At 38.3% G+C, this 288,358-nt stretch overlaps 3 protein-coding genes and 1 long non-coding RNA gene across 8 annotated transcripts; 2 read left to right on the top strand and 2 right to left on the bottom strand.

The window, feature by feature from the left end:
• Positions 1-110,198: 110,198 nt before the first annotated feature.
• LOC136008795 (uncharacterized) lies at positions 110,199-209,513 on the bottom strand. The gene is made up of 4 exons (XR_010610246.1): positions 209,330-209,513; positions 114,974-114,996; positions 113,236-113,284; positions 110,199-112,297 (listed from the first exon to the last, which is right to left on the bottom strand). It is a non-coding gene; the product is annotated as an uncharacterized LOC136008795 (long non-coding RNA).
• On the top strand, positions 171,713-235,147 carry CNGB3 (cyclic nucleotide gated channel subunit beta 3). The gene is made up of 18 exons (XM_065668537.1): positions 171,713-171,820; positions 174,244-174,319; positions 179,002-179,113; positions 198,441-198,595; positions 199,995-200,177; positions 200,753-200,961; positions 202,695-202,745; positions 204,855-204,941; positions 206,205-206,269; positions 210,042-210,164; positions 217,222-217,363; positions 219,800-219,959; positions 220,368-220,465; positions 221,556-221,639; positions 224,934-225,052; positions 230,488-230,634; positions 233,251-233,431; positions 234,562-235,147. Exons 1-18 carry the CDS (start codon positions 171,713-171,715, stop codon positions 234,799-234,801), a joined length of 2,340 nt encoding a protein of 779 aa, XP_065524609.1. The 3' UTR covers positions 234,802-235,147.
• Positions 235,148-238,522: 3,375 nt separating this feature from the next.
• Positions 238,523-274,201, bottom strand: CPNE3 (copine 3). Of its 3 annotated transcripts, none has more exons than XM_065668531.1 (16): positions 274,094-274,201; positions 258,555-258,694; positions 255,902-256,081; positions 254,734-254,808; positions 254,212-254,283; positions 253,334-253,417; positions 251,629-251,718; positions 248,250-248,348; positions 247,541-247,627; positions 246,849-246,908; positions 245,967-246,100; positions 245,454-245,508; positions 245,304-245,355; positions 244,562-244,695; positions 242,444-242,680; positions 238,523-241,558 (listed from the first exon to the last, which is right to left on the bottom strand). In XM_065668531.1, the coding sequence occupies exons 2-16, from the start codon at positions 258,684-258,686 to the stop codon at positions 241,448-241,450; spliced, it is 1,602 nt and encodes a 533-aa protein (XP_065524603.1). In that variant the 5' UTR covers positions 258,687-258,694; positions 274,094-274,201; the 3' UTR covers positions 238,523-241,447. The 3 variants fall into 3 exon arrangements, with proteins under 3 accessions (XP_065524603.1, XP_065524604.1, XP_065524605.1); XM_065668532.1 differs by lacking the exon at positions 274,094-274,201 and adding an exon at positions 273,644-274,045; XM_065668533.1 differs by lacking the exon at positions 274,094-274,201 and adding an exon at positions 273,683-274,045.
• Positions 274,183-287,964, top strand: RMDN1 (regulator of microtubule dynamics 1). 3 transcript variants are annotated; one of them, XR_010610245.1, is made up of 11 exons: positions 274,183-274,514; positions 275,112-275,223; positions 277,626-277,713; positions 279,369-279,528; positions 280,053-280,142; positions 280,766-280,821; positions 282,869-282,956; positions 284,508-284,538; positions 285,782-285,915; positions 287,153-287,277; positions 287,817-287,964. XR_010610245.1 is itself a non-coding variant. In XM_065668535.1 (10 exons), exons 1-10 carry the CDS (start codon positions 274,347-274,349, stop codon positions 287,853-287,855), a joined length of 966 nt encoding a protein of 321 aa, XP_065524607.1. In that variant the 5' UTR covers positions 274,184-274,346; the 3' UTR covers positions 287,856-287,964. The 3 variants fall into 3 exon arrangements, 2 of the variants coding, with proteins under 2 accessions (XP_065524607.1, XP_065524608.1); XM_065668535.1 differs by lacking the exon at positions 287,153-287,277 and having other exon boundaries at positions 274,184-274,514; XM_065668536.1 differs by lacking the exon at positions 287,153-287,277 and having other exon boundaries at positions 274,185-274,493.
• Positions 287,965-288,358: the final 394 nt, after the last annotated feature.

Here is a 288,358-nt window from a genome sequence, read left to right as displayed (position 1 = left end):
CTGGTGGTGTTCAAGGCCAGGTTGGACAGAGGCTTGGGTGAGATGGTTTAATGTGAGGTGTCCCTGCCCATGGCAGGGGGGTTTGAACTAGATGATCTTAAGGTCCTTTCCAACCCTAACTATTCTATGATTCTAAAATGAATAACCCATTCTGATTATCTGTCTGTGCTTTTTGAATGATACCTCACCACAAAAGTGGTTTAATACTTAGATCGCTCATAGCTGACAATATGATTTATGATACCACAGATTCACCTATCACTACACATGGCTTTATTGAGTTTGAGAAATTTTATGGTCTAGTATGATGAAAAGTGAGCCAAAGATCATAGTTTTATATTATACAACATGTATTAGTTACAAGACGATATGAAGTGGTATGAAAAGAAGCTTATAGTTTTGTCTGTCTCCATCAGTCATTACCTTACCTTTTAGTGCATAATAACGTTCCTTATTCAAAAGAGAAAAACAAAATGTCCAGAAATGTTTAGTAAAACATATAGAAAGAAAGATGGGAAAAACCTACAATGCTTTAAAAAGGATGAAGATCATCTGTAAGAAAGTCTTTCTTCAGCCTATCAGATCCATTCACTAATATAAAATTCATTTCTATGTACTTTGAAAATCTCCAACTGCTACTTTTAAACTTTCCTTCTTTAGGAGTGAATCTATTACAAATTCCAGACTTTCTTTTACAAGAACATATCACAGCTTGTTCAAAGTCCACAGGCTGATTTTTATTTTTTTTTTTAACTTATCCAATCACAGCCAGAGTCAAAATACTGCACTGTGCACTTTATTGAATAACAGTCATCATTAAGAAACTTTTAGCATCATTTTAGCTTTCCAAGCACCTCCAGAAGATCATAGTCACCCTCTGTATATACAAAATTACAAAATAAGAAGGTAAAGCCAACTCCTAGAAAATTACCTCAGTGCAATCTTGAGAAATCAGGCTGCATTCTTTGCTGGGACTCACCAGAAAACTCCCTGAGGAACCTTGTTAGAACAGAGAACATCTCAACTCAGCCTAAGCAGCAAGCACAGCTGACAAAACTTTCAGTTGTTGTTTTTCCACCTTTTAGGGAGCTTTTAAATACACAACTTGCACAGCCACTTTATCTTAGACATATCTCTTGTGCGATATTACTACTTGGAGAGAGAGAGACTGACTGAAGATGTCTCCCTCTTTCTGACCTGCCACTTTTCCAAGTATCCTACCTATGCAGACTGGTGGAATATAACATATTTGCGTACACAAAACTAAGATACATAGCATGTACTTGAACACAGTTTCCCACGTGAGCCAGTGGTATTTTCTGGCCATCATTCTTACCTCATATTTGAACATGGTGAACACTGGACTGTGCAATAATTCATCTTGAAAACAAATGTGACTAGTAACTTATTGCTAAAAGATATATTTTCCTGTTCAATGTGAATAATTTAAAAGGCTACTATTGCACATAGATTTTTTTTTTTTTTTTGTAGTTTTAGTGGCTTTTAAATTTTATTTCCCAAAGGGCCTTCAACTGTGAGGAGTCTGAAGGTTTTTTAACCTTGGTCTGGGAGTCTGGAACTTATGTTCTGTACTGGTGTTAAGTCCCAAAATAAAATGTCCATGTAAACATGTCTAAAATTCCTAGACAAAATTTGGCCTGAACGTTTTTCTTTGGCATCCCTTTTGAGAAATTCCTGTTTTCTCCTAGCCTTTCCTGTTTGACTGCAATTTCATGCCATGCTCACCTTCTCCTTACACTTGTGCCAGCACAAATGCTTATCGGACCATGCAGATAACCATGTTTGTTAACTACAAAAAAAAAAACAAAACTAAGGAAAGGAAAAAAGGGGGGAGGGGTAGACATGAGAAGAAAGAAGGGGAAGGGTCTCTAACATTGCTGCCAGTAAAGAGGTACATGGAACTATACCTAAATCAGAAAGTTCACAAGTTCAAGCTTAGTTGAGGAATGAAGAACTAGCAAACCTTTCAGCCAACCTTTCTTAGCACTTAATAAAACATTAATTTTTCATGTCTTTTGATTAGCCACAGGTAGGCACATTGCTGCTAATTTTCAGTTTAGGTTAAAACTCCACAGAGAGCTCTGATTTCCAGTGGCTGAGCAGGCATTTGAAAATTTGTGAGGTGTCAGGTGAGTACTGATGAGGTTGAGAACTAGGTGTTGTCTTGTTAATGTGCTTGGCAGGGAAGCAGAACAAATTCACAGCAAAAAAGAGCCTGTAATAACTCATGGATGAGGATACATCTCAGAGTGGATGATGTATTTCAGAGGTCTGCATACAGCAGCTTTAAACTGGATTTGGGGTTTTAACATTGTGAAGAACAAAGGTTATGATTTTAACTTCACCTTTTGAAATGGGTTTAGCATACAATCTAAATGTAACCAAAAGCAACTGTATTTGCATGCTACAGGTAGGTGGGTTAAATCTGAGACTATAAGTGGAAATATATTTAAAAAATTAAAATAATTTACATGACAGAGATATTTACACATAAACTGTATAAAATAAAATTTTAAAAAGACTCAAAGGCCCTAACTTCATAGTATTATTGCAGTGTACTTCTTGATCACTCTCAGATAATCTAAGCAGGAAATTTTAAGAATTTTACCGTTTTTTTCTTGTAATGATTAATAACTGCATAATCTGTATTTTTGATGGTAACATTCCCAGAGTCCCAAAACAGCCTCTTTTGACAAGCCACTAGAAATAAACAAATAAAATTGTAAATAACACAGGTAATTTTTTTGCTTCTCATAAAACAGGCTAATAGATTATTTTTTGTGCAACAACTTCCACCGAGAATTTTGCATGCAGCCAAATATTTTGATGCGGTTGTCTGTGCTATGTCTTGATGTATATTAATATTGCAAAGCTCAGCCAAGTTATCTTCCTTGGCAATGACTGATCTTTTATGCATTAAACATGTAATCATGTGGCAATTAAGGATGGTGAAATTATATCAGAATAGTATGATAATGAAGTTCACTTTGAAACAGTGTTTGGTAAACAACTGCCGTGCAGGATCTCCTAGCAAATGTTCTGATTGTCTCTTTTGTTTAATAGAAGTTCCTTTCTCAAAGATCATAGGAAACTGTTCGTGAAATACAGACTTTATTAAAGACGTAGGAGATACTCCGTCAAAACCAAGGATGATGTAAATCAGAGAATTTTGTCAGTTTATATAGAATCATAAAATCATTTAGGTTGGAAAGGACCCTGTTTAAACAACAGTCAGAAAATGTTCAAAAACAGTGCTGTAGAATATTCTAAGTTCTCTTCTACTGTTCTGTCCTGATTCTTCCTTGAATACTACTTATAAGGTGGATCTCAGTTTGCACTCAGAGAAGAAACATGCTGCTGAAGATATTCTGTCCTTCCCCGCCTTTCAGTTCATACTGTATAGCAGTCTCAGGGGAATAAACTTTTATCCTTTTAGATGAAACTCGACTGCTAATGGACACTTGCTTATCACATCTAGCAGAATTAATCCACAGTAATGCCCTAAAGTCCACATAGTGTAGGTGTTGGTTTTTCAGTTCTTTCACTGTAGTGACTGGGACTATGACATAGCCAGACATACTAAGGTACGGTAACCTGTCCCGAAATTTCTAAGAAGCAAATGTGCTAATTAACTATTCTTTATAATTCTTACCCAATTCTATATCTATAAATTTTGGTATTTTCAGGACAGGTTCAAAATTTTTCAGAAAAGCTCAGGACTGGCAAGGATAGGAATCTCCATCTATCTTTGTTAGACTTGTCAGATTCTTTTGATGCCAAGGAGATGCTCCTTAGACATAATCCTTTTTAAGTATAACCTTTAGAAGCAGTTGTAACATTGCAGTGTAATATTGACAACTCTTAAAATGTATGTACAATTGTTTCTAAGTAACATTCTTTGTAGTGCTAATTGAGACAGCAGCTCATCATATATTCATGATTCCAGAAATCACAAATATCAGTGCTGTCAATGTTCTTACACTGCCATGACATAAGTAGAATAAGCTGGTTTTGAATTACGGATCTCACTATTCCCTCATTCCACTTGCTGCATAATCAACAGTAATGTTGAAGTAACGAGGAATTTCAGCAAGTAATTCAGTATTTTCTCTGAAACTAAAAGTTGTGTTCTCAGTGATGCTTTCACAATAAACGGCAGTAATTACATATTCTTTTAAGTGTGAAGGTATTGAAATCAACTGAAAACTGGGAACATTACAAAAACGGAACTAAATGAATAATGACTTTTTCTACTTTCTGCTTTCTCTTCTTTTGATTTTTTAAATGCAGGTAAACTTGAAAATAAGAAGCTCATTTCTTTACATTTTCAAATTCTAATTTAGATTGAAAATATAAAAAATATTTTATATTGACTTTCATTATCTAACAACTTTTAAAATAGTTTCGAACTAACATGGATGACAATAAGCTTCAATTTAAATTAAATTTAAATATTTTTAAATTTTAAATTAAATTTATTCTTTTTCTCTAATTTTAATATGTCTAATATCAGCTAACACTATTTTTTTTCCCTCAGAACTTTAAAACAATATTTTTCAGAAATAGATAATGCTTCTGGAGAAGAAATAACTCATGAAGACACAGAAGTAACTTTTTCATTCAATTAATTTAGTCCTAAATGTCAACATTATTAATTTGTAGTTATAAACGCAAGGTAGCTATTTTCATTTTGTTTCCTATTTCCCATCAATTATCCAAATAATAGCACAGTAAAATTTGAAGAAAGCAAATTACAAAAAATTAATCTATTTTGATGTTTGTCTAAGAACAGGTAAATTTCAGATATTACAACACACTGCTTAGACACTTAGCAGATGGCCACAGTTCACGAACTGTTCTTTAGATCCCCCACATAAAAGCAATCAATAAAGGCTGAAATGCTTCTCCTGCAAGTGCCAGTAGCAAACTTGCTATTGACTACTATATTGTGAATCAGGCTCAGAACGCATGGGAAAAAATGTGACCACACAAGCTGCAGCCAGGAATGAGCCTGTGTTAACTATACATATCTGTTAGAGGAAAATACAGGACTTTGAGTTACATATTTGGCCTATGGATTTCTTGCAAAAGATATTTTTTTATGTGTTTACTTACTTGGAGAAACAGAAATTTAAGCATTGTCCAAACAAGTTTCTCTTCATCTTTTGCTCCTCTGTTACCAAAGTGTCTTCTCCACAAAAATTGAAATGTTCAGTGTTTTCTTCAATTCTTTCTGACTATAAGGCCTATGTTTATTGAATCAAAACAATAAAAATACCCACAATGTATATAATAACATGATCAGATCAGCACAACTTCTGTATAGAATGTTTGGTATCAAGTGTTTGTAATAAAAAGTACATAATAAAGCCAAAATCTGAAAAACTTCAAAAATATTAAAGAACAATCATTCCCACAAGGAAAAGTCTTTCTCCCCACTCACACTGCTAGCATCATTATTACAGCTTATAATTCATTCACCATGATCTCTGATTTATCCTCAGGAAGGAAGGCAGCTGGGAATAGGCTGTATGAAGTTTTTATGCTGTGGGAATGTGCTGTAGTTTCTGTGGCAACTCAGAGAATTCCTTATTCATCCACTCATCCCACATGCAGTGCCATCAATTTGGGCATGTGCAGCAAGTCTGTCACTTCTCTGAATCACCAGTCCCACTGTGTCTTTGCAGACGGACTGTAACAGAACTGGTTAAACTGTCCAGAAATGTTCAAGTAGATACTGCATTATTACAGAAATGGATATAACTCACTTCTGTAGCTACAATACACTGTTTTCTTTACAGGTCTTTATATTCTGTTTTGGAACTTTGGCCGTTTCAGAAAACAGCTTATTGTGCAGAGGTATATATTTTGAGTTCTACTAAAGTGATTCAAGCCACTTTTGTCATCTCCCAGCAAAGGTGTTTAGTATTTAGATTTTCATTAGGTATGTCTTGTTTGTTTGTTTGTTTTGTTTTGCTTTTCGTAAAATGACCCTTTATTTACTCATGGTTTTATTTCACTTTGGAGCTTCCAAAGATTCAAAAACCTTTCTGAATATCAAGAATAACTGAGGAGCCCTTCTCTAACATAGAAAACTGCATCAGCTCTAAAAGGATCTCTTAAAAATTAGAAACTATTCTCTGAAAAAAAAACCCAAACCATAAATAAATAAATATATATATATATATATATATATATATATATATATATATACACACTAAGGAATTAGAAGAAACAGCTGGGATAAGTAAAACTAAATTTTCAGTACCAAAATTTGACAGCATCACCTGAGATGTTAATTAAAGGTTAATTCCTTAATTGGCAGAGGGGTTGGAACTAGATGATCTTGATGTCCTTTCCAACCCTAACTATTCTATGATTCCACCAACTGAAACTGTAAATAAAAGTATACTGTTACTTTTGTAATCATAGCTAAACTGTGACCTGAGTAAGGATTGTAAATTTTCAGTTACTGACCCATATCATAGGCTAAATAACTAATTCAAAGATATCATTTAAATTTATGGGTTCAGTTTCACTTTTTAATATGCTTGTTTTTCTTTTATTTCATCTCATATTTACCTGATGGTTAAAGCCTCCTATGATTAACACATGTAAACCATACAGTGGATACTTGCAATGTTCTTTTTTATCTCAGAGATATTTAGAAGAAATATCTAACTCCTAACATCAAAGTCCATCCTCAAGGAGAAGGCAATCATGCTCATTACTCAGTGTTCCAATACAGAAAACAGAAAGGCCATTTCATGCACACAATTCAACTCCCTCATGCACAAGGAACCAGGAGGCAGTAATCCGTTCTGTAAATGGAGCACGTATGGTTGAAAAGTATCTATACAAATTCTGATAATTAGGAACCTTCTTCTAGTTTAGTCTAAGTTTTCATACGCCAGTATGTATCTCACATTATTATAACATTATTGTCCTTTGACTTAAAGCTCTACCCCCTGTTTACATTCCCTTTCTTTTTTTCCCAGGAGTTATAAATCTTACATTTTTTTTACTTTTTTAATGACAAAGGAGACATGCTCTTTTTGTTTTCTATTATAGTTTCTATGAATAATGAATATTGCCGAAATTCAAGTGAATACCTACTTAGAAGGTAGATCAAGGGTAAAATTGTTTTGTCAACCTGGACATAGGGTAGCTGTACTGGGACACGGGATAACAATTTCTGGTTAAAGCAGAATCTTCCTCCATTCAAGATCCCACTTTCTTATAGCTAACTATTTTCCATTCACATAAACAGAAAAATTAAATATTCATCTTCTAATGCATACACCAGTATGTTGGTGTTTGCTGCCTTCAGCTGCACTGCAGAAACTCTTGACTTCAATCTCTGCTTCAAGACAGGCCAAAGGGATTGAAACCAGCCATCCACATTTCAGATGAGGTGGACGACCCTAATAACTTGACTACTGGCAGGGAATATGTGAGCACACTCCCCGCATCCCTCCCTCAGTTGCAGCTGCCTGCTATGCTGAATGGATCTGACAGGGTCCCATGTGATTTGCTCAAGGTTACAGACTGTCAAGAATCAAACCAAAACCTCCCTTATTATCTACATAGTCCTCCTTCTCAAGTTATCTCTTCCCTGCCACCATCAACCTGTGATAAAATCAGTTAAAACACCTGCTTTCCAAACAACTCACAGAAGTTTGTATCCTCCCTTTTCTTTTCTACAGTAACCTCATCAAGCAGTACAATAGTGTCTCACAAAATGTATTTCTGTTTCTGTTTTCTGCCAGCCCCCTCATCTCTACCCCCCCCCCCCCGGGCCCCAATTTTAACCAGGGTCTACTGGACAGATCTTTGAAGGAGTCAGCTTGTGTGAGGCTTAGAGTAATTGTTCTGTTATCCCAGCACACTGACTGAGGAGCAATTATACCCAGTCAGAAAGGGGCATAAGAGCAGGCTTCCAGAGCACCTGAAGGAGAGCTCTGAGAGGGAAGAAATAGAAACCGTAAGGTAGAAAAGGTTTATGGAATTCTGAAAAGAAAGTAAAATATTATTTTTCTGAAAGCACTGTGTTTTCAGTAAAACAGACATCGGGACCTGAGATCATCACAAACATTTCAGTAGAGCCTTGAAGATATCCCTGTGTTTAGTTTCATGTTCCCTAAGCAGTATAGTATCCTTTATCTTCACGCTATTGGCAATACCCTTTTCACAGAGGCTCATACAGTGTGACAATGTCCACCTGTGAATTGCAAAGTATATCTGCAGAGTATTCTTGATATTTTGAAGCAATCGTTACATTTCAGCATGTTTAGGATCTTTCCTCTTATAGGAAACAAAACGTGAAGAACTATGAGTATTTTGATTCCCCTTTACTTTCTCAGAATTTGATAAGTACCTTACAAAGTCAAACTGAAAATATGACTGTTGCAGGTTAACCTCAGCTGCCAGCTGAGCATTACACAGTCTTGTACTCACTTCCCCTGCCCCCAGGTACAATTGGGGCAGAGAACAGTTAGAGTTGATATGAAGAGAGAGATTTACAAGTGAAGGAAAGGGGAAGAATAAAGGAAAAAAAGTAAGACAGTCACACACCAACTCATATGAGCAGACCAATGCTCAAACATATCTACTTTCCTGAATATCACCCTTCCTTCAGTTTTTATTTCTGAGCATGGTGTTATATAGCATGGAATATCTCTTTGGTCAGTTTGGGTCGGCTGTTCTGGTTGAATCCCCTCCTAACTTCTTGCACACTCCCAGCCTGCTTGATGGGGAAACAGCACTGGAGAAAAAGAGATCATCTTGCCACTGCACAAGTACTGCCCAGCAATAGCCAAAACATCGTGTTATCAACACTATTTTAGTCATAAATCCAAAACACAGCACCATACAGGCTGCTGTGAAGAAAATTAACTAAATCCCAGACAGCCCCAGTCAAGCTCCACCTCTTATGCCATACCTTTATATCATGGTCAAATCATGCAATCCAACACAGTCAATACATTCTCATTAAACCATCCCTCTCCTGTCCTTTGATGTATACACATCATTCCCTTATGCTATGGGCCATCTCCATAAAAACTCCGATGAGTTCATTTGATCTATGACTTGAGTTCCATATGTGGTCACTCAGGACAGGAGATATGGCATATTGTGTTGAGTTATTGGGCACCAAAGCTAGCTTAGCTGAGGTCAGTGCTCCACTTGCACAGCTTCTTCCAAGGCTTGTCCTCCACTGATTCAGGTGATTGCTGTTGTAGTACTTCCTATAACATACAACTCAAATCATGTGTTATTTTCTCCCAGCATTAGGAAGGTACACACTATATTTTCCCATTCTCACACATTAGCCACCAAATCTACCCAGGTCTTTTAGTGAAAGCAATCCCACAAGGGGCTTTGCTTTTTCTGAAGGGAGGAGCAAGCCATGCTCTCTTTCCCAGTCTTTTTGCTACACACACTATGTGGGTCTTATTCTACAGCATGTAAATAATGTGCTTGGTCAGGGCCAGGTCAGTTATTTGATCCTCTGGTATTAACCAGTCAAGCAGCTTCTGCTAAATTTGCAGCCTAGTGCCAGTATATCCCAGCACCCATTGCTTTCAGTATAGTCTTTAACAGTTCATTGTATTATTCAATCTTTCTGAAGGCTGGTGTGCAGCAATGAAGTGATGCACCCAGTCAATGCCATGTTTCTTGGCCCAGGTGCTTGTGAGGTTGTTTCAGAAACAAGTTCTGGTGGTTAACTTGACCCTTTCTCAGGTGCCATACAACCGCAGAACTTGCTTTTCAAGACCAAGGATGCTGTTTTGGATAGCTGTATGGACAGTTTTCAGCCACCCAATGGCCATCTTCACTATGATACAGATGTGATGCTTGTCTTGGTGGTTTGTGACAGTTTGATATACTGAATACGCCAGGTTTCCCCATTTTGATGCACAGCCACTATCCTCTATATCAGTTAGGCTTTACTTGCTTGGCTCGCTTGATCGTGGCATGTTCTGCATTCTTGAATAACTTTGCGCAATGGTGAACTGGTCCAACACTTGACCATAAGCCCATATGTATGTTGCATTGCTCCCTAGGTGTCCCAATGTTATGTGGGCCCACCAAGCTATGAATACAGAAGCCTTATTTTCCCAGTCCAGGTCCACCTGAACCACTTTGATTCTGTCATGCCACTCCCTTATTGTTTCAATGCTCTTCAGCAGCACAGCTCTTAGGCAAACAAACATCTACGTGATGTGCTTTTACAACAGGGCTCTACCCAGCAGCAATGTCCTGTCATAATGCAGCAGACCAAATGGGTTTACATCTGTGCTGCCAGTTGGTCCATTTCCACTGATGTAGAAACTCCTACTGGGCATTTGCACCATCTATGAGTCTCCATGGAGACAGAGTACTGGCCACTTTTCTTGTCTGGCAATCTCTAGGGCCAGCTGCATGGCTTTCATTTCTGCAAGTGGACTTAATTCACCTTTTGCTTTGACATTTTCAGAAACTTGTCATGAGGGACTCCACAAAGCATAGACTCATAGAATCATAGCATAGTTTGGGTTGGAAGGGACCTTTAAAGATCATCTAGTCCAACCCCCCTGCAGTAGGCAGAGACATCTTCAAATAGATCTGGCTGCTCAGAGCCCTATCCAACCTGACCTTGAAGCATCTTTCCACCTATAGCGCACCCATCAGTAAACAGAGCATACTGCTTTTCATTTATGGTGATTCATACAGCAGGACTTCCATAGCACAGGTCACCTCCTTGTTCGAAATGTCTGCCTTCTTGCCAGTCCAGGATCTTTTCTAGGACTACAGGGCAGTTGGAGTTCCCCATTCGGACCACTGCGTGATCAGTGCTACTCACTTCATACTGTATTGGTTACATGATGTGTAATGAGGACTTTTAAACACTCAGCACAGCACAGGCACTTGCAGTGCCAAGAGGAACTGCACTTCTATTCCACCTACTTCTGAAGTGGCTCAGCCCCTCTCGTATGCTCCTAATATCTCTTTCTTTATTTGGGGTGTAGAAAACCTTAAATCCGCTATATCTCCAGCTCCAAAACACTAGATGGCAACTTAAGTCTCTCTTGGTGCATTCTGCCACAGGCTCCCTGACTGTGGTGCAGAGCATGTTTCCCACACCTGATCCTGTCCAGACTGTCCCAAGGGCTACTGCATGAGCTATCTTCTGTTTGATTTACTCAAAGCTTTGTGACTGCTGAGGAAGAAATGTTCTGTGCTCACGTGACTTGATAGAGAGGATTATCAATCTGACTGTCATGAATTAACCTCAGTCTGCAGCTGGACACCACAACTGCTTGCTCAGTCTGCATTGTCTGCTGTGAGATGCTCAGCTTCCAGCTGAGGTTAACCCACAACAGTGACTATTCTTAGTCATATTTGTGATGCCTTATTCTGGAAACAGTGCCCCTAAATTTCACTGAGGCTGCTGAAGGAAGTGGATAATACTCAGTACAATTAAAGGCTTAAAGACAGTAAGAATAAATAGCAAGAAAATGCCATTATAATCTACACTGCTGCTTGAGATCAGATACAAGTGTTACATAATTTTATATACTATAACAGCTTTTAAAATATTCTTAACTATCCTTGTATCACTGAATTTACTAAATCTGAAATCGAATTATTTCACCCTCTAAGACGTGTTATATGCCATACATAAGAAGGACGCAGGTGAAGCCAGAAACGTTGTAGTTCCAGTGCCCAGAAGCTGAGTCGCCATATGTGTTCTTAGACTATTACTACCCAAGGAAAATGTTCCTTAATTTTCCTGCTCACAGACATAGGAAGATTGAAGAAACAGTTTGGAAACATCTGCACTACATAATGGCTGCAACATGGGTTGATATGCTCAAGCTAACTTTTTTTTTTTTTTAATCCCCTTGTTAAAATGCCAAAAGCAAAACCCCAGGGCTAAGATGAACAGCCCAGACCTTGTTTCAGTTTGTAAGTTTTTGTTTCCAAGATTAACCTATGCCAGTGACGGTCCTTTGCTGCTAGCATTTAACTTAATGAAAGCTATGCGCACACACAGCCATATCATTTCCAACACTATCTTGCTACTATAGCATATATCTAAACCCACTGGCAAAAAAAGCCATGAAGAGCATATGCTCAGGAGTATTTAATGAAAAACTGATTTTATCATGACTTAGCAGCAAGATTTCCTGTTGTTTTTTTTTATCTAAGAAACTCCAAATGTGAATTATTCAGTGAACAAGTTTTTATCGTACAATATGGAAATTGGCATAGTCCAAAACCACAAGACACTAGGTACAGTTCATGAGTGGTAGTTACATCACTACTATCCCAAAAGCAAATTATATGACTATTTTGGGAAGGACCACACAACTCATACAGCAACCTATAACGGCTTCTGAGCACGTCATTACAGAGATTTAAGTGTTCTTATAAGAATAATAAAGGTTAGACAGCTCTCATTGGCTTCAGGACGAATGATATTCAAGCACAGTTTTCCACAGTTAATCACTCTTCTGCACTCCTCTGCTTTGATTTCTTTGCTTCCTCTTCCTCAACAGTTTCCTTACTAAATGAGACTGCTACAGCTGCGATTGCTTTTAAATATTAGCACCTTATTCAAAAGTCTAAACCACAGACAGCAAGTACGTATTATTTCATGATAGTGTCACCTTACTAACAAGGAGCAATTTCGAGAATGAAACAGTTATCATACTTGTTATCAAGTACATTCATTTATTAAGAAAACACCATTAAACAGTGATCTAATACAGCCCCTCAAATATAATAATTTATCATCTGCTACAAAGTAATTTGATCCAAAGTCCACAAAGATTTCACAGAACATGTTGGAAGAAAATTAGTATGATTTCATATCACTGAAAATTTCATAGAAATTGATGATGTTTCTCGTTAACAGACACAGGTTGCCATTTTAAATCTTCTGTAGTTTTATTATCTGTAGATAGGAGAATAAGTGATCTGTGCCTCATTTGGGGGTTTTGTATTGCAAAAAAATCACAAAAATGTGGTGTAAAAGAACAAATGGGAGAAATTCCCCCAACAAAATAGAATTCCTAAGGAACAGCAAACCATAAGATTCTCTTTTAATAGTATGGGTTGGAAATATGATGTTTGGACAAATCTTCAAACTAAAATTACTTGGTGATCATAAGTTTGGTGTCACGCATTGACATAGCAGTAATAAATTTAAATTTATTAAGTATGTACAAAGAAAATTCTCCCTTTATTGTTTCAGTAAAAGACATCAGTACACAGATTTAATATGTGCTTTTAAAATCAACATTTTAATGTACTTTATAATGGGAGGCAGTAAACAGATTCAATATACACTAACACTTTCAGTCACCCTTAAAATATATATATATATATATATATGTTCAGTTTTTTGGAGTATGTTTACCCTACAACTGAGGAAACTTGCAAAGATTTTCAGAGTATTTGGCAACACATGCTTACCCTTTATAGGTTGTAGAGGAGTCCTAAACCAAATGGGTCTGGATGGCTATTCTGCTATCTCCACCATGTGGGAATGTAGAAACTGGACGTGGCAAATATGCTTGGAAAAGCCACCCTCACAGGCTGTCGTACAGCTACTACCAGATCTACTGAAATAGTCACTCTTGTACTGCTACTTCTTTTTTATGCATGAAGGGTAAGAAAATATATCTATTTAATCATGCAGTCATAGACCTCAGACACCTATTACTTAGACTGTTCACTTCTGTTTAATATATTTCTTTTCAAGTATTTGGGGGAAGATTAGGGCTACTGTTTACTCCACAGATAGAATAAAAAAGCAAATAGATAGAACAAAGAGCAGCACTGTACAGCTATTTACACTTGTGCATATGAAGAAAATTAAAATCTATCTTCAGTATCCTAAGGGAAGAAGGAGTAAAAATTGTTCCTGCTAAACAATTGGAATGGATCATTGCTCTATAGTTTGGCAGATTTAAAAGGTGGAGGAATAAAACCCCAAAACATATCAACACAACTTCTGCTTTCCATTAAACAAGGACGACTACAAAACTTGTGGTAGCTTCAAACTCAGGCATTGGTAGCTATGTCTCCTTTATATAACTTCAGAATACAGAGACAAAGATAAACTTCAAGTTATCAGAGTTATCCAGTGGCAGAACCCATCTATATAATGCTTTAAGATCTGCTCTTCTAGAGTTAATGAATTTATTGTTGTTTTGTGGTTAAATTGTCTGTGTCTAACAGATTTACAGTATTCCACAAAAGTTATTTTCTGTTCCTTTCTTCCTAATTTAGCTTTATCTTATAGAACACACATTTAGGCACCATGTAGCTGGTGAGCTTGTCTCACCATTTAATTAATGTGCATAATAAATCACAAAATGCCGTAAGTGGAAAACTGTAGTTTGTAAAAATGTAATAATGATTTTGTATACTATATCCTCCAATGCTGAGAACTAAAATTGACTGTCTGTATACTACCGGTTTCATTTCTATATATAAACCCCACTTATACACATCTCCCATCAAAACCATTCAGAAGGGAATATGCCCCTTTTTTCAAACCTGAAATAAACTGAGCTTTAAGGAGATGAATTGTTACAGTCCCAGGAGACAGAGCTCATCTACCTCATCTAACCCGCAGGTGTAAACCTAATTTTGTTTCTGCACAGAGTTCCTTCCTTCAGGCTAGAGCAGATGTCAAACCTCCTACATCTAACTGGCTGAATCTGACCTTCTGTGGCTCATTCTGCCAAGACCCAGCACATCATGGAAGATGTGTAGTGCCGCAGCTGCATATTGTGTGGCACAGCGCAGGTGAGCCACTCATGTTTTGATAGTCCAGACTTCTATGAACCCTTGAAGACAGAATTTATTTCTCTCTCTAATATGAAAATACTTTTCCAACTGCTCAGCAGGTGCATAAATTGTATTATGGCATTCAGCCCAATGCCGTAACACTGATGCAGTTTCAGTTTGCTATTTATCTTGGCTGATGCATTAAAATGATATCCTCAATCACCCTTCATTCACTTCAGTTTCATTCAAGTAGATAAGCTTATAATGTGGCAATGAAATTACAGATTTATCCACAATGTATGTGTGTATTGTCAGTACTGAGTGTGCCAGCATCAAAAAGAAGAAACTCATGGTTTGATTTCTCAATAGTTTTGCTTGAAGCATGCAACCTGCTCAAACTGAAGAGCTTGAGTTTGATAAACACAAAGTTTGATAAACACACATACTACCTGTGTTGAATCATTGCTTAATTTTATGAAAAAGAACAACTCAAGTGGCTATCTGCACTTTATACTATAAGAAATAGAAGAAGAAAGTATTAGCAGTTATATAGCTTAAACTTCATCTATGTGATTTCATAATTATGAAACTTACTCATTGCACATCCCAATTTTAAAATAATCACAGCTGGAAGTAGCTTCAATAGCAACATCCATTTCTGGCCAGTAAATCCAAATATTAGTTGTATGTAATTAAATCTTTTAATCCCAAAATAAGATGCAAAGTCCCTGAAAGACTGAATAATTCTAAATATCAGAGGAACATTCTTCCTGATTGTTAGATATGTGATGCATATGAGCACTAGGAGAAGATTTATTTTATTTTTATATTTCCCATATAAATCATAGCCAAATGATGGCATATAAATTTAAATAAGCTTTTGAACATGTATTTCTGCAGCAAGGGTTTTCTGTAAATTCAAAAGTAAAATATGGATATCTTGTTTCTCTGTCATTTCTGTGTAGAGAAGATCTTTTGTTTAATCACTATGCTTGTTTGGAATGTATTCCTAAAAATAGAAGCAAATTAAATGATTTGACTTCACAGCTCATCAGCTTTTGTCTAATCAGAGTGCCTTCGATATTGATTTCTATTCTAGATCATCTATTTATATCGCATTTGCTTTGACTTTTTTTTTTTCCTTTTTGGCCACATGCTTGCTATCAGTGATGGTTTTGTTAAAACACAAACTGCCCTTCTCTAACTCATGGTTCTCGTGGTGGAAGAGACAAGTACACCACAGATTTAAGCCACAAACTACAGAAAAGTAGAAACAGTCCCCACTGGCTTCCTGAAGTCAACTGGAACTAAAGCAGATCAGATCAGTTCCTAACCCTACAAAACTTAATAATGATACATTTATGAATCCATATTATTTTATATAAAAAAATAAAATAAAAATTGTAACACAGAACTCTCCTTTCTCTGCAGGATGTGGAGAGTGGGAAGGAAAGAAGTCTCCTGAACATGAAGTGCTTTAAATAACAGCACAGGTAATACAGAAACTGGCAAGTAAAAAAATTGTTTTCTGTATCAGTACTGTCTTTTTTCAAGTATATTTCTTTAAAATGTCATCCTTTAAGGGTGTTTAAGTGTTATTGCTACAACATCCATTTTCAGGAGGTCATAACATGGATATAAGAATTTGCTTGAGGCCAAAACACAGTAGACAAGATGCTGTCAACCTTAGAAATCTATTGGGGGAGAGTTTTCCAGTCCGAATGTAGAAATAGGCATGAAAATACTAGTGCCACTACAGTAGAATTGCATAGCACAGTTATATTCACCTGGCAATTACAATTGAAGCAATCTGAAGGGGAAATGCAGGATTCAGAACAGTTTATTTTAAGACAGAACACTAGAAAAGCCTATTTGTTTAGGTCTAGTTTAAGGAAAAAAGAAATACTGATATGTTTGCTGTTTATCAAGACATTGGGGTAAAACCAAAAGACAAACAAGCACTATCATAATGTAGTGGGTTGATCATGGCTGACCTCCAGATGCCCGCCAAGCCTTCCCTTTCTCAGCAGGAGATTCCTTTTGGAATCATGATTAAAAAAATCATGAGTCAAGATAAGGACAAGGATATCACTCACAGCCATCACTCACCAACTATTGTCACGGGCAAACTAGACTCAGCTTAGGAAAATTAATGGTAGTTTATTGTCAGTCAATAATAGAGTAGGATAGTGAGAAATAAAAAAAAACTAAAACAGCTTTCTCCAATTGCATCTCTCCTGCTTCTTCTAAAACTCGTGTTCACCCCTTTCACCTACCTCTTTCACCTGAGTGGAGCAGCAGGATGAGGAATGTGGTTTATGGTCAGTCTACTGCTCTTACTCTCTGCTTCTTTCTCCTCACACGCTTCCACTGCTTCAGCACTGGGCCCCTTGCACAGGAGGCAGTCCTTTATGGCCTTGTCCAACATAGGTCCTTACCTTGGGTTGCAGTTGTTCAGAAACTGCTCTAGCATGGGTCCAATTCTATGGGGCACTGTCCTTCAGAAACAGATTGCTCCAGCGTCTTAGTCAGCCAAGAACTGAAATAAGATAACCCAAAAATTCCTTTACCGTCCTATAACCCAATGTCCATTACATTGTCTATCACCATTTATCTATCATTTATGTATTTTAATTTTTTAGGTTTTCAGCTGTGGAGCTTATGATTTTAGTTGACAGCAGTCAAAGTTTCTTCTGAGTAAATTGTGGTAAATCCAAGGGTCGTTTTTTAAAAAAATGGACTCAGAAAACCAGCAGTCATCATCAGCTCAGTAAGTAACATACAACTTACGTTTGTTGGTGTCGTGGTTTAAACCCAGTCAGCCATAAATCACACAGTCTCTCTCTCACTCCCCCCCCCCCCCGCCCCTTACCCTCCCCTGACTCTCAGAGGAACAGAGAGGAGAATCAAAAAGAATGTAACTCCCACGGGTTGAGATAAGAACAGTTTAGTAACTAAGGTATAACACAAATCACTACTGATACCACTACTGCTAATAATGATAAAGGAAATAGCAAGGGAAGAAAATACAACACCTCAGCACCAGCCAACCGATAACTCACCCCACCCCTCCCAACTGAGCACCGACTCATACCTAGTCCAACCCCGCAGTGCACTAGCCCTTCCAGGTAACTCTCCGTTACATCCTGGGCATGATGTGCTGTGGTATGGAATACCTCTTTGGCTAGTTTGGGTCAGGTGTTCTGTCTCTGCTTCCTCCCAGCTTTCTCTTCTCCCTGGCAGAGCATGAGGCTCAGAAAGTCCTTGGTCAGACTAAAACATTTGTGTTATCAGCTCTGTTCTCAGGCTGAAAGTCAAAACACAGCTCTGCACCAGCTACTAAATGACTGCTACTGCTGAACCCAGGACAGTTGGATTGGGCAAATTGCACATTTCACCCAGTCTGAGAAAAAAAACCAAACCAAAACAACAAAAAGCCAACAAAACAAAACTGTCAGAGAGGACTATCATCAAACATACAAAGAAAGGCTTTTAAAAAACCCCACAGGTAATTAGAATAGTGCCTGCAATCTGCAAAGAGGATCTAACTTTGAATGGACTAGGTTAAAAAGTAAAAGAGAATTAATCTTATCTCCTTGACATTCTTCTCAAGGTCAGCTCTTTTATTTTAGTGAGATGCATCAGGTAATTTCAACGTTCCCTTTTGTGAGAAACTGAAGGCATTTAGAATACTTTTATTGTTTGTTTTGATGATAAAAGATATGTGAGTGACAATAACATATAACACGTTTTGAAGGAAAGCTTAACAGCATCAATTGCAGCAGGTTGATGTAAGCTCACTGTAGGTGACAAGGCCATCCACACAAAATCAAACAACTTCCCAAACCTCCAGATGTCAGCAAGAGCTATTCAGTCTACACAATAAGACAGGCAATTCCAGTTTTCACAAATCATCTTCATATTACCTAACCAGTAATTGCTGGGTGCTCAGTTAATCATTGATATTTGCACATAGAGGCCTTTAGTAAGTGATTAAGTAAGAAGCATATTATTTCTCAGAATAAACAGGCTACAATATAGTAGCATTCTTTGTTAAATGAGAAACAGAGGTTAAGCTTAAACATGTAAACACAAGCTTTATGTAACCCATTATAATAAGAAACAACACAAGTAAATATCATTAAATAAATAGAAAATGCATAAGCAGAACTCTTGAAATTATTAGTTTAATTATTGTAAGATATTCAATGTTTCCAATAAACTGAAAAAAATCTATAAATAATTAACAACATAAATGTTAATTAAAATAAACTTTCTGGTATTTCTCTGTCTAAAACAGGTTAACACAAAGACTTCTTAAGGAGCCATTTCCAAAATACAGCATCTAGATATTTGAGGACTAATTTTAAAGGGTAATGAAAGCTTTCATGCTGAAATTTTGTATACAGATATTTCAAAGTCAGCAGTATCATGTCCAATGTTAGAGGTGGAAAAAATCTTTAAAAATGACCAGACAGAATACAAATTCAAAGTACTTTTGTTATATAAACCTTTGCTGAATTTTTCGAAGTTGGAATGGCTGATAAGAAACATACACAAAATCCCTGCCATACTTTTATAAAGTAAGCCTATATGAGGCTGGTAGTGAATAAAATTCTAATGTTGGAGCAAGTGTATATGACACAACAGTATTTCATAATATTAATTAAAACAAGAGTTATTATGTATTTGTGTTTCTCTAACTGTATATCACCATATACCTTAAAGCAAGATCAATATCTAAATGGATCATTTGAAATAACCCAAACCAGTTAGATATTAACCTGATGTAGCACAGTCACTTTTTAACCAGCACTTGAGTTTAACATGTTTTCATACTCTTGCATTGGATACAAGATATTAACAGGAGTACTAATTGGCCTTCATAGTATTGATTACTGCTATAACTCATTCTATTGCTAAGACTCATTCATATAACCTGACTGGATAAATTGTTAGCTGAAGCCCAAGCAGACTGAGGAGACATCTCCACTGGAATCAAAGTTTTCTCCCAACATTATTCCATGAAGTCTTTTGTAAAGTCTATAAAAAACTTCACGTATTGCATAAAAGCCTTAGTTTTCAACCACTGGAATATAGAAGAGTTTACTTTCTCAAGCTATTATGGACACACTTACTAGGTACACTTAGCTGAATTGTTTTTAAAAATGTATTTACGATAGGAAACATAAGAATGCAAATGTAAGACATTTGTAACAAAAGATGTACAAAGAATGAAATAAATTTACAAAAATTACCTGTATCATATACATTGGAGAAGATCTAAAACATTTTGGTTTTGTTAACTTTAATTGAGGTTCGGAGACTTAAATCGGGCATCACCAACCGTTGCGGGTCAGTTGCTGAGGTGAGTAGCTCGAGAGAGGACACCTTCAACACCGGAGCGGGAGGAAGATCAGCGTCCAGGAGCCTCAGCTCAGGGCGGCCAGAGCTACCGAGGGAGCCTCAAGACCTCGACAGGACCTGCCCAGGAGCCGGCAGCTCCGCTGACGCGAGCAAGGACTCACAGGGGGCGGAGCCAGGAGCAGCGGCACCAGCCCTGAGTGGGTAAAAACCTGCCCGGGGGAGCGTGAGCGATCAGGAGGTGTCGAGGCAGTTCGCGCGGGCTGGTGAGCACCCATCGTATGGCCAGAGCCCGGTCTGGGAGCTCTGCTCTGGCTGCCCCGGCGGTGGCCAGCGTAGGCACCCAGACAGAGCAGATGAGAGGGGAGGCTGCCGTGCAGAGCTCGGAGTGTAGAGGGTGCCTGCACTGGGCTGGGGAGGGAAAGGAGCACGATGGGCAGGGCTGCACTCGGTGCTCCCTGGTGGAGGCCCTCCTGCAGCAGGTGGCTGAGCTGCGGAATGCTATTAGCGGGCTGCAAGATGTCAGGGTAGCTGAGAGGAAGCGGGGCTGCTTGCTCCAGCCCCATACTGTGCGGGGGCCTCAAGCTTCCCCTCCAGCTCATAAAGGAAAGAAGGAGGCCACCAACCCAGGAAGTTGGGAATTAGTGACAGAAAAAAAAACAAAACAAAACAAAACCCCAACAACAATAACAAAAAAAAAAAAGCCACAAAAAAAAAAAAAACCAAACAACAAAAAGGAGGAAAAGGACAATTAAAAGCAAGGGGCTTCTTCCTAAATCTGTTGTCCCCACACAGAACCGCTTTGCTGTCCTGCAGGAGGCTAATGAGGAAACCGCACATGCACCAGAAACAGCCAGCTTGTGCACTGATAAAGAAGATCTCTACTGGTGCTGCCAAGAAAAAGTGGTGGGTCACAGTAGTAGGGGACTCTACTTTGAAAGGGACAGAAGCACTCGTCTGTTGGCCTGACCCAGTCTCAAGGGAGGTGTGTCGCCTACCAGGGGCACGAATCAGGGATGTTACAAAGAGGCTGCCTGCTCTAGTAAGTCCCATGAACTATTACCCACTCCTGGTGATCCATGTGGGTGCTAGGGATATAGATAGTAGTAGCCTGAGGAACATAAAGAAAGACTATAGAGGTCTGGGAGAGGTGGTTAGGGGCTCTGGAGCTCAGATTGTCTTTTCTACAATTCTCCAGGATACAAGGGAGCACATAAAGCTAGGAGGATTAGCCAGGTTAATAAATGTTTAAAAGGGTGGTGTCGTAGTCGGGGGTTTGGGTGTCTTGAGCATGGGACCAAAGTTTGTAGGCCAGGTCTACTGGGGGCTGGTGAAACTGGTCTGAGCGGTTTTGGTAGGAGGCTTGCCAGACTGGTCAAGGAGGCTTTAAACTAGACGTGTTGGGGGAGGGGGGCATCATTCCATCCCAACACACCCAGTCAGTTGCCAGAACCTACAATAACTGCTTGGAACAATGTACATATATAACGGCTGCTCCAGCCAACGAGCTGGCTTCATTTGGAGCTCGGCTCAGATGCCTCTATACAAACACCCGTAGAATGGAGAGAAACAAGAGGAATTAGAGATGTGTGCATGTCTACGGGGGTATGATATAATAGGCATCACAGAAACATGGTGGGATGGCTCCTATGACTGGAGTGTTGGAATGGAAGGTTACAGGCTCTGTAGAAAAGACAGGCCTGGCAGGCGGGGAGGGGGAGTTGCTATTTATGTTAGGGATAGGCTGGAAAGTATGGAACTCTGTCTGGGGACAGGTGAGCAGTTAACAGAGAGTTTGTGGGTCAGGGATAAAGGGAAAACAGCTATGGGAGACATTACTGTGGGGATCTGTTACAGACCGCCTGATCAAGAGGACTCTGTGGATGAAGCAGTCTATAGACAGAAAGGAAAAGCCTCATGCTCACAGGCACTTGTTCTCATGGGTGACTTCAACAACCCTGACATCTGTTGGAATGACGGTACAGCCCGGCAAAAGGAATCCAGGAGGTTCCTTGGTTGTGTGGAAGACAACTTCCTTCTGCAAGTAATAGAGGAGCCGACAAGGAGAGGTGCCATGCTTGACCTTGTACTCACCAACACAGAAGGGCTCGTTGGAAATGTGACGCTCCAGGGCAGCCTTGGTTGCAGCGATCATGAGATGGTAGAATTCAAGATCCTCAGGAGAGTGAGAAGAGCGTGCAGCAAGCTCACTGCCCTGGCCTTCGAGAGAACAGACTTTGGCCTCTTCAGGAACCTGCTTAGTAAGGTTCCATGGGATATAGCCCTAGAAGGCAGGGGAGCCCAAGACTGTTGGTTGATATTCAAGGATCACCTGCTACAAGCTCAGGAGTGTTGCATCCCAACTAGAAGGAAGTGCAGCAGGAGGGCCAGGAGACCTCCTTGGATGGATAAGGAGCTGCCGAGGAAAATTCAAATGAAAAAAGAAGCTTATAAGAAGTGGAAGCAAGTATAGGCGGCCTGGGAAGAAGACATGGATGTTGTCTGGGAAGCTAGGGACCAGGTTAGGAAAGCTAAGGCCCAGTTAGAATTAAACTTGGCTAGGGATGTGAAAGATAACAGGAAGGGATTCTATGTGTACACTGCAAATAAAAAACAGACTATGTAGGCCCCCTGAGAAAGCTCTTGGGAGAGCTAGCTATGCAGGATTTGGAGAAGGCTGAGGTTCTGAATGACTTCCTTGCCTCGGTCTTCACTGGCAAAGGCTCTGACTGCACCGCCCAAGTCTTGGAAGGCAGATGCAGGGGCTGTGAGAATGAAGACCTTGGGCCCACTGTAGGAGAGGATCTGGTTCGAGACCATCTTAAAAATCCTGAACGTACACAAGTCCGTGGGACCTAACGAAATCCATCCATGGGTCCTGAAGGAGCTGGCAAATGAAGTTGCTAAGCCAGTGGCCATCATATTTGAAAAATCATAGCAATCAGGTGAAGTTCCTGATGACTGGAAAAAGGGAAATATAACCCCCATTTTCAAGAAGGGGAAAATGGAAGACCCGGGGAATTACAGACCAGTCAGTCTCACCTCTGTGCCTGGCAAAATCTTGGAGCAGATTCTCCTGGACAGCATGCTAAGGCACATGGAAAACAACAAGGTGCTTGGTGACAGCCAGCATGGCTTCACTAGGGGGAAATCCTGCCTGACCAATTTGGTGGCCTTCTATGATGGGGCTACAGAACTGATGGAGAGGGGTAGAGCTGTTGGTGTCATCTACCTGGACTTGTGCAAAGCATTCAACACTGTCCCACATGACATCCTTGTCTCTAAATTGGAGAGACATCAATTTGATGGATGGACCACTCGGTGGATAAAGAACTGGCTGGATGGTCACACACAAAGAGTTGTGGTCAATGGCTCAATGTCTGGCTGGAGACCAGTAACGAGTGGTGTCCCTCATGGATCAGTGTTGGGACCGGTCTTGTTTAACATCTTCGTCGCTGACATAGACAGTGGCATTGAGTGCACCCTCAGCAAGTTTGCCGATGACACCAAGCTGTGTGGTTCGGTTGATATGCTGGAGGGAAGGAATGCCACCCAGAGAGACCTTGACACACCTGTGAGGTGGGCTGATGCCAGCATTATGAAGTTTGAGCATACCAAGTGGAAGGTCCTACACCTGGGTCGGAGCAATCCCAGTCACAGCTACAGGCTGGGAGGAGAACAGATTCAGAGCAGCCCTGTGGAGAAGGACTTGGGGGTGTTGGTAGATGAGAAAATGAACATGAGCCGGCTTCAGTGTGCGCTCGTAGCCCAGAATGCCAAACGTATCCTGGCCTGCATGAAAAGGATAGTGACCAGCAGGTCGAAGGAGGTGATCCTGCCCCTCTACTCTGCTCTTGTGAGACCTCACCTGGAGTATTATGTGCAGTTCTGGTGTCCTCAACATAAAAAGGACATGGAACTGCTGGAACAAGTCCTGAGGAGGGCCACGAGGATGATCCGGGGACAGGAGCACCTCCCATAGGAAGACAGGCTGAGAAAGCTGGGGCTGTTCAGCCTGGAGAAGGGAAGGCTGTGTGGAGACCTCATAGCAGCCTTCCAGTATCTAAAGGGGGCCTATAGGGATGCTGGGGAGGGTCTCTTCATCAGGGACTGTAGTGGCAGGACAAGGGGTAATGGGTTAAAACTTAGACAGGGGAAGTTTAGACTGGATATAAGGAGGAAATTCTTTCCTGTTAGGGTGGTGAGGCACTGGAATGGGTTGCCCAGGGAGGTTGTGAGTGCTCCATCCCTGGCGGTGTCCAAGGCCAGGTTGGATGAAGACTTGTGTGAGATGGTTTAGTGTGAGTTGTCCCTGCCCATGGCAGGATCGTTGGAACTGGATGATCTTGAGGTCCTTTCCAACCCTAACTATTCTATGACTCTATGATTCTATAAATACTGTCCTAAGAAAAACACACAAAATCCTCTTATTTCTTAAAAGTCCATCTTTTCCTGATAAGCCATAGTAGCTGGGTCATAGTACATTTTCTATCAAGAAAGGATACCTTTTTTAAAAATTCTGCTTAAAGAAATTTTGTTCTTGAATTTTTTAATGTAAATTAATAGTGCTGCAGTGTAAACACTGGAATATTTTATACCCAAGAGAATTTGATGAATGTTTAAATGCCTATTATAGGCAAAAATGCAAGCAAAATAGTGACATTAAAAGCTAAACGCTTAATGAGAAAAATATGGATGTTTTCAATTTTTTTTTAGGAAAAGCTTGTTTCAGTTTATTTATTTTAGCTTGTGAATTATATGAAATGCACTTATAAAAAAATTTGGACTCATTAAGAATTTAAGAACACTTTAAAACGTCCTTTTAACCAATTTGACACAGTTTGCACTTTTATCTGGGTCACCTCACAAAGCTAAAGTACACAGCCTTGCTTTACTTGGGTATACACACGAAGAGCAAAAGTAATTGCAAATGTTTATGATGTTATGAGGCTCTCACCAAGTAGTGATATCATTTCATGTCAGGGAAAATCTGTGCTTCAATTAATCTTGAATGATTCAAGGCAGAAGAATGACTTTCCAAAATCTTTGTAATCCATATCTTTAGAAGATGGTGTGAAAGGCAGTATTTTAGATCATCCTTTAGATGTTCTTCAAAGCATCGTTTGGATCATTCATTCCACCCATTCACAGTTTTGAGAGCTACAGCTTGTCCCAGCAAGAAGAAAGCATTTTGTTATTTCATAGTCTGATATGCTGACCTTGAAAACTAGCGATATATATACTCATCCTCATCTCTATCTTCTTTACTGCATTAATGTGCTTGGGAAGCTATTTCTACTTCTTTTTTGTTTTGTTTTGTTTTATTGTTGTTTTTTTATTTCACTGCACCAAGTCCTAGAATACAAGAGATAAAACAAGAATGTCTCACTAAAGAGAGTGATACCTTATGCCATACACTTTGTTTTTTTAAACAACCATGCTTATTAACACATATCATTGGCAGTGATGAGAGAAAAGGTGATTTGTTAACATAAACCAGCCTGCATTGTTTGTTTTTCTTTAATTAACTGTGCCTCTCTGATAGTGTAAATCATAAGTAAAGCTGTTTCATGGGTTAGTGCCAGTAGCATTTTAGCATCTGTCTGGCAGTCTTAAGAAGCTTTACCTCAATTCCATTCATTGCTGTAGCTTAGATACAATGTCTCATAAATCCTTGTCCTCTTTATCATTCTATTTCTTCAAACTGTTTGTAGTTCTTCTCATTCATTAATCTTTTATCAGGAAGAGAAAACCCTCGCTTTTTTATAGAAGCCAATCCCATCAACTTTTTGATTAATTCATTTTTCTCCAAAATTTCCATTCCTTCCTCGGCATTTCTGACAGTGAAATCACCTGACTGAAATTACCTGAGTATTTCTGTGGGGATTTCTATATTTTGTATTAAGGATTACATGATAAAGTATATGAAACTGTTAATTGATGGTTCAAAGCTAAAGTCCACAATCAGTTCTGTCAGTCATAAATTAGTGATTGCTTCATCATAGATCTTTCTGTGTATTTTTACAACACAGCATTTGCATAAGTCTTTTTCCCACTTATCTGGTGAAGTCAATGGAAGATCTGTCTTTGATTTAGTTATTTATTTAGAAATAACCCCCTGAATTGGAAATATCACATATATTTGTCTCAAAGGTACCCGGAGGCAAATGAGGGTGGAAACCCTTGTCAGAGGACATGTGTAAGAAAAAATAATGTGTTGATTTCTTAACCTGTCCTCTGAAGGATAACCTTTGGGGATTCAAACTACACTTGGCATGTATTATTTGGACAAGTCTATTTTATGTAGTATAAAATCAATTTAGTGTTTATTTTGAGGTCATAGCATCAGATTAGACTGAAAATGTTGTTAAATCTCGTTTAAGAACTGGAAATTATTGCATTTGGGTGTAAAAAAGCTTAATCTGCAAGGCATAATGTGACGGAGAGTCATTAAACTCAGCTTTTTCCATCACACTTCTTCATGATCAGCAGGTTCTGCCTCCTTGCTACACCATCTAATAGATTTGACTTAGCTGTTACAAACAAAAAAAAAAAAATCAATAAAGCACTTCATGTAACATTACATGGATGCTCCAGTGACCAAGATTTATAAGGTAATTCCAACTAAGCTTCACATTCTTTCTCAAATGTGAATGCTTCACATTCTTTCTCAAATGTGAATGCTGCACCAAGAAGCTGATTTTCATGACTATCACTTGAGTCATGAGCTATGACTTTACATCTGTTCTTTTCATTATCACCATATCATTATGCAAATGCAGTATCTGCCTGCTCACATCTTAGTTCGGTCTGCCTGAGTTTCACATTTTGATTTGTGTAACAACTTTAAACACATTATTACAAAAATTTATGAAATTATTCTATATAAAGATTAAATGCATCTATATAATCTAACAAGGCCCCATGGCTGAAGCTGTAAGTTCATCATGCCATCACTACCACATAGCTGTAGCCTCTGATCTACCACCCAATTCACTGACTAGTGCAGCCATGGATGACAACAGAAAATCTACCATATTCTACATATTGTCACAGTGAATATATTCTGTAGTTAGAAGAGCAGTCTCAGAAGCATTATTTTGTCTACCAAAAGCATCTATTTACATATTACAGAGAGTGCTTAATTTTGGAGACAAGAAGCAGAGTTATTAACCAATGGTGTCTAATTTTTACAGCTCTGTTGTCTCAGGAGAGACTTGCTTTCAAAGATAGAAATAAAACAAAAATAAGAAACAGGGATTAGCTTTTCTCATTTCATTCTTTTTTAAATAAGAATGAAATGTGACCCATGTCACATCTGTAAAGAGATTACATTTCTTATTATGTACTGTCAGACCAATGCTACCAACAGAGTATATGGTGTTGGCAATTATTGCTGGGATGAAACATAACTGCAAGCACCTTGCTCTTATTATTTTTTTTACATCAGGATTGTCTCCTTCTTAGAATGCATCATCAGAGCAATGGCTCTTTGTGTTATTCATCACTTCAGCAATGCAATGTTGCCTAGTGTTATTCATCATAAAGACAGTGACACTTAAAGTCATACATTATCAAAATGGTGACCCTCCATGTACAAGGCAAAAAAAAGCCTTCATATTGTAGGTGTGGTGAAGAATTTATAGGAAAGCTTTTGATGATTTTTAAAGAAAATTAATTGTTTATAAAAAATGACCACACCACCTAACAGTATGTAATCTGCAGGGATTTTAGCATGTTTTATCTCATGTGAAAAATGAAGATAGCTCTTCTAAATTTCATTGGAAATAACAGAAAATTTCTAGGGGAAAAAATAAAAACTCTTTTTATAGCATGATTGTCAGTGGAAATAGTGTCACAAAATAGAACAGGAAAAGAAAACTATCAAGCTGAAGCTCCAACAGTGAGTCACCAAAATTCGCTTGTCAGAATTCAGAAATGTGAGCAGTATTTCCTATTGTTAGTCTTTGACTGATCTTCTGAATTAGCGAGTTCTCTGAAAGGACATTTCTTGAATGAGGACAATAAGCAGTCTTGCAAATTTCTTTTATCCAGCCTAACAAAATTAGAACTTAAATTTTATGTCTAACCTACTCTGCAAAAACATCCCTCTCCAGAATTCTTATCTAGGATGACCCCATTTTTCCTCTTAAAGAATGTGAAACCTGTCTTTGACAACACCTTCAGTTCTGGTTTTGGAAATAGAAGAATACAAATTTTTTGCAGATGTATAATTGTAACAGATGATATCATACACCAAAGAGATAGAATCTGACTGGTTTTGCACCTGCAAAATCAATGTATTATTATTTTGTTACCTGATGATAAAGTTTCAGTGATAGCTATATTGTTGCCTGCGCTTCATTTTCACTGGTATTCCTTGGTAATTTTGTATCAGAAAGCTGATCATTTATGTCAGAAATAGGTTTCATTATCTTGTATCCTTGGTAATTTTGTATCAGAAAGCTGATCATTTATGTCAGAAATAGGTTTCATCATCTTGTATACTGCCTTATGGTCTTTGGCTGTTATTTGAATAAGGTTACAAAATAAGTTATTAACACACATATCTATATATAACATTTGGGGACTTCAGATTTATTTTAATTTGTCACTATTAAACACAGTGCTGTCTAACAAGTTAATTTATTCTGCTGCAGTCAAATTCAACTTCAAAGAACCATTGCTTCAAACTTAAGTGTTTATGCTGGTTTAGTTTGCTTTTTCTAGTTAAAGACATCACACCTTATACTAACAATTGCAATACAGCTACTATTTACATAAGTTTTACCTCAAAGGTTTGTGGCCATGCAATATATAATTTATGCCATCATACAAACTTATGTTTCCTTGTAACAAATGTATATGTACAAACTTTTGCAAAACTTGCTGTTAAACCTGTTTCTTACAGCAGCCACATAGCTTACTTATTTAGCATAGTAATTAAAGTATCTCAAAGTTGTTCCAGCAAATCTCATGTTTAAATCATGAGTCATTCTTGGAGTATTAACTCTGTATTTGTAGTCACTTCACTCACTACCGGCTTTGCTAGCTTTAGCCTTTGTGAAACACCCTGCTAAAACAATTCCACAGTGATAACAACCACTGCAAAACTGATCATGCAGTCTTACCTTGGGCACTTTCCAGATTCTCCAAAGACCAGTTCTCCTCTTTAATAAATGGTCCAAATAAACTTTAGTGCTTTTAAGTCACAAATATTTAATGTCCCAGGAAGTAAAATAATTTTAGATATTTAAACTGAAAAGCTCTTTCAGGTCTTTTTAATGCTGTCAAGCAGGAACTCAGTCATTTTCTTGGAAGAAGATCGTATAACACAGGTTATAGAATTCAAAGTGGGCGTTTAAGTATCTACCATGAGAGATACTATCAAGGCTATTTGCAGAAAAAGGAACCCATTTGTTTTCGTTATTATTTAACTCCCAGCAGTAGCAACAAAGCAAGGGACTGTTGCAATAACATTAGGTTACTATGCTTCTCTTAGGGAATTCAAACATATAGTATGTGGTTTTGCATGTGTTAGTACTTATTGACCAATGTCTTCTCTGCCCATTAAATAGACGTTTTTGTCCTGTCTCTGCTTCTTTTACTTTCTAATAGCTCTTGGCTCTTTTCTACCTTTTAAAAAAAAAAAAAAAAAAATCATTATCTGGTAACCTAAAGGGAAATAGTAGCTAAAAAGCACATTTTGATCTTAAAGTGCTCTTTCATTTAGAACATAAAGGTAATTTTTATTCATCACAGTTTTCCCATTAAAAAGTTATTGTGACACTAACCTTGAATCTGCATCAGCTCTTTGCAAGTTATTTGCAAGCCTCTATTTCTATCAGAAACTATCAGCCATACTGTGAAGTTACAAAGACAAATCTGAAAACCTTTGACTTCCCTGGGCTGTGGCATAGGTATACTGGATTCCTGTTTCAATTTCTGACATAATTGAAGTAGTGTTAAAAAGTCTTCAGGGGGTTGAGAAAAAAAGTGGTTAGCTAAACATTTATTTTTTCTTTCCACATAAATATTTTGTTTTACTTAAAATATTTTATTTTACTTTATTTTACTTAAAATACTTTATTTTACTTAAAAATTTATTTTACTTTACTTACTTTAATTTACTTATTTTACTTAAATCTTTATCATGCTGAATTTTTTCTAACCCATCTGCCCATATTCCTTCATAGTAATTGGATAATTATTCCTTCAACACAGTATTTTCAAATATTTCATTAAAATAAAATGAAATAAAGGAAATAAAAGAATTTAATAAACAAACCAAACAAAGTGAAAGATTATTTTCTATATTGTGTCAACAGTAGCTCTCATTTTCAAATCAATAGAATAGGCTAGAATTTGGCAGTTCATCTACTGCTTCTATTTATCTCTAATTGTACTGGGTTTGGTTGGGATAGAGTTGAATTTCTTCACAGTACCTTGCTGGAGCTATGTTTTGGATTTGTGACCAAAGCAGTGTTGATAACTCAGGGATGTTTTCGTTATTGCTGAGCAGTGCTTATACAGCCAAGGCTGCCTCTGTTCCTCACACTGCCCCACCAACAAGCAGGCTGAGGGTGCACAAGAAGTTGGGAGGCGACACAGCCAGGACAGCTGACCCCAGGACATCGCAGACTATGTGACATCTGGATCTGCAGTAGAACGTCAAGGAGAAAGGAGGCTGATCAGGACTGCTGTTTCTTGGAGACGGGATTGATGTTGGTTAGTTGGTGGTGAACAATTGGAGTTCTTTTGCATTACTTTGTTTTCTTGGCTTTGTTTCTTTTCCTCCTTTTTGGTTTTTGTTTTTTTTTTTTTTTTTTGGTTTTGCCTTTTGCTCTTTTTTATTATTAACTATTATTAAACTGTCTTTATTTCAACCCACAAGGTCTCTCACATTTACTATTACAATTCTCTCCCGCATCCAGCTGGGTGTGGAAGTGAGTGAGTGACTTCCTGCCTATAAAAGAACAGTGCATCTCCTATATCGCTTGTGAGGCCTGGAGTTAAGAATCCTCAGTTCCCTAATATGTTTTTTTTTTTTAGATTCAGGAAACAGCAAGAGCATCAGTAAATAAGTCTGGTGTTAGTCAAATATTTATTCTCTGGATAAAGGAGGTTATTCCCAATAAAAAGGCAGATTAGAGAGTTTAGGTGAGAGAAGGAATGAGTTCAGGTCAGAGAACCTGTGCAGCATTTAAAAAAAAAAACACCTCTATCTGGTGTTGCCAGTTCTGTAATCAAATTGATACAAAGCAAAATATGAAGACACCAGGATGAAACACATTCCAGACACCAAACCCTTTGTCTTTAAAGAAATCAAGGCCTACAGAAAACTATTGAATATTTCTAGAGTTAACATATACTAATGCCTTGTGTTTTATGGCTGTACGTTACAGCAAATACACAATACTATACCTTTCTCATATCCACTACATACCTCACTTAACAGATTAGCTACCCTTCCAATTGTAAAGATTTAGCTGAGACTAGACATTCAATGACGTAAGCAAATGATAGTGGCCAAAATGTTCTGTTACCTTTGCTCTGTCGTTCAGATACAATTAGTCTTTGCATTTTTAGGCCTTGGCTGTTATTAGCATGTGTGCTTGTGATTTATGTTAGGTATTACTTTAAAAAAATGAATCATGCATCATGAGAAGCATGTGCATCACTTGTCTGAAGCATATTTCTTGTTGATTAATTGTGAAAAAGTCAAGAGCAAACCACATGAAACTCCATGGCTATAGCTTATTTTGAACTGTATACAGCTTGGAGTGTCAGGGTAGGATTTTAAATAAATTTTCATTGACTTTCCATTAGACATCAGAAGTAGCTCTATGTAACATATAAATTGCAAATAAAGTGTTTCCTTAAATTCTCATATGCCTTAATGCAATACGTATATAACATCAGGGAAGTGGGATTTTACATGAAATCCGGTAATATTTACTCACTTAGAACAATGTTTTTTAAAGCATGTGAAGAAAGGAAACAGAGTGTTTTAAAAGTTACACTAATGTTATATTTTAGTGAGTCTAGAAGAACTATGCTTTCATTTCCAGGTATCAAAATTGTGGGAAAATTCAGGAATAGCTATAATCAGTATTCAGCTATTGTTCCAATTCCCCTATGTGTGATGCTTGTTTAGATATAGAAAGCACTTTCCTGGCTAGTAACCAGACAATTATTCATGTTTAAAAAACATAGATTTATTGCCACCAGGCAAGATAAGACTATTGTGTGGTTGTCTAGCCCACATGAAACAAATTACAAATCTCATTTCTGGCTTTAGTATTTTGTCTGTGTAAGGAATTAAAGACTTAACAATAGAAGGTCTAAGGCAAGGCAGGTAGCTACAATTTATTCAGACATGTTTAAAGCTTTTAATAAAGTTTCCTTACCAAAATAGGAGTCTGAAAAATCACTGCTGATTAATACTGCAAACCGTTAGAATGAATAAAATTACAGACTAGGAATTAAAGAAATGAGAATAAATAAGAAACAAATGTGAGAGATCAGAGTGAAGAGCATCCTGTTTCAAGAACAGTTGCTCAAAGTTTCTAACTCTTAGAACAAAAATAATTCAATAGTAGAGTGATTTGGGGGACTGTTAAATATGTTTAAACACTGGCTTTAAAGAAAAAAGGAGTAAAGAAAGTTGGAAAAGAGATTGTCCATGGGTTACTTTTGGTTTTAAATGCTGCAGGCCCTAAGATTGCAAAGAATTAATAAAGTGGGCTAGTACAATGACAAAATTGTGTATGAAGAATGGCAAGGACTATTATGCGGAATTGATTAATTTTGTTTACTTACATACACTGATATCTACTTAGTGACTGAAAGAACTGTGGAAAGAAAACTAAGGAACTTTAAAGAGAAACTGATGAATAATCTGATGAAACACATAGCAGCCATTAACACAAATAGCATGCTATGACAGACATAATTAGAAATAGACTAATAGATGTTATATATAATTGCCTTAAATGCAACTGTGAGATGACCACATCGAGTCTAAAAAACTTTTTTTGCTACTGAACAATCAAACATTTTCTCTTCCAATACTATCCTCAGAGCTAATTTAATCTCGGGATCTTCCCTGTGTATGGGATGTTAAAGAAAAGTACTGGAAAAACATATGGAGGCATTTAAGAGATAATACGTCCATTCCTTCAGGAACAGATCTGTAGGTTAGTATGAAATTTAACAACTCAGTTATTCTGAAGGGTCTTCAGTTCATGATCAGTAGAGCTGACCACTTCAAAGGTGTTTCTGATACTTTTGGGAGAAGTAGCATGGCCCTTACACAACTTTGGAGGAATGAAAGAGTGTCATATCTGTCCACTAGGCTGTTTGGCAGCAGAAGTAGAGATATTTGGTCTGTTTATTTTAACTGGCATAATAAAAATGAGTTTAAGGATTAAATGATTTTTTCAATCTGACTGAATGATGGTCTCCTTCAAAAGTAAACTAGGTACAGATCTTAAGACAACATTTCCAGCCATATTTTCTGAAGTGTTCTTTTCAACACAAGTACTCTCAAATAGTAACAGTAAATCAAATCATAGGTATACATACATACATAGACTTGTGGTGTACTGAATTAAGGATGGTGGGGAGGATATCTTATATTGAAATAAGTAACTAATAATGAAATATAAGTTAAATGCAAAAATAAAGCAGCAAATACTTAGTTTCTCTGTGGCAAACCATGTAACATTTTAAGAATTATTTTCCATGATTAATAGTTGGATGAAATAGCTTTTGAAAATAGTGTCTGCTTTCTTGTTTCTCTCTGACCAGATTGTCCTGTGCAATTTCTTAATTTATTCTATCTCCTTGCTCCTATTTATCTTGGCAATGAAACAAAAGTCGAGGAAAACATCTTACAGAGAAGTCATCATTGTCTCCAATATCTTACATGTTCTTATTTAGAGAATTCTTTGTTTTCAGTCAAATTCCTTGTAAGATGATTAGTATAGACAATAACATAAAACACAGCATCAGTACTGGATGACATATTGCTATCTCAAGGCAGTGTTTCTTTTTGCAAAATAAGTCTGCATGTTTACCTTAAAGAATGTCAATCATTCTATATTCAGACTGCCTGTATATTAGTCAGTTGCAACAAAAGACTGTTTAAATACTACACACCAATTACCACAGATTAGAAATGTTGGGTTTTTTTATATATTCCCCTCACAAAAACTACAGTGTAAATGCTCCTCCCTTCTTCATGAAGAACTGGAACTCCCACTGACTTTAGAGGGGGATCTACCTATGTCAGATTTACAAGTTGCTGGCAGCACACGTTAAGATAACTGAATTTAATGCTTGAACTCTATGCAGGCACAAACAACACAACTCGTATACCCTGACTACAACAAGGGAGAAAAAATGCAAGTGATGCAAGGACTATTTACTTACACGCCACAGAACTGTTGCTCTGGGGACCTGTCTGCCAAGCTGTATATGCACAGTTCAGTTGTGTTAGCTTTCATTTCCCTGACTTGCTGAGTCAAGAGAATCAGGTTTTATCTTCAGGTTAACATTACTGTGGTCATTTAGTTTTGCAGGTATGCAGGAAGGAACATTCTGGCCTAAGGAATTTGTATGAACTACATTAAGTGCCCATTGATATATGTGAATTATCCTATTACATGGCTATGATTACATTTTGTTGTTCATAAAAGGAAGTAAGATATTTTCACTAAATTAGAATGTTCAAATTATTTGCCATAATTACTTTTAGTTAGTAATTAAGTAAAAGTTATTCTGTAATAATAATGTAACTACGATAATAGGATAATAAGCAGGGATGCAGTTTTGTTAAAAGTGATCTGTGCTGCCAATAATAATAACACTCTTCTGTGTTAACCACTGTGATTAAGAAATTATTAGAAAATTCATATCTGAAGTAGAGTGTAAGAATCATGTATACAGAGTATTTGCTTGAAGCTTGTCATATTGGCATTGGATCTCATGCCAGGCTGCTTCTACTAGACAATTTTAAGATAAACAATACAAATAATTTAAACCACTGTTTTGGTTTTAGCCACAAAGAAAGATAACCTGTGATTTCCTACTTATTTCATGTCTGGCATGAAATGAACCTAGAAAACATATTTTTTTAATGTTTAAGCCATCTGTAATTTTAGATTTTTCAAATGTGATTTACAAAAGTGACTGATCTGTGTTGCTGACAAATCTGGTCCTCACAGCAGCTGTCTATCTCTCAATACTGCAACTATCTACCAAACTTTAAGAGCAGTGCCCATCGCTCTGAAGGAGGCAGTTCTCCTGCAACCAAATGTGTTCGCATTTGTATTCTGTGAATTTTTCTACTAACCTGACTATAGAATTTTACAGTGTTTATGACATGAATCAGGAAATCTATCCAGTCTTACACATTTTCTCACAAACTCTTTCCTCATGTCAAAGGATAAATCCTAGAAACACCAGAAATTTGTGCATCTATAGAGTATCCACCCAAATCTTGCTTTATCTCCTGTCATAGTAAGTCACTACAGGCCACAGGCTGAATTGGTTCATACAGCATAGTGATAAGAGGACAGCTCACAAGCAATCCTTACAGTGAGCATTTTAACATTACCTACTCTGAAAGCAGCACTAGCTATTCCTAATCCCATTCCAATAAACAAGTCTTGTGAGTCAGGAAAGAAGATGCGTAATAAATTTGCTTTAAGAGTGGTATTTAGGTAGTTCACAGATTTTTAAAGGTTCATAAGAAACTAAAGGATAAAATAAAAGCTGTGTGACCTTTTCTAGACTGTGGTGAAATTCCCATTAATAGCTTGGTCCTGCCAGCAGATGTGTCAGGCTATGTAATTTGCTTGAATACACAAACTGATCAGAACTTTCTCTCATTTCTCTTCTAGTGCTCACACTATACAGATGATTTTGCATTAAATGTGATACCAACTGTGCATCAAAGAATGAAATTTACCTCTTAGATTACTTAGTATTTTGTGCACCCTGCACAAAGCTGCCTTCCTTTCAGCTGCAAGGTGGTTTTTGAGGTATACTTCACCTGATTTCTAAACTGCTTGATTTTGGATGACAGAAGGGATTCAAGAATAACCCAGGGGACTGTAAGGAGACATTAAGCACTGAGTTCTATCTTCAGGACCATCTGGAGACCACCCAAATCTCACTGATTCGCAATGAATACAGAACTGGCTTTTGGTCCCTATACTCCAAACCTTGAGATGGCCAGACAAGGAATTGCAAATGACAGGGAAAAAGAAAAATAAAATAGAGTGCTGCTGGGCTCTCAGGGCCAGCTGTTTATCAGCATAATACCAGGCAGAACTAAGCCCTAAGGGCTATGAAGATGAATGAATAAATGACAAAGTTGCATGTTAATCATACATTCATCTCTCCTGAATCACTGGATTATTCCTAACTGTTCCCTCAAACCCTCAAGACTCCTTTCACACGATAGACTTTGAAAGCCCACTTGGGTTAAGCAGAGAGACAAAAGCTATTAGAAAATCTGTCCAGCATTTTCTTTTATCTGGCTCTGAGACACCAGGTCACTGTCAAGGAAAATCATTAAGACACAGATGCCCAAATGTTTCACTTCTTCACTGAACAATTGCAGGTAAGCGATTTTCTCTACCATGAAATACAGTAACGTGCCTTAGCCTTTCAGCATTGTATCATTTAGCTTGCATCTACACCTCCCTCAAATTAGCAAGACCATCCACAATAAAAATAGCTAACCAATCACATATGAAATGTGGACAGGTGAAAGCAGAATGCCACGCTACTAAATTTTCGAGAATAAATCAGACATTAATATTGTGAAACACTATTTTTGTGGCAAAGTTTCTAGACACCAAGTTTGTGTAATCCTATTTTATTTATGGGAGGTGGCTTTGTCATAACTGCTTTCTGTGGAGATGTTGCTATGGTATAGGTCTATTGGAGGCAATAGTGCAGAAATTCAGTACAGAGCTCTGTAAATAGTGTGCTTTTATGGGAAGACTATTTTCTAATGCAAACCTTCAAAGTCTCAGTTGGTCAAAAATTAGAATTTCTTGTTACAGGAGAATTTTATCCATCAGGATGCATATGCCTAACACTAAAGAAGTATAATATGGGGAGAACATATTTTATGTGACCCAGTAGAGAAAGCTCTTGGCCACACAGCTTTCTGTATACTCAAAAAACAAATTTATACTGTTTTGGGGGTATTTTTGGTAGGAGTAAATTTTGTGAATGCATTCTTCTGGTACTGTCATTTCCCCTTAGTAAAAATAAAACTGTACAATAATCTCAAACTTTATGTATGACAAACCGAGGAAGAAAAGGTTTGATAGCATACAGAATTGGTAAATCGCGATTTGAAATGCAAGAGGGAAAACCGATCTTTGTAGATCCTATGTAGATCCTTTGTAGATCTTTGTAAAGATCGTATTAATGCCATATTTATGTATAATCACATTTAAAAATATACTATTATAATTTATCTACTTGCAAGAAAACAGCTTCCTAAATTCCTGATAGTAAAAAAAAAAAGAAAAAAAAACCAGTGCCAATCAAATAATGTAAGCAGTCATTGGACAAGAAAAAAATCCAGAGCAGATGTTTCTTAGTAAATAAAAGCAAAAGCATTGAGTAAAATACATTCCAGTTTTCAGACTATTTATAAGCTGCTTAAAAGATAGAAAGGCAATGGATTTGGACTCTTCTATGATTCATGCATTAGCTCAACCAGGAATTGTGTGTCTTAACAGGTTTAAGTGAAAGATGGTTGGCATACTTCTATGAATGTGCTTTTTACCTTTATAAAGTAACCTTCAAATTTGGAATCTTTTTCAGTGGCATCTAAAGAAGAATAAAAATGATTGTCATCTTAGGGTTAAGGCAGTTTAGTTATGCCTGAGTCCTCTGAATGACAAAGATTTTGAGTTGTACTAGTGAGAGTATATGTTCAAATGCTCTAAATTCTGAGGTAGACAATTCACAATCGGTTTTTAGATACCAGATGTCTAGCAACCTTATTGTCTTAATAGCTAGAAGAAGAAAGACACTTTCTTTTCAGTAAGAATGAATTACTGAGCCTGAAGTAGCAAAAGTAAAATATCTTATGTCCTATGAAGCAAACTTAACCTGAAAAGAATTCTAGTGACAAACGATTATGAGAGACTTATTTTCAGGAATCTCAGAGGACAAATGAGGTTCAAATCTCATTAACTTATCTTGAACATCACAGCTTTCCATTCCAGATGCAGCTCAAGTTCATTCTCTGAGGGTGAAATTCAGCTGTAGTAGCACCTTAAGGTAACCATGTACCCAATTAGAGCTTTTTATAATGATTGAAATATAGAGCCCATGTACAGGGGATGTTTATGAGCTTATAACTTAACTTCCCTGGGTACATGCTGATGCTGTGCAGTGAAAATGTCTCACAGCCTGCAGGTTAGAGATGAAAATTATCTAGCTTTCATTTGGATATAGTACTGTCACCTGTTTCTTGGAAATCACACCTGCTGACATAAACACATAGAAGTTTTGCCTGTCCACTTTCAGATGCCCTTAACTTTCAAAAGGAATGGATTAAAAAGCTTAGCAGGAATTAAATGGCCATGCACAAGTCTTTTTTTTTGAGCCTATTATATCCCTCAGATTTCATGGCCTGTCTTGTTGCTTCTCCAGACCACCTTTACAACTCTTCCCAAAGATATAAGAGCTAGCATTGTAGTCTGAAGCTTTTGCACCTCAACTCTCTTGAGCTTGTAGACATTATCCCAAGAACATTTTTTAGTATATATTGTATTGCTTTTTTCTTTAAAATGTAACTTCATAGAAGCAATTTAATCCTAAAAAAAAAATGAAGTTCTGAACTTTTTAAATTCAAATTCAGATTGAATCAAAGCCTTTCTGAAAACTGTAGACTGAGTCACAAACTTCCCCCCAACAAACACATACTTCGTTGGCCTTCTCAGCGTTTTCTCTTTTAATGACATTCAAAAGAAAGAAAATATATTATCACCGACTTTCATCTAGTTCTAGAAATGCTGAAAAGCCTAACAGCTTTCTTTGTGATGTTTCCCACCTCAATGGGAAAAGACTCATTGTAAAAAGACCATGAATAAGGCAATTCCTTAATTTCACTACACTCAGAAGTTCGCTCTTAGGCTATACCATGTAGAATATTCATTTTATTAATGTTATATTTCTCTTGCAGATGATACTGTGCTAGCTAAATGTCACTGAATTTGCAGAAAGATTTGCAAACCATCCTTAATGTTAGAAGACACACCTCAATTTGAATAAATATAGTATTCCCAGTTTCTATCAATTTTAATTGACTTGATGTTTGTTCAGTTGCTACTGGAAACAGTGAACAACACAGAGGAGCAAAAATTGCTAAACACTACTGAAATATGGCTCATACTGCATCACCCAGTCAGCAAAAGAATAAAAATGGTATTAAACATTATGTATATTGGATTTTGCCACTGGAATCCTTTAATTGTTTATTTAACAAAATAATTTAAACACATAATTGCATTTACTAACTTGCCTGTTTTTTGGTATCCTTTCTTGCCTTACTATTTACTATCTTGCCTAGCATAATTAGAACCATCACTAAAAAACGGTTCAGCAACTTATGTTGAAAATATGGTAGGCAGACCCTCAGGCCAAATGTAACACTGAGCAGAGTCAATAGGTTAAGTGGAAGAAATTAGCAGTTGAGAAAATAAGAATCCCACTTCCTCAAAAATGATAACAGACAACATTAAGCAAGAATATATTAATTTGTTTTAGTATTCTATACTCAAATATTTTTGTCAGTCCTCAGCTGATTGAAATTTCAACCTAACATCTATTCATCTTCATCTTTCTATAAAGTGCTAGTACCTAAAAAGCATTTAAAAGGTCAAAGGATCTTAACAGAGAAGCAGAAAAAAAGCTTTGCTGTCTGCTGTGTTGGAATAAGTAACAAATCTACATCCATCCTGTCTGTGGACAACTTTAGAATCATAGAATCATACAATAGTTAGGGTTGGAAAGGACCTCAAGATCATCTAGTTCCAACACCCCTGCCATGGGCAGGGACACCTCACGCTAACCATCCCACACAAGGCTTCATCCAACCTGGCCTTGAACACTGCCAGGGATGGAGCACTCACAACCTCCCCAGGCAACCGATTCCAGTGTCTCACCACCCTTGCAATAAAGAACTTCCTCCTCATATCCAACCTAAACTTCCCCTGTTTAAGATTTAACCCGTTACCCCTTGTCCTGTCACTACAGTCCCTGACGAAGAGTCCCTCCCCAGCATCCCTATAGGCCCCCTTCAGATACTGGAAGGCTGCTATGAGGTCCCCACGCAGCCTTCTCTTCTCCAGGCTGAACAGCCCCAACTTCCTCAGCCTGTCTTCATACGGGAGGTGCTCCAGTCCCCTGATCATCCTCGTGGCCCTCCTCTGGACTTGTTCCAACAGCTCCATGTCCTTTTTTATGTTGAGGACACCAGAACTGCACACAATACTCCAGGTGAGGTCTCACAAGAGCAGAATAGAGGGGCAGGATCACCTCCTTCGACCTGCTGGTCACTGTCCTTTTGATGCAGCCCAGGATACGGTTGGCTTTCTGGGCTGCGAGCGCACACTGCCGGCTCATGTTCATTTTCTCATCGACCAGCACCCGCAAGTCCTTCTCTACAGGGCCACTCTGAATCTCTTCTTTGTTCAATTAGCTAACCAAAAGAAAGCATTCAAGGACACACGTCGCTTTTTAGGTTGGTTCAGTCACTGCATTCATGGTTTGCCCCTGTGCTGCCCTATTAATGCAAAAATCGACAGCAGTTGAAGACCAGCACTGTCTAGCTGAAAAAGAAAATGAAGAAAGAAGAGACGACTACTTTTTTTTCTGCATTATTTGTAAATCTGAGTCTATTTAGTGGAAATTAATGGTCTTACTTGTTTTTTTAACTTACCTTACCAGCCTGATAGAGATCGAAAACAGGCAAAAATGAATATAAGATGCAGTGAAGGCATTAAATGGAGAAAAATCTATTACTTTTATGTTTTCTTTCTTATTAGACTTTTTTTTTAGACTCATCCTGAGTTATTTATCTTTTCTCCAAATTTATTTAAAGAGCACCACTACACCTCCTTGGTGTCTTTTCATTAGCACCAAGTAATTCCAGCTGATGAGCATTGTGCCAAGCACCATATCCTATAATGTCAGAAAACCCAAGGGAGATACTAAAAAAAATGCATCTGTCAGATATGCACTACCCTACACTGTTTATGGGCACATTATGGAGCCTTTCCAGTATGAAATGGCCTTTTTTATCTGAGTCTTCATGAGTTAGTTTCTATTTCAAAAACTAAAAAAATAATTAAAATTTAAAAGGATTTTTCCCTCTGAACAGCTTTTCTGAGTGCACAGTGTGTCATTTACAGTGATTTTCTGTTTGGAAGGTATATCCCATGGATCTGAAAATACTTTGTGTGATTTATAGTAAATTAAATTATAAGAGTCAGCAGAAACCAAGGGATCTGATTTAGCCCTATGTCTAGGTAGGATGGATTATATTATGATTTATAAATTGTGTATTAAGCTGCTCAAACACAAGGTTGGTGATCCCCAAAGCTGGAGAGGAGGGGATGAGAGGAGGAGGCTAGAAGCAATCAGCAATCAGTGACTTTTAAATGGGAGCTGGAAACTAATTGTACCCCTGTGTATCTCTGTCTGAATACAATTCACTCCTATACCATATGCTGCCTTGCATTACACATACTCTAATTCAAGTTTCTTAAAAAGCAGAGAAACCTGGGACAGCAATGCATCTTTAACTTGTAAAAGGGAAAATGTAGACAAATAGAAACTGAATTAAAAGGGAATTAAAAGTATTTGGTGAAAAGACAAAATATTTATATACAAAATTATGACTGCTAAAAATAGAAGTACATATATTTATAAATCAGAAATAAAACAAACACAAAATGTTCATTAGAAAAGTAAAAAAAAGACTAGAAATGCATTCTTAAAAAAACAAGTAATCTCTAAATGGGAAAAATAAAAATACTGCTAATTATATCAGGTTCAATAAAAAAATTAGTATCTTGTTTCAAATAATTTTTTTCTTACAATGCTTTTTTTTTTTTGGAAATGACGGGGCCTAAAGGCAGAAGTGTTGGATGGGCACCAGTAGGTTGCAGTTTGGATCATGAGCGTGGTTTCTCTGTACGGTCCTCACTTGCTGTGGGCACAGTGCCTTCAGTGCCTTTGTACTGCTCATGGCCTTCTGGTTGCAGGAGGTAACTTTCCTTTCCCTGCGCCTCTCTAGTCTTCCAGCCACGCTGTTGTGGCACTGTGTCTCCAGTGCTTCTGGGCTCTAGTGCTGTTACAGCTGTGGCCTTTAACTCATAAATCCCAATATTACTCCTACAGCTATTTCTCAGGGGAAGCAACTGGCATGCACATGAGAATAATTCCTTCTTTGCCCTATTTTCTACTTTTGGGTTCTAGCTTTTGCATTAGGGTTTACATTTAGTTTAATAAATATGTATTATGTATGTAATAAATATGTATTATGTAATATGTATGTAAATATTAATAAAATGTACACAGAACATTTAACACCTGGTCAGTATGCAACTGCCCCTGATAAAAATGTGCTCCAATCAGTGCTGATACCATTATAAGCAGGAAAAAAACCAATAGGGAGTTCGAGTCCTGACAAAAACTGTATACTTACCATAGTCAAAGTATTACTGAAAGACCCTGCTGCACTGGAGAGGATACCCAGGGAATATGTTTGCCTTGGGACTCCTTCGCTGCTTCCTTTGCCAGACATCCACTTAGCAACATTTTATCTTTCCCTTCTCTTTCTCTGTCACTCTCTCTCCTTTTGTTTATTTTATCCTCAGAAGTAATATTCATTGCTTGAATCAAAGTATGACATCAGCTATGTACCCCAGGAGATAACTTCGTGAACGTTAACTTTTTTTCACCATTCTTTGTTCCAGGCTGAGCAACAATCTTGGAGTGTATGAACTAGATTATTTTCAAATTACACTAAACTGGAAGTGAGTGCACCTCATACATGGCAGGTGGGTGTTCAGTCCATGAGACTAGATTAGAAGTAGACCAAAATATACGTATTTATTTAAAAAAGTATTGTGAAATATAGATAGTTGAGTAGAAGGTCCTCAGCAACAGCTGTATCACTCGGTAGGTTGGTCTGAACACCTTGCCAGTGCAGACATACCCACTGAATCTAGTCACTAATCATAATAAAAAAGGATAACCTTAACAGAATATAAAAGAAGGATTCAAGGAAGGCAAGGCCTCATGAGGCCTGGAACTGAGGTTTCCGTAACAGTCATCCTTTACAGAAGGGGAGACTGAGGAATTTTCTCCAACTGGTTTGTCAATAGAAGATGATTTAGAACAAGCTGAATAGTGACAAACTGCCAGTAGCAGATGGTATTCACTCAAGAGCTCTAAAAGAACTCAGATGTGAAATTGGTGCAGTGTACAGCTTATCATTTAAGTCAGCCTCCATACCAAGAGGTAGCAAATGTGACACGATTTGACAAAAATCTCCTAGGAGAGATCAAAGAGTGATAGCATGGGAAGGCTAACCTTCCTACCAGACAGATCAATGTCACAAAGAATAGAATGAGGAGATATGTGTATAAACATAATATACTGGGAAGTGTTTCCTGAAGAAAAGGGTAATCTTGCCTCATAATTTTTTACTCAGAGAGCAGGTGTACAAAGATGTGATCAATGAAATATACTTGGGTTTTCAAAAATCTTTCAAGTCGTTTCATTAAAAACTCTTACGAAAATTAAACCACTCTGACAAAAGAAGAAAGTCCTTTTGAATTCACAGTTGCAAGGAAGATGGTGGTTAGAATTTAGACCAGACAAAGGGCTGCCCAAGGGGTCTTACAGGATTTGTGATGCTTTACATATGTATGAGTTATCTTGGAGAAGGCGTCAAAAGCAAAGAAACAAAGATGATGTAGAAGTGCTTAGAGTATTCTCCATAACACTAAATTAAAAAATAATGCATTCAAAAATGAATCTTGAGCATTCAATCACAATAACACTGTCTAAATGAAACACTGCATTTCAGTAAAGTAATTTTAGAAGCCTCATAGACAGAAATATTCTAGGGATTGATAATTAGAAGCATAATTGCTGCTGATAAAACCTTTTTAAAACCAACAGAGGCATGAAACTGGTTAGAGAGTTGGAGGTACTAGTAAAGACTCCAAGAAAAAAGTATCACTCTAGGCACAAGTAGAAAGCACAAAAGTGGAATGAAGACATAAAGGTGTCCATTTTTACAATATGTAATTAAGATGTGGAATTATCCCAACAGAGTGGAGAGAAAAAAATACGAGTTCCAAAAGGAATTAGATTAGGTTATGTGGGAAATTCATCAGTGACCATTACTTCTGGAAACCTAGGAGTTTTCTTAACCTAACTGGGCAAGTTTTAGTTTAGCTTATAACTAAAATAAAGGCTAGGAAACTATTACCTACTTTGGTCTAACTTTTTCTTAGCTTGTATAATAGTTTCAAGTTACACTTTCTGCTATATTGCTTTACTATATAGCATAAAGCTATATATAGTAATATATATATTACTATATATATAGTATATATATAGCATATATATAATATATATATGTTATAAAGCTTTACTTTATCTACTATATCTGGTAGAAACTAAACCCCAACCTTTTGTGAGATTGAGCTTAATATCAGAGAGATGGACAGATACCAGAAAACTTGCTTATATGTCATTTTAACTTACTATGAGCTGAACTGCATATGAACTGAACCATCAGTGATGTTCAGTATCAGATATGCAGCATCACTGTAACTAGACTAGTAATAATTCTTTGATTAGACTATTAAGATTCTAATGAAATTAGCAATAAATTCTTGGTTTTACATATAAAGTGTGTTCCTTTTGCCCATAACAAGATTTTTGGTTAAACATACTGGTAGGCATTTGAGCATCATATTTTGTAACTTGAATGCAGTGAACTGGTAAAAACCTATTAGAAGAGAACACGTCCAAACAACTTATTGTCAGAATTTGCAAAACACACTGGTGGAAAGATTTCAGTTCTCCATTCAGTTTTTATATTGCTAATCATCTAACTTTAACTGTGTGATATATAAATTATACAAAGAAATTACTAAATGTTTAATTTGCGAATTTCTAAATAGGGTGTTGAACAGCTACCCAAAAGGAAGCATTGTTAAAAGTTCAACAAATAATGAATGTAACTATTGGTTTGTTTTGGTTTTTTTTTTTTTTTTTTTGAGATTTTTCAACAAAATAGATAATTTTAAAGAAACAAACAATCAAAAATAAAAGTCCCCTTATTTGTATTACAGCTAATGTCTCAACTGAAGAGGCCATGTTCTTACTTTCAGTGCTGTGACCGCATATGGCAGAAATAGACTAACTAGACAAGTTGCCAGGATACAGATTAGATAGATGATCTGCAGGATGGGTAGTAAATTAGCTAACAAGACACAGACAGTAGTGATTGATGCTTTTTACTCAGGCTGGCAGACTGTCACAAGTGGGGTCCCCCAGGTATAAATACTGTGTCCTACAGTGTTCAATACTCTTTCATCACAAGGAGACACATGGAGAAGACAAGTAAGAAAGAGATTTTTTATAATGAGGAGCAACCTCATCTCTAAGATGTGGTAGAGTTGCCATCACTGCAAGTTTTCAAGATGTGACTGGACAGGGTGCTAGATAATTTTATCTAGGCCCCCTTCCCAAAAAAAGGTTGGACCAGGTGATCTTTCAAGGTCCGTTCCAAAGTAAGCTGTTCTATGATTCTACAAAATAATGTATTCTAGCAATCATTAAATGAAATAGTGATTTAGACACTAGGTCTACAATTATTCCCTAATGAACCAATTTCATAATGTACTATTTTACACTATTTAATGTTTTTTTTTTTAATTCTGTAACACCTGTGACAAGCAAATTTTATATTATTTATAAACAGAGTGTTGGAGATATATGATTAAGTAGATGTCATCAATTTTTGCTATTATATAACTGTGTATTTGATTCAGAGACTTACCCAAGATCAGGGCCATTATCTTGGTCACAACTCCATTATCAAATATTCCTAATTAAAAAAAGCCTTAAAAATGGTCGTTCTCTAAAACAAGATGAAGTGGAAGCATAGAAAGGCAAAAGCAAACATAACCTCAAGGTTACATGGCATTCTGTGGACAAAGCCAGAAACAAATGTCAAGCTTCAGGAATCCCTGGACAAGACATCTGATAGATCATAGAAGACCACAGTTGTGAAGAAATGTATGCTTTTACCTCTTACCTTAAGTTTATTAAGACAAAGAATTTTGTTTATGAAAGACCCTATCTTGCTGCTTGCGTTCATTTGAAACACACATTAAAATAAGATGAAGTTATTTAAAATCTATTCTTTCATCTGTTTTGCATAAGAAGTTCTTCTGTAGAAGGCTACAACTAGGTTTTAGATACAGAGCTAATGATTGCCTTGTCCACCACTTTATGCACTATAGTTATTAATACATGCTAGTATAATTGTTCAAGAACATCCACATGCCACTGTAATATGCAACTCTTGCCAGCAAACCTGCTCCAGTGTGGGCTCCTCTTTCCAACAGATACATAGATCCTGCTAGGAGCCTGCTTCAGCTTGGTATTCCTATGAGATCACAGACTCCTTTCTGCATCCCCCTGCTCCAGAGTGGAAGTCCTCCATGGGCTGCAGGATCTCCTCTACCATGGACTTCCATGGGCTGCAGGGGCACAGCCTGCCTCACCATGGTCTGCACCATGGGCTGCAGGGGCACCTCTGCTCTGGCACTTGGAGCACCTCCTGCTCCTTCTGCACTGACCTTCATGTCTGCAGAGCTGTTGCTCTCACATATTCTCACTCCTCTCTCCAGCTCTTGTTGCTTCTGTGCAGCAACTTTCCCCCTTCTTAACTATGTTATCCCATAGGCACTGCCACCACTGCTGATGGGGTTGGCCTTGGCCAGTGATGGATCCATTTTGGAGCCAGCTGGCATTGCCGCTATTGGACAGTGGGGAAGCTTTTGGCAGTTTCCCGCAGAAACCACCCTGTTAACCTTCCCATTACCAAAACCTTTCCACACAAACCCAATACAGTGCTTTACTTATATTCCCTAGTTATGTTGCCCTTTTTTTGCTATATCATCCAAGAACCTGATCAATGAACTTATCCACAGAGCATCCTTGTGGATAAGGAAAGTAGGACACATAACTGTCTTTCTTAATATACAGACATGGTCAACAGTTATAGATTTACTGAAACCTCTCTTTTTGCAGACTAAGTCTGAGATGAATGCAATACTGCTAAAACTGCATGGCTTCTCTCAACAGAGAGAAAATGTTGAACAATAGTAATTTGAGCATGCATCTGAGATCTGAATTTTATAAGGAAAAATAATGATAGTGCTTACATACTCTAGAATCACAAAGCATAGAACAGTGAACTAAATGTCAATTTCTGTGTGAAGTGCAGAAACTATCTTCTTGTTCCAAAATGTTCAAGAAATCCAGGGAAGAGGAAAGAACCATAGCTTCAAATGTCACAATTTTTGTACTGAGAAAAATATATATCGAGTGTGTGTAAAGAGTATGATATTTATACAGAGTCAGACCACAGCCAAGAACTCTTAAAGCTAATGGCAGGTTTGAAAAATAATTTTACAAAGTGAAATGAACATAAAAATAGGTCAATCCATTTCTGAGACTTCAAAAGCCACTTATAATAAAGTGGCATGAGAAGGCCTGATTTATGAATTAGAGTGCAATCACACTTTGAATTTTACATTAATTTCTGATCTCCTGCTGTGACATGTGAGTCAACTAAAACCAAAATAAAATTAAAACAGCTTACAATTTAGCTCAGAGCAGAACTTATCGTTTTGCAATAGTACAACAACTTGGTTTAGATATATAGCCTATTTAATCAATCAATTTCTAAGTCTTTTACCAAACAGGTAGTTCACATCTTATTTGCAGTAGAACCGAAGACCAGGAGTGCAATTCCAATTTTTTGAACCCAGCTGAGCCAGCTTGATCCTTAAAGATAGTTTTTTGGGGTAAAAGATTATCTTTCTTTTCTATTTGACATGGAATGTTGAGGATGTACAACAGTAAAAACTACACAAAGCTGAAAAGTGATGATATCTTTTCCTTTTTTTTTTTCTTGGGTCTCTAAGCTTTGCTTATATGTACACAGATGATCCAGTTCTAGCTTCAGATAGTTAATTATTAAAGGTTTTTCAGTAGCAAGCTGCACCTCTCTTTGGCCTGGAAAAAATTGCTAATTGAACAGAGCCTTGCACCTACCTTTCTCTGTGCTTAATAGGGATTTTCTCATGCAGCAATCACAGTCAATGCCAAACCTCTTGATGAGTCCTGAAGTATGGGCACACGCAACATGTTTCAGCAATATCTGGTCAGGCCTTTTAAAAAGTAAATAAACTAGCAATAAGTAGATAGCCACTGCTTCAAGACTAAACGAGGGTTATTGCTGGGACAGCCAGGAAATGCCTGGGTTAAAGACATTACAGTTCCTGAGATCTTATTCTTGAAGTCAGTCTGCAACAATGTGTATGTATACATTTGTATATATGTATAATAAAAACACAAGGAAAAATGTTGGAAAATGTAAAGTGGAAAGAATTGTTTATATACAAATCAGCTGAGGCTTGAACTGAGGTTAAAAAAAAAAAAAATCAGCAACACAATATGTTGGATTTTTTTATCTGTCCAAGTATTGGAATTTGAGAAAACTGCTTAATGAAGATTAAAATATGAGTGCCTTTGGCTGGGAAAGGAAATTGCGTGTTAGGTTCATGTGTATACCATTTGATAGAGCTGGAGCTTTAGAGCAGTGCAGGGTTACAATATGTCAACTATGCGCCAAAATTATATGAAAACTAGGATGACTTCACTTGGATGTTTATAATACAGTAGTAAGGAGCCAAAAAAAAGGGAATTTCAATTTCATGACTGTTTTGTAAGATGCAGCATGTGTCCAATGCAAAGAAATTCCTAGGTACTTCTCTAGATACTGACAACTAATTTTTAATCTTACATGATATCGTAGGGGATTCACACCTAATTAATTCTCCATTTTTTTCTTTATCTCACTTCCTGTTGTGGACAGAAGTTAGCACATAACCTCAAGTACTAAAGTTACTCAATACCTGGAACATTAATTGAGTTGAGAGAATTTTCTGGTACTTAGCACATCACTGCCTTGAGGACAAGCACACACATGTGAGGCAGCAATCTGATAGTGCTCTGCCTCTGAAATTTAAATAGGGAATTTGTCTGTGTATGCTAGAAAGGCTCTTTGTCTTACTACACTGTGCCCATCTTGAACAGTGCCTTCTGTCAGCAGATATACACCAGTTATTTGCAGGCTGAAAATTTTTATCATTATAAATCTCATTGTTTGATGGGGATTTACAGACTTCTGATTCAATCCACAGCCATAGAGGGAAATAGATTATCCTCCACGGCTTATTCATGCTATTTGAAACCTGTAATCACTGCAGTAGATAACTCTTCTGTTTTTCTATTGCAAATCAAAAAAAGAATAAAATTAACTCTAATCCTACCTCGTTTATAGTCAACAAGGTCTCACTAGGGATAAACTGCTCTTCATTGCTGAAACAGTTGTGACCTGCTCACAACTTGTGAATCAATATAATTGCATCAGATGATATAAGACTATTTTCCAACACAGTCTGGAATTAAGACAGAAAGCGTCAGAAACATTTTGGGTCCTGCTGTCTTGGATTCATTAACATTAAGGACATCCTTTGACTGCTACAGAGTGGAAGAGGGACGCCGGGGAATAGCATCAAACCTCTCAGATTCCAAAGGGAGGAACAATTTGCTGTAAACAATTTAACTGAGAGAAGAGCTGCATCCAGTTAGAAACAAAAATGAGAAAAAAGAGCAGCTTCGCTCACAGAAACTAATTTGTGATGGAATAAGTTTTGGTTTGCCAAGGAAAAGCAAAAGAACGCAAATGAATACAGGTATTCCTTTAAAAAAAAAAAAAAAAAGAAAAGCAGCTTAGTTCTCATTTTGTATGCATTCAGCACAGCCACACTTCAGCAGGAATTATATACATATTCACAATGTATGCATATGTAAGAAATCAGGTCATAATGTAGAGTCTACAAGAAATGAAGTCATGACCAAATGTGCATTGAGATCCATGGGAAGAGTCCTATTGACATTATAGGTCCAGAGTGCAATTCTGCTTGATATAGGTAGGAAATTATATTAATAAACTCCAAACAATTGCAGAGACATACAATTCATTTTCAGAATTATTTGGGTGTTCATCTCTTTTGTCGTTACGTCTATTTCACAAGTGATTTTAAGGCATGTTTTGTCTGGTGATTATGTTGGTCCACTCTGACTTCTAACGTAATTTACAGCAACCTTAAAACTGCTCTAAAGCTTGTTTATCCAAAACACAATGGCTAATTCTGTCCCCCAGAGAACATCAGGCTATAGCTGAAATATGGCCACAAATCCTCTCCTCAGACCACTCTCTATAAGCTAAAGGTTGGTAGGATCTTTATCACATGAGAGTACTGTCCACCCTGGAAAAATTTCCATGAACCAGATCAGGCTGCTGGTTCCCTCTCCCTTTGGCTCTGCCAAGTTTCTAAAGAAGGAATTAGCAACACCTTTATGTAAATGTAAGATCCAGAGTTCTGCTATGGTGCAAACTGAAGACAGAACAAGCCTGTCTGAAACTCTTCACATTTTATCCTACCAGCCCTCTCATTTTGATATCCCTTATCTGTAGCTTATCACTACAAACATAATTCTCTACTCTCTTTTTATGTACAGCAATTGCGTCCAAATGACTAAAAAAAATCAAAAAAGTCCTAAAAAAAAATCTTCTTTACATTCTAATTTGTATGTAACTGGCTTAGCATAAAAACAAAAACCACATTTCCTGTCATTCATAGGCCATACTTTCCACAGTGCCCATAGAAGTTAACTTCACAGGCAGCTACTTGGATCATACACATATGAATTCCATTATATAACAAATTTAAAGCTAAACAATGCCATATTTTTGTTTTTCAGGGAGAAGGAAAGGGAAGAGGACAAGGGGAAGGGAACGAACCGAAAGGACATAAGAAGTGGGATGAGGACGAGGCACAGAATCATAGAAGATAACTTTACCTTCCTCAGACAATACAAGCTTCTTCTATGAAGCATTGCCATAATGCTTCTGACTTCAAACACACAAAAATTAGGGTACAATTTAAATAGACATTTTTAGCTTCATTTTCCTCTGTTTTATTTGTTTCCTTGTTTGTGTGTAGAGTATATATTAGCATTTTTTAAATAGTTATATTTTGCAGTTCTGTGGTTTACATTAAATTTTTATGTCCTACAAATCAAAATAGATTAAAGTTAAGAAATAGTAATAAAAGGTGACAAAGCCTATTAAGATCTGTATAAACTAATTTTGTCCCAAAATCACATAGTTCTTCTGAAAGCATTCTTTCACCAATTATAATCTCAAGATTTTTATGCAACTTTCCAATTATTTCCTTCATCCCTCATATTTTTAGAATCACCTCCCTCCCTCCCACTGTCTTTTCTAACCCTTTTATTATTATTAGGAGAAGGCTCTTTTCTTATGAAAGAATCACAGCAATAAATTTTTCAGGGTTTCTTTTTGTTTTGTTTTGTTGTTTTGTTTTTTTTTTTTAATTAGTCTAAACTATCTTCAGGAAGACTGTTTTATAATTAGTAAAAGAGTACCTGAAAAGCTAAATTATTGAGATTATGAAAAAAATCAGTTACAGGAGGGGAAAAGAAATTTACATTTCTGGTTACCAGAGTTTATCAAATATCATGGCGCACAGTAGGACAAGGCTAGCTAACAACTTGAAGTCTTTGCTTTAGAACACGAATCTAAAGTTTACAGTACTATTTCTCACACCCCAGATGTTTTTGATTTTTTTCCCTCCAGTCAAATTGTTCTTGGAATCATCACCTTTCCTTTCTACCTTACCAATGTGAGGTATTTCAAATTAAAAAGACCTCACAAAATCTTCACAGCATGACAAATTTATAATCAGCTAAGAGATTTTCAGACACTGAGACACTCAGAAGTACTCAGCACATCACGTTAGAATTTTTAATGAGCATCATTACGGCAGACATTTATTCTGGCACATGCACTGTTGAATGAGGAGTTTATGAACCTTATTAGGCTTCAGCACATTTTTCTTCTTGTGATTTCCATAACTTTAGAAACGGTTTGAGAGCTAGCTCAGCATGCCTACAGTTAACCTTGCAAAAGATGAAACCTACTCTTGGGCTCAGTCCTTCTCATATTCTTACTTTTTACACATTTTTTTATATCTGATTAACATCTATTTCTTAAGGGATTTACTTTCCTTAAATAATCTGAGAGATTTGATGGCACTGCCTGACTTTAAATTCTTTTTTCCTCAATAATCATATTTTATACAGTTTAAATATTTTAGAAATAGTTACTATACTGTTACCAGAAAATATTTTATCTTCCTCTGTACACATTTCTGCAGAAATGGTGTGCTTTTACACACATCTTTTAGCTTTGATAGCTCCTTTTATGTTTAGTCCACTAAAATCCTTTATCATTTATCCTGTTCAAGACTGCATAATATGTCTCCTTTCCTTTTAGATTTCAATTTCATCAACTTATTTTCAGAATTATTAGAAAAATTAGTTCTTAATATCTCATTTAAACATCAATTATCAAGTAGCTAGAAAGACACAAAATGTTTTGGTGAATAAAGGTTAGCAATATTTTCTAAGGATAATTATTATCATTGGGCAGCTGTTTCTTCAGTAATTTTGCATCACAAAATTCTAAGTAACTAATGAAAGACTTAAACACGTAATACAGTACTGAATCCTTACTCTTGTTAATGAAATGCCGACTTAAACAATATACATAAAAATCTGCTTATACCAGGCTTTAGTGATAATTTATATATATAACTGGCTTCTTAGAGAGGGTGTAGGTGGCACAGCCTGTCAGTGTTTAAGAGCATTTTGTCCATGCCCTTGGTAATATGCTTTAACTTTTGGTGAGCCCTGAAGTGATCAGACAGTTAGACTAGATGACCACTGTAGGTCCCTTCCAATGGAAAATATTCTAGTCTAATCTAGCCTAGCCCAGCCTAGTCTAGCCTAGTTTAGTCTATCCCATCATATATCCCATCATATCCCATCACATATCCCATCACCCTACCCTTACTTATCCTAATTTAGCACTGACTGAAATTCTGCCTGAAGCCCACTGGGTTATCTCATTTACACAAATAATAGGGAGATGCAAACTGTAACTGTTTGGCTCCTGTTAATGAAGCATCATATAGCTATTTCATTTACAGTAAATGAAAAAAAAAAAAGGATTTGAACAAAAACTGCTGATAAATGGGGTTTTTTTTAATCAACATAAACAGAAAATCATTGTTAGTTCCTGAACAGAATAAATGTGCATGTATAATGTTGTACACTATTATTATTTCATTGCATAACCATTTGTAAGACCAGGGGTAATGGTTTTAAACTTAAACAGGGGAAATTTAGTTTAGATGTAAGTTCTTTACTGTAAGGGTGGTAAGGCACTGGAACAGGTTGCCCAAAGAAACGGTGAATGCACCATCCCTGGCAGTATTCAAGTCCAGGTTGGACAGAGCCTTGGGCAACACGGTCTAGTGTGAGGTGTCCCTGCCCATGGCAGGGGGGTTGGAACTTGATGATCTTTAGATCCTTTCCAACACAAACCATTCTATGATTCTATGGTCTTGAAAGCCTTTTGTGATGTCTAAAGCCAAGGCAGAATTTAAGCTTATTTCCAAATATCCAGAAAGCTCTCAGTGTCTTTTCAGGTCTGAAGATGGCGTTTTTATGAGACACTAGCAAGTGTCTCCTTTGAAAGAAGATTTAAATTCACTGCTTACATAAAAATTGCACATGAAACTATTCGTATACCTCCCAAGGGTGCTGCAAGAACTTAGCCTTGCCTATATACTGTAAAGGAACCTTTGCAAAAATTCTGTTTCTCCAAGTCATCACCTATCTCTAAGTGTTTGGGGACAATTTAGCATCTGGGAAGCCTCTCCAAACTCACATCTAAAAAAGCTAACATACAATTATAATTAATTTTGACCCATGAATTTTATGAGAGTAGGTGGGGGGTATTGTTTGGAGGCTTTCACCCCTCTAGCATAGTATTTGTATGTAGGTTCTGGTATTTGGGCATCGATATTTTAAAGATATTTAGTAACAAATTTATGCTATCACTACCAACATCTGACAAGTGACTAAAGCACTTGCCTCTGACTGTCACTGTTGAAATACTTTTAAAATGTAAGTTTTATTTGCCTAGCTCAAAACCAAGAGCTGGCTAAAAATGAGATCCACCATACTGCAAGTCACATGAGCTTTGATCCACAGAGCTCAAAAATACAATTATGAACAGCAAAAAGTCATATGTTTGCATATATGTCATGTATTTTAACATACATGTATCAGATGAAGCCAGCTTTCCATTAGGCAGCATAATAAGCCCAAGGAAAGGGACTATATAAATATATATATTGTGGTTTATGTCACAGCTGGAGTACAGGTAATTTTGTTTGGACTGGTTCTAGTTCCTAGCTGTCGTACAGATTCTTTCTGGCAGGATGCAAAGGCTGTGCTTATTGTCAGAGAAACGCTCAGAATGCATTGGGGGCTAGTCCAGGTCTCCCAAAGCCCTGATAGACCCCTGCCAGAGCTGTGCTTACTCAAGAAGCAACAGATGCACAGCCAGTAGTACAGTGACTAAACTAATGAGCCCTGCTAAAGCAAAGTGACCTGGATCATCTGTGCATCTCTGTTGCTCCACACAATGATTACTGGAGCATTGGCCTCCCTGTCCTTTCATTTTAAAATTGTTCTGGCTCTTATTATCTCATTTATGAAAAAGGTTCAGTCCAGTGATGATTCCTCCCCCCTGTAAGAGCTGGCACAAAGGCTGGCAGTCAAATATCAGAATGACAAACTTGGGTTTAACTGTTTCTTATAAAAAGAAATCTGCAAAACTAAAGCAAAGACAAATATGCAATAAACATGCCATTTATATTTCAGTATAATCTTCTAAAGACCCTTTCTAGCTAGACCACAAGTGATCTGGAGTGGAACTGGGAAAGAAGGCACTGATTAATCTCCACTGAGACCTTAATTTGACAATTTAAATAGAAAACAGTGAAGGAGCATTATAATGTATGTGTACAGTTCTGGTGAATTAGACCTCACCTAAATAACCACCAATGTAATACTGTTAAAGTGAAAAATATTTAGTCTATGGAAATCTAGTCCTGAAATAAAATGTTATCTCTAAATAAATTGACATCTGCTTGAATTTATGATTTTGTGGGGGGTATAACCTATAAAATGATAAAAATTCTTGCATGTTATGAAACCAGTGTTTTCTGTTTTGCATATGTAAACCCTTGCAGGTGCATTCCTTTCTTGAAATTTATTATCTATAACAAAGTGTTTTATACTGAAGATCTTTTAACCCTTTTTGTTTAGCACCCAGTAGCATTAATCTCTAGATTTTCAACAGCTAGCCATCACAGTGAGCTCTTCTGAGAATTTAACCACTTGTCACCTAAATGAGAATGGAGCATGTTAGAGAAACTGGCCTCTGCTGAGTGCATTGAACGCTTCTGCAAACTTGTTACTAGTGCTTTTATTAGGATCAGGACTTCGAACTCTGCTTTGAAGTGAGCAGGAAGCCAACACAGCCACAAAGTAAGTGCTTGCATTAGATTTTGTTGCTAATGAGGTGCGTTCTGTATGTTATAACAACTCAAGCTTTTTTGCAGCTATTACCTCCAAACTCAGGTAGATTAATTTAAAGAAGTGCAGGATGAATCTGTGGAGTACAAAAGACAAAAAAAGAAAGAAAAAACCCCCTTCAACTACTTAATGCAAAAGGACAACATCCGCATGCTTCCTGAAAATAGCTGTCTCTAATACCGAGTTCATACTGAGTACTTGACCAGCTCCCACAAAAAAAACTTCTGAATAGAAAAATCAGCCATATTCGTAAAAATCTGTGTGAACAGTTTTATGTTTAAATATTTTATGTAAAAGCTATAGAACACAAAGCATCATTTCTGAAAAATAAAGAATAAATTTATCATCCTGACACAAACAATACCAGATTTAATGGTCATGATTGAAAAAGTGTTTTGAGGTCTCCAAGACACAATGGAGGTATTTCTGATATTAACAAAGCACACCAGGATTGTGAGGAAGTTGAAAAATTACTGCTTATCTTTGTATGAATACCAAGTAATTTCTTTTCCAAAATACAGGAAATTACTAGACTTGGAATTACGGGATGATAATTAAAACAATCTTAATTTATTTAGGATCTTACAGAACATTTTGCTTCCTTTTGCACATTTTAATGTTTGGTATTATTATGAAGTACTATAACAATAATTTCAAAATATTTCAGTTGTATGGGAAGGGTTTTTTCGTATAAGTCATGTAAAGTTTAATTTATACTTCATTATATTTCATCCTACTTGAAAGGTGGAAAAACTGCACAGCTTCTGTGAGTTTCTTTTCCAAATTACATGAGCAAAGAAATTTTATTCTGGGCTTTCAGTAAAGATCTTAAAACATATTAAGTAGAGAGAAAAAGAAACACATTAAAAACACAGGTAAGGATCTGAGTATGAGCTCTTTAAGTACCAAGATTGTATATTTTGTCATGTCTTTTTTTGTATAGGTATAACTGCCTACCAATACTGCTGGCATCTAAATAAATTCCATTTATTTGGAGTACACTGATATACAGTCATTTCTAATGTCAGTATGTTGAGTAGGCAAGGCTTTCCTGAAATATTAGAAAACCAGTTTAACAGTAGGAAGCAGACAAGTGTGACAATAATCCCCACCACTGTGTTAGAATCATCATGGAATTGTAAGGGGGGGAAGGACTGGGAAAGAGAAGCTAAAGAAGATCTTGCAGAAGCCATTTAATCCAAGTCTCTGCCAAAGGCATTTTTCTCCAAAAACCTAAACTTTCTCTGTTAGATGATTGTTTAAAATGGTTGCTTGAAATATTCAGAGGTGGAATTCCTGCAGTGTCCACAGTATAATGTGTTCCCCTCTTCTCTCATTAATTTTTTTGTATAATGTACAACCTAAATCACTCTTGCTGAAATTACAGCTCATTCTAGGAACTATAGCCATGAAGAATTAATTGCTTCCTACATGTACAAAGTTGTTTTATATACTGGGGCTACAGAACTGGTAGAAAGGGGTAGAGCAGTTGACATCATCTACCTGGACTTGTGCAAAGCATTTGACACTGTCCTTCATGGCATCCTTGTCTCTAAATTGGAGAGATATCAATTTGATAGATGGACCACTCAGTGGATAAAGATCCGGCTAGATGGCCACATGCAAAGAGTTGTGGTCAATGGCTCAATGTCCGGCTGCAGACCAGTAACGAGTGGTGTCCCTGAGAGATCGGTATTGGGACCAGTCTTGTTCAACATCTTTGTTGGTGACACGGACAGTGGGATTGAGTGTGCCCTCAGCAAGTTTGCCGATGACACCAAGCTGTGTGGTTCAGCTGATACACTCAAGGGAAGGAATGCCATCCAGAGGGACCTTGACACGCTTGTGAGGTGGGCTGATGCCAACCTTATGAAGTTCAACCACGACAAGTGCAAGGTCCTACACCTGGGTGGGAGCAATCCCAGGCACAGCTACAGACTGGGCAAAGAAGAGATTCAGAGCAGCCCTGCAGAGAAGGATTTTGGGGTGTTGGTCGATAGGAAAATGAACATGAGCCAGCAGTGTGCACTCACAGCCCAGAAAGCCAACCGTATCCTGGGCTGCATCAAAAGGACAGTGACCAACAGGTCCAAGGAGGTGATCCTGCCCCTCTACTCTGCTCTTGTGAGACCTCACCTGGAGTATTGTGTGCAGTTCTGGTGTCCTCAACATAAAAAGGACATGGAACTGTTGGAACAAGTCCAGAGGAGGGCCACGAGGATGATCAGGGGACTGGAGCACCTCCCGTATGAAGACAGGCTGAGGAAGTTGGGGCTGTTCAGCCTGGAGAAGAGGAGGCTGCATGGAGACCTCATAGCAGCCTTCCAGTATCTGAAGGGGGCCTATAGGGATGCTGGGGAGGGACTCTTCATTAGGGACTCTAGTGACAGGACAAGGGGTAATGGGTTCAAACTTAAAGAGAGGAAGTTTAGATTGGATATAAGGAGGAAGTTTTTTTTTGTAAGGGTGGTGAGGCACTGGAATGGGTTGCCTTGGGAAGCTATGAATGCTCCATCCCTGGCAGTGTTGAAGGCCAGGTTGGACGAAGCTTTGTGTGAGATGGTTTAGTGTGAGGTGTCCCTGCCCATGGCAGGGGTGTTGTAACTAGATGATCTTAAGGTCCTTTCCAGCCCTAACTATTCTATGATTTTATGATTTTAAGACATAGCATGTGCCCTTCCAGTCTTTTTTGCAAAAGTGTAAACAAACCCTGTCCTCTTGATCATTTTTTCAAACAATTCAGTTACTTTGGATAATTTCTGAATCTAGTTTATATGAGACCCAAGCCAAGTACCTCAGGCCTACTGAATCTTAGTCACAAGGGAACAAATTGCCCTGTACTGATCTTTTTAAGGCAGTTTTTTTGCTGAAGTATCTCTAACTAACACTAATGAAGCTCCCATCCATAGCTGATTTACAGGAGCTTAACTGACTAGTCTAACTTGAGCAACCTGATCACAGCTATCTCAAGGATTCTGGTCCCAGTAGGAAACGACAAAGAGATTTACTATAAGATAATGTTTGAAATATTCTATGGCAAAAAACATTTAGCGAAAAAAAAAGTAATTTCATTGATAAAAAAATTAAAAGGATATGAAAAAATATTGAATTCACATTTCAAAGCTAAGCTAATACAGCAATCCAGAAAATACCTATCATTAGCACAATCTGCTAATGCTATTGTCAAATACAGTTATAAAATGAAAGTCTTCACTTCTAAGCAGCATGTAGATTATCCAGAATGCCTGTTCTAGAGTGGCCTGATGCTTCTGCATGATAGTAACTTTTCCCATTTTTGGAAAATCAGTGAGGCAGATTATGGAAATATAAACCAATCAGACCAAATGTCTTACATCAGCGAATAATGCGTACAGTAGATAAAAGTGTTGCTATTGCCTAGCACCAGAAAATGAATCTTTACAAAGGAGTTTGGCACCTAAATGAGAGATTTGAATATACTGCCCTTAAATTAAGCTTTAGTTTCATTTCACAAGGAACTAGTGTTTCTCTCCTGTAATATTTTAGGGTAAGTTGGTGTCACAGCTAAATCATAACTCATGGTTAGGTGTCACTGAGTAAAATATTACTGCCCTAAGGCTAATATATTTGCTTGCCTGCCTGGTCTTTATCTAAACTTAGCAGAGAGACGCATGTATCGTTCTGTTGTGCAGGGTTATAAAACAGTACTGGAATTATGTATTATAGAACCCTTATGCTCTTAAATACTTATTTATTATTAGTTATTATAATTCTTTTTTATTATCCCTTTCTGCTTTTGAAATAACTAAATCAAACATCAACAACAATAAATGTATCCCCAAAGTTGTACCTATACATGAAATCCCTGTTTAAGAAAGATATGAGACATTTACTTTTGGATAATGAAATGCATCTCTAAAGGTCAAATGCGATCTCTTGTCCTGACCATAGTTATCAAATACCCTAGCTGATCTGGTGTAGCAAAGCAAATTTCCCCCCTGCAATTTATAGCTGATTTTTAACATTCGTTAAACCCCTTTTCTTTTGTTTTTTTCTTTCTTTTTTTATTCCCCACGAGCAAGTCAATCTTCTCATTTGCTAATCAGCCAACATGCTGCTTCAAAATTCCTCCAAGCTGGGTCCTATGTGTGACTGAAGATACCAGCATGGAGAGACCAGCAGTTGATGTGCATTATCAAAGCAGCTCAATGGACTCAGCAGCTCCTGTAGTGAAACAAAGCCCAACAAACTGATCGTCTCCCTGGCATATTTCACTGCAAGATGAGCTGTTTTCAACAAAGCCTATTGGAAAAAGAAAATCTGTTCTTTGCAATAATTGAGAAAGCACATTTAATTAACCAAACTTTTATTTACTGCTGTTTCCTGAAAAACAGTTTATTACATAAACACAATTAGAAGCTTGGACAGAACCCAGGATTTTTCACACTGTATATCTCTTCCTCTCTTGTTTAAGCAAGCCATCATTTCCTTTTTCACTCTTTGCATAACATTTCCTTTCTCTCTGTAGTGGCCCACTATCAGTCAACAGAGAAAATGGAGACAGCTTTCCACCAGCATCTCTTTCAGGTTGGTGGTTTCTTAGTTTGCTGGAAATGTGGAAACCATGGTCAACTTCCTCAGTCTGAATGCAATAAGCATGTGCTTCTCTTTTGCTCAATAAGTGTTCAAGCCACAAGGTTAGTAAACCCCTAATCCATACTCCTCCTCTTCTCTCATTGCCGTGGTTTAAACCCAGCCATACAGCTCATTCACTCACTCCCCCACCTTCCTCCCTCTTTCTTTCCTTCCCAGCCCCCCGCCCACCCCACCCCCCCTCTCCACCCTCCCGGAGGGATGGGGAGGAGAATTCAAAGAATGTAACTCCCACGGGTTGAGATAACCCATTAACTAAGGTGTAACACGAACCACTACTACTACCACCAATTATAGTAATGATAAGAGAAAATAACAAGGGAAGAGAATACGATACCACCTGCCGAAATTGAGCCCAACCCCAGAAGAGAGCCCATGCCCTTCCGGGTAACTCCCAGTTACCTCCCCGGGCATGACGTACTATGCATTGGAATACCTCTTTGGTCAGTTTGGGTCAGGTGTCCTGTCTCTGCTTCCTCCCAGCCTCCCCTCCTCCCTGGCAGAGCATGAGGCTCAGAAAGTCCTTGGCCAGACCAAACATTTGAGCAATAACTAAAAACATCAGCGTTATGAACACTGTTCCCAGGCTGAAAGTCAAAACACAAAGCTGCACCAGCTACTAACAAGGAGAAAAATTGACTGCTACTGCTAAACCCAGGACACTCATTCCAAATGAAAAGCAATCATAGTCCTTGTATAAGAGAGACAGCTTGGGCACTTGAACCCATGAGTGGATTTTTTGCCAACAATCCAACCATCAAGAAAGACCTGTATTGCAAAGTGTATGTCAAAGCTTACTTTAGAAAAGAGATGCACATTTATGCTTTTGCACTCCTTATCGGCTGCTGTGAGCAATCCCCACTCTACACACTCACGGTTATAGAGGTGATTCCAGAAGTTAAAGTAATAATTTCTAATATTCTACATTGATTTGATTGTTTTCATATTTCACAGAATCACAGAATCCCAAGGGTTGGAAGGGACCTAAAAAGATCATCTAGTCCAACCCCCCTGCAAGAGCAGGGTAACCTACAGTACATCACACAGGAACTTGTCCAGGCGGGCCTTGAATATCTCCAGTGTAGGAGACTCCACAACCCCCCTGGGCAACCTGTTCCAGTGCTCTGTCACTCTTACAGTAAAGAAGTTCTTCCTGATGTTAACGTGGAACTTCCTATGCTCCAGTTTACACCCATTGCCCCTTGTCCTATCACTGGATATCACTGAAAAAAGCCTAGCTCCATCATCCTGACACCTACCCTTTACATATTTGTAAACATTGATGAGGTCACCCCTCAGTCTCCTCTTCTCCAAGCTAAAGAGACCCAGCTCCCTCAGCCTCTCCTCATAAGGGAGATGTTCCACTCCCTTAATCATCTTTGTGGCTCTGCGCTGGACTCCTTCAAGCAATTCCCTGTCCTTCTTGAACAGAGGGGCCCAGAACTGGACGCAATATTCCAGATGCGGCCTCACCAAGGCTGAGTAGAGGGGGAGGAGAACCTCTCTTGACCTACTAACCACTCCCTTTCTAATGCACCCTAAGATGCCATTTGCCTTCTTGGCCACAAGAGCACATTGCTGGCTCATGGTCATCCTCCTATCCACCAGGACCCCCAGGTCCCTTTCCCCTTCACTACTTTCCAGCAGGTCAACCCCCAACCTGTACTGGTACATGGGGTTGTTCTTCCCCAGATGCAAGACTCTACACTTGCCCTTGTTAAATTTCATCAAGTTTCTCCCCGCCCAACTCTCCAGCCTGTTCAGGTCTCGCTGAATGGCAGCACAGTCCTCTGGTGTGTCAGCCACTCCTCCCAGTTTTGTGTCATCAGTGAACTTGCTGAGGGTGCACTCAGTTCCCTCATCCAGGTCATTGATGAAAATATTAAACAGCACCGGTCCCAGCACCGACCCCTGAGGAACTCCACTAGTCACAGACCTCCAGCTAGATTCTGCGCCATTGACCACAACTCTCTGCCTTCTTCCTTTCAACCAGTTCTCGATCCACCTCACTACTTGATCGTCAAGCCCACACTTCCTTAGCTTATCTATGAGGATGCTGTGGGAGACAGTATCAAATGCCTTACTGAAATCAAGAAAAACTACATCTACCGCTCTACCATCATCCCTCCACCTAGTCACTTCCTCATAGAAGGCTATAAGGTTGGTCATACATGACTTCCCCCTCATAAAACCATGTTGGCTGTTCTTAATGACCCCCTCATCCTTGATATGCCTAGTGATGGAGTCAAGAATAAGTTGTTCCATCATCTTTCCAGGGATGGAGGTAAGGCTGACCGGTCTATAATTACCCGGGTCCTCCTTCTTGCCCTTCTTATAGATTGGTGTGACCTTTGCCATCCGCCAATCCTCAGGCACCTCGCCCGTTTCCCACGACTTACCAAAGATGATGGAAAGTGGCCTAGCAATGACCTCCGCCTGCTCCCTCAGCACCCGTGGGTGCATTCCATCCGGACCCATCGATTTACAGATGTCCAGTTTGCATAGCTGATCCCTAACCCAATCCTCATCTACCAAAGCAAACTCCTCCTTTGTCCTAACTCCTTCTATTGTTGATACATTTTAAAAAATGGAGAAACAGAAGGTCTGAATGTTTGTAGCTCATCTGTGTGACCCTGTGATCTATTATATAAAACACAAACAAATTTCAGTCCTAAACCAGTTTTCTTCACTGCATTGCATCATGATCCTGTGCATATCACTTGACGCCTGAGAGTGCATTTCTCCTCTTATAAAGTGGAAGCTGCTATATTTGCATGTTAAACTGTGGGTACAGTGGGTAATTTTGGCTGGAACACCCTTTCACTGTATGACATTTCCTCAAATGAGCTTTTTAGTCAAAAGAAGATGCTTTATAAAGAAACAGCAAGCTTGATGAAAGAGTAGGGAAGAATAAATTGATTATTAAAGGAAGTGAAAGTTCAAATCCTTAGTCTGCTTGATCCATCAAGAAAAAAGCCTGTCCTGGTTCATACAGAACAATGTAATTGAACCTGGGTTTTCCCATGCCCAGCCAGTTCCCTAATGACATCCATATGTTGTGATATATAAACACTGATTTTGATAATTCCATTTCTGCTGCAGAGTTCCAAAAGGTTTTGGTCATGTTCCAAGGTGGAATGAAAACAAATATTAATGTTGCTATGAAATAGAATTGCTCTAGCTGTGACACACAGCACAATACATGTTAAAAAAAATACGTAAAAACATTGATTAAGATAGATGCCCAAGATAGCTGTCATTGACAATTTAGACAAAAAATCTGTAGATACTAACCTGTAAGTGAGCTCTGTGGCTTAAAAATTGGACTACTTTGATAACTCCACAACCTTGTTAAAATCCACTTCCATTCTACTTAGCAGACATACCAATTTTTGTTGGTCTTTCTCTAGCAAATATACTGACAACAGGGATTTCAAGAATTTTGTCTACTAATTAGATCATTAGTGTCATTAACAGGCATAAGCAAGATACATCTGAACCTGGGTGTGTCTAGATAGGAAATTTGTCTAGATTAATACAGTATTGTTACTGTTATGGCTGGTAATAGAAGCTGGTACTGGCAGAGGGCTAAGGAGTATGAAAGAGGAAGATGAGGTCATTGTCCCACTGTCATTGTGTCATGTGTCTGCCCCCACAAGGTTCCAGTCCAGGAAAAGAGGGAAATTTCCAAACTTCTTAGAGAAATAGATGTTTACACAGTTTAACAGAAATGTGTTGCAGGGCATCCAGTTTTCTAGGTTCTAGTGCCTTTTATTCTTCTAGTCCCAACAGTCTTGAAATATGCTGCTCTATTCAGTGCCATCTTTTTAATCTAGCAGCTTTTTCAATATTTTTTTTTCTGAATGCATGCTCTCTCAGGTTTTTTAAAAAAATCTTTGTCTTGAATCATATCAGTGCAGGTTTGCACATCTCAGACCAAAAAAAAACCCTTAGATCTGGACCTTAACAGGAGCAAATAGAGCATTTCTAGATGTGACTGTGATGGACTACAATTATTTGGTATAATGGCAGCTCTTGTCAAAGCTTGCAGATAAGCAGATCTGAATCAATTATCTCCAGTAGGCTTTTCTCTGAAACATGGTGACAGTTTCTTGCAAGAATTCTGCTTCTAAATAAATCAAATTAGTTGAAATATTTGTCCTGATGAAATATCTAATGTCACACTAAGAAAAATTATGACATATGTACAATACTCAATACTATCTAATGAATAAGAGAACTATCTAGCCATTTAAAAGTATAGGTATGGGCATATCAACTAAGCTTCCCTTATAACACAGCACCTTCCTGTACCTCGGAGTTTCATGTAAAACCTTAGTTAAAGCCCTCTTTAAATTTCTCTTTAAAAAAAATGAAAGCTTTCCTTTTGTGTTGCATGTGTTCTCGCTGTCCTAAAGTTGATTTGTATTTTCCATCTAGAGGAAGACCATAAATATTAGAAAATAATCTTCTTGTCCTTTAAGCTATATATCACACAGACAACGGCTCAGTGGATAAAACCTTAATCTTAGGAAAAATAAGCCAGTTAGACAGATACATATTTAGCCTATACATTTTACAATTTTCACTATAGTCTAACATAGAAACTGGACCTTCTTAGAAGCAGAGAGAGGAGAAATGAAGGTGATGAAGAGGAGTAGTGAGAGAAAAATGGAGAGGAAATTATATTTTTGCAATAGCTAACCTGCTTTATCTATCCATAAGGCTATTTGAAATCATTTATGAAAAACCAAAAATGCATTTATGCATGTTTGATTTATCAAAAGAATTCTTAAAACATTTATGCTTTCTTCTGGAAATAAAAAGGAGTTGTAAATATGATTAATTACTATCCTGTTAATTATCTGATTTTTCTAAAGTATTTAGTGCTTCCAAAAGTACCACCCTGCATTTCCAAATGTGTATGAGGAGCAATCCAGTCATTGAAAACTTTACTGAAATATGTTCATAACTACTGACCTAAGTATGATTAATACACAAGTGTCTACCCTTATTTTCTCTTCCCTTCAGTAACCGCTAATATCCTGTCGGTTTTGAACAGATGTTCAATAACAGAAGTGGTACATCTAAGCCTGCCACTGAAAATTATCACTTGTAATTATGGAAGAAAACTTCCAAAATAAAGAATATTCTCTTATTTTTTAACTAAGAACATAATAGAAAGAATATATTTCAATTTGAAAGGAAGTAGTCTTCCTTTCCTTTCCAAGCTATATGCACATACCCCTGTTACATACAGTGGTCAAAGCAATCTAATACTGTAGCACATGCCAGAATATCAAACATAGAATCATAGACTGGTTTAGTTTGGAAAGGGCCATCTGGATCATCTCATTCCAGCCCCCCTGCCATGGGCAGGAATGCCTCTCACTAGACCATCTCACCCAAGGCCCTGTCCAACCTGGCCTTGAACACCACCAGGGATGTAGTATTCACAACTTCCCTGGGCAACCCATTCCAGTGCCTCACCACTTCCGTATATCTAATCTGAACTTCCCCTGTCTAAGTTTGAACCCACTACCGCTTGTTCTATCTCTACAGTCCCTGATGAAGAGCCCCTCTCTGTTATCCTTGCAGACCCCCCTTCAGGTACTGGAAGGCTGCTATGAGGTCTCCATGCAGCCTTCTCTTCTCCAGGCTGAACAGCCCCAACTTTCTCAGCCTGTCTTCATACGGGAGGTGCTCCAGCCCCCTGATCATCCTCTGGCCCTCCTCTGCTCTTGCCCCAACAGCTGTCATGTTGAGGACAAGAGAACCGCACACAGTACTTCAGGTGGGATCTCAAGTGTGTACAGGCTTTTTTTCTGAAGCAAGCTGCAAGTCAATTAATTAGATTTTATATGAGGATTTTTTTATTTTGACAAATAGAATTAAAAATTTCCAATTTCATCTCCTTTGAACATGAAAAGGCAACATCAATATTACTTAAATTCTTATTTCCAAATGTTATTAACTCTTACTCTTTCATAGATAGTCTAACACTGTTTGCCACAAACAGGTAAAAAGTCAGCTCTTGGAAGGCAAGTGAATGAGTTTTAGCTTTCAGTTAGGAAGAACAATCACAAAAAACCCAGTTCGTTGGTTTTGGTGCATGCAACTCACAAATGCAATATAAATGTCAAAATGCGCTGAAATAGGAGTAAGGTAAATATTTATTAAAAGACAAGCCAAAAATATCTTTTTGACTCATGAATTTAGTGCCACATCTGAGAGTTTTAAAAATCTGGGACTGACAAAACAGAGCACTCCAAAGTTCTTAGTGCTTTTGGATTTGTTTTTACAGCTTCAGTGGAAAGCTGTGTTATAAATTGATCATAGTTACATTATTATGAGTATAGTTCATATCTAGACTTGAAGCAGTAATCCCACTTTTAGGACTGAGGGAGAGAGGTTCTTTTATCTGAGTAATCACATTTTCTAAGTATTATCTTTTCCATATGTTCACGGACAGGAAAATTATGAAGTCACTTGTGAAAAGATTTCTTAATGCTTTGCCTTTCTGCTTTTTTCTCGTATTAACTTTTGATCTTTTAATACTCTTGAGCTTATCTTCTAACTCCATATTTTAATTACATCATTAAGTTTCTTACAGTGTTGCATACCCCCATGAAGATTTAGGACTAACATACAGTACAGGAATTGGTGATTACCTGTTGTCAACATGTAGAAAAATCTCATAGGAAGTTTCATAGGCATCTGCTTAGGCCATACAGCTATAAAGGGTTAATTTCAAACCAGCTTTCTAGCAAGATGCATCTTTATTGCCAAATATTTGTCAAGTGAATATCAAACAAAACCAAGTTGTTCCAGCTATGAAATGAGCAGTTGGTGACATAAAAATTACTCATCTTTTTTAATTCACAATATAATAATACATATATTTTTTAAAAATGCACTTTTTAGACGGTATCTGCCAAAATTATAATAAAAAAAAAATATTCACTTTAAATATATAGAAACTTTCAATATATTAGCTTATACTGGAAGCATATTTATTTCTAAGAGCAAAAGAGTGGAGATAATACGTAATAGCTTGCTAGCTACCTAAATTTGGCTTTAGCTATTGAAAGTGAAAAACACAAAAATGGTAAAACAGAATAATGTTAACAAAATTGCAAAAAAGCATGCATATGCATGTACAGGTCAGATCAGATTGGTTTCACATATCCTTGTGAATCTCCCCTAATATGATCCAGGGATATTCCTATGGATATTTATATACTTCTAGATAAAAGATCTGGGAGCACGCTCAGACACTGAGCCCCTTACCATCCACATTGCTCAGTACTTAACCCACCCCTGAACCTGCTCTGGAGCAATGCAAGCAACAATTTCCAATAAAATTTTGCTACAGGTACCAGTTATACAGGGAAAGAATTTATCAGGGGTGGAGATTAGCTCATGGTCCTTTTTTTTGTTTAAAAACATGGATGGAGCCATGGTCTTCCACAGCGGGTCAGTCAGAGGTCTGAGTAGGAATGCATACTCTGAGTGCATAGTCAGGCTGAAGGGCCACTGATTTTAGGCCATTTTTCTGGTCATAAAGTATTTGAGTACTACAATAATAAGCATTAGAAGACAGAGACACTAAAATCTATCCCCAATACACAGTCTCTGACATTCACTCCACCCTAGGATTCTCATTTGTGAAACACAGTACATCAAAGCCAGCATTTTAAAGAGTGCCACACTCAGTCACTGAGACATAAATTGGCTCTCTACATATTATAAATTATTGCATAAGGGGGAATATTTTGTTATTTTATGTGTCTACAGAATGAGAAGCAGATATGAGCAGTGATGAATTAGACTAGGTTCCTCTGCTATTGGAGACATCAATTCTAAAGCTATTCACATCTGAGCTCTCCCCTCTTACACTGCTTACCCTATATATTGTCCATTATCACCAGCTACAGCTCGCTCTCCTTTTTTGTGTCAGTCTATGGTCCTACAAGTGCAAAAATGCAAGAGGATACATTGATCCCATATTTGCAAGTGTACTTTTAGGCTGAGAGACAGGGCCACAGATGGAACTGAAATATTCTATTACAGTTTTCTATAAAGTATCCTGCTGCTAATTTTTAAGGCTTCTAGCTAGTCACATTAGCAAGTCCTTGTGTATCAAAGACTGTAGACCATCTATAGCCTCCAGCATGCACCTGCATGTAACTTTGGGTGACAGATTGCTTGTATCTAGAGACCTCTCAGATGAAAAGCATCAATCCCATCTGACTGGGCTGCTGTAAAATGTAAAACCTTTTACTTTTGTCATTTAAAGAAACTTTGTTATCAATCATCTCCATCAAATCAGTAATACAGGCATAGTAGTCAAATATCTGTTTGATGTAAGCCCCCCTTTCATGCATTAAAATATTCTCTTTCCAGTCAGTGCAGTTCACTTGTGTCAAAACTTGGTGACATGCTAAAAGCTGGAAAGAGAGAAATTTTTTTTCAAACAAGTGTAATATAACAAACTACTGTGTTTATTCCATTGCTAATTCTCTAGGCAGTAAGCACAGAAGGAACAGTCTAACTAGGGTCTAGACCACATTCATGTTTCGTTCCATACTTTGATAAACCGAATCTGTAGTACAAGTCACTCTAGAGATCCTTTCCACCTCTGTTCTAAAACTGTTTGGTTTGGTTTTGGGGCGGGGGTGCTGGGTCTGTTAGGTAGCAAGATCATCAAATTCCTCCTCTGCCCTTAAGAGCACTGACAACAACAAGAACTTTCTACAAAATTAATATCCAGAATCCAGCAAAATACACAACATAAGGATAGGTGGACAAGGATAAAGGCATGGCTTTATATAAAATATAAATTAATAAAACTCTTTGTGATGGATGAGTGTAAAATTGGAAGAATATTATGACAGGCCACAGGTTTTGCCTGAAGCCATATGTTGCCTGTCTCTACATGCATAGCAATAGAAAAAGATGACTTCCCACTTTATAACACACTCACAGTCCTTTCCTGAAGAAAACCTTAAGTTTTCTTTTCTGCAAAATAATAAATTAGTTTTGTATATCTTTGGAGTGGAACACTACTACTTTTTTCCATTGAAATGGTTTTTAGATTCATTGTGCCAAATATTCACATACATAACATATGTAAATCAAGAGTGTGGGGAGAGAGAAAGGATGAGAACAAGGGAGAGCTCATAGAAGTTTTCCATAATGGAAAAAAGGTTTTGTGTGTACATATGAACAACAGATGTAGAAATATTTAATATTCCAGCACTCAGCAAATGAGTTTATCTAATAGCCTTGTTATAGAAGACTGTGAAGCTGTGAAATTGCTTTATCTGCAAGCATACTCAATCTTAAACAATGTAGGATTCTATCTGTGCCAAAACCTACCGTGCTAGATTAGAAGAGATGTTAATTCTCCCAGAAGAAAATATGCTTTTTTAGTTCATAGGCTTGCTGTGGTTATGATTCAAACAAATCAATACTTTATAAGGAAGCAGAGCTGTAAGAAGCTTAAGAATAAATAACAATAAAAAAATATTTGCACTTTACTGCAATACTGTGTGTGTAAAAGGCATTGCAATCCCTTTGTATGCTGTAGCCTCATGTATGCAGTAAGATCTATGCTGGTGAAGATTCAAAACACAGTGGGGTTAGAAATTTCCTCAAGGGTCCACCCTTGTGAATCCAATTGTAGTATCAGGTGGTATTCTTGTTCTCACTTTACCCACAACAACAATTAATGTTACAGAGCAGGAGGATAATTGTAGCTTTTTATCAAAGATGGATCTGAGCTGCGTTAGACAATATTATGGTGATGCTACACAGTATGTCAAACTAATTTTATATGGTAGCATGGGTCAGTAGACCAACAGCATTATATCTAATCAAAATGCTTCATAGGCAAACTGTTTACAAAATGGAATTGCTAAAATCTGAGAAATTCAACAATTCTCAGTCCAATGGATTTTGATTTTATAGTGCAATATTGATTCTGCATTAATATAAGTCCCCAGTCCCACTTGCTGCTGTAATCTTTTTATATCTTCCCAGTGTTCAAATTACTACCTCAGCAGAACTAAAAAAGTAGCACTGAATATTGTTACTTATATTGTTTTTTCTGCTGAATACTAAACTGTACTAGCAATTAGCACCACAGGAGGCAATGACTACAGACTATGATGACTACTAGTTTTAGCCACTTTGCCTCTGTTCCTGTCCCTTTTCATACATAAGCAGTAGATATTCAGGCTTCTGATTTTCATATAAAGTTATAGCCCAAAACATTATTTAAAATTAATATGCAATCAGAATACTTATAGAGCCAGTTTTGTAGCTGTTATAGCCATTCTCAAACAAGATAACTGAGTTGAGATTAATTTGGAAATTACTTTTTTTTATATATACGCTCTTCAATGAAGAACACATTTATAAATTTGAGGTTACAATTTCCATGGGACACACTTAGCTCTGGTTATAGTATTGAGATTAAATTTTCTAATAAGTGTAATGAAACATATTCACATTCTTGTAACATATTCAAGGGAATTCAAGCATCAAAATATTAGAAAACAAAAATTCAGGCTGCCCAGTCAGCCTTAATACAAGCTCTTCTATGCAAAACTTAGCTTAAAGGTAACTAAACTAACATCATGCAGCTAAAGACTTCCGATAGTAGCATAACATAATTTTTCATGGGGCCTTTTGTTTCATTCAGGACCTAGGAGGAATGCTGCTCAAAATACTTTATCACCATTCAGTGAGGTGTTGTTCACAACACATGCCATCCACATTCTGCAATGAGCATAGTGTTACTAATTATTCTGCAGGGTTTCCATGATATATATATTACATATATTCTTCACAAATATCAAATGTAATTGTCTTCGGTAACCTGCTTTCATAAATTTCTGTCTCTGGAGTTGGTTGGCTGAAACTTTTGATGACATGGCCTTCATCAGTTCCCAGTAGTTTTTCATTCTGTCTCATCACTCACTATTTTATATTCTACAGTCTTGTATCTGATTTTTCTAGAGGGCAGGCAGCAAAACAATACATTGAAACTATTAATTTATCATTACTTACTTTCACTTATTTTGCAGCTGTATTTCATTATAAATATAAAATACCATTTCATATTAATCAGTGTCCAGGGGTAGGTCATATGAATTAATCAAGTCACATATTTTCCAGTTTGAGCTATGTGCTCAAACATCTGTCTTGTGTTTATGGATGACAGTAAAGAAAAATGGTGTAGGTCAGAGGGAAAATTAAAAAATGTACACACACTGCCATTCAACACCACCCCCAGAACAATTACACTCATAATTTTGATTCTTCCACCTTATTTCTTGTTCTTTTTCTTTCACTATGAAGACTCATTATTCCTTCTTCCCCTTCCATAGCCAGAAATGGTGATTGAAAGAGGAATGTGGGTACAAAGGGGGTTAGGGGGTGGGAAGAAAAGATAGGCATTTTGAACACTCTCTACTGAATTGTTCGATATGAGATAGAACTTTCTGATCCTCTTTACTCAAGAGAGATGCTCATCAGGGAGCAGGTTTGATTATCTGTGTTTATGCCAGTTGACCATTGAACCATTTGAACCTACATTTTCAACATGCCCGGAGAGTTCCTTAGTCATCATGTTATGAGGCATTCAGGCTGCTGTTAGGAGACAAGTTTCCCTGCTCAATTCTGTTTTGCCCTGAGTAAACCACCAAGTAGACAGGACAGCAGGACTAAACCACCAAGAAGACAGGACAGCACGATTAGACTCCAGAGCTCTCCTATACCAAGTAGAGACTAATTTTCATTTGTTTGATATCTAGCTCAGCTAAATGCAAAAAAGTCACAGAAAGTGAAGAGGTGGAACTCGCAGGGAAATTAGGATAACAGTATCAGATATTGTTTCCAAATCATCCTAACATTTGGATTTTCTTTCATTTACCAGGTGTATGCCATTAGACTGAAAACAAATCTCCTTTTTTCCCCTTCCTTTGAGTCCTATTTTGCAAGAAGATTCCCTAAATATTGTAAGCATAAGACAAATATATCACTTCAGTGTTCTTGTTAAAATGTTTCCTAGGCAGGTAGAATGCTATATTCTGTTACTGATAGCTTCCATTATTCACCTAAACAAAGCAGAAGCTGTAGAAGCCAAGAGGTTTTCTTTGTATCACTTCTATACCTTCCATACCACTTCTTTCCTCATGGCCCCAAGAAAGTTTTTAGCATTTGTCTGCTGTTGCAAGCCAGCTGGGAAAAATTTTTTTTTATGACAGAATCATAGAATAATTAGGGTCGGAAAGGACCTCAAGATCATCTAGTTCCAACGCTCCTGCCACGGACACCTCACACTAAACCATCCCACCCAAGGTTTCATCCAACTTGGCCTTGAACACTGCCAGGGATGGAGCACTCACAGCCCCCCTGGGCAACCCATTCCAGTGCCTCACCACCCTAACAGGAAAGAATTTCTTCCTTATACCCAATCTAAACTTCCCCTGTTTAAGTTTTAACCTGTTACCCCTTGTCCTGTCACTACAGTCCCCTGATCATCCTCGTGGCCCTCCTCTGGACTTGTTCAACAGTTCCATGTCCTTTTTATGTTGAGGACACCAGAACTGCACACAATACTCCAGGTGAGGACTCACAAGAGCAGAGTAGAGGGGCAGGATCACCTCTTTCGACCTGCTGGTCACGCTCCTTTTGATGCAGCCCAGGATACAGTTGGCATATGTCTATACAAAATTATTTTTACAGAACCCACTTATGTCAGTGCTCTTTTAATTTATTTGTAGCATTGTCCTGTATGTATGAAGAGAATAAGAAATTCAGAACAGAAAAAAAAAGTGAAAAAAGCAGCGCTCTGAAAAATAAGTGTACAAATATTAAGCTTTTTAAAAAATGAGAAAAAATATATACCAAGCAACAAAACCCCAAATATTAACAGAGCCTTATGCTGTCATTTAAATGTGGAGCAAAGCTGAAAATACATCTTTCAAGCCAGCATTTCCAATCTGGATGCTTTTACATATTAAAAATTATGCTTTCAAACTCATATTTGGAGAACCAAATAAAAATAAATGCCTCATAAAGTTAAGCTAGTAAGATATATATACTGTGAACTAAGTTTTACATTTCTCAAGAAGCTTCTCAATATGAAAAATGTGGTGAGTTGAATACTTTTAACACACTAAAAGCACAAAAATAACACTGCAAACCAGATTTTTGTTCTCTTTACTCTCCAAAGATGAATATAAATCTTATCGGCTGTTTTGACTTCCACCAGGTTTAGTTTCACTCAGATAATAGAACTGTGACTCTCTCCCTTCTCTTCCTTGACTAAAAAATATATAGACATAGTGGAGATTTTGTCATAAAAATTATTAGTCACTCAGTTATGACTGCAGTTCTACCAAAGTTAAGAGAACATTAAACAAAAAGAAACTGAACACTGAAGAGCAAGTTTAGTTTAGAAAGATTCTGATAGAATGTTAATATTTTAGAATATGAAATTCATAATCTGAAATAAAGAAATTTTGTTTATTTGAAACAGAAGAAGAAATAAAATGGACAGAAATAAAATGGACAAAAATAAAATTGAGAATTGTCAGTAAAGTAAAATAAAAAGCAAATTGGGAAAATTCCATGGTGGAGGTGACAAGACAAATTTTTAAAAAGAGAGTTTCAGAAAAATCACCTCTAAGGAAGCCGAAGGACTTTGTTTAGTCTAGAAAAGAGAAGGCTGAGGAAGGACACTGATAACAATCTTCTAAGTGGCTGTCGTTAAGAGAAGGACAATCAATTGTTTTCCATGTGTCTGGAAGCAGAATGAGAAGGAATCAGCATAATGTGTAGTAAAAACAATTTATGTTTGGCAGCATAGATATTTTTCCCACGTATTCGAGAAGTGCTGTGAAATCTCTCTTTGAGGTTTTTAGGAAAAGATTATACATACTGTGGTATGAGCCAAGTACACTTAATCCTGCCATCTACAAGGAACTACGTGACCTCTTAAGGTTTTCTCTCACTTACTTTTATATCTTTCTTTAATAGGCTAACACAGAAAACAAACAAACTACATGCTCACTGTCCTCTTCAAGGGCTAGAGACAAGACTACAGAAGTACCACAACAGCCAACCATTGATTTTGTTTATGAGTAACAGCATGGGATCACCTGCTAATGGTGAACACAACACTGTCTATAGGAACCACCAGCAGAAAGTTTACCACTCACTGTCTCATAAATCAGTTACCACTCACTGTCTCATTAAGCAGTCACAGGAGGATGACAGTAGGACTTAAGCCATGTGTAGTGGGCCTTCTGGCTATTTCTACATTAAAATTACTATCTAGTAGTCTGTAAAATTATAGCATTCTTTCATAGGCAGAGAGCATGTTAAAAACAAAGAAAGAAAGAGACAAAACACACTAAAAAGAGATGACAACTAGAAAACTGCCTTTTACCTTACTATTAAATAAATAAATATTTGCTGAAAATAACTTTTATGGTTATAGTATTCCCAGAAATTTTTACTGGGAAGTCATTAGTACACAATTGCTAGGACTTCATTATGGTAACGATTTTGCAAGAAATTATTTTGAGCGTGACCGCAAATATGCAACAAAACATTTTGACTCTTGTGGTTTAAATATTTTATGCAGTAATTACTTTGATTGAGTTTAAGGGGCAATGGGTGTAAACTGGAGCATAGGAAGTTCCACGTTAACATCAGGAAGAACTTCTTTACTGTAAGAGTGACAGAGCACTGGAACAGGTTGCCCAGGGGGGTTGTGGAGTCTCCTACATTGGAGATTTCAAGGCCCGCCTGGACAAGTTCCTGTGTGATGTACTGTAGGTTACCCTGCTCTTGCAGGGGGGTTGGACTAGATGATCTTTTGAGGTCCCTTCCAACCCTTGGGATTCTGTGGGATTCTGTGATTCTGTAAGAGTAGAGCTAGCTAGCTTAGAGCAGAAAGCCAAACAACTAAAAAAAAGAATAAAATCAAACAGATTTGTTTTGATTTTTTTCTTCTTTTTCTTTTTTGAGGAGTATCAGACATAAAATAACTAACAAAACATGCTTGTTAATTAAGACAGTAGTTAACTATTCCTTTTTCTTCTTAACATCATTTTGTGATTAAAACTGGTTTTTATTGATGACTAGCAATGGTTAAAATGTTAATGTGACTCTAAAATTTGACAAGCAAAATTTATTTTTGATTAAGATATTTGCATAAATAATTACAAGTTTTTAATACAGAATTTGTGAATGTGTCAACGTGAAATACAATATTTTGACATATAAAGATCAATTACAAAATTGCCTTAAACAAACTAATTAAAATAAAAAATGTTCAGTTTATTTTAGCCACAAATGTACTATTACCAGCTTATTTGAAAATGCATATTTATCAAATCACCTAAACTGAAAGACTAAGAAACTTCTTCTCAATGCATAATCTTGAGAGTTGCTTCTCAAGAAACCATTGGACTAAGACTACACTGCACTGCCTTCAGCTGTTTTTAATAGACTACAGAAACCTCCACAGCAAGTCTTCAGCTGGCCCCTAATCTAGATAGGTGCATAACAAAATTTATAACTGAGGACTTGTGAATTGTGAATTCAATTCAATATTAAAAGTAGGCAGACACTTGAGAATTCTGCTGAATCCTCGCTTAGGGAGGCTGGATTAACTTGCTGGAAGATGTCTATTAGTTTTGCTTTTTAGCAAATGGCTAAGCTGAAAATGAGTTTTAGACGTATTTTCAGTAGGTTACACTATGTAATGCAGTAGCATATTTTACTCAGAAAAGAAAAACAAAAGGTTGCTAGGTTTTGTTTCATCTTTTTGTCTTTTACAAAATGTGATCTTCTGTGCTATTTTAGTAGAATATTTGAAAACATAATTCAAACAAAAAATATTCAACACTCAAGTTTATAATGAAAAATGCAAAAAATGTCATGCATAGAGAAACATGTGAAAAGTACAACATGAATAATACTAATTCAAAATATACCCTGTGTGCACACAGCCAAGAATGACATTCACCAGGCTATGGAATAAGTAGGGGATTTGGGAGCAAGTCTAAGACAAAATCCAAAGTCCTATTCCAAAACAAAACTGGCCTTCACACTACAGACTTGGATACTTCTCCAAAGAGAAGGACTTACTAGGTAATGTGGATCAAAGCTCTCAAAACTCTGGACCATGACATTAGCATAAATTTAAGAAAACTGCAAATCTCTACATAGGAAGGAAAGTTCTTATTGCTTGAACTAATATTTTAGGAAATATATTATTTAAACAGCAAATTTCAGTCTTCTTTAGCTCTCAGAATTGAACAGTTACCCTTACACAGCTTTTAGGATCTGTCAGATTTATTATCAGACTGCATCTCTAATTGAACATTAAGTTTCTTTCACTTTGTTTCACTGTTATATTCACAATACTTCGTGCCTTTTAATGACAAAATCCCCAAACCACCATGAACTTGTCAGATCACAGACTGAGATCTGCTCTGCAGTTTATGAATTTCCTTTAGTGCAGTGACATTGAGTATCCAACATAATTTTATGCATGCATCAGATACAATACGAAGATGTTAGCCAGCTGTCCTCTGCTGCAACTAGCCCTAATTCTTATTCAAGATTCAGCTGCTCCATCAAAAAATATTCATTTTACCCATTATCTGAGCCATTCTTCTGATATTATTTAGCTAATCACCCTTAACTGAAAAATAGGCAGTATGTTTAGCCTTTTACTGGAAAGGCAAGTCCAATACTGAGCAGTACATGAGTATGGCAGGCTGTGTTTTTTTAATTCTTTTACCTTTCTGATTACAAAACTTGTTTAAAGACACCTTTTTGTGATATGCATGAGATTCCTACTCAATTATTCACGTGAGATAAAACTGGAATAACATGTAGGTAAAATGTATAAATACAATAGGTATAAAAACAACAATAATAAAAAACCCTTTATCAAGAAACAGTTATTTTTGAGTATTTTTAAAACATCTAACAAAAAGTAACAGAAGGAGAGCAGTTGCATTAAAAATGTATGTCTTAGAACTAGCTTCACAAATACACAGTAAAATTATGGATACTAATTAGATACAAAAAACCTTACAAATTTCACTGGAAGACCCTAATACAGAATATTAAAGGCCTAATTCTGCTGTGAATAATTTCCCAGAATCCCCTACAATCAATCAGTAAGAGACAAGTAAACATTAAATCCTACTGTTCTTACTTACATTTCCTGAAACATTCAGGAAAGGCACTTATGGTAGAATAAGTCACTAAAATTAAAAATCAAAACCCATCCTAGACTTCTTCAATCATTCGTATCTCATGGGGTTGGGAATTTAACAGTACAAAGAGGAAAGTTAAAGAATAAGTTTGCTGCCTGGGTAACAGCTATGATGCTAAAAAAAAATGATGGTTAAGCATTTCAAATGGCTTTAGAAAATGTTATAAGGAGCAATTGCATACATTTATATAGAAATATTTTTCTACAAATGCTAAGATCTTTAAGTTGTTTGTACCATTTGTAAATGCTACATTTATTAAGGACTCATTGCTAGAAGACTGATGCTCAGTTCTCACTGAACATCGGGATTTTTAAAAGTTTGTTTTAGTGCAGACATAAGGAAATAAATAGCTATTTGCCTAAAATATCAGCTTTGGAATGCTATGGTCTTTATAGAACACTGTGGTCATTATTTCTCTGTCTAACAAGCAAAAGGTCAGATGGGATACCAAATTAAGAACAGATATTTTTTTGGCAAAATCCCTGACATGTGGTAAGACAACCAAAAAGAATGCAAGATAAGAGAAATAGTAACTTAGAAATGTCACATCATTCTGACTACCTGTGTAGTAAATTAAGCTCAGATTGGCCAACAGATTTAAAATTTGCCATGAGGAACCAAGAGGCACAAAATTCATTCCTATAAACATTGCTTCTTTGTGAAACCAGGCTGAAAATAAAACCACACATCTCTGTTAAATATAGTAGAATATAATGGCTCTGAATGGAGAAAAAATATTTAGATGGAGATTGAATAATTTGATACTTCCAGCTACTTTTTTCGTCAGATTTTTTAATGAACTAAGCAGTTCCATACTGGCGTGGTAATGCAGCATGTTTAAGAATTAGAAAATTCCTTTTGTTCAAGTTGTCTGTCCAAACACTATTATTTTCACTCCAGTACATTTTTTGTGAACAGGGTTGTTGAGAGGAGATAGAGACTACTGTGTAAAAAATGATTTGGTCACTCTGTATCCAGTGATAAGCTTTGTGATACTTACTTATCTCCAAAAGCTACAGGAAACTCATTAGCGTTCTTTTTTGCCACTTAAGTAGGAAAACATCATGGAGAGATAAAAGTTCTCACACATTTAAGAATTATTATCAAAGAGTATAACCTGAATGGAAAGAAATACTGTAAACGTGACTCTGATGCCTAACTTGGAGCTCAGAAACAATACAAGGAAACAAGTGAAATCAAAATAAGTACTACATGTCCTATAGTGGAGCTCTTGACTTGACATTGCTGGAAAGCCTAGAAAAAGTTCATTTGTTGAGCGTTAACTTTTAATTAATACTTAACTTTTCTATTTCTGCACAATTAAATTGCTTTTTAATTGAAGCAGAACCAGAGGAAGGAAAGCCACTCTTAAAACCTAGATGACTGTGTTGTTAAAAGGCAAGAGCTAACTACATTGTCTGAGTAACAAGCATATATATTCAACAGAGGCAATTAAATAGAAAACTAAAATAATTTCTTTGTACATAGTGAAATTTAAAAGTTTGAAGCACATTGAAAAAAAGATATTCATATCAGTAAGCAAAAATGTGAAGGCAGCAAAAAACTTTCAGCATCATAGGAACTGCAGTAGATTAAATATCAAATGAAACGCATTTAGGAATGTTGCCAGCATATATCTAAGAAACAAATCTAGTGCACCCTGCATAGACAGGGTCTTAAAATGTGTCTACAATACACATATACAAATCTAACACCACACTGAAACAAGGGGAAAAACCAGCACACACAGAGATGGATGACAAAAAAACCCCGAAGAATCTGAAGCCACAACATGATGCAATTCAAGACCAGGTGTTTTGGTTTGGTTTTGGATTTTGGGGTGGGGGCTTTTTTGTTTGTTTGTTTGTTTGTTTTGTTTGTTGTGGAGTTTTTTTATTGTTTGGTTTGGTTTGGTTTGGTTTGATTTTTATTGTTGTGTGGGAATTTCCTATCTAAAATAGAAGTCATTGTTGTAATAAGCATATTTCAGGGAGTAAGGATTAAAGGAAATCTCTACCATACAGAGGCCACGTTATTCCTTTCATAAAAGTCATGGTGGCATAAAATGCTGTGTTGTATTAGATTAAAAAAAAAAAAAAAGAAAAAGAAAAAAAGAAAGAAAGAGAAAAGGAACAAGGGAAAAAGTAACAAGTAAATTGAAAATGAAGGAAACTGGAAAATGGATTCACACACAGGAATTACTATACTTGATGAAGCTGAACTTGAGGTGTTGTGCCTTTGCTGAACACCACCAGCTGCAGGATAAAAGTGACCAGCGCAAGCTCCTTCTTAAATGAACTGTGCACTGGGGACTACTTTTTTTTTTCCCCATCACAGCTGAAAAGCATCAGTCCTCATTCTACATTGACAGTTTTTGACTCCGTTGTTAAAATGCTGTTATGCAAAATTTCCTCCATTCCAGGTGTTTTGTGGTTTGCTTTTTGTTGGGTTTTTTTTTTTTTTTTTTTGTTTTTTTTTTTTTTTCTCCTTAGAGAATCACATGCTTTCAGCTACTTTTGTCATTCCTGGCTGCAACCAGAACTGGAGAGCCGAGCAGGTGGCTCTGGCTGGATGTATGCATGACCCAAAAATGCAAGTGAGAAGAGAGGAGCACCTGCCAAACTTCCAACTGGTTTATTATCTACCATGGAAACAGAAACCAAGATATGTAGAGCTTTTCCTTTCTGCAGAATCCATTTATTTATTTCTATTTTTCTGTAAGTCTTTGCTCAACAACCACAAAGTGTTTGTTTTGTGCTCAAAAGTACTGTATGATCAGTTTTGTGACTTTAGTCCATATATGGTGCAGCTGGCCTCCCTTCCTTCAACAGCACTCAAAAATGGACACAGAAGGGTGGAAGAATCACTTCATTCATAAGCCATTTTTCTACTTACGCTTCTTGTTCTCTGGCATCTGTCAAATCACAAGACTGCTGAATCATTCACTTTGTAGTCCTCTGTAGCTTTAACTGCTTCGTGAGAAGCTGTTACTCATACCTGTCTCATTCTGTAATTCCATGACAGTTTTATAAAAGTAATTATTTGTGCCATCTTCCAGCCAAGCAACTGGGCACCAGATAAAACACCTCGTGGCCAGAAAACGACACGCCAGTGGTCACAAATATAATTTTAAACCTAGTGATCTGGACATCCCAGCAACAAGCTGCTGCATACATATACTGCAGCTTTACATGTGGTAGGGAAGGGTCAGTAGGAACATAGGGCAGTTATAGATGTCTAAAACACTAAGAAAAGCTTCTAAAGGGTGACAGGTATTTCATGGGTAAATAAATAAATAAATAAATAAGAGCTTTGCATGCAATTAGTTTGCCAATTAAAGCAGAAAGGAGCACTATTTATACTTGCTTCTTGTTTCCCTGGATGGAAACAAACAGCAAAGTGCTGCAGACTGAGTCATCTGTGTCTGTTATGGTTGTGGACACTGCAAACCACAAGTCATATGAACTGACTCAGTAAATAGAGCAAAATTTCCTAAGAGCCATGAATCCCCAGACTACTTCTTTTAAGGTAGCTTTTATTTTCAAACAAGAATTCTGAATTAAAAAAAAAAAAAAAAAAAAAAAAAAAAAAAGAAAGAAAAGAAATCCACTCAAGCTTTTCCAGCTTCAGCTAGCAGGAAAATGAAAAGACACAGGTCCCTTTCACTCAGTCTTCCCAGATCCCCTGACCTTTGGAGTTCCATTTATTGCCCCTGTATAGGAGGCAGGAAGCCTTCTATCTGGCTTCCTGCAGGATATACCACTATTATCATTCTTGAGCAACTAGACTGAAAGTTTTATGGGCCCCTGCGGGCTACAAAAGACTCACAGGGTTGTGCACTCATACTTCCAGCCCCAGAGATCTGTTAAAAAATCAATTTAGGAACACTGGCTTTGGAATCAGCCTCTGAGTGGCCAGAAAAATGTTATGATGATAGTAAAAAATCAAACCAAGAAAAAAACACATAAAATAGTTCATCCCACACATTTGAAAACACAGGGACTAAAAAGCAGTGCCTGAAATGATTGGCAATATTAAAATATTAAATGAGATCAAGAGGTAGGTCAATAAATGAGATTGGAAGTCACTGATGGGTTGAAAATAGATGAACCATTGAGAAAAGCTTTCTTTAAAAAAACTATAAAGATTACTTTCTGGAGTTTTGCTACTGTTGCTTTTTTCTGAACAACAAAACCACACATGATGGCAAGGGGCATGTAATCACTGAACAGAGTTAGCTCAGGCACAACGGTGCCATCACATGTCCAAAGTTCATGAATTTCAAAATATTACCTGAGAATCAAAGTAAGATAAAGGTAATAGAGAATGAAATATAGTTCTGGGGTTTAAGCACATGAGCAGCATAGTCCACAGAGCTTTTCTGCAATTAGATGTTGCACATTTGACAATGGAAACAATTGTGCTGGGTCCTTTATAAAAAAATATATTTCTATTTAGTTTAAATATCTCATAAGAGACTCAGAATTGGAGTTCTGTGTTCATAGAAACCTGATGAGCCCACCTGACAGAAATCTGCCGTTCAGACTAGAAATAACAGAAACCAGCCAAACAAGAAACAAACAGCCCAACCACACTTCTTTTGCATCTTTGTTTTTGGAAGTGTTTTCTAAGTTAATATTATAGCTGAGAAATTTGGTACATTCTCTGATAACATTCCTGTATCTGACACTCATATGGGTTCTGTTGTTTTTCCTAAAGAGAGTCACTTACAGCCAACCCTGAGGCCACTGAATCCTCAGTGCCATTGAGGCTTCTCAATTCTAGCAGCTTGGGAAAAACTTCACAGGAATCTCAGATCTGTTAAGGAAAATAAATTGTTTTACTTAAACAATTTTGAGCATGAATAATCAAACCAGGAGCCAATCCCTATGCCTTCAGTTGGTTTTAGATTTCTCCCACCATTTTTAATTTAAGAACTGCTATAATTTTTCTTATGATAATGTTTACTATTTCATAAAAGCTGTCAGGGGAAATTGAAGATTTTCACAGTTCGATATTGGGCGTCTAGAATTTTTTGCACCTGAAAAAGCAAGGAAATAAGCTTGCAATTTGGAGATAAACATGCAGGTTGATTCTCCTGCTCAAACATGTGGAATAGAAACTATAAGCAAGACTGACATTTGCCATTATGAAGTTTCAGAACAGCACAATACAGAAATGGACACTACTTACACTCTTACTGTTTCAGTGGGTATTTGCAAATTCAAGAATCCATTACTGCTCTAGCAATGGTGGTCCATATTTTACTTTTTACTGCTTCATATTTTCAAAAGAGTACTTACAGACCAAAATTATTATTCTTGAGCAGTCAGTCTGGAAGAGACATTTTAAACAAAGGCACTCCATTGCACATACTATGGAATACATAAAGCTTTAGATTTGTTTCAAACCCAATGTAGCTGGACCCAAAGTCTATTGAATATTTAAATCTGAATTTTTCTTTTCATTTCCCTACACTAATTAATACTTAAAGTGAAAAGCTGTAAAAAATACAGTGTGAGATAAGAAATAGCAAGTAACAAAATGCCAGAAGTCAGGTGATGTCAGAATAGAAACTCATTTACACAGAAAGACAAATTTAAGCTGCATTCTGCAGAGTATATAGACATGATCCAGAATTTGTCTAGTAATGCTTTGCAACTTAAATTTCATATTTATAACATTGATGGGGGGTCTTTTATCAGCTAAGCATCCAGGAGGTAGTATATATTTTGCCATTAGTTCCATTTCATTTGATGGACTTAGACTTTGACTTACATAAGATAAAAAAAGTAACGAACAGCATACTTTGTGTATAAATTCTGATAAATGGATAAATTTAATGACTACTCCATGCAATTTGCTCAGCTCAGGATAAACAATGAGAAAGTCCAACAACAGGTTTGATACATATTTCATTATCGTGAAATTATTTACGAAGCAGTGTTGTTAATGAAAACTTGTAACTAGTATAGAAATTAAGTAATCCAAAAATTGAAAGACCAGTATTAACCTTCAGAGGAAAACAAGATAAAGCATAGGTCAGTGTGCATTTTCTAAACTGAAATTACCACCTAAAAATACTGCTTTCCCCATCATTTTGTGTGGTAAGCTATCCTGTCCACCAGCATCTAATTTGCCACAATCAGGATTCTGCCTAACAGAGGAAACAGCACCAGAGAGATAAAAATTAAATAAATAAGCATTTGTATTAGTATTTTGGCAAAATGCCACGCCGTCTGTTGGGGCTACTAACAAGTAAGCCCAAATGCTTAAAACAAGAAAGAGTGATGATGAGGAGGAAATAACTCCACTTCCCTCCAAAATACGAAATACATATGCTTCGTGATGCAAGGGGGACAGAATCTTTACTTATTGCATTGCACACATTATTGCTTGGGTTTGTGTTTGCTAGACAGACCAGTGTTTTCAGAAGAGGAAATAGAGGGATCCACAGTACTTTTGAAGAGCAAGAGACACTGCTTCGATGGTGCTAATTGCCAGTAGCTGGATTTAGCTACTTGAGTCAGTTGTTACTCTCATTTTTCTCACTATCCAAAAATGAATAATTATTACTACAGAATACTGACTTCAAGATTTTAGTATTATGGGATTGCTAAATTTCATAAACATGATTCTTCCTCCCCACAACATTCTTAATCATCTCAGTTGCACAGGGTTACTCTAGTAAAGAAAACCTGAATTACATGAAAAGGAATGATAAGTGAGTCAATATAGTGTTATGACATTTTTTTTCCACTTTTTATTTAAACTGGCTTTTAGGACCAGCCTATGTGGAACAATTTAACAGTCAAGGTCACCCATCATCTTGAAGCCACACCTCCAGCAGCACCTCTATTGACTGTATCAATCCTTTAATACAATGTCAAACCTCAGGAATAGCTAGCTTTGCATGATTTGTGGTGTTAATATGTGTGGTTCTTATGAGTGTACAATATAAGCTTTTACTTCAGCAAAGAGAAAACAGTTTTAATGGCTAAAGGATCATGGAAAGCTGAACTTATGTTATAGGAAAAGAATTGTGATTAAGAAACATTCAGTTAGTAGAGGCCAGAAACAGGCTTTGCATTAAGAGATCTAAATCCAAACAGATTCCAAAATGACTACATTTCATCTCTTTTCAGAAATTAGCATGTCATAGTCACTTCTGTCATGCATTTGTTAGGAATCTGATTTGGCTACGGAGCAGCTTTTGTAAAGTTCTATAGGACGTAGGTTGTGATCTTCAAGTTATATATGAAGGGGATGGTGGTGGAGCTATTTCCAGAACTTTTTTGTTTCAGGTTACCCAAATGTGTTCATCCTCCCCCATCAACTGTCAGTTCTTTTGGTACCATGATCATGAAAACTGCACCAACCTGTGTTCTGGATCCTCACCTGTAGAATACGAATATTTGCACGGTTAGTTTAGGTTTAGCTTTATTCTGTTAGAGGAAATCCACAGGAAGATATTCCCATTTAAAATGCTTCTATTTTTTTTCACTGTAACTTTGGTTTAACGCATTGAGGGTTTTGTACATATCCTGAAGACACAAATTATAACCCTTTATGTGCAAACGGACTCTCACTTACGTAAGATTTTTTGCAGAGATGGTGTCAGATAACTTTTGGAGAACTGAAATCTGATCTAAAGACTCTGCTGATGTGGAAAGGTTCTGCTAATATACCCTGTGGGAACAGCTGACTACTGCTGGGCTGTGGGAATGACTGTGATTTTTGGACAGTGATCTTCAGAATGACTCTGTACTGAAGATTCTGGTGTCTCCAGCTATTAAGCTCTTCCAGACCAATAAAAAACATGTAAAATATCTTTTTTTCCTCTGCTCATAAAAAAGCTGGGCTATTTACCTGTTTCTCCACAGGTTTTGGAGTTTTATTCAGGTTTTGTTTAAGGGTTCTTCTATCTGTTTTCTTTTTTTTTTTTTTTTTTTTTTAGAAAAATAGGTAAATTTTCTAACATTTAAAAAAATTATATTGATGACTCAAGGACTGTACACACAAATTCATGGGTTTAGGAACTTGGAAATATAATCACATGGGCAGAAAAGATTAGTCAAAAATCAGAACCCACTAGAAAATCATATCCATTTCAGAAACAAAACAAAAAAAAATAAAAATGGGGGAGGAAAAATAATTTAGTACTGTTGATGTATTGAAGAGTCATTGTTCATGCTGGGATGTATGAGACAGGATTTTTATAAGGAGTGAAGCACCTGGTGTGGCTGGGAAAAGGGTTCGGGAATAAAACTAGGATTAACTCCGAGTAAGACAGAAAATAGAGGAGATGCTAGCCACTGAAAAGGTTTTCATTACTTCATTTTCCTTATATTATCTGGAAGTTTGTTGAATTTAGGCCACTGGCCAGATTAAAGATTGTACTTTTCTTTTTCTAGCCATAGTAAGGATTCCAGTGTTAAAACCTTTCACTTCAACAACACCAACAGTGTTAACTACGAATTCCTAACAACATTTTTTGTGTTTAACCATAAGCAAACATCTCATATAACTTAGAAGAAAAGGTTAAAAAGCCCACTTGGTCTTTTTTTAATCACAACTGGAAATGTGAATATAGAAGATGAGGACTTCACATCAAAATAAAATATTGAAAAAACATTTTCAAAAACAGCTCCATAAAAGGTTTTGAATTCTTCCCAAAGCCTTCAGAAAAATTAATTTCCCTATTAGATCTGCAAATATCTGCACCATTCCCAAAATGACTGTTGTTAAAATAGGATGTTAACAAAAGTAATGCAATTAAGTCGAGCTATAGAAATAAATGAGGCTCATAATATTTATCCCATAACACTGATAAACTGATCCCATTTTAAAACAGCAATTGGGTTTTGTCTGTGTTCCAGCACACACAGCCTCATGGTAATCTAGAATACATTAATTTATATATCAGTACAATATTTATCCAGAAGAAGATTCCTCAAAATCATTATTATTTCTTCCTATGGACTTTTACATTTAATGAGATTAAATGCATTAGACAGAAAGACATTAGACATAACAAAATATGGCAGTTCACTTAGCGAACTCTTATGGATACATAGTTTCAGTAAATATACAAAATATCACAGGATTAACAGGAAACCGGTCCAAGACATACTTTTTACTTTAAATATCTGCAACTGACATATGAAAAACACTCGGCTACATACTAAAAGCCTGATCCTGACTGCACAAACATACACACTCTGATTTGGAGACAGGCTTCAGATTCTTCTGAAAAACAATCTCATAATTTGTATTACTCTGGGTGAGTACCTTTTTCTGGGAGCAGCAAAATTATTGTATTAGCCACACAAAGCAGGATGACCTAAATATTTGGAGAAATGGGCTAATAGAAACCTCATGAAGTTCAACAAGGAGAAGCTCAAAGTCCTTCTCCTGCAAGGAACAACCCCATGCACCATGTGATGGAGCCACACTGCTGGAAAGCAGTTTGGCTGAAAAGGGGGTCATGGTGGACGCCAGGCTGACTATGAGCCAGCAACGTGCTCTTGCTTCAGAGGTGGCCTGGGTTGCATTAGACAGTGTTGCCAGCAGGTGGAGGGAGGTGATCCTGCCCCTCTACTAAGCACTGCTGGGGTCAGGGGCCACACCTGGCATGCTGTCATGCTCTGGGCTCCCAAGTATGGGAGAAACATAGACATACAGGAGGGAGTACCAAAAAGGGCCATGAAGATGATTAAGGGTCGGGAGCATCTCTTACATGAGAAAAGGCTGACAGTCCATTTAGCTTGGAGAGAAGGCGGCTCAGGGCATGTCTCACCAATGTGTAAAAGCACCTGAAGGGATGGTGAATACAGACAGTGACAAACTCTTTTCAGTGGTATTTACAGTCATTCTGGGAATTTTACAATCTGTCCTTACAATTCTGGAAGACAAACAAAATGGTAAAAGAAGTGAATTCTTTCTGCCGCTATGGAAATGCCCAAAAGGTAATATTTAGAATGATTTTTTTTTCTCTTTCTAAATAAGAATATGCTTGAATATTCTATGATATAATCCTTTGCTTGTATTAGGTAATTTACAAAGAGATCTAACCTCTGCTGTTATTTTTGAGGTGATTTCAAAGTTTGGAATTTTTTGAGGCTTTTATATGGACCTAATTATCTGTTGTGTAATAAATAAATTTACAGCTGAGGAACTTGAAGCTATGACTAGAAAGGGCCTTTTCAGAGAGATCAAGGAGCAGTGTTTTGACATTGCATTTCCACTAGATATTTTATTTGGGAGGTCAGAAACCAAGACAGTTTAGAACCGTGGGAGTTCAAAAAAGTATTAAAGTAAGGGATGCCCACAAATGTGAAAATAATTAGCTGTTTCAAGTGGATTGTTATTTGGGAGAGAATGGTTTTGAGTCATTCTCTTTCTACTAGCTCCACTGAAGTAATTTTTACAAGCTCCACATATATTCATTTACCAAAGGAAGCCAGAAGAAAAAAGGATAAATACCACCTGAAAGTAATATTGTAAAATAAAATAAAACACATTTTGAAAAAAAACCCGCAGGATGAAATCCTGAAATTATTATTCAACCTTCTGTTCAGGGGAGTAAAAAAAAAACCCCACATATCTAGTAGATTTTGCAGATGAGGACATTGTCTTTTATTAGTAAATAATAAGTGCAATTTTATGAAAACATTACTGCATCAAGCTATTTGATTCCTCTGAAAAGAAGCATTTCCAGAAACACTTAGTATAATTCCGCTTTGCTTCAGCTGAAATCAGTAAAAGAGCAGAGGCAGGTCAACAAGGAAAAACTCTGAAAAACACCCTACAGTTAACTTCAGAAGACCTATTCTCCCACTAGAGTTGGGAATATGATACTAAAGTTGACTGAGCGAAGCTCCAAGAGCCTACAGTAAAATTAGTATGCAATTAATTTTTGTAACTAGAGCAGCACCATCAAAAAAGTATTGGATATTTTTCATCTTTTGAAAATTTTTTTTTAGATTGCAACAGAATAGAATAAAATACAAATACTGGAGCTCTCAGTGAGGCAACTGCATGCATTTGTAAGGTTAATCAGTATAATTCATATTTAATTGCACATTATACTGATTGTGAATCAATTCATCAAATCATGAAACAAAGATGGGTGTTTGTTATTTTAAAGATAGCACATACAAAACCTATTTTCACCACTCAGTGAAGGGAAACCTGTGGCAAGATCACCTTGGAAAGAAACTGGGAAAGCAATTTCCCAGCTACATTCCCATGGATGACTACACAAACATTTCTTCCTAGAAAAAAGGATGAAACAGCATGGACACCAGCCTGCTTTTCTACAGTTACATATCTGTGCCTTATGAATTATCTAAACATCGATATAGAGTATAGAAGAAAATAATGAATTTTGCTGAAAAAAAAAAAGGAGCTTCAGAAATCCCAAATTTATCATTAACTTGGATTTAAGCTAGGTAATAGTTTCAGCGGGGGGGAGGGGGAAGAGAATTACATACATGTATGATGTATTTACATAATATTCTGAGTGAGTGCAAATTTCAAACAGAAACATTTCCTTGCATGTTTTTTCTTCAATGTGACATTTTTGTTTAAAATAGGAATGACATTTAAAATAAAGGTTAAAATGTGATCTTGCAACAACAAAACAAAATATGTCATTTTTGGATCAAAGGAACCATTTCAAGAAGTATCTTTCAAACACAACATTTTATGTTTTTGTCTGAAAAAACATCCAAACTTTCTAGCCCCAGGTTTGAAAGAATTGCCCAGGTCTATCAGCCAGTGTGCCACTGAAACAAAGTGCATGTGCTGGGTAAAACTGATCCATGTCAGGATTCCCTATAATTAAAACATCCTTGCCATAGAGTTGCAGAAGTTAATGGAATTTTCTCATATAGAGAGCTCTTTCCTATCTCTAGTTTGCCTTTGAACCTGAAACTGGTCTGAATTTTTGGCTCAGCCTTCAAACTACAGCATGCGTATGGTCCATCCTCACCAAACTCTGTTGTGTATTTATCCCTTTATACTAAAGACAGGAAAAATTCAAGAGAAGCATCAAGAGAGAAAAGTTAAGGCAGTTAAGTGCATCAGCCCATGGACAGCAAAACGATGATCTCCTGGCTGAGGAGAAGCCTCCCTCAGTCCTCTAAGACTATTAGTATCTACCAGCTACAGTCACACTTACCACCATACACAACACTACCATCCTCTTCTGCCACTAAGAATTTCTGAAATAGAGCATGAACATCCTCCTCACTGCAGCCACCAGGCCCAGACCCTGAACTCCTGACTCACGATATTTCTGGGATGCCTTCTTTGGAGAATTTTTGTTGAAAAAGCACTTGTATTATCATGTTACAGAAAGATAACGATCTTTAGATCCATCATCGTTGTACAAGTCTTTAATTTGTGCAACTAAAAAGGCTTTTTTTTTTTTTGTTCCTATTTTCTCTCAGAGGGTCTGAAACTTTCTGGCAGATTGAAAGGCCAGAGAATTTATAACTGCATGGTATGCTGAAAGCTCAAACTGGATATTTTCACAGCCAACTTATGAGTTCATCTCCCCTCCAAAATGAGTTAAACAAATTTACCCAGAAATAATTTAAACAATGAAGAATAACAAAGTTTACTTTTTGTAATAGCCAAATAGTTCTTCACAGCTGCAATTATTATAGAATCATTCTTGTGATTGTCTTTGTTATCAGGAAATCCAGTTCTATACCCTACCTTTGGCTGCACAAAGAAATCAACACCAGGAAGAAAAACAGTTTATTCTGCTGATGTAGATTCTGATCACTGATTTCTTCCAGTAAGTTAAACCTGGAAATAGCAGAGGGATGATTAACATTGTTTCAATTTTAATATCATCTATTAGTAATCAGGGATAAAATTCTAAGGGCCTAAAAAAGAGAAACACTAAAAGGAAAAGAACTAACCAAGTCTTTCTCTCCACAATGAAACTACTAATATCATGTGGCTGTTGGCACTTGGGACATCGAGGAAGCACCAGATTACCATTGTTTCTTACTTCCATCAGCTTGCATTAAGGGTGAGATTCACTAGCTGCCTGAATAGATCTAAAATCAGGGCCATCGCAATCAAAGTTTCTTCTGTTTCCATTGTTATTCAACTTGTAAAGCAATAAGGTGATTTGAGAAGTCATATAGCAAAAAAAAAAAAAAGGTCTTTTTTTTTCAGTCAGTTTCATTTTTTACCAGATTACTTCTCTAAACTTGGTTGCCATCCTCACATCACAGGAATACTGGCCCAGGTGTAAAGGAAAGAACTGGAAGATGCAGCATGAGTGCTGAAGGCATGTTTTAGATGGGATTAAGATGCCTTAGAGCTATATTCAATCCAGAGCTTTGCATGCACTTTAAGCAAGCATTCTTGCTGTGAAAAGAAGTCTCACTTTAGTCATGGCTACTAAACCCTGGTCTGTACTATCCTTTCCCTTATGGCAACATGTGAGTTTACATCACCGTCTGATAAACTTGATCCAGGCTAGTAATACATGGCTAGTCAGTTCTTTAGCTCCACGTCACCACACAGATGCTTCTGCTGACAGGAAGGGAGGGAAATGGGCTGGAGGTGAGACTTCTTCTTCCAGAACATGACAGCATGTTTGGAGAAACCGTGAGCTGTTACTGACCAGGGTGGTCTCACCCCAGCCTCAGCTGTTGTTTCCCTCCCTTGCATAAGATGTAACTAATCCACAGCTGCAGGATGAGTCACTGTAGCAACCCAATCTACTGGAAAACTAATTTTTGTTTGATTTGGGTTTATTCTTTCAGTGGTGGGCTAAATTTCTGTCATTGGATACAACTCAAGGGAAATACTGGGCACATGCAGCCAAAAGAAGGAGTGGAAGAAGGGAGGAAGTTTCTTTTAACACAGCTCACATTTACACCACATTGGGATACTTTATTTGATACTAATAGGTAGAAAGTATCTGTTGATTAGGCCATACTGTTGAATTCAGTGGATTTCAGGCTGGCTGAACTTAATGGTAGTTTGCTACTGAACTTGTATAAATATGAAATTCTAACCTTATTGAACACTGACATAATTTCCAAGAACTTTCATTTTTCCTTCTTTGGAATACAGCAGTCTGATTACATCAAGGACTTACATTAGAGACTTCCCAGCAGCAGGTCTGGTTTAAATCATTATCACCTCTCACCCACTGTCAGCCGTTTGTTCCCACACTTCCTTTCTGCCAATTACATTGACACAACTGTTTAACCCTTTCCTAAGGAAGATCTGTGAGATTATCTAGACTAATGAAAACAAAAACCATTAAAAAAAAAAAAAGAAGCAACAAAATTTCCCTAAATAAATACTTGTTGCTTTCTACACAGATAATTTCAGATATTGATTCAAATAAGTAATGCAATATGTAGCTATGTCAGCAGAAGTGTGAGGATAGAAGCCTCCTGCAGAGAACAGGTAGAGGGAAGCAGGCAAAGGGCACCTTTGATCCTGTTTACTTTCAGTTCCAGCAGAATCATTCCTGTATCCTGAAGGTAATCTCTATTACCAAAGCTAAGCAAATACAAAATGCCTTTTTAACCACTTCTAAAATGAATGAGAGATTGCACCACTTTATTTTATTTTAGTGACAAAGAAATCCAGCTTCTGAGATTAGACAAGCCTGTATGCTTGAAACTGCAAGACTCTGACAGCAGTGTTGAAGCCACAAGAAGGCAAACACCACTCTTTGTCTTGTACATCACTCTCCTCATCAGCTGCTGAGTCAAATCTACAAATACAAAATCAGTCAACATTACAAATTATAAGTTCCATTCACGATGCACTCACAGTAACTAACACACCTTCGCCCACAACTCCCACCTCCTTACCAAAGCATGCATGAACACAGCTCAGCACAGACAGACTGGCAACAGCAGTGGGAGCAGAACTATCTGATATTTTTGGAGGGCATATTAACCGACATCTTGAAATTAAACAGTGTAACATGGCTACAAGCATGAAAATCAGAATAATTTGGCTCTTTAAAGAAAAAATATTTTTAAAGTAATAATAGCTACTTAAAGAGATAGAGTTGTCAGTTAAATCAAATATGCATTTCATATTGCATATGTGACAGTAGGACAGCAAAGGTCTTATGCCTGCACAGACTAGAAAATTTGGACCAACTGCAGTGGTGAAAGTAAATAGTCAAATAAAGGAACAGGATCACTCTAAGTTCCCAGTACAAGAACAATATAGTCAAAATGTTTAATTTGAGTCAGTAGAATTACTATTATGAGAAATAATGCACTAACAGTTGTGATTAATGGCTCAGTTCCTCAGCACAGAGGAATTCAGTAATGGTAAGTCTTAAAAAAGGAAATCAGTCCTATAGTTTCCATTCTAGTAACATAAGTGCTTTTTCTAATGGTAGTAATCACTTAGAGTAATAAAATACATACTTGCAGTACAATCCAAATATCAGCTTTTTTTTTCCTTTTTTTTTTATTCTATGCAGTGACAGAAATAAAGTATGTAATGTAGTGATAGATGTGAACCCAAGATTCCTCTCGAATCTGTAGTCTAAAGACACAACAAGAGCAAGAGGAAGGACAGTCCAGAAGGAAAGTACTGCTGATGATCACTCTAGATTTCAGGTCATATTCTACACTTTACTTTCTTTCATTTGGAATTTCCCCTTAAATCCATTTAAAACACGTTTTCTCCTCTCAATATCAATGGCAAAATTAATTTGATCATAATACTTTGTCATCGTTTAAGCCCAGCCAGTAATTCAGAGCCATGCAGCCGCTCGCTCACTCTCTTCCTTCTTCCTCCCCCCACTCCCAGAGGGGTGGGGAGGAGAATCAAAAGAATGTAACTCCCACGGGTTGAGATAAGAACAGTCCAGTAACTAAGGTGTAACACAAACCACTGCTGCTACCACTAATAACAATAATGATAAGGGAAATAACAAGGGAAGAGAATACAACCACTCACCACCAGCCAACTGATACCCAGCCCGACCCGAGCGGTGATCTAACACTTCCAGTTAACTGCCCCCAATTTATATACTGGGCATGACGGGCTGTATGATGGAATACCCCTTTGGCTAGTTTGGGTCAGGTGTCCTGTATCTGCTTCCTTCCAGCTTCCCCTCCTCCCTGGCAGAGCATGAGGCTCAGAAAGTCCTTGGTCAGAGTAATCATTACTGAGCAACAGCTACAAACATCGGTGTTATCAGTGTTGTTCCCAGGCTGCAAGTCAAAAACGCAGCACTGCACCAGCTACAAAGAAGGAGAAAAATGGCTGCTGCTGCTGAACCCAGGACAGTATCCGCCCCTTATTCCATGCCATTCATTTCATGCTCAGATCCCACATTTTTCAATATACCATTGCTTCTGTCTCATATATATATATATATATATATATATACACATACACATACACATACACATACACATACACATACACATACACATACGCACAAAGAGAGAGATATCATTCCTTAGTCCATGGACCAATCCCTATAAAGCTGCTGAGTTCATCTGGTCCATGATGTCAGGCTCCATCTCTTGTAACAGTCTTTCAGAGCAGGACAGACTGTGTGCAGTGTTGGATTGTTTCCCGCTGATGACACCGTGGAACTCATCTGGTCACTGCTGAGCTCATCTGGTTTCGTCAAAGCTCATTCTTTGTTGGGATGATGACCAGAGGGAAGTCAGAGCCAGTCTCTGGTAACCTGAAGACATCTAACTGGTGGGCTATAAAAGTGCTGCATAGCCAGCAACAGCATACAATTTAGTTCACTGTCTGTTTTCACCTAAAATCATATCCCCTTGAGGTACACATCAGACTTCCCCATCTTCCTGCATTACCCACCAAGTATATCTGGGTCCCTGAGCAAAAAGCAATCCCACGAGTGGGTTTGCCTTTACCTGAAGCAGGAATATCCCAGACTGTCTTCCCCAGCAAATTCTTTATATGCACCATAGGAACTTTGTCCCCCTCTACAGTATGTAAAAGTTCTGACTGGGCTAGGCCAGCCCCGTTGGCAGATCCTCTGGTGTAGACCAACCAGGTGGCTTTTGGTAAATGTCTATCCCCATGTTTGAAAGTCCCACCACCCATTGCTCTCAGTGTAGTTTTTAACAGCCCATTGTACCGTTCGATTTTCCCAGAGGCTGGTGCATGGTAAGGGATGTGACATACCCACTCAGTGCCATGCTCTTTGGCCCAAGTGTTTATAAGGTTATTCCGGAAATGAGTCCCCTTGTCTGACTCAGTTCTCTCTGGGGTGCCGTGTCGCCACAAGATCTGTTTCTCAAGGCCCTGGATAGTGTTCCGGGCAGTGGCATGGGGCATAGCGTATGTTTCCAGCCTTCTGGTGGTTGCTTCCACCATGGTAAGCACATGGCACTTGTGTTGACAGGTTGGAGGGAGTGTGATATAGTCAATCTGCCAGGCCTTCCCACATTTGTACTTCAGCTGTCGTCCTCCGTACCAAAGAGGCTTTAACCACTTGGCTTACTTAATTGCAGCACGTTTCACACTCGTGAATAAACTGGCAGTAGTGTCTCCTATTAAGTCCACCCCTCGATCATGAGCCCATCTTTATGTAGCATCTCTGCCCTGATGGCCTGAAGTGTCATGGGCCCACCAGGCCAAAAATAATTCATCTTTATGTTGCCAAACTGAGTCCATCTGAGCCACTTCAATCCTAGCAGCTTCATCCACTTGGTTGTTCTGGTGTTCCTCAGTGGCCCGACTCTTGGGTGCCTGAGCATTTACGTGGTGTACCTTCACCACCAGACTCTGCAACTAAAAACATTGGTGTTATCAGCGTTGTTCCCAGGCTGAAAGTCGAAAACACAGCACTGCACCAGCTACTAAGATGGAGAAAAATGACTGCTACTGCTGACCCAGGACATACTTCTAGCTTCTCAAGTATTCTTTTTAAGATGTCCATACGATCTTTTCCTGAAGAGATTCATACTTAAGTTTTGAGCACCTCTGATCTTCTTAAGGTAAGTAGCTATATCATAAATTTACATCTACTAGTTGAGACAGTTTAGGTGCCCTGAAGCATAAAAGACAGTTTTATAAGAAATGTGTCTCATGCACCTAAAATAATACAGCTGTACACACTTTAGGTTACTAAAGTTTCTCTGTAACTATTTAAACTGTAGAAGTAATTCTAATAATATAAGAAAATGAAAATATCATTAGTGAAAGAAAGCTGTAAAAACTTAACTTAAAAGAAGTTGTCTACATTTTTGCAAGAATTCTAATTCCTTTAACTAACCAGCAATTTTGAACAAGCAAAGATCCTCCCTTCAAGGAAAAGAGCAGTGGGACAAAACCGTCCAACTTTTGCCCAAAGCTACTTTTACCTTTTTCAATTGCAGAAGCAGCTTACAAGCAAGATTTGTCCTTTCAAATTCCATGCAGCTCATGTTTGGGCTTAAAAGTTGTATTGAATGATTTAAATTTAAATTGTTAATAATGTGTTTACTAGCTAAGTTCTACCAGCAAATTAAATCAAATACCTTCTAAAAAGGGTTTTATTTATGATTCTTATTCAGAGGTTGCCTCATTAATATTCTCCTGGAGTTACTGGAACAAAATGATACATCTGTTTTAATTTTTACATGACTACAATTATTTCCATTGTTGGTTGGGGTTTTTTCCCTATTGACACTGTATGGTAAAAGAATAAGTTTAGCTTTAAGCTATATTTAAATCATATGGCTTGCTTCAGTGTGGGCCTCACAGATCCTTGGCTATTCGGGGCTCCATCAGCTCTAATTTCAAGATATCCCTTCAGGCATTCTGCATGAAAGACACCAATTATTCCCACTATCAGAACATCCCACCACTCGGGCAGTCTGAAAATTGTTCTTATGGAGAACAATATATCCATTTTATGGTTTTAGGCACCAAAATACTTCTTTGGTGAAGTGTGTGTTTAGCTCACTTATGGTAACTTCTTTTTTTCTTCTTCCATGTGCTCCTTAAAGATGTGTCTCAGAAAACTTAAAAAAATTTTGATCACATTTTGTGTGCTAGAAAATAACACAGCTTACAAAAAAACCTTGGTCCCCAGGATATAGGTGAATTTCACAGCCTAAGGATTTATTAAAGCAAAGCCAGCTAGTAAAAGTGACCAGGTACAAACTCTTCTCAAGATTCATGATGGCATGGGCTTATTGGACACTGAGAATCTTGTGCACTTATAGATAACAGTAATTGTAAAATCCAGATCTGAATTTAAGTTTCTTTAACAGTTTCTAGTCCTGTGGATATACGCTTCCAATTCATCTGATTACTGGAAGCAGAGAGAAGTTGTAAGTTTGCACAGTAAATAGCAAAGTTCATTAATCTTCATATTTAGACTCTGCTCATATAAGTATGAAGGTCTGATTCTGTATTGCCCTGAGCACTGTGTTGAACAAACCTAGTGCAATGTGTTACCAAGGCAATATGTTGCATCCAGTTTGTACCACTTAATTGATGACAGAAGCCCTAGGAAAAGAGCTAACCTCAGTACCAACCCACCCATGTTTACATGAACTGATTTTGAACCAAGTCCTTTCTTTGTGGTTGCAATTATCTTTTTGAATACACTAGTGGTTACTCAATAAACCACATCCATGGAAATTTCTCAGGCATATCAGATCCTTCAGACAAAAGATTTTTTATTATTCATGTTTTGGTGGGGGTTTGGGGGGTTTTTGTTTTGTTTGGGTTTTTTGTTTGTTTTTTTGTTTTGTGTTTTGTGGGGTGTTTTTTTTTTGTTTTTCATTTGCATGCAAATATTGATAATAACTTCCTGCAAATCAAAGTGGGCTACCACAATTTCATAATTTATCACTGGTATTTAGTATCCATACCGAGGTGAGGCCTAAAGGTCTCATCCAAGATCCACTTGCATTGTGTTATGAAAGCATAGAGTCTGTAACTTAGAGAGATGATTGCCTAGCTTTTGGCAGAACTGTGAAGAAAGTCATACACTGAAGTGTTGCACTGGGTTTGGCTGCAATAGAGTTTGCTTTCTTCACAGTAGCTGTCTTGTTGTTTTGTTTTGGATTTGGCACCAAAACAGTGGTGTTAACACAGGGATGTTTCAGCTATTGCTGAGCGCTGCTTGTACACCATCAAGGCCCTTTCTGTTGCTCACACCACCCATTCAGTGAGCAGGCTGCGGATGTACAAGGAGCTGGGAGAGGACACAGCTGGAACAGCTGACCCCAACTGATCAAGGGATATCCCACATCATATAGCACCATGCTCATCAATAAAAAATGGGAGAAGAAGGAAGGAGGGACATTTGGGGTTATGTTGTTTGTCTTCCTGAGTAAAAGCTACACGTGACAGAGCCTTGCTTTCCTGGATATGGCTATACACCGGCCCACCAATGGGAAGTAGCAAATAGATCTTTATTTTGCTTTGCTGGCACACACAGCTTTTTCTTCCCCTGTTAAACTGTCCTTTTCTCAACCTATGAGTTTTCACACTTTCACCCTCCCAATTCACACCCCCACACTGCTGAGGGGGTGTGTGTGTAAGTAAGCAGCTGTGGTAAGCTTGACTCCCTCATGGTGGTAACCCACAAGAAGTGTATTTTCTCTTGTCATTAGAATCTATTAGATGATATAATGACATGTGAATTTTATTCTTTTCAAGCACGTTTTGCTGTTCTCCTACATGCAAAATATCTAATTCCTAAATAGTTCTTTTTTATTTAAAGCAACCTTTCACTTCCTCTATTAAGCCACTTTATAAACTTCAAAATACATGAAAATACATACTTCACTGTAAAAAGATTAAAAAAAATTTGAGTATTACCTTATAAGCTAATAAAACACTATCATTTATAGTTTTACAGTACTAACAATATGCTCTTCATTAAATCTTAATTTAAAAAAGAAGGAAATTAAAACCATGGGTTGTTTTCACCTGCCAATAGGAAACAGCAAATTAGAGTAACAGACAGAAGGAAATTATTAAAAAATGTAGACTCTTGATTGAATTTTAAAAAATGAAAGTCAAGACAAATCTAAACTTAGCAAATGGATGCTTACAGAGAAGCTCCTTTCTGTAATAGTTTAGAATACATTTAACTGATAATGCTCTGGCTAGCCACATGCCAAACAAGCAAAACATTCTGACCGCAAAGCAATGGATTTTCATTCAGGCCCTGAAGTGAGCATGCTGCAAATTTATCTATTTGTTTCCCTCCTAAGGCAGATTTGAGGTTTCTCTTTGGCCAATCTAATCTCTATGGATTTTGTTAAGTTTTCACCGCTTTCTGCTTTTTTTTTTTACTAGTCTGACATAACTGTCATAACTGCATCCTGTGTTAAGTGAAGACTAATATAAAAAGAGGTGCTGACTGGACAGAAGTAAATAAATATGATTAGGTATTTATATATTCAGCCTAGCTTTTCTACTATTCCTCCTCTTCCTTGCTTTTATTTCTGCCATGACCATTATCTTTCTTTCGGGTTTTACAGACCACAGATGAAACTAACTCCTCCCTTAGAGACAGCTAGTCTGTTTTGTCTCACTTGGGGAATAAATCTGCTCCCACAATATTTATTTTCTATATTACTACTCTTCATCTTCTTTAGAAGAGAAAGAACAAGATTAATTAAGCCCAGTGGTGCCAATACAATTTGTGTTTCAGTTGATATAGATACACCAGAGGAAGTTATTTGCACATACATGAAAAATGAAATAACTACACAGGAAAAAGAGATTGCAGAAAGCTGAATATAAGTTATAGAAGGCCCAATAAAAGGAATCACTATTTTTAAGATGCCAGTTAAAGTCAGAAATGATAGGGAAATTATCATTTATTGATGCTATAACAATGTCAGGATTTAATTTAGTCTTCAGTATAAAGTCTTCACAGAAACTTGTAATTCTTAAATATCTGCCAATAGTACTCATATAAATATGGTGGTACAGCTCCTATGTCAACATTTATTTTGGTTTTACAGTATCATACTTTTTCCCAGCCCCAAATTGAAAATTTGGTGCAAAATTATAAAATAATCCAAGATTAAGTTTCAAAGTATAGCAGAAAACAGTGTTATTTTTCAGTGGAAGCTAGGAGGTTTACCAGTGTTAATACAGAGTTATAACCGCTTTGAAAATCTTTTCTTCATACAGAAAATTTCTGACAATGCCACATATTAACCATCTAGTCCAACTGGATTCAAATAAGACTCCTTTACTATAGATTGCTAATTTAGCTTCCACCTCTAACATCAGGGAATTTTGGGATATTCAAAGGGCTAAAGTTAATGTGATCTGTATGACTAACTTAAACAGCTTTGAAAATCAGGTTTGAAAATCTGTATTTCACGACTACGATTATAATCAAAGGTGTTGAAGGCAGCAGCTGTATAAAATAATAGTGAATACTTAACATTCAAAGAAGTGAGACAATGATCCTGAGTGTTTCTAGCACAAAATAAGCAAATAAACCAAAATTTCTGCCAATGATCTTACATCTATATTGTATTGTTTTCTTTTCACTAGAAGGTGAGATATTTGACGTGTAAAAGATGAGAAAGGTGGGAGAGTGGGGAAACAGGGATAAGTCAGTGAATACAAGCATCAACATTTGAAAGTCGTCATTAATAGGCAAACAAAAAAAAAAAGCTGTTAGAAGCAGTGAGAGTCTGGGTGTCAGAAATATTTGTTTATCACTCTTGTGAAGGGCTTTTTCTGTGAAATTTAATTGCACAGTTAAAGTCATGAGTGTTTTCTGCACATACACAATATGCTGAGTAGAGCAAGTCGAGTAGCTCTGTTTTATAGCTTTATACTTTACAAGCTCTGGGGTAAAAATTGTCTCAAGCTAAGCTCAATGGACTGTTTGTGACTAACAGATGCCCATAATGGGCAGTAAATAAAAAGCCTCCTTTTGCATATACCACAGCATAAATTGTGTGTACTGGGAAATATATGCACTCCTTGATGTACCCACATATGGCTGTTGAAAGGGGCAGCAAATGTATTAGGTTTGCATAACAACATCACATTAACACCTCTGCCAAGACAAGATTCACTTGTGAGAAGATCAAGCTGTGACATCTGTGGTTGAGACGAGTGCAATTCTCCAAATGCTCTCAGAAAGAATAAGCATTTAATTTATGGGCCTCTATTTAACCGTATGTCCTTCTGGTACCAGGAGTTTGCTGCTATGACTGCAGCAAGTATGATGCTGTGTACATAAGGACTAGAGCAGTAATGATATGAGTATAGACATGCAATTCAGTTTATAGATCTAAAGATTCTACTGCCATGTAATGTCATAGTAGCTTGCACACACGTACATACATCAGCACTTAAACGATGTAATTTTTAATTTTTTAAATTAAAAAAAATAAATAATAACAACAGGGATCACAGTAGGAAAATGGCTCAAAAGGCTGCACATGCAGGGGAAATGGAAACCAAAAGAGAGAAGATATAAAAGTTTATAAGTACTACCTAAAAAAGTGGCAGTGATCTAACTTAACGGAAACACAGTTGTAGACCAGGAGATATTTTGAACACTTGTATTTCATTTGATAAAACAGCTAGCAGTTTAGATTCTCATTTAAACACAGCAATTTCTACAGCTCTGCACAGACGCGAACACTGCCAAACCATGTTTTTCCAACTAACAAAGTTTTAAAACCACTGGATAAACCTTTAGCTGAATAAAACTTGATTTTGTTGACATACCTCTCAACTAGCGCCCATAAGTTACAGTGATGAATATTAACCAGCTGTTAGTGTTCTCTTCTGGGGAATGCTGCCTTATAAAGATGCTCTGCTCATAAGATTGTTTTATTGGTACCTCTGACACTGCTTCATGTAAAAGTGGGTCAAAGGTGTCAAAAACTGATGAAATACAAGCAGCGACTTCAAAAAAAGTCATAAAGCCAATTTCCAAAATCAATTCTTTCTGGGCTTTTAGGTACATTAAATTTACTATACCTTTAATTTTTAGCAATATTTGGTTGTTTCCACTGAATTGTGGTGTCCTTTGTGGGCTTTTCTTTTTTTGTTTTTCCAAGGGGGAGAGGGAATGGCAACAACCAAACCCTCTTTGGTTTGGGTTGGTTCTTCTTAGAGAATATTTTAAAAGATTGTTTAAACTTTTTCCACATAGTGTAGAAGCCCTTCTTCAGCTCTTGCAAAGTACATGGCAGGTTGTCTCCATTCTTACTTCCATGTTCTCTGGGAAATGCCTCTTTGTGAAGATAAGCTACTTTCCATTCCCCAGTCTGAGAAACTTGATTAAAAGATTGTCTTTACACTTTATTCTCTGAAGTGTAAATCTTTGAATGTGGTTTGATTAAGTAAACTGGTTTTGGGTGGTTTGGTTTTTTGTTGTTTTGTTGTTTGTTTGTTTGTTTTGCTGGGTTTTTTGTGGGTTAGTTTCGTTTGGTTTTTTGTTGTTGTTGTCGTTGTGTGTTGTTGTTTTGGGTTTTTTTGCGATGTTAGAGCATTATCATTAGGATCATTTGTTTTCCTCAGAAAAAAACAGAAAAGAGAACAGCTGACTACCTCTCCCCACTCCCCTTCATCCAACAGGATTGTCCATCAAACAATAAATATGTCATTAGTATGTATGTACATCTCTTTTTATTCCTCATTCTCTGTAGTTAAAATATGTGTATAAACTTATTAGCTTATTTATCTCTAGTTGACTTGCAAGCTAAACTGCTCAGGATATACAATGATGATTTAATGGGTCTTTCAGAATATATTTCAAAAAGAGCTTTCAGTGCATCAGCAAGAATAGAAGCCTCTGCTTCAAAATATATGTGCATATATTTCTTCTGTCTGAATCTTGGACAAAATCACCACTGCAGATCTGTATTTTCTCTTGTAAGGAAACAAGTAACAGCACCCTGAGTGCTGTATTTTGTTGAATGGCTTCCTGAAAGGAAAGAGATTGACTGTCCATGACTGCTAGAAAGCCCTATCACTGTAAACATTAGACTAGATTATATTTTAAATAATAAATTTCCATAAAGAAATTCATTGTCCTATAGCCATCTCCCTCCAAGACAATTCTGTTACCCCAAAGATACTGTCTGGGATTATTACTGCTAAATACATGATACATCCTGATTGCTTTTGAAGATAAAAAATTGAAAACAGTTGTGATGCTGTGTTCTTTGTACCTACTATTACATTTTAGCACATTAAAATTGCCAAAGTAATGCCAGATTTTAAAATTTTACATTAGTTGCAGAATGTGCAAGTTTGAAGCAAATTCTCTGGCCTACTCTATATTCCTACCTTAGTGTCTTCATATTGCAATAGCCAGCTCCATACAGTTGTGAAAAAAGTCTGGAAAAATTCCAGTAGTAAGCTTGTGATCTTCTCATTCAAGCTGTAAACATACGCTTGACTGTCTATGAATTAACATGTTCTTCTCTCTCACTTTTGAAGTACTTAAACATCTTCAGATGTGATAGTACTTCAACACACAGTAATGTAATGGGGTACATTACTAAAGCAGACAACTCAAAAAGACCTGGGAGAAGAAGAATCTTCACACTTCAAACTTGGAGTCAGTCAAAACTACCACAGGTCATTTGCCCACTCCTCAATATTCAAAGCTTCTTTCTTACTTCATCCAGGAGAGAAAGCCATTGAGATTTTCTCACGGATATGATGCTTGTTGCAGCTCACACTTTGCGGAAGTTCTATTCAGCTCCATCTTCACTGCATGCTTCAATACTATTTAAGAAGCCAAAGCCCCAGTCTAACAAAACTTTTGCTGCAACCCAAGACAGCACAGTTGTGTAAGAACCTGTATCACTCAACCCCCCCCCCCCCAAAGGCTAATTATTGCTAGCAGAGAAAACACAAAGAGGTCAGGAAAGTGTGCTGTACAGTCCAGTGTGCAATCCATGATGCAAGCATGGAAAGCCATAAGAAGCTAGCAATGATAACTGTGCCCTAACTCCATGATCAGTGGTGAGAACTGCCGGCCGATTCCCTACCCTATACACAAATGTCCACCTTCCAAATCTTCATTCAGTAGTCTCAAAACACGCTTATCGTCTCTGCTGATGTTGCACCATCAGTGAGACATCAAAGACATTAACCTAAGATTAGCTAGAAAGGCCAGATGAAAGAAGGGGATGAGGGAAAGAAAACTCACAACCATGAGACCAGCTTTCAAGATGCTGGACTTATGTTGCTGATCCAATGTCAACTGAACAGAAATGGGTTACAGAACGTAAGTTTCCCTGGCCAAAATATCCAAATGCTGTGAAACAGCAGCTCCAGTGAGACAAGATCAAGAGTACTTCTTCCCAAAATACCATGTAAACTACAAGATGGCAGACTATGGATAGAAAAACTAGTTTAGATTTCCCTCTTCCCAGATGAAAGCGATAAGCACGAGAATATTGCATACAAGAGATCACACCCTCTTTTAACATCTTGGGCAGTCTCTTGAAAGAAAGTATTGATGGATGTGTGCTTATTTAGGACAAGTCTTATGATTCACAGCCTTGAAACTTTTCCTGGAATTAAATGTCTGAATACCTACTACAATCAAAAACTCCTAACTCTTAGAAAGTATAAAATGATGGCACTTATATCTCTTCAGGACTTCTGGTAAACTATTTTCTTGGCATATTCAGAGTGTTTTTTCATTTGAGCATTTCATTGGGGTTTCTCAGTTCCTGCTGGCAGTATTTCCTGGCTCCATCTAGGCACCCAGTGCTTTTTTGATCCCTTTCCTCAGCCTGCTGAAGGCTGTTACAACATCCGCCATCAGGTTAACTGGGTGATCTAGTGGACTGGTTTTCTATTAATCTTGTCCTGTCCTGTAACAGAATTTTCCCCAACATTAGAGCCAAAATGTAACTTTTACAAGCTGTTGTAGTGAACTAACTGCATTATGTATGATATCATATTAGCCACAGAATCCATACGGTCTTCCCGTCTCTCTGACCTTTTGAGATGCTTTTTGGTGGAGTACAGCTTTCAGAGGATGCACCTCTTAGGATTCCAGATTTGACCTGCATCTGTGGAAGCCAGAAGCTCCCTCATGGGTCATCCAAAGATTTCTTGAGATACTGTACTGGTCACACCTTTATTGCAGTGATTCTACATGCTGCACACATACGCATTTTAGGAATTAAAGTCAGAATAGATTAGTACTTTCAAAATTTGTTGTTATGATCAGATAGGAATTTTAAAGGGTGAGGAAATACTTGGGGCAGGAAACCTACTGGAAGACGTGCTTCCATAAAACAGAGAACTGCCCAAAATAAGAAGTAGTAAATTATCCCAGCATGGGTGGGGCTTGCACATAAGTAAGATCTTGCAATTCTAACTTCAACAGTCCCAGAAGAAAATAATCACAGATTGCCTCAAAGCCTGAATTCAGTAGCAAGGGAATCTAAATACGCAAAGCCCTAGACTGCTTTGTTCAGCGCTGTTGCTGCGGGGCTCTTATCTATAATCTGGCAATTACAATATTTGCTTAGTGCTAAGAACAATTCCCTATACAGCACTCTGCAGTTAAGCCTCATGCAAACAAGCTCAAGCCACGAGGCCAAATTTTGTCTTCAGATACATGTGCAATAATCCCACTGATACCCATAAAACAAATTATTTCCAAAGGAAAAATTGAGAGCTTTTTCCGCAAGTTTGGATCCTACTACCAGTCAGCAGTGACAAGGGTAAGGTAAAGACAGAAATAAAGAAACCATGCTACTAACCCTCTATTAAAAATGCTAATACAGTGAAGGGGGAAATTACAGTACTTAGTTCAAATGTGTCAACACAGTTTTTGTACATCTCAGAGTTTTATAAGAGAATCACATGTGAAAACAGCAAGATTTGTAGCTCTCCTTGGAAGGTCATTAGTCTGTAAACCAAGGAGAAAGTTGATCGTTGCCCTAAAAATGTAGGGTGCTTGGGTTTTTCTCCATCCAAACTGTAGATATATAATACTGACAATTTTAATTTTACTTCTGTTTTATAGAGCATGGCTTATGTGAGATAACATGAGAGGATGTAAATTTAAAAAAAAAAAAAGAACAAAAAAAGTTAGCAGAAGTAGAATAACTTATCATTATTTCTCTACCAAAGACAAATGCTTCTATGAAATGTACTTTTAACTTGAGGTTAACTTTTAAGTCAGAATAATCAGCATCTGCAGACAGTGAATCATAAAGCAGGTTTTTTTATACAGCAGTTTTAAGACTAACTGAAAGGAAGGTGTTCACATGATATTATATCTCATATTTCCCAGAAAATATCTCATATTTCCCATAAAAATGAAATTTTCTTCAAAAATTGCCATTTCTAGAGCTATATTAGAGAAGGCCTTTAGATATCTGCCTGTGGTTTAGTAACTCAAATCTATACTGTGTTTTCTACTAGCAGTTACTGAAAATATTAGTTTAAGAACAAAAGTTAATTTCAAATGGTTACAAAATAGTTTCAGAATCTGTCTTCTATACAGCTTTACAACAGGCAAACTTTCATATTGAGTGCTAAGCATTAACACATTCCTGAGTCATCTTCACTGGTATTTTAATACTAATTTAGAAGTTTGTCTTAGTCCTTATGCTCAAGATCTTGGACCATAAGTCATCCTGGAATACTGTAAATTAAAAAGTATAGGAAGAGTGGTTTTTTTTCCAATATCATTAATGGATTTCATGCATTCCTGGAAGACCATTAATTTTAGGAGTAGTATGTTTAAGACATTGTTATAATCACCATAAGGATTAGCAAATAAGCAGTAAAAGACTCACTAGTGAATTTTAGAAATATGAATCACTCTTAAGCATCCATAATCTGTTTTTTTTTTGCATGTGAATAATAAAAGCAGGTTCACTTTTATGGCTTGGCTAAAAAAGAAAAACAACAAAAAACATCGAATTGGTTTTCTTTGGAAAATCTGATTTTAAAAGGAAAACTTTTAACCATTCTTGTGTACAAACCACTCTAGGTAGTGTATTGTGTAGGAGAGAAGGAAAAAATATTCAAACCAAACCTATTAGTTATCATCATTTAGTTGACCATACTCAAATTACTGCTCATTAAGGGCATCCATTTCAGTAAGCCACACACTTTGAGGGTAAAAAACATTCAATCTGTACACCACAACGGTACCCAAACCAAGGTATAGCTGTGCTTCAGACAGTGCCACTGTCAAAACTAAATACAGCCCATGGGCTGGTGACTGCTGGCAAGTGTATGAGGTATGGCTGAGATGGAGTTAACTTTCCCCATAGGAGCCCTCATAGTGCTGTTCTTTATTAGTAGCTAGGAAGTTGTTGATGACGCACCAGTGTTTTGCTACTATTGAGCAGTGCTCCCAAAACATCAAGGCCATCACTCCATGACCCCACCTCACCCCAAAGGCCGCTAGGCTGGCCTTGAGCAAAAGGCTGGGAGGGGATATAGCCAGGACCCCTGACCCAAACTGACCAAAGAAATGATCCATACCATATGACATCATGCTTTGCAATAAAAGCTAAGAGAAAAGAGGAAAGGGAAAGGAGGCATTCATCATTAAGTTATTAGTTTTCCAGACCAACGGCTAAGCAAACTGAGGACCTACTTCACAGGCACTGGCTGGATGTTGCCTGCTCATGGGAAGCAGAGAATAAATCCCTTTCTTTGCCGTCCTTTGCTTCCATGTGTGCTCTTTATTTTTTCTGTATTAAGACTTTTTTTTCTTGACCCCAGAGTTCTTTGTAATATTTCTCTTTGCCCTCTCCACCCTGTCCTGCTGAGAAGAGGAGAGGTACTGGCGGGGCTTGGTATTCCATATAGGGCCATACTGCTCCAATGTCCATTGAGAGCAAGCAGGGATGGGGTGGGTAGCAGAGAGGGGATGGGGAGTAACCTGGCCTTGAACACTGCCAGGGATGGAGCACTCACAACCCCCCTGGGCAACCCATTCCAGTGCCTCACCACCCTAACAGGAAAGAATTTCTTCCTTATACCCAATCTAAACTTCCCCTGTTTAAGTTTTAACCTGTTACCCCTTGTCCTGTCACTACAGTCCCCTGATCATCCTTGTGGCCCTCCTCTGGACTTGTTCAACAGTTCCATGTCCTTTTTATGTTGAGGACACCTGAACTGCACACAATACTCCAGGTGAGGTCTCACAAGAGCAGAGTAGAGGGGCAGGATCACCTCTTTCGACCTGCTGGTCACGCTCCTTTTGATGCAGCCCAGGATACAGTTGGCATATGTCTATAAGAACTTCCTTATATCTAACCTGAACTTCCCCTGTTTCAGTTTGAGCCCATTACCCCTTGTCCTATCACTACAGTCCTTAATAAAGAGCCCTGCTCCACCACCTTCGTAGCCCCCCTTGCAAAAAGTTGTTCTGTGGTCACCACGTTGCCTTCTCTACTCCAGGCTGAACAGCCTTCTCTTCTCCATGCTGAACAGCCTTAATTTTTTATATTTGTTATCAAGACATTTATGTTCCAAAGCAACCACCATGTGCACTGAGACCCGACATCCCAGAGAGTGGCCTGCTGATGGGAAGAAGAGGATACATCCTTTTTTTTATTTATTTTCATTTTCTTCCACACACAGCCCTTCCTTTCCTTATTAAACTGTCCTTGTCTCTATCTACAAGTTTTTTTCATATTATTTTCTCCTCCTGTTCCACAAAGGAGATGGAGTAACACAGTGGCTTGGTGGGCACTTGACAACCAGCCAAGCTCAGCCTTACACAGGGAGTAACTGTGACCATATAATCAGGTGTTTGTTTGGTTAAGAGCTTACAATACAGGTGAAAAGCGTGATATGACTAGACTGGCATGCATGTACACATATATGTACTCATATGTGTACTTTCTCATCAGCAATGTACTTTCTATATGGCTCACATTTCTGCAACCAAAATACAACAAATAAAAGCCATCACACTTTTAATCTTTCCCCAACACACAAATTCAGCTTCATGCTGAGAAGTGGGTATGTGCAACCAAATTTTTCAATGGTTGGAAAAATGAACTTCTTGGCAACGAACAGATGTTTCTGTTCATGCAGAAAATTTACCACTACTTACTAAGCTTTGTCTTCTCCAGCTACACCATTGTATTCAATAGTAAAGCTTGCCTTGATAATATCTTATGCTTTTCTTTCTTAATATCCTTCAAGAACTGCAAGAAAAGATATTATTTTACTTAAAAAAAAAAAAAAATCATTAAGTTGGACGAAGCCTTGGGTGGGATGGTTTAGTGTGAGGTGTCCCTGCCCATGGCAGGGGGGTTGGACCTAGATGATCTTGAGGTCCTTTCCAACCCTAACTATTCTATGATTCTATAAGGCTTTATTGCTTTTTGAGATGTGCTTTTGGGCAAGACACCCTTTTCTTGATAGAACACTTTAGGATAAAGTTCAATAAACATTTGTTGAGCTGCTTGCATTAACTGTTTTGAAAACTGAAAACATGAAAATGTATAACATAAAAAGAAGCCACAAATGCAATGTAACTGAAAGGATCAAGTTTTGTTTCTGCAGAGGAAATAAAACTTCAGAGCAGAGTTCCATAATAATATTAAATAGTTCACTAAAGTCTTTCAAAATTGGTCTTAACAGGGCACCAAAGAATTCAGAACAAACAGTATTCATCTCTTATTCAAGCAGCTACATAAAAGTGTTGATTTTGTCCGTGACTGTCTTTAAACTCTGCAAAAATTCTTGTCTCCTGCTAGAGTACACACATACAGAAGACTCTCAGGTATCAACAGAGCAATTTAGACTTATGCTATGCTGTACACTTATGACAGGTGTGCAGTAGAAATAACTTTAGAAATTACAGGAAAAAAAAATTAAAACCAGTGATGAGTGTGAACAGCAATTACTAGATGGCAGATCAAACCCCCAAAAGGAGGGATTATGCTAATTTCGTTTATTCTGAAAGAAATTTTCTAGTTTCCCAAAAACTTGTTCAGTTTTTCCACATTTAAACAGCCAGCCTAATAAAACATACTGAGATATTGACTCTACTATGTTTCACAGACACCTCCTTCATAATTCCCTCTCAGAAGAGGTAGTGATTTATAATAAACAGACAAGCATAATCTCTTTTTGCATGATGAAGATATTAAGTACATTTATTCAACTAGACACAATAAATAAAAACATTATACTTGTAATAAGAAGTGTCATAACACAGCATCAAGCCCTGACAAAATCAATGAAGATTTGCATATTAGTTTCCATGAGAAGAACGTATCTACAATCAGTTTGATATGGTTATATATGTAAATTAGGACATTCATCCTTCTTTCTTTGCATGCTAAGATCATTCTTCAAATTTGTTAGACACAGAAATAGTCATCCAAAGCACATATTTTATTGAAAGAGTCAAAGAAAATGAAAACATATCTTCCACTTCGTAAAAAAGAAGTTTGATATACTTTGAACCAATTTCAAAACCGTACTAATATACTCATACCTTAATTATTTCAACTGGACATTACCTTGAAGAAACTTTTTTTGGAATTATTCAGAAAAATGCTCTGAAATGTCCCAAATTAAAAGGTTATTGCCACAAATATGTTATTTAGAGACAGCCTAAAATTTAGTTTCTCAAGTATTTACTTTTGGATACATATATTACTAAACATTTGTTCAGTAAGTTATAAAAAGAAGAGAAATGTGTGGTTACTCTGTTCCTCACTACCAAGTGGCCACTTCTCGCTTTATAAGGGGATAGCTCTGCGAGTCAAAGCAGTTGCATGCTTTTAAGCTCAGCTGTCAATCTAGTCCTCAATTCAGCTACATTGTGAGAAACATGCAAGGAAGTAGTCTTAGGGTTTCAGGCATATTTGTGGCTTTTTTTGCTCTACAAATCTTTGAAGTTGAAAACCACATTCTGAGTAACTCTTTATCATAAATGCAACAACAAATTATACGTCTCTTCTGAGAAGCACAGTCATAAGGAAAATTCAAAATTCTGTAGCCAAGGCGAAGCAATTGTTTTCCGAAATATCAACAATTTAATGTTTTCTGTGGCAAACTATCAAATAACTTTCTTCTTCTCTCCCCACTGCTAAAATGTAGAATAGTCAAGCTCTGCATGAAACGCATCTTGAGTGTGAATTGCCTTATGAAGTAAATCAGCCTAGACTGCAGATTTCATAAATGTATTATACAATTCTCTTATAGCTACCTGATTTTATCCTGATAGACATATTACATCCTGTACAATGACCAGTAAAGATCTATAGTTGCTCTGCTTTTATATAAGGTATTCCTCAACCAGAGTGACAAGAACAAGAATGTTGAACCAAAATAAAGTGGTCACTACCATAAGGGGCATATACTACTAAGTAAAAATTATTTAATGTTTGCAGGTTTTGTTGTTGTTTTGCTGTGTTTTTTTTTTTTGTGTGTGTGTGTGTGTGTGTGTGTGCTTGTTTGTGTTTTTTTTTTTCTTTCAAGAAAAAAAACAACAAATGCAAATTTTAAAAGAAAAATGAAACTGATGATGTACATTTATAGTGTATCTGTTTCTGGCTTCTAATACCTCTTTCCCTCCACAAATTATTTGAAAGACCATGGGATTGTTTTAAGATATTTGGAGATCTGTTGGCATGCCTTTAAAAATGGTATTAATTTGGTGGGTTTTTTTACTTACTCAGATGAATAAAAAAGAGATGCATTCATACCATGTTTTTTGCCATGAGGTCTTTGGTAATTGCAATCTTGGGTCCCATTAGGCAGACTACACTTGATCTCTTCTAAACTTAAAAAAAAATAAGAACAGAGCCTCAGCCTCATATATATCCATATTACAGGTTTTCTGACCATATCATTCATGTAAATTTTTGTGCAGAGATCTGTCATGTGAGAGTTCATATTTGCTTTTCTGCTGGAGGACATACTTATATATTGCAGTTATATATAAACATCACAAACAATAGCGAGGTCATTTCCTAGCAAAGTCGAGTTTCTTCATTTCCAGTCTTTTGTTTCCTAAATGACCTGATGCCAGGATTGATTATGGCAGAAAGAGTAATTCCCAAATATTATGTCCTCAGCACAATAGTTCAGGGTAAATTCTACACTAGCTGGTAACATTAACTGAAGCATGACCCATAAAAGAGGTATGCACATCATGCTGGAGCTATAATATGCAGTTGAAAGAGTTTCCTTGGAGTCTGACATAACAACTGATAGCACATAGAAAGGATTGGCATTTTTCTTGGTATCTGAAAAAGAAATAAAAGCTGGGATTACCTCTTCAACCATTACCACCTTCAAAAACAGAAGGAAATACAAAGAGAATATTCTTCCACTGAGCAATTCAATGAACATAAAAGAACATTTTATTGTAAAAGTAACCATTGAGTAAGTTTCCCTAGACTAAAATTAGTTTTGCTAAATATTTTCATGCTCACTATATTCTAGCATCCATCTCTAGTATATATGCTTTTTAACATCATACTCTTCCTATTTTTTCTAAAAATGAAAATAAAGGGGTCTTGAATCTTTAGAAGCAGAAAAAAAAAATGTGCATGAAGCTTCCTTCTGTTTGTTTCAGTGCTCAGAAGATGAAAACCCACATAAAATGAATACTCCGAGGAATGTATTTCTTTGTATAAACCCTTTTTCCAAGAAAACTACTCAAACTTTCTCTTTTCTTAAGCATCCAGCAAACAACCAGCTGTAGGACTGACACCAGCAATCAGTTAAGCATGCTTGTGCCTGGGCATTAACAGCTGTTCTAAAGTGGTTTGAATCTATTTACACATAGGAAAATTCTCTAAGCTATGATAACCAAAATTAGCCTCATTTACAAAGAAGTTCCTGAGCGTGAGCAGGAAGAATGCACATTTTTAGCTAACTCCCTTGACACTGCTGTTTTAATCTGCATTTTGCTATTTACAGGAGTCCAGGAAGAAAAGTATTTAATTCCTGAGACTCATAAACTGGCAAATTCTATTTGGCTTTCTGAAGTTAAAAAATGCTGTCAACACACAACCAGTAAGCTTTCCTCTTTAAAGAAAGACATTACATCTGTCTTACTAATACTGTCCTTTTTAATTGCTCTTAAAAATCTATGCCTGCAATCTTACTTTCTTGTTCTGATGACCTATACTGTATACTTGTAGCAAGTAAAAAACCCATCAAGATAAAAATGAGGCACCTTTGCTTTAGGTAGCTGTTTCTGCTAATGGATTCTTGATTCTGTGATTCTGTGATTATAAGAGTGAAAAAGCAACCATGAACAATTTATGTAACACAACACAACATTCATAAAATACCATATATCTACTCAATTCAATGACCAAAATGTTGTGGGGTGCTGTATCAAAGGCTTTAAAAAAGTCTAGGTATATTACATAGTAAGTCTTCGCTTGTACACTGATACAGTCACTCCACCATAGCTTAGTTATTAGCAGTAAACCACTATTTATTAGCAGTAAAATAGAGATGTGGAATTAATTCCTATTCCTAATACAATTGTATCACTTAGGTTTTATTAAAGACATAGCAATGTTGAAGATAGGGAAAAAAAACAAAGCTCAGCTGAAAGAGGAAGCGCTTCAGGAAACAGCGAAGCTTGCAAAAGGATAAACTGCACAAGACTGGGAAAGACAATAATCATTTTTGCAACATATCACACCTCTTTTTCTAGAATTATCTTAGAGGAATACTAAAACTGGATTTAAGATAACTTTGAATATGACAGGAAATTGCTGGAAAGTGACAATACATATGCCTAACAGCAGTTGCTACAACCTTCTCTCCACTTCACCTGCCTACTTTTGCATCCTGGATTTCTTTCTAGACTCCTTCCTGGGCTTAGGTATAGATAAACACACTTTTTCTATTAATTCCCTCTTTCTTCTTGATCTCCTCTTGCTGCTGTTCATGAACTGCTTATCACAGCGCAATGTCATTGAGATACCTGCAATATATTAGTCACAGCAATATGCAGCTCACTTCAGCTTTTTGCATAATGCAATCTCTCTGCTTAATATGCCTTAAATCTTATTTTTAATTAGAATGTAAAAATCTTTGATTTAAAATTTTTAGATGCATGCATATCTACAGAAAAAAAAATATTTGCATGAAATTTATCTCATCCAAAACTCAGAGAAGCAATTCATTGTACATGCAAACAAATGAGCTTTAGCATAATAAATGAAATCGCTGCATTAATAAAGTGCTGTGGCTGAGATTCTCCATGCACAGAAATCCTGATAGCCTAAGACTTCTGTTTTCTTTCAAGGACAGACTTCTGTGTACTTGTGTTATTTGCAAGACCGTATCACATAAAGCATTTCATACAAAATGCATTTGTAACAGTACAGGACATAACATGCAGGAAGTCTTACAATATTAATACAGCCAGCTATACATTTGTTTAACACTAGGTTCATTAGTAGCATATATTTGATCATAATGAGAATTTATTTTTCCATATGGTATTGTCAAGTAATTGAATTTGTAAAAATATCTCTTGGAGTGACCCACTCTGTCTTGCATGCTCTGCTTTTAGTACAGTTGCCATTCTCATCAGTGTTAAGCCTACTTGCAACATGTGTCGGAAACATCTTCTAAATAGTCCTGAAGGCCTTTATTGGTATTGGAAAAGTGAAGGAGTATATTTCCAAGCTACAGTACGTATCAGTTTTGCAATCTGTCCTAATTCTGTAGTGTTTCTTGATATAAGTTGCAATACTCCCAGCTCCAAGAAAGACAACTGTGGTAAACATAAGCAGGGAGAAAATTACGGCAGATATATTTACCTCATAAACTTCTTGGGCCAAAGTCATGTTTCAGAATCTTCATAACTACTTTCCTCCTTCAGTGTTACTCTAACAAGCACACTGGCATCAACTTACAGTTACCTGTTCTCATGAGTTATCATAACTTACCTTCAGAGAAGTTTTTTACTTATCTGAAAAAATCAGTAAGAAAATATGAATTACATTCTCAGAAAAAGTGAAAACTCTCAAAAACATTCAGATAGGACTAATATTCTTTTTGAACAGGGTTTTGGATGTCAGTCACAATCAAATGAATGACAGTAATACCTGGGGAAAAATAAAGCTCAAGTTTGAATGGCCAGGAATAGCTTGGAACAGAACCATAAGAGTCTAACACATATCCCACTGCAATTGCCTCTCATTTTAGTTCTCTAGCTTTCATGGTGCTGAAACTTTCAGGTATAAACTGCTGTGTATATCCAGTTCAGAAAAAAATAGCATTTCTCTTATGTAAAGAAATAGAACTTAACCTTTATTTACCTAATATGTAAAATAGATTTAATTAATGAGGTAAAAGAGAAGTGAGTTAATGTTATTTTTTCCACTAAAAGTAAACAAAATAGTCCAGATCCTCCGCATAGCTTTAACATTTAAAAGCCTGAAATAATTGCATAGAAGTTTTTCCACAGTACTTATTCCAGGTTCAGTAACACAGGATATTAGAAAATTGTGCAAGATCTAAACAGCTGAAGCTATTTATATCTGTAAATATTTATGTAACTAATTATTAAAAAAAAGATGAAGCTAGATGGGTAAGAAAATGTTGCCTAATGCAACTCCTCATAAGACTACTTTTATTTATTTACAATTTTGATAAATCAGTCAGGCTGAACTCTTCTACATCAGCTAGAATTCTAGGTTTCAGGCTGAAATAAGATTGATTCTAATAACGCTTAGATCAGAGGTAGTCAGAAACAGGTCCCATGACTCACTATATCATCTTGCTTTCATTGGCTTTCCAATAGCTTAGCCAAAGTCAAACTACCTAGTTTTGTTCCTTATGTGATCTTTGTTTTCCAAAGAGAACATTCCAAAATGGAATTTTTTATACCATCTTGCTAAAGTGCAGCTTGAGATTCAAATATTAGTTAGTCATTTTCTTCTGTAGGAAAAAAAATATTAACTTGAAAGTCCTAAACAAGAATGACAGATGTTACCATTTTTGCTACTGAAATTAACAACAAAGATCAATCATTTTTATTTGCCCCAGGTTGAAACTTACTCAAATCCAAAGAATAAGGATACAGTGAATTCCAGAAGGCCTTAAAATTTTATTAGGGAACCAGGAAACTGAAAAAAAAGAAGCTCTTGGCCAGGACCAGGGAAAGAAGAGGTTAATAAGCTGATTTTTGAGATTAACTTGAAGCACCTATTTGCAATCTCCAAGCATAATCCTGGATTGCTAGCTGGAAGAAATGAAAAGGAGGGGGAAACCCTATATTGAAGAAAGGTGAGAGGAAAGCTTGTAATAATGATGTTAAAGAAAGTTCTGTTAATCTTTACAGTTTAGGCTTGGTGTTTGATATTGACTGCTGTTAGGAAAAGTCTTCATTTAAGACTTCTTTTTTCCTTTTGAATCTTTTGTGATGCAGCTTGCATGTGGTACACACAGTGTGGCAGAATGGGTATATTACAAACTTTCCAAATTGATTGGGCTATGAGGAAAAAGTGCTGCTTGTTTGGAGTGAGAACAACGTGAGTTTCTTGTGAGAGGTGGCAGGGTGGGATCATGTTCCTTATAGATTTGCTAAGGGTAAAAATTAAAGACGGCTACAAGTCCTGCATGCAAAGTAAGACTACTATGAATGTCAGTGAGGTAGAAAAAGGAAAAACCTCTTTAGCACGTAGCACCAAGATTACCTAAGGTAGCACTTAAGCAAAAGCATTCTGCCTCTTCTTTGCTTATTTAGGTTAATGCAGTGGGAAGAAGGTGGCTGTATCATGAACTGCTTTGGGATGCTGGGGATGGACTCTTCATCAGGGACTGTAGTGACTGGACAAGCGGTAAGAGGTTAAAACTTAAACAGGGGAAGTTTAGATTGGATACAAGGAGGAAGTTCTTTCCTGTTAGGGTGGTGAGGCACTGGAATAGGTTGCCCAGGGAGGTTGTGAATGCTCCATCCCTGGCAGTGTTCAAGGCCAGGTTGGACGAAGCCTTGGGTGGGATGGTTTAGTGTGAGGTGTCCCTGCCCATGGTGGGGGGGGTTGGAAGTAGATGATCTTGAGGTCCTTTCCAACCCTAACTATTCTATGATTCTAACTTAAGTAAGAAAACTTAAGTTCATTGTTATATTAAACTTATCATTAACTTTAGAGATCTCCAGAGTTCTCTGTAAACTTGCACTACTTGAAACCCTAAAGCCTACAAGGGCGAAAATAAGTAAAAAATCCATAAACAAATAATGTTTTTCTATGGGACTGGACAGGCCATGTGTAAATCTGAATAATATCCCATACAATTCTCAACCCTAAATAATTGTAAAAGAATTGTACAGACATAATCCACTATCCTAAGAGATCTAGGAAAAGGCTGCTTTCAGTCCCTATAAAATGATTTCCTGACTGCATGTTACTACAGTTATGGTAGTGCTCTGAGCTGAAAGCACTGAATGCTATCATCAGTTTTTTGTCATATACTATGAACATTTGGTATTTAGCTCTCGATTTCCTTGTGGAAGGACCCCAGTTTTTAGAAAAGTGTGTTTAAGGATTTTTTTTTTCAATACAGGGAAGAAAATTGTCAGTAAGTGAAAATTTTGCCACTGTAGATGGATTAAAAAAGTGATTGCAAAATTTGTTCAGACATGGCCTCATTAAGCAACTGTCCTGGAAGCTGTTGTGAGGATCAATGTCCAGTCCTGAAACGGCACATGCAAGGTATGTCTTGGTTTGATGGCTTTGCCTACCTGATTTCCCTGTGATTTAGTATGCAGCAGACTAGACTGAGTACCATACAGTCCCAACATGTTAATCTTGGCAAAGAATCAGATCAGAAAGTTCCTGTCTTTCTTGATCTTATTCCTATTTCTGCCCATATGTTGCTGCCTGTGTCTTCTTTTAAGAAGGTTATCTTTCAGCTTAGATCAGCTCAGTGAATCAGTTTTTACTGAAGACAGAAGAAAAAAAAAAAAAAAAGCCAGCACAGCAAAGGAGATTGTGAAATCTTGCAGAGAGGTGAGAACAAGGAATAGGAGAAGTCACTTCATAAATTACTTCATAAACTACCTTTACTGCTAAATCCAACAAATCCTAAAACACAGCCCAAGTAGAGCCTATAGGAGAAGTAACAACAGTAGCTAAGCTAAGCAGACCTAGCTCAGGTCATCAATCAGATGCATTTGTTTTTCTGTAGATAAGATATATTACATGCAGTTACAAAAATTAAGCAATCACATCATTCTGGAATCCCCGTAGCTGAGTGAACAGAACAGGGACATTATAGCTTTCATTTACCTATGGCAGGAAGCTTTCCAAGACAACAGCCAAAATAGCAAATACTAGTAAAAACCCAACATCCTAGTACAACTGAGGCCAAAACCAAGCTTCCACAGAACACAGAAGGAGCGCCAGAGGTATTTAAATCTTTTGCAAATTGGATGAAACTGTTATTCTTCACAGCCTGATTTCCTAAAGATCTTATCTTCCTACCCTTAGAACAGATTTCCACGGACTGCTGAGCCCAAAATGTGTGAGCTCACAGCAAAAGGCTTGAAGAAAGAAATGGCTGTTATTTTCTAAGCCCAAAAAGAACAATATGGGCTCCTTCCACCAGTGTTGCTCACAGAGAACGGTATAGATCTTACTGGGATATTCTCAATTCCAAAATTACAAAGTGAACAAGCTAATAACCCCAACCTACTAACACTTTTTATTTCATATTTTCAGATAATGAAAATCTTGCCTTCATACACAGTATATCTTAATGGGAAGATAGAGCTGTCTACAAAATACTCAGCAATGACAGATGCCATAATATAATTATAGCACTGAAATGTGCAAAGAACTATAATGAAAACTGATTGCTATCCACATAATTTCTACAATTTTAATTATAATAAATACTTTAATTGACTGATTATACAAGTATGTCACATTTGCCTACTCCATTCCTCATTATCAAAATCCTACAGCAGCACAGTTTCTATGCTCTTTTTGTTCCATTAGTTCACTTATTCCATACAACCTTTTTTAAACTGCTTTTCCTGAATCAGAAAATTTAATTTATGTCACTTCTGTATGAAGCTGCTTAAAGAAGTAACCCAAAACATCATCAGTATTTAAGCCACAAATAATGCAGGAAAAAAAATATTGGTCTAAAACATACTAGTCCTGTCCCTTTGAAAATTAAAACAGTGAACAAACAGCCAAAGACACTCTGAACAAATTTCTCTCTTTTCAAGAGCCTGAGAAAACCTAACAAGTCCAGAGAGTCACCATGAAGGGCTGATTACAGGCTATGTGACAGATAATAGAGGGAATCTTAGAAATCAGGCAACTCCTCAGAGAAAGTAATATGTCATCTAAGCATCATCTTCCATGCTATCTTCAGCTAAAACATGTAAGGATTATGATAGTAAAACGTATGAGGATTAAGGAGTGGGGCTGTAGAGGCCCAAAGAGCTCAGAAAAGAGAAAGATGTGTACAGAATAGAATGAAAGTTTCCTCCTCAAGGAGGGGTGGGGAGAGATGCAAAATATTTAAAGGAAAAGTTTTTAAAACATAAAAGTCTAAATTGGCCCAGATGCTTAACTGCTTTGAGTGTCCCTAGGCATACAGCTTGTGCCTAATGAAGCGGTATTAGTATAGCCTTTGGATGTACACAACACATTTAGTTGCCCCTGACTCATCACAAAAAATAATTGGGCCACAGTAAAACATATCAGATGAGTGCCTGAGATATGTGTCATTCAAAGTGTAAATGTCATAATTATTTTAACTTGGAGAAGAAATGCATAAAATAAATCCTTTGTAAAGGCTGGCAGCAGAAAGTGCATTCTCATTTTGTCTTCAGACAAACGCATTTTAAAAAAAAAATCTGGTTTATTTGATTCTCAGAGTTGCAGGGTTCCCTGATTTTATCCATAATTTACTGCCATTCGTTACTTAATTCATTTTAATTTTGGTAAATTAGTTTTACTTTCTAATCCTTCTTAGCAAGTCAATTTGACAGATGAAAACCTATCAGTATTAGAGCTCATATTCTTCACTGTTCAGGGATTTTCATGGGGTTTCCAAACAAGAATGGATGCAATAATTGTCCTACTTGTACAAGATGGCATTTGACACAGAGAGGAGTAGTAGGCATTTGACAACATTAAAAAAAATTATGTTGAGGGTACAATATCATCTCTTCCGTTGTTGTTGAACTGGATGCAAGTCTTGTCACCAGACACACAGAAGTATTAACCTGATTATTTCAAGGGGCCACCGCGCTTTGGCTCTTAAGAACAGATTTTTCTTTCCCAGCATCTACAGAGCCAGGGTAATCATTCCTGCTGCTCAATCTTAAGGACAGCAAGGAGCCTACCACGGCCTTGGAACAAGCAGGTGCAACAGCTTAGCTGAAGCACTAGTGGTTGATTACTTCAGGTGAAAAGGTTTCTGATGCACTTCAGTGGCATCCCTGTGCAAGAACTGTGCATCATGATGGTGCCTGGAAGGGGGATGAGAGACAGCAAGCATAAATTGAAGTTCAGACTGGAATTATGAAGGATCTTTTTCCCTATAACACTGCTTTGAGTAGGAGGTTGAATGGACTAGAGAATTCCTGAGGACCCTTCCAACCTAAACTGTGGTCCTGCATATGCAGAAGGAATATGATTATTAGTGGTACTGGCTCTGCAAATCTGAATGAATCAATGCACCAAAGCTGCTGATACTCCATCTGAAACCAAAGTGACTACATCCCTTTTGCTGAAGTTTCTGATGTAAAGCTGACTTTGTAGCATGTGTATTTTTTAAAGCTTTATGTATGTCTTCATGACAATGAACATGCATCATAAGAAGCAATACATAGGTACCCATTGCACATTCATTTACTATTTCTTCAATGGTCCTAAAAGTCTTTCAAATTATTTGCAGCAGAAATAAAAGAAGAAAGGAGACATCAGGAGAGTCTAACCTTAACATATCCTTGGTTTCAAATGAAACAAACAAAAAGATAAGATCCTAGAGTTATTTTAGGTTATATTAGTTATATATTGTTTGAGTATCAAGCTGAGACATTTTTAAGGTGGGTGGGTTTTTTTTTTTTTAGTTTGGGTTGTGCTTTTTTCCTAATGTAGAAATTCCTTTCAATGAACAAACATTGAGGAAAACTGATCATAGAGAACCTGTCAGTGTGCCACAAGGAATTGCCACAAATTAATTCAGAAGACGTAACAGATAACTATTTTCTTGCTCCCTTGATTATAAAAAAACATGCTGTTACTTGTAAAAAGCAAACAACATAAACAAGAATGTAATTTTAAAGTTGATAAATCACCTAAATTGTTTGATAGCATCCTACTTATTTTTCAAGCATTCTAAAGAATTAAAAAAAAAAATCTCAAAATGAATGCTGACTCAGATTCCTAGAAGCATTTATTTTGGCACAAGTGTGTATCTTCCATCCTCTGTAACACCTAGAGGTCAGCTTGGCTAGGATACTAAATGCTCACTTTCAGCACATAGATTTTTAGCTTGTGTTAGAAAAGTATTAATCTGGTGGTTTATGCTTCAGCCCTTGACACTGGCCTGTGGTATAAGAGGCCACAGTGTCAGTACTGGGGCCAGAGCCCTTTATCTCATGTACATTGTTTAATGACACAGCAGTGGATGTCCAGTGAGGACTCTGAGCAGGGAGAAGCTCCAGCCTGAGATGTCAGAACCTGGAGCATTGCAGAAAGAGTACAATAGGTAGCAGTATCTGAGCCCGGGGGAAACAGAGGGCAAGGAGGGCTCTTGAAACATCACTGCATTTGAAACTCCTGGGTTACATACAATAATTCGATTTTGAGGTCTCTTTTCTAATCCTAGAGGGCACTGACAGTTTTGTTGCATAGCGGCAAACTTCCAAAGAATAACCTGTGCTCAGAGCATTCTCCAAGTAATTGCAAGTATCTGTGGAAATATCACAGCCAGAAACAGACCTTTAGACTGGGTCTGCTGCAAATAAATCAGATTTTAGCATCCTGGTGTTTTATCTCAATGGCACTCTGTTAAATTACTAGAACTGAACCACAGATAGTGCTGTCAGAAGGGTCCAAGGCAGACTAGAACACTGTCTGAAGAAGGTCAGAAGACTCAAAAATAAAGATATGAAAGACAAAAAGGAATAGTAGTACCAGCAAAAATGAATTTTGAAAGGATCTATTATTGAGCTGTTGAAAAAACCTGACTTTTTGTTGCTATACAAGATTTTAGATCTTCATATGATGAAGAGTTCATGAGTAAAAGACCAGGCTGTGATAGCCATTCCCTGTTTAAATCTTTGAAAGGATCAAAGACCTCCTCGTCTTTTCATGATCCTGAAATTGTTTCCAGATTTTAGCATTGTCTGTATGATTTGGAGAAAAGACAATCATTGTCCACACAAATGAAGTTGCTGATTCTTTTATTTCAATTCAATGATCAAAACACTTTAATTCTTGACACAAATTTCTCAAGAAACACAGCTGAACCACTTATGCATTCCAGCTCCAGCAGAGGAAGACCAAGCTCCCAGTAGAGTACTCTGAGAAAAGAGATAGAACTCAAACACTCCCAATTAAAAATACAGAAACAAATAAATAAAATCCTACAAGAAGCTTTATTAACTGGTGTTCTTTTGATAGATTGAACATCTCACAGTTACAAACTGGCAGTTAATGAGAATCGGTGTCCTGAGATGCTGATTCTGCTTTGGTACTGCAATAGACAGGGCACCATGAGGTTCCCCCTAAAACTACAGGAGTGGAAGGTGAGGGTTACTTCGAGCAACCTACACCCAGTTTCACCATCGGCTATCTTGTGTTTAATATTTACATAAAGCTTACAGGAAAAATTATAATTATGCATCCAGCAAGAAAAACATGCAGAAATGTTCCTCACAAAACTATTTTAGCAGTTTCTTTTCAGAAGTCAGTAATAGGAGAGAGAAGCCTGAAGCCAGGAATTTGCTAATTAAAGTGCACAGATATTAATCAAGAGGCTTAAGAAAAAGGAAAGAACTTGGTTCCCTACATTAGAAGATGATATCCTGATCCTAATTCACAGGAAATGACAACCAGGCAATAAACAGGAAAGAGAAATACAGATAATTTCATCTGGGACTTCAGAAGAAAAGTTCCGCCCCAAAACCAAACCTGATGACTTCAGTAAACACCTTCCAAAGCTCAAGCAGAAGAACTACTACTCCAGGAGCTCCCAAAGATGTACCAATCCCTAAATTATTTTCTTGGCCAGTTAGCCAGATTATAAGGCCAGTTTAGAGTCTGAAACTGCTAGAGAGAATATTTACTGTTAAATATATTTTAGTAATTTTTATTTTTTTATGTTTGACTTGTTTTTTTTCTGAATCTATGGTTCTAAATCTATTTTAAGTCCTGTTACTTGAAACATGGCTGAATAAACAAGGTGTTCCTCGATACAGAGTTGACAATTTGTAAAACATCCTGCATCCTCTTTTTCCCCCAAGTACCATGTTGTAACAAGTTTTCCTGTCTCTGCCTTGTACAGCCAGGCTCTGTACAGATGCAGCTGTCCCCAGGGATGAAGGATCAGCAAGGAAAGCTGTTGCTTGTAACAAGACAGATGGAGATTTCCTAAATCTCAATGTGCAAGAGTTCAATGCAAAAAGAGATATCTCAGGGAAAAACTGAAGGGTAAAAATGGTTCTTTGCTACCCCATAGAAGCACCTAAAACGTATGTAAGACAGAAGTTAATAAATAAAATGCTGCAGAGCCTTTGCTACAGACAGCGGTGGGAGCAGGGCAGGGACCATCCTGCACTTCAAATAGAGCAGCAATGACTTTCTACAGTTTAACCAGCAAAACTTACAGGTACTACTCAGATAATGTTTGTCTTTTCTTGTGATTTTTACACATCACTAATCCCTACTCACTCAGGAGTCCTAGTTCTGATCTTTCTTGTGTCTGAACAAATAGTTCTGTCAAAGTAAACACTTATAGTAGAGAAGCTGAGATCATAACCAGACCAATTAATGTAAGCTTTCCATAATTTCCACCAAAATGCCAATCATGCGTTCCTAATGACTGGAACCTCATTCTCCCATTTGTAATCCCCTTCTGCTTGTCTTTGTCATGTGCAATCCACTAAACATTACCCAAGTTTCTTAATCATAACACATCTCTTAATTAGACTTATCCTAAAAAATTATATTCTTCTGAGATACTCTAGAATACACTGCTAAAATATCTGCAATGAAGTTAAATACTTTACTCACATTGTTGCAGGGTGGATCCAGGCCCTCACATCTGTCTGTTACATGTTTCATTTCAGAGGGCTTAAAGGTTCTCATTGATCTGGAGCAGCTCCTCCCAATCTACAGCCCAGCATCCTTTGCTGGACGTCAAAAGCAGAAAATGCTTTTCTTTAAAAGCCTAAAGAAAATGGTTTCCCATTCTGGATACAGGCTTAATGATAAAGTGCCCATACACTTGCAGCTGAATAAATATTTCATAGTATTTACAAGATAACTGATATAAATGACAACAAAGCTTGAAGAATGGACTTGAACTTGTGCTTACACAAAAAAAAAAAAAAAAAAAAAATCTCAGCAGGAGGATGTCACTTTCATTTTCGTCTTGATGATCTTTTATTTTCTTTGTTTCATTACAGAATAGAAAACATGTATTCCCCATCCCACAACCTAGTGGATAAAGGAAAATCACAGCACATTTTACTTTGAATCTCCTGACCAGAAGGAACTGAAGTTCAGTCTTCTTTGCTCTGAAAGCATGCTTTGTTCTTTGATAAGATATAAGGGGTGGTCATGTCAGGGGAGACAGATAGAAATACCTAAGTTCTGGACATTAATCAGACATGAATTGTGTGAGTTACATTTACTAAAAGCCCAAAACTATTGCTGTCAGAGGGGAAATTGGTCTTTTCCAAAGCAGATTTTCTAGAGGGCTGTAGGGGAAACTTTTGGGGCTTTGGAGTGGGTACCTTATGAAAGTCAGGATAATTAAATTGATCCAATAAAAGGTGAAGTTTACCGGACAGACTGCAGTTCATTAGGAGTGTTTCCTCTAGAGGTTTCCATTATACATTTGTTCCTAAGTCTGAGTTGCACAGGCATCATAATAACCTTAAACCAGAAACATTAACTTTTTGTGTAGTAGCTCATGGACAGGAAGACAGAGCTGCTGCACGAGTGAAAACGAAGATATATTACCCTGTGAAGTAGGAAGATATACGAGGCACACACTGCCTAAAAAGCAGGTGTAAATCTCAGGAGGAGTTAGAGGGGTAATCTGGAGAAAATGGACCCAGGTACTAGGTTTTCAGGTCCTTCAGTTTCAGGGCCTCAAGACCTTTTTCACTGTGTTGGCAAGAGGGAAATATTATCCTGGACATTTTACTGGTATTTCAGAAGATTAGACTGAAGAAAGATCACAAATACCTTATTGCTATGAACTCCAAAACTCTTTGGCATAATCTGAAATTAGGTCCTAATGATGTACAAATATATTTCACAAATTTACTGATATCCTTGTGGTTGTGACTCATGTTGCATTTTGACAGAAAAAGCCTGTTCTAGACACTGTTAATAACAATTGTTAAAATTTAGCAAGCAAGTGCACTTAAAGTGAGTGTGTTGCTATGCTTACTTACATTACAGTTATGATACATGATACATGATAACATTACAGTTTCAAGGTAAGTTCACAAGGAAGACTACATTCATAAGTTCATAAATAAATTTAGCAGATATAATAAAATTTAATTCTGAGTTTGATGCCACAGTGCAAGAGATCCTGTGTGCTCTTTTGCTTTTGCAGTGTACTTTTTCTATTTAGTCTACCTGAGGGACCAGTTCTATATCTCTGGGTTAATTGAGAAAATGCAAGTGTTTAAAAAAACAAAAAACAAATACAAATCTTCTTATGGCTTAGAGATTGTTTTACTAGTTCATACTGAGGAGTTTGAAGTTTCATCATTTAAAAAAAATCAATTAAGCAACTATAAGTTAAGGAATCTTCTGAGTATACAAAATCAGAAACATAGCTAGGATACATTATGGAAAAACACACATTCACCTTCTAGCTGATTTTAGAGTTCCATGGCCAGTAGTAGTAGTTTGTTATTCAAAATACATTAATGAATGCATTTCTCTGCATGTCTATTAATGTTAGTGTTTTCAGTATTCCCAAACATGATCTGGGTTTCTCACTGATGAAAATCAAGGGAAATTAATGACTTCTCAGGATAGCACCTGTCCTGAAAATACAAGCTGCCGTTTATATTTTATCAAAGTAAAGTTTATGTGTAAACAATTAAATTTGTCATATTAAACATGTCAATTAAACATATTGTCCTTGTATCTCACGAGGGTATATATTAGAACCAGAGTGGCGTATGGAATACTATCAGCACCTGGAAATTTTCAGAGAGAGAAAAATTGCTGAAAAGTATCCCTTGTATAATATAAAAGATGGATGACAGTCTCATTATAAGCAGAAACAAGCTGAACAGCTGCCCACCCCAGAGAGCTAAATGTAAGAGATAGAGACATCAGGACATGGTTTAAAGAAAGTACATTTTATGAGTCCAGAAAATGGTGTATGCCATCTACAGATAGATAGGAATTTCATCAACGGCAAATCACAAAAGGCAAAAAAATCACAGCAAAAGAAAAACCCTCAATACTACAAAACACCTAAGCTATGATTATATTTATTTATCATTCATTATTACATTTCTTTCCAGTGTTTCAGGCTATTTCTAAGCCTTTCTTTGCCTCACGGGAAGGATGTCTTTATAATATGTAAATTTGGGGAGCCTAAAAAGATACTTGGAGCTATTTGTTCACTTGGTGACTTGAAAATTAAACCCTTTATGCAATGCTTTGTATATCAGACATAGACTTGTCACATAATACAAAAAATATTAAAGGTTTGCCATCATATTACGTTTCCAGGTCAGAGAGTAAGAATAAGCAAAATTATTCTTCCTTTGAGAAGTAAAAGTTTTGTAATAACTAGACCACAAATACATAAAATGGGATTTTTACATGACACTTTGGACAGATTACATTACTTTGGTATTATTTTTCCATGATAAGACAATGGCAGCAAAAGCAGCTGTCCCACTACAAACTGGTGTTTAATATTATCAGGTGAATTAAATGGTCTAAATAGCATTAATTTATTCTCCTTCTACTGGACAGACTTTTCTTCACAAACAGGTACCAGAACAATCTGTTTCTAAGGAGCTTCCAAGAGAAACTCTGACTTTTGCAGCAATGAATGATAGTGAAATTTCACAAACAAGAAACTGAGCTAGGGAAGATGCAATCCTGACCCTGTATATACAACAGGGTTAGCTAAAATGTAACAGAAGGCTATCCTACCACTTTGGAACCCATAGTACTGAGCAGCAGTTATCACTGATGGGACACCAGTGGTTCCAGCCAACCAAGCTCCTGCAGTCCTGATGTGTAACTGAGCAAGAAAATACAGTCCTGAATCATGAATGCCTACAAATCAGGTGTACCTGACTACAGCATAGCTGTTCAAAAGTATTTGGACACTCCCCATCTGCAGGATTATATAGCTGTCTCTGTTCCAGTATTCTCCATGCAGCCACAGCTGGTCAACCACACAAACCCTATGATCGTGCTATCACATGCAGTGGAAAAATGTTTCATGCATAATAAGCTCCTGCCAATGCATACAATGCATACAATGACCTCAAACAGCTCTATGTGCACTTATGAAAAGCTCACAAAACTTTACAGCACTTTATAACCCTTGTCAGAAATAGCAGACTGAATTTTACAAATGTGGATTTAAAAGACTTTCTGAGCAAAAATGAGAATAACCATATTCAGCGTTCTCCCTACCTCTGACTTCAGACAGGCAGACAGGACTGTTTAATTGAGCGTGGCGTAATATCACAGGGAATACCTGAAGCAGTATTCAAGAAGTACTGATGTAGGATCAAAGACTGTAGAGGAATTACACAAAGTAACACATCATAAAATGGAATGTAACATTTAAGAACCAAGTTTCAGAAATAAAAATCATGAATCGAAATTTCCCTCTGTTGAATAAGAAAACTCTTTTAAATATGGTTTACAAAACCCATTATGCCAAACCAGTAGAAAGAAACAAGTACTTACAAGCAGGTACTTAGTCATGCATTAGAGGTCAGTCTAGACAATTAGATCCTCTACAGATATCTCAGGTTGGTTGAGATGAATCCTACATCCACGGTCAAAACCAGCGCATATATCTCGTCTTGTTTATATCCAAATTAAGAAATTTAGGGCAGTAGCAAAAAAGCTAAATGATGAGTCATCAGCTTTCCAATTCTGAGATTACTATTCTCATCAACTAATTGTTGTGCTAATTAGACTGCTGACAAAATTCACAAAGCTGGCAATCACATTGTCTGAAAAAACCCAGGAAGAAAAAGTGAACAGGCAGCCAGTCTGCCTTAATAAACAGGAGCATAGTAAGTTTTCACACCTTCACTGAGTGGCAAGCTCAAGCACGATGTTTTTTCCTCACTGGCCTGTTCAGATATACTCCACCAAATTCAACAGAACCGGATGATCAACAGAACCGGATGACTGCAGCAGAGCTAAAGTCCTAGATTCTGACTTGGACATGATAGAAACATAAGCATCACCAGGTCTGTGAGTAGAAGCTTCTCAACTAGCTCTATTCTAGACTTAAAATGAAGAGTAACACTAGTGAGGTAGTGATCCCTAGGGGCAGCCTTTTTCATAATGCCTTCTTGTTGGTGCATTTGCTTAATGCCTTAAAATTTAAAGCTACTTCTCACCTGTGCCTTCTAATGACACGCAAAACAAACAACTTAGATGCAATATTGGGATAGAACCCATTTCACACATTCTTGCTGAAACTGGGTGATTATTCTAGAAGAGAAATTTGAGATTGACAGGGTCAGATACAATTAGTAAGAGGTTGCTAAACTCTACAGCTGTACAATCTGTCTTAAATTCCAGTTTATATTCACATTTTGCTCTTTAACTGAAAAATATAAAGTTATTGCATAATGCTTTGCAATCTATTTATTTCAATCAGATACTTCAAAATATAACTTTGTATCTTTATGAGAAATAAAAATACTGTGAAACCACACTTTTTTTCCATAACTGTTTTAGAGTGATTGCAGGAATTGACCAAGGAAGTTCACTGCAAGATATAAGTATAAATATTTTAGACATCTTGATCACATAAAATTCTCAAACTCCTGTGTAGTTATGAGACAACAGATCAGTTATTTATCCTATTTCCTGGCTATATACATTAAAATTTCTTCATTAAAAACAAAAGAAAAAAGTATTTAAAATAATACTTAGAAAATGTTAATTATTTAATACCAAACTTCACTTTAATTGACTGTGGGCATGAAAGGATTACTGGGAAAATACATTACAAATTTACTTGTATAGACTTTTTTTAAAAAATATGGTTTCTTAGTAATTCAAGTTCCAAGTTTTTATTGGGCTATTTAGATCCAGTTTGACAGTTTAACAAGTTCCCTTCTCGTCATGATGCTCTGAGCCAGCAACTAAAGAGCAAAGTTTTATCATGACAAGATAGAAAGCTCAACAAACACTTATTGCTACAAAAATGGAATCCATCTTTTCAAATTTTTTGCCATTCTGCTGTGTATGGCAGTACAGATCAAGAAGGCATTTACAAATTATGGCAGACAGAATGCTGGTAGGCAGTGAATTTTTACAGATGTGCTTGACTAGAAAGAAAGATGAATTTACAGCTAAGGATCCTTTTCCTGGATTTGTTCTTCAAACGTAGCTGCAAGGTATAATACACAGGAATAGTTGTCAGTAGAGGGATGAACCTGTCTAAGCATTATTTTAAGAACAAAATCGAACTGGTTCATGGCAAAAGACTTTAAATATTTTATGCTCAATTAGAAGCTTTTCCAACATTGTAAAAATAATGCAAAAAGGAAACTTTTTATCAGAAGAAGTGTTAAGGCACAGAGCCTCATTCATGAGATTCCTGAAGATACTTCATTCAAAGTCTCACAGTTTAGCCTAATTAATAAAAAAGCTATTAAAAAAATTAAAAAAGATTAAAAGGTACATTTCAGTCTGACTACATTGCAATTGAGTGAACTGTCAAATGCCCTCATGTAGATGAAAGATACATTGGAAGATAAATTTCTTCTTTAAAAATCTCTTTAATGAATATTAAGGTTTTGTGCATATGGAAATCCAGTAGTTTAAGCATAATGAAAAACCCTCGGGACACAAAATTATATGAGACCATTGAAGTCATATTTCACATGTTAAAATTTTAGTTATTTTAACCTATAAACTGTTAATTGTGAATACTTTGCAGCTTTACTAAGCTGTTGCAATATGGGAAGAAGTTTCGTTTTCTTTACGAAACTTCCTATGACAAGCGCATACCCAACATTACCTTAAACAAATATATTTCATAATCTATTATTTTTTGTGGCATGGCCAGAGTTTTCCTCAGTGTCTCCAAGCTGATAATGAAACTACTCTTCCTTACTATTTTGCTATTGTGAGTTTTATATCAGAGTGTAAATGATAATGTGGAAAAAAATATAGAAACGTTAGGGGGAAAAAAAAGGTAGAGGTATTAAATTCTCCAGCAGCTGTAATGAATGTCCATAAGAAACTATATATCATTCATTGCACTGCATGTCTATGAAATGCTATTATCCAACTATGGCATTCTTACAGAGAATCTTAGTAACTCACACTAGAGTTAAGCATATGTGAGTTATACTCACATAAATCAGGGTCAGACTTCAATTAAGGGGTGATGTTATTCCATTCTGCTAACCTGGTGAACAACTCTGGTGGTGGCACTTTTACATACACACATGCGGGCACACGCATACACCCATTGATTTTATCAGCTTTATATCTCCTTTATGAACTAAAGTGAATCCTTGCGATACAAACGGCTGTGTAAGAAGGTGATACTGAGCAGGGAAGAAGCATTAGATTGGAAATGCAAGGAAACAGGAATTTGCTAGATTCTCTACATTCAGATTACATATCCAATGGGAAGTTCATTGCCACATTTCCAAGATGGAATTTAAATGCTAATTTCAAACCATGTGCTATTTCCTTCAGGAGCACAACACAATTGAACCAAAAGAAATGCCCTGGGCACCCAAGATTACAGAATTTGGCTGTCTCTAACCTTGTGCATAGACAGATTTCCTTGAAAAACTGAAAAAGACACAAAGATAACTCAAAGTCCCAGCAAAGATCATGTGAGATAGGTCACCTAGTGTTACTAGATAGTGTACTCCACTGCCTTCTGTCAAGTCCCTGCCCCGTAAAATTCAGCCTGTGTTGTCACCAGCCAAAAAGAGAAATATACTGTGGGCTTGTGCAATTACCTCGATTCAATGGGTTTGTATGCTTGGATGTTTTTATGTTCTCAGAGAATTCCTGCTCACCTATTAGTTTCCATGAAATAACAATCAATGTTGCTTTTTTTTTTTTTTTCCTTTTATGTGCAACAAATACATTTCCTCAAATAAATAGTTCCATTCACAATTGGCTTTCAGCATGAAATAGCAGAACACACAAAACACTTTAGGCTGGTTTCATACAGTGTTTTTCAGATGTTGTGATAAGAGGTCTTTTCAAAATCGAAAACTGAATGATGGAAATGTATTGACTGAAGGCAAGATCTGCATTTTTTGTTATTCCATATGCTTTACAAGCTTTAGATATTAGAATAAGTTTTATATAAATTATGTACTCTGCAAGAACTGCTCTTGTTCTAAGAAACATATGAGAAACTAGTCAAGGCAGCAAGGCAAATAGTCTAATTTTAAATCTGTTAGAGATATGGAACTCTCCTGGTGAGATTCTCTATGACAAGGCCTTAGATATAAGCTTACATTCAAACTCCAAATTCTGTATAGAAGTTACAGTTTCAACTAAATTGATTTTATAGCCCCACATTTATACCAGAATTGAATTATATCTATTAAAAAGCAAAATTTATCACTGTCTGTGGCTGAAGAAACAAGTGCTGCTGCATCTCACAGAGATTTAACCAAGACAGTAACCGGGGCAATTCACTTGTAAAGCATTCACTTCTCAAAGACAACAAGAATACGTTAATCATATTCAGTAGCATTAGACCCACAATTAGGTCCAGGGTTTAGGTTCTCTGTTATGCTATACCCTTGCAGATTTGTACATCTACAAAATGCCCACATGGGAGATTTTAAACATGAAAGGTAGCATTTTACACTGTGGTATAAGGCATAAAACCCCCACATTTCTGTAGAGACTGTTTTCCCTTATGTATAGCCTTTCTGAACCATAAATCTAGGCCTTCCATTTCAATCTCTCAACAGAGTCCAGTCCCCTGATAACACAGCCATCTATCAGCAATCACTCTCATTAGTGTATTTAACATCATTTGCAAAGCAGATAGTCTGTTTGCCCAGTGGCAGTTCCAGAACCTGTCATTGCAAATCCAGATTTGTTCATAGCCAGTCTGCAGCTAACATCAGGTAAGATAATACAAACACAGACATACCTTCATAAGCTGTTATATTTAAGAAATTTTATACACAAAATGCTTTTTTAAGATGAATACACAGAAGTCCAGGCTTTATTTATCACATAGCCTCCAAAGCATCTGAGGTTCATTAATGGCTATTACGAGTCCTGCTACTTTCATGTTGGTATCTTATCACATGGGTACCAGAGCCCAGATACTTACTCTTCTATTCTGCTGCAGAGCACATTTTTTCCTTTATAATGGAGAAAGGCAATCATTTCAATGATACACTAGAGACCACACACTGAATTGGTGATCTATCCAGCATCCACAGTCACTCCCATTTGACTGAAAGATCTAGAGAACCCCACCACAATGTAAATTCCTCATAAAAACTAACCTCATGGCACTATCTCCCATGGCGATTACTAGGGTGCTGAAGAAGGACATCTTGTTCTTTCAAGATCTTCAGAAGTATCTTGCAATGTGGAAGTGTGCCTCTAATCATAAAAACTGTCTTTTCTCATCCATCTTCAGATTTCTCATCCCATTTTCGTCTGAACTCAGAAACTGTATGCAAAGCATGTATGGTTTAGAGCAGTTGCCTGAGACAAGGAGCAGAACTGAGAAATCTAACTCCACTGTACTCAGATACATTTCAACGCTATTTTTACCGGACTTTTAGGTCAATTCATGAGCATTAATGGCCAAGAAATTGCATAGATATTGAGGAGGATCAAGCAACCTGCATGGCCATGTAATATTCCCAGTGCACTTTGAATTAATTATAAGCCCAGCAGGAGTTCATAAGGCATTGCACAGAACAGCGACAGCAATCATTCTTAACTGTAGGCCTAGCTTGCTCCCAATCTTAAACCAGAAAGAGTTTTACTAATAACCATAGCGATAACAGAAAAATAAATATCTTTGCTCAATAAAAAAATTATTTGTTTTCATCCACCCTACTGGTGAGATCTAACTTGAACTCTTTATCTGCTTTTTCCCCTGTCTCCCAGGCAGGGTACCCAGAACACATGACACTAAACGATATTGCAGGTAACTGCACTGCTCCCACACTGCAGATCAACAGAGCGGAGCTGGGAGCACTGAATTACAAAGGCACTCATGAAAATCTGTACAGGTCTCTCGTTTAATAGTTTACCTAATAGATTGAATATAAACTTGTGTTTATACATAAGATAAGGAGTATCACCAGCGATGACAGCTGTGTTGATTTGTGTCAGGAAAGAAGATCTCAGAGCAGGTATCCAGAATTTAATTTTTATAAAATAAATAAAAAATACCTTTTCCCAGTCACAACAGTAAAGTTTTCAAGGAAGCATTTAAAAAAATTAAAAAAGACTGAAATCTGAGTGCAGCTGAGTCAGAATGGGAAATTGTAATGTCTCCAGGCTGTTAATTCAGGAGAGGGTGTAGACTGGCAATTGCTAGAAATTAAATGGAAAGTAAGTTGTGACATTCTGTCAAACTTCATCTGCAAGTGCAGAATATTTATAAAAATAAACTCAGCCTAACCCTTCTATTTCCACAAAGTGTGAAAAATAGAAGATTGAGGTTATTTTTCCAGAGTACTAAAAATGAATCTGCTTAATAGATCCAAAATGAAAAAAAAAATATGTTTTGCAAATCTAACTAGTGCATTTATCACAAGATATTCAAGAAAACAGAGTAACTTTTTCAAAAGAGTCCAAGAATTTTCACTGGCTGGACTTTGAGCTCTCTTGAAAAGTTTGGGTTTAGATTAAATGAAATGTGCAGGACAGCAGTTCCCAGACACCATTGGTCTTAGAGTAATAATTCTGTGAAAGCATTTTGAAAGCAGCCCTGTATTGTGTTCATCCCACTGTGCTCAATTTTAACCCTTCAATTCTCTTTGACCATGAACCACATCACAGGATTGTGTACAGTATTCCCCCCTCAAGGCATGGCCATTGAACTGAAATAGCTTCCAGATAAATATGTGTTAGACATGATAGTGTTACTAAAGATTTCTTAACACTATTAAAGCTTTACGTTCTACTATGTATATAAATTGTTCAAAATCCAGTCCTCCAAGCTGATACATGCAGATGGATTCTAGTTCTGTGAAGTCCTGGTGATTTCTGTGAAGCTTTTTTCAAGCATATACTTATATGACTAACACAGTCGTAACAGCTCCTTGCAGCTCATTTTTCCAAAGTAAAAACAGATAGGGAAAGACCATTTATCTCTGTTTGTCTTTTACTGGCTCTAACATAGCAGCATTACTGTCCAGATTCATTGTACTACCTCATGTTTGTTTACATACAAAAAAAAAAAAAAAGTGTACTATAATGGAATTCTATAAGATAATCATCAACATGCTTCTCTTCATATAACACTTCTTTAACTCACTCTTGATCCTCCTTTCTGCTTTTTTCTTTAAAGTCTTGCAATAACACATTTTAAATTTTTTGGTATAATTATTTGGCAGGATACCATCACAGTGACTTCTGCAGTCTGTGCAAGATCTTTGGAAAGTATTATTAGTTCTGGAAAACAGGACTTTTTGTGACCTAAAGGAGTGAAGATCTCTTCTTTGTTTAAAACATGGTTTTTTGAGGGGAAAAAAAAATATTGCACTTTGTTTCCCACTCAGAATGGGGATAAAGGAGCACACAGAAAGGATGTTTTAGAAGTTTCCCTCAGGCGGTATGTTCTTTGCAGCCATTTCTCGTGAGATGTTAGCACACAAATCAATTCTTCTCAGACAAGGTTTAACCCCCTCTCTCTACTTAATATTTTACTGGTACAATCTTTCAGTTATAAAATGCTTTACTGAATAGGATATAGGCACATGTCATTGCATATATCTTCCACATAATTTTAAGCTTATAATAAGGGAAAAGGAATTGTGGTGGCAGAGTGGATTGGTTTACATTGGTTTACTTACTGTATCAATCTCAAATCACTATAAATTTCCAGTGAAGGCAACACCTTACCTGGCTTCAGCTATCACACTGTCATGTGTAAGAGCTTTTCACACTGTAACAGGAGCTTTTCACACTGCAGGAGGAGCCAGACTGCTCTAAACTCTTGCAAGATCTGGGAAGGCTCTAGGAAAACTGGGGCTGAGACTGAGAAAGCACAGCAGTGAGCAACACTCAAACTTTAAGAGCAACCAGTGAAACCCTGATTGAAAAAGACCAGTCAGTGGAAGTAGACTATACAAATAAAATACCTAGAAGGACTTTGGCTTGGCATGTAAGAAAAGTATAACCTACTTTCATCTTCTAAAAAAAAAAAAAAGGCAACAGAATGCATTAAAGGGACTTATATCCAAACCCAAAGATCTTTCATTTACAACACGATACTGGTGTTGCAGCTCAGATATATTCCTAAAGGATGATTACATGAAATGCCAGAATCCAGTGATCAAGTGATTAAGCAGAAAGCCAAAATCGTGCTATCAAACTGGGAACACATCATGATCATGCTAAACTCATGTGAAAATAGGCAGGCAAACACTCATTGCTACTCCACTTCTTGCAAATAGTCTGTTAAACTGCTTGTAAGTAGCACCCTACCTCCCTTCAGAAGAAAAATTAAGAATAAAAAAGTACATTAAAATACCTAAAGTAAGGAAATGACAGAATTAATATTGCTTATAAAACCTTGACAGGCTTTCCTAGTGGGGTGGTAAAACCCCTTGGTCCCCAGGACATCTGTCTCATTCATTCAAAGAAGGGGATTACTAACTGGATGAGCGCCCATACCTAACTGAATAAGCATCTATACCATGTCTTATTTTGCTGTAACTGATTTTTTTTTCCTAGCAATTTTTAAGGTGAATGAGGATAATCCTAGTTTTATGAATGGAGGAAGCAATGAGATATCCCAGACAAATCTCCCCAAATCTGCATGTCTACTTTGAGATACTAAATACTTGATTCACCTCTTAGCAGCCTCACTGAGCATTTGCCCACTCAGTGCACAGCCACCAGAAGGTTACAAACTTCGCAAATTGGAACCCAAGGCCTTCAGGCAGGTCCCCAAGAGACAAAGCATGAGACCTTCAGGGATAAAATGGTTAACACTTGTTTTAGTGCTTTGCCTGATATCAAAAGGAGCTCTTTGATAAGGCAGAATCAGCAGTCAGCTCTCCAAGGTGGAATTCACATCATTTGGAAGGAGGCTCTGCTTGCAGTGCCATTTGATTAAACACTTTTCCTTACAACTGAGGTAGAGGAGGCACAGACTTGTTGCCATCACAGATGCTACAAACCTGAACCATGACAAAATTATCCACAAAGAATAATTAAAAAGCAATTTTAGTCCTGCCATATTCTGATTTACAACTGCGCAGCACTGTAATCTCCAAATTTAAGAGTTCAAGCGTGAATGCTTACAGACAAAAAAATCCCAGACAAATCTCATTGTGTGCCCCCTCACACAGCCAGTTGACAGTATTTTGAGAGGCGTTTGGACTTCCGTGGAGTTCTGCATTAAAACACTGTATCTTTCCAAACAGCCTAATATATAATTCAGCATCCCTTAATGTACAGCAACAGCTTTTTTAAAAGGCATGTAGAAGTGTTTTATATAGGTTTTAGTTTGATATCGAATTGTTGAGGAAATGTAGCTTTAGTTGCTCCAAGCCTGTTTATACTTAAGACTTCAAGGCTTCGTAGTCCAATGAAACATGTCTCCCAAACATTTCTAATCATTGCTTAGAACTATTTTGAGTTAAATCACAGAGACAATCATTTGAAATGGTCTCACACACCCTCAAGTTTACTCTCCTGAAATGTCTCAAAGGCCGGCCTCTAACCCTCTTACTGTAAAAAACCCTTTGAAGAGCCACAGCAGGAACTTTGGAGTCTCTTGCTTGCATTACTCAGAAATCCAGTAATTAGAGGAGCAGAACTTGAAAGCATCTATAAATCATCAGATGGGTGCTTCAATTTCTCTCAGCACGGCTTTATGGGGCTTGCTTGTTGCTTACACATTTTGCATGTTCTGTTCTGATTTTATGACTAGATTAAGGACTTGGGACCACGGGTTAGTCCACAGAGATGCAGGCACACTTTCTTTAAACCAGTATAGCAGATGCCATAATAAACATGCTTCCCAGATTCCCTGCACAATACTTAACAACAGCAGAATTGCACCCATACAGTCCTCTGGCTGAAGATGCTAACACACAATAGAGACAATTTAATTTATTTCCAGAGTGCTTTCCATCAACCTAGTATTGTGAGTGACAAGATCTCCTAGAGGCAGTGGTAGAAAGCTATAATGATATGCAGAAATAAAGATATCATGTCCAGGAGTAAAATTCATCTATTACACTGAATCAAAGTAACTTATTTACCACTAATCTGTACCAGTAATTGGGATTCATTTTTTTTATGTCTTGGTACATGGTGTTTATAGATGGCTACAGCAAAACAGTATTTCTGTCCTCTTCACCATGCCATCCACAGTTAAAAAACACATCCCAATCCAGACTGACAATTATCTGAAGAAGTGACAAGGCAAAGTGAATTGAACATTATTTCTAATTCTTTTGGGGGAATCAAATCTGTCTCAAATGATGTTAATGTAAATTACTGTGGCAAATGTGGCATCTCTGTCTGAGAGCATGTTAATGTAATTTACTGCAGTGAATACCACATCTCCATCTGCTGAAGCAATCTGTTAAAATTCACTAAGATTATTATCTTCAAGAGGCAGAGGTTTTTAATCTTTCAGGTTGTTGTTTTTCAAGTTCCTTCTGATGGAAATAGTATCTAACATGTGATGCTGACTGACAACATTTGATTAAATTAAAAATGGAGTGTGTAAATTCCTAGCTCCTACCAGTTCACTATAAAATAGCAGCTGGTAGGTAGTTAAGGCCAGAATTTCAATTTCAATTTAAACCATGACACTCAGAATATTCACTTTCAGGCAGAATAGTTGTAGATAGAGAGCAATGATATGAGAATATGATCAATTTTACATTTTCCTAAATTATGTCAGCTTTTAACAAGTCTTTGCTTATTATCAGAGAGCCAAAAAATAAACTTCTCCAAAGTAAAATATCCTACCTTGAGCAACTACGTAAATGTAAAAATAAAATCTGTGAAAGAATGCAGTCGTTACTGCTATTTCACTATTAAGGTTACACAGTGTTTAAAACAATACAATACATCCTGTAAGTGCTATCTGTATGTAAATCAAGAAAGAAAGGCTGAAATATCTCAAGAAGTCACATATCTTTCCTATCTAGTCTGTATTCAAAATGCTTAATCTATAATAATATGGAAAGATGGATATTTTTACTCTTAATTGAAAGAGTTCCAAAGCCTAATCTAGGGAAGATGTGTCATGTAACTACACAAAATGTTGTAAGATTCTATTCCATGGACGGCCGCACACAAAGAGTTGTGGTCAATGGCTCGATGTCTGGCTGGAGACCAGTAACGAGTGGTGTCCCTCAGGGATCAGTGTTGGGACCGGTCTTGTTCAACATCTTCATCGCTGACATGGACAGTGGGATTGAGTGTGCCCTCAGCAAGTTTGCCGATGACACCAAGCTGTGTGGTCCGGTTGATACGCTGGAGGGAAGGGATGCCATCCAGAGGGACCTTGACACGCTTGTGAGGTGGGCTGCTGCCAGCCTTATGAAGTTCAACCACGACAAGTGCAGGGTCCTACACCTGGGTCGGAGCAATCCCAGGCACGGCTACAGACTGGGCAAAGAAGAGATTCAGAGCGGGCCTGCAGAGAAGGACTTGGGGGTGCTGGTCGATGAGAAAATGAACATGAGCTGGCAGTGTGCACTCGCAGCCCAGAAAGCCAACTGTATCCTGGGCTGCATCAAAAGCAGTGTGACCAACAGGTCAAAGGAGGTGATCCTGCCCCTCTACTCTGCTCTTGTGAGACCTCACCTGGAGTATTGTGTGCAGTTCTGGTGTCCTCAACATACAAAGGACATGGAACTGTTGGAACAAGTCCAGAGGAGGGCCATGAGGATGATCAGGGGACTGGAGCATCTCCCGTATGAAGACAGGCTGAGGAAGTTGGGGCTTTTCAGCCTGGAGAAGAGGAGGCTGCGTGGAGACCTCATAGCAGCCTTCCAGTACCTGAAGGGGGCCTATAGCGATGCTGGGGAGGGACTCTTTGTCAGGGACCGTAGTGACAGGACAAGGGGTAATGGGTTAAAACTTAAACAGGGGAAGTTTAGATTGGATATAAGGAGGAAATTCTTTCCTATTAGGGTGGTGAGACACTGGAATCGGTTGCCCAGGGGGGTTGTGAGTGCTCCATCCCTGCCGGTGTTCAAGGCCAGGTTGGATGTAGCCTTGTGTTGGATGGTTTAGTGAGAGGTGTCCCTGTCCATGGCAGGGGGGTTGGAACTAGATGATCTTGAGGTCCTTTCCAACCGTAACCATTCTATGACTCTATGATTCTATAAGTCTAAATTGGTTCAAAAAGACAATACTCGCACAAGATCATATAAATGCTGAAATTTATGTTGAAAACGAATTTCACTGAAAAGTTTTTCACCTCGGCAGCTGACAAGTATTATGATCATAAATAGAAAAATACCCATTAATACTTAATAGAATAGCACCCTTAGGAGAAAAATAGATAAGGTGCAATCATACTTCAAAAGTTTTAATTAAAGTCGATTGCACTGATCAAAACAGCCAAGTATCCCACTCTTAGCCACTTTTTTAGTGTTTGAGTACATGTGTCCAGACTGGCTAGAGAGCCCTGAGGCTTGAAGGATAAAGTCAGAGAGCACAGAGCTTTGGAGATTGGGGATGGGGAATGGGGAATAAAAATACTATTACTAAGATCAGTAAGAAAAGTTAAGAGGTTAGTTCCTTTGGGGATGGAAGGGTTGCTTAATTTCCTGTCCCTCTTTCCCCTCAGAAGATGGATTCCTTCCTGGTGGTGATGAAGCACAGAAGAACTTCACAAAGTCAGATTTCAAAGTGAGACAAAGTGAGACAGTAAAAATTACATCGACTCCCTGTTCCAGCCTCACTTTTTCTAACTGTATCTGGCTGCTGGACAGCTTCTTCACTTTGGGGTATTGACACCTGCTGGCCAGCATAAAAATAGCAAACTGCTTTTTCTCAGGAACACAGTCCCAGTGCTGGATGCATATGGTTTCAAATTATTTCTCTGCCATATGGTAGAAACTTTCTGTCTGCAATTGGTTGCAAGTAAAAATCATAATTTTAAAACTATTATGTCTTTTAAAAATATCTGGTTTGGAATTTCTTGTACTACTAACATCAAGACTCCCTGAACAATGGAAATGTTACCAAGTCTTTCCAGATACTCCAGTATGCTATAAATAACAAAAATGTTTCTTGCTTCCTCATTTTTGTGGATTTCAGTAAATCCAAAGAACTGTGTACTCCAGATTCTTCTGGAAAATATACTTCTTCTATTGTTTGTGTTTAGCATATAATTTAAATGAAGGACAGCATCTTTTGAAACATTTACACAAAGTAACCATTTTCAGTGAAAGACTGGAGCGTGTCATGAAAGAAAATCCTCTGAGGGTCAGTAATTGCAGAGGAATGAATCTTGGCTTGATCTAAAAATGTTTGGAATCAGAGATTATCAGGGGAAATGCAATATACTTGTTATTTCTGCTTTCACTCCTCATACGACTTTTCTTAGGTATCCATTTGGACCATTCTCAATGACAGGACATTGTGTTAAACTGCCTTTTGGTATGGTCCCATATGAACATTCTTAAATAGTGGAAAACATCTATTAATGAAAACATGCTACCATAGATAAATGCTATTACCAGCATCGCACCTCTTGCTAGTTGGGGCTTAAGGACAGACATTTGCATTCCCTTATGTATTCCAAATACATTCATTTGTATTCCTTTATGATCCCACTGAAAACAGGCTCACAACAGTTTTCTACTTAACTCTACATCAAATAATATCTCAGTAAGTGTTTTCCCTAATTATAAAAAGAAAGCTTTGCATTAGATATTCCAGTATTGGTACTCACTCATATTTTACAGTCTGTATGTTTAATACTCAAAAAGTTGGGCAAACACACTATGGGTGTAAACTTGATTCTCATCTTTAGCATACATTAAATCCCTGACAAAACTCCTTCATTGAAAAGACTGAAGAGTAAAATGGTTTTAATTAACTGCAGAATAATCCTCAGAACTTTGGCACTGACTTTACGATCTCCATCAGTTTTCTTCAATATTTCTGAATGTTGCCATGAAAACAGACCCTAAGAAGGGTTAACTTTGTTTCTCTATATGTTTATTTTGAATAAACTATTGTATTCAGTGAGTATAAAAATTAATTAGCCATGCTGATGAGGAAGACTGTAATCTGATTGCCATCTGTTTTCACTGAAGGCAAGACAGAACCATTCATTTTCACCACTGCAGCTCCCTTCATCTCATCCAAACAGTCTGAGCTCCTGTAAGCTGAAATGGCACGATGCATGGCTGAAGCGACATTGTAATGCAGTACCTTTTTTAATGCCACCTAGTTTACATTTTAAGTTATACAAAATCTTCACCACCTTGTCTAGCACTATCAGGCCACTTTTCTACTCTATTCATGAGAAGAAAAAGGAGGAATTGCATTGACTGCTAGACAGTGAGAGGCATGTATTGAAACACAATCAGAATGAGAGAAAAGAGGGGGAGAAAATCTCTTTGTAATCTTCATAAGTGATAAGAGAGCATTTACATAAGCAAACAATATAAATCTGCACTGTGAACAAATACAAGTGTCATGTATCTTGGTGGGAAAATCTCATAGTCTAAGGACAGGACAAGTAAAAATCTATAATACAAATGGGATATTAATGCAGTGAGGGAAAGAAGAACACTAAGAAGAAATAGTTATCAGGAGTGTGTGAGCTGACAGTCAACAACCTGAACAATAAAAGCTACTCTGTGTTTTGACAGACTTCTGTAGATGGAAGAAGTCTTACAATACTCCACAGTGATTGAAAGAGTTTCTTTGTCATCACCAAGAAGATCTGCCCATATAAATATGCTTATAAATGAATAAGCAAAACTCAGAAATTAACTTATTGCTTGCAATATCTCCTCATGTGAGGGAAACACTGATTAGTATCTTAGCAAAAATGCAAATAAACAAAAACCATACAGGGGTGGTTGACTTTGTAAAATAAGCACAAATCCAGAATGCAGCATGTGATAAAAATGACTGCAAACCACTGCTCCTGGAAATACAGCTTGTAACTTACACAGATCACTCTGTTGTTAAGTTCTTCCCACTTGCCTTTAATTTGCAATTCTTTTACTTATTGGTCAGAGTATAACACTGTTTTGCCCACATAGCTGGCGACAGTTTCCGGGTCTTGCTGAAATCAACCAGAGTTGTCAGAATGGGGATGAGAGAAAGTGAATACAACATCATGACATCTGGGGAGCTAGCTCAATTTCCAGTCTGGCTTTAGAAACTATCTAAAGAACCACATGCTCTTGGTTATCTTTTCTTACACCATTCTTGCAGTAAGCGAAGAGGAAAGGCATTTAGTTGTGTGTCATAGCTGGAATGGGCCCAGACAACACTAAAATATTCTTCTTTAAAGGAAAAAAGTTCTGGGACCGTTGTTGATTTGCTAATGTTTCTATCTCGCAGTTACACTTATGGAGAAAAAGGAAGAAGGAGTGAGCAGACACGCCTAGCCAGTACTACCATACCACCTCAAACCTGATAGCATTCCACCTCAGTTTGCAGCATTTATTTCCACAAAACCCTCTCACAACTGGAGAATAGTATTCTTCACATTTCTCAGGGTGAAAGCAAGCACCTGCTTTGTTTGCAATTAAAAAATATATTAAGCTCTGGTTGAAAATTAGCTGGTATGGAGGCACCAAAGTGAGAAATGCAAGACGCTAACTTCATACTTTGAGAAGCATCTGCATACCTTCAGTTTTGCTAATGCTTATATTCAGAACTCTTGGCTTCCTATCTGTGCTGACAATTGTGCTCCCTGTTTTACATGCAGGCATGTTTAGAGTTCACAAGCAAGGCATTCCAGCCCTGTAGAAATGCTAAGAAAACACTGCCAGTGCAGAAGTTCATACAAAGCATAGCAGTTTCAGCTGTTCCCATTAAATACATTGCTGGAGTGTTGTCAGCCTTATACTCCAGCCCAGAACTTTCCTCTAGGGAGCAGAACACCTTGGCTTTCCAGATATCAGAGAGAAATTAAGTTGATAATTTTCCATTGGCCGCACACAAAGAGTTGTGATCAATGGCTCGATGTCTGGCTGGAGACCAGTAACGAGTGGTGTCCCTCAGGGATCCTATTCCTATAGGAATCCTATTAGGGTGGTGAGGCACTGGAATCGGTTGCCCAGGGAGGTTGTGAGTGCTCCATCCCTGGCAGTGTTCAAGGCCAGGTTGGGTGAAGCGTAGGGTGGCATGGTTTAGTGTGAGGTGTCCCTGCCCATGGCAGGGGGGTTGGAACTACATGATCTGGAGGTCCTTTCCAAACCTAACTATTCTATGATTCTATGATTCTATAAGAGTATGCTAACTACCAGGCACGTAGGGCTAAGGCACTCTCCCAGAACAAAAAGATATGTATACCAAACCGTTCTTATGAGTATATGAGGACTATGTTCTGTAAGTGCCTGCTTTAAAATGCATAAAACATACTTAGAAGCAAGGACTGGGAGTGGCACCAGCCTTTTCCCCACTATGTACCCTAGTTAATGCAAAGGCATACTCCCTCATGCTTGTCTTGTTTTACTACCCCTTGAATCTTGGGTTCCCAACTGCATAATGGTTCAGAGGAATAGTTTTACTTAGCAAAAAGGAGGAAAACACCACTACTGCCGTCTACCTGGCTTGTCCTTGTGCTCCCCTGTAACACAGTAGATGGGCTTAGGGCAGTAACAAGGAGTGCATAGACCTTAAACTGACTGCTTTGTTTGGTAACTAAAAATCTGTTACATGTCCTCAATAATATCACTCGGGTTTGTATTAGAGGGGACAGGGATGATCCAGACAGTCCTTCACAAATGCATATCCTTAGTACCTAAACTCAGGGAAGGCAGAATTTGAACAAGCCCCTACTGAGTGGCAACAATCTGTTGGCCTATTTAGGCACCTGGTGCTTGGAATGTGCTTGTGAATCTCAGGTGAGGTCCTGACTTAATTCAGGGTTGAGATTTTCACTGCTTGATCCAGCCTCCAGGCTAAGTTTTTTCATACGTGCATCACAGTACTTCAGTCTCTTTTGTATCCACAACTTCTGAAACATTTACCAATATACACTTCGCTGTACAATCAAGCTGATTTAAAATTCAGAGATTTTAATTTTAACTGCTCAGTCCCACAATAGACTCTGAATTATCCTTCTGTTTCAGCAGTTCAGAGTTTTAAAACCTGACTTTAATTACCCATAAATTATAACTTTCATATCTCCTCTAATGTTAACAATTTGAAGAGACATGAGACTGCCAAAGGGGAGAGAAGAAAAGAATAGATTTAAAAATGCAATAATAGAACAACTTACAAAACAAGAAGGGTCCTCTGTTTAATTTGTATTCTGTATTTGATTGCATATCTTCCTGTATGTAGGCTCTGCTTTTTACCTTTCCGGATTTCCAGGAGAATTTTGTTAATACACACACTGACCTTTTGCAAACAGTATAGGGAGAAAGGGTTTAATATTCATTTCAATCACTGCAAAGGTTTCATGCAGCACACAAAATGGAGGTTGTTAGTCTATATTGGTGCAATACAACAGATATCTATAAGCCTAATTTGTAAAATGTGGGCCTTTTTTCCCTGATAAAAAATACCACTTCAATGAAACAGGAACTTTCCATACTGAGTTCGTGCTTTGCGAAACACTTTACATGTGGCAAGGGAGACAAGAAAAGGAAGCTGAAGTTTATTCCTGAGGTTTCATCAGGTTGAGACAACTAAACGGTCTTTGCCAAAACTGTATGAAGAGATGCCTGATAGGCTGCACCATGTGGTCCTTGCCTTTTGAAACATCGTAGGAGGTAAAGTTTGGTACTAACAATATGGCCGCATTTGCCTCTAGATATAAGACACTAAAAAATTTCACAGCATCTGCGTGTGGAAGATGAGGGCAATTTTTAAGGGCATTAATTAGGGAAGTTTCACTTACAGTGGAACTTTAACTTTTTTGTGTTCTGATATCATTCAAAACACTGCATTTGGCATTTTAGTGTTTGTGAACTCAGGTTAAATTAAGAGGTTTAACCACTATACTTGATCTATCTCTGCAAATGAAGAAGTAGGGCAGATTATGATTACGTAAGTGTTCTGCATAAGTATTTCCATACTTTTACACAGCTGGATCTAAATTCATTCCTGCCTCTGAACTCCCTAAATAAAAAACATTCGGCTTCCTAGCAACCTCATTTGTCCTAGGTCATTCAGATACGTTATTACAACTCAGTTCTAAAACAGTTTGGTTTGAAATTATAAAACCCTGGGTTGCATATACAATTTCTTTTGCCGTGGAACTCTTACACTAGGCAGCAGAAACAAACTGGAAGAGATGCTTCAGGTACCATACTCTGTATTTCTTTCCTGCTCCTTATTGGATGAAAGGATGTTGCAGGTATAAATCAGAAAAAAACAAAACTATCCCTTGCCTTTTGTGTATAACAGTAACTTGAGGAGAGATACAAAGATCTCACACTGAAATGAGTCCATGAAAGGCTACCCAGATAGCCAGTGGGCTGAAGGTCATGGCATTCAGAGTGAAGCTGAGAGCCATTTTTGTTCAGTTTTCAGAAGGCATATGGTGATCTAGCTGGAAACTCAATGGGGCAGAAAGGTGACGGAGTCAGTTCTTGATGGTGCACAGAAATAAGGTGATGGGAGACAGACACAGGTATTAGGAAAAAGCATCACAATGAAGGCAATCAGACATGTGGACAGCTTACCCAGATGAGTAATCTTCACCACTGAAGGTACTCAAAACTTGACTGGACAAGGTCATAAGCAAATGCCCTAGGCCATCACTGATTTGAGCAAGGGTTGAAAGACATAACCTCAAGAAGTGTCTTCATTTTTCTACAGTTCAAGCTACAGTGCATGCTACTGTCGCTGAAGTGGTTGATTTTCAGCTACACAGATGTGCTAGGGGATGCCTACTGCACAGAGCTAACCCAAGACCCACATCCGTAAAGTAAGTTTCGGGTTCTGCAAGTGACTTCAGCAGAAGGCCCTAGGCCTCAGTTCAGATTATTTACATTTATTCATTGGTACAAGTTCTGATGCTAATAAAGACAACCTTGAAGTTGCTTCCTAACAGTTCTGCTTTATTTAAAGTATATGCAAGAGCGAAGTAATCCAAATTCAAGTTACTTAAAACTGCCATAAATTAGCCATAGTGAAACATATTGTTCATCTCAAAACCTAATTTAATGGCTTTGTGTTTCTATCGTGCATTTTTATCCATCCCAGTGCTTCATTATTTCCATGGTTTTTCTCTGACACTTGAAAGAAGGAAAATAAAGCACGCAGTGTAAATCTGACCCAAGTTTTCCTGAGTACCTACTCTTCATATAAAAACAAACAAACCAACAAACAGAAAAAAACAAACCCAAAACCTAGTACAGAATTGTATGGTTTATGGTTCCCACAGCTGCTACTATCCTATTAAGTTTCATACCCAGAATTTGTTTGTTACATTTCGTTTTACAGTTCTTGGATCTGTTGCCATGGTTTTATGCAAATATGCCTCAAACTTTAATCAGACCTGGAATGGACTTTTGCAATCCACACAGACTTTAGGATCTCAGTTTTTTATGATTTTTTTGCATCTTTTTGAAGGCCATCACTAATCTATACCAAAAAAAAGAGATGGTAATTTAGACTGTACTGACATAAAAAGACCTGAATTTCTCCCTAAAATGCCCAGACAAGACACAGAAGGAGAACAAAAAACGTGCGTATGTCGAGCACAGAAGGATTCCGGAGGCGTGGTGCCTGGTGATCAGAAACTGTATCAGTTTAGGAGGAGTAAATTGTTATTCCAGCACCTACAAGTCAATGGGAAAATGAGCAATTATTTTAGGCACAGGAAAAAGTGGCATAGCTACACTGACAGTATTGCCCTCTCTTGTAAGCATCATCTCATTGGTTGTAAATCATTGGATATCAATAGATTTCTAAAGTAGTGTGTACATAGCGGTGCCCAAGCTTCATATACATTCCTCTCCAGAGTAAGCCGACACTTTGAAAGTCTGAAAACAATCTGCTTTCTCCCTGTTTATCAGTGTAAAACATATTAAATCTGATTGAATTTATACAATCATATCAGGCAACATTTCCTGCATGCATTCGGACAGTGTAACTCAGAAGTTCATTTAAGCCCAGTATTACATTTTATCTGAAAATGTTAGTAAACAAGGTGTTTCTGCATGTGTTACTTATATCAGTTAATGACATTTTTAAGTGACAGCTACTTTGCTTCTGTTTTGTTAAACAATTTTTGGTAAAATTTGCAGTTTTAAATTTCATTTTAGTCCCCCCAAAATTACATTTTAAGAACATCTTGTACATTTTCTTGCAACAGATAAATATCACAATTTCTGGGAAATTATATGCAAACATCAGGTGTAACTATGGGTATGTTTCTGACTAGGCAACTAACATAACGCTACCAAGGAGAAAGATGTAGTGGAAGCCAGATGAGATGGAGTTTTGCAACACCAGGTAGCTTATAGATGCACATCCAGGGGAACATCCAAGGTTAAAGTTTCTACCTATGCATCTGTGTTACCTGCTGTCCAGTTTACCCAGCTGAAAATTCATAACCTGCTGAATTTTACTGCTTCCAGTGACTTAGTCTAGTTCCTCCACAGATATTTTGATTATTTCTACACTGCACTGGACCCCAGCTTACTTACGTGTCTGCAGCTGGGCCACATGTTACAAAGGTAGGAACTGACAACATTCAGTTTTTTGAAAGTATTATTACTGTTTCTACTTGCCCAAGACTATTCCTGCAGTGGGCCAAACTGTAATGTAATGATATCAAAGGATTGTAATGATATCAAATACTACTTTAGTGACAAGTGAATTTTTAATGGTGACAAATTGCAAATATACAGATTTTTTTTTAGGTGAGGAAGCAGAGCAATTGCGCTGCACACACATTGCAAAGAAAATCCAGAAATATGACTGAAATCCTTGATGCTGAGGTACATGATTTAAATACATGACTCCTGCTCTTCTCATATTATAAAATGGTAATGACCATCTTTCAAATACAGAGCTCCTGAAGAGACCAAGGAGAAGCCATCTCCAATCTGAGCCGGACTAAATTTTCCCTGATCTTCTATTCTCTTTTTCTCACTGAGTGAGAAATTTTACATGCCTATCTATCTGCCATTCTTTGGATCACAGCATGCAGAGCTGCATATCTCACCTTTAAATGTTTTGAACACTACAACTCAAACTGCTAATAACCGCTTTAGGCAAGTGTAATCTTCAAAATATGGCCAAAGCATTTACTCTATTGACTGCACTCTCTGAAGTGTGGCAAGAGAGATATTCTGCAAAGACTAAAGAAACTGTATGTACTTCCCATGAGTAAAACTGCCATCATCTTTTCTGTATTCCCACTAACTGGTCTGATTATCCTTACAACAGAGCTGATTTTACACTGGAATAATGCCGACATCTTCATAGAAGATTGTTTTCATTTAAATTTAATCTGAGGATGAGTATCAGGCTCCAAACACTATTTAATCCACAGAAAATCGTAAGAATTTTAAAGCAGGTTAGTTTGAATTGTAAACTATTTGATTTCATCTCTTTAAAAAAAAAAATATCTTTTAGCACTGAAGAAATAACACCAGGAGAATTATCCATCATAATTATTTGAGTTACATAGACTGCTTTGTGCATCGTTTACTCCAGTGTTAGCAATTTCAGATTCTACTCTACTTCAAGGGAAATGAAATTAGCACTGAAAAAAATCTGTGTTTTTCAGGCTTGCAGTCTCAGACACATATAATTTTGAACACTCTCCAGAAATTCTCCAGGGTTATAACATGTATTATAGTAGTTTATCAAAGCAGAACTGAAAAACAACTGGAGAGAATTATTCTAAATAAATTAAAATCAAACAAGTACAAGGATATACCTTATATTAGATTCACTTATTAGCCTTCCAGGGCTTCATTTTCTCTTTCCAAAATATTGATGTAAGTTTGTAAGTGGAAATAGTATGATTTTGAGCTTTGAATACATAACACTTACTCCAAAGTTCAAATTATTACAAAAAGATAAAAGGCACTGGCTGAAACTCCTAAAAATATTACTAAATACAAATATTTCTATATTTGCTTTTAGAAATAATTAAAAAAAAATAAGTAGCTATCATAGAATCATAAAATAGCTAGGGTTGGAAAAGAACTTAAGATTATCTAGTTCCAACACCCTTGCCATGCGCAGGGACACCTCACACTAAACCATCTCACCCAATGCTCTGTCCAGCCTGGCCTTGAACACTGCCAGGGATGGAGCATTCACAACTTCCCTGGGCAACCCATTCCAGTGCCTCACCACCCTTACGGTAAAGAACTTCTTCCTTATCTCCAATCTAAACTTCCCCTGTTTAAGTTTTAACCCATTACCCCTTGTCCTGTCACTAGAGTCCCTAATGAAGAATCCCCAGCATCCCTGAAGGGATACTGGAAGGCTGCAATGAGGTCTCCACGCAGCCTTATCTTCTCCAAGCTGAACAGCCCCAACTTTCTCAGCCTATCTTCATAAGGGAGGTGGCCCAGCCCCCACTTGTTCCAGCAGTTCCGTGTCCTTTTTAATATTGAGGACACCAGAACTGCACACAATACTCCAGGTGAGGTCTCACGTGAGCAGAGTAGAGGGGCAGGATCACCTCCTTTGACCTGCTGGTCACACTGCTTTTGATGCAGCCCAGGATACCGTTGGCTTTCTGGGCTGCGAGCGCACACTGCCGGCTCATGTAAATTTTCTCATCGACCAGCACCCCCAAGTCCTTCTCTGCAGGGCTGCTCTGAATCTCTTCTTTGCCCAACCTGTGGCTGTGTCTGAGATTGCTCTGACCCAGGTGTAGGACCTTGCACTTGTCATGGTTGAACTTCATAAGGTTTGCATCAACCCACCTCACAAGCAAGTCAAGGTCCCTCTGGATGGCATTCCTTCATGTCAACCGAACCACGCAGCTTGGTGTCATCAGCAAATTTGCTAAGGGTGCACACAATCCCACTGTCCATGTCACTGACAAAGATGTGGAACAAGACTGGTCCCTGAGGGACACCAGTCGTTAATGGTCTCCAGCTGGACATAGAGCAATTGACCACAACTCTTTGCGTGTGGCCATCCAGCCAATTCTTTATCCACCGAGTGGTCCACCTATCAAATTGATGTCTCTGCAATTTAGAGACAAGGATGTCGTGCGGGACAGTGTCAATCACTCTGCAGAAATCCAGGTAGATGACATCAACTGCTCTACCCCTGTCCATCAGTTCTGTAGCCCCATCACAGAAGGCCACCAAATTGGCCAGGCAGGATTTCCCCTTAGTGAAGCCATGCTGGCTGTTACCAAGCACCTTGTTGTTTTTCATGTGCCTTAGCATGCTGTCCAGGAGAATCTGTTCCAAGATTTTGCCAGGCACAGAGGTGAGACTGACTGGTCTGTAATTCCCCAGGGCATCCATTTTCCCCTTCTTGAAAATGGGGCTTATATTTCCCTTTTTCCAGTTGTTGGGAACTTCACCTGACTGCCATGATCTTTCAAATATGATGGCCAGTGGCTTAGCAACTTCATTTGCCAGCTCCTTCAGGACCCACGGGTGGATTCCATCAGGTCCCATGGACTTGTGCGCGTTCAGATTTTGAAGATGGTCTCGAACCAGATCCTCTCCTACAGTGGGCCCAAGGTCTTCATTCTCACAGTTCCTGCGTCTGCATTCCAAGACTTGGGTGGTGTGGTCAGAGCATTTGCCAGTGAAGACCGAGGCAAAGAAGTCATGAAGAACCTCAGCCTTCTCCAAATCCTGTGTAGCCAGTTCTCCTGATAGCTTCCAGAGGGGGCCTACGTTGTCCCTAGTCTGTCTTTTATTCGCTACATATCTATAGAATCCCTTCCTGTTATCCTTAACATCCCTGGCTAGGTTTAATTCTAACTGGGCCTTAGCTTTCCTAACCTGGTGCATAGCTTCCAGGACAACATCCATCTATTCTTCCCAGGCCGCCTATACTTGCTTCCACCTTTTATAAGCTTCTTTTTTCCTTCAAAGTTTCCTCCACAGCTCCTTATCCATCCAAGGAGGTCTCCTGGCCCTCCTGCTGCACTTCCTTCTAGCTGGGATGCAACACTCCTGAGCTTGCAGTAGGTGATCCTTGAAGATCAACCAACAGTCTTGGGCCCCCCTGTCCTCAAGGGCTATATCCCATTCAACCTTACTAAGCAGGTTCCTGAAGAGGCCAAAGTCTGCTCTCCTGAAGTCCAGGGCAGTGAGCTTGCTGCATGCTCTTCTCATTGTCCTGAATCTCAAATTCAACCATCTCATGATAGCTGCAACCAAGGCTGCCCTGCGGCATCACATTGCCAACCAGCCCTTCCCTGTTGGTGAACACGAGGTCAAGCATGACACCTCTCCTTGTCGGCTCCTCTATTACTTGCAGAAGGAAGTTGTCTTTCACACAATCAAGGAACCTCCTGGATTGCTTGTGCCAGGCCGCACTGTCCCTCCAACAGATACCAGGGTGGTTGAAGTCCCCCATGAGGACAAGGGCCTGTGAGAGTGAGGCTGTTCCTATCTGTCTGTACAGTGCTTCATCCACAGAGTCCTCTTGATCAGGTGGTCTGTAACAGATCCCCACAGTAATGTCCCCCATAGCTGTTCTCCCTTTAACCCTGACCCACAAACTCTCTGTTGACTGCTCACCTCTCCCCAGACAAAGTTCCATACTCTCCAGCCTATTCCTAACATAAACAGCAGCTCTCTCTCCCTGCCTGCTGGGCCTGTCTTTTCTAAAGAGCCTGCAACCTTCCATTCCAACACTCCAGTCATAGGAGCCATCCCACCATGTTTCTGTGATGCCTATTATATCATACCCCCACAGACATGCACACATCTCTAATTCCTCTTGTTTCTCTCCATTCTATGGGTGTTTGTATAGAGGCATCTGAGCCAAGCCCCAAATGAAGCTGGCTCATCGGCTGGAGTGGCTGGAATATCTCTACATTGCTCCGAGCATTTATTATAGGCGCTGGCAACTGACGGGGAGTGTTGGAATGGAATGATGCCTCCTCCCCCAACACATCTAGTCTAAAGCCTCCTTGACCAGTCTGGCAAGCCTCCTACCAAAACCGTTCTTCCCCTTAGACCAGCTACACCAGCCCCCAGTAGACCTGGCCTACTAAATTGAGTCCCATTTTGTAGATACCTAAACCCCTGACTATGACACCACCATTCTAACCATTTATTAACCTGACCAATCCTCCTATCCTTTTTAAGGTCCTCCCCTTTATCCTGGAGAATTGACAAAAAGACTATCTGAGCTCCAGAGCACCTAAACACCTCTCCCAGTGCTATATAGTCCTTCTTATGTTCTTCAGGCTACTGCTATCTATATCACTAGCCCCCACATGGATCAGTAGAAGTGGGTAATAGTCAGTGGGACTTACTAGAGCAGGCAGCCTCTCTGCAACATCCCTGATTCGTGCCCCTGGTAGGCAACACACCTCCCTTGAGACCGGGTCAGGCCGACAGATGAGTGCTTCTGTCCCTTTCAAAGTAGAGTCCCCTACTACTATGACCCACCGCTTTTTTCTGGCAGCACCAGTAGAGATCTTCTTTATCAGTACACCAGCCGGTTGTTCATGGTCTGTGTGTGCTCATCATCTGTGCTTCCTCATCAGCCCCCTGCAAGACAGCAAAGCAGTTCTTGGTGGGAGCAACAGATTTAGGAGGAAGCCCCTTGCTTTTAACTGTCCGCTTCCTCCTTTTTTCTTTTTTTTTGTTTTGTTTTGTTTTGTTTGTTATGGTGGTTTTTTTTGGTTTTTTTTTTTTTTTTGCTTGTTTGTGGGGTTTTTTTATTACTATTTCCCAGCTTCCTGGGTTAGCGGCCTCCTTTTTTTCTCCATGAACTACAGGGGACGCTTGAGGCCCCTGAACAGTTTGGGCCTGGAGCAAGTGGCCTTGCTTCCCCTCAGCTACCCTGACATCTTGCAGCCCGCTAATAGCATTCCGCAGCTCAGCCCCTGCTGCAGGAGGGCCTCCACCAGGGAGCACCGAGCGCAGCCCTGCCCATCGTGCTCCTTTCCCTCACCAGACCAGTGGAGGCATCCTCTACACTCCGAGCTCTGCACTGCAGCCTCCCCTCTCATCTGCTCTGTCTGGGTGCCTACGCTGGCCACCGCCGGGGCAGCCAGAGCAGAGCTCCCACACCGCGCCCTGGCCATAAGGCGAGTGCTCCCCACCCCGCGCAAACCGCCTCGACCCGCTCTGTTCGCCTCGCTCCCTGGGGCTACTCACCTCAGCAATTCACTTGCCTTTCAAGTTAGTTCCTAAGCAGAAATTGCAAAACTCAGTGATCTCTGAGTGTGTGTCCCCAGCACTTCTCCCAGGGACAGTAAATTTTATTTCTCTTTCTTCCTCTAGATCCCAGACACTTGTCCTTCATCCTGTCCCACCACTTTGACCAAGCACAAGCCACCATGAAGTAGTCTGATTCAGAGCTATGGACTAACTGATAAGCATTCATAGACTTCCTGGCTGGCTGGTATCTCTTGGATCAGCTCAGGGCTAACATCTTCCTGCAGCGTCAGCAGGAACACATAGTCAGATCTCTATCTAACTTTGTGATACCTTTCAGTTTTTGTCAGACATTGCTAAACTGCACAACATAAAAGAAATATTGAGGTGAATAAAGGACAGGTAACAACTGTGTAAGCCTGATTTTATTAGAAAGGATAAAAGCAATATCACTGATATTGTCATCAATCCTGTTCTGTTACACTTTGAGTCACGTTTGTATTGGGTAGTTTAAAGAATTAGAAAATCACGGAAATTCTGAACAAGTACATCCTGTAAATCCCAATAAAAGATTGTTTATAGTCTCCTGGAAGCACTTTCAACTTCTGATTCTGTGAAAACTATGTACGATGTTCTAAAAGCTTATTGCAATGCTCCATGTAGCTTTGACCTTAAATTTAAGCAGAACAACAGAAACGCAATGTTTGCAGTATTATTTATTTGACCTGAGAATGCCTTGGGATTTATTGTAAATTTGGAGGCTGCAGAGCTCTGGAAGAAGCTTTTAGCAATTCATTAATTTACCATCTTTGGAGATATCCTGAAAGGTACAGATACTCCATTTTATTTTTTTCCCCCCAACTTGGACTCTTTTATGCTTATGTTGGCAAACACAAAACAGTTTATAAGCAGAGTAAAGAACAACTTTCCAAGTAGTTAGTGAGGCTCACAGATGAAAGCGCTAGAGCAGTTACCTGTAAATGAATGCACATAGGACTGTTATTACTTAATTTCACAGTGAGTGATGCTTCAGAAAAAAATAAAAATATTGCTGTTCTGCATTAGAAAACAGAATAGTACACAAGAAGAATTTTTGAAACTTTGGAGAAAGGAGTACTGAAGAACAGCTACTCTTACATGAGTAGTAGTACCATCCACCTTGTCCACGAGCATGTCTGATGGTAAATTGGCACACATTTCCCACAGGAGCTGCTACCATCACTTTCTTAATCAATTCAGTTCTACAGCTGAGGGTACTTTTCATAAGATTTTGTATCGTAACTCAAGGAGATTAACCCATTTGAAAAATACTGAATTACTCTCTGACATCAAGCCTTCGCCATCCAGTTACGGTGCTTATACACAATAGTTCAACTGTACTGTTGAAGTTTTAAATATAAATTTTAATAAGCTTTTTATTTATTTTTTTTTTTATTGTAACAGGAACTACTTTTAGAAAAATGTGGAATGTCTTCAGCTACATTGCAATAACCAGTAGCTGAGTGGTTAAGATGCAGGAAGTGTTTTGGGGGTGTGAAGACCTAGGTTTCTGTATAACGTAGTTCTCTCACTGACAGAAAAATGAGACGAGTGATTGTCCATAGAACTGAATGACTCTACTTCCAACTGTTTTCATTGTGTAGCTTTTACTATTTTTATACACGTAAGAAATCAAAACACAAACTTAATCCCCATAAACAGAGGCAACCTTTATAAAAATAAAATAAAAGTATCAGTCTCTTTTCTATTCTTCTCCTGATGAAAAAAATCTCCTCTCACTTAAAAAGTGTTTCCTGTCAGATTATGTACGTGCTTTTCCAGGAAAAGTTCAACTCTGGTGAGGCAACATTTTCTGATGGAAAAAAGATTTTCCTCTGGAAAATTCCCCACTAGCTTGAATTCAATTCCCTTCCTCGAGATCTCAAGGAGAGTTATAATATTCATTCCTGCTATGCTTTCAGAGTAACTTCCAGTCTGCCAGGTTGCTGCTCTAGAAGACCTGTGTCTCTTAAATTGCTGCCCCAGAGGTATTTTGCCCTGTTAGAGCTGAAGCTCTCACTTTCCCTGCATTAAAATGCCTGCTCTTGAAGCTGATGTGAGCAGCAGCCACAGAAAGCAATTGACATGTCTCAAAGCTCTCACAAACCTCAGGCATGCTGTGTGTTTTTCAGTGCTGCCTCCTGCCATGCAACAGACCCATAACTGTGCAGAACTCCACAGGACCTCCAAGTAGCAACCCCTCACTCCCCTCAGACTTGAGAGCACAGGGCATCAACAGTGGGGCTGATGAGACAAGGTACAGCTTCTTCCCATCCACCCTCAACTGGATTGCCTGTAGTTTAGCACAACCCATACGATGGATTTGGGGGAAGTCCCAGCAATGATGGATTTCTGCTTATCCCTACTTGTAAGGCAATTTTTCTTAGCACAGAAACTGCTGCAAGGCAAGACACTGAAAAGACACATTTCTTCATAGCATGCTTTCCCTCATACACTGTTTCATTACAGCTTAATCATGACTTTGTGCCATCACAAGTTCTTACAGGTTTGTGCTGCCCATATGCACTAGGAAGTCCACATGCCCCTTAGAGGTAAGCCACAGATGGAAGACTACTAAGCTTTGTCCCTCCAAAATGTTGGCATAGTTACAAGAAAGAGTTATACAAGATCCTTGTTCCAAATTCATAATTTTTCATTGTTTCCCATTCAAAAAAAGTAGTGTGAAACTGCCCAGACATATCACCATCCAAATTCAATCAAAAAGACAAGAAATTCAGCATACAATCAGCAGCATTTTATCACTTTGCATAGTTGGGAGATGTAAACCATTGCAAATATAGTACTTGATATACATGGTATATGTGATGCAATGCCATGTAAAGCCTTATTTATGCGGCAGTGGCCTTAACGATAAATAAAACGGGCTTGACAAGGACAGACTTAATGATGTGTCACTCTCATTTGAACTCCTGTCTCAGGACAGTGGGTAAGAATTCATCCATTCTTCAGTGGGTTCTTCTAGTAAGAACTCCCATTAACCTCTTGTGAACTCTTTATAAACTGAGGAGTATTGAAAATGTTCTAAACCAGTAAATGGTGAAAATATGAAATAAATGTTGCAGAAACACAAATCTGCTGGGATTTATTCCTTGAAATCTTTCACCTTGCATGGGTTTGAAGACAAGGACTTTCTTTCCTTCGTAATATGTATAATTTGGGTGATTGATTGCATGGTTAAAAATTGAGTTTTGTACCTTTGAAATATGCATTGTTTAAAAACCCAATATATTTGAGCCTCCTTTTGTTTATGGCTCAGTAACTGCTCCACTAGCTTGCTTTCAAAGATGCAGCATTTTTTTCCCCCTGCTTATTGTCACTTTCTCTAGAAAACTATATATATTGCTTAATGATTTTTTCCTTAAAATCTCTTTCAAGTAATTTAAAACTTTTTCTTCTGAATAAACAAACCTGCATGAAGAAATCCTATAAAACTTCTTATCCCAAGGGATTGCAAGACTTACATTCCTATCCAAATACAAATTCTTGTCACAGACTCAATACAGTCCACGATTCAAAAATCCTATGGGATTATTGCAAAGCATTAAAAACATATACACACAGGCATACTTTTCATCAGTAAAAACAGTGTGAGAAGTAACTACAGGGAACAGAGATCACTCTATACAAGGATGTGATTCCAAAGTTTATGGCTTCACAGAATGAAGCAGATTTCACAAAGAAAGAGAGAAGTGTTTTATTTCCTTAATTTGTTTTTATTCTGAGGAAGACACATTGAACAATTAAACAAACCCCACATCAGTGAGAGAACCCACTTATCCCTAAAACACAGCAGGAATGGAGGGACTTTAAACTTAAGACATACTTCAGAATTAAAACTCCAGTGTAAGCAGATGGGAAGGTTTTCTGCCTCCTTTTTCTTCCACTAGAGTTCAGAGCATCTGAATTCCTCGTGAATGTCACATTTACCTGTTAGTCCTAAAGTGCAGCCATGTATAATCATCATGTGCTCTATAGAAAATTCTCCATTTGCAATATGCAAATATCTCAATATTTTTGCCTTTAAAATTCTGTGAAAATTGCTCTCTCATCTTGGATTTTTTTTTTGTACTAAACATCCAAACAGCCTCTTGGCTCTTCCAGTCATAGCAGTCTCATTTTCAATAGCTTATTTAATTGTTACTTCTATTCCCCTTTTAATCATTCATGCCATGTGCAATCCATGCATGGAACATAACCTGTTCTCTTCAACTGAGTCTCTGTTAAAATCCTATTTCAAGTAAGAGCACTTCATTAATTTTTCCACATTTCTTGATTTTACAAAAATATCTTTCCACCTTTGTGCGTGTCTTTTATACCATTAACTCTTCTTAGCAGAGTTCATGTTTAATTTGTCTATTCAGAGTTATGGAGTGAATTTCTGAAGTTGAATAAATATGTGCACATCCCAAAAAAGCATAACATCCTTTATATGCTTATGCTCCTATATGTTGGAACACAAATTGAACTCTGTATTTTAACATTGCATGGATTTCATATATTTTTGAGCTTCATGTTGAGCATTGATGTTAGGAAGTATGGGTCTGTTACAGACATGGTGTCGTTTGAATAGCTGGTCAAATAAGAAGAGAAGTGACATCACATGAATGGATATTACAGGAAAAAATTTTAGTTCAAATCACAGACAACTACATTTTGGAAGTCTAAGATAGCCAAATGAGAGATAAATAAACAAAATAGGTAGTCGTCTAAGATGAAATGGCACTGCCAACTATCCTACCAACACTAAGCTGTCCTTACTTCTGCAGAAGACTTCTGAGGAAGTAGGAAGTATATATGTCAGCTACTAATAAGGCTTAAGGGAAGATAATCTCCCAGTGGTAACCTCAACCCTTATATCTGTTCACAATGCAGGAGCAGCAAACTCAACTATCTAATGTGCTCTTATCCTAGCTGAGAGCTCTGCCAGGGCAACATGGAGTATATCCTCTTCCTTGAAGAAGTAAAATTCAATTTTAACATTTCTGATAGACCATGAGCCAACATTTGCACCCATTTGTATTACATGTATTCCATAACTATTTCTGGTACCTGGAGTGTATCAATTCATTAGATTAACTTAGCATCCAAAGTCAGAAATCATTACAGCAGTTTTCCTGTCTACATTATTAGTCCATCTTTTTTCCAAATGAGAGTACAGGAAAAAAAATGACAGAAAGCTTCAACCCTACCACCCCTCCATATTATTCTTTAAAATATTTCTGTAGAGGTAAATGAACAAAATATTGAACTGCAGCCATGGTCTTCCACTATACAGAAAGGAAAAAATATATAAAGACGGTGCAGGAAAATTCCAAACTACAAATTATGCTAAGAGCAGGACTTGATGAAGCACTCTAGAACAGACGAGCTGTACAACTTCTGAGATGTAAAGGAAATACAGAACACTCTCATCCCTGGGTACTACTGCAGTATCACACCTTCTGTGTGATATGACTTCTTATACAGTTAACATGCACCACTGAACAAAATTTGCAAATCTGTAAAAGGATTCTTGATATTTACTTTCTTGTGGCTTTGCTACAAGACCTCTAAGAGACTATGTTAAGTAACTTCATCTACAGGCACTCATCTGAATTGCCCAACTCAAGAATTCAGTTGTTCTGATTCCTTTCATAATGTTGTGAGAAGAAAGGCATAAATAAAACCTAATCTTCTTTCAGGAGACCTATTGCTCCCCCTCCAGATAGTAAGAATGAATCTCAGTCTCTGCTCTCAGCTCACCAGTGCTACTGCTTTAAAACACAGCACAGAAATGAGATTAAGCATTCTACATGACCGTGTCAAGTCAGAGTTTTTAAACACAGTGCTTATTGTCAATAGAATCTTTTTCCAAATTGCTGTTATCAAATTCATGGGACAGGTGTAGACAAAGAGTAAAACAGCTTAAAAAGGAGAGCAAATAAATACACAGCAGGATTAAGAAACAATTAATGCAACACAAGTTGACAAGAAAGTGATGATCTGGATCCTGCTATTTATCAAAAGCTAAAGCATAGTAGGTGGATAAGGTTATTGTATTTTTCTATCAGTGACGTCTGCTTTCTTGGCTGATTCTCTAGACAGTAAGCACCTCAAAACCATCTTTAGCTTTGCATGTGGTTAGGCTACTAAATCCAATGGGAATGCATAAACTCTTCTGCATAGCTTATCCTATTGAACATATCTAACTCCTATGATAGTGCTACAGAGCAGTACAGAAAAACCTGCTTGCTCCTACCCCAAAAGAAAAATAAAGAAACATCTATAGAATCATAGAATAGTTAGGTTTGGAAAGGACCTCAAGATCATCTAGTTCCAAACCCCCTGCCGTGGGCAGGGACACCTCACACTAAACCATCCCACCCAAGGCTTCATCCAACCTGGCCTTGAACACCGCCAGGGATGGAGCACTTACAACCTCCCTGGGCAACCGATTCCAGTGTCTCACCACCCTAACAGGAAAGATTAAAATATATATTAAAATGTTTGTGCATTCAGTATGAACTATTTCATTTAAAAATAGCAAGATGTAATTTTCAGTTTATGTTAAAAGGAACTGTAAAAACATGACATTGTCTTACCAAAAAACAGTTGCTCCTCCTGTGAGTCCAGGATCATCTGTGCACTCATAGAAAATATTTGTTACTGGTTTTACCTTTTTTGGTCTTTCAAAACCAATACAGCTGAGAATGTATGCAAAAAATACACTCTTGTCCATCTGACAGTGGCGCAATTATCTGACAACTTCCTCATCACTTGCACCTGAGGGCACTACTAAAGCAGTAGTGTTTTAACACTAAGTGAAGTTTAGCTATTTGTGAAAAGTGGCAGGATAAATCAGTAATTTAAGTACAGGCTACACACCTTTCCAGAACAACCTTGGGGTAAAAAGTAATAGGGAAGGCAAAACCTGATGACACAAGAAGTCTCTTCTTGCACAACATTATCTACTAGAATAAATTAATACATAAATAGTTTTAAGTACTAACCAATAGGAGAGTAAAGACTGCATCAGGAAGCTCTAAATCTGTAGCATTTGGTTGTAAATTCACCAGACCTGGTCCCTAAGCATTCAGTATTATATTCACAAAAGGTATTTATGTGTGCTTTATACTCTAGTAGTCATTTAGTGGTTATTGACTTCAAGGGAGGTAAGCAATGTAGATATGGCACTTAGCTCTCACCAAAGAGTAGAGCAGTTCTGATTTACTGGTATCAAAAGGATGCTACAAAACATGATTTTTTTAATTGGAGTTTTAGTGTTACCCTTAGAACTGCTCAATGTGTGTACTGGTAAACATCAGCTCATGACTTTACTAACTACTTTTGAACAATAAGCAGAAAAAAAAACATACCTGTTGAACCATTCTTTTCCATTCTTTCATATAAACTAAGTTCTTCTCCAAAAACCTAGCTGAAGAGCCCTGTCTACTTTGTAAATTAGTGGTGCAAGAAGCTTGACTGACCATTAGAGGTTGTCACTGCTCTTGCTCGTAGAACACTAATTGAGAATCCCAAAAAGCATCACCATCACCTTATGTGGGCTTTTTTCTCTATGACAGATTTGGCAGAGCAATAGGAAAGAGATCATAGAAGCTTAATAGAAAACAAATTAAAGCCAGGAAGCAGATGAATGGGAAGTGCTGTAAAATCTGCAAGCAGGTCACAGCACTGGAGCACTGACTGAAGACGAAAGAGAAGTCTCCTGGTGTCATAACAAAGTGATACTGGATCTCAGGATCCTCTTGTGTTGGCAGGGTAGGAATCAAGATAAAGCACCTAAGGAAAAATATCATGTTTAGTGGTTGTGGAGTAGCTGAAGAGGGAAACTGGAGATTTTGCAGAATAGGAATGAGGAAGAAAAGAATTTTGAAAGTTCATACAACTAAAAATTAATAACTACATGACTGATAGCAAGATTCATGTTTTTTTCTGGGATGAAATTAGACTGGGGGTGAAAACTGGAGGAATTTTTGCTAAACAACTGAAGAAATATGTTTCCCAAGATATACAGAGGTTGGGGATGCAAAAGACCAGGTAACTGGAGGTATGAGTAAGTGCCATCCTCCATGCTCATATACATTCATATAGAAGAAAACAGAAGAATGGGTTATCCAGGAGCTCACAGTGTTTTACTTCTAGCCCACCTCCATCAGTCAGCTGCCCTTAAAAATAGGTGGCCTTTGCTAAAGACCAATGTCATGTATGCATAAAGAGGAAAATTGTAAGTAAGAACTTTCCCGGAATTTCATCTGAAAGAAAACTGGCTACTGGTCTGCTGCTTTATAACTCTGGAAAAACTATAATTTTAAAGAGACATAAATCTTCTCCTTTCCCTGATAAAATTTACTGCTCTTCATGAACTGCTTAATCACAAACTCAGTAGTGCTTTTGATTAATGACTGGGGAAAGAAAAAAGTCATATGTTATCTGAGTAAATAATGGCAGTTTTGTAGCGGTGAGAGCCATAACCAACCTAACTCTATAACAGAAAGGAAATGGCTACTTTCCAGCTTTTACAGAACTGATTGAGCTTTTAAATACTAAATAAATCTCTTTTCTTACACTGCTAAAACTTTCATTATTCCAAGAACACGCTTAAACATGGGATATCAGGTACATTAACAAAGTCTAATACAGAAGGGAAAATAAAAAACATATTTTAACTACTCCTTTAAACTCTTCAGGTGTCCTATGCATTTTTTCACCCTGAAATAATAGCCCTCCAGCACTAGTGACCTTAAAATGCAAATATTTTATTGCATTTAACCACCAAGCATATCACTTCTGGAATGGCTTTATCTAGGTTTGTGTCCAGCACAGAGTACTTCAGAGTCTAAGAATATTCAAATATAACTTCTAACAGTTAAGACACAGTCTTCCAAAGACTTAGTGACAGAGTGAACTTCAAACAGAAAAATAGTTTCGTCAAATTCATGGCTTTTTCCCCTCACAAGTTCAGTGCAGGAATTTACCCTTTTTTTTAAGTTAGCCATATGCACACATCTCAGCAGACCCAGAATCAAAGGGCATGATAGCAAGCAGAAGAATCACTAATGTAAGTAACTGTCTTGCACAATTATTGTGCTGTTGTAGTTTAACGCCAGCTGGCAACTAAGCACCATGCAGCTGCTGGCTCACTCCTTCTCCGCCCAGTGGGATGGGGAGGAGAATCAGGGAAAAAAATGTAAAACCATGGGTTGAGATAAGAACAGTTTAATAATCAAAATAAAGTACAATATAACACTACTAACAATGATAATAATGAAAAGGGAAATAAGAGAGAGATATAAAACTAAAAGAAAAAAAAAAAACAACAAACAAAAACAAACCAAACAAGCAAACAAAAAAACCCAGCAAAAACCAAACAGCAGTGAGGTACAACACAATTACTCACCACCCACTGAGCTATACCCAGCCCAACCTGAGCAGCAATCGGTCCCTTCTGGGTAACTCCCCCCAGTTTATATACTGGGCATGATGTGCTGTGGTATGGAATACCCCTTCGGCTAGTTTGGGTCACAGAATCACAGAATCGGTCCCTTCTGGGTAACTCCCCCCAGTTTATATACTGGGCATGATGTGCTGTGGTATGGAATACCCCTTCGGCTAGTTTGGGTCAGGTGTCCTGTCTCTGCTTCCTCCCAGCTTCTTGTGCCCCTCCTCACAGGCAGATGATGAGAGACTGAAAATTCCTTAGCAACAACTAAAACATCAGTGTGTTATCAGTGTTGTTCTCAGATTAAAGTCAAAACACAGCACTGCAGCAGGTACAAGGAAGAAAATCATGTCTATCCAAATCATCTCAGCCAAAACCAGGACATGTATGTATAAAAGAATCACTCCAGTGTTATGTGGGACACAGGGTACAGACTGGTATTTCAAATGGTGTAAGCTAATTTCAGTACGTTGAGTTAAAGAATTTTAAGGTACCTTTCTCCCTACATTTTGTGACAGTTGTGTTGAGGTAACCTTAAAAGTAAAGAAAGATGCTTTTGTGGAAATGTTGGAATATTGAGGTTAAAGAGATAGTCAACTAAAATGAAATCAGTTAAATTTAATCATGTTGTTAGGGTTAACAGGGCTGCAATGGATGCTGTAGGGGTTTCCTATCCACAAAATAGAAAAGTCAGAATTAGGAGAAGTATTTTTAATTAACAGAGAATGGTAGAACAGCTTCTTATTCACTTTGCTCTGAAATATCTAAGTAAAAAGGGAGTATGAATTTTTCACAGCATGACCTGAACATAAGTAAACCCATTCCTGCAAATATAAAGCGAATATAGTAGGTCAGCCAAATCAATAAAGGACTTATTTTGCCATTAAATGCTTTTATTTTCAAACCTGTCTCACTATTCAGTGGGAATGACTCTTAATGGTGAAATGCTAGCTTCTACAGCTTCCCTTAGAGCTGCTCGCATGTCACTAGAAGTATAATCAATATTCTATTTGCAAATGAGAGGTCCAGGAGAAACAATAAGTGGCATCTGACTTGCTCATAGCGTCATTACTCTTCTACCTTTTGTTACTGAATCAAATGAGGTGCCAGTTATTAACACCAGACCCTCCTGAAGTGCAGACTAAACAGGTAATGAGTATTACACAGGCCAGGCTTATTTGAAGCATTTTTCTTTTGATTTCCACCCCTACAAGTTTCATGTATTTTATCCAGTAAGCACAATTGAAATTATCTTCATAAAATTTCCTGTCTTCAAGTAGCAGCTACCACCATGCTTTGCCCTTCCCCAATGATGGAAGTGCAAGGCTAACACTTAGCCTTGACCTCCATCTCTTTCTGTGTTTCAGTTAATCTTTGAGCTATAACCAATACATCTATACTGATTCAACAGATGTTGAGAACAGTTCTTTCCATCTTTATAAAAGGTCAGCCTGGTACTCCAAAAGACTGGAAGATACGAATACGAATCAGTTTTCTATCAGAGGGCAGAACTGAAGCCAAGTCCAGTATTTGAGTTTAGGATGCAACCCACTAGATATTTGCATTAAAATATTCTCAGTGCTCTCTTTTAAAAGATGAGAAAAGTCAGCAGAAGCCAATACAGCACTCTGAAGAAGTTAATCATGTTAGGCACTACTTTTTTGAACCAAGCTACTTGCATGAAAAGTGAATGTTTGCCAAACATCTGTTTTTAATAATGCACTATCCTATCAGAGTGAACTGGGTTGTTAGAAGTAACTGGCCTTAGAAGTAACCATCAGCAATGCCTTAAACATAATAATTCCTGTCCCCACCATCAGAGGTTTTCCCATCCAAACAACCAATTTGGCATTCATCACAACAGCAAAAGCACAAAAGGATGCCAAAACTGAAAAGTAATAGATTGCTCTTAATCTAGATGTGGCAGAGAAAACCTCCTCAGTAGTTACAACTCTACCTGCTACACAAGTAGTGCACAACTCTACAACTCTTCTTCAATTAGAGATAAATACACAAAGGAAAACCGTAAAAGTTTGATGGACTAGTTGAAACTGGGGCAAGTCCCAATTCAGTGCTTTATCAACTATATCAAATTTACTCTATATTTAGAGAGAGTGGTTTTTAAGAGCTTTTTTTTTTTTTCCCCTCTCCTAAGCCACTGTTTGTGCAATGCTCAGTTCTCTGTTGCTATGTTGTTGACTAGATTAGATAGCTTGTGTTGGTGGCATGCTTTAAATATTTATGTTAGCAAAAACATAAGGCTTAACATCACTGCAGTGGGAAGAGGATGCTCTGAGGGTATGTAGAAAATATGATGGGTTTAGAGGAATACATTACACACTTCTGAGAGCTCTCACTCTTTTGATAACAGTGCTTGGCTTTCCAGAAGAGATGCAATTTATAACCAAATTTCAATTTCTATTTCCCTCAGATAGAAGTGCCAACATTATACAAGTGTTAACATTACTGTCATGAAACACCCTAAATGCATCACCCTCTTTTCTCCCCCTCCCCACAATGATAATTTACTCACAAGAGAGCGTAGAAAGCCATAGCCACGGATGTTTGTCCTCCAAGTTGATTTCTGCTGTTCTGTACAGGTGCCTGCCTTTCACTTCTGAGTTTTCCTGGATCCAAATTAAGCCATGTGTTCACCTCCCCAGCCCCTCTTCAAGAAAGTATGTCAAGCTTTTATAAATAAAATAATTGAAAAGTAAAGTAGTCTCAGGAAAAAAGTAACATGACTGTGTCACTGAAGTTGCCACATTTACTTCTCTTTCTTAAGTTTTTTAATGTGGTACATTGTAAACCAAATCAGCTCCACACTGAAATATAGGTTCCAGTCAGTGTGCCAGCCCTTTCAAAGGGAAAGATTGTCTGCCCCCACTATTTTATTCACGGGGTTTCCTACTGAAGGTATTCATCAGAGGAGCCCTTGTCAACTTCCCTACTGTGAACAGGTACAGTACATATTCACAGAAAATGTAATGGTACAGATGATGTTTGAGTTCATGTCACATTTTATGAAAGACTAGAACTTGTATTTTATATTTTGAACAGCCCCAGTCTTCCTAGAAGTGGCTCACACACAGAGGGCTTCCCCTGGAAAATATCTAGGAGACCACATTCAAGTGATTTCCCATCTAAAGGACGTGGTGAAGAATCTATTCTCTTCTATTGTAGTTTATTCTTCTCCATGGAGATGCATGAAAAACGGGAAGAGAAAGGGGACTATGATATCAGTAGTATTACTAAATGACTACATTTGTCACGAGAGCACTGATTTTTAAGTTGTTTGCTTATGAAAATGAAGTTTTGCACATTCCAAACCAGTACTGCTACCAACTAAGGTAGTGAGGAGACCCTAAGGTGCTAGTTTGAGATAGCTGGTCTTACAGGAGGGGCTGCAAGAGGTCTAATTCTTTCAGTGACCTAGCCGATGGCTGCAGCTCTTCGAGGTAGGTCTCATGACCACTTTCTAAAGGACTGTTCCTTTTTGCCCCTTGGGTCCACAGACTCATTTTGGAATATTATTTAAGTGAGAGAGAGAGAGACTTTGCAGCACTACCCTAGTTGATAAAGCTTTCTCGTGATGAGTCACATTTTAAGCAGTAACACACTGCTACTAAGGAAATTCTGCCCATAAGGACATTTATACATCTGGTGCCATTTTTGGTTTGAGAAGGAAAAAAAGAAGCAAAAAGCCAGACATACTAAGGGAAGTGTACTTTATTAGTAGACCAGAACTTTTCTTCACCTTTTTTTATGCCTTCAGACAAATAGCGTAATTAAACATAAGTGGTCTTATGCTTTTCTTCTATCTTATGCCCTATTCTTTTGATTCACGCTACTTTCATCAAAAGAGGTCACTAGCAAGAGGTGGTATCACCCAACATAGTTTTGGCAGGCTGACAATCAATTTTGTCACCTCCTCCAACCCACCCATCACATTATGGCATGATGATAGTATCACACTCAGAGCTAGCCAGGATCTGGTGAAGGCTCCAGAAAATGAGTCTTTAGGATATGGCTCCTACCTTAACTAAGTAATTTCATGTAGAGAAATGTGAAAAGGAACAGGAAGTATCAGCGCCCTGTCTTTTCCAGCCTCTTGCCACAGAACTGTTCCCACCTTTTCTTTTCTTGTCAGCTGAATAAATCCTGTTAATTTGATTTGTTATATAAAACTGAATTTGAAAGGGAAAAATAGAGTCTACATTCCTTGAAGGTCAAAACAATCACCATTATTGTGTATTTCCAGATTACTCCAGACCATACAACCTATCATGCCTCACTTAGGATGCAGAGACTGATTGCAGTACATTTGTGCCAGTATATTAACTGCGACATAAGAAAACCCTTATGAATCAGAACAAAATTAGTATATAACTATATGAAGTAGTACTTATACTAAGTATATAACTAACTGAAACAGCAAAAAGTCTTCTTGTCAGTAACCTTTGCTCTTTCAGAAGACACCTCAGTGAATACTACAATTACTTTTGGTCATGACTGTGATAATATGTTTAAGGAGACAAATTTCCATTAAAAGCATGAATTAATTTTCTTTACTAAGGCATTGTTAGTTAAATTATATTATCACCTGAGTTTAAAAAAATGAGACAGTTAGCAGGTATGAAGAATCTGAGCTCCTGAAACATTTTTATCTGAGGTGGAAAAGATGAAAAAAAAAAAAAACCAACCCAAAAAAATGTCTTTTAACAAAGCCCTCAGAATTAAGGAAAACAGATAAGTTAGATAAATTAGTCCTAATCTATAAAAAATAGCAAAATTGGCAAATCTTACAATATTCAGAGGAAAAAATATAAGTGCTAGATTCAGATTCTGTCTACTATTACAGAGCCCTAAAGAAAGAAGTACTACTCTTAGTTGTCAAGATCCTTGAATCATGTAGATAAACTGAGGGCAGATACCTGTGAAGAACACCTGCACATTACGTTTTGTATTGTTGGAAAATCTGAATAGAAGTGAAGCTTGGGCTTTAGTCTTTTAACATGCTACACCTGATCTAATACAAAAATAAAAACTTGAGATGGTATCTATTGATCTGTAGACTCAAACAAATGGAGAAACTGACACTGCCTGATGAGGATGAGGAATGCAAAGCAGTCCTTGGAATTCAGACTCTATGCTTATTAAATACCATGAGGAACAAAAAAGAAAAAAAGCCCAACAACAAACACCTCCAAGAACAGTCATGAAGAAAGGAATCTCTTCTCATTAGCAACTCTCCTAATTATTCAGAAAAAGGAGTCATACTTCGGTTTGTATATTCTTATGATTTAAGAAGTGCTGCACTCTCTAATACTGCTTCAAATGGGGTGATAGAAAAGAGTCCTGCCAATTGTTTTAGCATTTATTGCAAATCAAGTGCCACATGGCATTTGAATTACCCTGGTTTCTAAGACACCTGCTGTTTCATGGAGAATAATCTCTTGTGCAAGTTTAGAATATAAGATTCAGTCTGTGAGTGCCTTATTTCAAATTTACTTTTAAATTAAGAAATAAAAATCTCTCAAAGAAAAAGGTTATCAGAAGTTTGGAAAGCTGATGCATATGCCAAATTTTTAAATGAAGGAGCAACATTTCCTTGAAGGAAAAAATAAAAGTGGAAAATGGGGTGCATTATTAATAAATTACTTCCCTTGTATCTACAGAATATACAAGACAGGCTTGAAATTCCTGTACCCTGTAGTGTTGACGATAAATGCAGCATATAGTAAACACCGGTCAAACCAACATAGCTAAGAAGCTAACTGGCTACAGGCTATCTGCTTTGCTGCTGCACTTTAATCTTCTTACTTAACAGCACATCATGATAGCCAATTAATTGAAGTGCTTTTAGCATATTCAGAGCCTGATAAAAATAGCTAACTAGCCATGGTACACAGAAGACAAATGAAATATTGAAGCAGATGAATCATCTTACCAGAGTCAGGAGGTGAACTTATACTTCCAGTGGTATTAAAATATTAAGTTTGTTGTAGTCTGCTTATTATTTACAAAATCCCATCATATGAAGGGGCTTCAAACATTGATTTAATTAGTCAAAGACTAAACCAGTATAACATTCATTAACTGGGGATGTCAATAGCTATTTTATAGGTTCCCAAAGGCATTTTTCTTTTAATGTCCGCTACATTCTTTTTGCATGCCTTTTAATTATAAGTTAATACCAGTATAAACACTATAATAAAATAAAAAAATTAAACCATGTTGTTGTTTGGCATTTTTAAAAAGATGAACGCACATAGTTTTGCAGGAATTCAAAGGAGATACATATTTTCCCCTAATGAGTGCTATATGCTTGTATTGTGTTATGCTTCATGCAAAACTTGGTTCATTTTTAAGAAACAACAAACAAAATTACCTATTCAAAGAACTTTCAATAATGAAGAACTTCTTCTTTTATAATGAGAAACAGTTGCTCTCAAAAAAGCTCAGTCTGCAGGTATAGTTTGTATCTGGCAATCGATTAAAGTTTCCTGCATTTGCTAATGTAATCCACTAAAATTTCACATAGTGAAAGAATAACTAACTTGTTTTCTAGGATATCTTTTAAGATTCTTTTGTAATGAGCCAGAACGTAAAAAGAACACACTAATTTCACATCCAAAAGAAAAGAACCTACATATTTCAGACCTGCAAATATTTTATAAATGAAAATATTTTAGATATTAATTTATAATTTAATCATTCAAACACTAAGCTTAAACACAGACTGAAGCATTAGTAAGAACTGCATTGCCTTTAAAGTAAAACGGAACACAGACCTTAATAAAAAAGGGAGGTTCCATGCTTTTGTTGCATCTAACAGCTATGAAATTATGCCTGTGATTCCCAGTTGCAAGACTGAAGTCTGGCCAACTACTATAAGGTCTGCCTCATAAGTGTCAGTTTGCAAGTCTTTTTCCTGCATTAACTAATGAAAATTATTGGTTCATTCTTACAGTTACTACTGCAGTAGAATAAATACTAAAAACCATCTTGCCAGAAAACAGAAGCCCAAAGGAGGCAGCCATTGGGACATTTTCAATATTTCAATCTAATTGCTAAATACGTAGTTATGGAAAGAACTCAAAGGAATAGGTTTCTGCATTTCTTGATGCCTTGATGACCAGGACAAATCAATTATAAGCTGTTAGCACAAATTCATTGCTTAAAGTGAAGACATAGACTTGTAAAAAATAAAGCAGAATTAAGGAGAAGAGACAATAAGGTTGTAAAGATCCTTCTTAAGAGGAGTCGAATCAATGTGATACTAGAGGTACCTGAAACTGAGTTTTACCTGTAAACTAAACCATGCTTCATTTCATAGAGATTTCTATAGGATGAGACAAAGCCTACAGACTCTCAAAATCATGTGCTAGTTATAAACACTATAAAAACTTATATTTTTCTCATTTGTAGGACATTCAGTCAAAATTTGATTTCATAAAAATTGTATCTAAGACTCTACATAAAATCGTATTTTCTGTAAATACATTGGAAAAAGAAAGATGAAATTATTTCCACATTTTAAAACAAGCTATAAACTTGTTAACATAAACACCAACAGAGCTTTTAGTATCATGCACTCAGAAAACAAAAAATAAAAAAAAATAAAGAGTTCAGGACTGCAAGGAAATTAGACCTCTTGAGATCTCATGTAATTTACTGAGTTGCTGCTGATTATTGCTCAATTAATCTTTTTCCTTTCCTGGTTAAAATACAGGTATCTTTAGGACTTAGAACTTCATTTCTAAATATAAATTAAATGTTCAATATCCAGTACATAAAAGATCAGACACTGATTTTTTCTAACCAGAACATGTTCACTCTCCTCTGAATTTGTGCATTAAAAGTTGAGTGTAACTGTAAAGATTAGAAATAGTCTACAACATAAACCAAAAGTACTAATGGTAAGAAAAAGCCATCACTGAAACAGACTGTGCAAGGAATTTCTTTAAGGCATTAATCAGACCTAAACCTGATTAAGTGTCTAATTGGCTTGATGGCAAGAAAACAACTGCTATATACAAGTTCATGGCAAAAGAGTTACAGAGGCTTCAGGAGAGCTGAACAGACAAGATGTTTAAAAATCTAAAAGCAGTATTTTCTAGACCAAAATTATCACCTGAGGAAGCAGTTTGCAAGAATGAAGGTGTCTCTCCACCACCCAAGGTATCTACAGGCCAGGTATAGTTTTTTATTGTTTACCTTTTGTTTAGGAAGTATTTATGTAAATGCCAAAGATTATTTATGTATATGGCATTATTATAATGCCAGGATATTTATGTAAACAAATGCCATAGATTTTCAAACATGCTTACTGTGCACAGAATCAATCTTTAGCAAAACAAAATAAATGCTTTTATTCCTCTCTTCCCTCCCACCTTTTCTTTCTGAAGAAAGCAAAGATTTCCTCCTTTTGTAAGTTGCTTTACAAATAGGGCTAACCTGAAATAGTACAAGCTTATGAGAGGCTTTGACCAACATTGCAAATGGCAAATTAGAAATACTGGTATGACTGCTTTTGATGTGCTGATGTATTCCTCTTCATCTTGTTCCCTGCTGGCAGGAAATGTCAGCATATCCCTCCTGAATATTGGAATGGCATGCAAGTATATATCAGCCTGCTTCCCAATAGGAGCTGGAAGGGCAAAGTAGTTTTGTAGCTTTTCTAGGTAGTATTTTATTTGGCTTGGTTTTACAAATGCAACTCCTGTTTGAAAAATATAGTAATTCATATCAGTCTACAGCCTATATTTTTTATTTGGTAGATCTTTACTGTAAAAGTTAGTTCATTATTTTTGTTTTAATTAATGGAGTATTTTATAATGAGACTATGTTACTTTTGGATTGTTATCTTTTCCCAATAGCGTCCTAGACAGCGTTTTGTTTTATTCTTGCTTGACAGAGTCAAAACTTTATAAGGCAAACTGGCAACAATTTTGGGTTTCACCAGTTAACTGGCTAACCAATTAAACAAGTTCTTTAGTATCAGTCTGAGCTATTAATCTGAATTCTTGCTTAAGGAAACAATCGAAACTCCACCATTGTAAAGTTAATTTTAAATAAGCAGTGCCTTTTCACACATCCACAATAGTCAAGCATATAGAAAGACTCTGACTTAACTTCTGGAAGCCTTGAACTACATGTACAAAAATGCCATAAATTTTATAGGTTTACTTAAAGTGATAAAACCATTAATATTCGTAAGTCTGAATCATTTCCTAGAACTGATGCTTTTCTGAAGCTCAAAGGCTTGTATAAACCCAGGAAGAGGCACATTTTAATCCAGCCCAACTACAACTCAAATTTAATTCATCATAAACATGCAAAAAACAATTGTGTTATGGATAGATGTATGCATAGCACCATCCACACAAAATGGCAAAACATCTATGTTCAGCAAACTTCTCATACCGCAGATCTGCAGGCAAAGTATTGTTTCTGCTTCTTTTAAAGTTCTGCACATCACTTTCCTGATGTCAACAAAACATTGTCTTGAAAGAATAAAAGTTCTGAATCTCAGCAGTTGATTTCTGTGCAGCCTGATACCTCACTTGGAAAACTGGAGACATGGACTCCTTCTTTCACCATAGATTAGTGCAACACTAAGATCATATCAGCAGCAGCCTCCTCTATTACATACGGTTAAGATGAAGGCAGATGAATGGATCAAGGATTAAGACATTTCCTGCCTGCAAGAAGATACTATCTAAAGAGAACAGAAGAAATGTACATAACAGATAAAAGCAGACAGGAAAAAACAAACACTTTAATAGAAAAAGGCAACCCCCAAATTAATCTCAGAGACTCAAAGAGAAGTTCACTGAATTTGGAGAGGGGAAAAGACCTGAAATCTTCTGAAGTCAAATATTTTTCCATATGCTTATACTCTAATATTTTTCTCTACTAATGAACACAATAAATACCAGGCAAATTCATTCTATCTGGGATAAAAAAAGGCTTATAGTCTTGATTAGCATAGCTTGTTAATCAAGATAACATAACTTGATTCATAGTGCTGTGAACACCTAAGACTCCTCATACACTTCTCACTCCCTTCTCAAAGGACCATCCTGTCAAAGCCAAGACAAACCATGCAGACTTGGTTCATGAATCTAAACCAGTGTGGGAGGAAGTTGGTGTTTTTCAGTGAAAATTGATTCTGTCTCTATATTTTGTAAAGATCGAGATCTGTCAGTGTGATAAGGTAGCTCAAAACATACCAGGCCTCTTAGTCCAGCAGGAGGTTTAGGCGAAAGAATGACTGATTCAGAGATGCAGACCAGCTTGTGAGTGGCAGCACTGAACACATTAGCCTTGACAACATGAAGTAGGCTCTGGGAGCACACTGTGGCAGAACTCCAGGCTAAGTAACTGGGTTTGCAGAGCAGATGTGAAGACATCAGTTTCTTATTTCAGCATCCAAGTCCTTTTGTGAACCCATCTGGAAAGTCTTGTCCAAGAACATACACAGAACACCCAGGAACAAAGCTCAGTGCATGTCAACTTGGTTAATCAAATTCCTAGAACATTGCAGACATTAAACCATCCTTATCATTCTCAGAAAAGAACATCTACAGTTTCTAATGGTGTTTAATTTTTTTAAGGGTGAAAACAAAAACACAGCTGAACCACAGAAAGCAGAGGCCAATAAGAAAACAGAACTCATACCAAAGCAACAAGGTTAGTAGCAAGCTATTTATGAGTACTCAAAGATTATCTGGACAAAATATATGTAACACTAAATAGGACTGTAAATATTTTTTTTTTTTATTCCAAATCCTCTGCCAGGTGCCTAATTTTGGTTTTTATTTGTGGAAGAAATTAAGAACTCTGAATTTCCACTGACCCCAAACCAATGATTTGTTACAGAAATACAAGTACAATCCAACAATAATAAAAGGCAGAAAGCTTTAAAGCACAGTCCCTTCATGAGCTTGTCCACTTTAATCAGCTAGTCTAGGAAAACCTGTTTCCTCTTACTGTAAGCTGACATCTTAAAACCTTATTATAAAATAAAGGCATTTAGTAGCTGAAGACAGAAAACTGCATGGTTTTAATGTATATTTTGGATGTATTTCTCATATGTATCAAAAAACTACAAAGGCAAGACAGACTTTATCTGACATTCAAATCGTTGGTTGAACAGCCATTCAAAACTTCTTCAAAAAAAAAAAAAAACCCGAAACAAACAAATAACTGAAAAAAAAAAGCAATGACATTAAAAATTATTTGCCATAACCATTCAGAAGACATCCAGGACTAGGACACAGGAACATAGAGCTCAGTGCAGCAATACAAGGTAATTATTTGCCTAAGCAGCTGGTTGCTGAATACAGTGGCAGCTGACCATGGCTACTCTGCCCGCCTCTTCACCTGCCACCCAACAGCCAAGCTGATTTTGCTCATACTAGAGCCAGAATGCCTGCTGCAGCAGCTACCAAAATAAAAGCCCAGGATGGGTGAAACAACATCAGTTGCTGGGCTATGATCCCTCTTCCTTCACAGCAGGCACTCTAGCCCTTTCCTTTTCCATCCTCTAGTACTGGGGAAAACCACCAAGTCCAGTTTTCCTGTCACCTCTTATTTTAGCTTTGGGAGAACAATTCAGGTTCATTTCACTGGAGCAGCAAAACAAAAGCAGAGAAACATCCAGCTTTCTATGGAGAGGAGCAAGTAGGGAAATGTTGCAAGGAAACTTACATAATCCTTACTTGTGCTTTGTGTAATCATAACAAAAATCACAATTCCTTTCCTCATCTAATGAAACTTTAAACAGAGTCCATTTAATGAAATTATCTTGTTAGATAATGGCTGTAGCACTAAAGAAGGGTAAACAAAGTCTGACATGAATTAACTGTAGCAATAAGCTAACAAAGGAAAAAAAATCTGAAGTTTCATGGTTTCTTTAGCAATATTAAATCAGAGATGCTATCCCACAGCAGAACAAAGTGTCATTATCAAAACTTCTTTTGCTTCCATCCAAAATCTGATCTAATTTTAGAGATTAATGTAATTCATGCATCTATATTTTGTAATACTAATTTTTTTTTTTTTCTACTGAAATATAAAATAAGTGGTGGCATAGAAGCAGCTGCCTCATCAATTACTTCAGGAAAATATAACAACCTATTTCGGCTACATGTTTGTTTGGGTTTTTTTAAATCCATGGTTTCCTGGAAGGTGCTTAAAGTCTCATTTCCAATCAGGCACAAGACAGCTTCTCATTTTGCATGTGGGTATTAATAAGTTAGAAAGACAACAGCTATACAAGTCAGAAAACTAACATAGGGTCCTCTCCTCAGGAGAAACTTCTGAATTCCAGCACCCTCTACTTAACTCCTTATCATCCAAGCTGAATAAGGAACTCCAACAGTTTCTTATTCTGGGCAGAAAAGTGAGGCAGGTCTCAAGCAGTTCACAGGAAGGTCTAGACAAAGACTATTGCAAAACTTGGTGAACTTTTCAACAGACCTAGATCATGTGGACAGCAGCTAGAAAAAATGAAAATAGGAATAACTGTGGGTAAGCAAAGGACAGGAGACAGGAGAAAGCATTTTGTTGTGTACATGCATATTTGGGTAGAATTCTTAAAAACACAACCAAGGCTCATCCAGCACAAGTTAAGAGAAGTCATTTAAATGGAAAACTCAAAACCAGTCAGAGAAAAGCCTTTTCAAGATCTATTAGCTTCTCTGGTATAACCAGGATAAAATAGATTAGTAAAGCACTAATTGCAATTGTGTTTTGCAGCTCTGTAGACTTGAGAAACAAGTCAATAGTAGAGCTTAACTCAACCCTCTGATCATCTTCAAAGCCCCCCTCTGGACTTGCTCCAACAGGTCCACATCCTTCTAATATGATTGGTGCCAGAGCTGAACTCAGTACTCTAGATGGGGTTTTGCAAGAGAGCAAAGGGGCAGAATCACCTCCTTGACCTGCTGGTCACACTCCTTTTGATGCAACCCAGGATACAGAGAGAGGAACATTTGCATTAAATGTTAAATTTCACAGCTAAAATGTATCTTTGGCTTGTTTTAAATCTGACTCTAAAGCTGCTTTACGAAACTTTTCCCACAGTACCTGAAAGTCGCGGCTTAAATAACTGCTTTGTGTTTTAAAAATACAAATCAAGTACAGGATTTTGATATAATATGCTTCAGCTTAATGAACTAAACCTGTCAATGCAAAGAGACTTTCAAATAATAATCTTACTCTTTGTCTTCTTGTCCTTTATACTCTTCACTGGCACTCAATCAACAGGCATAAAATGTATTTTTCAGATTACCGAGAACTTGAATCTGTTTAATCAGCTTGCTTCTACTCCTGCTGATGTGAAGTCCTTTAATTCCTTTCAGATCTTCATTTTTCACGTGAGTGACAGGGCTAAATTCTAGGAAAACAAATCCAGCTTCTTCATACCATCTTTGTTTCTTTACATGGAAAATATAATACTTCTGTTAGCAACTGGTTGGGTGTTAAGATGGACATACTTTACTCATTATTTTACTTCTACCCCACTGATTTCTGAACTGTTTTCCCCTGCACAGAACATTTGTTCAAAAAATCATTTCTTGGAAAGTCACCGAAGTTTGTATTTTGTAGTGTCAGAACTGAAGCCTCTTCTCTCCTTTATCCATAGATTTCCTGTGTGTTTATTTCTCTTGACATCTTCATGAATCTATAGCCATCTTTCAAATATTTATGTACATAGCTCAAGAACACCTCTGGGAGGCAAAAAACTCTCCAGCTTACAGGTGATAAGTAATACAAATCCTGTGCACTGTCTCTTCATACTCAACAGTTTCTCCAAGGGGCTGTTTGAAAATTAAACCCTGAACTTGCTAAGTCCAACCCCAATTGACCAGCACATTGGGGAACATGAATTCTTCGCCTTCTCTTCATTTCGTTGTCCAGCTCTGAGTTGACTATTTCTGGCATCCACATATACCTCTGTCTAAGTCTTGTCTCTGATCCTCTTTAAGAAATGAATTCCTGTAAGAGTACTAGGGCTCACACAATTCTTAACCTTACTAAGAAGAAAAATCTAAACTCTTTTCTCACTAAGAAAAAAAATCTAGAAGTGCTCCAATGGTCCTAAAATCAAATTGTTCACCTGGTAGAAGTCAGAAACTCAGCTCAAGAAACACTGTGTTGTTCTTAATAGGTACTTGAAAGAAAATATTAACACAAATATGAATGAACGGTAGTAGGAGTGTAGTTTGGTTTATCAAGTGCTGTAAGCAAACTGATCCACTGTCCTTCACTTACTTTTGTTCCAATGCCATTTCAAGTAACCACTTTCCTTGTAAGCAGATTAACAGTTTACTGTTGTAACCGGTTTTAGCCCTTTGAAATTAATAAAAGCTCTCTAAATATGAAGATAAACTACCAGAAAACTACTCTTAAACTACCTATAAAAAAAACCTTAAGGTTTGATTTTCTTTGAGCTGTCTTGAGTTTAAAGTACACAACAGGCTCCTGATTTATTTGCTATGATGTTTTTCTGCCAAGCTTTTACCTCTATAATCATATTACTTTAAGTATTTATGAAGGCTGAGTTTGTTCCTCATTTATCCAAAGTGTCAGACTGATGAGAGCTTTTAAATTATTTTTCAGCATGAAAATTTAAAATAAAGATATGACTAATTATAAAAATTCATCACTTAAGGCCATCAAAATGGCAAGAGACTATACCATTTACATAGTTTCAAACTGCAAATTTCCCGCTTACACGGCTTCTTAAAAATACTTGCAACAAAAATGAAATAATAGACTAACCAAAGTTCTACGTACTCACATGCTTAATGATATACTTCAATCAAAATTTACTCAGGAGCAAATAGGACTGTTATGGCAGCTGAAACAACAAGAGGTTTAATGTAATTCAAACACTGCAGTATCAATAATGTCATTAGCATTTCTATGCATAATCAAATAAGTTACTCTTCTTTTTTCTTCCTGGATTTTACAAGGCATTTCTGTACAGATCTATTTTTCTGTCCTTTACGTATTTTTTTAAATAAGCACACACTAAAATTCATCATACTGCATGAGTTCTTGTCACTTATAAATATAGAAGAGCTCTGTATTGACCATTGTTGACCTGGCTACAGATGCATCTAGTTTAAAAACCACAAATGAGTTACGTATTCTAAAAGGTACAGTCATCATAACCATGTTCTGGACAGCTGGCACTGTAATAAATTTTTTAAGGAAAGTATTCAAAGGCCAGGTCCCAGAATCAGTGTTGCGCAGCGCTTGTCCACTAAAGAAATAATGTCAGCCAACCTGTGATTCTTCAAAAAAATGTCATCATAATTCTTTAAAAAAATGTTATTCAAAAACTAAAACCTTTTTTCTAGATACAGTACCAGCAAAAGCACCTGAGCCTTCAAAACCTGAAAACTCAACTGAACCAGCTAAGACAACTCAACAGGAACAGCATCAGCAAAATGATGGGAAAGAGGATGCTAAGTGAGTAAATTCAATTTAAAAATTTGTGGGGTTTTTTCTCTGACATCTTGACTTAACATTTCTGTGTGCCATATGTCAGCTCTTTTGAAGTCCCTCCTGTCCTGTGAGGCTCTGAAGAGCTGTATTTCAAATCTAAAGCAACCATATATATGAGGTATTCATTTAGTATGTGCTTTTGATAGTTTCTTTGTTAGGCCATCCTAAATTGTAGGAATGAGGAAAAGGATTTGCTCAACTACACTTTATACTAATTCTAACAATGGCGCTGCTGAGTTATTACCCTGCCTTAGCAATGGAGAAAGTCACAGGTTACTCCCATGAATACCTGGAATGTTTGTGACATCATTCTGACTTGAAAGCTTTTTCCTCTGCACATTTTTTTTTTTTTTTGCTGAGCTGTACCATTAAATCAGCATTAGTCTTCTCAACCAGAGGATTAAGGCTGCCTCTTCCTGAGAAGAAATGAATAAACACCTATGCTCCTTCAGGGGAAAATCTAGTGTCATTCAACCTTTTAAAAATCTTAAGTGACCATTTTGCTAAAAAAGAAATAAATATGAAGTCTAGAAAACAATAATCGTGGAATAGCTCACGTTCATTTCAGAAGCATAGATTCATAGAATCATAGAATAGTTAGGGTTGTAAAGAACCTCAAGATCATCTAGTTCCAACCCCCCTGCCATGGACAGGGACACCTCACACTAAACCATCCCACCCAAGACTCTGTCCAACCTGGCCTTGAACACTGCCAGGGATGGAGCACTCACAACCTCCCTGGGCAACCAATTCCAGTGTCCCACCACCCTAACAGGAAAGAATTTCCTCCTTATATCCAATCTAAACTTCCCCTGTTTAAGTTTTAACCTAAAATCATTTGTGTTAGAAAGGACCTTTAAAAGTCATCTAGTCCAACCACCCTCAGTGAACAGGAACATCTTCGACTAGATCATGTTGCTCAGAGCCCCGTCTAACCTGACCTAGAATGTTTCCAGGAATAGGGCATCTACCACTTCTCTAGGCAACCTGTTCCAGTGTTTCACCACACTCAGTCCGTTCATTCCCCTACCTGTGCTGATACCAGGGGTTGCCCCAACTGAGGTGCAAGAACTTGCACTTGGCCTTGTTGAACCTCATGAGGTTAATATTGGGTGGATAAGGAGCTGCTGAGGAAAATTCAAAGGAAAAAAGAGGCTTATAAAAAATGGAAGCAAGGACAGGCGGCCCGGGTAGAGTACAGGGATGTTGTCCTGGAAGCGAGGGACCAGGTTAGGAAGGCTAAGGCCCAGTTAGAATTAAACCTAGCCAGGGATGTTAAGGATAACAGGAAGGGATTCTACAGGTACGTAGCAAACAAAAAACAGACTAGGGACAACATAGGCCCCCTGAGGAAGCTTTCGGGAGAACTGGCTACACAGGATTTGGAGAAGGCTGAGGTTCTGAATGACTTCTTTGCCTCAGTCTTCACTGGCAAAGGCTCTGACTGCACCACCCAGTTCTTAGAAAGTAGATGCAGGGGCTGTGAGAATGAAGACCTTGGGCCCACTGTAGGAGAGGATCTGGTTCGAGACCATCTTAAAAATCTGAACGCGCACAAGTCCGTGGGACCTGATGAAATCCATCCATGGGTACTGAAGGAGCTGGTGAATGAAGTTGCTAAGCCACTGGCCATCGTATTTGAAAAATCATGGCAGTCAGGTGAAGTTCCCAACAACTGGAAAAAGGGAAATATAACCCCCATTTTCAAGAAGGGGAAAATGGATGACCCAGGGAACTACAGACCAGTCAGTCTCACCTCTGTGCCTGGCAAAATCTTGGAGCAGATTCTCCTGGACAGCATGCTAAGGCACATGAAAAACAACAAGGTGCTTGGTGACAGCCAGCATGGCTTCACTAAGGGAAAATCCTGCCTGGCCAATTTGGTGGCCTTCTATGATGGGGCTACAGAATTGATGGACAAGGGTAAAGCAGTTAATGTCATGTACCTGGACTTGTGCAAAGTGTTTGACACTGTCCCACACGACATCCTTCTCTCTAAATTGGAGAGATATCAATTTGATGGATCGACCACTCGGTGGATAAAGAACTGGCTGGATGGCCGCACACAAAGAGTTGTGGTCAATGGCTCAATGTCCAGCTGGAGACCGGTGACGAGTGGTGTCCCTCAGGGATCAGTGTTGGGACCGGTCTTGTTCAACATCTTCGTCGCTGACATGGACAGTGGGATTGAGTGCACCCTCAGCAAGTTTGCCGATGACACCAAGCTGTGTGGTCCGGTTGATACGCTGGAGGGAAGGGATGCCATCCAGAGGGACCTTGACACGCTTGTGAGGTGGGCTGCTGCCAACCTTATGAAGTTCAACCATGACAAGTGCAAGGTCCTACACCTGGGTCAGAGCAATGCCAGGCACAGCCACAGACTGGGCAAAGAAGAGTTTCAAAGCAGCCCTGCAGAGAAGGACTTGGGGGTGCTGGTCGATGAGAAAATGAACATGAGCCGGCAGTGTGCGCTCACAGCCCAGAAAGCCAACCGTATCCTGGGCTGCATCAAAAGGAGCGTGACCAGCAGGTCGAAGGAGGTGATCCTGCCCCTCTACTCTGCTCTTGTGAGACCTCACCTGGAGTATTGTGTGCAGTTCTGGTGTCCTCAACATAAAAAGGACATGGAACTGCTGGAAAAAGTCCAGAGGAGGCCACGAGGCTGATCAGGGGACTGGAGCACTCCCTTATGAAGATAGGCTGAGGAAATTGGGACTGTTCAGCCTGGAGAAGAGAAGGCTGCTTGAAGACCTAATGGCAGTCTTTCAGTACCTGAAGGGGGCCTATAGGGATGCTGGGGAGGGACTCTTTGTCAGGGACTGTAGTGACAGGACAAGGGGTAATGGGTTAAAACTTAAACAGGGGAAATTTAGATTGGATATAAGGAGGAAATTCTTTCCTGTTAGGGTGGTGAGACGCTGGAATCTTTTGCCCAGGGAGGTTGTAAGTGCTCCATCCTTGGCAGTGTTCAAGGCCAGGTTGGATGAAGCCTTGTGTGGGATGGTTTAGTGTGAGGTGTCCCTGCCTATGGCAGGGGGTTTGGAACTAGATGATCTTGAGGTCCTTTCCAACCCTAACTATTCTATGATTCTATGATAATATGTGCCCACTGCTCAAGCTAGTCAAGGTCTCTATAGATGGTATCCTGTCCGTCATGTGTGTCAACTGCACCACTCAGCTTGGTGTCATCTGCAAACTTGCTGAGGACACACTCCATCCCACTGCCTATGTCAATGATGAAGATATTAAACAGCTTCATGGAACAGCTAAGGCTGGAAGGCTGCTTCATATGGAATGAGGTCCAAACCCCTGCTAAGAGCATTTAATGGTTAGACCCAAATCTGAAGTTAGATCAGGTTACTCAGAACTTTGTTCAGTATAACTATGAATGTGTATCTCCAAGAACAGAGTTTGTACAGTTTCTCTGGGAAATGTGGTCCATCATTTGACCATCCTTATTATGCAAATTATTACTTTATATCTAATTAAATTTTTCCTTTGCTCTAACTTGCTTCTGCTGCCTCTCATTCTTTTGCTGTGCTCCTCCAAGAACAGTCTGGATCAACATTCTCTTAACCACTTACTGGGTGGTAGAACACGTAATTTCCGGTTTGAGCAAACCCAGCTTTCTCATCATGTCCTCATGTATCCTGTGCTCTAGTCCCCAGTCATCTCAATAGCTATCTGCACCCTGTTGTTTGTGTCTTTCATGTACAAGGGAGACTACAGCTGGATACTGATGCAACCTCATAAATGTTACACAGAGGGAAATAACTACTCCCTCTGAATCAGAAATAGCCACTCCCCCGAATAACCAATTCCCCTGAACTCCCCTGTTTATTTAAAGCATAGCACATAGTTAGCTTTCATTAATGCAAGAGCACATTGCAGATTTATGTTTAATTTGTTGTCCACCAGGACCCCCAGATACTTTCACGCAAAGCTGTTTTCTAGTCAGTCATGTCCAAGCCTTTACTCTTGCATGTGGATTATTCCATTCCAGGCATAGAAACATGCATTTTCCTTTGCTGAGCTTTGTGGATTTCCTGCCAGTCTGTCCTCCCAACCTGTTGAGATACCTTTGAGTGGAAAATAATGGATACACTCAGTCCAGAACAGGGTAAACACATCTGCTTCCTTTTGCCTTCTATCATTTTGATTATCATGATGACAGAAAGCAAAAGACTTTCCCTGACATGGATTTATTTAATTTATAGAAAAGACTATCTATTTCCTCTTCTTCACCAAGACAGACTTTGTACTGCAATGACAAAGAATAATCCAGCAAAATGCTACTGCATACCCCTCTACAAAGTAGTGTATGCAATTAAAAATAAGTCTGAAAAGAATGACTGGAAATTTTATAAATAACCTGGTAATTTGAATGTGAATCAGTAGGTCAACAGTAAAAATCTAGAAAAAGCGTCTCCTTTTTTTGTCATTGTAGAACATGTTGTTAGATGCTTATGGTGCCACTGGTAAACCCCGTAACCATAACATAATTACAATATGCTTATGAAACAAATGAGTATTTTGCTTATTAGTAGAAGACAAAATCTGTCTGTTAAAAGGAAATTTAAAATATTTATCTTAAACATTGTCTTCTCAAAGCTGTTCTGACTCACTGTCATGTGTGCATCCTGTTGTATCTTGTCAGTCTAATTTCAGCTGCAGCTTCTTTAGAAGTAAATACAGCAAAATTTATTAAATTCTACTGTTGAAATGGTTACCCACTAAATTCTGTAGTAGGGCTTGGAAGGCATGGTGCTGGTGTCATTGTCTCAGTATGGAACCAAACTAAACAGGTCTATCATATGACTTTCAATGCTGGAGGGAGAATTATTTCTAAAATGTGCCTTGGGGAGAATTTAATTCATTGTCCCTGAAGATTCAGGGGAGTCTGTTCAGACACAGTTCTTGATCAAGGTCACTACTTTATTGTGTCTTTGTTCAAATATACTTAGTTGATTTTTGAGGAAAAAAGCTATGTAAATACGTACGCATATGGAGAATTTAAGTCAAATAGATACATGTAGTCAACAAAAATAGCAGTGAATGAAACATACTCAAATCACTCTCTGGCACTGAGGCCAACTAGAAAAATGTGAAATGCTTCCTGAAAAAGTGCCAGTTGTGAATTATCTTAGTTTAATGATAATTTCTGGGCATTTCCATGCCTAGGAATTATTTGGAAAAATGCTAGTTTAACTAGTCAAAACCGCATCTAGGACTGTTTGTACAGCTCAACAGGATAATCAACTTAGAGTCCCATTGCAATTTTGCAAGAGACACCAAGCTGAGTGGTGCAGTTGATTCACTAGAGAGAAGAGATGCAATACAGAGAGACCTTGACAGACTTGAAGAATGGATCCATATGAACCTCATGAGGTTCAAGAAGGCCAAGTGCAATTACCAGTATCTGTACAGGCTGGAGAATGAACAGATTGAGAACAGCCTTGCAGAGAAGGACTTGCGGGTGTTGGTGGATGAAAAATTAGCTATGAGGTGGCAATATGTGCTTGCAGCCCAGAAAGTCAGCCGTATACTGGGCTGCATCAAAAGAAGCATGACCAGAAGGTCAAAGGAGGTGATGCTGTTCCTGTGCTTTGCTCTCATGAGATCTCACTTGGAGTACTGCATTCACCTCTGGCGCCCCCAACAGGTTTAGGGTCCATCCAGCAAGTCCAGTCAGGAGCAAAAAAAGACAATGGTCAGAGACAGGACTGGAGACAAGGCTACAACATGACTCCAAAGTCCATCCATGAGACAGAACCAGAGACCAAACTGGAGCTAGACACACCTATACATAGCTCAGGCAGTGACCAAGACCTGGGCTGAATCGGGCACCCTAGGCCCATGGGCAGAGGGTGAGAGTAGAAGTCCCACTGGAGGCTACTCAGGGCAGCCTGTTGATGTGCTCATGGTTCTGGTACTATATTTTGAATTAGATAGACTATTTTCCTATGCTAATCATCCTCCAAGAGTTTAAATGTAGTAACAAGTCGCTTGATCTTCGCAGTAAGAAACCATCAGTTTGTGCATAGACTGTAAGATACATAATAAGGTAAGGTTTGTGGATATATATCTATTCACAACCATATGCATCCACAGCACCTCAGCTTTCATGGGAAGTATGTTAATAGAAAAGGGTTTTTTTTCTGCTTCTGTGACTTTTGGTTCTTTAAAATGTACATGCAGTGAAGAAGAGGGAAGAAGGCAGTTACCTTGTTTGAAACAGCACACTTTTCATTTAGATCTGACCTGTGTCTCTCCATGCAGAATTTCAGGGGAAAATAATGAGTTTCCATGTAAGAAATTTAAATTTTAAAATCTTGGGTAATATGGCTTTATGAAAAATTAACATCTAAAATCAGTAAGACTACTTATATGTAAGACAGTTTGTAAGACTGTGCACCAGCTGCATCCTTCCAGGTCAGCTACATTAGAGTAGATTTTTACTCATGGGGCAGCACAGCCTGTATTACCTATATATAGAAAAATAGGTTTTTGAACTTGAAGAACAAATCTGTTGTTTTTTCTCTTGCTAAGTGAAAGACAGGTTTGACAAAGATTTCATTTACTTCTGAAATTTCCACAGAAATTGTTAGTCCACGAGAAAAAAAAATAAAAATCTTGCTTTCCCTCTCAGCACTTCCTCATTTTTAAAATGCAATAGCACATGGCAGTGGACATTAAGAAACACTAGAGAGACACAGAACTCGTCTCAGCCAACTGAATGCTACTTCTGAAAGAGAAGACACACAAGAATGGCTGATATTGCCAAGGTGCTGAATTACAGCCGAGTGACTGAAACTCTTAATGTGTTTCCTAATAGCTTTGACAGGATTGCATCCTTGTCTGCCAATATAATGTTTCTCCTCTCCATCTCTCCATCTTTAATGATAATGTATCAGAATGATAGGTAATTTCCATGAATAGCTATTTCCTGAGCAATAATAACACCTGGGAGGGAGGGCTAAGGCTACGCTGTCCCTTCACAGCAAGAAATGAGGGAACAGAACAACACTCAAGACCTAATTTGCAGTCTAATAAAAGACAGTGGAGTCTTATTAGCAAGGAACTAGAACAAAACATCATTGCAGCCTTCATAATATACGGAGGCTGCTTTCTGTTGGGAGGGTTCATTAAAAAAGTATGTGAACACACAATCCTACACTTTTTTGAAATGCAGTGCAAGCATTTTGTGTGAGATACTGTGTAGCGCTTAAGCAAATAGGTCACATTGCCAGGAAGCCACAAGGACCAGCCCCTGCCCTAGGATGGGGAGTTCTGCCTATGGTGGAAGGGGCAGGGGCTTCCCCAGCCTGGGACTGATGCAAGGTGAGCAGGGCAGATGGAAGGTAGCAGCCAAGGCCAGCCCATAGCCCAGATCACCAGGCAAGCCTGTGGTGACAAGGCAGGGCTGGAGCCAAGCTGGGAAGGAAGTTGGTGCCCGGTGAGAGGAACTGGGGTTGGACACAGCCCCAGGACAGCCAGACAGGGCAGGGCTGTGCCAGGAATGATGCCAGCCTGCAGGTGTGGGGCAAGACCATGGCCTGCTGCTCAGCAGGAGCTGTAGCTGTGGGCCAGGCACTAACGAAAGGAAAGGTCTCCAGACCACCTTGCTTTGCACACAGAGGAATATAGCCATTTGTACACAAGAGAAAATGACAACATGCTTTGTGAGGGCACTGCTTGGAACCCAGAATCTAACAAAGAAAATTAAAAAGACATGATTTAAGTGATCACAAAGATCACATAGGAGAAACAGATGTGAGACCTTTGTATGACCCTACACTGAAGGCTAGGAACCAACACAGAACCTGTGGCATGTGGTACTAATGAAGTGGTGTAGAAAGTGCTGATGAAGAGGAGAACTGTATTGGCATGTAAGAGCAAAGGCGAGATAGATGCCTAAGGAGCAAGTAGTAGTGGATGGCTGGCATCAAAGTTGCAGCAAGTCCTAGGAAAAGTAGAGTATGGAAGAATGGCAAGCAAAGCGTCTGAGAGCATAGATCAGAGAAAATGGAAGGATGCAAGGAGCTTCTATGACCTCTTCTCTCCTCTGTGTCTTTTCAAAGCCTTTAAGCCTGGCTGAAATTGTAAGAGAGTTTAATCTTCCCAGATTACCAAAGTGATTACAATGTCCTATTTATACTAAAGCAGTACTCTGAAACCCCAGCCAAAGATCATGAACCCTACTCTGCAAAATGCTGTGTAAAAAATGACAATCCATGCTTGCAGACAGCATATCCAAGAGTACATAAAGAAAAAATATAGTAAGTAACCTGAACTTCAGATGCTTTGAGATTACTACTCATGATTTTACGTATTCTGGGTTATGTTTAGAGGGGAAAAAAAAATATCTCTGATATGCTACCTTCAGAATCTCGGTATTATGAGCAAAACATGTTCATATAAAATGCTCTAAATTAATTTTTTAGATTTTACAAAATGCATGAGCATTCCCAACCAGTAAACATATTCTTCTGATTCTGCTTTACAAATGCAGAGAAACACAGCTTTCAACACTTACAAAAAAAGGGAGCTCCAGTGTTGCAAACTGCCATATGAGCAGGGGTTTAAGGAAGGCTGAGTTTTGTGCTTGTAGTTTGTCTTTTCTGTAGCCACATCCTAATACCTAGTAGACTATACCAGTCCTTCTCAGGCCCATAAACGAGGTTTTTTATTTTCCTCTCTAATTTGGCTAATAGCAAAGAAAGATAACAAAACAAAGATCAAGAGGCAATTTGCTATGTGGTGCATAGCCAGGTTAATAAAGAGAACTCCTGCTGGTTGCATGTTCTTAGTGAGTAATGCGCTTCATTTAGCTCAATTACTTCAACCAAGAAAATTACCGTGCTTATTAGTGCTTGCCATCCACTAGTTGCAGCACATCAGTTCACCAAGCAGATGCATCTTAGGGAAACTGTGCTAGATCAAGAACAAAATCTCAGCACCCTGGTAAAACAGACCCAGTATCAAGCTTCTGAGGAGTCTCCAGAAGTCCTTGATCACTGTAGGAACACCAGGGACACAAAAAGATGACACTCATGGCACTAAACTCTGATCGACTTGAGATAAACTAGAACTGGGCACTTCTGAAAAATCCCAGTTCAAACATAGCTACAAGCATATTTTGTAAAGAGGCTAATACCATTCCTTAGTTGTTTCCAGATAATCACTGCAGTACTTTAAATTGTAAACAGATGGAATACATCCAGTACATTTTGTAAGCCTGACTGAAAAGACATTAATGTATTAAAAAATCAAAATACTTTTCCTAGCACTTATATTCCTGCTGCTTAGGTCTTTCTTTCAGACCTTATCGCTTTTACTGCTTGGACTTGAATTTCTGCACTGGATAAATTGAGAACCTGCAAATTAAATAGAAAGGGGATGGCATGCTGTGTGTACCAAAGCAGATTAAACTTACTGTAATCATTGCCAAGATGTATTTTTCTGCAGCCTTTAAATTCTATCCATACTGCGGGATGCAGTTACCCATTCTGTTTAATTCCGTTCACTATGCACAACAATCATGTATGTATCCTGAAGTTAAAAAGGGAGCAAATTCAGAAGTTTTTCCTCAAGAATAAATAAAGATAATAAAGGGGTAGGAATATTGTTATACAGACTGAAATGCTGCTTTTTTCTTGCATTATTTGAAAACATGTATTCATAATATTAATATATATTTATTTTTGAGTGTATAAATGGGAGAAAATCTTTTTTTAGAACACATAAGGAAACAAGGGTATAGTTTGCCATAGTCTGCCACTGATTTATTTCTTTAATTAAAAGCATTTTCTGTAAATCCCTCATTTACCTTACATTTTTCAAAGTAAGAAGGTACCTTTTTTGTGATAGAAGAAATTACAATTTATTAAAAACATTACCTCTGCTATTGTCTGCTGAGTCAATTGTGTAGAAAAAAGCAAATCTATGAGTATTGTGACTGGTACACTGGTGTGTGTAATATAAAACATTTAAATTTAAATTGTATTTATATTTGGTATAAATTATATTTATACCAAACCTTTGCAAGTACATCGGGATCTTCTGTGACTGATCTAAGACACTTAACAGCTATTATCATTTAGTACAGAAAAACTGATTATTACTTCATGACAAATGTAAGTATTCATGGCTATAATCAATCTTGCCCAACACTTTTTATTTAAAAACCCTGTCTCCAGTTATTTACTAATTTTCCAAATATTAGCTATTTAAGATAAAAACTTTCCATGCTGTGCAGCACAACAGAGGAAATGCTGACAGGCAGAGATAGGAGGATCAGATGGGAAGTCAAATCAGCCTGGCAGCACAATCTTAGTTAGTGCCAGATAAATAATACTCGGGAGAAATGCGATGATCTGTTTTCTGCAAGGAACATGCCTACTTTGCTGAATTTGGGAAAGAATGTGGCAGGAGCCTGCAGAAGGGGAAAGGATGTTCTTAATAAGGGGTAGTTGGAAGTTGTCCCAGAGGAATAGGTTCTTTCTCACCAAATTCCTTTGTGATAAATTCCTTTGTGGGAAAACAACATGAAATAATTTCCTGCACAGGTGGCTGTATAGTGGTTTACCACTAACAAAGGTAGAATTGCAACAGTCAATTGCACCAAACTGATTTTATATAATTAGCACAGGTAAGAATAAGTTCAGGATATTGTGAAAGTCTGCCTGGGTACCCAAGAATGGAGCAATTTCAGTGGCCGTGAAAGCTGAATCTATACCACCAATTTTTACTTTTTTATTTTTACCCTTGCTAGTTGAATTAAAGCTTCCTGGAGCATCGATCCGCTAAAAGATTCTCTTCCAGGTACTCACATCTTTGCACACTGAAAATTATGAAATTAACTAATATTCTTTGTCATTCCACAATTATTACTTTTTCACAAATATTTTTCTTTTGAAAAAAAAAAAAAAAAAAGCAAACCCAAACCAGTAATAGAAAATGAAAATGTTAAAATGGCCAAAAAGTAAGATAAAAGAGAAGGGACCATATAGTTTATCTTATGTTCATAGTGGGTAGGATAAATTGTACCAAAAGAGATTTTTCTTGAGAAAAAATTTGTAGACTACTGAAAAAAAAGCGAAAATAAATGAGACTAGTGGAGCACCAGAATAAATTATTTAGGAAGATTATGGAATAGCCATCACTAGACATATTTAAGAATAGGTTGGTCAAGAATCTGTCAGGAATGGCATAGGTGTACATCATCCAGCTTTGCTCTGTTGGGACTAGTATTGAAGGATGATTTTAAGTTCTTCACGATCCTATGCTGGTGTGATTTTTTTAGGATCTGTATGAAAACAGATGAGAAATTAAAATATCTATTGAAAACTAAGTTTTTCAAATCTGAGACATTATACTGCATGAGCTTTTTTTAAATCCACTATAAGAAATATTATAGTGTTTTACTTTTAGCTTTTTATTCTTTGCAAATTAATAAAATCTGAATAGAAAGTTTGAAGAAGTGTTTGTGCTGTGCTCATGAAGTCTGTACAGCACTGGATCATATGCTGATTAAGACGTTTTTCCCTTAGCCATCAATTATTATATGCTTATGTAAACAAGTTATGAGTTTCCATTTAAATATGTTTGAGTGTAGCAGATGTTATGTGGGAATGATAAGAAATACCTTTAAGAACTCCTGATAAGAGGCAGATGTCCCAGACAGATTCAATTACTTAACAGATAAGAAAGCTCCAATGACACAGCACCAGATAAGAAAATCAGCGAGGTAAGACTGCCTCGCTTATTATCATGCAGTTTTTTCTGAGAATATTACGGTTTTGTTCTAAAACGATTAGTGTCAGAAATGACTCTGCCCTTATTTTTTACATCATAGTAAATATGATGCAATTACAGTGCAATTAAACAACTTTATATCACCAGTGACATTAAAAAAAAAAGATTTTTCAAAGTTAACTGATACTTTCAACATTCATACTACTTTCTTTTGCATAGTTTGTTCTGCAAAATTACTGAGATAAAACCTTGTTCACATTTTAATCTGGTACCTCAGTGAGAGTCCCATGTGTTCAGCACTGAGCCAGACTTCTCCTTAGAAAGTAGTTCAAAGAAGATTAGAGGATTCACAGCCTGTTGTGACTGAATAACTAGGAGGGTTGTCAAAGAAACTGAGTCCATTGCCAGTATGCAGTGCCTTCCTTGAACATTGTTGCTTCTATATTCATTTTGCAGTATGAATACAACATGGGATCTGAGAAATTTAAGATCTCTGCATTTTGCTTCAAAAACACTTGTTTAGGGACAAAATGAACGTAACCTATGCAAGTCACTCATTTAAGTTCCAAGCCTTGATATTTTTCAAGTTTGTTAGCTGAAAAGGATTTCCTGTCATGCTGTATATATTCTTTAACATTCTTGGGAACCAATGCCTAAAACAGTTTTCATTATTTTAGCTATCATAATCTTGAAGTCTATCGCATTGTTTCAGCTACTCCTCACATATTAGAAGGCTGTCTAGAATCCCCGCATTTAAAGGCTCAGAAGTTTTCTTCAGACCTTTAACTCATACTGATTTGTGATGTTCCTATTCATATTTATTCTTATTTATTCTTATTTATTCCTATTCCTATTTATTCTTATTACAATACTGTTCCTCAGCTCTAATACCTCTTTTCCCTACATTTCCACCAAAATTTTAATTTCTAGGCAATTGTCCTAGTGGATATCAAGCTGTTTTCCTGTCCTTTATAAAGCCATGTTCCAAGTAGTCTTGATAACTCTGAGACTTTGTACAGTGAGCTAGCTGGTCAGAATAGCTGTCATTATCGGCTTATATACTAATGCTTCCTCCACTGGCAATGTCAGGTGCATTCTAGGGTTACATTTGCACCAGTGTTTCTTCGTAGCCAGCTTATAGTATGCTGTTGACTAAAACACTTGGATATTTAGCCATTTGTCATCTGCAATTGACGATTCCACCCATTTACCCATTTAAAAAAGAAATACTTTCCGTTTATTTCTAAATGCGTGTCTGATACATAATTGTAGCATTAGATTTGTTATTATTTTTATTAATCAATATAAATAATTCAGTTTTTCCTGTATAGGAATCAGTCCTATGTTTTAATCTTCCAAATCCAATGTCTTATCAAACATCGTTAGCACACTACTGTATTTTGTAGCGATGTCATAAAAGAAAATATTAATGCTCACTCCTAAAACTCTATCAGCTTTCTGTGCAGATAAAGGAGAAAGACAGGTTTCTTTCACAGGCAATTCAGATCAAGAACCTATCTCAGTCATTCTGAATGTCTCCTCAGAGAAGATGCCTTCTATTGACTATCAAGGGAGCATAATAAGAATAGCTAAAGTTCGCTTTTGGAATATCCTTATTCCTGTACTAAGCAATGACTAACATCTCTTTTTCTGTTACAGAGAAACATTAAGTTTCCTAGTTATTTAGGATGCGTGAACTCAGACTTGTAACTGAGGATAAATAGAGTTTTCTGATTTCTATAGTATCACCCACACTGGGATTGTCAGCACAAACTGAAGATATGTTTTTGAATCAATACTTTTCATGATTGACCTTGTGCTCACCAGCAGGGAAGGGCTTGTTGAGAATGTGGTACTACAGGGAAGCCTTGGATGCAGCGATCATGAGATGGTCGAATTTGAGATCCCCAGGAGAGTGAGAAGAGTGTGTAGCAAGCTCACTGCCCTGGACTTCAAAAGAGCAGACTTTGGCCTCTTCAGGAGCCTGCTTAGTAAGGTTCTATGGGATATAGCCCTGGAGGGCAGGGGGGGCCAAGACTGTTGGTTGATATTCAAGGATCACCCGCTGCAAGCTCAGGAGTGCTGCATCCCAACTAGAAGGAAGTGCAGCAGGAGGGCCAGGAGACCTCCTTGGATGGATAAGGAGCTGCTGAGGAAAATTCAAAGGAAAAAAGAGGCTTATAAAAAATGGAAGCAAGGACAGGTGGCCTGGGTAGAGTACAGGGATGTTGTCCGGGAAGCTAGGGACCAGGTTAGGAAGGCTAAGGCCCAGTTAGAATTAAACATAGCCAGGGATGTTAAGGATAATAGGAAGGGATTCTACAGGTACGAAGCAAACAAAAAACAGACTAGGGACAAAATAGGCCCCCTGAGGAAGCTTTCGGGAGAACTGGCTACGCAGGATTTGAAGGCTGAGGTTCTGAATGACTTCTTTGCCTCGGTCTTCACTGGCAAAGGCTCTGGCTGCACCACCCAGTTCTTAGAAAGTAGATGCAGGGGCTGTGAGAATGAAGACCTTGGGCCCACTGTAGGAGAGGATCTGGTTCGAGACCATCTTAAAAATCTGAATGCACACAAGTCCATGGGACCTGATGGAATCCATCCGCGGGTCCTGAAGGAGCTGGCGAATGAAGTTGCTAAGCCACTGGCCATCGTATTTGAAAAATCATGGCAGTCAGGTGAAGTTCCCGACAACTGGGAAAAGGGAAATATAACCCCCATTTTCAAGAAGGGAAAAATGGAAGACCAGGGAAATTACAGACCAGTCAGTCTCACCTCTGTGCCTGGTAAAATCTTGGAGCACATTCTCCTGGACAACATGCTAAGGCACATGAAGAACAACAAGGTGCTTGGTGACAGCCAGCATGGCTTCACTAGGGGGAAATCCTGCCTGACCAATTTGGTGGCCTTCTATGATGGGGCTACAGAATTGATGGATAAGGGTAAAGCAGTTGACGTCATCTACCTGGACTTGTGCAAAGCGTTTGACACTGTCCCACACGACATCCTTCTCTCTAAATTGGAGAGATATCAATTTGATGGATGGACCACACGGTGGATAAAGAACTGGCTGGATGGCCGCACACAAAGAGTTGTGGTCAATGGCTCAATGTCCAGCTGGAGACCGGTGACGAGTGGTGTCCCTCAGGGATCAGTGTTGGGACCGGTCTTGTTTAACATCTTCGTCACTGACATGGACAGTGAGATTGAGTGCGCCCTCAGCAAGTTTGCCGATGACACCAAGCTGTGTGGTCCGGTTGATACGCTGGAGGGAAGGGATGCCATCCAGAGGGACCTTGACACGCTTGTGAGGTGGGCTGCTGCCAGCCTTATGAAGTTCAACCACGACAAGTGCAGGGTCCTACACCTGGGTCAGAGCAATCCCAGGCACAGCTACAGGTTGGGCAGAGAAGAGATTCAGAGCGGCCCTGCAGAGAAGGACTTGGGGTGCTGGTCGATGAGAAAATGAACATGAGCCGGCAGTGTGCGCTCGCAGCCCAGAAAGCCAACCGTATCCTGGGCTGCATCAAAAGGAGCATGACCAGCAGGTCGAAGGAGGTGATCCTGCCCCTCTACTCTGCTCTTGTGAGACCTCACCTGGAGTATTGTGTGCAGTTCTGGTGTCCTCAACATAAAAAGGACATGGAACTGCTGGAACAAGTCCAGAGGAGGGCCACGAGGATGATCAGGGGACTGGAGCACCTCCTGTATGAAGACAGGCTGAGGAAGTTGGGGCTTTTCAGCCTGGAGAAGAGAAGGCTGCGTGGAGACCTCATAGCAGCCTTCCAGTACCTGAAGGGGGCCTATAGGGATGCTGGGGAGGGACTCTTCGTCAGGGACTGTAGTGACAGGACAAGGGGTAGCGGGTTAAAACTTAAACAGGGGAAGTTTAGATTGGATATAAGGAGGAAATTCTTTCCTGTTAGGGTGGTGAGACACTGGAATCGGTTGCCCAGGGAGGTTGTGAGTGCTCCATCCCTGGCGGTGTTCAAGGCCAGGTTGGATGAAGCCTTGTGTGGGATGGTTTAGTGTGAGGTGTCCCTGTCCATGGCAGGGGGGTTGGAACTAGATGATCTTGAGGTCTTTTCCAACCCTAACCATTCTATGATTCTATGATTCTATGATTCTATGATACCTAGAACTACATTTTACTATCTTACTGAAACCTTTCTCAGCTATACCACCACATTTTGTGTACATTTGTATAGCAATGCATTGTACATATGTATAAGTATGTGTTGTCATATTGTTCTGAAAATTATTTTAATCAGAGATTCTCCGTAATTTATTCAAGACAATTGTGGGGTTTTTTTTTTCAAGACACAGTTATAAATACAATAATAAATCATAATGACAGTGCTCAATAAAAGAATTAGAAGTTCTATTGCAGGATCAAAAATTTTATTTCCAGGTAGATAGATAAAGTTTCTTAAGTGCTACGAAAAGAAGGGTTATAACTGAAATCAGCAAAAAGTGGTATGGATTTTTTTTTCAGGCAGCAGTATACTTTTATGAAATACATTTTCTCAGGGGTCACCTGGTAGATAAAAGATGGAACTGCCCTCAGGTATTTGGTGCTCATGGCCAAAAAGCAAGAAAGAATTAAACTTTAGATTGCAATGTACAAAATTATGAACTTGATTTATTCTGAAATAACCAATTGAATTTCTTGATCCCTGTTTTGTTTGAACTCTTAACACAGAAAACTTTCAAGTCATAGTACTTGACAGTGCTGCATACATTAGCATGCTCAGGACAGTATTTCTATGGCCTGTCTTTTCAAGGCTATTTTCTTCCACTATGCTATGACTAAGAGTTAGGTGTCTAACTCTTTTTTCTTGGCATGGGGAGAATTAAGCCACCATAATTTTATTCACTAGACAAACAAGTTTAAGCCTACAAGTTAGAAAAATAAAACCTACAAAAGCAAATCATAAGAAAACTACATTGTTGTTATACTTCTATTGTTACATATGTTGTTATTGTTAAAAAAAACATGTTTAAAATAGTAACAAAACCATGTGCACACTACATGAGCTGTGGTCCTGACTTTTTAGGCCATGTGAAATAGATACTTCAGCAGGGAATAAACATTTCTGCTCTGTAGAGAAGTATATGATGTAGTAAGTAGTACAGGCCTAGGCCTATCGTCACTTATTACACAAAAGTCAGAGATAAATTTGATTAAAGAAAACATGTCAGCTTAGAGACAAATCCTAGCACCACCTAATGTGAGAGATGGAGCCCAGTTTATTTAAACTGATTTAGTCAATTCTGAATGGGCTTCGCTAGCCAAAACAATTTTAAGTGCACTTCCGCACAAAGCACATGTACAATACACATCTTCAAATCAGCAGTGTTCAACATGCATCCTTTAAAGCAAATTTAAAGTAAGCATTTCGTTATTACAAAATAATAGAGGAGGAGATAATGCAAAACAAATGAGAAGTAGGGCAAGGAAAATCAATTTCTCATCAATTGTGGGGCATATAACTTTAAACGAATTTGCAGTTTCTAATCATTGCCAAATAATAACATGATTCCTTTGGGCTACATTGCAATGATAAAGCACAAAATTCATGATAGAGGAGACTAACTTTTATTGGAAAGGCTGTGAAATAACAAGAAAATCATGTGCAACTTATAGGTTATCCCTAGAAAGCAGAAAGGGCCTTTGGCATGACAACTGTGATAAATGTATTTTACTAAAAGATAGCCAATGCTCTGAGCAAATATAGCAACAGAACAGAGTAAGAATGATTTTAAATTCCTTGTATAGAACCTGTAACATGTTAGCTCAAAAAAAAAAAAAAAAAAAGGATTTCATTACACTGTAGATGGCCTGAGCAAAGGGAAAATGTGGCGCAAAATGAACGATGATGAAACTACAAAGTGTATCAGAATTGTTTGATTAATCTCCTGTCTGGGAAGTTTTAAGAAATAGATACTACAGAAGACTTAAATTACAAGAATGATAAGCACATACTTCCAGGCTTCTGCTGCTTCTGCTTTTAAGAGCTTATCTCCATTTTATCCAATAGTTTTACTGCTGAAGAATTTTCACATCCTTAAATTATACTTCCTTGCACACCATGATGTGTGTTGTGTCTCTGGAAAGCTGTACTTCTCAAAAGCTAGACACATCCCACTCTAACACTCTTCTATTTGAGTTACAGCGCCTTCTGTTAGGAGCTTCAAAGTAGGTTTAGGTCTTGAAGAGACATGGTGTTTATTCAAAGATCACTTTGTGGTGCTTTTCATTTTTTCCCTACACAATACCACTACCCAACCCACCCACCCTTCCATGTCATACCACTTTCCCTCTAACTCACTTTTAGGAAGATAGTCTTTAAGAATCTGGAAATTTCAGGCATGTGTCACTGTTGGACAGGCTCTTGTCTTGCTGTGACATCCACAGCCCATGGTTTTGAGACAGCATGAAAAAATGTTGAGAAAGAAAAATCCTGTGATGTAGTTCTAGTACTGGGCATAGCTGACAGGGTTTCAGTACAGGGGTGGCAGTCACAGCCACTTACAGCCAGCTCTGACATGAGTGTGTAACATCAGCTGAAAAGTGTTGTGTCTAGGATACAGAAGAAATCCCATATCCTGGTCTTCACATAGAGGAAGACCAAATGTATGGCCCAGCTGCCAGCTGGGTGGTACTGCAAAACAGCTCCAGTTTGCATAATCAGACAGTAGAAAGTAATTGAGGATGAAGTTTCAAGTATGAATACGACCAAAAGAGTTGATCAAAAATCACTTTCACTTAGATTTTCTAGTTGCCTGGGCAGCATGCATAGATCCTTTTAAAAGCATTAGTTTCATTGCAGAATGTGAGTTTGTGTTTGAAAATCAGTGGTCCTCAGGTTTGAAGAAATGCTGCGAGTGTTAGAATAACATGCTCAGTGTTACTATGACCCTGAGTAAACTCTTAGTGGAAACTTCAGCAAGAACACCAGTGTTTTGTTTTCACTTGGAAAAACAGATCACTTTTTACCTTGTGTCAGCTAATACCCACAACAAAACCTAGATGAAATCAATTTTGCCAGTATTAGAAAGCATAAAGTACATACAGTCTTTCCTCCCACCTGCACATTAGTCTTTAACTCAGTTATGTCCTGTCATCATTAGGATTTTGCCATCAAATAACAAGCACATTTTCACGCACAGATGGTAAGTATACTCCATGTGTCTTAGCAAATACATAGGATAAGCTCTAGGCCTTACACAGCTACAGTAGAACTTTGTGAAAAGCAGCTGTGGGAAGTCATTATTGCAGTGGGCAATACAAAGCACAGGGTACCATGAACTCCTCTACTTGAAGTATCATGTAGACTGCTACTGGCATAAGCAAGGAAGCAAAAGTAGTTAAATTAGGTGCCCAATTACTGTGAACTAAGTAATGTGAATCAGCTCTGTGGCCAATAAAGATCCAATCTTAATGTCTGACTTCTGCCCAGAAGTAGAATTGGCACTGTTTCCTTCCATTGCTTTCCAGAACATTAAGCTTTTTTCCTTTTCTTCTAATCAGCACACAGAACCCAACACCTTCAGGTTTCAAAATGAATGATTATGCTGATGCCCAACTTCAAGAGCTTGTCCGAAAAATGCGGGAAAGGGCAACAGTCTATAAGGAAAAGCTGAAAGACCCGGTGCTGTCCTCTCCTGAAGGCAGTCCTACAGCTTGTAAGTCACTCTAGAAATAGCTGTGTGCTTGCTGAGTTTAAAGATGAAAATTATTTTGTGGGAACAAAAAATCCTGTGGTAAAATTTTCAAATAAGTATAGTGTGTTTACCCACTACGATGGATCAGTTTGTGACCGTTGTCTGAAGCAGATTTATCCATATCAGTCAACAGTAAGCCAGGTCCTTAGGTATGAGCTCAATTTGAACCCTATCACTGAGGAAATCAGGGGAAAAAGCCTTGAGCAATGTGTAGAATCATCCTTGTCGAGAAGTTTTCTGTGTTTTAAAATGCTGCCAGATATGTTTATTTATAGAGATGAATCTGAAACATATAAAGTCATATACAGATACGAGTAGATATTTGTCACTCTTAAGATTAGATCAGCTGTGTAAAAGTAAATAAAATTTTAGCCATGGCAGCAGTCTTTCAGACACACTGAGGACTCTATGTACATGCTTCAAATTGAGCAAAGTAATTTAAATTAATTAATCATTAACTTTTGAGAAAAAGGAAACACAAAACAAATACAATGTGTTTCCTCTTCAGAGAAAAGTTTGATTTCTTTTTTTTTTTTTTTAAATAATCGTGGGTTTCTATTCTGACATCTTAGAAGCTTACCTTTATTTAACAGGCTGTAAAAAATAGTGCCTGAAGTATTATAAACTACAGCAGCTGATAAAGGAATTACTTTTTTCTTTAATTACTTTTTTGCTCATTTACTTCTTTTGTTCTCTTTGTAGAACTTAAAATCCTTTATTTCCTAAATCATTAAAGATCCAGTTTGTCAGTTTACTGCTAAGACTGTGTATCTTATTCAGAGGTGAAGGCATGAGAATTAATGGGACAAAGGTGTGAACAAAATTATCCAGCCCAAAGATGGAAGAACTAGGCTCAAAGGAGTGCCACAAGATTTTTTTAAGCCTAGAAACATACAAAACCATTGGCTTCCCACTAGTTTCACATGCTGCACCTTGTGTACCAGATCTCAGGAGAGGGGAGACATGAGCCCATGGCACAAATGTCTTTTCTTATCCCTTCCTAACTGCATGCATTATTTGCACCAGTCATGTAAAAAGAAATGCCAAGTTGCATTAGTGAATGCTGAATTATGAATTAGTTTATTTCTTGTGAGTCTTTTATGGCATTGTTTGTGGGCACTGTCCAAGGAGATACAGTAATATTGCACTCTTACATAAAGTGTCCTGTTCTTGGTAGCAGATTTTATTCTCCAATAGGTCATTATTTTATTCTCCATTCTATTTTCTAAGGCATTCAGTATTACAATGAATTGTAGCTTTAGTCACTGCCAGGGGTTTTTAGAAGAGATTTTATCTATACCCTGTTGAAACAGAGTGTAGTAACTAAAATGGCACCCTTTGTGTCTTTCTATGTGGCTAGCACCAAAGAAGAAGCCTCCACCCCCACCAAAAGAAGAGAAAAAAGAAGAAAAGAAAGAGGAAGCAGAAGCAAAACCAGAGGAGGATCACTACTGCGATATGCTATGCTGTAAATTCAAAAAACCTCCACTGAAAAAATACTTAGAGTATCTGCAGCTACCAGACAGCATAGACTCATACACAGGTAAAAGCTATGCAATAGAATGGGGTAAAGGTATATTGAAGTGACCTAGTGTTACATAGTACCTGTGAGCCACCATAAGATCGACATTCCAGTTTGCAACTTTGAGGGCGGCATACATCCTGCCCTAATGAACATTTATTTCAAACAGGGAGAAGATATGAATAGTGACATTTGTAACAAAGGTATACACAAAGCTGGTATGTGAACCAACCACAATTAAACCCCAAGTCTTCTGATTCTTGATCAAGAATTTGTCCCATTCGTCAGGGCCAAATAACTTTTATCAGTTATAACACACACCAATGACATGCAAAATGTATTGAGTTTTTTCAGATGCGTTAAATTTTATGTTCTCATAAACTCACCTTTTTTCCCTCTTGCAAATTCTTTGTGTGACACCTAGCTCCAGCCTATGTCACTTTAGCAGCCTGTGCTGTTAAAAAAAAGGAGAATGGTAGGTTGCCCTAGGCAGAAGCATTCGCAGAGGCTGCAGTAGAATAAATGTGTCTAAAAGACTGAAAAAAGATTCTAACTTCATGCCTGTAAATTCAATGTGTTGGGTTTTTTTCTTTCAGATCATCGTTACGTAGCATGGCTTATGCTTGTGACAGTTGCCTATAATTGGAATTGCTGGTTTATTCCCCTTCGCTTTGTGTTCCCATATCAAACCCCAAGTAATACAATATATTGGTTTACCATGGACATCCTTTGTGATATCTGCTACCTGTGTGACTTACTAATTTTCCAGCCCCGAGTGCAATTTATAAGAGGAGGAGATATAATAGTAAGTACTGGAAGTGGGATTTCCATGGGTACAAATTTTGCATCAGAAAATAATGTATATAGGAATTTCCTCTAATCTGACACATTTTTTCTTGCTATGTCAAATCTACACAACTTTTCCATACCTATATTATTCTTCACTGACCTTCCATAATCCTATTTTGGAAAGAGGAGAAATATTCATTGTCTACATTCTTAAAAAGTTAGAAACAGATTTGAAAGTAACAGATCAGAGCAGTTGGAACAGGCATAAAGCTGTTCTCACCAGGAGTAAACTGGTGCAGCTTCACTGGAATCAGGGCAAGAATCATAGTTGAAGATTGTACATATTCTGCTAGGACTGGACAGGATATGTGTGTTTTGCTACAGATTGTGAGACTGGGGGGGGAATGCATGACAAAATCAGAGCAAATCCCTGTAATCTCAGGATGCTTAGAAATTTATTTATATGAAATATTCTATTTGGGGAAAATATGTATATTCAATTTTGCTTTTTGCTACTATTCTTGTGCTATTTTTTATTGAAAAATGCAAAATAAAACTCTAAAAAAAGCGTTAACATATCAAAAGAGCATCTGGAACTTTTTTTCTGCTTTTGATTCTTTAACTTATAGAAGAAAACCTAATGTGGAAAAAAAATTAGTTTTGATAACTTCAGTGTGACACTACTGTGCTCAATAGATAGAAAATTTGATATTATATATACTAAAATGTAATTTGGAGCTAGCTTTAGTTCAATGCTTTTACATAAAATTTTACACATTGTGCATACAAGATATTAGTGATATCTTTACAGAGGATTTCAGATAAAACTGTGCAAATATAGTTTGGATATATATTAAATGCAATGAAGTGTAATATATGTTTCCATGCCGAGACATTTAGTAACTGGCAATCTTTCCTAAATCCTACAGAACTCAGGTTTTATGAACAAGGTTAAAACTCTAATGTAAAAAGCTTACCTTGTATTTCCCTTGAATTTGTTTGTACAATTCATAGATTTTAGTGCGTGAAGAGAGCATCTACTGCCTGATCTCCTGCATTTACTTTAATGCTTAAACTGAAAATAGCAAAAATTGGCTTGACAAAATCCTTAAGATTTTAAAGCCATTTTAAGTGTTCCTGGTATAAATAGAAAGCATAATAGATACATTTCTTTGGATGCTTGTGATTACCCTTTCTTATTAAGGTATAAGCATCAGTTCCCATGGAGAGCAATTATAAATATCTAATCATTACTAATGAATGCAGTGTTGATTATTATAATGCTAATAATGCTAGCATGTTAATGCTAGTTTTCAAATTGCTACTTCTGTACAGCACCATCAGAAACATTCTTTGCATTTTTCTTGGAATAACTGAAGTCAAATACAGGTTTTGGCCCTGGAATTGAAAGGATTTGCCTCAAGCCACAACTGGTACAGATGTCATGAGAGGGTAGTTTTATGGGGAAAATGTAATATACTTTTCCAGACCAACAGCCAAGCTTGGTTAAAATCGAACAAGCCCTAAACCTGATTTTTTTCAAATAGGTCTAATAAAATCTAGTGTAATTAAAACTACTACTTCTTCCTACAGATAGTTCTTCATTCATACTTTTAGGGCATCAATAATACAGTTGTCATCATCTCTCTACTGTCACAAGAGAATTATTTTTACTGTCAGGTACCAGAGGCTCATTCTTGACATTCTGTTCTTGACTATGCTTTTTTTGTCTTTTCATTATCATTGTAGTCAGACAAAATGGAAATGAAGAAATTCTACCACAGCTCTATTAAATTCCGGGTAAGCAGACCCTGTGTTATCGATGTAAATATGTAAGTTCTGGCTGAGGATTTCACAGGATTTTTTTCATTCACTGAAAATCACCATTGGTTTAAGAATATCACCAAAAAGCATTGGCTTGATGACATGCCAGCGTTTAACAGCTCAAGATTGCTATCTTCACAAAGGGTGGCAAAGCACTGGAACAGGCTGCCCGGGGAGGTTGTGGAATCTCTCCCTCTAGAGATATTCAAAATCTGCCTGGACGTGTTCCTGTATAACCTGCTTTAGCTGGCCCTGCCTTAGCAGAGCGGTTGGACTAGATGATCTCCATAGGTCCCTTTCAATTCTAATGATTCTATGATTCTATCATTAAGTGTTTAATTGTAAACCAGATGAATTATAAATTCACTTATAAATATTAATTCTGATTAATAATAAGTCAATGAGGTAGAATTAATAAAATTCTCTATTTTGATGGTTTTTTGCAAGGTAGTCCCCTTACACACTGAAAGACAACTGCGCAGTATGCCAGAGATTCATTAAACAAAATAAAAAGTCTTGAAGTTAGATGATAACACTATTTGGTGAATTCTTAAGAAGTACGTCATGGTACTGAATAGGATATTACTCACACAAGTAAACAAAAATTGAAATTAAAATTTTAGATGCTTATTGCACTTTGTAAAAACAAAGATTAATTTGATTTAAGAAAATTGTTAACTTTTTCCTAAATACATTTTTTTGCCAACAAAGGATAGGTAGTCCTTTGTACACATACCGCTCTGTGATTCTGAGCCCACATCTCTGAAATCTCAATTATTGCCCCCTCCTCTTCTGTAAATACTTTTGTATCTGCCTTATTTTTGTTTCAGTGACTATGGTATCATTAGTTTTGTACTTGAGGTTCAGCTATTCAAAAGTGCAGGATATATACAGGTAAGTGAATAATACAGAGTCAAACTTACAGCAAGAGAACTAAAAGGATATAAATGGGTTTATTTTAAGTTCACACTTGTAGTGTGTCTAGTGCTCTTGATTTATGCAGAAACTAATGAGGGTTGAGTGTTCTCATCACATGCAATATAGATATAATCTGGGAATTTGTCATACAATTAAGTACTAATTAACAGTTACTGATCTTGAAACACTTCTGACTAAATTCTGCCTCCTCTTAGTCATGTGCCTGAGAGAAGGACAGAGGCCATAAAAGGCTGTTTGTCCTCATTCAATATTTTGGTTTGATTGGCTTTTATTCAGAGTTCAGGTGTTAAATTCATCTTACTTGGAATAAAAGCTCAGTGCTGCAGTCTAATTGCTACCAACATGGGTGGCATCACTCAGAGCAAAAGCACATCTGATTACAGTGAGATGAAGCCTACCCTTCCACATCCCTCTTTTGTTCCCAAACAATATCAGCAACAGAGCGAGGTATCACAGGATCTTTAGAAAGGCAAAGCCAAGACTCCCGAAGCTTTCCTTCTCTCCATAGAATTCTTGGATAGAATAAAGTAGGCAGGTAAAGAAGAGTAATCACAGTGTTGATGGATTGCAGGGAGATATTGAAAATCTCAGTGATACGCGAAGAAGCATCCAAATACAGCAAAAGACAATATTAAAAAAAAGCAACAAGCAAACTTACATCCTATGATAAATCTGTTTTTTGGAACACATGGCTTCTTCAGGTTGCAAACAAGAAGTCCAGTTCATCTAGTTCCCCTGCATTGCTTTAGGCAACGTGGTTTTTAAATATTTTAGCTCTTCTAAGAAGAGCTTGTGGAGTGTTCTCCCGACCTTCACTCACCAGCCACATGACTGCCATTTTAGTCTGGTCAGGACTATAACTGAAATGACAGAATGCATTAGTAATCAAATACCAGAGATACTGTTAACAGTCCCCACGAAAGAGATTAAAATGTCAGGCATGGGGGACTTAAAAGCAGGGCAGAGCAAATTTGGTGATGTTTTCTAAGAGATAGTCTTGACTGCCAGTACTTGGGATGTTACTGGCATAGCATGCTGACTGTTCAATTACACTCAATCATGATTCAATCCAAGTAGGTTTTTGACAGCACGTAAATGTATTATAATTTTTGTGAAGTTTAAGTGGACCTCTCTGCTCTTCAACAGCTTGATGTGATATCAGTATTGCCATTTGAAGTTTTATACTTCTTCTTTGGATTTAACCCAGCGTTTAGAGCAAATAGGATACTAAAGGTAAGATCTGCGATCTGTGTTCATGATTGATGGCTAACCATATATAAACATTTTATAACCCAATAGAAATTTGTTTGTAATGTTTAGGAATATGAAATTCAGAAATTGGAGAATATCTTCAAGGTAAGCTGTAACATCAGTAGGCAAGCCAACAAAAAATACAAGATATAGTCTAGCTGATAAAGACCTTATTCTCTTATTTTTCTTCTGACTTTATTATTTCCTACTTTCAAAATGTTTTTTTCTGATTAAAGCTGGTTTATTTCCATTATTTTAATTAGATTAATCTTAATTTACCTGTTTAGTTTTCAAAGATAAAAGAAAATAATTTGAGATCATTGATTAATGCCAATATACTTTCACCTTCTGTTGGTAATGTCAGGCATTTAAAAGCAAAGGGGGGAATTTTAAGGACAATGTAAACTATACACAGCATATTTAACAAGCATAGACCAACTTTTGCCTTTGGACTTTGAGTTCAAAGACATCTGGAGTTGTTGAATGAAGGGAGTGAGAAGGGATTAGACAACAGACCTCTACCTGCATTTCCCAGTGCCTAGCAGGCCTCTCTGCTACTAAATACGCCCCCTTCACACAATCAATATGTTGACAGAGAACTGGCTTTTATTTAAAGTTGGTGGGTAACACAAGAAATCTGAGAATAAAATGAGTGTGCTCTTCACTTCAGTTTTCAATAAAACTTAAAAGTTATGTAATCATAATTACATAAATCAAACCCAACAAAATATGAAAGAATGAAAAGTTAAATAGCATCTCAGGCATACAGTCATGTACTGAACAAAAACAAAGAAAAAAGCTACATGCAAATATTAATGGCAAATAATTAACAGAAAGAATTCAACACAGGAGCAACTGGTTTTACATGATATCACCTAGTATGCAGTTGTTGTTACATAAGATCACCTGCTAAAGAATTATTGGAATTTCAGAAAGAGAAAAAAGGGGTTCTTGTGAGTGTAATTCTCTCAGATAAAGTTGTCCAAGTAGTTTTATATGTTTGAGGAAGAAGTCATTCATCTGCAGCAGTCTGACCTATACAACAGATTATTTCTCTCAACACCCAAAACAAAGTTTAACTCAGTTTTTATCTTTGTTTTGCAGTTAACCTTTTATTTAAATGTTTAAATCCAACTACTGAAAAATCCATTATTTTCAAAATGTGCATGTGAACTAATATCAGTACTATTATAAAAACATGTGTATGGAAGAATAGTGATTGGGTTACTTTCATTTTCCATTCAGCATAACACATTCTTTGAGTTTAATGATCGTTTGGAAGCTGTTCTGGACAAAGCATACATCTACAGGTATGTGCTTATTAAACTCTTGTAGCATGCAAAGCTTGGCACAGAATGTATCTCATTTGACTTCACAAGTTGTCAGTGAAGCCTTTAACAGTTCAAGTTATTTTTTTTAAAACATCTGTCTTTGTTGCAATCATTAAAATAATAAATGTAAAGCTTCACTCACATGTGAAAACTAGCTCGGTTCAGCTGGCCTGGTTCAGGCAAAATGTTCAGCAGCATCAGGATCCTGCTAAAATTTAACTGATCAGAAGCACCAGAAAAAAGTTTCTTCAGTGAAAGAACTGAAGAACTGTTTCTTCAGGTTGCGAATGGCAGTTCCAAATCCTCAGTAGCTGTTTATTTGTATTCATAGGAGTTATGAGCTTGAGCCTGTGTCAATTTTTTTCTTTAAATATGCTGTCACCATGAACCTGGCATATACAGAAACTTGATCCTCCACTGCTTTTTCTAAACCTGGAATGAGAATCAACTCAGCACAGATCTCAGATAGAACTGTTGCCCACTGCACTATGTTCTCACCTTCTGCATTGGCAGGAAGAGTTTTGAATCCAATTCAAGGAGCTTGTGGTCATGGTTATGGCAAGTTTCATAGGCCCCCTTAACTGTCAGTGACGCTGCTAAATCCCAGTGAACCAATCTACTGTATTACCATTATTGTCATTGACTGCCCACATCATCAGTCCTAGTTTATCTTGTGCAATTACTAAACTGACAGATGTTTTTTTTCCCCTGGCCTATTTTTGGGGTATGTGTTGCTCTTGTGTGCTGCTGCTGCTGCAGAAATAAAGATCTGCTGTTTACCACCTTATTCTATTTGAGATTGCACATAAATTGTAAACTTGGCATTTATACTTTATAAATGAGATATTTTATATAGATGTTTCAGAAGGCTGAAACATCATCATTGTCACATCTTCATGTACATTATATAAAAGTACGCTTTGGGAAATGGTTGTTTAAAAGGCAAGTGAGAATGTGATGTATATCTTCAAACTAGCCTAAATTTGAAGGGTATAATATTGAATTCCATGTCAAAAACCAGGGAATTTTCACATTTAGAAAGGCTAAGGGGCACACAGCAAGATCTCACTGGTCCTCTAAAATGTCTAAAGTAGCTGGAAAGACAGAACCAGCTACTCTGCAAAGCTGTTCTGCCATGTTAAGTGGTCTTGTAACATGGCATTAGAGAGTGCCACAACCGTGCGCTGCTTCTTGTGTCTTCACTTTCTGGTCACTGGCCCACTGTCATGGTTTAAGCCCAGCCGGTAACTCAGAACCGCGCAGCTGCTTGGTCACTCCCCACTTTCCCCACCCCTCCACCCCCCCTCCCAGAGGGACAGGGAGGAGAATGGAAAGAATGTAACTCCCACGGGTTGAGATAAGAACAGTCCAGTAACTAAGGTATAACACAAATCACTACTGCTACCACTAATAACAATAATGATAAGGGAAATAACAAGGGAACAGAATACAACCGCTCACCACCTGCCAACTAATACCCAGCCTGACCCGAGCAGTGATCTGGGCCTTACAGCTATCTCTCCCCAGTTTATATACTGGGCATGATGTGCTGTGGCATGGAATACCTCTTTGGCTAGTTTGGGTCAGGTGTCCTGTCTCTGCTTCCTCCTGGCTTCTTGTGCCCCTCCTCCCTGACAGAGAATGAGACTGAAAAGTCCTTGATCGGAGTAATCATTACTTAGCAAAGACTAAAAACATTGGTGTTATCAGCACTGTTCCCAGGCTGAAAGACAAAACCACAGCACTGCACCAGCTACTAAGAAGGAGAAAAATGACTGCTACTGCTGAACCCAGGACACCCGCTTACATTTTCCAATATTAAATCCTTTGCAGAATGTAAATTACAGAATGTAAATACTTCAAAGTGAATCAATTTTTTACCTCATAGCCTTAACAGGCCAGAAACCTGAACTGTATGAAGTAGAGCACTCTTCATAACTAAATAAAATGCAATTCTAAATCCCGCTGAAGATGTTCAGAAAAACAATGGTAGAGCACATGGTTTTCAACATGGCACAGCATACACAGGGTTAACAGTATTAATGCTTTCTTATCTATAGGCTTTCTCACCACTGCATTGCTAAGATATGTGGTAGGAAGGAAAAAAAAATAAAAGCCTGCAAACTGAGCTACCAAAATGTTATATTTTGTATTTGCAAAATCACCTATTAAGTATGTCATGCTGTGCCCTCATTCAGTGCTTTGAAACATACTTCAAAAAGCACTGAGTCCTTGTTTTGAGGTGTTCATTGGTAAAAACATAAGGCAAAGATCTTTTAATTGGCTTACTAGAAGCCATTAGGGCAAGGAAAGAAAAGGAGAAACGGAGTAGGGAAGTAGTTATACAGAAGAAAAGGATAAATAGGAGATAGAAATATTTTAAAAAATGACAGGCTGTGCAAACTACGGCATTTCATTTAAATGTAGCAACAATGTTTTGATCTGAGATCATGGTGTGGTCACCATTTGAGTAATAAGGCACCAATTAATTCGACAATGTCAAACCAAACTACACAGCAAGCCTATGTGCCTAGGTGGATCCTCTTCTCAAACTCATTAGTCTGAGTTTGGAGGAATAAAGCTAACAAAAATTACTACCTCTTATCTACCCATTGCAGTAGATCCAACAGTGCCTAGAGAAATATATATTGTAGCAAAGGCTCCCTGAACCTTCACTCAGACCTCAGGAATCCACTTGTGTGGATTCGAACTTGTGCACAGCACCCAGCATGGTCAATATTGCAATATTACTAGACCACAGCTATCTGCTGTTCTCAATAGCTTGCAACCCTAAACACAGCTGCCTGGGAAGCACACCACTCGTCAGCATCGTAAAGAAGAAGAGTACACATGATTGTTCAATGTCATGGAGAGAAAAAGGAGGGCATGCAACGACACCTGAAGAACCATCAAAGGAGTGCATAATACAGAAGCAGCCACAGACATATTATCTCTCATTAACTTAGTTTATAGACCTTAGATCTTATTATTAAATTTTCACAAAATCATAGCAGATAAACTCATTATATACTGGCTTACCTTTGTTTAGCAAGTCCTGTACTTTTCCTGCTTATTTATCCGTTGTCTGTATGAACATTCAAATAGAGACCTAAATCCAGGAAATCTTTCTTCTGACCCCTGTGCATTGATCAGAGAATATACAATGAGATCATTATCTTATTAAGCAGGAAGCTGATTGGTGCTTAAGTAGCTCATCATTGATGTTCTTCAAAGATCTTGCCATAAGCATAAGAACTTGGATTAGGAATGATAAAACTCCTGACTCCTGCTGTAGCTACTAGATCGTACTATTTAGTGTATCTACTGCAGGTTTCCTAGCACAGCCACTGTAAAGCAGTTAATTTCTGACCTTGGCCATTTCTTGGCTTTGGTTCACAAGTATACAACCTACCTTGAATAGAGTTCGGCGAATAAATTAATTTGTACCCTCTGGCCTCATTAATATAGCTTCAGATTTCTGTAAATATTCATAGCCAGTCGAAGAAGTGGATTATAAAGCCCTCAGAGAACCATAATTTAAAAATACCCTGTCAAATACTTTAGGAAGGATATTCATTTGACCTTGGACAAACATCAGAGACATAACTGCCAGCTATTTTTTTTCAAAGAATCAGTACAGGGGGGGAACTCCTTAGTGGATGCTTAACATAAACACTGTTGATCCAAAAATGCCATATTAAAAGGAAGGAAAAATGTAAGCTGCTTTAAAAGAATCTGTTGACTTTTACAGGGTCATTCGAACAACAGGATACTTGCTGTTTATCTTGCACATTAACGCATGCCTGTATTATTGGGCTTCAGACTATGAAGGACTTGGCAGCACTAGATGGGTGTATGATGGCGAAGGAAACATGTAAGTGTTTTTCACTTGCAAGAGAGTTTTGTTGGTTTTGCTTCTTCCTGCATCCCCTTCAGTTTCCCATGCCTTTGCTTGCAGGGTATGCCCTTACTTTACGAGTACTTGGATAGCAAACTTTTAGCACCATGACTGCTGATTAGCAGCTTTCATTACTAAAACATATTTGGAGGGCAGGTGCAGTGAATAATCAGTTTACCACTTTCAGCTTTTATAGGTTTATGAGTCACTGCTAAGCTCTAACTTAATTAAACATTTAGAAAGGTCATAAATTAAACTTACTGATTGCATATTCACATGGGAACTGTTAGAAGGATTGTAGAACAATCCCTCAAAGGAATCAGAGACATAGATTTTTTTTTTTTTTCTGCCAGCATTGTGTCATTAAAATGCAACATTTTAGTCCCTCTGGATACCATGGTGATTGGTCTGAAAAAAATCCACCCGCTTTCTCTGATCTTTTGAGGAGGTCATGCTTAAACATGTGGCTGAGTGTCTCCAGTGGGAAGGAATGGATATTGGCACACTTTTTCACAAACTTCTTGTGACAGCACTAAACTGGATGCCAAGTAAGGGACATTCATTAAGATGACTGAGAGGAAGCAAGAGAAAATAGAGAAGTCATAATGTATTTTGTTTGCAGTTATATAAACACATACCTAGTCAGTTCAGGTATATGAGTGTTTATTTCTTTCTAAGGCCATAATACAGTTAAAGCCATAGAAGCTCAATTTTTTCATTAATTACATTCTTTAAAAACCCATGTATAATACACTACTGCTGTCATAAATCACCCTTTAAACAACTTTTCACATTTGTCTTAGAGACATGCTGCTCTTGCTTGCAATTTTGTCAGACTTCACGGGTTTAGTGTGAAGTCACTATCTTGAAGGGTAGGAAATAGCCTTTGAGAGTAAAACACACTTTGTGTAAAGCAGCATTGATTTTTTTTTTTTAATAGGGCTCTCTCTCAAAAAAATGACATGGCTGAAATTTCCACACACCACTAAATACACAGCTTGAGTACTGCAGTCAGACATGTGCAAGCAGGGTAATGGAGCTCAGTGGGACCACTTGTGTAACTGAAGCTAACATATAGGCATTTATTTGTAGCATCAAGGCTTCCAGAAATCTGGCAAGAAAAATGTAGAATGAATTTCTGTTACAGCTATTCTTTTTAAATGTAATTCTTGGGAATACTTGCTTCAGAATTAAAAAATAGGGTAACTTAATGCTGAGCAACCTTAAAAATCTGACAGTAGAGTGTTTACTGAGTCTTCAGGTTTTTAATGCTTCTTTAGAACAGCCTAGAGAAGAGGCAAGAAAGTCTTCGTGTTTTTCAGAGGAAAGAGATTTTTGCATTTCACTCAGGGACACAACGGTAGAATTTATTTGCTAGCTTGATCACAGATAATGCAGTTGTGCCTAGAGGCAATGGTCAGGGTTTTTAGTATTTTGTGGTCCCCACTTCTCAAATGTCACACTGAAATCACATGGGATTTAGAGTAGAAATTTTAACAATAATAATTAGCTTCTTAGCTAATTAAAAATATTACAGCAAGCAGTTTGATAAATGAATCAAAATTCTAGTGGTCTCAGGTTACACTCACCCGAAGCAAAAGATCTGGCACTGATTTTGTAGCATGAATGTTTTATGTAGAATCCCTGCTGTGTTCATAAAATGTTGCTAGTTATGGCCAAAACCAGTTCTTAAAAACGACAACACTTCTGGGTTGTTCTGTGTTTTCTTTTGTTTTATTTTTTCCTTTCTATTCTAAAAAGAATACACAGACAACAGTTTCCCTTATCAATTTGATTATATGTTCCTGAGCAGGCATACTAATGGGTGAACTTCAGTTTACAACTAACAGTTGTACACAGCACTCAAACCACAAGCAAAATTATTAAAGTAGCTTCTTTTTGCAAATTTGTGCTAGCTGCATTCTTTTCCAGCTTGTTTCTAGACTCTAAAGTGTTAGTGCCAATTCAAGAATATATGAGGTCTTTTGCATGGCAGCCTTCAATCAAAGCCTTTGGCTGAGGTGTAAAAAGCAGTCAAGTTTGCCCCCCTGCAACTCATCCAAATTAACAGCACAAGATGTTCCCAGCATTAAAACTGGACTCATGAGCTTGGCATACCTAGGCAGACAGACCTCAGTCTCTCCTAATGTGGAAGGATAGCATCCCTGTTGCAACGCTATAGTAGAAAGCCTATGTAAGCAGGATATTATAAAGGTCTCTTAATTACAGCTAAGTGACCATTTTGAACTGTATGTGTTTCTTTACAATCTAATTTAACTAAGAGATTGATCTCCCTAATTCCTGAAGCAAATGAGCAAATCCTTTAGAAAGGGTTCAAGGCAGGCTCATGTCATTGTTCTGAATTGTCCATTGCATCACTGCGCATAAGGGAAACCAAAGCTAAAGGAGCTGAAATTCTCATGCAAACCCCCCAGGTCAGCATTACATTTAGACAAAGCAAATCACTCAATTAATTCTGATCATGTTATATTTCTTCTGCTGTTTGCAAGGCATCCACAAGTAGTCTTCAAAATTCTCTGGCATATTTATTAATCAAGACATGGATTATATTTCTCTGTAGCTCATTTCCTTCCTGCTCTGACCACAGACTTAGCAGATGCTTACAAGTCCCAGAAAATGGTCATTATACGTGTCTAGAACAACTCTACTTGTTTTGTGTGCCTTGCCCAGTGCACAGTAATCCTAAAAGGTGGCTCATGGGTATCAGCTGTACATTGCACTTGCTGGTCTGATGTGTCCCACTTGTTGTCATAGAATCATAGAATCATAGAATAGTTAGGGTTGGAAAGGACCTCAAGATCATCTAGTTCCAACCCCCCTGCCATGGGCAGGGACACCTCACACTAAACCATCCCACACAAGGCTTCATCCAACCTGGCCTTGAATACTGCCAGGGATGGAGCACTCACAACCTCCCTGGGAAACCGATTCCAGTGCCTCACCACCCTGACAGGAAAGAATTTCATCCTTATATCCAATCTAAACTTCCCCTGTTTAAGTTTTAACCCGTTACCCCTTGTCCTGTCACTACAGTCCCTGATGAAGAGTCCCTCCCCAGCATCGCTATAGGCCCCCTTCAGGTACTGGAAGGCTGCTATGAGGTCTCCATGCAGCCTTCTCTTCTCCAGGCTGAACAGCCCCAACGTCCTCAGCCTGTCTTCATACAGGAGGTGCTCCAGTCCCCTGATCATCCTCGTGGCCCTCCTCTGGACTTGTTCCAACAGTTCCATGTCCTTTTTATGTTGAGGACACCAGAACTGCACACAATACTCCAGGTGAGGTCTCCCAAGAGCAGAGTAGAGGGGCAGGATCACCTCCTTCGACCTGTTGGTCACGCTCCTTTTGATGCAGCCCAGGATACGGTTGGCTTTCTGGGCTGCGAGCGCACACTGCTGGCTCATGTTCATTTTCTCATCGACCAGCACCCCCAAGTCCTTCTCTGCAGGGCCGCTCTGAATCTCTTCTTTGCCCAATCTGTAGCTGTGCCTGGGATTGCTCCGACCCAGGTGTAGGACCTTGCACTTAGAATCATAGACTTGCTATACAGAGACAGTTTTGTGCCTCCAGAAAATCTGTGAAAGCACAGCCCAACTCATGTCAGACCTAATGCTTTCAGAGCTGATACTTGTAGGATACGTTTTAGATAAAAGCTTTGTAGTTGACATCATCCAGTCTGAGATCATCACATTCTGACAGCCATCTGGTGGATAAGTCATTCAAGAAAAAGAGGTACTGAGAAGGAAGACATTTGGAGTACCAGTTTATAAAGGCTATTTCTTTACCCTGCTTAAACCTATGCTGGTAGCAATCTGAGGGAAGTCAAACATGATAGCACTGAAATAATGTTTCTCCGGGCTGAAATGAATGTGTTAATATCACCTTAAAATCTGATAGCCATGTTCACAAAGATTTGATTTGCTCTATTAACTAAAACCTTGTTAGAAGTTTAGTGTACTCTGAAATTGACTTTTATGAAAGAGATATTTCTACTGGCATAATATTACAAGGTATATTACTTGCACTGGGTTTCTTTGACTGTTTTCATACCTAGGCCTTATTTTAGGGAAAATTCTAGTAGTTTGATTGCCTGAAGGATAAATATACTCGCCATGTTGTGCAGAGGGAAAATCCCTTTCTTGTTTCATATTGTTTGCTTCAACAGTAATTTTATAGCAGGCCAGTAAGCTGCATGGTGAGCAATGATAGTTTCCAGACACTAGCTAGTAGGAAGCAGAGCTGCTAATACTGTTGAAATAGGAGCCTGTTATTTCTGGCTTTCCTTAAAATTTACAGTTTCATTTATCCACTTCTTAGGGAAAAAAATAAAAATAAAAAATCTGTTTTATATTTCAACTGTGGAACTTTTCTTTCAGATTAAAATAAAAATAATAAGATGCATAAATGGTGAAAATATAAAACCTGTGCCTAAGAAGTAGTGAATATCACGTGACTTTGACAGTAGAAAGTGTCTTTTGAACTAAAATTCCAAAAGAATATGCTGTATTAAGTACATCTTCAAAAAGGGGTGGGCAGATTTGCAAAAAAGGAAACCTCTCTCACATCTTGGATATACAACACTGCAAACAAGAATGTGACCCCTAAATTCCTTTGAGATGCTGCTTTCATTCTTTGCAGACATTCCCAAAATTAAGATTAGATTGACTATCAGGGTGGATTTAGCAAGCTTGTCATCCAAGGCCATTGGGGGTGAGTGAAATGGTTAATTGTTTTTATTTCCTACAGCAACTAGCACAGAAGTAATGTTAATTTCTTTACTTTTATATTAAAAAATTATACATGTTTCAAGCACTATAGCATTCTCAGTTATGAGAAATTAATATGGGAAATAAATATGATATAAATATGCTTTATAAGATAATTCAGACAAGCTAGAGAAATCATTTTATGCTTAAACCTGCAATTCTTCCAGAACAGATCAGAAGGTTTTTCTTACTATTTATTTATGCTACAGAAGCCTAAGAGAAAGCTGCTACTTATCCATACTTGGCTGGAAGCATGCATAGGTGATGATTTTTTTTTTTACCCAAGTGAAAATATTATAGTGGTGTAATCTAGTTATTCTTTTTGCACCCCTAACAAGGAAAACTGATATGATAGCAGACAGAATGAGATTTTTCACTTAAGGACTCTGAATGAAAGCAGACAGTTCTGGCTGTTAAAATCTCAAACTAGAAAACTATTCTAAAAGTGATTATTGTTACTCCATTTCATTAATTTGCAACCAAGAAAAAAGTGATTTGGCAATGAAAAGCAAAAATTGATTGCTTGGCAAAGCCTGACATTTTAGATTAAAGATATAAAAACCTTCATTGAAATTGGTTAGGTTTGTGAGGGTTTTTTTCTCCTGTTTGCACAAAACTAACCCTCCAATTGCATTGTTACATGGACCACTTGTTAGTAGGAGTGGAGTATGTATCTTAATAACAGCAGAGTTTAAATCTGGAGACCATCAAGCCAAAACGTACACCTGAAGCAAGCAGATTGGGTGGCCTCAGATTCAGGGTAGGCATGAGAAGATGCATGCAAGACTGTCTATTTAAAAGCAAACATCTACAAAATTTTTTCTTCTGTGATTTTGTTTTGGGGTGGGTTTTTCTTATTTGTTTCAAACTCAACAAAATTCAACAAATAAAAGGAATCTTCATTGCTTCAGAAGCAATAGTCATAGATGAAATAATAGAAAATCTCATTGCACAGTTAAAGAAAATGAACTCCCACTCCTAATCATTAGTGAAGCTGAAGTCTGATTGTGCAGAGACTTAGGAAGTCAAATTCTAATTAATAGGAGGCTTTTAAAAGTATTCCTAAACCAATTACTTGTTAGTACAGGAAAAAAAGGAAATGATAGCACATTCACAACAATGATTTGAACTAATTAATCCCCACTGCACAGTATGGGGGATGCTGCGTTACTAGTGGTGCCATGTTCTAGAAATAAATTTCAAACAGAATTTTAGAGATGCCAAGGCACTTACATATGTATTTTTTTAAAGAGAGTTAGTATGATTATCCTGGCAAAATAAAATAAAAATTATATAGTTTGTTATTTTCATAAACTTGTGTTATCACATGAATAGAAAAGCACCACTTGAATGCAACAAGCTCTGTCATGCACAAGGCACAATGTACAAAGAGGGTTGTACAAACAGAACAAAAAATCTTTGTCCAAAGAGCTCACACTTCTGGTACGGGAAGTGATAGCAGACCAATGTGAAGAAATCAATACAAGCCACATATTGAAACAGAGTCTTAGTGACTGACCATTGCTCCCTGCTATGAAAGTGAAGAAAGCAATAAATATTTGTTAAGGTGATGGTATGGGTAGTAGAGGCCAGCCTCTAGAAGTTAATGCAGGAGTCAACTTTTCAGTGCACAGTAAGTTGAGTGGTTTGGAGAAGCTGGATTAACACGCAGCTTGTGAAATCATACAACTTCTGTTTGATGTAACCGAGGAAGTTATGAAGGGTGCTCAGGGGCAGAGGGGGAGGAAGACCGAAGTGGTTAAAGGGGTAAGAAAATTAATGGACACTAGAAAAACACTTGTGTATTTGTTGTGCCTTCACACTGGTGTCATCAACTGAAGCCATAGAAAAGACCTTTAGCTGTGTGTGCATCTAGTATGCTACAGATGGGAAGTCTCCAACACTTTTACACTGCCTTTAACGTGATGGTATCTTCAGTGGTAGCATTCGAACACTGTAATGTACATGTTGCCAACAAGTTACAGAAAACTTCTATAATACTGCACAGTTACTGAAGAGCAGTAGGTAGCCACTACATTTCCAATATACCTTATTTTGCTGCAGTGAGAACATTCAGCTCAATGCCATTTATATAACTATCACTTGTAAAATCATACCCCGTTATAAAAGATGCTGAAGGTCTTTTGGACTGACAAGCATCACTGAAGGCTCAACTCAAGTAGGTATCTGCTTAACTTCAACTGCATAAATACCTAGTCAGTAACAAAAAATTTTGTCTGTATCCACAGGTATCTGAGGTGTTACTACTGGGCAGTTCGTACTTTAATCACCATCGGTGGCCTTCCAGAACCACAAACTCTGTTTGAGATAGTTTTTCAACTGCTGAATTTTTTCCTGGGTGTCTTTGTCTTCTCCAGCTTAATTGGTCAGGTACATCAAAAAAACAATAACTACATATGTTCAGATCACTGTAATGTAGTGATAATATATTCAGCTTAATTCTGGGAAAAAGTTTAGCTTTCATCTGAATGTCCCTCTACTTAACTGTCATTTGTACTTATTCTTCCAACAAATACATGTGTTTAATCAGTTCCCAGTTTTGTAGCCCTTTTGCACAAAAGCTGATTTAGAGCCAAGACTCTGCAGGACACTGATGATTCTTGAAACTATGCATAGTTCCTTTTTGAATTCCTGTCCTGGGTTCAGCAGTAGCAGTCATTTTTCTCCTTCTTAGTAGCTGGTGCAGCACAGTTTTTTTTACTTTCAGCCTGGGAACAGTGCTGATAACACCAAAGTTTTTAGATACTGCTCAAATGTTTAGTCTGACCAAGGACTTTCTGAGTCTTGTGCTCTGCCAGGGAGGAGGGAGAGCCAGGAGGAAGCAGAGACAGGACACCTGACCCAAACTAGCCAAAGAGGTATTCCATACCACAGCACGTCATGCCCAGAATGTAACCGAGGGTTACTCAGAAGGGCTAGTTCACTGCTGGGTGGGGCGTGTTATCGGTTGGCGGGTGGTGAGGTGGTGTATTCTCTTCCCTTGTTATTTCCTTTATCATTATTATCATTGGTGGCAGCAGCAGTGATTTGTGTTATACCTTAGTTACTGGGCTGTTCTTATCTCAGCCCGTGGGAGTTACATTTTTTTGATTCTCCTCCCCATCCCTCCGGGAGCAGGGGGAGGGCAAAAAGGGGGGGAGAGTGAGAGAGCATCTGCATGATTTATGTCTGACTGTGTTTAAACCACGACAATTCCTCACAGGCAAGGAGACAGTCCCTTGACATTCACATTATGCTGTTAGATCAGATATTAAAAAATGTAATTGTAGGTATGATATTAACAAGTACAAATTATTAAATACATCATGTTTAATACTACTGCCAATAGAGTACTGTTAATGGAAACCCCATGATTTTTGTCAAACTAGAATTCTGCTCTCTTCCATAAATTACAATATAGTTGTTAACCAGAAAATATATTGTTTTCTATTTCTCTTGGTCTCATTTGGCAGGAGGAAGGAAAAAAAAAAAAAAAAGCCCATAGCACAAGAAATCAGCTAGATTTCCAAATTAATATAAGTGAAATATTTCTGGCTTGTAACTATTAAACTTGGGTCTCTGATTCATAGGTTTTAAAATGCCTTGCCGACAGAGAAACAAATGTCATGGTTCCTATGTAAAACTGTGTCTTATTAGATTCCTGTAAAAATCATTCCAGACTTTGTACATGTCTGTTATTGGAAGAATTATTACAAAAAAAATAGAGATGAAAACTGAATATAGCATTCAAAAAGTTCAATCAAACAGTTCAAAATTGTACGTGTCTTGCTGTTTAGGAGTGCATGAAGAGATAACCATCATGAAACAAACTCTTGCCTATAGGATTTAAAATTCATTCACAAACCAAAATTACCGAAAGTAAAATGAAGTAGTTCATATATTTCTTCCGGAAAACTATTAGATATAAGTATATTGCATTAAAATTCAGAGGGTGCATTTTTTTTCCTAAATTGATATAACTTTCAATGAAACCACCATTCCCCGAGAAGATTCTGCAGATTAGTTTTTGTAACCAGTACAGTCATTTGCAGACTTAAACCTTAAACCTTAACACACGGACTGCTTTACTGACGTTCCCATTTACAAAAAGCTCTTAATTTTACTGAGTTATTCCTGGTTTAGCACACCTGCCTAGAAATTAATATTCCTATCGCAATCAATTGCATCTCTGTAATAAAGAGCAGAATTCACCCCACCGATACCCTAATCCTTGGCCACCGCAATATGAAGCCATTCTACTAAGCTGCTTTTGAAGAAGGAATATCTACGAACATTAATTTATCTACTTTCTAAAAGCTGAATTACATTTGTGTTGGAATGTTAAGTGATATGCCTCCACTAAAAACTTCAAGGTCACGTTTAGATCAAACCGCATCTAGATCTGATCTCTTACCTCTTTGAACAGTGGTTCTAGTGGTGCCAGCTGAAGTTATTAGAGAAATTTAGCCTACTTTGCTTCACTTCTGACTTGCATTGCACACCAAATGCAGAGTAGCTTTATTATGGATTTTTAAGAAAAACATTATCTTTAGTTTTCATCCGTGTCCAGAAATATGAGACAGAATAAAATAAAACCCTAAATGATTCCTTCAAAATGATAACTACAGACTTTCCAACACAATCAGATTAAAACTATAATGCTTCTGAAAAAGCAGATTAAGCACCTATACCAAACGTGCAGCTGAAGGTATAATTAAAAAGTGATTTGGCAAACAACTGTTTTATTCTTTTTATATGTGTTAACAAGATATTCAAATCAGAACTATTTTTGCTGAAATGTGTAGTAACCACAACTGATGTTTGCAGATGAGAGATGTAATTGGAGCAGCCACAGCAGGACAGAACTACTACCGCTCTTGTATGGACAACACTGTCTCCTATATGAACACTTACTCCATTCCAAGATTGGTCCAAAATCGTGTTCGAACCTGGTATGAGTACACATGGGCCTCTCAGGGAATGCTGGGTAAGGCTTTCCAATTCCAGTTATGTGACAGCTCCAAGTGGTGGTATATATACAGATGTAGGGTGAAATTCATATTTCTCTTTTTCTGAATTGCATGTGAGAAGTGAGAGGACTTCAACTTACTTTAGAAAGGAAAAAAGCTCCAAAGCAGTATGATGCTTACTACTTCACAAATTCCTTTCATTTGTATAATGTTCTGGTTATAACATTAGACAAGATATGTAACTTCAACCACAATATCTTAGTAAAAGCATATTAGCATCTTCCACATTGGAATCCGTAAATGCTAGAATAGCTCCATCAAATTATTTTTCTGTATGATGCTCATTTTTATGGGCATTCTTCCTTTATATTTTCTAACTAATAGAGTTTGCTCTTTTTTTTTTTTTTTTTTTCTTTCTTCTACAGATGAATCAGAATTACTGGAGCAGATGCCATCCAAAATGCAATTAGCCATTGCAATTGATGTGAACTTTGCCATCGTCAGTAAAGTTGACTTATTCAAAGCAAGTAGCTTTACAGGATAATGCAGAAATATGTGGTATTCCTGAGACAGAAAGCTTGTTTTCTCTATCTTGCAACCCTTAAGAGCATTTGTTAATTTGTTAATATGCAAGGCAAAATAGGTCTAAGAAATAACTCAGTTAATGGAGACATGTAAGCACAAAGCCAAGTGCCTGCCTTTGAAACGCTTTTTGTATCTTTTCTTGTATCTTTGAAATGCTTTCTGGAAAGCAGAGATTAAAAAAAAAAAAAAAAGCAAATGAGACACAGTGCTGTTACATTGACATACTAAAGCTGATGTTATGGTAGTCTTTAAGTGATTTTAGAATATAACTAATCTCAAGAGTCGGACATAAAGAATGGAATTTTTAATACAGTCCACTTTGCTGTATGCTGCCTATGTCTGCCTGAGAGACATGAATGCTGTGTGTTCCGGCAACATAACTTTGATGTAGTGAATGATACTTTTTTAGTGACCTTTTGTGCAAAGGAGCTTTCTCTTTATTATCATGGCAGTTTTCCAGAGATACAAGTTAAATCTGATATTAAGGACTGGATTTCTGACACTGAAAACAAGGAGACACTGCATTTTTAGAAGTAGTTGATATACTGTAACCTTAACACTAATTTCTTTAAGATAATTAAAAGAAATCTTATGATATCACTGTATAAACATCACGTAGCTGCATGGTGTCTGCCACATTTGCTGAAGACATGGAATTCATAGATTCATGCCATTTGACATAATTTGTTGAGGCTTTTTTTCCCTGGATCTGTAAAAAGAATTCACATCAAAGATCCATAAAGCTCTGAACATGGCACTAACTGAGCTTCTACAGTGAATTTAGATGTACAGAAGCTTACTTTGTAAAAAATGAGATGTTCAACCTAAAAAGAACTTTGTAAGATGTGAAATGATATTTTTTCAGTCTTTTCTCTCTTCTAACAGGTGATCTTTATGATGTTCATAGTTTGTAGTACACTTATGAATCTCTGGATCATTCATGTATTGTTGGGTTTCGCTGCCCAGTGTAGGCACTAATAGTCACTTGTACTATGGAATTAATAGAGCAATCAATTCTATTTTGACAGGGGTGCGATACCCAGATGATATATGACATGCTGCTGAGGTTGAAATCCATTGTGTATTTACCTGGTGACTTCGTCTGCAAAAAGGTGAGCATTCTTGTCTCTTTCAAATAATAATCACAGTATGTATTTTCAAAAAAGAGTTCAGATACCGGTCAATAGTGTCCCCTTTAAATAAAATTAACCCCAAGTGAATTAAGTAGCATAAAAGTAATTAAGGTTCTCTGTGTAATAATAACAAATGTGCTCTCAAATTTCAAACTAGAACAAGACAATATAGATTTTAAAACTTACACTATCAAACAAAAAAATATAGTAGCATGGGAAAGTATTTAATGTAAATAAGGCTTATCTAATCATACATCATGAAGTCTTCATGGATCAAGGTTATTTTGCTTATATACATATATATACATACAAACCTAGCTTACAGGTCTCAATATATGATGCTTTGCATATGCTTCATTTGTGTATTCTGACACTTAAGTTGAATTATCCAAGAATGCAGAAATTACACTGCATCCATACCACTCCTTACAGCAGGATCTGATCTTGTTCTGAGCTCTGAGCTTTTCACAGCTCAGAGCCACCTCCAGAATTTCAGCTGAATGCTGTCACACTGTCCCTTCACAAAGACTTCTGTCAAATGCAGCCTTATAGTAAAAAAGGTAGATAGAATCATAGAATCATAGAATAGTTAGGATTGGAAAGAACCTTAAGATCATCTAGTTCCAACCACCCTGCCATGGGCAGGGACACCTCACACTAAACCGTTCCACCCAAGGCTCTGTCCAACCTGGCCTTGAACACTGCCAGGGATGGAGCACTCACAACCTCCCTGGGCAGCCCATTCCAGTGCCTCACCACCCTAACAGGAAAGAATTTCCTCCTTATATCCAATCTAAACTTCCCCTGTTTAAGTTTTAACCCGTTACCCCTTGTCCTGTCACTACAGTCCCTGATAAAGAGTCCCTCCCCAGCATCACTATAGGCCCCCTTCAGGTACTGGAAGGCTGCTATGAGGTCTCCACGCAGCCTTCTCTTCTCCAGGCTGAACAGTCCCAACTTCCTCAGCCTGTCTTCATATGGGAGGTGCTCCAGTCCCCTGATCAAACTCGTGGCCCTCCTCTGGACTTGTTCCAACAGTTCCATGTCCTTTTTATGTTGAGGACACCAGAACTGCACACAATACTCCAGGTGAGGTCTCACAAGAGCAGAGTAGAGGGGCAGGATCACCTCCTTCGATCTGTTGGTCACACTCCTTTTGATGCAGCCCAGGATACGGTTGGCTTTCTGGGCTGCAAGCGCACACTGCTGGCTCATGTTCATTTTCTCATTGACCAGCACCCCCAAGTCCTTCTCCGCAGGGCCACTCTGAATCTCTTCTCTGCCCAACCTGTAGCTGTGCCTGGGATTGCTCCGACCCAGGTGTAGGACCTTGCACTTGTCATGGTTGAACTTCATAAGGTTGGCATCAGCCCACCTTACAAGCGTGTCGAGGTCCCTCAGGGTGGCATTCCTTCCCTCCAGCATATCAACTGAACCACACAGCTTGGTGTCATTGACAAACTTGCTGAGGGCGCACTCAATCACACTGTCTCTGTCTCCAACAAAGATGTTAAACAAGACCGATTCCAATACAGACCCTTGAGGGACACCACTCATTACTGGTCTCCAGCCAGACATTGAGCCATTGACCACAACCCTTTGCGTGCAGCCATCCAGCCAGTTCTTTATCCACCGAGTGGTCCATCCATCAAATTGATGTCTTTCCAATTTAGAGACAAGTATGTCGTGTGGGACAGTGTTGAATGTTTTGCACAAGTCCAGGTAGATGACATCAACTGCTCTACCCTTGTCCATCAGTTCCAGAGCCCCATCCTAGAAGCTTCTATACGTAGCTCAGCTTCTGACCAAGTGAGCCAAAGTGTCTTTTCTGAAGGAATGTAAACATACTCCTAGGCAGGGTAGTATGTAATGAAAACATGGGGGGATGAAGTATCAGCACTTTTACTGTTCTGGCAAGTGACCCACAATTCACACCATACCCAGAAGTGGCTATCAGAACCCGTTACTCTCTTTAGCAGGTCTGGTCCATCATGCTCACTAAGGTCTTGCTCCTTCCAAGAGTTAAGCGTATGATCCTCTTCCCAAATGCTAAGTTAGTCCCACTGACTCCACAGTGTAGGAAGTTAAACCGTTGTGTGTGCACTGAAGGATCAGGTGTATGTCTTCAAAGACCAATCCCAGAATTACTGTTAGCCAGGAAGGGTGGAAGAGTAGTTTGGTATGTTTGTTGTGCCATGCGCATCATGGAAGGATCTTAGACTGCAGCCAGAGCAGAGATAATACATGACAGTAAAAGATTCAACATCTTGATACTGCAGTCAGATGAAAACAGTTTTCAACAAGGATGAATTATGAGAAATTCTAGCTTGATTCAGTTAAAATGCCTCTCACCTGTATAAATTTACTATGTGGCCAACAACCATAGCAATCCTATTAATGCTGTAAGACATAGTAGGGAAAAAAGCCCTGTTAGAACTACCTCCTCCTTTGATGTATGTTGGCCTCATCATAATTTACTGAGGAGGCTATGCATAAAGGCTGGGAGGCGCAAATAGTGCTCCTAGGAAGCCAGTGCAAGCCTTGCATTTCATCCTAGATTCGTCACTGTTGCCTTTTCACTTTTAAAATGAAACTGCTTCTTTGCGTCATTTACTCCAGCTGCATGAGTGGGAAAATAGTTATTCATCTGCCTTACTGAAATGTTGTTAGGACTTCTATGATCATGTTTGCGAAGTTCATTATATTGCTCCAGTTTACCTGCTTTACATTGTATGCACTGATGTCACACCATTGAAACCTAGTAAATCATGTGAAGGATAATAAATAAACAAATATTCTCTTCAACCATCCAGTGATTACACAAAAGCTCACATAATTTTAATGGCTGTTTATTCTTATTTTCCTTTTATATTACGCAAGTGATGAGTAGAAGTAATAGTGTAAAAACTGAAGCTTTTAGACCATGAAGCAGAGGCTTTTTTTCACTTCTCAGCTATTAAATACACTGCTGCTGTACTTTAGTTTTGACCAGGACAGTTAGTACATATGACTGCTACAATCCTGATTATTATTTCTTTTCCAAGATGGCCTAGATGGTCTTACTTCTGTTCAAATATTGACCCATATCACAATTAGAGCTGCCAAAGTCAGTGCCTGCATTTATGCTCAGTAAAAACTTTCATTTCTCCATAATAGCAGTAAACTTGTTTATGAGAGAGTAGAAACACATTTAAAGAGTCTGACTGATTATTCTAACAAAGAAAAAAACCCTCCCCTGCTAAAACATGGGATCTTTCTTGTTTGTGTGCCCAGGGAGAGATTGGCAGAGAGATGTACATCATCAAACAGGGTGAAGTTCAAGTCCTTGGAGGCCCTGATGGTACAAAAGTCCTGGTTACACTAAGAGCAGGAGCTGTATTTGGGGAGATCAGGTAGGTCAATCACTGTTTTTAACACTTTCTTTAGAATTGGTCAAATAATAAATGGTTGTTCAACTTCTTGTTTAACTTTACTTTCATGATAAGCATGACAGCTACCATAGGGAGGCTAGAAAGTGGGTAGGATTAACCAAGAGGACACTGAGCAAGGAGATGCAGGTAAGTAAAGGAAAATCTAAGTGAAGCATCACAGACTAATCTGGCAAGATCTCAGACCAGAGTTTTTGGCAATGTACACAGGGATATACAGACAAATTTCTCCTTCAGCATTTAAAAGATTTAACACATCTTCCTGTTCCGAGGTCTGCAATATGCAGGACCAAATGCATTTTATTGCCTGTAGAGTGAGACTAATTGCCCTTACAGAACAGATGGTAAAAATGATAATTAATTTCCAACAAAGGAGATAAAATAATCTAAAATAGCAAATAAAACTAGTTCATTTAGGATCTGAAGTAGGGATCCAGTTGCCAAAAATCAGGAATCCACATCTGAAAATGTATTTGTTTAAGAACATTCAAAACAAGAAAAAGGCTGACATATCAGATTTGGGGGGTTGAGTTTTCTGGAGGATAAAATTTTTCTTTGATAGCTACAAATGTTTTTTATATTCTCCATGTGGTTGCTATGCAAAATCCATTAACTCTTACGTGCCATGTTCCCCAATTAACCAAGTGACTGCTAGATTTTAGGTACTACATCCCCTGCTGAGGCTGGCCTGAGGATAAGTAATAAAATACATGTGCTGCTGTATGTGATAAACTGGATCCTCGATTTCTTCCATCTGCCTTCCTGTTATTGTTAATCCTCTTGCTGGTAGCTTCAATCTGCCTTTTGAAAAGAGGTAATCAGCTCTGTGCCAGGTTAACATTTATCTTCTACTTGTGTCTCCCTTTGTAGTAGCAGAAACAGTCCAGGGACATGCATTTATCCAGGGATGTGCGTACAGAACTTGCTTAGACCTCAAGTGGAAAAAAAAACCTGATATATCCCACAGATACAGACCTTTTTCATTGAGTGGGAAAGTGAAATTATATCAGCTGTTTGAGAGAAGGGTTTTGAAAGGTATTTCTCTGTGTCACAATATAATACCTGAGCAAAGCCTCAAACCAAAATGCTGTATTGTAAGTTATGTGGAAAGGCTGAGAATGCACTGGTATTCAGTAGAGGCTGAATAATGAAAGGATAAAAGAAAAGGCTACAGCAGCCCAAACAGTTTTTGATCATTTATAAGTATTGTATTTGGAGCAAGGGCTTTATTTTTTAAACTGAGACATTATAATGATTGATTTTAAAACAAGGAAGGGATGTGCAAACTTTTGATCTAATACAGGTGAGCACCTGAGAACTACACAACAGCCTTTAAAAGATTAATTTTGCAGTATGCGTTACTCTTCACATAACTGCCAATATGGCCATTAAAACCCTCAGCAATGCTAAAACTCTACACTTTTAGTCCTGTTTTACTCATCATTGACCTACTGCGGCAGCATACCCATTCAGACACACATAATTTGCATCTAAATGTCAGGTAGAGGACAAACTCAAGGAGAAAAGTGGCAGACATCTCCAAAATTGAAGAAAATCAAAGACATGAAGCATTAAGTTTGTTGGTAGAGATTTGTCTTCTTCCTTGTGGCAAAGTGTTAGAAAATAATGAGTTTGTATAGAGCCTTTCTGTATATGTTTTGTAAAGGTCTTCCGAATACTGTATAGCAAAAGCAAATGAAAAAAATATTCTTTCATGGAAGAAATACTGCTTCATTTAACACATCCAAGTTTTCTCCTCTGTATTCACAGCATGGTTATCACCTGATATCAGACTGATTTCCTTCTGATTTCTGATTCAAGATTTGTTTAGAGAAATATGTCAGCTTCATTTGGAGGGGTTTAACTACATGATTTATAAGACACTTGCTATCTAATCTCACTCTGTTCAAAATGCATGCAAATGATGCATTAAACGTCTCTGAGGGCAAAGGAGTTGAAGAAAACATGCTTACTTCAAAAAAAATCCCTGAATTATACTAGAAGGCCAATGCAATACTAATGTTCAAACATGTCCTTTGCCAATTTCATCCTTGGAATTTTTTACAGAAACAGATTAAGTAATAGGAGTTGCCTTCCAAATAACATTTTACCCTCATTACTTCTTTCCCATATAGATAATACCAGTTTGGGAAAGCAAACTAATCTCAGAATCGGAGAAAAACAGATTGCTGCCTTAATGAGAGCCTCTCTGCACAGACAATGGAGAAGGAGAGAAATTCAGCTATAATACAACACTTTATTAGTGCAGAGAAATTTACACTTTAAGCCAGATGTCCTTATTCATCCATTCACAGATATTTTACTAGGAATACTTCCTATCAGAAAATGGTAATTCTGGAAAAATTAAAACATCTCTCCACTATGTGTTTATTTTTTATAGGAAGATCTCTCATCATTGGCTTTTTTTGGCTTTAAAAAAAAAAAAAAAAACGGTTAGGTGAGCTGACTCATCACTTTGTCACTTTGCCTGTCTCCACAGCAGAGGTGCTGCAGCCCTCTGACTGATCATCGCTTAGGTATAAAGTTGTCAGAGTCAGGCTTGTTCAGCCTGCAGAAGACTCCAGGAAGGCCTTATGGTAGTACCTTCCAGTACCTAACAGGGGCCTGCACGAAATCTGGAGAGGGACTTTTTACAAGGGCCTGTTGTGACAGGACCAGGGGAATGGCTTTAAACTGACAGGGGAGGTTTAGATTAGACATTAGGAAGAAATTCTTTATGAGTTGTGAGGGTGGTGAGACCCTCGCACAGGCTGTCCCATCCCTGGCAGTGTTCAAGGCCAGGATGGGACTTTGAGCAACCTGATCTAGTGGAAGGTGTCCCTGCCCACGGTGGGGGGGTTGGAACCAGATGACCTTTAAGGTCCCTTCCAACCTAAACTATTCTATGATTCTATGAAATTAAATTTGCTAGCATAAAAATTCAAAAGTTATCATCTCATACTAATATTAGAGCGTTTCAGGCGAACAACTGGAGTAAAATATATCAGGTTAAAAAGGAAAAATACTTTGTTAATATATATCTTAAATTATCAAGAACTGTTGCAAGGCAAATGTAGGGGTTTTATAAAATTAGGTCTATGAGGTACCAGCACGTTAACCAAAACAGATTCAATGATGAAACCTGTAACACTGTCTTTAGTCAAAGGCAATTTTGTTTGAGACAAGGACTGCCTTACTTGTAAAATTCACCTCACATCATCACCGTAATGAAAAAGCTGATCTCTTTAGTCCTAGTCTGCCTCCATAAAATGAGCTTTCTGTTAGGAAAGCCTGAAAATGATTGCTCAATGACTTGTTGAGAAGTGATTAATCAGAACCCAAAAGCTGTTTGCAATTTTCTTTAGTTGCTTTTCTTATTGTGCAAATAGTTTTATTCTATCTGAGGGATTGTAAAGGATTGTTTAAAGAGAAGACTGCATTTTCAGCTTGAGTTCATATATTGATTGCTGTCTTGGGTTGCAGAAAAGCATTCTGTATGTATATGTAAAAATTGCAGAAGTCTTATACTAACATTATAAATCAAATATATTATCTGTATAATCCAATATTTACAGATGTGTCCTATAAATCACAGAATCACAGAATCACAGAATCCCAAGGGTTGGAAGGGACCTAAAAAGATCATCTAGTCCAACCCCTCTGCAAGAGCAGGGTAACCTACAGTACATCACACAGGAACTTGTCCAGGCGGGCCTTGAATATCTCCAGTGTAGGAGACTCCACAACCCCCCTGGGCAGCCTGTTCCAGTGCTCTGTCACTCTTACAGTAAAGAAGTTCTTCCTGATGTTAACGTGGAACTTCCTATGCTCCAGTTTACACCCATTGCCCCTTGTCCTATCACTGGATATCACTGAAAAAAGCCTAGCTCCATCATCCTGACACCTACCCTTCACATATTTGTAAACATTGATGAGGTCACCCCTCAGTCTCCTCTTTTGCAAGCTAAAGAGACCCAGCTCCCTCAGCCTCTCCTCATAAGGGAGATGTTCCACTCCCTTAATCATCTTTGTGGCTCTGCGCTGGACTCCTTCAAGCAATTCCCTGTCCTTCTTGAACAATAACAAAATCAATCATATACCCTTGATTAAAATTAGGTAACAATTAATGCATGCTTTATGGGTTCCAGATTATCCTTTATTAATAAATTTTAAACGTAGGTATTACTAAGTATTCTCTAAAAATATTAACTCATTGAGAAAAATTGGGGTAGATCTCCTTGAATACAGTGGTAAAGCAATTTTAGTACTATCAGCAAAATGTGAATTCTCTTATCACCACAGCTGAGAAGTGAAATCTCCTCATTTCTGTAAGATGAACAATTTAATTTTTATTTGTAAAACACCTAATTTTTATGTGGGTATCCTTCCTATGGCCAACAGCTGCTCCCTAAACTGGTCTAATGCCTTACTTTCAAAACAAAATAGCCTTGCTTTTCTGGCAGACACATTTGTCACTGTCAGCCTGAAAGACCTTCCTAATCCATATAATTCAACTTGCCAACATTAAAGCATGAGAAATTATACGTGAGAAAACTGAAAACCGGAGTCCCACAGAAGTTATTCACTCAAGAAAATCAAAATCCTGGAGAATCATTAATTTATTGCAAATAACCCTTTTGTTAATAAGGGATTTGTGCTGCTCTACTTCTGATATAAACAATTTTCAACAATAAAATTGTGGAAATGCCAAGTTCACATGAGGTCTGAAACAAATGTAGTCCCTTCAGTGAGTGCCTCTTGGGAGAAATCTCTCTATCTAGAAAGAATTTTCACAGTCCTTAACATCTACGTATGCCTGACCAGCAGTGATGATTTGCCTTCCTGAAGCAAAATATTTCTAATCCCAACTGCAAAGTGCCTTTAAAGTGTGGTGTATCACGACACGGACTCAAGTTGATGCAGAGACTCAAATCCCTGGTTATTACCACCAAGCCCTTTTTATCCCCTTGTTCGGTACTTTCCCAACCTGCACATACATACAACGTCCAATCTCATTGGCCACTGTGAAACTGCCCAGGTAAATAGTTCAATCACAGCGTTTCATACCCTCTCATAACCCCCGCATTCTCTGGCCTACAGCTGAGATTCCCACCACAACTACATCCTGGCCCATCCTCCCAAGGCTTGCTGGTTTACCTTCCCTGTCCTTTAACATTCCAACTCATCGCCCCAGGGCTTGTCAAAACACCAAGGCCTCAGAGCTCATTGCAAAACTCCTTTTCATGCAAATCTTATCACCTTCACTCCCCACATTAAAGAACATCAGATAGAACAGTTGGGTACATGCTTTAGGATTACTTTAATGGAGAACCACCAGCAAAGAAATTCCTCACTAGGACAACTAACAATGTGACTGATAATGTTTATTTTCATTCCAGTCTATTAGCTGCAGGTGGAGGAAATCGAAGGACTGCCAACGTGGTGGCTCATGGTTTTGCCAACCTTTTCATTCTGGACAAGAAAACACTCAACGAAATCTTGGTGCACTATCCTGACTCAGAAAAACTTCTCATGAAGAAAGCAAAGTATGTCCTAGTAACAGTTGTTAAATCACATTATTTCACTGCAGAATGGATAGTTGTGGCTTCTAGACAGATTTGCACTTCTTTCTTGGAAGAGTAAACACATGTAAACACATTTGTATTTCGAAGTCAGGTTTGCCTGGCAGTATCTAGTGGAAGTCACGGTCTTGGCAGGGATTCCAAGGGTTGTAGAAATATGGTAAGAAGAATGAAGTCTTGACTGTAGCTGCCTTCTTTGTATTTAAGGTAACAAAACAAATAGGAGATACAGATGTATATTAGGATTCCTTACATAGTCAAGAAACAAACTGCAGGACAGATGTTAATTAAGGAGCAGGTGTTCAAAGATACAAATAGACACTCAGAATTAGTTCCACAGATATATGCTTCAATGCACCTGGATTTGTATTCATTTCCAAAACCTCAAGCAGTAGTTAGGAATGGATTTAAAGTAATGCCCAACAAGATACAAGTACACAGATTGGAGAAGTGTCCATTTTGTTCAAAAGGATTCTGAAATGGGATTTCAAACCCAAATTGCTTTTCATCGTGCTTTGGTTGTAGCTTGCTAGGATTGCTATTCCCCCAGCTTTGAAAGAGCAAAATATTGCCATATTTTGTCACAAAATTATGACAAAGTTAGTAACTTGCTACCTTGCAAAAGGTCCGGATACTTGAAATATTTTGTCATTATTAGTATACTTCAGCACTCGTTGCTCTCAGCTGTTGCCTTGCCCTGCGATCAAAGGTTGGAAGGCTTCTCTCAGATTTGAAATTCCACCAGAACAGGCTAAACATAGCACAGGAGTGACATTTTGGTTAGTTTAAGTGCTAGCAGATGGTTGCATTCAGCATGTTTCAACAGCCCTGGTTGTCAAATGACAGTATCTTGAGAATCATCATGTCCCTTAGGAACAGGGAACCGAGACACAGAATGAACTCATTGCCCAGTTTTCAAAACCAGCATCAACAGGTAGAAAGGTGGAACAAATCCACTGACTGATGGTCCCCTGCATATATCATAGAATCACAGAATCAACTAGGTTGGAAAAGACCTTTAAAATCATCAAGTCCAACCATTACCCAGGACTGCCAAGACCACCACTAAACCACTAAAATGAGGGATATCCTTCCTGACTTTTCTCCAGCATCTTTCTAAACAGTTGTACAACCACCATTACTTGTTCTTCCTGTCTGTGTCCCACACTGCCACCTTCTTTCTTGCCCACCCTAATCATATCTTGCCAAACCAATGAATACTGCTTCCTCCAGACAGCCTTTCTCACCTGCAGGAGCTTATCATCCATCCTTTGTATCTTCACTCCCGTTTGAGCTCACACCCTCTCTAGATATTAGACTAGATACAGGACATCCTGTTTAATTTTAAAGATACGCAGTACCTGCCCTGTGCTGGAGGCCATGTATTCTGCCCACCCAGCAATTTTTCCAAATGTCCCATGCTCTTTGTGTGGTCAGCCATGTCTCTAGAAAAACTAGGCACCAACAGATTTGTGCACTGTTTTGATAAAGACTGCAGTTACGTCCAGTTTTGGAATCAGGTTATCCGTTGCTTTGCCCTGGAAGGTTTACATCAGAGCTCTCTCACCTTTAAAGGGCTCCTTGAAATAAATTCAAAGGATCAATTCAAACAAGGAATTTGTTCTACTATCACACGCCTGACAGCCAATGTATGGTATTTTCGTAATACACTCATGCAAGCTGCAGAAGTGTACTTGTCAAACTGATGACAGTAAAAAGAGTAAAATCTTCGCTTCTGGAATTCCCACATTTTCAAAGTACAAGACGCTGGGGAAAATTACAGTATTATGGGATTTATTGTACTTCAGACTGCAAGTATATTCCTCGTTCATAAAAAGCTTTAAGTCAGGGCTTTTGCAAGGATAGAAAAATTGCCTTGAAAACTGTGTAGTAACCTAATGGAAACTGGAAGCATGGGAACTGCCTGGTTTTCACTGGCTCCATTTACCTTGGAACTGTCATCCAATCTTTACCCTTGTCACTCTTTCACACTTCTTGTTATGGCTGCAAATCAGTACAGCTACAGAAGGTGTGAAAATCTAGTCTGCCACTTTATTGGCAGTAATTTTTGTATCTTCAGGGTGTCTTCTTCTACTGAAGAAGACCAAAAATACATACCACTGTCTAAACTGACCTGTGAGAGATAGGCCATGCTGGAAGTTAGTTTGGTAAACTATTACTTTCACAAGCATCGGCTGGACTCCCAGTTGATCACTAAATATGCTCTGAATTTGCATCCAGAAGGCCAGGTTAAGAGACTACCACCTCAGACATGAGGCATTCGTCTTCCTCCACACTACTTCTCTCCCTATAAAATTCTCACCTGCTTTGCAACACCTTAATTTGACACCTGTGCTTATTCTCCAGGGTATAGGTAAGCAACTCCAAATCTGAACAGTAGCCTCTAACTCTACCAGGGCCTTGGGTAAAACCCTTAACTTTTCCAGCTTTGCTCTTGCCACTGGACCTGAGAACAAAAAGAATTGCCAGATTTTCATCCACGAACAATACTTTAGCTCTGCAAGAGCTTTGCTTGGTTTCACAGCACTGCTGTGTGTTCTCATTCCTTCCTTTTTCCAGGGTGCTGCTGAAGGAGAAGGGGAAACCTGCCCCAGGACCACCAGTGCAACAACCACGGGGCTTGGCCAGTCTCTTTGGGCAGAAACAGGAAACTCCAAAATTGTTTAAGGCGATGCTTGGAGGCAAAGGGAAAGATGGCCTTGTGAAGCTGCTGCAGCTGAAGAGACAACAGGACATTCAGGTAACATCACAGAAAAGAATGTAGGTTCTTCCAGGTGCTGCAAGATACTGTGAGGGCTTGGGCAAACAGAGTAGGTGAAAATGCAGCCTTAATGCAACCAACAGCAAAAACTCCCAGTAGCTGAGATACAACTGCTGTACCTAATATCTGTAAACACTGTTCTAAAACTTGACTCAAATCTTCCTGGATCCGGACTCTATGCAGAGCAGAGCAAACAGAAGTAAATAAAAAAGCAAGCAAACAAAAAGCCACAAAGAAAGTAAGGATAAAATAGACTCGACAAAGACCCTAAGGGCATCTGATTCAATTTTATGGAAACAAGAGTAAATACAGAAATATCCTAACACAGTAATCTGATCCAGCTGACACGAGCCCACAGTGACCTTCCCAACACAGAGTCAGATCTCTGGTTGTCACAAATCCTGAAAACAAAATCTAATGTGTAGCCCACACGGCTGAAACTGATTACATCCCTCACACATAGCACTTAGGAGAAAACCGTTTTGTTGATGAGAAATAATTCCCACATTATACTTTGTTCTGAGTAATGTTAGTAAGAACCTGCTCAGTTCTACGTATTTACTCAAAGGTGGCAGAACACTCTTCTGTCTTTACAGCTGACCTGGCTGTGGTTTTATCTATTGTTTTTAGTTAGATAAACAACTTCGCTTGCACAAATGACTACAACACTATTACTGGAGCAGAAACATTGCTCAATTTAACGTGTATTTGTGAAATTAATAGCAAATTGGCTTGGCCAAGGAATTGGGGCAACCTACAGTATGTCAATATTTACATAACACTTTCTCTTCTATACTAGTGTAAGCATATAAAGGAAGGCAAGACCTAAGAAAGGGCTGTGTCCTCCCAAACATGCCCGTTTCATCCTGCTATATTAATAAGGAGCAGACAGTATCACTATTAACAAGCTTTTCATAGGTTTTATGTTGACATTCGGATTCTGAAATTGTATTTTTCATTTAGATACTGACTTTCAGCACCTCAATACAAATCTACATATGTTGCATATCATAATCACAATATCCACACTGTGCCTTTCCACTGCGTATACAGAACAGAACTACTTCATGAATTTCAGCACTGGAAAACACTGAACTTCTTGTTTCTAGGAAACTCAAGCTGAAGCAGAGAACAAGCCTGAACAAAAGGAGGAGAAACCCACGGAGCCTGCAGCCCCATCTGCCCCTCCTGCACAAAAGGAAGAGCCAAATACAGATGATAAGACCAAACCTGCAGTTATGCACAGAGGAACCAGTAAAGAGTCTCTGATCATTAGTATGTCTCCATCCCCCAGAGCAGGAGAAGGAGAGATCCTTAAGGTTGAAGTTAAAGAAAAAAGAAATAAGTAGATGCTGCTTTGGGCTGTGACCCCATCTAGTCCTGCTGAATTCAGAGGGATAGTGTGACTTTGCTTTTGGGCAGAGAAGACAGAAGTAGAGAATACTCAAGATACAGAACCTACCGCAGCTCCTTTTCTTCTCTCCCGCCTTTCCTGACACAACTGGACAAATTACTTACATACTTACCTCTTAACCTTAAACCTGAAGAGAGAACTTTGGGTGTAATAGCAATTAGAGCTCAGATTTCAGGTGCATTTGTTTCTTGTTTGATCCATGATCTCCTTTCTCTCTTACTCTGTCTTGTTCCTGCTTCTCCTCTTCCCTCTCCTGTTTATCCTCGCTTTCTTACTGTTCTTCCTGCTGCTCAGTTTGCTCCTAATTTTTGTATGTATTCTTTCCTACTTCCTTTTCTGGTTTCCCATAGTTACGCTTTTTCTTGTCATTGCCCTACTGTTGCTGAGGTTACTCATGTTTCTCTGGATCCTTCTCTCTTCTCCCCTTATACTTGTAATCAGTGACCTGCTTTTGTGACCAGCATGGCCCAGTGCAGGAAGCTGTGATGCTGTGCGTTGGGATGATATATTCTGGGACAGAGGGCTACAAAACAAAACCATGGTCAGAAAATAAAATCACTAAATCCACAAGGGGGAAGCAGACTGTAGAATTATTATTCTGAAAGCACAAGCAACTGCTCAAGTTGTCTTTTGACTCTGATGAATAAACATGGCAAGGGCTTACATATTCCCCACCCACCTCACGGGTGACCTTTAACTTCTGGCTGCTGGTTTACACGCTTGATCTTCTTAAGTGGTTGGGCCTCAATCATGCGCTCTGAAGAGCAAGCACTTGATACTGGCTAACTTTCTGAAGAATCTTGGTATCTAAACCAGACCCTTCAAAACCAAAGACTACTTTACAAAAAGCAGGATTTATGCTTTCTGGCTCTGTAGTGCATAGTTTCAACCAATGCTCCAGCTGTCCACCTCCATTACAGACCTTGACTGATGATGCAACGTGAACCCCATGCCTTACTGGGGCCAAGCTGCATAGTATCCCTGAAATAAAGTAAATCCTTTACCAGTGCCACAGCCGAGAGGAACAGAGCTTCCCAAGAGAGAGCTCCCACGCTGTCAACCTTCTGCATCGACTCATCACAGAAAAGGATGCAGTATAAAACAAACAGCTAAAGCTGTGTTTTAAACTTAATTCTCTTTATCTTACATGGGTTTTCGTCTCCTCCCTCTCCCAATCCATTTTTGGTCCCCACAGGATGAGCAGTTTTGGGAACTGAAACCATTATGCACAGGCCAAGCCAAGAAATCATAGAGCAGGCTTCACAGCTCCTCAGCTGACCAGCCAGCCAAGGAAGGCACTGAGCCAAGATTACACATTCATTTTGCAGGCTACATGTGATCCACCAGAATCAGTGGGATCTTTGCCCGAGTGAAAGCTGGATGTTTGAATTCCATATGTTTCATATTCCACACATCCTCTGACATGACCAAAACCCGTTTCAAAAAGCAAGTTTTGCTGCATTAGTAGTGAGGTCAAGGTTCAGCTGCTACATGGTAAAGAACTATCTTTGTTTGTATATTATGTGTTATTTGATATGTAAGAATAAAGGATGCCACAACAGAGATAGAAAATGATAAGATGAATCATAAAGCATCCAAAAATGCTTCAATACAATCTCAGAATTAGAAATATTGCAGAACAGCTCCACAAATGAGGCCTTCTGTGAATAATAATGATCTATGAATTCATTACAATATATGGTTGGCACAGCTACAGACTGGGCAAAGAAGAGATTCAGAGCAGCCCTGCAGAGAAGGACTTGGGGGTGCTGGTCGATGAGAAAATGAACATGAGCCGGCAGTGTGCGCTCACAGCCCAGAAAGCCAACTGTATCCTGGGCTGCATCAAAAGGAGCGTGACCAACAGGTCGAAAGACGTGATCCTGCCCCTCTACTCTGCTCTTGTGAGACCTCACCTGGAGTATTGTGTGCAGTTCTGGTGTCCTCAACATAAAAAGGACATGGAACTGCTGGAACAAGTCCAGAGGAGGGCCACGGGGATGATCAGGGGACTGGAGCACCTCCTGTATGAAGACAGGCTGAGGAAGTTGGGGCTGTTCAGCCTGGAGAAGAGAAGGCTGCATGGAGACCTCATAGCAGCCTTCCAGTACCTGAAGGGGGCCTATAGGGTTGCTGGGGAGGGACTCTTCGTCAGGGACTGTAGTGACAGGACAAGGGGTAACGGGTTAAAACTTAAACAGGGGAAGTTTAGATTGGATATAAGGAGGAAATTCTTTCCTGTTAGGGTGGTGAGGCACTGGAATGGGTTGCCCAAGGAGGTTGTGAGTGCTCCATCCTTGGCAGTGTTCGAGGCCAGGTTGGATGAAGCCTTGTGTGGGATGGTTTAGTGTGAGGTGTCCCTGTCCATGGCAGGGGGGTTGGAACTAGATGATCTTGAGGTCCTTTCCAACCCTAACTATTCTATGATTCTATGATTCTATGGGTCTTACATCTTTTTTGAGAGTTGTAAAAGCATCATGGAAGGGGGAAAAAGACAAAACCCCCCATATTTGAATATTTTTGTATTAACGGGTAAAGCTCTCTCTCATTGCAAGATCCAAACTCCTTCCGACACAAATGCTACCAGGTTATTTCAAATACTTTCACTGTTGGAATATTTAAATTCATAGATCACACAGACATGTATTACAAAGTAAGGGCTGAGACTGCAGCAGCAAGCGCTACACTGCAGCAACAGAGCATCTCAAGAGTTGCTGCTTTGCTACAGACCTCAGCAGTGCAGGATTGCAAGAAAGCTGGTCAGTTCTGTCTGCAAAATTATCAAGTGATGCACAGCTCTTGAGTTCCTCAGACCCAAAATGACGGAGAAGTATCAGTGTTTGCAGAAGACCATGGCCACACACAAAAATAAGATCCATCTGCTTTTCTCTGACATCTCATTTTTCTGTTGTTGGAGTATTTTCCCCTTTCCAGGGGTGTGCAGGGCAGGAAGGCTCCAGGAACTCAAGTTGCAACTATTTATAGGGTTTTCATCAGACAGAATGACACAGGACAGGTCAAGAGTAAAATGAATTAAAACCTTTCAGGAACTAATTCTACCCTGTGGATTCTTTACTGATGGAGAAGTCAAGCAGATTAGTGCACTCAGAAGACACACCTTGCAAGTACCAAAGCTCACTCAGGCTGTGTGTGGCATCACACTCTGCTGCAATGTTATGTCTCCAGTATTTCCCAGTTTCCCAATAAAGCATCTCAAACTTGACTACACTTGAGTGTAAAGAAGCCGAAGGGTGGAACAGGACAATGTATCTGAAAATTAAAACTAACCAAATCTCCATGCCCCTCTACTTAAAAGGTAAGCGCTGTTCTGAAAAACATTTTGGAGAGCCATAAATAACTATGTTAAATAGCATACATGAGAGAACTCTCATGTGGCAAAACCGCATGATCAGGCACTGCTAAAACTGTCCAAATTCAGAATACCTTCTTGCTAAAAGCCAGTATGAGATGCTTTATGAAATACATACTGCACATTCATAACCACTGAGTGAAAAGGCATTTTTCCTCTCATCTGATAATACTTGTTATAAATCTGAGCTGTTCAGCCTGTGCAATACTCATTACAGAAACTGCAAAAGCAGCATTTATCATGATACAGAAAATGCTGAGTACAAAAGCACAACAGAAGAACAGTATACTGAAATTATATTTTTAATGTGTAGGTATTGTAAATCAGTTAACTTCACCAGAACTGAAATACATAGGAAAGTAAAAAATTCTGGTTACAGGTTATTTCTCTGCTGTACATATATATATATATAGTGACCTCTAAATGGCAAAAAGCATCCGATTACAAAGACTGCTATACATCATTTTGATCACAAGGTGGTGCAAGTGACCTACAAGCGCATTCACAAAACTGACAGTATTTCGCAGTATTTTGCACTGTCAAGCAACTAAGGCATTTTTAACTTGTAAAAATGAACAAAAAATGGCAAAACACAGCAACTACCCTCCCCCTGACTCACAATCAGCTGCATTTCCTTTACTCAGAATACAGCTTCAGCCTAACTCAGAAGCTTCCAAATTTTTCAGCAGGCATTAGCTGTACATCTCTAAGAGGTTATACGTGGAAAAGGGTTCTTGCCCTTGTCAGGTCTGAAACACTTTTTCTTTTACACAGTATAAGGCACTTGGAGAAGCAGGTATTGTGGATATGCTATTTAATTCCCTAAGCCTGAGGAACATGAGGGCAATTTTCACTTTTCCAGTAAGAGATAATGAATTCTCCTCTGTAGAAACTCAGAATTTATGTACAGAATACAGACAAAATGAAAGCTTTTATTTTATACGCAACAGATATTTAGTATAATAATACCTATTAACATAATTAAATTCGGTTAAATGAACTTCAACAGCAACTTAAACTAGAATTAGTAACAGAACTCAGATGCAGCATTATATTTTCGGCAGATACCTCAGAGGAATCATAGAATGGTTTGGGTTCTTTAGGACTATCCTGTACTCCTATCAACAGTACACGTCCACTTCAGGGAATCTAGACAAAGCACTAATACCGCATCCAGTTACCTCCGTACACAGAGCATGTAGCTGTGCAAATATTTACTGCTCCAAAATTATACAATACCTATTTGCATCAGTGCGATTTAGGTTCATTGTAACTACTTCGTTGATCTTAATATGTTCTGTTGCATATCTGGCACGACACTTCATTATAATTTATGAATAGTAGCACATTTGCACTACACTGATAAAAAGATGACTGTAGACTTTTATATAAACATATCAATTAGATTTAAGAAATAAGAAAGAGCTTGGCTTAATATGAAACAAAATTTCTTCTTTAATATTCCACTAGTGAAACTATTTAGGACCCCCTTCCACCAAGGAAAACAGAGTAGAGAGTAACATACTCATTCATGATTGATAACTAGCCAACTGTCTACAGAACATGTGGTATGTTTTACAGGATGTGTAAAATAATCTCAATGCAAACATCTTTCATCCACCAATGTTGAGCTCAGATTTTTGTCAGGATTATACATGTATGGAAAAAAATACCACCCAAACTATACAGAGCAGATCCAGCAACTAAAAAAAGTCACATAAAAAGTCACGTACACTATGACCCGGTGTAATCTTGAATGCCCAAGTATGCTAAATTTAGTGCTAGTCCACTCTGTTCTTTCATGTTACAGCTAGACCATCCAAAACCAGATCAGTCAGATGTCTAAACCACTTCAAATGTAAACCAGCAAATTTCATGTTCAAGATGGGCATTCTGGAAGTGATAAATGAGACCTTTACATCCATATATGTTACATGCACTGACAGGATCAGAAGAGATCCTCAGCAAGCAGTATGCAGCTGGGAGACAAGAAAGCTTAATCTGTCCACTAAGCAAATGCAACATGATTTACACTTGACATAAATGCAGAAGAGGAAAAGTTAAAGTCAAGAAAATAAACCAGGAATTGTTTGCCCTAGAGAAACACAGTATGATTACAGGCTCAGAGACTTTCTTGTCTTCCTTCAGGGAGTGAAGAAGGGATTTTGTAACCACTTTTCATTAGTGGACTCATGAAAAACAGCATGATTCAAAAGATGATAAAACCAATACAGGTAGCACTTTCAAGAACTGCCTTTGCCTGAAAATATGCAGTCATAAATAGACAAAACTTATCAACTAGAAAGTGAATTCTCACTTCACAAAAAGCCCTTTAAAGATCAATAGTCCTAACTGGCTTGGGGAGAAGGGACAGCAAACGAAAACCCCAACCAAAACAAAATCTGGAGTTCCAATTTTCCAGCACAGTACACACTTAAATACATCTTACAACTTTTACTTTGAGTGTCCTCAAAGGCCAGTAGCATCCTTCTCAGATGTTTGAGGTTTACCTTGATTTACCCTTATTCTTGTTGTGCTACCTTAAGAGAACGCACACTAGAAAAGAACATACACTTCAATGACTTGTTTAGCTCAAGTTCACACAGCCTTGAACCCCAGGCATTGGCCAAAGGCGCTAAAGTGGCAAGCGTAAAGCAGGCATGCAAGGAGGGCCTTTATGCCCTGTGGCACTTGTTTATTTTGTTAAGTAACTTGTAGGTTTTGTTATGTAATTTAATAGACACAGAAGCCAGAAATATTTCAGATTTGTTGAAGCACGTACAAACTGTTACCTCCTTGGTGGAAATATACCCTCTTCTTCGTTTCTGACTGGTCTTATGATCACAGAGAAACTGCAGCTCTCCCTGCTGATCCCCACAAAAATGTTTCTCAGCAAGGCAATATTCGTGAAACAGGCAGCTGTTCCACTTCCCCTTTCCCTCTGCATATTTAACCTCTTCCACTCTTACTTTTCAAAATAAAATGCACCCATGTAAGCCCCATCTCTCAAATCAACATCAAATATTAACATAATTATAAGTCTGGCCCTTAAAAGTCACACCTGGCAGAGTGATTTGCAGGCAAAAGCTAACAGACGTAACCACACAGAGGTGTGTGTGCATACATGTATACAGAAGTATATGGAGAACCAGAGGCTGCAGATTCAGCAAGTAAAGACAGCACAAAATCCCAGCAACCCTGGTCAGCTCATTTATTTTGCAGCAGGATTCTTGGGAGGTTGCAATTTGTAGGTGCTGAAGTAGTTTACCACTTGCTGAGGGACTTCCGCCAGGACACACTGCGCCAGCGCTTCTTTTGGAGACTTACAAAGAAAGAACACAGAGTTTCAGTTTCCATCAACTGTTAACAGAGATCCTAAACCAGGTAATAAGCACCTCCTCTACTAGGTCAATTTAAAGTCTGGCATTTTACAGAGGACTTTACACAGTTTGTGGGTTTTTGTTTGGTTTTGCTTATGTTTTTTTTTCTATTTATTAGGTTTCTGGGTTTGGGGTTTGTTCTTTTTTCTGTTGGGTTTTCTTTATTGTTTTGGGTTTGTTGGTTTGGCTTTTTTTTTCTTAAATCAACTTTTTTCCAGCAATATCACACTTAAAAGTCAGACTATATACTAGCCAGCACATATTTTATTGGGTTCTACAGCAAAAAAAAAAAAAAAAAAAAAAAATCAGGACTCTTTATTCTTTCACTGCCTTTTTGGTATACTTGTTTTAAAGAAAACCAAAACTATCACCACTATTCTGCCCACACACAATTTCTACTGATTACAGCCTTCCTGATTTAGCCTTGAATTTTAACACTGCACTAAAATGTGAGACTAATCCACATTTACAAATGGGCATCCACAATAAAAACACTCTACCATAAGAACAAAACCACAGCAAGTTCTTCCTCCCAAATGGAAAACACATCCATATATTTAACCAAGTTTGAGGGAGATTTACAAAGGTCATTCCTCCGCAGCAACCTGTCAGAAATGCAGTGCTGAAACCAGAATGGAATCTTTTTGAACATGCATCAGCTCACCTACTGAAAATTCTAAAGATGCTGAAATTTTTTGTCCTTTTTTCTTTTTAGACTTCAGAGTTAATTTTAGAGACTCTGAAAAAGCTTAGGACTGTATGTAGGCTACACTAGCAAACCCAGCATACCTCTACCATATGCTAAACATTCCACCAAGATTACTTACATTTTGGAATTTCCTGAATGGCACAAACTGGACAATGTCTCTGACAGCTGGTTCTCCGGATAAGGACCTAAGAACTCCATCGTCACCATCAAGAAACTCCATAGCATCAAAATCTGCTCCTCCAACACCAACAATGATAATGGACATGGGCAACTTTGAAGCATTAACTATGGCAGTTCGAGTCTGATCAAGGTCTGTTATCACACCATCCGTTATGATCAGGAGTATAAAGTATTGCTGTCAAATCAATAAACACCATGTTACGACAAAAAACAGAAAACAGGTGGGCATGTACACTTAGAAAAATGAACACAGACTACATGCTTGGGTCACTTCAAGCATGTTCAATACGTTCACTGAATTTTACAAGCAGACATCTAAGTTGTAGTCAAGCTTCAACTGTACAGTCTGAAGAAATTTATAAGGACAACAGAATCAATCTTTTAGAAGAAGTCATCTTTAAACATCACCTCCCAGAAAAACAGCAGTGGTATCACTCTTGTTCTTCATCAGCTAACAACGAATGAACAAAAGAGTCCTGGAACTCTAAAATTAAAACATATCTTTTTCATGCTGAAAAACAGCATGTCCATTTTCAAATTTCTTCAATGATGTTTTCTAGCTGCTTTGTGAAGTTAATTATCAAGGTATCTGAGACCACCTTGCAGTACTTTGGCAATTTATTCAAGCACCACTTGACCTGCTTCCAACATACTGCCAGGGCTTCTACAAGTTGGCATCTCAGCCTCTGTTCTGGATTGAAGCATGAAGAATAAGCTAGAAGTACAACGTTCAGAAAGTATAAAAACATTTCAGGAGATTGCTGGACAGCACAAATTCAAGTTCCAAAGGTATACTCAGGAGTCTTCCTCTTCAGAACTTTGCTCCTTGTCTTCACTTACCTGCTTCTAAAATAACTGGTTTTCCCTTATGTGCTGTGCTCAGGTATCACCTTTTCTCCTTGCTCCCCAACACTCTACTTCCCCCCTCCAACAACGTCTACAAAACAACTATGACCAGAGAAGGCCAAGACCATCATCATGATAGAATATCACACTGGATTTATTTCTCTCTTCTCATACTTCCCTCATACTGGAGAAAAAAAAAAAAAGAAAACAAAAGCAAACCCAAAATATCTACAATACACATTAAATAGCAAGGCAGCAAAATTTATTCAGTACATCCCTTCAGGCAGAAAAAAAATCTCTTGCAAGGCATATTGGACTCTCTGGGGAAAAAAAATATGTACAAGAGGTTTTGCTACTTTCCATGTGTGTGTGTGTATATATATATATATGTATATATTGATGACAGTTACTACTGAAAGGCTATCAAAACCTTATAAATTTCCTGCCATATGAAAACCAATAGCTCTTTTCCAAATTGGTTTCCACAGGTACTTTTCTATGAAAAACCAGCTGATTTTATTTTCTTATTTTACACGATGTCTGAGACACCAGTATCTGCTATTGTTAATTATTTAGGATATATATAGCTTCAGATTTGCTGAACTGGCATGGATTATTATTTAAATTATTTCATATTCAAAACCTGCTCTTCAGATTTCCTATTTCTTAATATGGTCAACAACTCACACATATAAAGAGCAAGGCACAGCACATATAGCACCCAAAGCTTTCTAGTACGGATAATTTTATTATCCATGTTGGCACCTAGGTGGCAGGAGCTATATCCTCCATTTCTTTGTTATCTTATTTAATTCTCTCTCTCAGCTATCTGTTGTGAAACAAGGTCTAGGTGATTTTCTCAGCTGAGGTTAAGTCACTTTCTTATATGCAAAGGCTTAAGTTAGACTTTTAACACCTGATTAGCATGGCAAGAGCTTGGAATACAAAATACCATGAAGATTCCATATATTTTTAAGTTGGTATTTCAACCCTTAAGAGTTTGTTTAGTTAATTTTGGAGAGAATCACTGTGCACAATCTGCAGAAATCAGTTAGCTTTTATCTCCTTTTGAGGGTACCTAACACCAGTTCACAAGGTAAATATCCATCTGTCAAAACAAACATAGCTTAAAAGAGAGAAATAGTATATGTTAACTGGAAGGGAAAGAAAAAAGTAAAAAAAAATATACACAGTACCATAAGGAACTTACAGATGCTGTTTGCTGTTGTGTAGCTGCAGCAGCAAATCTTGCCACATGATTTATAATTGGAGAAAAATTTGTTGGTCCATATAACCTCACTTGAGGAAGACAAGCCCGATATGCATCAACAATGCCTTGGACTCCTAGAGAACACAAAAAGATCACTTTTTTTTTTTTTCATATCAGATATTTTGAAGCACTCAATCTTCCTGAAACACTGTCTATATCAGTTATTTAAAGTGATGACATGAAAATTTAAAACTAACCATGATGAAAAAAAGTAAACAATTGTATAAGCAGTGGAGGCCTTTAGCTTGACCAATGCTTAATGCACCTGCTTAACATGTTTGGCTCTATGTGAACAGAAAGGCCAACACTCTACAGCTTGCAATAGTTCTCTTCATCTAGTAGCTCATGGTAGTTAATAATGTGATCAGTGAGGCCATGTTGAACAGGCACCAGCAGCATCATATTCAAACCAGACAACTCCACTCCACAGTGAAGTAGAATGAATTGGCTTGACAACATAAGAGAATCATTCCCATTTACCGGTACTGTACCCTGTTTAGAACACTTCTTTCACAAATCGTTACAGAAGAGAAATCAAATGCTAATTGTAGCAACTAAGAAAACAATTATAAAATTGTTTCCTGTTACAGAACTAAACTCATTATTTAATTAGAAGAATAGGCCTCACAGTTCACTTTCCATGTGATTTTTACCACTTCACCTTAGACTTACTCAGACTTACCATTACAGAATGGGTTTGATGGGTTAAAATTTAATGGGAACTCATGTGACACCTGTAAATATACAAGACATGGTCAAGGACTGTATATACAATCTCCTCCTGAAGTAAGTGCTTTTAGTTAATATGTAGTGCGTTTACATATTCCATTACCTGAAACGAAGGAGGAATTTGTGCACCAAATCCAAAGGCTGGAAACATCTTATCTCTAAAAAAGCAATTTTAAAGAAAATGAAGTGAATGCTTTCCTTTAAAAGCTGTCATAGGTCAGTAAATTTAGCTAATCAGTGCCACTTTTGACTATTAAAAATGCTGTTTATTAAGCATTAAGAGGCAAAATTAAATGGAAGTTGCGCCATGTAATTGTTTCTAGGACCAAAACCAGTGTTTGACACCAAACTGGCAAAAATGCGAGCATTTATTTAAATCAACACTGCTTTTTGCATCACAGATGAAAAGCCTTGCTGTTTGCTGCAACACAAACTTCTCCTTGTGATTATGTCATTCTGCAATTCTGCAGTGATTATGAAGTCTTTTGTAGCTCTACATTTCATCTCGGAAGTTTTATTCCAATATATCTGCTAGCACCTTCAACACTGGTTTAAGAAGCTACCATAAAAATCCATACATATCTAAAAATTATTCAAATGAAAATCTAAAACTTACGTATCATAATCCTGAATGACCAGTCCTACAGACCAGATGGCTGTTAGGTATTCATTAACTCCATTAGGGCTGAGGTAATGCAGAGAGTCTGGAGAGCGAGGGTCTCCATTGGAGCCTGTAAAATCTATCCCTACCTGTCAAATGCAATGTTTATATTAAATTGCTGTTAGTAGTAAAATTATCTCTTTCTCATCAATCACAAGGCCAAACTGAAAATCATGAAAGGGCTGTAAACAGTAGTTACCAGGACATCTAGAAATCTAATAGGCATAATACTCAGATGCAGGTTTCTTGGAATATTAACACTTAATGCCTTCACAAAACCATCAGCAGCTTTGCATTTGTCAGAAGGGGTGAAATGACGTTCATCTGTCAGGTTTTCGTTGTGTTCACTTTCAGTTACTATTCACAGTGGCTCTTCAATAGCTATTAAACTAACTTCACCCTCTTTCTTCTCAGAAGTACAACAGACACCACAGAAGCGTAGAGACAGTTCTCCAACCTCAGTGGGTCTTCTCTGCTTTGGTGATGAAGTATATTACCAGGGTGAAGACATCTTACTGCTATTTGCACTGCATTTGGTTCTCCTTGGGCTCCATCCACACTCAGCTCAGCTAGTTTCTAACAAACATAACTATAGGTTCAGACCTTTGTGCCATGAAAATAATTTTTTCTAAACACACTAGATGGACTCTGGCAAAATGACTTCCCCCTCCATGCTACAGAACAAAACAACCCCCCCCAGAAAAAAAATCAACCCAACTCCCCTCCCCAGAAAAACCCTGATAACAAAATGCAGAGCACAGGCGCACAGGCAATCAATTATATATTTCCATTCATTCTAAAACTCAAAAGCTACTCTATATAAATGATTTTACTTACTGTGAAATTCAGTTGACACCCACCCATGATGTAATCGAGGAATGTGCACTCTACTATGATCTAAAAGCAGAAGTTAAATATAGAAATTAACTTCTTTTTTAATTTGAGAAAACCAATAAATATTGCAGTAACTTCTGAGACTGTAGATTTGTTACCTTCACCCATGCAAAGCACTACTTTTACTCTACAGATATCTAAAGATACATACTTTTACTATGTACTACTTTTACTCTACAGATTTCACCCACCCACTGCAGAGAGGATATCTACAGAGTGGGCCATCAGTGCACCAGAATTAGGCTTTTTACAAAGTTACAGGTAGACAACAAAGCAGCTCCAAAAGCTCTATTATTTATAAACCAACATATTATAACAGACTTACCAGATTTTAATTCACCATATAATGGTGAGTTGGGAAATGCAGGGGTTCAGGAATGGCCTTAGAAATTAGTAAGTGATCTTTGCCATATAGCTGGCACCTTCATGAGAAAGTGAGGGGACAGAGGAGGACAGATATAAGATTCAGCTGCCAATCTGTCTCCTTGTATGAATCAGAGTCCTTAAATACCTACTGTGTCTGGAACTTTCAGACATTTTAAAGTTTCTTACAGTTTGAGGGTGAAAGCATAGCAGGTGACAGCTGTTATGCCTGAACACGCAGAAACAGAGTAATACCAGAATACATCACTGACCTCACAGTGCTTAACGCTCACAATACCAGAGTTTTTATAGTGTTTTTTCTTCTGTCGTTTCTTTTCATTGATGCACTCAAATTCAACCTGCATGAACACAAACAAATCCAACATAAGCACTGTAAGTATCATTTATGCAACAAAAATTCTTCATTCTACGACTGATAACTTTGGGCTTGTATTAAAAATGCAGTCTATCAAAAATTTAACCCAGCTTGCCCAGAATTAGCAAGAAGAATGCCATTATCAAGATAGAAATCCTCTCTTACCAAAAAGTTTAGAAATATGCTTGTTTAGACAACTGTATTTTAACCAAAGAAATTGTACTATTTTCCCTCTGAGGATTCTATTAACAACCAACCTGATTTTTGCCTGAATCACCATGTCTTTAACAAAGCAGCTGTAGCACTGACATATGAAGTAATACCTATATGTTTAAGCTTCCCAAAATCAGTTGTTGAGGCTTCATCAGTTAAACCATTACCTTAACCTACTAGTGCAGTCAACACTGAGCCAGGTTATGCAGCTCCTGCCATCATATAGGTAAATGGACGTGTAAATGTAAATGCTGAGCTAGCCTCAACTACAGCAGCATTATTAAGGTGCAGCCTAACAACTTCAATACCACAAGTCAAGTGACATTAAGTTTTGCTCCCAAGTGAGTAAAACAGCTCATCAAAAGCACACAGGTAGAGTACGTAAGACTTACAGGTGAGGACCGGGATGCTTCCTTCAGTTTTGACATCGTAGTTTGAAAGCTTCCTATGAGATCATGAGACCCATCACTATCATAGTCATAGCACTCTACCTAAAATGAAGCACTATTCAGTGTTAGTAACAGAAATGGCCCTACAAAAGCAACAAACACAATAGCATGTCTCCAGGCAAACCCGAATCTCTTATATCATGGAGATTTTCCCAGATTGCACTCTTAGAATTGCATAGAGTTACATCTAAAATTATGAATGAAGCATGATAAAAAACAATATAACCCATTTCAGACCAGATCTTTCACTGGAATGAAGGAGAGATGAAAATACTAAGCAGCTTCAGGTCTTGAATGAGCAAGTAACATCAATTATACTGAACTATGTTTTGGGAGTGTGAGGGTGTTGGGAACAGCAAGAGAATAATGTAGTCTTTTCCTACTGTAATCATGGATTAAGAGACTTAATTTTTCAGAGGTATTAAGGAAATTTAGCTATCTTTGAGCATCCAGCCAAAAAATTAGTGAACCAGTTATTCAGCAATCACAACAGTTTTATTAACACTTTTATATTAATTAAAGATAGCTCAGAATTCAGAAGTATATGAAGGTTCAGCCATAAATCTAGAAACAAGACTTGAGTTTTTTTAACATCTTTTAACACCCCAACACACCAAAGAAGGCAGAGTAAGTGAGATCTTTTTTATTTCCTAAGAACCTATCGATTTGAATGAGTATCACTCTACCGCCGTTATTTATTTACAGCATCCTCAATTCCTGTTTTTTAAAAGTTTAACTTACAAATGTGGCCGATCTGCCTTTTCAGATAAAAAGCTAATTATTTATTTATAATAGCATATGCCAGTTCCATCCACTTCTGATATTTTATTTCAGTTTAGCAATGCAGACATGCTAGCTAATCAGATAACAGGAAAAAAAAAAGTAACTTAATAAAAATAATTATAAATAATAAAAATAATAAACCAAGAGTTAAAGTAGGAATCCTCCATTCGAATGGAATCAAAACAAGCTTCAATAGAACCTTTTTTGAATACATAGGGCTTGAAATGAACAGATATTTTCATGTTCATCTTTTCGGACTGAAAAAAAATAAAATACATTATATTAAAGAAACAATTCAGTTAATTACTTGGCCACTGCATTTAGGAATAATAAAGTAAAACAAACAACTTCAACATACACTTGAGCTTCTGAGAGGAATTAACTCTCTGAATACAAACAGGAATGTTGAAGTACAAAATATGATATGTAGATTGCAAGTTCTATGCTGTGCAGAACATGCCTCATGCCTCTATGTTGCAGTTTGCACTACTCCTACATTTTGAATGCACTTATAAATAAATGCATGCACATGCAGTGAATAGCAACTTAAATCTCATACAAGCAGCTACAGAACCAAAAGACTAATATTCATGGCAGATGCTACGTAAATTCTTTTGAATGCCATAAATTAAGCCAATCAAATACTCAGCCAAGTTCTTCAGTACCTGAAATTTAAAACTGAAGACATTTCCTGAGGCAACAGTTATGATACCTGCTCACAGTCGGCAGTTAGTTATCTTTCCTTTTAAAGGGATCAAAGCTTGTCTTGCTTGATGTATGCAACTAATCTAAGTTAATTTTCAATGCTTATCCAAGCAAGACAGAATTGTTTCTTTTGTTCCATGTATGCTCCTCCTGGACATACAAAAGCACTAGGGAACCAGGTGATCAGATTGCATATATATTTGACCCAGCAGAACTAGGCATGCTTGCTCCAAATGAAAGGCTCACATTTTCAACATGGAAAAACTTCAGTGACTGCAAACACACTCCGACAGAAAATAGCAATAAATCCATAAGATAAAGAAACAACTTGGTTTGTGCATTGCTGGGGATACATAAACCAAGCCACTCATTATGAAAAAGTTGGTAGGTTTACTTACTATGACAAATAGCCCATTACGTATGCAACTGTGCACATATAAAAGTGTTAAAAAGTATGGTTTAATCCTTCAACATTGTAATACAATTCTTTCTGCATTTTTATGTTTGAAGTAATACCTCCTGGACTTACAAATTAAGACATAACCCTACTGTCTGCCTGCAACTCTGTAACAACTCCAAGTAAAATCTGTTTCCTCTGGAAACAAACCTATACTTCTGAGGTAGGATTCCGATGAACAGGTTCTATTAAAATGAGGACAGAACTGATAACTATTCCATCTTAATAAATATAATTTAATCAATGGTCTATAGTTTTATTACGGCTGTTTACTGAAAAAGATAAATATATTTACAGTACATGGAGATGAAAGAGCTATTACAGCTGTTCTGGGAAAAAGGGAAGCAGAAACAAATGAGAAAGGAAAAATACAGAAACTGTTTGGGAAGTAGGCTTCTAAAGTTGTTCATTAGTCTGCTCTATAATTATGCGTTTCAATCTATACAGGTGCTTATAACACCCAGACCCCTCTGGCTGCTAAGCATATTCCAAGGCTGCCTCAAGTCATGTGACTAATACCTATCTGTCACATGCAGATCATGCTCTCATTTTTCCTACCCAGAGGAAAAATGGCAAGTACAGTGGTTTATTCATTTGTTTGCCGGGGTTTTTTTTCTTAAATGCTAAAATATCAGGTTTCTAACATGTTCATAATAGATCATAAATGGCCTTTTGATGGGTTGCTTAGTTTCAATTCCACTCTTAAAGGGAATTCCTGAAGAAAACCACTCAGAAGTTAAACATAATTTATTCAAGATAAAATCTGAAGGTACAAAGAGTTAAAGACCAGTCCTGGTAAAACTGTCACTTCACAGGTTTGGTGACTTTCTAACAGAAGGTTCAGTTCTATCTGAGGAGAAAAAATTGCTACATCTGGTATCCACAACACATATTTGGTCCACATCTGTTAGCTGGTATATTTAGCGTAATTAATTGTATCAGGTAGTATATTAAAAATTTCCTTAGTGTTACCTTTTGCACCAGTAACAAAGTGTTATAAGATCTATAATGCAGGCCAAAGCATATTCTAGCCTTTACCACACGTCTTTCACTACACAGTGTCTTAACACCACTGATACTGGCTGATGCAACCCTAAAACTATGATCTAAATAAGAAACTGAAACAGGTCTTCCAAAGCTACTTGTGTTTAACTGTCTCAGACTTTCAAAGACCAAATTCTACCAAACAAATGTGAGACACATTTTTTGCCCCTAAAACATGCATGTATCTGTGAATTTCAAATAAGAGTAAGAAACCTAATATTTTCAATTCAATTTGAAACAGAGACAATAACTAGAATAACACATCTTCTATTTCTTATCACATACTCTCATTTTTTAATGCATTAATTCATACACACATTTCATATACATTACCTTGATCGACTTATCCATGTCACTGTAACACAGAGAATTGAGAGAGATTTTAAAGGGTCTCCAAACTGGATTCAGGTTGTTCTTAATAACCTGTTTATAAAAAAAAGCCAAAATAGTATTGTTCCCAGGAATGGAACGTTGTCATTGTAAGGGGTCATACCTTCATGCCATGATTTTTGTAAGCAAAACCAGTTGACTAATGATGCTGTCCATCATATCAGAATATATAAACAAACATTACATTCTAAAACAAGCAATACCATTGTCCAAAAGAGATAGTATCTTTTCAGCTCCATATTTTTCTAGACTATATTGTGATCTATGATTCAGATACTACACTGCAAAAATTAATATTTATATAAATATTGCCTTTTTTCATAATACACACAAACACAAACATATATGAAAGGGTGGCTTACCAAAGAAAAGTGTAAAAAGATTACATTGGAAATTCTGAATACATCAATGCTCTAGAGATTACAATTCACTGCAGCTTCTATTTATTCTGAAATGCTGCTTTTGGAAATACTCCCTCAAGAAATTCATGGTATAGTTGAGCAGAAACAGTACATGAGGATAAAAGGTCTCAAACTGAACACTAAAACCATGAAATTTAAGAATAATACTGAATGATCTTCAGAATTTGTCAACTGGAAAATATCTGTCATATGCCCAATACACACCAAATCACGAGAAACTACATGCAACAAGAAATACTTAATTAATGATACCTAATAATACTTACACTTCCAGCACTGTATGAGTGCAAGGAAAGAAATAGCTCTTTTGAAAATAAAAAGAGTAAATAATGGTTAGTAACATAAAAAGTTTTTAAAATCTGTAACATAAAGAACTAATCTTCCAGCCAGTTCTAGGCTGGAACAGCAAATTTCCGTTTTATCTAAAACTGAAGATGACTGAAACCCTCATGGGAAAGATGTAATTTACACAAAAGAACCACCTTACAAGAGAAACAAGTTTTATAGATCTGACACAAAAAGGATTTATACTTCTTCGATATCCATGCTTCAAAATTAACACGGTGACCACTTCAAATACACACAGTACCTCAGTTGTGACTAGGGTTTGGGCTTCCACTACAGTGAGACATTTTGAACCTGCCCTGTCAGTTGCTGCCATGGCACCTCTGCACCTCCTCCAAGGTAGAAGGCTGGTGCTGCTCAAGCATGCTTTCCCTCAGTCAGCATTATCCTTTTCTTGCCCTTGCTATGCAACCATGCGGTATAATTACTTTCATTACTAAACGGTACAGATAGGTGACACTGACCTAAGAACAGCACAGTCACAGGAATGCCCAACTTTTACCCTTAGAGCAGCACCCAGACAAATGTCTGTGTGTGAGTACACAGTACCTTTTCAAAACATTTCTTTAAGGCTGCAGAAAGTTTTGTGGTAGGGTTTGTTTTTTCATGGTTGGTTTTTTGTGGGTTTGTTTGTTTGTTTGTCTGGTTGGGTTTTTTTACTATTTTCCTTTAAAACAGGATGGCATAAATCGGAAACAGAGTAAGGTAGACTTCCCGTTCTATCATGAAATCAGTGGAAGATCTGAGGTCATTTCTAACCAGCCTGTGTGTCAACTACCAGACCATTCTCTTCTTTTTGTAAGGCACTGTACCTCTAGTGCTGTGACACACTAAAAATCAAATAACCTTAATCTCTAAATTGTTGACTGAAAATATCCTACCTCTGTTCTGTGAACCATCACCCAGTTTCCATCTCCCGTCTGCTTGTGGAATTCCAGATAAGGATCTGACTTTCCAAAAAAATCCTGTATTTAAAGAACATGTAATTATCCCAGAACAGCCTGTGGCATGAATGCTATTAAATGCCAGTTAAAGCACACTTAGATTAACAAAAAGTAAACTAAATGTTCATGGAACTAAAGCTTTAGATGAAGAAATGTAAGTCTGATGAAAGAGGAAAAAAAAATGGGGCATGTCTGTCAACTTAGGATAAACGTTCTGTAGTGTTCATATACTAGATACCTGACAACTCAAGCAAAAGAATATTTATATTATCCATCATAATACTTATTAGTTAGAAAACTAAGGATTTAATCCAGTTAAAAAAAGTATCTTTAAATCAACTGAGAAAAATAACACATTTTTCATTATTTTGTTTTTAAAAGTCTTTCTAAATAAAGTCATTTTAGCCAGCCCCAAAACATTCACGTAACAGGTTAATACACTCCAAGTGTACTCTTGTCCAGTTATTTAAGAGTGATAGCAGGTAATCATTTATACACCTATTCCACCCAATCATTATACCAAACTCCCTTATCATTATGATTAAATATAAATATTTACATTTAAATGGAATCATGCTGTTCACAGGCTATTCCTGAAATGCACTTGGCTTTTTTAGAAATATATTATAGCTCATTTCAAAACAGTAATAAACTTATTGTGAAACCATCGTTCTTTAATTTATTAGCATAAGAAGAGTCTTAATGGATTTGTTTCAGAAAAAAAAAAACAAAACAACAAAAAAACCCAAACATTTTAATATTTCCTGTTTTGACAAGATTCTGATTTTACTTAGAAACAGCAATGGCTTAAATACCTTGTTGTCCAGTTTCCTTGCTTCTACTTCCAATACAACCACCCTGTTGTCCTTCACTTCTTCTGCTGTAATCTAGAAAGGCAAAAAAAATTAAATCCTCATTTTGTATTCAGGAACTACATAGTTTTCTCATATTCACAACAGGTCCACTGAAATAAATTACATTTACTCACAAATGAAACATTAAAAAATGGAGCCTGGGGAGGGGAGAACAACTTGATCTGATATTGGGATTCACTAGATGCTGATACTGACAATTAAAGATATTGCCCAAACAGTCGCACACTGGATGCGCTAATTATTTTATGGATGCAATGAGACCTAGAGATGCAGAAGGCAGGCCGCTGCTCTTCTGGATGACAAAAAAATATTAGTGGAAGGGGAAAAATAAATAAATAGAAAGCTTTAAGATACTTTTTACGCACTGTAGGTTACACATACTGTGTTCAAAACACTAACTCGAAAAAACCCAAAGAAACAAAAAAAAACATTTAAGGATAAATACTGAACAGATTGTCTTACCGTAATACTTCCTGTTCCAGCAGGTCTGCCATTTTTGAGTACTAATGGTTTTGTTACAGTCCTGCTAGAAACTATCTGCCAAGACAAAATTTCAGTATCAAGCATTAGTAGCACAATTAAATGTATCAGTAGCAGAATTTAATAGATTTTCAAAGGAATGAAATCAGATAGCGAGGTATTTTCCTTTTATTATTTTTTCCTTTATCATGAAGATTACAGCATGGCATTTACTTTCCATGATCTTCTATAAACAAACATTTAATACTCCATATATTTCAAAATTTTAAAGTACATATGCAGAGGAACACACAGAGTTTCAGGAGCAGTATGCAATCAAATGTCTTCTAGTAACATGATACACATAATGGACAAATACCTTGAGTTTCAATCTCAAACCATTCTTCAGTTTTTCATAAGCACGATTCAAACACATGAAAGCCACATTTCATTAAGGGGTTCAGCAAACAGATTTGTAAACACAATGTTTGACATGGAAACAAACATCAGCCTCCCCCTGCAGTGTTTCTGCAGTTAATTTTATTTTATCCTCTGCTGGCAATGCCTTTTCAGAAGTTTGTCTACTCATGCTACAGGTCCTTCTTTACTTTAACAATGAATAATTCATTTTAAATTGTTACTGAATTTCATTTCACCATGCCTCTGTCTCCATAATAAGCTGAAAATAAAAATACTTTAAACATAGAGATGCAGAATTTGATTGGGAAATGGGAATGAAATCGACAGTAGGCAGAACCAGAATTACTGCTGCTTGCCTTGAGTGGAAAGAAAATTACGAAGTTAACATGGCACTTGTGAACATTCTTTATGTTGCTAAATCAAACTCTATTTTTATGGAGCCTAAAAATAAGAATATGAATACTATAGTAAGTAAATAGCAATTACTACTTTGCGCTCATTGACAGTCCACTTGGTTTCAGACAGGAATCTGGACAGTCACCATCATAGACTACATTTCAGGGCACCATCGCAAGACCTTTTGCACATAAAATATATATACATGGAACCGAGGCTTGAAGAAACAAATGAAGGGAATTCTATTCAGTTTAGGAGTACCCCAATCACACAAGATGACAGTGGTAAATTTAAGGTAAATTATATAAGCAACTGACATTTTCTTAATTCTAAGGGAAAACATCTGCATACTTACTTGTCCCAGTGTACATTCAAATTCCCCTAAGAAGTCATCATCATTCAGATCAAAGGTTTTGTTATCGATGTCATATATTCCAAATTTAAGTTTCTGAACAAGCTCAAAATAGTAATCAATTAGGAATTTCTTGGCAAACTTTGGGTTCAAGGAATTCTTAACTCTCTCTGTGCGATCAACCTGGAGTTAGAAAGACACCACTTTATCCAGGATTTCATCAATCAAACAAGCATTCAAATCAAATAATATATTATTAAAGACTCTCAAAAGTTCTTACTATGAAGTATAAAGCCATATCTTCCTACAAACCTTTCATCAACTATATTTATATATTTATGAATCAAAGTTATATTTGCAATATATTTATATTTTCAGAATATAAATATATAACAAAATCCACTGCTGTAAGTCAGAGAAATATTGGAGGACCTGTTTTTCTCTCCCAGTATGGGGTATTTATTCCTGCATAATCACAAGGAGAAGATCAACATAAAAATAACAGGAAGAGCTTCTATAGGTAAGTAGCAAATAAAAGACAGTCTAGGCACAATATGGGCCCTTTCTAGAAGCTATAAAGAGAACTGGCTACCCTGGATTTACAGAAGGTTGAGGTTCTTAATGACTTCATTGCCTCAGTCTTCAGATGGTTCGAGACCACCTTAAGAACCCGAACATACAGAAGTCCATGGGACCTGATGACATCCACCTGTGGGTCCTGAAGGAGCTGGCAAATGAAGTTGCTAAGACACTGCCCATCATATTTGGAAAATCGTAGCAGTCAGCTAAAGTTCCCGAAGACTGGAAAAAGGGAAATATAACCCCCATTTTCAAGAAGAGGAAAATGAATGATCCAGGGAACTACAGACCAGTCAGTCTCACCTCTGTGCCTGGCAAAATCTTGAAGCAGATTCTCCTGGAAGGCATGCTAAGGCACATGAAAAACAACAAGGTGCTTGGTGACAGCCAGCATGGCTTCACTAAGGGGAAATCCTGCCTGACCAATTTGGTGGCCTTCTATGATGGGGCTACGGAACTGACAGACAGGGGTAGAGCAGCTGACGTCAACTACCCAGATTTGTGTAAAAAAGCAGACACTGTCCCACAAGACATCCTTGTCTCTAAATTGGAGAGACATCAATTTGATAGGTGGACCACTCGGTGGATAAAGAACTGGCTGGATGGCTGCACGCAAAGGGTTGTGGTCAATGGCTCAATATCCGGCTGCAGACCAGTAACGAGTGGTGTCCCTCAGGGATCGCTGTTGGGACCTGTCTTGTTCAACATCTTTCTCAGCAACATGCACAGTGGGATTGAGTGCGCCCTCAGCAAGTTTGCTGACGACACCAAACTGTGCGGTTCAGTTGATACACTGAAGGGAAAGAATGACATCCAGAGGGACCTCAACACACTTGTGAGCTGGGCTGATGCCAACCTTATGAAGTTCAACCAAGCCAGGTGGATTGTCCTACACGTGGGTCGGGGCAATCCCAGGCACAGCTACAGACTGGGCAAAGAAGAGATTCAGAACAGCCTTGCAGAGAAGGACTTGGAGGTGTTGGTCGATAAGAAAATGAACATGAGCCGGCAGTGTGCACTCACAGCCCAGAACGCCAACCATATCCTGGGCTGCATCAAAAAGAGTGTGACCAGTAGGTCCAAGGAGTTGATCCTGCCCCTCTGCTATCATGAGAGCTCACTTGGAATATTGTGTGCAGTTCTGGTGTCCTCAACATAAAAAGGACATGGAATTGTTGGAACAAGACCAGAGGAGGGCCATGAGGATGATCACAAGGCTAGGGCACCTCCCATATGAAGACAGGCTGAGAAAGTTGGGGCTGCTCAGCCTGAAGTATCTGAAGCAGCCTTCCAGTGTCAGAAGGGGGCCTACAAGGATGCTGGGGAGGGACTCTTGATCAGGAACTGTAGTGATAGGACAAGGCTAAAGGGTTCAAACTTGAACAGCAGAAGTTTACGTTAGATATAAGGAAGAAGTTTTTTCCTGTTAGGGTGGTGAGGCACTGGAATGGGTTGCCCAAGGGAGTTGTGAATGCGCCATCCCCGGCAGCATTCAAGGCCAGGTTGGATGGAGTCTTGGTTGAGTGCAAGGTGTCCCTATCCTAAAATGGGACTGGGGGTTGGAACTAGATGATCTTAAGGTCCTTTCCAACCCTATCTATTCTATGATTCTATATTGTCAAATCCAGGATGAGATCCCAGTTTTGGAGTACTTTATTTCTGAAAGTACATGTAAGCACTTAGAAGGCACATTTTGTTTGTCCACATGTGGCTGGGGAACAGTGCTATAAATCAGACAAGTGTAAGTATTTATTAAAAAACCAATTACTAGCTGCCTATGTAACTATTCTAGGCATAATCATGGTTTAGTGGGAGGTGTCCCTACCCATGCCAGGGGGGGTGGAACTACATGATCTTAACGCTCTTTCCAGCCCTAACTATTCTATGATTCTATGATTCAGACGTGCTACTATATAATTAATACATTTTATGTAGCTATATAAGTTATATATTTCTATATAATGAAATAATTTATATAATTAAAATATTTTAATGCACTCATACACTCCGGTGTTTTAAAAGTCCCAACAACTTAAACGGCATTTTTAGCAGATAGATGAGAAGCATCATTCTGTACCTCATACCACTGCTGACCACTGGTGTTCTGGAGAAGCACGCAGAGCGGGTCTGACTTGGAACCAACATCTTTATCCAAGAGATTGGTACAGGAAATTGTCAACTCCACCTTTGTCACACACTGTGCCGCCATTTGTTAAGCTAGAAAGTAGCAACAATAATTGTTATTTTAAAAATGGACTAAAAAGCAAACAATAGGCTTGTCACAATGCATCAACTCTCTGACAGATCACTTGAATTATTAGATTGTCAAGAGTGAAATCTGAGGCTTCAAACACAAATTTTAAGATTTATGATGTACCAACATTACAATATTACTCTCTTGGCTTTGTATAAAACTTAATTTTAAAATCTGCACCTAAGAAATAAGATCAGGTTTCGTAGAATGCTTGAGGACCAAACAGAAAAATAGGAGACACCACAAGCAGTAAACCGTTCACAGTGAGCTGCTGACAATAAAACTTCAGAACCCTTAAAGTACATCCTGTAATGATGAATGCCACACGAATGCCAGTAACTTGTAATGTAAATATTAATAATAGTTCAATGAATAAAGAAAAAAGTCATATGACATACTCCCCAACCAAACCTTTGTCATGAAAAGCTGAAGCCATGAGCATGGCACAATTGGAAAAGGAGTTTAAGTGGGTAACAGAAATAGGTGATCTTGCTTTAGTAAATCTTCAAAACCAGCTAATTTTTAATAATAAGGATAAACAACTTTGAAGTCAAGTAACAACCGAGAATTAAGAGAAAGTGTTCTTTCTAGAGGTTCATTTGAAAAATAAAGAGCAACTGAAAGCTTTCTCACATTTCTTCGTTAAGTATTTCAATAATTCTTCACTGGAACTGAGAAAACCAGCAGATAATTACAAATCTAAAGAAATAACTTCATTATCAGTTATGAATCGCACATTGGGATAACCTTCATTTGCAAGCCAAATTAGGTCTGAGCAGCAGATATTTTCTATATAAAAAACCCTCTATAATTATACTCTTCAGGAATACAGTTGATCATTGCCAACATCTCTTTGGGAGGTGAGCCTCTACAGCACAAATGCCCTTGACTCGAAGACTAAAACTTCAAAATCTTTTCACAAGCAGCCTATCTTGGAAGTTCCCAAGCTGCTTCAGGTTGTCCTTCGCTACATGAAGTCCACAGTCTAGACAGAGTATTAACTAATCTTGAAAGTGCACGAGACACTAAACAGAATAAGGAAAGAAAGGCATCTGCTTCTACTTAGTCAGCTTACTTGCAATGTACACATATAGTGTACTTGAACAAGAAGCTACATTTAACCCAACCCATCTTTCTTTCTTTCACTGCATTCCTATGACATTTGGTGAAAAGGAACTCTTTTTAGAGGCAAAAAGGAAAAGGAACATGGAAAAGAGCAACAATGAACTGAGAACGGGAGAAAGAAAACACAGTGGTCTGAGAGAATTTTCATAAGGCTTCTTTTATGCCACCTGGGCACACTTCACATGCTGCCTCTCCATTTTGCTACTTAAGAGATGGATCTCTGTTTCGCTGTTCTGACATCTTAGCAATGGACTTCTGCAGAATGAAGAAAATATAGATCATATGCAAAGAAACCACTCAAGCATTCATGCACATACCTTAAGAGGAAGCATGTCAGATCCATGGAAATCCTATTGCACCCCCAAACAGCTAAAAGTGATTCCACCTTTGAGTATATTTTGCTCCCATGACTTTACCAAGTTTCAGTCATTGTCCTTGAGGTGAAAAAAGTGAAATTCTAAGTATCTAAATTGTTTTAAAACCAATGGGGTTTATGCTTAGAAGCATATCTCTAAAAGCAGTCTGCCCCTTTTCCCCTGGTTCTTTTTACAGTGGTGTTTTCCGTTCCCTCTTGCTTTGCCAGACAGAGCTCATTAATAGTCAGTGGCTTTGCCTATAGAATCCAGTGGAAATCAATGTATGACTCCTTAATGCTTGTTTCCAGAAAAACACTTTCTGCTTACAAATGATGCTCTAGACACAATATTAACTTATTTTCAAGACTGAAAATTAATTTATAAACTCTATGGCAGAATTTACAGCATCCGATCTCTGAACTGCGGCAATGTACAGTCAGAAGGGAGATACTCATTCCTGACCATATGCCGTGTCTACGCCACTCAAGAGCATGATTAGGTCAACTAAGTACATTACAAATTCTTCTGCTTCAGCTGTCACTATCAAAGCAAAACTGTAAGTCAAGGACTAGTCTTTTCTTGCAGTTCCACCAATGATAATGTTCTTTGAATTCCATCATAATGACTCTATTGAAGATAAGTGATGTCCACCAAATAACCCAGCCTATGTTTGCTTTTCAACAGAAACTGTAAACACAGTATTCCAAATGGGAAGGAACAGACCTATTATCAGAACCATCTAACAGAGCGCTTGGGAACTGTCAGACTGCAGCAATCCTGTTGATGTTGCAATACCAGAAGAGAGTACAGGCTTACCCAGGTAACCTTTCAGAGTAGTACAACATGTTTATAACTATAGGTGCTTCCCAATGTGACAAGCAGAAACACATAACTGCAAGAAGACAAAAGGACTAAGGAAGTGAGCACTGCTCTAGCTGGGTTTGGCATTACTGCCTTCAGTCAAAAGTCTCAAACCTGTTCTGATGTAAGCTATTGCTGTTACAAAACATTTCCTCATTCCTATGAGCTACTGACAATAGACCCAAAATCCATGTTTTCCATTTACCTCGTGGCCCAGATGGGCACAGCAAGAACAGTGAAAACAATTCTGAACTTTCTAATAAGGCTGATTAGCTGATTGCTGATAAGCTAATCTTCTAGTTATACTACTATACTTAAGCATTTTGTGTAAACTGCATGCCAGACTGAAACAAGAAGTACTGTACAAAAGCAGTGCTTCAATCCTTCTTGGATTACTAAGTATTTCCCACAAATCTTGTCAGATGACAAGAAGGAAATAATTATTCAGACATACTATAAAAATGAACACATGAGAAGCTTTACTGTTCTGAACATTCAGCGCATGCAATTCAGGCTCTACTCTTTCAGACAGGACTAAGAAACCACTTCCTGCAGACAGAAATTTTTGTGGTAAAGATCTCTAGTCCTGTATTCTTCTATTGCAAGACCAAGAAATAACAGCACTTCTTACAAAAGTATTTCACAAGAAGGGTTCCAGTGAAGAGCTGGCACAGAGATGGACATGAAAATAACCTGGGAGACAACATCCATCTGACTATATAATCTTGTCAATTCACAAACTCAGCATAGTCCTCTCACATCTCTTTAGAAGAGCTGCATATGCAAAGAGCAGAGAATGACATTGTGCTCACAGAAAACACCACACCTGCTGCAAGAAGCTGATGATGACCTTATGAGAAATGGATGCTTTTTTCCACTAACAGGCTAGGAGCAACACAATTTCCAGTGATCTTGGGCTACTTGTGTATAAACATATATTTTAAAAAATCTCAAGGTAACCCTTCAATTCTCAATGAAATGGACAACCTCACAGGAGCTGATATTTCACATAAAGTTACAAAGGCCGCTTCTTAATCACATCTGAAAATTAGAGGCTTCTTTAAAAACTGTAAACCTGAATTCTGGCTCCTTTTATTCCCTCTCTCTCTTTACAAGCAACACAGCTGATAAAATTGTCCTGTTGCACTAACTGATGTGCTGACAAGTTGAATAACAGAAGCAGCTCAAAGTAATGTATCTCAGCTTGAACCGCTCTGTATTTGAAGAATCACACAAACCTTGAGTGTAAGCTACCCCTTCTCACATTCATTACTTAATACGATGTAATTATGTAACTCTTCGTTGAACAAGTGAGATTACATTGATAAAACCCTAATAATCTCAGAACTTATTTTACTGATGATTATTCCAAACAAAAATAAGAGTTAATATTTAAAATATCTGAGGCATATCAGCTCATGAGAAGGGACCCATTGTTTTCTCTGTGGGAAATGAATCACAGAATCACAGAATCCCAAGGGTTGGAAGGGACCTCAAAAGATCATCTAGTCCAACCCCCCTGCAAGAGCAGGGTAACCTACAGTACATCACACAGGAACTTGCCCAGGCGGGCCTTGAATATCTCCAGTGTAGGAGACTCCACAACCCCCCTGGGCAACCTGTTCCAGTGCTCTGTCACTCTTACAGTAAAGAAGTTCTTCCTGATGTTAACGTGGAACTTCCTATGCTCCAGTTTACACCCATTGCCCCTTGTCCTATCACTGGATATCACTGAAAAAAGCCTAGCTCCATCATCCTGACACCTACCCTTTACATATTTGTAAACATTGATGAGGTCACCCCTCAGTCTCCTCTTTTGCAAGCTAAAGAGACCCAGCTCCCTCAGCCTCTCCTCATAAGGGAGATGTTCCATTCCCTTAATCATCTTTGTGGCTCTGCGCTGGACTCCTTCAAGCAATTCCCTGTCCTTCTTGAACAGAGGGGCCCAGAACTGGACGCAATATTCCAGATGCGGCCTCACCAAGGCTGAGTAGAGGGGGAGGAGAACCTCTCTTGACCTACTAACCACTCCCTTTCTAATGCACCCTAAGATGCCATTTGCCTTCTTGGCCACAAGAGCACATTGCTGGCTCATGGTCATCCTCCTATCCACCAGGACCCCCAGGTCCCTTTCCCCTTCGCTACTTTCCAGCAGGTCAACCCCCAACCTGTACTGGTACATGGGGTTGTTCTTCCCCAGATGCAAGACTCTACACTTGCCCTTGTTAAATTTCATCAAGTTTCTCCCCGCCCAACTCTCCAGCCTGTCCAGGTCTCGCTGAATGGCAGCACAGTCCTCTGGTGTGTCAGCCACTCCTCCCAGTTTTGTGTCATCAGCAAACTTGCTGAGGGTGCACTCAGTTCCCTCATCCAGGTCATTGATGAAAATATTAAACAGCACCGGTCCCAGCACCGACCCCTGAGGAACTCCACTAGTCACAGACCTCCAGCTAGATTCTGCGCCATTGACCACAACTCTCTGCCTTCTTCCTTTCAACCAGTTCTCGATCCACCTCACTACTTGATCGTCAAGCCCACACTTCTTTAGCTTATCTATGAGGATGCTGTGGGAGACAGTATCAAATGCCTTACTGAAATCAAGAAAAACTACATCTACCGCTCTACCATCATCCCTCCACCTAGTCACTTCCTCATAGAAGGCTATAAGGTTGGTCATACATGACTTCCCCCTCATAAAACCATGTTGCCTGTTCTTAATGACCCCCTCATCCTTGATATGCCTAGTGATGGAGTCAAGAATAAGTTGTTCCATCATCTTTCCAGGGATGGAGGTAAGGCTGACCGGTCTATAATTACCCAGGTCCTCCTTCTTGCCCTTCTTATAGATTAGTGTGACCTTTGCCATCCGCCAGTCCTCAGGCACCTCGCCTGTTTCCCACGACTTACCAAAGATGATGGAAAGTGGCCTAGCAATGACCTCCGCCAGCTCCCTCAGCACCCGTGGGTGCATTCCATCCGGACCCATCGATTTACAGATGTCCAGTTTGCATAGCTGATCCCTAACCCAATCCTCATCTACCAAAGCAAACTCCTCCTTTGCCCTGAATCATCTATTTATACAAGCTTCATCATACCCAGGTAGTTCAAGCACTTATCGACTGGACTGGTAGCACCCTGGTGTAACAAGTCATGCAACTACTTGTAGATAGAATCATAGAATAGTTAGGGTTGGAAAGGACCTCAAGATCATCTAGTTCCAAACAACCTGCCATAGGCAGGGACACCTCACACTAAACCATGCCACCCTACGCTTCACCCAACCTGGCCTTGAACACTGCCAAGGATGGAGCACTCACAACCTCCCTGGGCAACCGATTCCAGTGTCTCACCACCCTAACAGGAAAGAATTTCCTCCTTATATCCAATTTAAACTTCCCCTGTTTAAGTTTTAACCCGTTACCCCTTGTCCTGTCACTACAGTCCCTGACGAAGAGTCCCTCCCCAGCATCCCTATAGGCCCCCTTCAGGTACCGGAAGACTGCTATGAGGTCTCCACGCAGCCTTCTCTTCTCCAGGCTGAACAGCCCCAACTTCCTCAGCCTGTCTTCATACGGGAGGTGCTCCAGTCCCCTGATCATCCTCATGGCCCTCCTCTGGACTTGTTCCAACAGTTCCATGTCCTTGTTATGTTGAGGACACCAGAACTGCACACAATACTCCAGGTGAGGTCTCACAAGAGCAGAGTAGAGGGGCAGGATCACAGAATCACAGAATCACAGAATCCCAAGGGTTGGAAGGGACCTAAAAAGATCATCTAGTCCAACCCCCCTGCAAGAGCAGGGTAACCTACAGTACATCACACAGGAACTTGTCCAGGCGGGCCTTGAATATCTCCAGTGTAGGAGACTCCACAACCCCCCTGGGCAGCCTGTTCCAGTGCTCTGTCACTCTTACAGTAAAGAAGTTCTTCCTGATGTTAACGTGGAACTTCCTATGTTCCAGTTTACACCCATTGCCCCTTGTCCTATCACTGGATATCACTGAAAAAAGCCTAGCTCCATCATCCTGACACCTACCCTTCACATATTTGTAAACATTGATGAGGTCACCCCTCAGTCTCCTCTTTTGCAAGCTAAAGAGACCCAGCTCCCTCAGCCTCTCCTCATAAGGGAGATGTTCCATTCCCTTAATCATCTTTGTGGCTCTGCGCTGGACTCCTTCAAGCAATTCCCTGTCCTTCTTGAACAGAGGGGCCCAGAACTGGACGCAATATTCCAGATGCGGCCTCACCAAGGCTGAGTAGAGGGGGAGGAGAACCTCTCTTGACCTACTAACCACTCCCTTTCTAATGCACCCTAAGATGCCATTTGCCTTCTTGGCCACAAGAGCACATTGCTGGCTCATGGTCATCCTCCTATCCACCAGGACCCCCAGGTCCCTTTCCCCTTCACTACTTTCCAGCAGGTCAACCCCCAACCTGTACTGGTACATGGGGTTGTTCTTCCCCAGATGCAAGACTCTACACTTGCCCTTGTTAAATTTCATCAAGTTTCTCCCCGCCCAACTCTCCAGCCTGTCCAGGTCTCGCTGAACGGCAGCACAGTCCTCTGGTGTGTCAGCCACTCCTCCCAGTTTTGTGTCATCAGCAAACTTGCTGAGGGTGCACTCAGTTCCCTCATCCAGGTCATTGATGAAAATATTAAACAGCACCGGTCCCAGCACCGACCCCTGAGGAACTCCACTAGTCACAGACCTCCAGCTAGATTCTGCGCCATTGACCACAACTCTCTGCCTTCTTCCTTTCAACCAGTTCTCGATCCACCTCACTACTTGATCGTCAAGCCCACACTTCCTCAGCTTATCTATGAGGATGCTGTGGGAGACAGTATCAAATGCCTTACTGAAATCAAGAAAAACCACATCTACCGCTCTACCATCATCCCTCCACCTAGTCACTTCTTCATAGAAGGCTATAAGGTTGGTCATACATGACTTCCCCCTCATAAAACCATGTTGGCTGTTCTTAATGACCCCCTCATCCTTGATATGCCTAGTGATGGAGTCAAGAATAAGTTGTTCCATCATCTTTCCAGGGATGGAGGTAAGGCTGACCGGTCTATAATTACCCGGGTCCTCCTTTTTGCCCTTCTTATAGATTGGTGTGACCTTTGCCATCCGCCAATCCTCAGGCACCTCGCCCATTTCCCACGACTTACCAAAGATGATGGAAAGTGGCCTAGCAATGACCTCCGCCAGCTCCCTCAGCACCCGTGGGTGCATTCCATCCGGACCCATCGATTTACAGATGTCCAGTTTGCATAGCTGATCCCTAACCCAATCCTCATCTACCAAAGCAAACTCCTCCTTTGTCCTGACTCCTTCTGGGGCTATAGAAATCCGAGGCCCTCGGGGAGAGTCTGCAGGAGTAAAGACAGAGGCAAAGAAGGCATTCAGCACCTCTGCCTTCTTTATATCCTCTGTCTCCAGGGTACCCACTTCGTTCAGCAGTGGGCCTATATTGCCTCTTGTTTTAGTTTTATTTGCTATGTATTTGAAGAAGCCCTTTCTATTGTCTTTAACCCGACTAGCAAGATTGAGTTCCAAGGAGGCCTTAGCTGTCCTAATTGCCTCCCTACATCCTCTAACAACTGTCCTATATTCCTCCCAAGCGGCCAGCCCCTCCTTCCATAATCCATAGATTCTCCTTTTCCACTTGAGTTTGCCCAGCAGCTCCTTGTTTAACCACGCCGGTCTCCTAGATCCCTTACTTGACTTCCTACTCATTGGGACGCTCCGATCCTGAGCTTGGAAGAAGCGGTCCTTGAATGCTAACCAACTATCTTGAGCCCCTTTACCGCCTAGTACACTTTCCCATGAGACTTCCCTTAGCAGTTGACTGAAGAGGCCAAAGTTGGCCCTTCGGAAATCCAGAACTGTGGCTTTGCTAGGTATTCTATTCCTCCCACACAGGATCCTAAACTCCACCATCTCATGGTCACTGCAGCCAAGGCTGCCATTGACCGTCACCACTTCGACCAAACCCTCCTTGTTGGCGAGTACTAAATCTAGCAGCGCTGCTCCCCTAGTTGGTACGTCCACCATTTGCATTAAGAAATTATCATCAATGCACTCGAGGAACCTCCTAGACTGTGAATGACTGGCTGTGTGAGTCTTCCAGCAAATATCGGGGTAATTAAAGTCCCCCACGACGACTAAGGCATGTAGTCGCGAGGCTACTTCCAGTTGCCTGTAGAAAGCCTCATCAACTCCTTCGTGCTGATCAGGAGGTCTGTAATAGACCCCCACAACTGTATCACCCGTGCCAGTCAGCCCCTTGATTCGTACCCACAGACATTCCACTTGCTCCTCATCCGACCCCGGACAGAACTCAATACATTCTAGTTGCTCTCTCACGTAAAGAGCAACTCCACCACCTCGCTTCGCTGACCTATCTTTCCTAAAAAGGACATAGCCATCCATGACCACATTCCAGTCATGTGAACTGTCCCACCATGTCTCTGTAATCGCCACTAGATCATAACCTTTAGCCCGCACACAGACTTCTAACTCCTCCTGTTTATTCCCCATGCTGCGTGCATTGGTGTACAGGCATTTCAGGGAGCCAGTCCTAGTACTCTTTTTCCCCTGCGGGACAGGGTCTAAAGAGCTATCCTTTCCCACAAGTGAAACAAGAGATTGATAGTCCTCCTTAGCCCGCCATCCTTCAATCCCTAGCATGTTCCTCTTGGGCTTGTCCCCAACAGGCCCAGTTAAATCCCCTCCCCCCTTCCTAACTAGTTTAAAGCCCTGTCAATAAGCCCTGCTAACTCCTGCCCCAAAACCCTTTTTTTTCTCTGGGACTGGTGTATCCCGCCTGTCACCAGCAAACCAGATCCCTCCTTCGACCTGTTGGTCACGCTCCTTTTGATGCAGCCCAGGATACGGTTGGCTTTCTGGGCTGCGAGCGCACACTGAAGCCAGCTCATGTTCTTTTTGTCATCGTTCAGCACCCCCAAGTCTCCTCCGCAGGGCTGTTCTGAATCTCTTCTTTGCCCAGTCTGTAGCTGTGCCTGGGATTGCTCTGACTCAGGTGTAGGACCTTGCACTTGTCGTGGTTGAACTTCATAAGGTTGGCATCAGCCCACCTCACAAGCGTGTCAAGGTCCCTCTGGATGGCATCCCTTCCCTCCAGTATATCAACCAGACCACACAGCTTGGCGTCATCGGCAAACTTGCTGAGGGCGCACTCAATCCCACTGTCCCTGTCAGCGACCAAGATGTTAAACAAGACCGGTCCCAACACTGATCCCTGAGGGACACCGCTCGTTACAGGTCTCCAGCCTGACATCGAGCCATTGACCTCAACTCTTTGTGTGCGGCCATCCAGCCAGTTCTTTATCCACCAAGTGGTCCATCCATCAAATTGATATCTCTCCAATTTAGAGAGAAGGATGTCCTGTGGGACAGTGTCAAACGCTTTGCACAAGTCCAGGTAGATGACATCAACTGCTTTACCCTTGTCCATCAATTCTGTAGCCCCACCATAGAAGGCCACCAAATTGGTCAGGCAGGATTTTCCCTTAGTGAAGCCATGCTGTTTGTCACCAAGCACCTCGTTGTTTTTCATGTGCCTTAGCATGCTGTCCAGGAGAATGTGCTTCAAGATTTTACCAGGCACAGAGGTGAGACTGACTGGTCTGTAGTTCCCTGGATCATCCATTTTCCTCTTCTTGAAAATGGGGGTTATATTTCCCTTTTTCCAGTCTTCGGGAACTTCACCTGACTGCCATGATTTTTCAAATACGATGGCCAGTGGCTTAGCAACTTCATTTGCCAGCTCTTTCAGGACCCGCAGGTGGATTCCATCAGGTCCCACGGACTTGTGCGCGTTCAGATTTTTAAGATGGTCTCGAACCAGATCCTCTCCTACAGTGGGCCCAAGGTCTTCATTCTCACACTCCCTGCGTCTGCCTTCTAAGACATGGGTGGTGCAGTCAGAGCCTTTGCCAGTGAAGACCGAGGCAAAGAAGTCATTCAGAACCTCAGCCTTCTCCAAATCCTGTGTAGCCAGTTCTCCTGAAAGCTTCCTCAGGGGGCCTATGTTGTCCCTAGTCTGTTTTTTGTTTGCTACGTACCTGTAGAATCCCTTCCTGTTATCCTTAACATCCCTGGCTAGGTTTAATTCTAACTGGGCCTTAGCCTTCCTAACCTGGTCCCTAGCTTCCCAGACAACATCCCTGTACTCTACCCAGGCCACCTGTCCTTGCTTCCATTTTTTATAAGCCTCTTTTTTCCTTTGAATTTTCCTCAGCAGCTCCTTATCCATCCAAGGAGGTCTCCTGGCCCTCCTGCTGCACTTCCTTCTAGTTGGGATGCAACACTCCTGAGCTTGTAGCAGGTGATCCTTGAATATCAACCAACAGTCTTGGGCCCCCCTGCTCTCCAGGGCTATATCCCATGGAACCTTACTAAGCAGGCTCCTGAAGATGCCAAAGTCTGCTCTTTTGAAGTCCAGGGCAGTGAGCTTGCTACATGCTCTTCTCACTCTCCTGGGGATCTCAGTTTCGACCATCTCGTGATCACTACATCCAAGGCTGCCCTGGAGTACCACATTCTCAACTACCCCTTGCCTGTTGGTGAGCACAAGGTCAAGCATGGCACCTCTCCTTGTCGGCTCCTCTATTACTTGCAGAAGGAAGTTGTCTTCCACACAACCAAGGAACCTCCTGGATTGCTTGTGCCGTGCAGTGCCATCGTTCCAACAGATGTCAGGGTGGTTGAAATCCCCCATGAGAACAAGGGCCTGCGAGCGTGAGGCTTTTCCTATCTGTCTGTAGAGTGCTTCATCCACAGGTTCTCCTTGATCAGGCGGCCTGTAACAGATCCCCACAGTAATGTCTCCCACGGCTGTTTTCCCTTTAACCCTGACCCACAAACTCTCTGTAAACTGCTCACCTGCCCCCAGACAGAGTTCCATACTCTCCAGCCTATCCCTAACATAAAGGGCAACTCCCCCTCCCCGCCTGCCGGGCCTGTCTTTTCTAAAGAGCCTGTAACCTTCCATTCCAACACTCCAGTCATAGGAGCCATCCCACCATGTTTCTGTGATTCCTATTATATCATAATATATATATATATATAAGATATATATATCTATATATATAGAAGATATATATAAAAATCTATAATTAAGTTACCTTGCCAAAGAACACATTCAGAATTCTGTTTTTAAAAATTCCCACCTCACAAACCAGAAACTATTAATTTGACTTCTAGGATGCCTGCTCACCAAATGACTTACAAACAACCATGTCTAAATATCCTTCTGTTGACTTTTTTTTATTCCTGAATATGTGCATTTACCCTTTACACGCACTTTTTATGGTGTGGGTTCTTCACAGCTTCCTCATCACATAACAGTATTTTAAGAATTTTGAGTGATGTTTTGATCTAAGTGAGCTAAATGATAAAAGGTAATATTGTGTCCTGAACAAGAAAATTAAGAAACACAGATCTCATAACATCAAAACTTAGTTGGTTTAGGCAGAGAGCATTCAGCCGGGGAAAACATGTTTCTTGCATACATGTTTTATCAGACTATTTTTAAATCAATTACTTTATGGAAAAAAAATCTATCAACTATGCAATTTTAAAACTATCTTAAATAGTGTATTCTTTATTGCAATTTCTCTCATTGAGTGACTTTAATCAACATTATCCAGAAGAGAGAAAAACCTGTATCTCACTAAAACTTGCTGTGTTTCATTGCAGAAATAAGATGCAAGTGATAACATTTTAGACTAAACCTTACAGTCCATTTCAAGTCTGGCATGTTGTGACACTTCACTGTTACAAATACCGGTTTTTAATAACAGCAACTTGCCTCAGAGGTCTGCCTCTGGGCTTCTCGGCAGAAGGCTAAGCTTCAATAGTAGCATTAAAATGTTAAATGAAAGCAAATTAAAAACAAGAATTGTTATTCCCATATATCAATCAAAGTAACAGGTTTAACTGCATATACTTTGAGGAATCTTGCAGGGGGGTTGGACTAGATGATCTTTTTAGGTCCCTTCCAACCCTGGATTCTGTGATTCTGTGATTCTGTAACTAGAGCTCCTCAAAGTAACCTGTCCAAGAGTTTAATATGCACATGACAGAAGCACTGTGGAAACTCAGAGCCGTTGTTAGAGAACAAAGTACTATGTAAATGAGATGGTTAAAACTCCAGCAAAAAAAGCCATTTAAGATTTCAAGAACAAACATGATATTACTTTTTTTTTGTCTTATTCTTTTTTATATATTTTTTTTTAATAAAATGACGGTGGTTTAAAGTAAGTGGACCAAAATCACCAGCTTGCAAGCTCTCAATATGGCTTATGCTCTGAGAAACCAACACTTTCCTATGCTGCTTCAGCTAAAGACAGCCAAGAAGAAATCCATGAAAGTACTATTACACAGTGGTCCAGGATATAAAATATCACTTTGTATGTCAGTATAAACAGTAACACTAACCTGACAATCACAAAATTACACTTTACTACTGCCCAGATGTATTTCAAAACTTCCTGTAGGCAAACCAAGAGCTCTGCAGTCATCTGTTCTTCAATTCACTATCACAGCAGCTACTTGCACTCTGCATTCACTGTGGCTGGGAGGCATTATACATGCTCTGCATACACACAGGCAGTGGCACTGAACAAAGGCACACAGCAATGATGCTTCCCAGAACCATCATATTATCTCACATGTGCTAACTACCCACCATGAGGATTTCATAATAATCCTCCAGGATGTGAGAAGCACTGGAAGCAAGTTGCCACCACCAGAACTAATTCAACTGGCTCCTAACTGTGCCTTGGATAAAGCACTGAGTGAACACATGCACCTGATCCACCTACAGGATAGAAGGATCTACGGGATACAGGCTTCTTTCAACAACAGAAGAAAGTACGAAGCAAGTTATCCAAATAATTAAGAATACTTCCTAAACAAATGCTCATACTCAGAAACCCAGTCCACAAACTCCTATATTCAGAAATCCTTCAAATGCTTAATAATGCTATTTTTAAATCCCTGAGCAGGAGCATCTCATCTAAAGCAATATTAAAGATAAGCCAAAGACATTAAACACCGAATTGTTAAGGTTGGAGAAGAAGTTTAAGATTGTAAAGAGCACCATAATTCTACTTCCTGTCTGTAAACTATGTTGGGTTTAACAGGAACTAGTACCTACAAATACTAACTCGATCATATATTATTTATGTTGGGAGAGCACTCTGACATTAACTGAAAAATAAAGCAAAATAATAAGGAATAAATAATTTAGTGTCTTACTACTTAATTTTGTCCCTAAAGGTACTGCCTAAAGGAAAACACGGTAATGACAGAATCTGATACTAAATCAGAATAAGAGAAAAAAGAAAAATTCAACTCCATCCCAGGAAATAATATTAACCTGTCAAGTTCAGTTTTATTCTTTTAGAAGAATCTTCAGTGTTGCCTGTACAAAACAGCTGCTATGGCTTCCCTCTAGCCTTAAATTCTGGAGAAACATTAAACACCTTGGGCATAACACAAGGCTGTAAAATCACTGTGGTATAGCACTGTTACTTTGGAATTCTGGCAGATGACATTTAATAATAGCTTAGTTATTCAGTCTAACTGAAATGGATTTTTGCTTTCACACTAAAATTGGTCTATCAGTCACATATAACGGGTCTGTACGGATTAATTCCAAAATATTATCACAAATATACTTACTGGAAAAACACCACATTCTTCCTAAAACCTTAACAGAAGAACAAAAAGACCTCTGTCTGGCTCTTCTTGCTCCTATTTCTTGTTTACTTTTTTTTTCTTCAAATGTTTACTAATGTCCTGCATGCCCTCTGAAACCATCTTACCTCTGTGATTACACATATCACAGAATGCTCTGGGTTGGAAGGGCCCTTACAGATCATCCAGTTCCAACCCTCATTCCATGGGCAGGGACACCTTCCACTACACCACGTTGTTCAAGGCCCTGTCCAGCCTGGCATTGAACACTGCTGGGAATGGGGCAGACACAACTTCTCTGGGCAACCTGTGCAGTGGCTCAGCACCCTCACAGCGAAGATTTTTTTTTTCCTAATATGTAAAGTTAAAGTTTAAAACTTCAATGGAAAAAAACCAAAAAAAAAGTAATAATCTGGGATTAAGTTTGCATCTAATCACTTTCACTAACAACCCTTCTGTACCACCATAGAAACATCTCTATCCTGAACTTTCAAGGACACAAAACTCCCAAGAAAACAAATGTAAGTTCTGGAGACAAAGCAATGCATGTTAATGCACCCTGAAGATACGAGTAAGGAAGCAAAGTGAAAAGCTTTCATACTTTAACTTTTCCCTAGTGGAAGAGTAACTTATGGCAACATGCGTGTCAGCTTGTTGTGCAAATGCAGCTAAAAGAAAAAAAACCAACCACCCGCTCTAGCAGCCGCCCAGAAAGAGCAGCGAGTGTTCTAGGAACGACGATGACTCCTGACAGTCTCCTCCCCAAAGGGAGCAGCGTTACACCGCCACAGACACCGGCCTCCCGCACACCAGTGTCCCGACGCACAGCTCTACCTTTACGCAGTCCGAGGGACGCGGAGGAAGGCGACTTACGCCGCAGCTCCGTCGAAGCCAGTGTCCAGCCCCGCGGAGAGCGGCCCGCTCCTCAGAGCAGGAAGCGGTACGGACACTCACGGGTGTGTCAGCAGAAGGCACGGTGAGGGCAGCTGCCGCCTGCGGCACCAGCCGCGGCCCGCCCGGCCCGGCCCCACACGCCTCTCCGCCGCAGGGGTGCACCGCTCTGGGGGGGCAGCAGCTCGTTCTCCTCAGGCCAGAGCGGAAGCAAAACCCGCGGCAAACGGGCAGACGCACAGCCTAGCGAGCACGGGAAGGAAACGGGGCCCTCCCAGGCGACGGGCCGGCATCCCCGGGCGCCCAGCGCTCTGCCCTGCCCCCAGACAGCACCGAGCCCAGCCCGTCCCGTCCGTAGCGCAGGCACTGCAGAACAGCCAGCCCGCTCCTCACCTGCCGAGAACATCGACAGCAGCTCCGAACCCGCGGCGCCGCGGCGGCCACGCCCACGCCAACCGTGTCGCCGCCGGCGACAGGCGCATGCGCGGGGGCCCCTCACAGCCGCCCCAGGCCGGGCAGGCGGGGCGCGGCGCGGCGCTGGGGTCATGCAATGGCTGGCGGGCTGACCGCGCAGCCGCTGCTGTCGTTTCCCCCTCAGCCGGGTTGCTCCGGGTGACGGGCTGGCTGCTCTGCCTGCGGGGCTGCCATGGCCGCTGTCATGGAGGCGCTGGTGTTGGCGCGGCCCTTCCACCGCGGCCCTGCCTGCCTGGGGAGGCTGCTCCGGCGCGGGGCGGGAGGCCTGACGTACGGCCCGCGGGGCCGGGGGCCCAGCCGCGGAGCCGGAGACAGCGAGGTAGCCGCGTTGTTGTTCGGGGTGGGCAGCCGCTTCCACGGTCTTCTTCGTAGGCTTGTGCCTGCCGCTCGCCTGCCCGCGGCCCGGGGGCTGGGGTGGGTGGCCGCTACGGAGACCAGCGTGGCGGGGCGCGGTGAGGAGCTGGTGCGGTTTTGCACAAGCAGGGTCCCTGGGCTCGTTCGCTCGTTGGAAACGCGAGTTTGTTACTTTGCTTCTGACCTTGTGTGTGCTCCCTATTCTTAGAGTCATAGAATCTGCGAGGATGGGAAGGACCTTTAAGATCTCCCTGTCCAACCTTTAACCCAGGACCGCCAAGTCCACTACTAAACCATGTCACAAAGGGCCGTGTCTACATGGCTTTTGAACATGTTTATGGTTTATTTTCAGTCTAATGCTCTGTTCCTATTTTAAAGTGTAATTACCAGCCCATGTTGAAAAAAAAACCCTAGAAAATACTCTCATGATAATGTGGTTTATCTTACGAAGTTTTTTTTTCTTTTAACTTTCAAAAGGCTTTTCTCTGATCAAGATCTGAAATATAAATGATACTAGAAAGCATACAAACTTTTAAGTCAGGTTGACAGTGTTTATTAATGCGTATCTTGTGATCCCATGCAGGCGCTTAGAAAAAGCCTTCAGAGGGGGCTTGTGCTTTCAGCAGGGGCTTTTCTGGTTTATGAAGCTCACAAGCTGATTTCTGCCTTTGCTGAGGTTCATGCAAGCTTCAAAGGTAATATTTTTAAATTTTGAAGTACGTAGGTTATTTTAATGCAAACTTTTTGGTTTTAGTGCCAGAATTATATAGGAAAATGGTGTAACGCTCTTGATTTTCTCCATTAAGACTGCATACAATGTGTTTTCATAATAGGATGCTTTTGAATTGGTTCAGGGTAGCCTTGTAGCAATTTAACAAGTGATTCTTTTCACATGTCACTGAAAGCAGATCTAGTAGCTTATCCTGTCTAGCATATACTACATGCACAAGGTGTATACACCTAAGTTGTAGCCCAGGCTTTAAGTAACATATCGGGAAAGATGTGACTCGGTTAGGATTGCAGACCAAACCTTAATTTGTAGAAGTTCTAGTTCAGATTTTCGATATAAACACAGTGCAATTTCTATTTAATCTAGTCAAGCCACACAGAAATTGCATTTCAGACAAAATTGAGAAATATCTTGGTTTTTGTCACACTGAAAAAAAAGGAAGAAAAGCCTTTATCTACCACAATAAAGAACAGAACAAGTGATAAGACGTCCTTTTCAAGATCTGAATAAAGACAGTCCCACTACTGAAAGAAAAGTAACATCTTAAAAGGGAATATTGTTGCAGACTTATTAGTTGCTTATCACATGGTAAATTAAGGGAGTTTGAGAGTAAACCTAACTGAATGGGGAGTGAGCCTAAATGAAACATACATTTACTGTGTAGATCATAAAGTAGTCAGTTCAGGTAACCTGTTTCTTTGTGTCTCAAAGAGAGGAAGGTCTTAGAAGCTTACACAAAAATTCAGACAACGTACTTTTGAATAGATAAGGAACTGTTTTTAATTTGCTGCAACAGGTGGAGGTTCAGTGAATAGATTTAAGGTAACTATTTGGTATACAAATAAGAAAATTTCCCATGAGGAAGATAAAGAACACTACTTAGTTGCTTCTGGTCTGTTTAGTGGTCTCACTTGAATAAAGCACATTGCAAAAAAAAAGGCAGTGTTAGTGGGCTTTCCAGAAGACAAGTAGTATTGTGAAAATAAGACTGAAAAAGAAATACATGAAAAACATTCTTAAAGAAATAGAAGTCTAACAATTTATATAAAACCTCTGGTGGGAAAGGTGTTCAGAAGTTTGAGTTCTGAGCATTTAGTCATTAGATATGTTAGTAGCATTCAGGGAGACTAAGAAAGCAAACATAACAGTTTGCTGAGCATAATACTGAAGATGTACCATGAAGCTCATTTTGGATGCTAAAATCCAAAGTCCATGTAAACTGTTGCCTTATCTTATCTTTGAAATGGTTAATGGAAAGCATTTAGAGGTGGGCAGGGTTAAAAATTATCCAGAACGCTTGCCTGATCTTCAGTGATTTATATTCTAGGATATTTCTAAGCTGAAGAGAAGACTTTCGTGTTTAGTAGCCTTCAATGTTGGGTTTTTTTTTTCTCTTCTATAAGAAAACCTGCTGCTGTGAAATATGACTACCATATTCAGTAGATAACTTGAAAAAAGAAAGCTTATAAACACTTTTTTTTGGGGGGGGGGAGGGGGGAAGAGCTTATGTTTTCACTAAGAAGTTTGATCACTGACCCAAGAGTAGTATTAAAGAGATGATAAGCATAGTTGAAAGTTCTGTAAGAAATTAGAGAAGGCTTTTGACTTAAAAGGTAATTTTTTCATGTTTTAATGTTGGTGGCAGAAGAGTAAACTCAGAGTTTGATCATCTCCTGTACAGTTAAATTCTTTAATAGAATTATCTACCTGCTTCCTTTTGGGTATTCTTCCTCCTAATTCTCTCTGTTCTCACTGTAGAATCCTGTATGTTGTGGCATTTGATATTTCCATTTCTGGAATGCTGTTTTATGTACTATATACATATTATATTTATTTATATATTACTGTCTTCAGTTGTGGAAATTGTACTTTCCCATCTCTATTTTGCAGTATTTTTTAGAAAAAGATGTAAAGTATCCTAAGAACAATGGGTACTTGGTTCATAAATTGCCACTCTAGAAAGCTGATTCTGATTTTCAGAATTATTTTTGCTTCTAGTGTGTTGAACACATGGAGGACTTCACTCAGAAAACCTTTGAGCGATGTTTCAGTTTGGCTTGTTGAGTAAGCTAATGGGACCCACTCAATCTGCAGTCAGATTCTAGCAAAACTTTGGAATGATATTGAGAATGGACAAAAAACAATCCAAAGCTCTGTTGCTGAAAGCTGTTCTGTAATTTCATGAGAGAGGCAGGTATTCAGCACTGTTTCTCTTCCTAGTTGCTCACTGAAAAGGAACTACATCCTCATGTTTGTTCCTTACGTTTTAGCTAGGTTGTCTTGCTCTAAAATGTTTTGTTTATGTCATAATGTTCTAATTACATGTGATTTGTTCTTCTGTTTCCACAATTTTAATTCCTTCTTAAGTGGAAGAAGTTATAGAGCAAGCAGACTACCTGTATGGGAGCGGAGAAACGGAAAAGCTGTATCGGTTGCTGGTTCAACATAAAAATAGGTACTTTATTGCATTGAGACATTAGTGTGACTTCTTTTCTGTGCTCTTCTATATCAATTTTTTTCAACTCATGTTCTCATTGTGGTATGCTGGAGAACTTTGCTTTCACCCTTATGTAAGTAGGAAAAAAGGACTCTTGATCTTTTTCCTCCTAATGGAAAAATGAATGAAATGAGGACTGGTAGCTGTAGGTGGTGAGAGTCAACACTCAAGTTTTCAGTCCTTTGAAGGAGGGTTTCTTGCTTGATTTGTTACTCTAAGACTTCTTTAAATTACAGTGGAAAAAAAAACCCACAACAAAACCTTGCAATGTGCCTACACATTACTAAATGATCAAAGTACCTACAATTCAGCTATTAAAAATTTCGAGTCACTGTTTCCTTTTTCATTGCTGATCAGCTGTTCTTCTGCTTTCATTTGTCTCGTGTATTTGAGTCTGCACAAAAAAAGCTCCTTCCTCATGTACTTATGTCTTAGTTGCACAAAGTGTTATTGATAAGTGAACTGGGACAAGCTGTTCAAGGAGAAGGCAGAAAATGCAAAGTCCCTTCCTTTGGAGGACACAAGGCATCTCTAGAACATTTCTAGAGGGAATTAACTATTCAGTTTTCAGTTCTTTCCCACTGCCCCTTTTTGGCAGGGGCACAAGTATAAAGCCTGGTAAGTTAAATGAAGGTCCTAACCTGTAAGGTTCACCATGTCATAAGCAAAGTGTAAGCTTGCTGCTAGGTGTATAACAATACTAATTATTCTGTGAGGAGTAATGATTCCATTAGCAGTACTTAGCATTTTTGTGACTTGGGTGAAAAATGAATCAGCTGTTTCTGTTACTGTGTGTTAATAGTGCAGGCAGGACTGCTGCACCCTGAGCAGTGACCCAGTCTTACTCCATAGAACAAGACTGGTGTTTATTGTTGCTCTGAGTTTAACAATAACTCATGTATGCTTTTTAATACTTTTGGTTTGAGTTTTATCACCATATAAGAAGCTCTGAAAGACTTTCTAAACTTAAATATTAATGCCTCTATTAAAATAGTAAGACAAAATTCAAATGGTAGTTAGCTGAACATAGAGTGCAAGCAGTGTTTCAAAACAGTGTGTTAACAAGATAATAAAACCTAAAATCCCCTTGGCTATAACATACCACACACCATTTTATATGGTTACATATATGAAGGTACAACTTTATGTGGTAGTGGAATGGCTAATCTGTTTTTTCACTGTTGTTCTAGGAAGAATTTGATTATTTACTTACAATTATAAGGGAAAAGATTGATAATGTTTTTAACATTCCTAGTAAACATTAATATCAAATCAGTGGGATGCTGGAAAAAATACTGTCTAGCTAAGAACCAAATAGTGCTTGTTTTCCTTCTGGTGTTTTCAGTGGTACTGTTGGGTTTTTTTTTAACTCTGCATCTTTTTTGAGAAAACAAAGCCCTTTCCTACAGAGATGTTTGCCTCACAGACCATAATGGTACAACAAAGATATTGTCAAGAGAGTCTGTAATGGAGGGTTTCCATTGTTGTTACCTTAGAGTTGTACATAGCATATACACTGTTATCACCCACTTAGGGTACATATTGAAAAGCTGGTTTAAGCCCTTTGCTTGCTTAAATTCTATGATTGCTGTAGTGTTTCTGTTCGTAACTAGTGATGACGCAGAGTTGTTATGGCGGCTGGCAAGGGCATCACGAGACCTAGGTCAGCTCAGCAGTACTTCTGCAGAGGAGAAGAAACAACTGGCATATGGAGCCCTTGAGTATGCGAAAAGGGCACTTGAAAAAAATGAATCAAATTCTGCGGCGCACAAGGTGAGCCAAGCAAAATAACTCATGTCTTGTTCTTTGATTTCTGCCAGTGGAAGCTGGAACAAATGTGCTGTTACAGCAGACTTCAGTATAATTTAACTTCTCAGTTGAGAATGAATGAGTGAGACTTCTAATTCCCCCTGTTTTGGAAGATCAGAGTTCAGACTTTGGCAGCTAAATTGCCTCTGTACAGGAAACAGGAACTGGTTAAATATGTGCAGGACCACGAAAGAGGTGACCAATGAGGCTGACTACAGCTGATGCAATTAGCTTATCCTTCTCTTAGGTAGCCTCAATAATGTTACACATGCCCCATGTTTCACATGCTGTTTCTAAGCACAATAGCTCTATAGAGTTTCACTGGAAATTGCTTGTTGTCATCAGTGGTGGTGGCAGCTGTTCCATTGCGTTGTTTTTTAATTTACTACTAAATTACTATTAAATTACTACTGTTTTTAATTTACTACTACTACTAATACAGCCATAGTGCTGTATTAAATGTTTTATTTTTGTTCTTTGAATTACAGTGGTATGGAATCTGCCTCAGCGATGTTGGAGATTTCGAAGGAATTAAGACTAAAATTGGAAATGCCTTTGTTATCAAAGAGCACTTCCAGGTAATGTAAGCAGTGATGCATATGACAGCATTCATGTGTCCAGTATGTAGACTGCATGACAGTTGTGAGCTATTCTTTGGCAAATGTACTGTTCAAATCTGCTGGTGACACTTTGGTTTTGTAACAGTCCTGAATGCCCCCCCAGCCTTCAAGGAGGACAAACTTACCTCCTGCAGTAAACTAAGCCCATAGAGAAGGGAGTCTTGAAATAGCTGACGTGCTTTTGGCACCTCACAGGGCTAGATAAAACATATCTGTGCTATTGAGAAATGGGTGTGTGGCTGTCTTTTTAACTGTGGATTGTGTAGCAGTAAAGGAAAGTCCTGGAGAAGATAAAGGACTACAGATACCACCAGAAATGATATAAAAATCTGAATGTGCAAAGTCTCATGTGAAGTGAAATTCTTAATGACCTACTACTACTAAACAGAAGTGCTTAGAAATCTGTCAGTGTCTTCGGTTTCTTGGAGGCCATTTTGTTGTGCACTGAATAAATAACATACTGCCTTGAAATTCTACACACTATTAATCTGGTTTAATTAACAGTCTATTTTTTAAATGTATTTTAATCCAAATGTGGCAAAACAACTTTTTGCATCTTGTGTATTTTTCCCCCTCACTAGAAAGCCATCGAACTGAATCCAAAAGATGCTACAACAATTCATCTTATAGGCATTTGGTAAGGCATATTTTCAAACAAAAGTTAGCATGTGGCAAAGCAAAATGCCACAATATAAGAAGTCTAATATGAATTGCAGAAATGGTTGAAATAATTCAGTGGCTTGTAATTAGTTGATGCATACATGAAAACCTATTGAACAGGTATAGGACATCAGGCCTTGAAAAAGTCTGGCTGTTAAGGCATATGCTGTTCAAAAAGATGAAAAATAATTGGTCATCAAACAAATTGCTTTGTTTTACTGTATGGAACTATTAAAAATACATTTTGCAGATGTCTGCTGTGGAAACGTACTTACATCAGAGGTTGTGAGTACTACTTATTTTGTTCTATTAGTGTGAATGGAAACAAAACTCAACCCTGAAATTATGCTGAATTTTGGTGCTGTCTGCAACTTAATACAATCTGTGTATAGTGAAAAGCTATCAAAAGCAAGATGTGTTCCTGAAAGACTTCTGGGTTGTTTTTTTTTTTTTTTTTGTCATACTGTATTTGATACTGTATTTTTTAAGTTATCTTTAAGTAAAGGCAGCTTATAAGTGCATATACATTAACAAAAATCTCTGAAATTGAACTTGCTGCTTAGTGAAACTGTTACTGTTGAATTACTGTTACACAGCAGGTGAGGGGACTGGCAATTCCACCTTTCCAGACAAACAAGGGCATTCTGTGGAAGCGGTGTGGCTGAAAGCAGTACCTTTGTCTGTTAGTGAGAGACTCCAGGCAGCATTTCTGGTTATTTGTGTGAAAGACACCAAAGCAGCTATGTTGTTTTAAAGGAAATCTCTAGCATAAGATTGAAAGATTGAAAATAAATAAATGTATTTGTAGCTTAAAAAATATACTAAAACCCAGTATTTGTGAATATCAGAGTGAATTACAGTTTAGTACTCCGACGGTTTTTATTAGTTTACAAACACTGTTTTTGCAGCATCCACCACTCATTCCCACGACTTAACTATTGCAGTAGTCTAAATTTTTAAACAGAAGCATATGCTACCAATTGAATGACCCTCAAGCTCCGTTCTGAGATAGGAAGCTTGTTCCTAGGGAAAATTAGAAAAGCTGATCAGAAATCATTTAAGGGATAATTCTGCCACTATTCCTATATTGTATACTCATGGCATCCCAGAGCATCTTCATTTGAAACTGGAATTTCATATAAGCCAGTTCTTGAGTACTTTTTGCCTTTTCTTCGTAGTCTGTCCTACATTGAACCTTTTTTATTGGCACTTCTGGTAAGACACATCTGATGGCAGAATTTCAACTTGGAATGTTTATTTATTCCATGCCTTAACCCCCTCTCCTCCAAACACTTCCATAATTGCATTTATTGATTTTCACCTCCTCTAGAGCACTCTATTTTGCACAGAGAATAATATTTTTATACTCAGTGTGTGGGGGTAATAAAGTGAACAGAGTTGTCTGATGTTTACACCTGGAATGTTCTGTGTGGTTGAAGTACTTAACAAATGTTTAATCCTTTCAACATCTCTGAGATAGGCGACTGATTACCTTTGTTATTTAGTAGATAGTACAACAGCATAGAATGGCCTAGCCTAGAACACAGTAGTTTGATTCTTGGATTTATTTTCATTCTTGTAGATCAGTCTTTCAGGGACATACTGCAGATCTGCTTCATATTAATAATTGAGAGAAAGACAAGGTAGTGTTGAGGTAAGGCAATGGCATTACTCAGTTGCACCCTGTTTTTGAAAATACATTAGAACAGTATCAAGTACACATAAATGGTTAAAATCATTCAAGCTCAAAAGCTGTCTCATGGTTAATAACTGCCTCCAGTTTGTCCAATGTAATAGCAGTTCCCAGTAAAAGACACACCGACACTTCTTTAGCAGAGCTACGCAGCAACTTCGGACATCTTGCTGGTTTGTTACGCAGTTGTAAGAACTTGCTTATAGAACTTGTGGTGTGTCTGGAGTTGTGATTCATGAAACAACAATTATGACATCCAAGATAAGAGAATTTTACTCGAAGATGAGAAAAAAAAATGAACGGTATATACAAATGTTTCCTTTTGCTCCAGGTGTTACACCTTTGCTGAAATGCCATGGTACCAAAGAAAAATAGCTGCAACACTATTTGCCTCACCACCAACCTCCACATTTCAAGAGGTACAATAAATATTCCCCCCTCAAAGCTGCTGATACACTTCTACTAATTTTCCTGACAAAGCTGACCTCTGTTTATGGAATAAGCCTGGACTTGTGATTTTAGAACTGCAGTTAATAAAATGGGAATATAACAGGAGAGTGAGGGATATCTAAAAACGTAACAACGTAACAGTCTTTCTTGTTTTTTTTCCAGCTGTAGCACACACAGAATAGTGAAAATTATTTATGTAGTTTGTGCAGCAGGAAATAACAAGCTATGTGTAACTTATATTTTACTATTGCGATGTATTGCAGGTAACTGTCCGTAATAGTTCTGGAGCTGATGATTTCTTTGGTGGTTATACCATGCACTTATTTGATAGGACTATGAGGACTTTTCTCTTTGTATGTAAAAAGCAAGAGCTTGCTTTGTTACTTACCACAAACACAATTTCTCATACCCTGGCTACACATGGTTTGGGTTTTTTTCAGTCAAAAGTATTTTTGTGTCTTTGTAATTGCTGCCATCACATACCCTAGAACATACTGTCCAGACATATATCTTCTAGGGTGTCTTAACACAGTATACTTGTACGAGAAACCAGAAAATTGAACTGGTAATAGGAAAGTTTGCTGCAGCTGTTTGTTAGTTTTTGTTTTGATCAACCAGTATGTAGCCTGCTGCGTTTTGCTCTTTTAAGGTGGGGAGGCAGAAGTCACTAGAAAGTAATTGCAGAAGGCTCTTGCGGTTACGCAAAAAGCAATTTAAGCTCTGATTGAAAAAGAAAACTTTTTAATGGAATGTCACGCTTTTAAGTTTTTCTGACAGTCACTCTCAGAAGAATGCAAACTGTCAGCCAGGATTTCCAATCGTGCAGAATCATGCCAGTCCCAGCATCAAGTTCTGTAGTGCTTAAATTGGCTGAAGCAGCAAAGTTGTAGTTGAGAACTGTAGTTGAGCCATGCTGGTAAGACTTCTGCAGTTTCAGTAAAGTCTGTTCTATAGATACATCTACACTTAAGTTCCCTGTCTGTGTTTTCCCTCTGGCTGGTAACATCAGGAACAGGTAGGAATGGACTGAAATTTCTGATGTGCAGGATGGGAAACTAATTGAAAAATGTGTGTGGCTTTAATAAAGATCCTCATGTAAGAGGGTACTAACTGGTGTTCTGTAGGAGTTGGTGCTCCCTCAAGTAGTTGTCAACATTTATGACCTGAATCATAAGATTTTTCATCTATTAAATTTATACATGAGAACTGGCTGGAGGAAACTGCAGTTATGCTAACCCTATCCAATTTGCTAGGTACCGTGTTTACACACAGAGTACCAAATAGAGTTACTGTGTTTCTGGAGGAAGTGGCAGGGGAACAGTTGGACAAGTACTAGTTCTGTTGAGATGTCAGATCTGATTGTACATTGAATGAGAACCATCAGTAGTTTACTGAATTAATAAAAGTGAGATCACGGACAGGAAGTCCTTCAGCTATGTTCAGCATGTGCATAAGGCTTTAGTTTGATACTGTGTTCAGTTTGTTCTCCATTTTAAAGATCACCACTGTATCTTTTGCAGGCTCTTCGTTACTTCCACATGGCAGAGGAAGGTAGTATTTCCAGCTTTTCTGGACAGGATAGTATCTTTTTATAAATGATGACTTGCAATAAACCTCTAGTTTTTGGTATTACCTTAACAGAGTGTGATCTACTGATAAACATACCAGCCTGTTGTGCTAGTCAACACAGTAGACTGTCACATTGGAATGTTTCATCAGAGATGCTCAGAAACATGCTATGTGTTTACTATGACAGAGAACAACATGAGGGATTTCTTCAGAATAAGTATTAAAGTAACATTAGTATCTTCATTAGTAATACAGTACTCTTCCCCAAGGCATTCAACTAGAATGCACAAAGTAAGGAAAAAAGGGGAATTTTATGTAATTTTTTTTAATTTTCTTAAAGTTCAAAATTCCTCTGTGTTCCAAGTAGAACAACAGTGAAGGCACATTCTTTTATTACTTCACAAGCTATTTAGATCAGAATGCCTATCTACCTGGCAGTAAAAATGTCCATGTGTAAAAGAAAACACAGACCTGTTATTTCTCAAAGAGTAAAGCCATAAGCAAAACTGACTAGCTGAAAGGTAAAGGAAGACAAGGGAAGATGGTGTTCTATTAAAGATGCCTATATAGTTAGTGAAGTTAAAAGTTCATTGTGTATCATCTTCCCTGGGGTGTCAACTGATGCAGCTCTGAACTGAAACAGTGGACTTGCTCTCAAAATTTGCTTCCAGAACAACTCCGTATGTTTTGAATCCTGACCTCAGATCCAGCAGCAGAGAAGTGCTGTGCTATAAGTATGCACAGTAGTCGAGTCTTTAATAATGACTGATAGCCAAATCAGGCTTTATAAAATGCTTCTTAAAAAAAGTTAAATGTGGGCACATTCTTTTTAAGCCTGCTTTCTGTGCAGCAAAAGCCAAGCTAACACCTGCATATGTATGGTCTTAAGCTGGGAAATGTGCCCTGATTTCCTGGCCTCTGCTTGCTAAGGTGGTTGCATTGCCTGCAGTACCTACCAGGCCCAGAAAAGTACAGAATGTGCAAAGCAGAGCTGTTATACATTAAGATCCCTCCTTGTGAGGAACCTAGTTTCATTTAGCATATTAACAAGCTACTAGTTCATGTAACTCATGTATGAGACCAAAACCTGGGAAGTAGAAGTTTTACATAGGCTTCCTTCTGATTCAAAGCCAAAATACTGTTCATCTTTTTGAAAGTAAGTATCTATGATGTTGACAGTGTGATGCTCACTCTCACGTAAAGCTTTTCTCCTGTCTCTGTACAGCTGACCCAAATTTTTACAGCAAAAATTTGCTCTTTTTGGGGAAGACTTACCTGAAGTTAAACAATAAAAAGATGGCTCTTCTGTGGCTAAGCAAAGCAAAGGAGTATCCTGCACACACAGAAGAGGACAAACAGGTAGGAAATGAAGAACTGCAGTAGTACAGTCTTATATTTTAACTGGCAACTTGTGACATCATGGCAGTGGAATGGTTTATGGTCACTCAGAATAAATTGTAGTTAAGCACCTATAATCCAGGATGACATCTAGACACCAAAAAATTCTAGTATGTTGGTAACAACCTCTGACCACAATGGTTGGAAATACTTTGTTTATAACAAACAGCAGTTATTCTTTTTTCTTCATGATTGTTTTTGTGGCTAACATTAATCCATCCTTAACTTAAGCACCACAGTTAAGGCAGGCACGTGAGCTAACCTATGTCTAGGTGAGCACAGATTCACTTTTCATATGTCTAGAACTGGAAAGATAGAAATCACTGGTTTTGAAGATCTAAAAAGCACACGAACAGAAGGAAGAAAAAAGCATGGCTGCAGCAAAACCCAGTTACGTCCATTAACATTTAACACTGCAAGCCCAATTGAGACAAATGGAAGTACTGTATCTTTTGATAGCAAATCTCCAGGCTAGGGGGTGTGAGGCTCAGTTACCCTTTGAACTGGTCCTGGTTCAGAAGGGTAGACAGCTGCTTCCTACCTGAACACAAAGAATGCTTCTAGGAGGGGTAACCGATTAGATCGACTTAATACTGCATTCAGTATAAACCACAGCAATTACATTACCTTTCATACACAATCCTGTTGCCATCAGGACTAACAAAGACTGATTTACAGTTGATTGACCCCTAATATATTTTGCATTAAGCTGAAGTGTGAGATGTTTTAACTGTTACAGAAAACATCTAAAATGTGTTGTGACATTCTGAATGTCTTAACTGTAAGGAATACTTTGGTAGGACTTTGTACTTCAGAAAAAAGCACGACTGAGGGTTTTCCTCTGTAGATTCTGTAGTAGGGCTCAAAATGTTTCTCCCAAAAGCAAGCTCCTTCAGTAACATCTTTCAGTAGAAATACAAGTAAAGGTTCCATTCCTCCACTGCTTTGCAAAATGTATAGGAATCTAATAGCCTAAAGGAGAGATGGTCTCAGGAAGGTATAAAATTAATCAATTCTTCTGCAGGTTACTAGCAGCTCCAGGCAGATATGAAACCAGCTGTCACAACAGCCTGCCTTTAGAAACTATGCAGTAGTCAATAAGGATTTTTGTGCAGTAGCCAAGTTGGGAAGCTGCTGTTACCTGCTGCAGCTCTGCTTGGCCCCCAGTATGGACATCTGTGTCCTTTTCTCCCAAAAGGGTACAGAGCTGCTGAACTGAGAGAGGTGGTGCAGAATTCACTGGGAACTAGACCTGGTAGTCCAGTAAGAAGGAAACTGGCCTGTGCCAAGAAACTGGAATTCCTGTCTCTGCATGTGGCATAAGTAGGTTTTCTGAACATTTGTTACATCTGAGTATCTGCAGTGTCTGGCTGCCTGCACTGCTTGCTCTCTCAGGACCAGAAGTTTGTTGGGATTTTTTTTGTTTCTTAACGTAGATGCTAGAGGTCATATTCACATTTTACCAAGAATCCCTAGGCAAACGGGGTCTCAGAAACAGTCTTCTCACACTTCTTCAGCTGGTGTTGATTTTGAAAATGCCGGGTTGGGTGGTTATGGTCAGATACAGGACAACTTACTATATGCTACTATTGGACTACAGCAAAATCAAGAGCTAATCATATGTATTCAAACACAAATAAGCCCTTTGCATATACTAAGTGAATTACACCAAAGGCGCTAACTTAAGTGGGTTTATGTTTCAAGCGTTGAACATCTTGAGCTACAGAACAAAAATGACTACTTGCAGGAGGGTTGTGGATTTACAGGGCTGTGGTGAACCATCTGCGTGCTTGCACAACAAGTTCTGCTACAAGAGTCCACAACTACCTGGCACTGGTTCGTTAAAAGTGTGTTTCTTTCAGGTACAGAAAGAAGCTTTGGAGTTGCTTAATTCTATGTAACAAGACACAAGATGGGAATTCGGTGCCTCACGTTTGAGCAGAACAGGAGACAAAGACCCCAACTACTACTGTGATTTACTGAAGTTGTTAATAAAAGTAATAGCCTAAACCTGCTGTTTCTAGCTTGTTTCAGTTAAACTGGCAATTAGATCTGTTTAATGTGATCCTGTCCATTCTCATGGGAATAAAGGGTATCAACACACGAGGTATATATTGGAGAGGAGGGGCTGGGACATTAGAAGGGAACTACAATTTGGAGGCACAGAGATGATGACTTGTAGAGATTAAGTAAAACTTACTTTCTTCTTGCTGCCTTTTTAGCAGGAACTTTCACCAGAAATCTAAATACACCTAAGTCAGATATTCAGCACAGAAAACATTTACAGACTTTCCAAACAATATATTGTCATTACCCAAGAGAAAAAGAGGACCAAATAATGACAAGATGGCAGGCAATCAAATATACATGGTACTGCCAGTAGTGCCTAAAGATCTAGAACAAA

The sequence above is a fragment of the Lathamus discolor genome, chromosome 2, assembly GCF_037157495.1.
Source record: "Lathamus discolor isolate bLatDis1 chromosome 2, bLatDis1.hap1, whole genome shotgun sequence".
Taxonomy (NCBI): Eukaryota; Metazoa; Chordata; class Aves; order Psittaciformes; family Psittacidae; genus Lathamus; species Lathamus discolor.
The sequence above is the reverse complement of the archived record's forward strand: the minus strand, read 5'-3'. Positions and strand labels throughout refer to the sequence as shown.

Excerpts from the sequence above, each read along its gene's own strand:
- CNGB3 (XM_065668537.1), top strand. The coding sequence starts at position 171,713 with ATGTTTAAAAATCTAAAAGCAGTATTTTCTAGACCAAAATTATCACCT. Across the intron at positions 217,364-219,799 it reads TCTCCAGCTTAATTGGTCAG|ATGAGAGATGTAATTGGAGC; the intron begins GTACATCAAAAA and ends TGATGTTTGCAG. Across the intron at positions 225,053-230,487 it reads GCTGTATTTGGGGAGATCAG|TCTATTAGCTGCAGGTGGAG; the intron begins GTAGGTCAATCA and ends TTTTCATTCCAG.
- CPNE3 (XM_065668531.1), bottom strand. The coding sequence starts at position 258,686 with ATGGCGGCACAGTGTGTGACAAAGGTGGAGTTGACAATTTCCTGTACC. Across the intron at positions 254,809-255,901 it reads TTGAATGTACACTGGGACAA|ATAGTTTCTAGCAGGACTGT; the intron begins GTAAGTATGCAG and ends TTGTCTTGGCAG. Across the intron at positions 245,356-245,453 it reads AAATTCCTCCTTCGTTTCAG|GTGTCACATGAGTTCCCATT; the intron begins GTAATGGAATAT and ends GTATATTTACAG.
- RMDN1 (XM_065668535.1), top strand. The coding sequence starts at position 274,347 with ATGGCCGCTGTCATGGAGGCGCTGGTGTTGGCGCGGCCCTTCCACCGC. Across the intron at positions 274,515-275,111 it reads TAGCCGCGTTGTTGTTCGGG|GCGCTTAGAAAAAGCCTTCA; the intron begins GTGGGCAGCCGC and ends GATCCCATGCAG. Across the intron at positions 280,822-282,868 it reads ATTCATCTTATAGGCATTTG|GTGTTACACCTTTGCTGAAA; the intron begins GTAAGGCATATT and ends CTTTTGCTCCAG.